The sequence below is a fragment of the Elephas maximus genome, chromosome 17 (genome assembly GCF_024166365.1).
Source record: "Elephas maximus indicus isolate mEleMax1 chromosome 17, mEleMax1 primary haplotype, whole genome shotgun sequence".
Lineage (NCBI taxonomy): Eukaryota > Metazoa > Chordata > Mammalia > Proboscidea > Elephantidae > Elephas > Elephas maximus.
In genome coordinates, this window is record NC_064835.1 from 5,788,605 (window position 1) to 6,076,962 (window position 288,358).

The window sequence follows — 288,358 nt, forward strand, 5'->3', positions numbered from 1 at the left end:
GTCATATATATAGTACCAGGCGTGTGGGCGCACGGGCGCTGATCTGACAAAGCTTCACTTTGGCATTTCTAGGTTTATTTTAAACTTACAACCTTTAAAGCCAGACACAGAGCTGCTTTTCCAGTTAATGTAACTATACATTGGTTGCTTTTAATTAGTGTTGGATCTTTTTTTGGTGTTTTGCAGCTCGGGATATATGAAAAGTCTGACTTAGATTAAAAACAGCAAAAGCAGAAGCAAACTCCTGACATTCTTGTGAGTCTTGCAGAAACCAGCACAGGGGCATTTGAAATCCTAAGCTCCCTGTCCTCTTTATTTTTATCTTGAAGTCAGGTGGGTTGAGAACCAAGTGGAGTCCTAATTCAACACAGGTAATAGGTGGGAGGTAATTTCCTCAGACTGTTTTGATAGAAATTAAGCATCTGTATTTAAATGAAGCCCAGGTTGAGCCAGGAACCACCATATTTTCCTAGCGTAAACATAGTTGATGCAGATCAGTAGTGCGGGAGTAATGGGCTCTTGACGTCGGGTAAAGGAGGATGGTGGGGCCATTTCCTTCCACAGTGTGGAAATGCTAATGATTGTTTGTGATTTCCAACCCAGAGTTCTTACTTGCTTGCAAGTCGCTGCTACTTGTGGAAGCCTCCCTGGCACCGCCTGCCCACCTCTGCAGTAAATGTTTCAGGCACCCTCAGCCCCGCTCTCCTCTTCCTGCGGTAACGTACATATTAAAGCAGCCTGGCAACTGAGCACTGGTTGCTGTGAGATAAGGGCTGGGACATCAATATGTTTGCCATGTGGCTGCTTGTTTATGACACCTGCCTGTAGAACAGTTGAGCAATGTTCTGTTAGTTAAGGCTGCATTTCAGAAGCTTGTAACCTCCTGAAACAGCCACATTCTCTCTTACTGGGGGCGGGAGAGGTGCTACAACAGGTACTGATTTTAGTTTTTCTAAGTATGGAATTAATTACACTTCTGAACAGTGGCCTCAGTGCCTGTGATTTTTTTTTTTTCCCCTCGAGGAGGAGGAGGTAGATACTCTGAGACTTTGAACATACCTATCATAAATCTATTTTAGAATGTTTATAATGTGGTCAGTTAAGAGAAAGCGTGTAGTTTATACCAAGGAAGTATAGGTGTTGTTTGGATTTATGGCCTCTTCTGACACCTGACTTCTACCAGTTCCAGTCTCTTCAGCCTCCTGATCTCCCCTGATCCATGCTTTTCCAAAATTAAAAATAAAATATAAAAGGGAAGAAGCAACATCGCTGCTGGTAAACAGGCATTTCAACTCAAGTCTGGAGTGGAGTTTTATTTTAACTAATGGATGATACTGTTTGTCTTGTGACCCAGCCTGCTGGTGAGCCGATGGCTGTTAATGCTGTGCCGTGTCAACTCAAGTGAGCGAGATTGTGTGTGTGTGTTTGTGTGTGTGTGTGTGTGTGTGCGTGTGTTGGAGGGCGAGGGGGTGTGAGGCAGTCAGCTGTAGAGAGAGTGAGGAGGCAGTCTGGACCCCCTTTCGTTTGGCCTTCCATTTTGGAAAAGAGCAGCAACGATACAACTTCTCTCCTTGACTGAGGAATTTGCTAGAATAACATGCATTTCCAAATACCTTGCTCTGGAGCCTTTGGATATCAGGGCAGAAAACATGTATTGTTTTGGTGTGCTTGTGGGTGTACTTTTCTAAGAAGGGTTCAGCTTCCTCCACCCTGGTTTGTGTTCCGTGACTTCAAATGGAGTTATGCATAAACACTCAGCTCTGCTTTGTTTTGCCCAAAAGTTAAAGGTTTAAAAAGAAACATGAGTCCCCATTATTAAGCACCAAGAGGCAGCTGCGGCTTGAGCTGCTGCCCAGCCTGGAATTCCTGGGGACCTGGGAGATGATCTCTTAATGACACTAATATATTCAGAGACCTGATTTGTTTGTTTGTTTGTTTGTTTGTTTGTTTTTAACCCAGATTGGCAGATTTTCCGTAATCACTAGTGACAAAATGTCTCTCTCGTTTCTGCTTGCTATGTGATGGCAAGTGGCTTTTCCAGTCATCTCCCTCTGCTTGTGTTCAGTTCAAGTGACACTTAAAATTGGGTGGAGGTAGCTTGGGGTAGATGCTCTGGTGGTGCAGTGCTTAAGACCTTGGGGTAGGAGGGCTTGGTGAGTTTGGCTGTACCAGTCCAAACTGGAGGGGCCTGAAGCAGGTTCTGTACAGCTGATTGAAAGGCTGTGTAGTGATCCCAGAATTCATTCCCCAGTAATATAGTAAGCATGGTAGTTGACTTACTTTGAAGGAACTAACATAGGATCAGAAACCCTGGTGGCATAGTGGTTAAGTGTTATGGTTGCTACCCAAAAGGTTGGCAGTTCGAATCCAACAGGCGCTCCTTGGACACTCTATGGGGCAGTTCTACTCTGTCCTATAGGGTTGCTATGAGTCAGGATCGACTTGATGACAATGGGTTTTTTTTTTTTTTTTGGTTTAGTGTCAGAGCCCTGGTGGCACAGTGGTTAAGAGCTCGGGCTGCTAACCAAAAGATCAGCAGTGTTCGAATCTACCAGCTGCTCCTTGGAAACCCTACGGGGCAGTTCTACTCTGTCCTATAGGGCCGCTATGAGTCAGAAGAGACTTGACGGCAATAGGTTTGTTTTTTGTTTTGTTTTTTAGTATATGTTATAGGGTTGCCATGAGTCAGAGCTGACTCAACAGCACCTAACAACAACAACAACAACGGTATGTGTTTGATATTCTATTTGTTTGTTCAGTCCTGGCCTGGCTGGATGACAAAAGTGTTGAAGCCAAGACTGATTGGAACAAATATTTCATCCTGCTTCTCAGAGGAGTATGGTTGTGGGGTGTTGGCAGTCTGGCCTGTTTCCTCTTGAACTTACTCAGGCAGAGAAGGAAGGAAAAGATGGAACTAACTCAGTGAGGACCTGTCTAGTTATTTTGGATTTCTGGGTGATTTTTAATCATAGAACAGTCTGAGAACAGAAGTAACTCTGACCTTTCTGACAGACCCTTTTGAGAGATATGGCACATTTAGCTTTATGATATTATTAACCTTTTACAAGACTGGGGTAATTATGAACTTAGAGTGAGGCCAAGCAACGACTGTCGGAGTCCTCACTTGTAAAGATCAGGTATTTACTGCTTTCAGAAGACTTAATGCTGGCTTTCCTACAAGGACCCGTTGGGAATAGAAAGACCCATGGGATGGTGAGCAGCCCTAGGGTAGTTTTAGTGAGAAGATATTTACACGGGCTAGCATTTTGGGGAATCCAGAAGGGCTCTTAATGCTAGCAACATTGCTAGCCTTAATTTTTTAAGATCAATTACATTAATTTTAATTAATTAAAATTAACTTAAAATTTTTTTGTGTGGTGAAATATATCTGACAAAAAGTTTGCCGTTTTAACCATTTTAAGTGTTTAATTCAGTGACATTAATTATATTCACCATATTGTGCTACCATCACCACCATCCACCTCCTGAAGTTTTGTATTACCACAAACAGAAACCGAGTACCCCTTTAGCAGTAACTACCATTTCTTTCTCCTCCCAGCCCCTGGTAACCATTGATAACCTTTTGTCTCTCTGCATTTGCCTAGCAACTAACAACAGCAACAGTATGTGTTCGATATTCCAGACATTTCATGTAAGTGGGATCATACAATATTTGTCCTCTTGTGTCTGACTTAATTTTAATCAGCTTAATGTTTTAAAGGTTAATCCATGTTGTAGCATGAGTCAGAACTTCATTTTCCTTTATGGCTGAATAATATTCCACTGTATGCATGTACCATATTTTAGGTATCCGTTCATCTGTTGATGGACATTTGGGTTGTTTCCACCTTTTGGCTGTTGTGAATATCACAAGGAATGCTGGTGTACATGTGTCTGTTTGAGTTCCTGCTTTCAAGTCTCTTGAGTATTTATACGTAGGCGTGGAAAAGCTGGCTTCTTTTCTTTTTGGACAGTTATCGCCTGCAAATGGATTTAGAATATTCACTCAGTAATGATTCATCCTTCGCATATTCTCCAGCTCATCATTGAAGTTTTTTGGGGCTATGGAGGCATGCTTTCCTGTTATTATTGTTACTAGGTGCCGTCAAGTTGGTTCCAACTCATAGCGACTCTGTGTACAACAGAACAAAACAGTGCCTGGTCCTGCACCATCCTTACAGTCATTATTATGCTTGAGCCCGTTGTTGTAGCCACTGTGTCAATCTGTCTCGTTGAGGGTCTTCCTCTTTTTTGCTGACCGTCTACTTTCCTGATTAATTTGTATAGTTAGCAAGATTTGTTTGAGGAGATTGATAGAAACTTGTATGACTAAGAAAGGAAGAAACATGGTGTGGTATGGTAGAGTCTGAAAGTTGGAGTCAAGACTGGCCTAGATTTGAGAGCTTGGTAATTTATTCAGTTGTATGTCCTTAGACACATCACTTAAACCACCTGAGACTCAGTTTCCTTTCCTGTAAGATGGAAATACTCTTGCCTAACTTGTAAGGTTATTGTGAGGATCAAATGAAAAAATGCATGTAGATTTCCTGGTTATTATTGTAGTGGTGGAGAAGGACATCATATTTGGTAAGGTAGAGGGCCAACGAAAATGACGGAAACCTCAATGAGATGGACTGACATCATAGCTGCAACAACAGACTCAAACATCCCAACGATCATGAAGATGGCACAGGACCAGGCGGCGTTTCCTTCTGTTGTACGTGGTGTTGCCGTGAGTCGGAATGACTTGATGGCAGCTGACAACAATAAATGCTAATTCTCTCGCCTGTCTTTTCTTGAGAGCGGAAGACCTGATTTTATTTCCTCATATTTTTCATGTCATCCCATACGATGGGATTCATGTGTTTTTTGCTTAGTTTTTTAAGTGTTGTAGTGCTGCTAAAGGACCTGATGGTACCCCGAATGGGAAGTGGCAGGTAGGTTTTAATTTGGTGGTTTTTAATTTTCTTTCTTTCTGAAAATGGGTGCTGCTCCAGAGAATAATATTCTTGGAGACAGTCACATTTTTCCTTGTCTTTTGGCCTCAGTAGTGGCGACCTCTTTCCTTTGGTTTCATGGTCTGTGTCTAGCTCTGTATAAGGTCCTTGTAGTTACTGGGCGCCTTCGAGTCAATTGTGATTCTTAATGACCCCACGTGACGGAATAGAAGTGCCCTGTAAGATTTTCTTGGCTGTAATTTTATTGAAAGTAGATCATCAGATCCTTCTCCCATGGAGCTTCCGGGTGGGTTTAAACCATGAACTTTTCGGTTAGCAGCCAAGCACTTAACTGTTGTGCCACTAGGACTCCTATAAGATCCCTGGGTGGTACAGATGGTTTGTGCTTGACTGCTGACCTAAGGGTTGGCGACTCAAACCCACCCATTCCGTGGTGCCATGGAACAAAGACCTGAAAATATGCTTCTGTAAAGATGACAGCCAAGAAAACCAAATGGAGTAGTTCTCTGCAACACATGGGGTCACCATGAGTTGGAATTGACTTGACAGCAGGTTTTTTTTGGTCCAGCTCTGTGGTGGGTCTTGTCTAAGTGTGTTGGGACTGTCACTGAACATGCCAATGATGATCGGATGGTCCTTATTTCAGAGACCTCTGAGACATGGCCCTCAGCTGCTTTACCTATATATTCAGCTGCCTTACCTCCCTTTTAAGGGGGGAAAAAAAAACCTTAAAAAATGCCTTGGAAAGGTTTTCTCATTGTGGCTCCAAGGCACAGCTGAGTTATTGGCAGCCAGGTTGAGGTTTGGATCTCACCGGGGTTTGAGGCTGCTGAACTGCTATTCTTCACATGCTCTTGCCTGTTTACGCATGGACTGGATCCTGGGTGAATTTTTCACTTGGGGGTTTTCAGCAGAAAGGTTTGTCATTCATCATCACTATCCTCATCCATCACAGCAGCAGTGAGAATGGTTAGCGGGAACAGGTGGAATCGGTTGCTCAGATTTTCCTTTCTTCCAAGTAAGAACGCCTTTCACTCTGTCTTTCTGGGAAGTAAACCTACTGGGAAATGCTTGAGCTAGAGTTTCTGGGATGATTTTGGCATATGTAGAAAGAGGGATAGTTTTGAGGTTGCTCCTATATTCCTGAAGCCTGGTTTAATAAGAGGTGAACAATCATTTATCAGGTGCCTGGAGAACTTTATAGGCAGGAGATCCCAGGGCACATTCCAGAATAAAGGCCAAACAGGAGCTTTTCAGTGGCTTCCTTCTTGGCCTTTTGAAGCCTTTGAGGCTCCCTGACATTCATTATCCCCAGAGCCAACCATGAGTCGTGCAAGGAAATAGAACCGGCTCAAGCTCTTGCTTTGCATTTGCCTGTACTAACCAATCCAGTTAAACGTGGGCACCCTTGCAAACCATTATGTCTTGCTCTTCTCAGCTGCTGGAACATTAAAAGATCTTATTTGAAGGCAAGCATTATTGTATCAATGATGCTGAAACTGTAGTTCTATAAAATGGCACTCCATTGCATTGTTAATTATTTCTGCTTTGAACCGAAACATGGTGATTGTTGAGGTTAAAATGTAGAGGCTGAAAAAGGCTTGAGGTCATTGAAAGCATTCTCCTGCCTTTTCGCTGGGTCCTATGTTGCAGGAAGGAGGAAGAGGAGGGGACTGTGCTTGGAGGTAATTAAGATAGTGACTAGTGATCAGAAGGTAGATCCCCAGGCCCCCCACCCCAGCCTGAGCCCAAAGCACAGTTTAACTCAGTAATCGGTAATCACCACAGAGGGAAGTGGGCTGCAGCAGAGCTGCAAGTTGGTGGAACATTCTGCTTAAACGAGCATTTTTTGTTTTTGTTTTTTTCTCATTTCTTTTTCAGTGTGTACCGTCAGCTAACACTGAAGAGGTTTTGGTGGTGGTTGTTGTTTTGTTTTGTTTTTTCTTTTTAACTTCAGGACCTTGAATTTCTACTTGCATCTGTCTTGGTAACCACATGTGACAGCCAGTGGAATCTTTCTTCTCCTTGCTTTCTCTGAACTCCCCCAAGGACTGGGCCCCTATCTCTTGGGGATTAACTCCTTGTGGCCCCTGTGTCGTTGGTGCTCCCCACCCTGCGCCAGCATCTAGACCTCTGCACACAGGATGTTTTCTCTAGAGCTTATCAGATGGTTTAGGAGATGCGGGTGGAGATAGAGGTAACGTTTAACCTATCCTGAATTCCTTTCATGAGTCGGGGCCCAGCATGAGCTCAGCCACAGGACAGAGGGAGGGTTTGGCTGGAACAAAAGACCCTAGGCCTTCTACATAGAAGGCAGTGTGGGGGCTTGTGGTGGGGTGGCACAAAGGAACGTCATTTCCATGGTTTACTTAACACCCCTCCCTGACTGGAGTGTGTGGGTTTGGGGACTGAGGAATCAAAGAGAAATTTAGCAAATGCTTCTTTTTTGTGTGTGTGGGAGCTGAATAATTCAGTTTGTTGGTTATCCAGGCCGGTGTTTTTTCTTGTCTCATCTTCCTTCTATTCTTCTCAGACTAGCATTTTGGCCAAGGTGCTCGGTTTGAGCTCATTCACCAAGAGTGGGTAGGGAAGGGGATGGAAACCAACTTAGGCAACTCTGCAGCAATGTGATCTTCATTTCTACAATGATGCACTTGGTAATATTATGTAAGGGTTTGAATTTTCTGTTTCATCCTAGGTGGAACATGCATAGAAAACTGGGAACTGACCATGTTCTACTTGAGTCTCACAATAATGACTATTTCCAAGGCAGAAAGCTTAGATGTAGAGTAGGGAGTGTCTAGCAGAGCTTTGTAAGTGAACACTAAGCGTGTGTTGGCCTGTAGACATTGCCTACTAGCTAGAGAAGGACAGAGCTAGCTGGTGAACACTGATCTTCACTTCCATCACCCGAGGTTCATGCATTTCTCAGTCGCACTGGGCCAGGTCATCTCTACTTTACCTTTTCTTCCTTCCTACCCCTTTTTCCATAGCAGGAAGAAAGAGTACCTTGGAATAGCTAAGAGTCAGCCCTGGGCCCTGTAGGAGGCTCTGTATTACCAGGGTGAAGGGTAAGCTGGGAGGGAAGAGTGGATTGGTGCTGTTTTATTGTATTTGGCAGTACATTTTCCAAAATCTCTCTGGGGCTGACATGTTCAGTGAAGGGATGGACCTCTGGAAAGCCAAGAGGTAGGAGATCCTATGGCCTGGGAGCCAGGAGGCCTTGGTCCCGGGAGCAGCTTGCTGTGGGACCTCAGCCCACCCAGCCTCCAAAATAGGGACTATCATTCTAGCTTCTGCATTCTGGTTTCCACTGGAAAACCATTCTACCATTCTTGTTGAATGGATATTGTCTAATTTACGTCAAAGAGAACAATAGTGACTCTTGTCAACTGGACTGTCTTGTAGGGTCACCAGAGTAATCTTAACCACTTTGAGTAACGGGATTAAGTCCATTTGGTCATCACAAAGGGAATTTTTCTCCCCAAGATCACTGTTGGTGACCACATTGGCAATCGTACATGCCAGTTTCTGACCCGTTTTGCAGGGAGCCAGCAACTTTACCCTCAGCTACTCGCCTTTTCAGAAACCCTGGTGGTGTAGTGGTTAAATGCTAGGGCCACTAACCAAAAAGGTCAGCAGTTCAAATCCAACAGGAGCTCCTTAGAAACTCTATGGGGCAGTTCTACTCTGTCTTATAGGATCACTGTGAGTCGGAGTCAACTCAACGGCAATGGGTTTGTGTTTTGGTTTTGGTACTCACCTACCTCGGAAAGATACACTTGTAAAACATTAGACTGCTTGGTGATTTGGTACCTGCTAGCTGAAGTCTTTGGTGGTGCATATGGTTGAGATGCTTGGCTATTAACCTAAAGGTTGGAGAGAGGTTGAGTTTACCTAGAAGCACCCCAGAAGAAAGGCCTGGAGATCTGTTTCCAAAAAATCAGTCATTGAAGACCCTATGGAGCACAGTTCAGCTCTGACACACATGGGGTCGCTATGAGTCAGAGTCTGTGGCCACTGGAAAGGTAGCCATAGCAATACATTTAGGAAGTTCCTCCTGATAACTAACCTTAGTTTCTCTTATAATCCAAATTTGAAATAAGTATGTTAGCTGAGGTTGGCCACACAGTCCAAAGCTCTGAATTAATTTCTCTTGGGTGATACCCTGGGTGGCGTTGTTTTTAATGGAGGTGACAAAGAAGAGGTAGAGTATCAATTTTGGGTTTATTGAAGGCAGGACATGGCTTCTCTCTGGGTTCCCTTGTTTGTTTGTAGACTGTGCTTAAAAGAGATTTCCCCCTAGTCTTCTCCCCTCTGCCATGCTCCTCTTTCCTCTTATCCTAGCAGTCTCATAGGTAAACTTAGAAGACAAATACATCTCAAGCTGTCACCAAGGGTGCTATAAAAGAGACATTTGGACAGTGATGTTAGGGAGATCCTTGTCTTCGCTCGTGTTAATACAGAGGGATTAGGGTAGCCCAGATCACTGGGGAAGGAGGTTTTTCTTCATTTAGCTTTTAATTGGTTTCTTTCACTTTTATATATAAGAGATTGTCCTTTTAATTAACTCAAGAATGCAATTTGCAAAACACTAATGCTTTACACATGATGGCTTTTAAAATAAAAGTAGCATTCTAATATTGCGTAATGTTTTCCTATTCCCTTGCGTTCCCCCTCCTCCAGCCACCAGCCCTCTAGCCTGTATTAACCTTTAACGTCGGAGAGTTGTTTATGAGAGAAATGCTGGTCTTGGCGGTGTGTCTTTGCCACCGCTTCCCATGGAATGACTACTCTCAACAGTGATGGAGGGGCACTCTTTTCTGGAGTGTTGTGTGGCCTCTGTGAGGAGAAGGCAGTTCATCCTTTCACCCTTGGTCTGTTTTGTGCCTATGTTTACTCTCTTTTGGTTCACGTTGGCCCCTAATTCTGTTCTTGGCTTAAAAAAAAGGCAGAAAAACAGCGTTATGATGGATGATTATATGGTAAAATGAAACAGTAAATAAAAACCCAACCTTGAACTCTGGTTTCCTTTGGACTTTTCTTTAGAAGAAACTAGTATAAACTGGCCCAAGGGTTGCTGATTTCACCATATTCTCTCTTCTGACCGAAAAGAAGAAATCTAACTCTTTCTCATCCTTTCTTATTCCCTTACCACTTTCAGAAATGTTGTGAATTCCTGATGTCTTTGGTCTTTTTCATTTCTGATGGAGGTTTCTCAGATGCTGGAGTTTTCACTAAACCAAACCAAACCAAAACAAAACAAAACAAAAAAATCAAACCTATTGCTATTGAATTGACTCGATTCCGACTCATAGTGACCCTAAGTCTGGTGGATTTGAACTGCCAACTTTTGGTTAGCAGCTGTAGCTCTTAACCACTGCACCCCCAGGACTCCCAGTCTTACAGTAGGTGGGGTTTTGTTTGTTTTTTTTTAAGGCATAGTAATTTTGACAGGCTTTATCTTCAGTAGTTGGACTTGGGGAGGGACAGGAACACACATAAAAACATATACAAATATATATGGGCTCATGAAGGAACTCCACTACCTATTATAGTGATCCCAGCCATGAGGTGGAATGGACCTTTTTTGATCCCTTTGGTTTTTCTAGATGGAATAAGGAAATGAAACCCCAGAGGTGTCGAGGTCACGCTGCCAGCAAAGATCGTATTCACTTCCCCAAGGAACAGGGCTGTGGATTCATGATCCAGGTCTCAGAGGGGACCTGGGGATCCTGTGACTTGTTCAGCTGCTTTGGAGCCTACTTGTGTATTTGGTTCTGATGATCACCAGAGAAGAACTTTATAGACCTTGTAATGCTGCTGTTGTTGTTAGATGCCTTCAAGGCGATTCTGACTTACAGCAACTCCATGTGACAGAGTAGAAGTGCCCCATAGGGTCTTTTTGGTTACAATCCTTATGGAAGCAGATTGCCAGATCTTTCTTTCCTGGAGCCACTGATAGGTTTGAAATCCCAGCCTTTTGGCTAACAGCTGAGTGCTTAACAATTGCACCACCAGGGTTCCTAGACCTGGTAGTGCACACTGTAAAAACCTTTGCATTTAGATCTAACATAACTGTCATCAGCCTGAGATTATTTGTGTTTTCCCACATTCTGGCGTCCCTGGTGATGAAACTTTTGGTCCTGTGAGTAAATCCAAGGACTCTGCCAAGGGTTTCTCTGAGTGATGGGCAGGTCACTTTTCAAACGGATCTTCTCTCTCATGAAGTCTCTTCTCCAAAAAACAAGATTTTTGCACTTAACCAAAGTCATTGCAGGAGCCCTGGTGACATGGTAGTTAAGAGCTCAGCTGCTAACCAAGAGGTTGGCAGTGCAGATCCACCAGCCGTTCCTTGGGAACCCTATGGGGCAGCTCTCCTCTGTCCTATAGGGTTGTTATGAGTCAGAACCAACTGGACGGCGCCTAACAACAACAAAGTCACTGCAGTGCTAAAATTTCCACCCCCAAAGAGCAAGTTTATAGCTATTGTTACTGTTAGGTGCCGTTGAGTTGGTTCTGACTCATAGTAACCCAATGTGACAGGGTAGAACTGTGCCAAAGGGTTTTCTTGGCTATAATCTTTATGGGAGCAATTGCCAGGTTTTATTTCCTGCAGAGCCACTGGGTGGGTTTGAACCACCAATCTTTTGGTTAGCTGCTGAGCACTTAACTATTAGGCCACTAGGGTTCTTTGTGTAGCTATTAAAAAAAAAAACAAAACAAAACCATTGCTGTTGAGTCGATTCCGACTCATAGCGACCCTATAGAACAGGGTAGAACTGTCCCATAGAGTTTCCAAGGAGTGCCTGGTAGATTCAAACTGCTGACCTTTTTTGGTTAGCAGCTGTAGTGCTTATCCACTACGCCACCAGGGTTTCTGTATAGCTATTAGAAATGACTGAAAGATTGTCCCTTTCCCCACAGTGCGTGTGTGTCTTAGTCATCTAGCGCTGCTATGACAGAAATACCACAAGTGGATGGCCTTAACAAAGAGAAATTTATTTTCTCACAGTCCAGTAAGTTAGAAGTCCGAATTCAGGGTACCGGCTCCAGGGAAAGGCTCTCTCTCTGTGGGCTCTGGAGGAAGGTCCTTATCATCAGTCTTCCCGTGGTCTGGGAGCATCTCAGTGCAGGAACCTCAGCTCCAAAGGACATGCTGTACTCCCTGCACTGCTTTCTTGGTGGTAGGAAGTCCCCCTTCTCTGCCCACTTCCCTTTCCTTTTTATCTCTTGAGAGATAAAAGATGGTGCAGGCCACACCCCAGGGAAACTGCCTTTACATTGGATCAGGGCTTGACCTGGTAAGGGTATTACAATCCTATCCTAATCCTCTTTAACATAAAATTACAATCACAAAATGGAGGTCAGCCACACAATACTGGGAATCATGGCCTAACCAAGATGACACATATTTTGGGGGTTCAGTCCATGACAGTGTGTAATACTTTTTCTTAACTGTGTGATGTGGATATATACATATGCATCTTGGGAGAATTATGTACCCTTGATTCTGCAGTGTGCTAGTTAAAAAGGATTTTGGACACAAATATTTATCAAAGAGGTGCACAGCTGGGGTGAGATGCGGTGGGGCTTGAGATGGTGTGCAGTACAACACTTTTTTGTTTTCCACCCTATTTGAGGAGAGAAGAGGGGATATAGTGGGAGACTGGGGAGTAGTGTATTTTATTTTTTAAGTTTGCCTCCTTTGTAATGGGATCCTCCTTCCTCTTCCCACCTTCTTCTTCTTATTGCTGTTTTATATGAGGGAGCATTCACCATAGAAGACAGCTGCGAGGGTTTGAATGCCACTTGAGCATGAGAAGCTGATGGATACCATATGGCTTTATCATTCATTAATTCCGGGGTTCATTCATTGAGCTCTTTAAACTTCTGTGTGTAAGATGGCGGCCACAGATAGTCTTTTGGTGCCAGCTTTAGCTCTGAGACCAAAGGCCCTGACAAAAGAGGGCGCAGAGAGCAGCTGAGTACACAAAATATTTCCAGCCATTAAAAAACTCCCCAGCTTGAGACTTGGGAGCTAGAACACCTATCATCTCCAGCATCTTAGGAATCTTGTCTTTTTCCGTTTTTTAAACCTAACGTGAATTTGTGAGCCAACTTCTGTTATTGCAACAACGGTCACAGTATCTGATGTTTAGAGTGGAATTGATGTCCATTTCTGTTTTTAGGGAGCTCCTTGGGAATAGCTTTTTACCTTCATATTCTGGAAGGAGTTCTCTCCCAATGACCCCACTCAACTCTCTAAAAGACAAGTAAGCTGTTAGGAAATTGCCAGTAGAAATTGAGAGGGGTAGATGGGTGGTAGTGGCTGCTTCCTTAGACATAAGGGAGGCAGCTACCGTGGGCTGAGCACCTCCTGGGCGGTGATACATGTGACCTCATGCAGCCCCAATGGGTCATTGGCATCCTGCTGTTACAGATGAGAAAGCTCATCTTTCCAGACAAGAAGTTCAAAGAGGTTCTGTATTTTTAGCTCATGCTTTTAAATTGGGTAACCCCTGGGTGGTGTGAAGGTTAATGTGCTCCACTGCTAACTGAACGGTTGGAGGTTTGAGCCTACCCAGAGGTGCCTTGGAAGAAAGGCCTGGCAGTGTACTTCTGGAAAATCAGCCATTGAAAACCCTATGGAGCACAGTTTACTGTAATACGCATGGGGTTGCCATGGATCAGATTCGACTCAATGGCAACTTTTTTTTTTTTTCATTTAAATTGGGTTGCTGGAAATCAAACCTAGGTCTGTGTGATTGTTCAGCCTGTGCTCTTAATGCCTTCTTGGATTTTCTCTATGTGTACTGGGATAGGCTGGCCTTAGTGTTGATGGGCAGACGAGGGTACCTAGCCAAGCTTGGCTTCGCCAAACTGCGGTAATACCTACTTCCTGTGTTTGCTTCAGCAGTGGGTCAGTCCCATTTTCAGGGCTGGGATGGGACAAATTTGTAGCTCTAGCCCGTGACAGGCTCAGTTGAACTGAGACTTGGCACTGTGGAAGGGGACGCTTTGAATGGAGTCAGGTGGAGGAAGGGGAAGTCTATGGGGTGTGTCCCCATCATTGAGATGTCTGTTTCTTCTGGCCAAGTTCACTTTGGACTTTGAGGAGCTCTTCATTTGAATGTGCCTGTTGTCTAAGGAAGTTGCCTCATGCTGAACTGGCCTTCATTGCTCTTCGGGAAACTGCTGATTCCCCAGAAGTGATAGAATTATCTGGGTGGGCTGGTCTATGGTGAGTGACCTTGGTTCTTTGTACCTTGACAGGTGATTTATTTGGCTTGCCCAGGTCCTTGACTAAAAATGTTTGTTCTTTCCCTAGCATCCAAAATCCCTGAGCCAGGCCCTCTCCTCCATGGTCTAGTGTCGCTCCCTGTTAGAGAGGCCGAGACTTTGATGGAGTTCCCCAAGGCCAGAGCTGGGGAGCACAGAGAGGCCCAGATGTTCTGTATAGTTTTTTCCATTGCCCTGATCAGGAATGTGTTCCCCCAGGACGGGTTATGGCCTGGAAATGAGCCTAATGTAAACATCCTTGCTGCTGTTAGTCCCCTTAATCGAATAGAAATGGCTTGGGGATGAAAGGCTTAGGGTGGGGGGAGGGCAGAAGTGGTAAGAGTGGGTAGGAGAAAGGGTGAGAGATTAAGAGATTGAACGCAGAGACAAGGGTGTCCAGGGGCTGTTCTCCCAGTGGGTTCAGAGGCAGACACAGGGTAGGTCCTGGCACAAAACTGGCTTAGTGAAGTTGGTGTGCAGCAGACCGGCCAAAGAAGGCCTGGGGACTTGGTCCTCATAGGCAGTGCGAAATGTTGAAGGGAAGTGTGGAAATCATGGCTGGAAAGTGTGGGCAGGGCAGGGAGGAACTCAAGGTGTATTAGAAAAGCCAGAAATGGGGGAAGGAATAGGTGAGGGTTACAGGTGGACTTCTGGGAAGAGCCTGCGTTGTATTCAGAATTTGTAATACTTTGAAACTCTATGTTTCAAGGGAACTAGGATACCAAAGAAGCCATATTTTCTCCAAAATCATCTAGATAAAAAGTGTGATATATTGACTGAATCTCTTGGTGGTGCAAATGGTTAACATGCTCAGCTGCTAAATGAAAGGTTGGAGCTTCGAGTCCACTCAGAGGTGCCTTGGAAGAAAGGCCTTTCCATCTTCTTCCAAAAAATCAACGGTCAACAACCCTATGGAGCAAGTTCTACTCTGGCATACATGGGTTGGAGTGCACTTGATGGCAACTGGTTTTAGACTCTGAGAAGGGGCATGAAGGATTTGGGACAATTTGTGTATATATGTGTGTCGAGGGGCACTTTAGTGGAGATCCTGCATGTCACAGAGAGAGTAACCTTCTCCACTGTGCTGCCACCTTTTTCCTGTGTCTCTGAGAGCCTTGTGCTTTCCTGAGATTCTGGGCATTTAACCCAGATCCAGGTGGAAGACGGCACCTCACATGGTCTGCCCCAGCTCCCTGTGCCTGGACTCCCAAAACAGTAATCTGGAGTCACCAGGGACAGTTCTGTTTTACTAATCTGACCTGAATAGTTTTCTCATTTGTGGGGGAGTTTAGGAGCAATCCAGGGAAAGCTATGGCAACAGCCTTGCCTGGCTAGTAAAGTTCTCGGACTTTTGTGTGAGGCCAGCTTGAAAGAATTTGCAGAGACGCCAAGGCATGTTTGTTTCGATGATGCAGATTCAGGGAAGGAGTGGCAGGCAAGTGGGGGAGACCACAGGATTAGGGAAGCAGGGGGAACCTTTCTAGTCCAATATCTTTGAATCATGGCGCTTGAATGTGCCAAGGAGAGGGAAGATGTAAACAATTTAGTTTGCCTGCAGGATGCAGGGATCTAATCTAAACATGATTAAGTTGATTTGATTTTATAGATTGGAATTTCTAAGTGATAGAAACTGATGAGGCTAATGTGAAATATTTACTTAATATGAAGCCTCATTACCTGATGCTGAAGGGTTGAGGAAAAAAAGATTCTTGGTAATGCGTGTGATCTTTTGGAAATGAAGTTGGATTAAAGTTTTCTTGGTAAAAACTGAATTCTGTGATGGTGTTTTTACACATGCTGTGCTTAAATATTAACACCAATTGAGCAAATTGTCTTTTAACTGCCTTTATTTGCTTTCATTAACAGTATAATTTAAAAGCTCAAGAATTTGCATGGAACCTGTTGTGCATGTTGGGGGAGAAAACTATTCATAAATTAATTAATCGTGAGGACATTATCTTTAAGGAAGGTCATGAAACACACGAACATGGTTTCTGAAAAGCATTGACATGTTTGTGCTGTTTCTTGGGGACATGATGTACTTTTGGCTTAGGAGTCTGGGTTTGTGTGTATGTGTGTATGTGTAATAACTTGGCAAGATCAAGAAAAATTTTAATGACTAGACATGTTTTACGTTGAGTGAACCTAATTATGCTGTAGTTTTTTAACCAGAGAGCTACGGGCAAGACCATTGGTATTTAAGCACTAGTTTCAAAATTAAAGCCAACCTATATTGTCTGTGTTCCTTGACTTGTTTATCCCTTTTCCTCCTCCATCTCTGATCTCCCCTTCTCTGTCTCCCTCTCTTTTTTACTTATACACCAATAGGGAGAGAGAAAAACTGGCCAGTGTTGCTAACCACGAGATTGCTCTTCTAGTGAGTAACATATCAACATTGTCCTTTTATGAAATTACTCTAAATATGTTAAAAGTTTCCAGAATGATTTCACTGAGATCAGTCACTTCCTTCTGTACAGATGTTTTTGTGGTTTGGAACTTCAGCTAAGGCAAACGTTATGAATGAGATTCTGAGACCACCGTGTCCTAGGAAGGGCTGCAGATTCCTTTGGGACTTATTTTACTCAAGCGATTCCGACACCTCTGTTTTGATAGCACTTCAGCCTTTCACTCTCCTTCCTCCCTCTCCCTGTCCTAGTGCTGTTGGTTTGTTGTGGGTGGTTTTCTTAATTAATTTAATCTGTAGTCTAGTTTTTCTGGGTCCACAGATGCCAGAAGGCTGAGTTTATTTATCTCTGGTGTTTTGGTTGGCTACTGTTGAGACAGACACATTTTTCCTTTTCCCTTTTTACTCCAAGTCTCTGTTCTTTTTCGAAGCTTCCAGACCGACTTCAGTGAAGAAAGAGTTTCACTTTTGTGCCCATTCATCAGATGTGCTTTCTTGGGGGCACAATGGATATATATTTTTAAAGGTCAAATACAAGACCCCGTGTATATAGAGGAAAAGGGATAGATAAATTCAATGACATAAAAAAAAAAAAAAACCAACTTTTTGCATGTTTTCCTATTGGGTTTTTGCCTTTTTCCTACCCATTGATTCTCTTTCTAGATTGATCAGAAATGCTAATCTTTTATTTGTCCAGTGCATGGCAAGTATTTTTTCCCGGTCTGTCATTTGTCTTGTGCTTTTGATTATGGTCCCTTTTATCATACAACATTTTTATTATCTAATTTTAAAAAGTCACAGTGGTGTCTGTGGAATGGGTAGTATAAAGCGTTTAATGGTCACATTTTGGAATTTGAACTTGGGAAGAATAATCAGCTAACGTGAGAGAGAATGAGAGAGAGAAAGAAGTGAGAATGAATGATGTTAAAAGGTTATTTTTTTTCCCCCCTTGTAAAGAAGTCCACTGTCATGGGAGGACCCCTTCTATCTAAAGGGGGATGTTGTTCTGGTGCTATTTTCAGCACGTACTTGCAGCACCAAGATTTCCGTATTCTGCAGAGCCCCATCCTAAGAGTTGTCTGTCCACAGAAGGCAGCCCCATCGTATGCTTTCTTTTTAGTTCTCCTGAGCCCTAGTTGGAATGCAGGCTTCATGGAGCCACCCCTGTTTCCACACACTTCATATTTGCCTCTCAAGGTGCTACTGCTTTCTGGCTTATGGCAGAAGTACCGCTGCATGTCTCATCTCCCTTCTCAGACTGCTGCTTGAGAGCAAAGACTCCATCCTGTCTTACTCACCTTTGAACTCTGCGCTGTCTTCAGCAGCCAGTGTGTAATAACCATCTTTGAACAAGTAATTTACCAGAGAGACCAACACTCACCCAGTTCTTTCTCCAGGATACTCCTCTGAGGCTGGGCCATCCTTTAAAAGAGATATTCGGGGCCTCGAAGTCCAGGTATTTTGGATAAATGAGATTAAGGTATTGACTTGGAAGCTGGTTGGAATTTTGGGAAGAAGGAAGAGGAGAGAACCAGGGGAAGAAGGAATTCCAGAGTTGCCAGCATTGAAATCCTGACCTTTTCCCAAAGGTGAGTTTGTGGCAGCTAATTCAACAAGTATTTATTGAGTACCTGACAAGTGTTTTGCTTTGAGTGAGGTGACGTAGGACAAATAGAAGTAAGACATGATCTTTGCCCCTGTGAAGTGTTCTCTAGTTTGGGATTTAGAAAATTTGTTCAGGAAGAGGAATAAAAAGCAAAGAAATAAAACGGACAGACATTTTGTAAATGACGCTCTGATGCTATAACTCATTGTATTTTGAGTACTCCTCCTGTCCTTTCTTCTTCCTACCCATCACCAAGAAGCTTGTTGGGGCTTTTTTTTTAATTGTGCTTAAAGTGAAAGTTTACAAATCAAGTCAGTCTCTCATACAAAAACTTATACACACCTAGCTATGTGCTCCTAGCTGCTCTCCCCCTAATGAGATAGCATACTCCTCCTCTCCATCTTGTATTCCCCGTGTCCATTCAACCAGCTCCTGTCCCCCTCTGCCTTCTCATCTTGCCTCTGGACAGGAGCTGCCCACATAGTCTCATGTGTCTACTTGAGCCAAGAAGCTCACTCCTCACCAGTATCATTTTCTGTCTTGTAGTCCAGTCCAATCCCTGTTTGAAGAGTTGGCTTCAGGAATGGTTCCAGTCTTGGGCTAACAGAGGGTCCGGGGACCATGACTTCCAGGATCCCTCCAGTCTCAGACCATTAAGTCTGGTTTTTTTATGAGAATTGGAGGTCTGCATCCCACTGTTCTCCTGTTCCATCGGGGATTCTCTGTTATGTTCCCTGTCAGGGCAGTCATTGGTGGGAGCCAGGCACCATCCAGTTCTTCTGGTCTCATACTGATGTAGTCTCTGGTTTATGTGGCCCTTTCTCTCTTTTGGGCTCATATTACTTTGTGTCTTTGGTGTTCTTCATTCTCCTTTGCTCCAGATGGGTTGAGACCAACTGATGCATCTTAGATGGCCGCTTGCTAGTGTTTAAGACCCCAGACTCCAGTCACCAAAGTGGAATCCAGAATGTTTTCTTAATACATTTTGTTATGCCAAGTGACCTAGATGTCTGTTGGGGCTGTCTTTTTCAAAATCATCTCTACTAAGGTTATTGGGGCTATCATATGTTATTTAACTAGTTATCCAGTTGGTCTTGAACTGAAACCTGGCATTCATTCTTTCATCTGTATGTACACTCATTCATTCAGCCACTCAACAAAATGTTCAATCAGTATTAGCGAGGTTAGCCAAATTTTACATACTTGGGACTACTAAGCTCCTGCTTCATTTTCTATTTAGAAAGCTTGATTTATTAGTGGGAGTAAAGGATGATAGGGATAAAATTACTACAGAAAAACTCTCCCCACTGGCTGTCTTATAACCTCAAGGTGGTTCAGTAGAAATAGTACTATTCTGAGTTCCAGGATTTATTTTCAGGAAATAATCGGTAATACTAGGGTTCTTCTCTTAAGGGTCTAGAATAACCCGATACTCCAATTGGAGATGATTTGGAAAACATATCCCTGGACCTCAGCGACAAAATATTTTCAACAAATATCTTAATAAATATTTGTTGAAAGACTGAATAATGGTTGAAGACTGGAGGTAGGAAATTTATGATAGAAGTTACTCTGGGGTAAGGAGGGCAGAAGGGAAATCAGATTGGGAGGTATACACAAGGGCCTTCGGTACACATAGATTAAAAAAAAAAGCCACTGCTGACGAGTCAAGTCCGACTCATAATGACCCTATAGGACAGAGTAGAACTGCCTGGTAGAGTTTCCAAGGAGCGCCTGGTGGATTCAAACTGCCGACTTTTTGGTTAGCAGCAGTAGCACTTAACTACTATGCCACCAGGGTTTCCACACATAGATAGTCTGTCATATTATTCTTCAGACCGCTTGGATGTCTGAAATATTAAACAAATTTCTTACTGTTCTCCCACCTGATTGCTCTGTATGTTTGCTGCTGAATTCTAGCCTTAGCTCTATCAAGGAGCGGGAGACGATTTAAACCATTCTGTGTGTCTGTAAAAACGTTTGCTTCAGTACTTGTCGGTGTTCTTACCTGGAACCGAACATATGCTACCTTCCAACACATGGGATGGAAGTCAGGGTAGAAGTGAATGTGTTTCCTGGGATGTTCTAGTTCTGAGGTGATTTTCACAGGCCCTGCCCATCATCCTACACTGACAGGTTATTAAAAAAAAAAAAAGTTATAGAGGTACAGAAATAAAGATCTTGGGGGCCACTGATTCCTTCCTCTCTCCCTCTCTTCTTTCCTCCCTTCCTCCTTTTTTTCCTTCCTTCTTCCCTCCCTCCCTCCTTCTGTTTCTTCCTTTTGTAAAGAGGGATGATTAAGGATGGAATATTGCTGCAAACCTATACACCCCTTAATTTCTCTATCTTTACCTGAGGAGCTGAAGCCTTTTATTACTGTCCCTGGGAAAGCCCTTCTAGGGAAAGGAACCATTACCTTTATATGTGCGTGTGACCAGAGTGCACGGTATACATATACCGGCTAGGTTTAAAGCATTTGGGGTGTGTTGCCTCTCCAGAGGTCAGAGGTGAGACAGACTTTTTGTTCGTGTTGTTTTACTCCTTCCCTGCCCGCTCCCCCAAGTCTTTTTACTCCCTTTTCTTGTTATCTCAACTCCCAAACATCAGCTTTGATGTCTATTGTTGGGACTTCAAGAGGGCTTTTAGCACATTGGCAGGTGTTGGTTTTAGTGAGCAGGCGAGAGTCCCAAATTCTTCTTGGGGAGGGGAATGGACCCACCACATTCCTTCCTGGGTCTTCCCCTAGGGCAGCCCCAGTCTGCTCTGTGGAGGTTGGAGCAGGAGCCCACTGAGCAGCTCCTCTTCCCAGGCTACTGGGGCTGCTGTCTTTTGCCTGCAGAGGGCGTCTCCCTTTGGGGTGGTGGGTGTGCCCCAGGATTCTCTCCCCTTCTTTCTAAAGCCTGTCTTCAAGAATCTGTCTTTCTTCAGAGCGACTGAGGAGAGGTTGTCTAACAGCCACGTATTAAGGTTTCATTAATCAAAGACACTTCCACTGCCCCTTTACAGAAACACAACTGCTTTGGCTGTCCTCTGCTGACAGCCTGCTAATTTATCTTTCCCTGAGGAAGGGAGGGGAGAAGCAGAGAGAGGCCGGCGATGGATGCCGGCTTGCTGTGCAGAAGGGTCCTCACTCTGGCTCCTAGCAGTATATGTGCATTTACGCGTTACACTAGGGGACTGGGTCCCATGCTTCACGTTTTTGTTCATTCTTTCATTTGTGTATTCATTTATTTATTCATTCAGCCATTAAACAAAAGCTGTTCAATAAGTATTAAACCAAATTTTTAATCAACATTAAATCAATCAATATTGAAACCAAACCTGTTGTCGTCAACTTGATTATGACTCATGGAGACTCCATGAGTGTTAGAGTAGAACTGTGCTCCATAGGGTTTTCAAGGCTGCGACCTTTCAGAAGCAGATCTCCAGGCCTTTCTTTTAAGGTGCTTTGGGGTGGCTTTGAACTGCCAACCTTTTGGTTAGTAGTCCAGTGCTAGCCAGGGACTCTTTCAATCAATATTAGCTATTTATTATTAGCTCATGGTATTGACTATAAGCTATCAATATTGACTGCACCCCTTCCCCACTTGATCCACTCAGCAGAGAATCAAAACCACTGAAATCAGATACTGGAAATGAGTTTACATTGTCCTCATTTTTTATTTGCCAAGAAAATTTTCACTTCCAACTTTCAGCCCTAAGACTTGCTGAAATTGGGGGCAGAAAGCTCTAGAAGAAAGAAGAGTATAAATGTATGTGTTTAAGTGTGTTTAATGGACATTCTTGGTAAAGTGAGAGGTGATGGGGACATTAGTGCCTGGGAGCCACTGACCTGAACTGGAACCGTCTTCATTTTCAGCTTTGCTGTACTTCTCATTCTCAGGTTAGAACCTGACCTTCTGTAACTCTCAGCTCAGAAGATGGGTATTTGGGCGTTTGAGAGCCTCTGGGGCCCTCCTAAGTAGGCGACTGAGCTTTGTGTCCTTTTTTTTTTTTTTTTTTTTTAAGCTAGGTCTCTACTGGGGAGAAGCTTTGAACTCACTTTATTCAGTTCATCAAATATTTACCGAATACCTACTAGAAGTGTTTGACTCTGTTGGAGAAGTAATGGTGACGCATAATCCTTTTCCAGGCCTTTAATTTGGGGTTAGAACAAGTACACAAATGGCTGTAATAAAAGGTGGAATCAAAAATGTTCCCTGTGAAAGCTAGAAAACGCAGTGGCAGCTCAGAAAGGGGCACAATCACATCTGGTTTATTCATTCAACAAGCATTATTGAATCCTACCACATACTAGAGAATGGGGATAGAGAAATCTCAGGACGTGGTCCTTGCCCCCAAGGATCTAATAAGCTGCTTACTAGAGGGAGGCAAACATATGGCTAGAACAATATATTATAATACAAAACAAAAAACCTGGCTGCCATCAAGTCAGTTCCGACTCATGGCGACCCCATGTGTGTCACAGTAGGACTGTGCTCCATAGGGTTTTCAATGGCTGATCTCTTGAAAATAGACTGCCAAGCCTTTCTTCCAGAGTGCCTCTGGGTGGACTTGAACTGCCAGCCTTTCTGTTAGTAGCTGAGTGCTTAACTGTTTGCGCCACCCAGGCAGCCTCAATTTAACTCAAGTGATGATAAAATTAAGAACAAGATAGAGAGGAAATGCAGGTGAAGCAATGATTGTGTGTTGCGGGGGGGGGGGCTGCAGAGAAGACTTTGCTGAGGAGGTGATATTTGAGCAGGATTTTGAAAGATGAAGGAAAAAACCCTGGTAGGCAAGAGGGCCAGGCATTTCAGGTAGAAGCAGCACCATGTACAAAGGCCCAGAGGAGGTGAGAATGGAGAACTGCAGGCTATTTGGTTTCATTGGAGCTTGAGATGTGTGAAGAGGTAGGTGAGGGTGGTAGCTAGAGGTAAGATTGGCATAGAGCCAATTGTGATGGTCTTGCTTGCTTGGCAAAGGGACTTGGACTTTATTTTGTAAGTTTTGGGGAAGGCGTTGAAAGTTTTTAATCAGGGGAGTAGAATAAGAAGTACATTTTAGAAGGAATGCTCTGATGGATATGTGGAAGTTAGCCTGGAGTCAAGGGCACAGTTAGGAGCCAGTGGAGTGGTTTGGGTGAAAGATAATGCCAGGCCTAAATGATAGCAGTCCCAAAGGAGGCAAAGAGGGATGGGGACACTCCAGGGGTAAAATGGTTAGGTCTTATTGATTAGGGGCAGCTGTGGTAATGAAGGAGGAGTTGAGAGAGACTCCTGGGCTTTGGACTTGGTGGATGGTGGGAATATAGAAATTCTGAGTGGGAAGATCCTCAGTTTTTTATTTTGGACATGCTGTTAGAGGAGATCTTGGAAAAACGTTATGTAGAGATAGTTGGTGTGTTTGCAGGAGGTCTTGAAGGAAAGAGATCTTTTTTTTTTAGTGTTTTTTTTTTTTTAATTGTGCTTTAGATGAAGATTTACAGAACGAACTATTTTCTCATTAAACAGTTAGTACACATAGTATTTTATAACATTGGTTAACAACTCCATGACATGTCAACACTCTCCTTTCTCAACCTTGGGTTCCCTATTACCAGCTTTCCTGTCCACTCCTACCTTGAAGCCCTTGCCCCAGGGCTGATGTGCCCCTTTAGTCTCATTTTGTTTTATGGGCCTGTCCAATCTTTGGGTGAAGGGTGAACCTCAGGAGTGACTTCGTTACTGAACTGAAAAAGGTGTCTGGGGGCCATACTCTCAGGGTTTCTCCAGTCTCTGTCAGGCCACCAAATCAGAATTTTTTGTTAGAATTTTGTTCTGCATATTTCTGCAGCTCTGTCCAGGACCCTCTGTTGTGACCCTTGTCAGAGCAGCCAGTGGTGGTAGCCAGGCACCATCTAGTTGTACTGGCCTCAGACTCAGGGAGGCCATGGTAGATGTGGTCCATTAGTCCTTTGGGCTAATAGAAGGAAAGATATCTTGACAAGCAGAAATTGGGAGATAGAAGGGCTCCCAGTCAGAGGAACAGGAAGAATAAAGGGCTAGAGATGGGAAATTAGGAATGGTGGCAGAAAAACTCGTGGTTCCGTTTGGTGGTGTTGTAGAGTAGGTGTGAGGAAGTAATAGAACTTGAAAGGTAGGCTTAGGCCACACGGTAGAGGATGTGGCATGTCAGGGTGAGGAGTTTATACTTGGGTCTTAGACAGTCGGGGGCTCTGGAAGGTTCTGTGGACAGGCAGTGATGTTAGGTTTCCGGGTGATGGGAGGGTAGGGTAGGAAGGTCGGATGTCTTGCTTAGCCAGACTGATGCAGGTCTCACCCTGAGTGTGCTGTGTCCTAGCCTTCTTGGATTCATCTCTCTGCACTGGGCCCACACAGCCCGAGTGGCCTTACCCTACTCACGGCTACCTCCACTTCATCCCTGGTGGCATTCTGCTAGGGCATTAGGCTCAGCACCTCTTAAAGCTACCATTTTCTTACTTCAGGAGGAGAATGACGTGTGTGTGTCCAGAGTAGCAATGAATGCTGAATTAGAGGACCCCTAGGAAGGAAAGCCTGAAGGCAAATCCAGGATCACTAAAGGGGAAGGTAGTGGTTCTGGACTCTATGAGTGTGTTTTCCTCCTCCTTCCCTCAATCCCTCCCTCCCTCCGTCCATCTTTCCATCTATCCAGCCATTCGTCTGTTCCTCTGTCCGTCCATCCATCCACCTATCTACCTACCTACCTACATAGCTATCAATCAGTCATCTATCTAGGGGGATTTGTGAATCCAGGCACTCTTTTTTTTTTTTTTTTTAAAGAGTATTTAATTAGAGTCACTTGGTTATTCTAAGTGTCAAGACAACTGTCTGTTTCCTTATTCCAGGAAGTGGCAAATTCTCTTTGGACACAGGAGTGAGTGGCTATTCTTTCTCAAGGTGATTTGCTCTGCGGAGGAAAGAGCGCTGGTTTTCTGGATTTAGATTAGGTAGCCTGAGTTTCAAGTCTTCCCTTTGCTCTGTGACCTTAGTCATAATTTTAGTACTTAAAAATATACTTAGCCTCTTTAAATCACGGTTTTCTTATTTGTGGAATAAACGTCACTGAACAAGATTCTGCAAAGATTAAATGGAATTATGAATGTGAGTGGACTTTGTAAACTAAAAAAGAAAAAGACATTTTTTGGAATATGTGGTTGAGTAGTGAGGCAATTCAGAAGTTTCCAGGACGTAGGGTTAGTGTCTCTCAGGCTTGAGACCTACTTCCCAGTCCCCCTCTCCACCCAGTCACTTGCCTGCTTGGAATTAGGAGCCTTGCGGATCATAGTTCAGTAGCCCCTGCCGGAAGATCTTCAGGGAGGAGGGTGAATGCAGGAGAATCTGCTGATAAGCCTGTTAGGGGGTAGATTTCCCCAGAGGCTGAATGGAGAAGTTAGACTCTGTTGGAAATGGGTATTCCCGCAGGGGCCTTCGGGGGAGAACAGTTGGATGAGGGGAGAGGATGAGACCAAATACTTGCATCCTCTCCTTATGGAGAATGTGTTGCTATTGTTGTTGTTAGGTGCCGTCGAGTTAGTTCCAGCTGGTAGCAACCCTGTGTACAACAGGGTGAAACACTGCCTGGTCCTGAGCCATCCTCAAAGTCGTTATTATGCTTGAGTCCATTGTTGAAGCCACTATGTGGGTTCATCTCATTGACGGTCTTCCTCTTTTTCGCTGATACTCTGCTTTACCAAGTATGATGTCCTTCTCCAAGCACTGATCGCTTTTGATAACATATCTGGAGTGTATATATACAAAGTAAGTGTATATATGCGCAAGTAAGCAAGAAAACCATTTGATCAGCACATCTTGGGTGCAGGTTTTAGGAGACCAGCTTTAACCCTTCCAGGTCCTGGTCTTACTGCAAACTGAGTCCTGAGAGGTCTAGACTTGCATTAGCGCTAGAGGCATGGGAGATGGTTGTTTGTTCTCAGTTGCCCCTTTCAGGAGAGACCTTGGGGAGATATGGGAGGCAGGATATATGGATTCAGGGATGAGGAATGGACAGATTCCCACTCTTAGCCTGACACACAAGAAAACTGGAGTGGGAGCAACTGGATGGGACATGAGGGTCTGTGGAAGGAGCACACAGGTGGCCACCCTTCCTTTTTCTCTTTTTCAGTTTCGTGTAGAGAAAGCCTGTGTATTTGCAGTCAGTCTTAAAGGAGAGCTATTTTGACAGGTAGAAGTTGTCAGTATACTAATTCAGCTGTATCCATTGAATTTTTTTTTTTTTTAAGATTCTGATGAAAAGGTGTTTTAAAGGTATACCAAAAAACCTTCACCATGTATGATTCAGTGACATTGACTACATTCTTCATGTCATACAACCTTTGTTGCCATCCTTTTCCAAATTATTCTATCACCATTAACATAAACTCAACGCCCCCTAAGCAAAACCTGCCCTTACCCACTCTTTCCCATCCTTGGTAACCACTAATGGTTTTTGGTTGCCATATATTTGATTTGATCCCTGAATGATGCAAGCGATTTGCACCTGACTGGTAACCAAAAGATTGGCAGTTTGAACCCACCCAGCAGTACCACAGAAGAAGGCCTTGGCAATGTGCTCCCAGAAAGATTACACTCAAAAAACCTTACGAAGCTCAGTTCTACTCTGTAACACATGGGGTTGCCATGAGTCAGAATCAACTTGATGGCAAAGAGTTTTTTCGGTTTCATGGATTTGCTTATTTCATGTAAGTTCTTTTGTGTTTGGCTTCACACAGCATGATGTTTTCAGAGTTCATCTATGTTGTGGCATGCATCAGGACTTCGTTTCTCTTTATGGCTGAGTAATATTGCGTTGTGTGTAGATACCACATTTTGCCTGTCCAGTCATTTGTTGATGGACATTTCGGTTGTTTCCACCTTTTGGCCATTATGTAAAGTGCTGCAGTGAACACTGGTCTACAGGTTTCTGTTTGAGTTCCTGTGTTCACTTCTTTTGGGTATATACCTAGGATTGGGATTGCTGGGTCATATGCTAGCTCTGTGTTTCACTTTTTGAGTCATTGAGTTTTGATGATATTTTAAAGTGAATAAGAATCAGAAGTATCTTAATTCCATGATGGAAAACAATATTTTTGGAGTCTCCTGAATAATGAGAAGGGTTTTCATCAAAGACCATTATTCATGTGTATGCTGACATCTGGAGAGAAAAGACAGATATTTTCCTGAGGTCTGGATTCGCAAGCCATGCGCTCTTCCCTCACTCCTAATTAATCCTTTGTACTTAGTGACTGATGAAATCATGACTCTGTAAAAGTTTAATCCTTGGCTGTAGAGGCACAGCTGACTTTATCACAGGACCCCAGGTGTGTCTAAAATCAGTGTGTTGAATCTATTGCATATTTGATTATTTGTAAAATCCACAGGATCTAGAGGCTAGAATTAGGGCGAGGGTTTTTTTTTTTTTTTTAAATTAGTCTTGACTAAGTCTCAAATATTTATCATGGGATCTTAGAACTTGGAAATCACAGAGTTAATCTTACCTGAGGAAACTTGGAACCTGGATCTCCAGGCCATGTTTCATTTCTTCTGTCTCCTTCCTAGGAATGGACAATGGGTAGGAGAGGTGTTGTCTTGAGTGAGGGCTTGAGTGAGGAAGAGAATAATGTTTTTGATAAAAGGAGGGGCATGTTTCTGTGACTTAGCAGAGTGCTTGGGCTTTCAGGGTTTTATCTATCTCCAAGTATCAACATTGGATGGAAGCAGCAAAGAAAAGGGCGTGCACAAGTTGCTCAGACAGTGACTTGGGTTCCGGTTGACAATTGTGATGAAGAATTCAGGGAGTGGGGTGTGTGTGTGTTGTGTGTATGTGCACGCATGTGTGTGAGAAAGAATGTGTATATGTGTAAGGGAATGTGTGTGTGTGTGTGTGTGTGTGTATGCTAGGAAGTTTGTGTGGGATCACAGAAGTTTAGAGTTGAAATGCCCAGTGGAGGGCTTGTGGTCCCATATCGATAAATGTAAGACTTCTGTTTGGATCCCTGCCTTGATGGGGTGTGTAGGTTTTAACAACAGCATTTTTTCAGTAGCAGCACCCATGTCATGCCGGTGATAGTGTCAGGTGCTTTTAAGACAGATTGTATTAATCTGCATACAATTTGGCAGTGTTTTGAAATCAGAGTACAGATAATGAATTGAAGCTCAGAGTGGTTCAGTGCCTTGCCCGGTGAGACAGCTGGGAAGTGGTGCCCACACTTTTCCCACTGCTCGGGCATGCTGCCTTGTCTGGCGTTCTCTGCAGGTGAGGAAAGTCCCTACCACTGCAGCTTGTCTGCTCTGGAATGAAAAATCACCTTAGAGAAGGGGCTTCCTGCGAGGAAGATCGCAGTTTCCTCTAATGATTATGAGAAGAGAAATGTCCTGTAGAAGCCGTTGGAGGGGCTTGTCTGGAGGAGCGAGCTAGGTGACCTCTTGGGGGTCTTTCTAGGAAGGGAGTCTGTAAAGTGGGGCCCTACCTTGAATCACTTAGAAAATAGTTGGTTGAGGCCAGTGAGAATCTTCCTATACTTTCCCAGGGATCAAAGGGACTGTTGGAGCCACCCTACGCTTGCTAGGCCTCTGTTTCTGAGTTTCTCTCGGGACTCCCACAGTGGCAGCCAACACGTCCTGATCTAATGGGAAGGAGAGGATTGGGAACAAGGCATAGGGCAGCAGGAAGTGAGCAGGTGGTGTTGAAGACTTACATCCATTATCTCGTGGTACATTCACAGTAATCCTGTGAGATAGGGAATATTATTCTCTTCATTTTACAGATGAGGAAACTGAGACCCAGAGTAAGTAACTTCCTCAGTGTTACACAGCCTTTATATGATAGAGCCAGAATTTGAAACCAGGGCTGCCTATTCCAGAGCCCAGGCCCTTAGACACTCTGTTATACTGCTGATTTGGCAACATCGCACCCCATTATGAAACTGTTGCCATCCGACTCATAGCGACCCTATTAGGACAGAGTAGAGTTGCTCCGTAGGGTTCCCGAGGCTGTAATCTTTACGGAAGCAGACCGCCACATCTGTCTGCCATGGAGCAGCCGGTGGATGCAAACTGCTGACCTTTCTATTGCAGCTGAGTGCTTTCACCACTGTGTCACCAGGGCTCCTTCTACCATTGCACAGATGTCTCCAAATTTTGACTGTACTCCCAAAGCAGGGTCTTCTAGCACCACTGTAGTGCTCCTCATTTTGAACTGTCAGGGTGGAGTCTCTGAGATGCGAGGTGTCATGACCCTGTCTTTGGTTAGGTTTGACTGCACAGGACCACAGGCTGTCCTCTAAGATACTTCCTCAGCCCAGGCCCACAGATTTCACCAAGGACCGAGATGGCTGCATTCTTCATAGACACTGGGTTTGCCTGTTCCAAAAACGGTGATTTCTATGGCAACCATTTATTCTAGCAGATGTGTGCCTGGTATGGTTGGCAGAGAGGATGGGATCAGAAATGGAAACGGCCTTTTATTCTGGATTTGCTGAAAGCATGCTCTCTGTGTGAGGCATATAGGAGGGTAAATGGCATCCTTAGAACTGGTATACAGTCTGTGGCCCAGCAAAGAAGTAATTGTTGCTTAAGACTAATTTTTGTGAGGAGCTTGAGTTGGGCTGTGTTCGGTTTGTTGCTCTTTAAGGAGTGTTGATTGGCAGATGTACCTGTTGGTTTTAGGTCGATGAATATTTATCACTTTGGTCTCTAGAATGGTGTGTTTACTGTGGGGTAGGCAGTTATTGAACATGGATATGACACTGCCTTCGTTCTTCAAGATCACAAAGTCGACACTAGTGTATATAAGGTAGGGCTCTTGATTATAAGTAAAACAAAACAGTTCGTGCCAGCTTAAGTGGAACAAGAGGATTTGTCGTCAGAATACGGGTGTGTTTCATGGAGCCCAGAAGCAGGAATACAGCCCCATCTTTGAAAGCCAAGTGAACAGAACTGAGAATGAGCTATCAGAAACCCAGGCTCAGAAACCCAGGCAGTATTTTCTCAGTCATCCTTGCTTCAGTCCATATGTATCTAGTTTCATCCTTATCTCTCTGCAGACCACAGAGTGAGTCCAAAATACCATCCCAGGACTCCTAGGTATAGACATTACAAGGCCTGATGCACCTTTTCCTCGGTCAATATTCCAAATTTTAGAAGGAGGAAACCTGTCTGGTGCAGCTCGGGCAGGTGTCCACTGTGGCCGATGACTGCCGGCATTATGGTGAGGGTCATCTAGGAAACTTGGCTGCTGGGACCCACAGCTGGGCGTTGTGGATTGGAAGGGGCTGGGAAAATCCCCCAGAAGGAGACCACTACAGATGGGAAGGCTGAACATGCGGCCCAGACAACTCCGCCTGCCAAATTAGAATCTGAACCTCAGTGTTGATGTACTGCAGTTTAGGGAGAATGGCTCTGCCATCTGTATAACCAGTGAGGACTGCCTGGAGAAGGAAATGTTTGAGGATGGCCTTGGGTCGCTGCGTGCTGTTAGCACACGGTGGTGAGCTATGCTCCATGTTGTTTGTACACAGAAGTTCTAAATTGCACATAAATTCCCATTTCTCATGCTCTTGTGTTTTCAGTCTTCCTGAGGAACAGTCAAGAAAGAGCTAGATTTATAGTTTGCCAGTCCCTTAGCTCTATGTTCCAGAAGAATCAAGGTACTCATCTTGGCCATGACCTTAAAACAGTTTTTTTTAATTGTGGTAAATATGTATGTAAGCAGCCATTTTTACATTATTATGCACACAATCCGGTGACATTATTTACATTCATCATGTGGTTCAACATCACCACTATCTGTTCACGAATTTTTCCGTCACCTAAAATAGGAGTTTTAATAAAATAAAAAGAGAAGCTGTAGGTCTATATACTCCTGTCACCTATGGCTAAGTGAATATATGGGTGGTAGGCCACTGTGGCCTTCTGTGGCTGCTTAGTCGCTGCTCCAGTGGAGTACATGCTGCCGTAGAGACCAGATGATGAATATATTTTTAAACTTGGAACCCATGAACCACCTATTATTTCTGAATTAGGAATCAAAACATATGAATAATCTCAACAGAGCTTCGGCAGATGCTTATAAAGTCACTTTACTTTGGGGAGATGGCCAGGGGTGATGGGGGCAAAGTCCAGCTCAGTTCTTTTTGTGATTCTTAGGGCAACCGTGTCATGCCTGCTGAATTTACCGGTGGTTGTAAGTGTTACGCGAGGCACATAGCTGCAGGGTCAGGTAAACTCAAGGAAGCAGGCAGCCGCCTTTATTTTTTAATACATCAGTGTCACCGCTGCTCACACCAGAGATACAAGAAGATGGGCTTCGGTGGCCCTGTGTTCATGACAGTGATGATTGAAAAGACAACAGCCTGCAACAGAGTTCTCAGGTTTATCCCAAATGCTTTGCCCAGCTTTCCAGTCCCTTAGCATCTTTCCCTGCATCTCTTTCCCCATCACCCTACCAAACAAGGTCCGGAACTGAGGCATTCTGGAATTCCTCCCTGGCTAAGCTCTGGGATTATGGCTAGTCATTTGGAAAGGGGATGGTAGGAGAGGGGGGAAAAAAAAAACCCGGACATTAACCTCTTGGGCCCATAGCATGGAGAGCCCTCATCATTTGGGCCATTGGCAAATCAGTGTCTCTTGACCATATCCCTGATAACTTGAGCATCGCACCCCAGAAGGCGGCAGTTAAGCCAGGCTGGTGCAGAGCTCTCTGATCTGGAGGACACACCTGGCTCAGCCCCTTGCTCCCCTCATTGTCAGTGGGATACAGGTATTGAATGACCTTCCAGTGTGAAGTACAGCATGAGGGAGCTTTGGAGGAATAGGGCTCCTAAGCAAGAGAAACACAGTCTCTTGTCCTCAAGGAGCTTATCCAGAGACCGGGGAGACATGTTCATGACCACGTCTTCCCCGTCTCTGGGTAAGCTCCTTGAGGACAAGAGACTGTGCATTGCAGAGGGAACAGACCAAGGGAGAGGGGAGAACAGGGCTAACTGACCATATTCTCTGTGCTAGGTGCAGATCCTAGATCCATTACGTTCCCCATCAAACTCTTTTCCTTTAACGTTTTGTTGAGGTTTAAAAATGTTACAACAGGAGTGCACACTCATCCTAAAAAGTAAAGCCGTACAAAGGTGTATAAACAGTCAGCAGTCTCCCTCACGCTCCCTCCATTCCAACCCTCCTCCACAATAGCTAATGTGTGTTTTATTTTTATGAAATAATTTCAGACTTACAGAAAAATTGGAAGAATAGTACCAAGACTTTCATATCACCTTTAGCAATTTGAGGCTTACCAATTTTTAACATTTTGCCACATAGATATTTTTCCTGATTTAAATTAACCGTACAGTAGCCTTTTGGGGTAGGTGGTATTATCTCTTCCCATTTTAGAGACGAGGAAACTATATGGCCCAGTGGAGTTGAGGAATGTGTTCAACATCATGTGATTAGCAAGTGGGAGGACCAGTATTCCAGCACAAGTTCCCTTATACCACCATTCTAGTTTTCATTTTTGCCTTGCCTCATAGGACCTCTTCTAGTCAAGCCTGCAGGAGGGCATGCATTTCCTTCACAAGGAGGAGATGGTTACAGGAAAGGATAAGGTGAAAGGAGCCCTTAGGCAGTGCGGATGGTTAATGCACTCAGCTGTGAACCGAAAAGTTGGAGGTTCAAGTCTGCCCAGAGGCTCCTTGGAAGAAAGGCTTGGCTATGTACTTCTGAAAAATCAGCCACTGAAAACCCTATAGAGCCCAGTTCTACTCTGACACATATGGGGTTGCCATGAGTCACGGTCGACTCGACAGCAACCAGTTTATAAGGTAAAATTCCTCCTCCCTTTCTCCTCCCCCCAGACTAAGGAGCTTCCTCTTCACCCACTTTGGTTTTCCTTTGGGACAGAGCCTAGGCTGGTGGGAGAAAGTCCAGGGTGTGGCTTGTTGCAGGAGTGGCATCTTACTTTAGACCCCTTTTGTTTTGGACAGCTAGATTGAGCAAACCTGACCCCCATAAAGGAAATCCAGTCCACAAATGCATCTGTTTTTCTGTGAAGAGGCGTCAGAGAACAAAGCAAGGAAAGTAGCCCTTCCCATCGGTTGCCTTTGGAAGCCAGACCTGGTTTTGCCCACTCAAACTCTGGGGAACTAACAGGTCCTTATTTATACAAGGGGAGGGCTGGAGCACATTGGGAATTGAGTCCTCACTTAGACCCACAGCCTCCCACTCCCACTAAATGTGTGCTCCTGGATGGGAAGGTGGTAATAAGCTATGCCCAGAAAAATGCCCAGAGGTTCTGCCATTTTCAGGATCTTTCCCGCTCTGAACATTTTTGTCTTAATGATCTCTTACGGAGTTCATCCTTTTTGCACAGGCAGGATAATGCTTTTCTCTAATGCCAGCTTCCTGTTCCATCTGGGCTTAAAACAAGGCAAATCTGCTGTTCTGTACTGGAATATCTAGAAAAGAGCCATAGGATAGGAACCTCATGACTTTCTTTTCCATTTTTCATTATCAGTGCAGAGTTTTCCCTGGCACCTGCTTCTACTGGCCTTATTCCTACCCCAGGGGACATGTAAAGTTATTGGGGTGGTAGTGACCATAGCCAACCTATTCAGCTGGCTCCTGTGGAGACGCTCCAAGGAAATCTGGACAGGAAGGAGGTGGGCTGGTGTGGCCTAGAATGGAGAAGGCGGACTTAGAGATAAGTTGCAAATAATACCAAGACTCCCATATCACCTTTAGCAATTTGGGGCTTACCAATTTTTAGCATTTGCCCCATAGATTTTTCTCCCTGATTTAATATAACCATACAGCAGCCTTTTGGGGTAAGTGGTATTATCTTTCCCATTTTAGAGATGAGAAAACTATAGCCCAGTGGAGTTGAGGAATGTGTCCCATTGTCGTATGTCCCCCTCATCCGTTTTCAGGGAGCTGATTATTGCTGCTGAGAGTGATCCTGACAGTGTCTTCACTAAGATAGTGTCTTCACCAAGACCGTGGTGTCTTCACCAAGACCGTGGTGTCTTCACCAAGACCGTGGTGTCTTCACTAAGCACAGGGTTATGGACGTGGGTTGAAGGGACAGCAATAAGATGAGAGACTGAGAGAGTGGTAAGACATTACTGCTTCTTGAAGGAGGTTTGGAAAGCTTCTACCCTGGAGACTCTTTACTAGCTGGAGGGAGGTGCTGCATGTATCCTTGGCTGAAGCCAGAGGCCCAGGTCATATGCCTTTGGCAGGGAGGCCCTGAGGGCCCAGGGAGCTCCTGCCCCTGAGAGGGGCCATTCCACCCTCCTCTCCCCACCTCCCAAACCACAGCAGAGTCTGGGTCCCGTGAAATTACACTGTGTTGCTCCCTGACTGTTTGGGGTGTGAAGGTCCCCCCAGCAGATTGTAAGGTGAGGAGTTTGTGTTCTTTCTTCTTCAGGTGGAGCAGAGGCTCACGAATGCTGGCTTCGGGACCTGGGTTAACGCTTCCTGGCTCCTGAATCAGGGTTTCACTCCCTTTGTCACCTGCTTCCCTTCCCCATACACATTGAACCCCTCCCCCCGAAATCCCACCCACTCCCTTGGTTAACAGTGCCTGGTGAGGGCAGTGGTCTCCCTGGGGACAGTCCTATCCCAGGATAAAGTCAGGAGGGGGCTGTGTGCATATTTTAAAAGCCTTATGTGTGATGTGCCCTCATGGTGCAGCTCCTTTCGTGGGAATCCCTACGCTAGATGTTTCTCTTCTTCCACTGCAGCCATAGATCAAGGGTTTCTCAAAGTGACCCACTGACCCACCTGAATCACAATCCCTGGGTGCATGTTAAAATTCCTCAGCCAACATGGGGGGACTGGAATCAGAATCCCTAGAGTGGACCCTGAAATATGTTTTAAACAAGCCCCGCCGAGATACTGTGAATGTGCACTGAAGTTATAGAACCACTGTAATGATCTAAAGTACCCGCCTCCCCGTAAACCTACAGGCACACACAGACCCCATGCACACACAGCCTGTTCAATGGCTGCTGCCGCTGTGGAGGATACTCTGCCTTCTAGGTGTGCGTGGTGGGGTTGGATGGGCCCTTGGCTGGGAGCCGCGTCAGGAGTTATGGTAGGGAAGGGCAGAGAGGAGCGCTCAGAATGGGGATCTCATGAGGCTGCTGGGGAGGCAGAGGGTTCCGGGAGGGGCCTGTCCATCTCTGGAGAGCCCGAAGCTGCCCTCCAGGTGGCCAGCCCATGGCCTTGCAGATCTCTGACTCTCCTCAAATGTCACGCATGCTCCCTTGGCCTGGAGCAGGGCTTTGGAGAGGGCGATGTGATTAACCTCGTGCCCTGGAGACTGTGGCTCAGCACATGGCTTAGGATGGAGTGGCAGGCTTTTGGTGCTGTCTCCTCCTCAGAAGGATGGGGACTGGGCACTGAGAATAGAAGGCTGTCCCTCCTTCCCCATCCATCCCAACCACATCACTATGACCTGAGGCAAGTTAATGGTATCCAGTGGGGATGGCACAGGGCAGGGGGTTAGGCTGGCTTGGGTTGAAGCCTTTCTTGCATTTTGATAGAACTTTGGAAGATCTTTTTTCCTCCCCCTGAGTTCAGCCTCTGGTCACCTGTTACCATCCCATCTGACCCTGGCTTTAGTGCAGTGTCCCCTGCTCCAATAAACCCCATTGCTGTTGAGTCAATTCTGACTCCTAGCGATTCTTTAGGACAGAGCAGAACTGCCCCATAGGGTTTCCAGAGAGTGGCCGGTGGACTCGAACCGCTGACCTTTTGGTTAGCAGCCATAGCTCTTAACCACTTTACCACCAGGGCTCCCTCCTGCTACAATAAGGGGTGAAAAACCACTTAGAGTGGTGCAGCTTCCTTGGGGACTCTCGAGGTGTTGGTGATTTGGGGAGGCGATGACCCCTGAGGGGTGTCATGTCAATTCATACCTGTAGCTGCCCTGCAGAGCCCCTGGCCACATGGCCATGAACACCTGGAAGTTTCTCTTCGGTAGAATCCCTCCCAGGCTGAGGCGGGGCAGGCAGCAACTCAGCCTGCTCTTAGCTTCATCAGAGGGCAGCTGGGATGAGGTGGGCACATGGATGAGGTGAAGATCTCAGCCTCTGGAGTCAAACAGTCCTGGGTTCGAATCCCAACTCTGCCCTTTCTAGCTGTAGGTTCTTAGGCTAGCTACTTAACTGTCTGACCCTTAGTTTTCTCACCTGCAAAATGGAGGATAAAAACAGCAGCTAGCTCATAATGTATGTTAAGAGGATTCAGTGAGGTGAAGTCAATAAAATACTAGTGCCTGGCATACAGTAAGCACTTAATAAGTGTTTACTGCTGTTATGATTGCAGGTGTTCAGAAGAGATGTGTAATCTTTTAAAGTGAGGCTTAGGACCTCAAAGACAAGTACTCTCTGGTTTGGGTTCTGGCCAGTGAAGCACTGGGCTGGTTTAGTAGGGGTCTGAGATGGTGCATGAGCCCTTGGGTAGCACAGATGGTTTAACGTGCTAGTCTACTAACTGAATAGTTGGTGGTTCGAGTCCAGCCAGTGGTGTCTTAGAAGAAAAAGCCTGGAGATCTGAAAAATTCGTCACTAAAAACCCTGTGTAGTAGAGTTCGACTTTCAGACACATGAGGTCACCAGAAGTTGGAGTCAACTTGATGGCAACTGGTTTGGTTTTTGGTTTAGGTTGGTGCAGTCAGTTTACCTTCACCAGAAATGGGTACACCCCTGCCATTTGTCCCTACCCATGTTCCTATTGTGCCATTTATCCTACCCGTGATCCCTTCAGTGGGGCTCTGGAACAGCTGAGGGGTCGTCAGATCCCAAGGAGAGGCTGACTGCAAACGTTGGTCATAAAGGAGAGGCTGAAGGACCTCCTGGACCTGGGAACAAGAAGGGAAGGGGCAGAGACAGGCCCCAGCCAGGGGGAAGGTGGAAAGAGGAGAGGGCCAGGTCGCCATATGCATTCGGGTGTCAGTAATCTGTTTGGCCACCTTTATTTTTAGCCTTGGGTCTTGGTGGAAGGTGGCACGCTGCAGACCAGTTCGGCACTGGTACATTTGGCTCTTCAGCTCCAGTGGCTACTTTGCTCTCTCTTTCTTCGCTTTGAAAATAGTCAGCAAAATCCTTCTTTCCATAAGCATTTTTCTGGCTGTAAAAAGCTGAAGCCCAAACCTGTTATTATAGCTGTTCATGCTATTTTCATCTGCTCTGTTTAGAGGTGAGACGGTCGCAGTGACTCTGCAATTACCCAGTGCATTTGATCCACAGCGCAGCTACCGGAGCTGGTGGAGAACCCTCTGAGGTTGCTGTTGCCGTTGCTGTTGCCATGTGTGCTAAATCACTTTCAGATTTACTAAAAATATGCCCCTTTGCAGCCATGCAGATATCATAATTTTTCTCCCCGAGGCTTGTCGAAGTTCCCGTCTGCTTCCTGCTTTACGCACGTTCCCAGCATCCATCCTCTAGGCCTCCTGCCTGCTCGCTTGCATTCTTTGTCTTGGCCTCCTTGGCTAGATTCTGTCTGGTATCTCACCCTCCATCCTATCCCACTCCATCCCACCCCTTTTTCTTTCTCTCTCCTCATTTCCTGCTCAAAATTATCTTACATTCTACTGTCTGACATGCTAGCGAAACCATTCTTCATCTGCCATAGTCAGAAGAAAAATACTTAGAATTCGAAATCCTCCAACTGTTTCATATTTAAACAAGCTGGCAGGCCGGACTAACGCTGTGCCTCCTCCACACAGTAATTGTTGCCTCCCCAGGCTCCGTTTTCTCTCTCTCTTCCTATTTCGTTCACTTTTCTATTTGCAGCTGGTGAAGAACACGGGCTTTTCCCCTGCCCTCCCTCTGGCAGCCCACTTTCTATCCCGTGACCTTGGCTTCCCCGAGCGCTGCATTGTAAATGAAATGTGGCATTGCCACATGTATCTTGATAAAATATATCAGTGGATGAATTGATTTCATATTGATTTCCTTGGACGAGCAAGGTGTGTTGGGAAATCAAGTGTCTCTTAATGATAGTCCTGGAGAGAGGCAGGGCGCCTGGGGAGGCGCAGGCTTTGTTTTTCTTTCACTTAGGAGAAGTTTCTGCTTCTGAGCTTGGGGGAGAGGGCGCTTTGCTTTGTAGGCTCACAGTCTTTTTAGGGGGGAAGTACAAATGTTGTGTGTGTGTGGTCTGACCCCATAGGACTGTGCCATCCCAGGGATGGTCTGGGTCTTTGGGGAGGGCATGCATCTGGACACCCCTAGCCACTTGGTCATTGGAGAGAGTTGGAACACACTCCACGTACCATATTGGAAGCTCCTGGGCCCCCAGCAGTATGGATGGTCCCAGAAGAGGAGATACATTTGCATGTGATCTTCATACCCTCCCTTGGCCACTTCTGCTTTTACATGTCAGGATAGCTGAGATGTGGCACCAGTGAGTCCAGGACTGATGCTGTGCCCCAAGACCATAAAAGGGATGTGCTTGACTGTGTATAATCCACACGTGTCAACATCAGTGGAGGGGTATATATCGGTATGTGTACTTGCAAGTACACATGTATGAAGACCTGCGTGAGCCATGGAGGGTTTATGGGCTGGATGTGAAGGTGGAAGGCAACAATCTCCAGTCTTGGAGCAGCTGTTGTTAGCAAGCTGCGGACGTCTGAAAGGACAGTATCCAGCGAGGTGTTCAAAATGTCATTTTCTCTCCTCTACAGTTGCTTTCCCAATTCCTGCTCCCAACCACTCCTAAATAAAATAGATGCTTTCAGCCCTCTATTCTATCCAAGAAGTGAGCTGATAGTCGAATCCTTTCCTGAGTGTAAATAAGCATAGCTTAAGGTGATACTGGGCTTATATATGTAGGCTCACGTAAAGAGAATAAAGCACAGTTAACTGGAATATTTGGGAATGAAGCTATGATGGTTCATTAGGTTTTCTGGCTAACTGAGGCTTAACTGGAAAATCCTTTTGGTGATAAGGCCTGCCGAAACTCTTTGCAAAACAATGGTATGTTTTCCTGCTTTTGTAAGTACAAGGCAGTGAAGTAATCGAATCCTTTGACATTTTAGGATCTTGTACATAAGGGCTAGTGTTTTATCACTAATGATTACACAATGGCATATGTAGAAGGGGTAGAACTTACATGAATTAATGTTTACCCTAGGACAGTGGTTCAAAACTGGGGGCAATTTTGTCCCCCAGGGAACATTCACCGTTTTTGGTTGTCACAGCTGAGTGGGGGGCATGTGGTGGGTAGAGGCCACGGATGCTGCTAAGTATCCTACAGTGCACAGGACAGCCCCCTGCAACAGAGAATTATTTGGTCTAAGATATCCGTGGTGCTGAGATTGAGAAGCCCTGCCCTAAGATTTATCCTTGAAAGTTTTTGTCTGAAAAGTTTTTTACTAAATTCTTGCACACAAAATATTTTATTTACACTGGTCTGGTTTCTCTTAAGAGTCAGATGCTGGAATTATCTTGAATAACTGCTTCCAATTTATTGAAATGTATTATTGGACGTTCATCTTGTGGATGGTCTTGGAATGGAACAAACAGGGAAGCCTGCCATTTTGAGGATAGGCAGGCCTGTCTGAAGATGGTCTGCCAATGAGTGCCCAATTCATTGAATCATTTGCGGCTGTTAAAAACTATGAGGGTTGCTAGCTTTAAGTTGAACTAAGCAGAATAAATAATCCCAGAGGGGGACATAGTTTTACCCTTTCCTCTTTTTCTTTGCAACCAAAACTGAATTCTCTGCGGGTCAGAGACAGTCTGCCAATGACACACTTAAAAGTGCTTTCAAAATAAGTAAGCATGTTCATTGGTTTTGAATGGGTCAAGGAGTCTTCAGAAGAATCCATCTGGTCTTGGTGTCTCTTAGTTACCTAGGGCTACTGTAACAACAACAACAAAAAATCCCACAAGTGGGTGGTTTAAAGGACAAGAATTTATTGTCTCACAGTTTTGGAGTCTGGAAGTCCAAATTGGGGCACTGACTGTAGGGGAAAGTCCTTCATTGTCAGTAGCCTCAGGTGTGTTCCTTAGTGTCCCTTGGCCTGTAGAGGCATCTTCACATGACCTCTGTCTTCTCCCTGTGTGAGTGTGTCTGTTCTGCTCTTTTTATAAGACACTACTCAGAAGGTTCAGGACCCACCCTACTCTAGTATGTGTTCATTAGCATAACGAAAGAAAACCCATACTTCCAAACAGGCCATATTTATAGGTACAGGTTAGAACTTCAACATAGTTTTTTGGGAAATGTGATTCAATAATAGTGTGATAGGTATATCTAAGGGCAGTGGGTGACTGTGATACTCTGCTTTCTTTGAGGATGTCCTTGGAAGTCAATGAATTCACACACTAAGAAAGTCTTTTAAGCAGAAACAAAGTGGTTGCAAGTGGGTAGAAAGACTGAAGGACCTCCATTATTGGGGTAAAGGAAAAGCTGTTACTATCATTTTTTTTTTTTAATTGTAGTAAAATGTACGTAACCTACAAATTTGCCATTTTTTAAGTGTACAATTCCACTAATTACATTCACCGTGTTGTGCCACCATCACCACTATCCATAGTTACTATGAATTTAATATGAAATACAACTTCAGCATCAAATATTCTGGAACTATAGCATGTCGTTCTATTAACCCACACCCTTTATGTCTGAAAAACCAAACCAAACCCATCACTGTTGAGTTGATCCTGACTCTTAGTGACCCTACAGGATGCTGTAAAAGAGCCTAATTAAATGAAGCCTATGTGTCTGTCTCTGTCCAGTGGGTGCATGTGAGTAGTTAGAGATGGAATGTTCAGCACTTGGTTTAATGCGCACATTACCAATCCGTAGTAAACCTCTGGCAGGTATTCATTATTTCATATAAGCCAAAAGGGGAGAATATTGCCTCTGCAGGACTGACTTACTTTACAAATCAGTCACAAAAAGCTGAGGTATAGTTCACCTCTCTGATTGTGTTTTAGTGTTTAATCTTACAGTGTGTATCAGTAGGGGCCACCATAGGCAAAGAGGGTTAGGGGTGGAATCAGAGGGCCAAGGTTCTCTATATGGCTCTGCTGCCTTCTAGCCGTCTGACTTTGGTCAAGTTGCTTAACCTCTGTGAGCCTTATAGGAATAAGAGCACCCATCCTGTCCCCTTTGCAGGCGTCTTTTCAGGATCCAGGAATGGGAAAGTACTGTGTAAATTGCCAAGAGCTGAGTAAATAATCAGGCACTCCAGACATTGTTTGATTGTTCAGCAATAACAGTCCCATTCATAAACCAGGTTTTGAGCACACCCCAAGTATTTTCTGTGAGAGGAGCCAGAGTGAATCTGCGGGCCCTCCTTGAAGAACTGGTGCCAGGTATTACTCTATCTGCTGTTTTCTGGCTGGAATGCTACATGGAGCCGTGGTGTACCTGGGGTCTTTCTGTTAACTATATAGCCTCCGAGGGGGGCTAGATGTCTCTCTCCCCCTCTCTCTTAGATGGAAGTGTATTTATAGCCTGATACAAGTACAATCAGAAGGTTCCTATAAAACGCTGTTAGTACTGCAGTACAAAGTTAGAAATGCTTGAGGTTTTGGCTTCTTGGCTCTCCTCTGCGGCAGTGAATATTTTATGGGAAAGAAAATACTTAGCGTCTGACTCTTTTTATAGTGCAGCTACTCACAGGGCTGGTAACCTTCCAGATTTCACCAAAATCAAAATTGTTGCCCATCTATCTCTCTACTCCCTTCTTCAAAAAAATCCATCCACCCTGCCTTGGTGAGGTGCCCAGGCTCTCTTGCGTCCATTTGCAAAATGTGTGAGGTGCGGTTTTCAATCCTAATTAAGGCCCTAGACCAGAGAAGTTGGCTACTCACTAGGTCTACTCCTTCCCACCAGGGCCCTTGTGGTGCTGCTGGTCAGCCCTGGGAGAGGCCTGCTAGTAGTATGCCCTCTGGGATCAAGCCACACTCTTTGAAGGTCCCCATCTGCATTTTCTGCCAGGCCCCCTTTGCTTAGTGTCCAGTAGCCACTGGGTTAGAGTGGCCCAGTTGCTCCCAAGCCCATTCCAGTCTTGGATTTAAAAAGCAACAGGTGGATTTGAGGTCAAGCAGACCCCAGAGGGGCTTTTCCCTTTCAAGGTCTGAGCTTTGCGCTGAAGTGCCGTGCATAAAGCAGCCCTCAGGGGAGATGAGATTTTCCTCTCAGGCCTTCTTACTGTGGTCCCTTCAGTGGCCCCACGTATAAGGCAGGAAAATAGGGCCTTGGCTCTCTTGTTCCTGGCTTTCTAGTTCAGTGGCTTGAAATAGAGAAAATGGAGTCCCTCGGTGGTACAAATTGTTAGCACACCTAGCTGGTAACCAAAAGGTTGGAGGTTTCAGTCCACCCAGAGGTGCCTTGGAAGAAAGACCTGGTCATCTGTGTCCGAAAAATCAGCCATTAAAAACCCTGTGGAGCATACCTCTACTCTGACATGCCTGGGGTTGTCATGAGTTGGCGTCGGCTCGACGGCAACTTTTTTTTTTTAATAGAGGAAATGGCTCTCCTGGCAAGCGAGCATCAGTGGAAATTGCTCCTCTAGCCATGTGAGACTGTATTGGCACGGGAGTTCAACTAGATTTGCCACCACGGTCCTCAGAAATCTGTTTTGATTATAGCAGTAGCATAGACTCATTTTAAGGCCAGATAATGGTGTTGAAGAAGACTATACATGAGGTAACTAGCTCACATGGCTATCCCCAGAGACCCCCACAGGCTGGCCAAATACTTAGGTCTCCTGTGGATGCGGACTAAGTGGCCTGAATCTTTTTACCAGCACTCAGAGGGCCTCTGTGTGGAGAGAATGGCAGGTGTGAAGTGTAGACTCTGAGAAATGCAGGAGCCGAACTGGTTGTCCATGAACATGGGCTCAGGGCAGTTTTTCATAGCAAGGGTGGGTCTGTGAAGAATGCATAACATAATCTGAATACAAGTTTCACATTTGATTTATTAGGACCCTTAGAGCTCAACAGCTTGATTGTATTTGCTTTCTGCTCTGCCCCGGTGTTTGTCTTGGCCGCCAAAGTAGGTACCGGGAAAAAGCAGTTTGCAAACTCCGGCGGCTTTGGTTTGATCTCCTAACTCAGTTGTGTTACAGCCAAACAGAGCTGAGTTTCCTCACTATGGCCATGTCCTGGGTCGGCTTGGTCACTGTGTCCTCTTTTTATATTTCTACTTTTCTACTTCTTGGCCCTCACAGTCAGCGATAGCAAAAGGCCAGGTGGGAGATAAGAGGGCTTTTATGGTATTGAAGGCCTATAATTCTGAGTTGTCCTTGTGGTTGTGAAGGTGAGGACAGGATTCAGGGAGCATGTTTTTAATAAATGGGGATGAGTTAACTGGTATCTCATTGGAGGAATTGAGCTCAACTGTTTATACCCAGAGCCAACCACACAGGGTACTGAACATTTGAAATGTAGGGTCCTGTGTGACCACCAAGTTGATGAGTTAGCCTTGAAGAATTGAAAATACTCCTGTATTGTAAGTGCTTCATTATTGATCATTACTCATATTGTAACTTGCCCCTCTCCACCCCCATTTGTGAAGTCATTCTTTGGAAAATTTGTTTTATTATGGTAAAACATGTATGTAACAAAACATTTGCCAATTTAACGTTGTTTACATATACGATTAATTAATGGCATTGATGATGTTCAGTATCTCGTGCAACCATCACCATTATCCTTTACCAAAGAATTCCACCACCATTAAGAGAAACTCATTGCCCCCCAGCCAATGAGCTCCCCTTTTCCCCTCTAATAAACTCGTCTCTATACATTTGCCAATTCTAGATATTTCATGTCAGTGGGATCATACAATATTTGTCCTTTTGCGGCTGACTGATTTTACGCAGTATAATGTTTTTACGGTTCATCCATGTTGTAGTATGTATCAAGACTTGTGAAGTAATTTTGAAACACTGAAAATGGATAAGAGAAATGGAACCAGAGAGAAAAGAAAGAGGGAAAGCTTTTTATTAAGTGCCTGTTAAATGAGAGACACTGCCATGTGCTATTAAATAATTACCTTTCAGGGGTAATCCACAGATGAGATTATTAGTCCTAGAATCAGGTAAGTCACCAATATTGAGTGTCATATTCCAGTGCCCCATCCCATGGGGGATGCAAGGACATAGAGACTGTAATTCCTTCTCTCAGGAGTTGAGACGACACACCCGTATATACATGTGTACATTTATACACAGATTGTCACTCACCAAGGTAGATACAGCTGGTGGAACATGCCAATGTGAGTTAGATGTTCCAATGATCCAGAAATCCACAGGGCACTGGGACTAAGTTACCAGGAATGTGACCGTGAGTCTGTCCGTGATACATTCCATCTCCATAGGAAAGCATTGTGGACTGCCTTGATGGGTGGTGTGGGCAACTTCTGGGCATCAAGCAGAAGGTTTGAACAGAAACACCTCCTCCTAAAGATATTATAGTTAGGAGGTGTGGTAGGCAGAGTCCTAGTCCCCCAAGGATGTCTGTGTCCTCATCCTTAGAGCCTGTGAATATGCTAGTTTACCTGGCAAAGAGGAATTATGGCTGCAGATACAATTAAGGTTGCTAATCAGCTGACCTGAATTTAGGGAGATTAGCTGGGTTATCCAGGTGGGCCCAGTGTAATCACAGGGGTCCTTAAGTGTGGAAGAGGGAGGCAGGGGTGTGAGTGTCAGCATCAAGGAAGGAGATGTGATGACAGAAGCAGAAAAACAGAGATGGGAGTGTGAGGAGGACTCAGTCCGTCTTCATTTGGCTTTGCAGATGGAGGAAGGAGGCCATGAGCCAAGGAATGAAGGCAGCTTCCAGAAGCTGAAAAAGATGAGGAAACAGATTCTCCCTTAAAATTTCCATAATGAAGGCACCCCTGCCAACACCTTGATTTTAGCCCAGTGGGGGGTCATTACGGACCTCTGACCTCCAAGGTATAAGATAATATATTCGGACTGTTTTAAGTATAGAAACCCTGGTGGCATAGTGGTTAAGTGCTATGGCTGCTAACCAAAGGGTCGCCAGTTCAAACCGACAGGTGCTCCTTGGAAACTCTACGGGGCAGTTCTACTCTGTCCAATAGGGTCGCTATGAGTCGGTATTGACTCGACGGCACTGGGTTTGGTTTGGTTTTGGGTTTTTAAGTATCTTAATTTGTTATAGCAGCAAAAATAAACCAATACAGTGAGGCAGAAGAAACCTGAATGGCTAGTCCTGAGGGGAAAGGAGCCAGTGCTTTTCCTTTACTGTTCTTGGGCACTCGTGCAATAGGAAGTGACCTCTAGAGGTCATCTTACCCCTCCCTAGCAGCCAGGCAGGATTGGCCCTTATCCAGCTCAGCTTGTTGTTCAGCTCAAGGACAGCACCCTGTCCCTTCCCCATATCCCCCAGTTAGGGGTGGCACCTATCTCTTCTCTGCAGTGCTTAAATTTACTTTATGGATGTAGAATCTCATGGTGGGGCTCTGACTAAATAGCATGGAATTCAGCTGAAATCCTTTTGGACCTTGGGGAACAGCCCTAGTCTTGGACCTAGTGAGAGTGCCGTCTGGGGTGCTGATGTCATTCCCAACCTTCCCTTGCTCAGGTCCTTCTTTTTAACTTGTTTTCTTGTGTGAAGAACGTGGGTGAAGTTTTGAAAATAAGTATGTTCTCCTAAGAAGTGCTAAAAATAGCATTATTCTGCAAGTACTGTCTTGGTATTTTGTGAAGGTTATTTGCCATCATTTGGAGGGTAAGAATGCTCTGTGTAGGTGATACAAAGCAGTCGTGGGAATGGAGTCTAAACTGAACTGCTCTAAGTGTTGTTCACACAAGGAGGGACTCTTGAGCTCACAGATCTGTCCATAGCCTGTCAGAGTTGGAAAGAGCATTCACATTTTACAAGTGGGGAAACTGAGGCCTTGGGAGCTCGATGACCTATACAATGAGATCTTAAAGTGAGTTTGTGACAGTCTGATTTCTCTGGACTTGCTTTAGAATTTTCTAAGTTTCTTCTAGTGTTGTCATTTGGGGGCTGTAGATGAATTGAGGTGGTAGTTATAGAGATCAACTTTCCATTATGCCCCCCGCCCCGCCCTGCATCCCTACCCAAGAGAGGCAAGGAATTTATCATCATGCATAACATTGCATACCAAAAGGTTTGGTTTGGGAGGTTTTACTCCCCATCCCACCGTGGAACCTGTATATAATGTCTCCTGAGAATGACTTTGTCCTAGCATTTCAGTTTTATTTTTAGGATTCAGGTGTAGTTTTAGCTGAAGAACGTTAGCACCCTTGAAGTTCACGTCATGCTGCCTCTGAAGTTTATGACTTAGCTCTTTTTTTCTGGGTAACATGTCATATTTTCTTACCTTCCCACCTCCTGAAATCTCCACAGTTGTCCCATGTTCTATGTGACATTTCTTTTCTGGAAATCTTTAAAAAATATCCTAAGCAATCTGTCTGGAATGCTTGAGTATATTTGTTCCTAGATCCATAGAAGTCCCAAGGACCTCTCAGTCTCTCTGGGCCCTCTGATTTTGACAAGGTTAAACTATTATGGAAACAGAAGACACTGCATCTGTGTCTTCTCTTTTTTCCTGCATGCAGGGTGACCTTTGGGGCTACACTGGGAGACCAACGATGATCTACTGTTTGAAGTCTCTTCCTCTCATCTCTCTACCAAAAGAGAACCCAAACCTCATTGTCACGATGAAGGTCAAAGCCAACAGCCAGTTAAAGGAGCCATTTGCTCCCCCTTCTCATGATTTTCCCCCTCTTCCTAGCATTCCTATCCTCTTCAAGATGGATGTGTCCTAGGAAAGGGAAGTGGAGAGTAAACCAGAAAGATGAAAAGGCTACCTGTGGTATTTTCCATCTCTCAGCCTCACTGGAGAAAGAACTTGGGTGCACATTTGTTGGGTATATCGAGGTGGCATGATTTGAATGTTCAGGTGCAATTAAGTGTTTCTGTGACTAGACCTGAGGATTTCCAGGCCATGACACTTCCAAATCCTTCCAGCCCGCTTGTGGAGAGAGGCCTGGAGGCTTCCAGCAAGACAATTAGTGCATGAATTAGATTGTGTCTTCTGGAAGGGAAATGAAGTTCCCTGTCCACTCTATTACAGTTTATTTCATTAAGGCTGATCGTGTCCTTCTTTTTGAGAAGAGAGAATAAGGATGGATTCTCTGGAGAAAACAATGTGTCAGTGGCGATGGAGAACTAACCCCATCGATAGGAGGGGGCTTTCTGAGACCTCTGATGGGGTGGAGTATCCCTCCTCCTCCAGTGAATGGGACAACATTGAGGGAAGGTCTTGCGTGGCCGATATCACCACATCACCTTATCCTGGTGGCAAGTGTGATATGAGCTGTGCCCTCTGCATGGGTGAGAGGTGGAGAGGGCACTGCTTAGCAAATCCTGCTCTTCTGGCTGGGTCGTGAGAAGGCAGTGAGCAAGGAGTGGCCTGTGGGGCCCTTGGGGAGGAGCCATTGGCAGGCCTATCCATCAGCTTTGATTCCCAAGCTGGAGAACAAAGCAGGTGACATGGGAGGGCAAGGGGGGCCTTGTTGGGCCAGTTTAAACCTGAGGGCTGCCCTTTTAGAGAAAAATAGGCCAGTGTGACTGAGAGTGGGTAGGATTAGTGTTTGAAGCTTGGTAGACTTAGAATTTTGTGATGGAAGCTGGGAGAGGATGTAAGAGCGATGGGAGCCATGCATTGGGAGTTTAGAGATGGATGTGGTGTTCCCAGATGGCAATAACCCTTACACAGAGAAGATGATATTTCCACTTGTGTGGCTTGGAGCATACAGAAAGCCTCAAAACTATTAGTATTCTTCCTCTAGCACTCAGCCTCATGTACCCTTGTTACTGTCACATGTAATTAGCTTACATTTATGCTTATTCTTCTACATGCATATGTCTTGTGTGCCCTACCAAATCAGAAGCTCCTGGGTATGGCCTTTGTATTGCATTTCTTTGACCCTGTCCACAGTGGCCAGCTCTACGTATAAAAAAAAAAATGCCATGCACTTAATAGACCATGTATGTTTTCCGGAGCCCTGGTGGCATAGTGGCTAAGAGCTTGGCTGCTAACCAAAAGGTTGGCAGTTCGAATCCACCAGCTGCTCCTTGGAGACACTATGGGGCAGTTCTGCTCTGTCCTGTAGGGTTGCTGTGTGTTGGAATTGACTCAACAGCAGCTGGTTTAGTTTTTGTTTTCTAAGTGCTCAGCTGCAAAGTGGAATATTGGTGGTTCAAATCTTTCCTGGCCATCTGCTTCCATAAATATTACAGCTAAGAAAATTCTGTGGGGCAGTTCTTCCAGAGAAGGCTTCCAGAGCATGGGGGCTCTGTTGTATCAGGACGCTGTGAGTTGGAATCAACTTCATGGCACCCAACAACAACATGTGTTTGTTGACTTTGCGTGAACGGGACTGTTGCTGCCTGCTTGCTCCCTTTCTTTTAGGGGACCTGCTTACCCCTGGTCCCGCTGTCTCACTCCTCACCTGTCCTCCCAGCTCAGTTTTCTATCTTAGTATAAGGCCAGCCTATTCCTCCTTCAGAGGTGAGGTTTTGAGGATTTAGAAACAACCCGAGACACACTTGACTTTGTAGGATGGAGGAATAACTGGAACATGGACACCACACTTCGGAAGGCCTAAGGGGAACCTTCTCCAAGCTATCATTCTGTTCCCTGGTTGTCCTCTAAGCTGATGGCCAGCCCTGAAGGGGAAGGGGGTACCTGTCATTCCCTGGTATCTAACAACTTCCTGTGTTCCTCAAATTATTATCTTTATAAACTTCTTTCCTTCCTGCTCCAGCTCTGGCAGTTTGTTCAGCGTGATTGTTTCTGCTTTATTGGGAAACTGGTAGTCTCATTTTACTATAATAATTCCTTAATGATTTTCTAAATGAAACTTGCATACTTCATCTGCTCCTCCTCTTTCCAGATATTAAACAAATATCTCTAAGAGGTTTCCTTTCTTTTTTTTTTCTGAGAGACCCGCCGTTTGCTCATCCAGATGGTGAGGTATGGTGTGTGCTGTGGATACACGCTTGCACATCTGTGTGTGTGTGTGTGTGTGTGTGTGTGTGTAGTGAGTGATTCTCAGGCAGAGAACCGGTTTCTGTCCAGCTGTGGAGCATGACAGGGCACCCTGGCAAGTGACCACACACAGAGTGAGCGGCAGGAAGCCTCCATCATCCCAGTGTTCCTGTGAGGATGCCACTTCTCTGTGAATGGGAGGCTGTGGAGGGCATTGGAGGAGCAAATGTGCTGGCCAGTCTCCAAGGCCAGATGTTCTGTAGTGCCATATGTCATCAGAGGAAGGATAGACGTCAGAGGCTTCGAGAGCATGTCAGATGTGTGCTCTTGAGCTATCACAGCCCTCATGCCCCTCCCCTCCCCACTCAAGAACCTACAAAGGCTCCCTCTTTGCTTGCTCTTCAAAGCTCCCTCCTCCCCTATTAATTTTCTGATCTAAAGTTATTTCATGTTGTTGTTAGCTGCCATTGAGTTGGCCTTTGACTCTTGATGACCCCATGCACAATGGAAAGAAATGCTGCCCAGTCCTGTGCCATCTGTTTGATTGGTTGAAGATTGGACCATTGTGATTCATAGGGTTTTCGTTGGATGATTTTTTGGAAGTAGATCACCAGGCCTTTCTTTCTAGTCTGTCTTAGTTTCGGAAGCTCTGCTGAAACTCGTTCAGCATCAGAGCAACACGCATACCTCCACTGACAGATGAGTAGTAGCTGCACTTGAGGTGCATTGGCCAGGAATTGAGTCTGGGTCTCCGTATGGAAGGGGAGAATTCTATCACTGAACCACCAATGCCATCTGAAACTAACTTCATACTGCACAATACCTACCTAAACCTGTCTCTGGGTTGGCTTCCCGTGGCTCCTTCTTCTCCCTCATCCGAAACACCTTCTCTTCTCTGCCTGCTACAACTTTGGAGTCCTCTGAGCTCAACCTTGAGCCCACCTCCTCAGGGAGTTCTCTGAGTTTGCAGTTTCCACAGACTCTGGGAAATTGTAGTCTGGGCCTGACCTTTAAGCACGCGAGCAGGTTATTGCTTTATGCTATTTTGTGTATCGTCTTCTCTCTTCAACTAGGTAGTGAGGTTCAGGGAGGCCCATTGTTGCCCAGTGCTTTTGTCATATCCTTCACTATGCCAAATAAATACCCAATTGATTCCCAAACTGTTCAGGCTGCTGAGAGAGAAAGAGGACCTGGGTATTCTTGCATCCAGACTGTGCTGAGTTGGTAGCCAGCTCAGGAAGCCAGAGAGAAACGAGTGAAGCAGCGTGGCTCCTTCCTTACCCTCTTGCTGTCATCTGCATTACAGTGAGTAGTTGCCGCGAGATAACAGAAGCAACAGCTTTGAGTTTTCAGCCACAGTAACTTGTAAGTCCATGGAGCCAGTCACCTGTGCTAGGCAATAGATAGAGAACGATGGTATGTTCCTCTCCCTCTCTCCCTCTCTTTCTTCCTCTCTCCTGCTCTGTTTCTGTCTCTCTTTCTTTTTGTACCTTGTTAGGGAACAGAATTATCTTGGCAGACACATGGCAGTGATACTTCTGAGCAAGGCTGTGTTGGCATTTTGTTCTGTAAGGCTGATCCCACTAGTGTCCTTGGAAATGTCCACATCCTCAATATAGAATTCGGGCGCTTTTCTCTGTCTCTTTTGTTCCATGGTTCCTGTCCACTGAACCTCCCACGACCAGCCAGCTCCATTGTTCCAGTAAAGGTTCCAGTGGCTGCTCAGTGGCTGTGGTACTGAGATCAAAGTCCTCAGCCTCTCTCTTAGGACTCCTAATAACTCAGCCCATGCTACAACCTCCACAAGCTAATCCCCGCCCGACCACTCTGTGTGTAAGCCAGACCCATCTCCTGAAGGCTTGTTCCACATGGCTTTCTTGTTCCTAACTCCAAGGCTTGGCTCATTTGATGCTTCCAGCCTGGAGCTCTCTCCCTATCTAAGGCCTTTCCATTCTTAATAATTCCTCGCATGGTAGGTATAGCCCTTTAGCACTTTCAGAGCCCCTGAAGGAAACAGCTTAGTCTAACCATATCCTCAAGCCATCTCCAGCCACACCACCCAGTATTTACCTGCATAGCCATAACATGAAGTATTTGTTCCTGACATATTAGTATATCAACACATTCTCCTTTTAGTGCAGATTCCTTCTCTGTCTTTATCTTATCAGTGAGGTTATAAACTGGCCAGGGGACAAGTGTCTCTATCTTTATTCTTCCTCAGACTTATACTAAAAATCCGTTCCATTGCCGTCGAGTCGATTCCGACTCATAACGACCCTATACAGAGTAGAACTGGACTTACACTAGCTAATATTTATTCATTACATTGTGCCCTAGACACCGTGCTAAGTGTTTATACACACTCCACCTCATTTATTTACCCTCTGAGATAACAATATTATTATCCCACTTGACAGAGGAGAAAGCTGAGGCTCAAAGAATCCCAAAGTCTTAGAGCCAGTAAGTTATAACCTGGAATTTGCAAATGGGACTCGCGTCACAGTCTGAGTTTTTAAAATCTTTGCTTTACCAACTGGGTTTTTACCTGGCTCTGCCACTTACAAACTTTATAACCTTGTGCATGTTGTTTACTTCCTTGTGCCTCAATTTCCTTCTCAACAAGACAAATAAAAATCATGCCTGCCTCATAGGGTGTTAGGAGATTGAATGAGATAATACACAAAAATACACAGAATAGTACGTCGTAAACGCTCAAATAAGTTCTGTGCAGATGTTCTAATTCTTCTGTATCAACATCGTCTTAGTATGGTTGTTTGTATTACTGTCACCATCTCTCCAGTCTCTGGCATCGTCTTAGCACCTAAGACAATGTTACACACATGATTTGTGCTCAGGAAGTGCTTAATTGATGAATGAAAAGACACTTGGGTTGCTAGAGGTGACTCTTTGACAAAAGCTCAGTATGATGTTGTCTTCGTGGCAGATCCTGGTTATGAGACTACCTTTTCCAGCAGGTAGGCTTGGGAGGTCCCTGTAGTGGTGGTGGTTGGGGGCTAAGGGGCTGTGGGGTGTGGTGAATGGTGCGGTCAAGAAACTTCTTGTTGCCTAAAAACTTTTTTTCCTGCCCACCCCCCTCCCTACTAGCGCTGTGCCCTGCCAAGCCTGTGCACAAGCCTTGAAATGACAAAGTACCCTTTAGTTAATTGCACAACGGATTGCCTAGAGTTAAAAGTTCTGATTTATATGACTATAGCTCTAACTGCTCAATAACACAGGCCTGTAATCTACTTTCATTTCAAACAGAACGGTGATTTATAGGGCGGCAGGCCGCTTTAGCTCAGAAATGAGGTGTTCAACATATGCTCTGTTGACATAAATTTGGAATTTATCGCTGTTGTCAAAACTGCCTGTTGGACAAAGGTGGGTATTAAGGCAATAAATGGCTCAGAATAGTTTTCTGTCGCATTTCCTAACCATTGTATTTGGTCTATTTGAGGGAAAAATATATACTTAAAAGTAATCAAATGTCCAAAATGCATGCGTCTTATTTGGAATGGGGGGAAGGGAGGGTGTTGGGAGGGTGGAAGGCGCAGGGATGTGGGGGCAGGGGCTGAGGGGGGAGGATTGTCAGGAGAAAGCTTTACATGAAGTTATGACCCATTTTAAAAAGATCCCACTTTGCTTCCTCTCTCCCCCATCCCCATTAGGAGGTGGGCTTTCCTTTCTCATTTAAAAAGAGGGGGAGGAAAATGAAAGCTCATTAAATAAAAATAGTAAGGGACATTTTTATGTGTGGGCTTAAAGCCAGCAGTGTCAGGAGGAGTTAGTGAGTGGAGCAGAGCAGGATCGTGTTTATGGAGAAATACAGCCACCGACCGCAGTGGTTTCTCTTCTACTTTTGGTGCGCAGAGGCCCCTACCTTCCCTCTGTGGGGTCAGTCTTGGCTGACTGATGAAGAGTGAGGATGCAGCCTGGTACTGGGCCCTGAGCAACATGTCGTACCCCACCCAGTCCCTGATTCATTAATTACCCACAGGACGGCCAGGACTCACCCACTCACCCATCTGCTCACCTGTTCACAAAGTATTTCTTGCATACCTACACGTGCCATGTTCTTTGCCAGGCTTGGGCATGCAGAGCTAAATGAGGCAAGAATGCTCCTTCGAGTAGCTCCTCATCTTGTTGGAGAAACAGAGACCTCTTGCTGTCGAGTCGGCTATGACTCATGGTGCCCCATGTGTGTCGGAGTAGAACTGTGCTCCACAGGGTTTTCAGTGGCAGCTTTTTTGGAAGTAGATCCCCAGGCCTTTATTTTTGAGGCACCTCTGAGTGAGCTTGAACCTCCAACCTTTTAGTTAGCAGGCTAGTGCGTTAACCACAAACTCAGTGCCATTAGTACAACAACAAACGCACATACAAAAGACAAGAGTAAAGCAGAGGGTCAGCTTTGGGAGTGGAGAGGAGGGGAGGGGAGGACCAGCAAAGAAGGCTTCCTAGGGAGCATACTTGCCCTCCTACCTGGCAAAATGTCCTTTTATGAGTGTCAGGTCCCTGCAGGGGGAATATAGAAAAATTAGTGATAGACCTATATATTTCAAAAAGCACCCTGTTTTGGTCAGATGTGTGTCAGTTTGAGTTTTCTGTGTCGTGTATTATAAAAGCAGAGCCAGATGTGTCTGGGCGTGGATGCTGCAGTGGCCGTGGCCCAGTGGCTACAAACTCTGTTGTTGTGTGCATCAGCATCACACAAGAGAATCGGATCATGTCATCTAAGCATAAGGCACTGGTACTTCAGGGATAGACTTCTTGCCTTCCATGTGGGAGATCCAGGTTTGTTTCCAAACCAGTACACCTCACGTACAGGCACCAGCTGTCTGTCAATTGAGGCTTGCATACTATGATGCTAAACAGGTTTCAGCGGAGTTTCCAGACTAAGACGAACTAGGAAGAAAGGCCTGGGGATCTACTTCTGAAAATCAGCCAGTGAAAACCCTGTGGAGCACAACGGTCCGATCCACAACCAGTCATGGGGATGGTGCAAGACCAGGCAGTGTCTGGTAGCATTGTGCATGGGGTGGTCCTGAGTCGGGGGCTGATAACAGCAATAGCGTACTTAGCACAGGGCTCCGGGGGGGGGCAGCATGGAGGACCTAGCACATCTAGAGTCAAGCTTAAGAATATCGATCTTTTCGTCATCCTCTGTTTTAAGATAACGTAGCTGACAGTATGTTGTTGGGTATTATGGGTTGCGCGGTAAGACGGAAAGCAAGCACCCTTTCAGCGAGCCGCCGCTTTGCCTGGCTGCGTCGGTGTTAGAGATTTCCTGCCCACCTGTCAGGCTTAGAAGTTAGGAGCCGAGGACACGCAAGCTGCCTGGTGCTTCTCCCTGTGAAGACGGGGCCCAGCGGGAGGAGAGGATGTGTATTTGCTGCCTTTATTTTATTTCCCCTTTTATCTCTGTGCCCACACGCTTGAACCGTCTGGGCGTTGATTAATGCGTGCTCTCTCCGTCTCTCTCTCTCTCTCTCTCTCTCTCTCACACACACACACACACACACATACAGTCCCCCTTTCTCTTGTGAGTGAGCGTGCCACACACACAGACACAGTCATGCACACGCTGGGCCTGGACACCAATTGTAAACCTCCTCTGTGTGGCTCACCCTCCCGTTGCCACCAACCCCTGTCCTTTTCACACAGAGCTCCCTGTTGGGAAAACTCATAATTTTTACACCACACAGTCTTGACTGGCCATTGCTGGAATTACTGTCTCTTTGAAGTGCTTTCTGCTGGGGCATTTACAGGCTGTTTTAATTACCTGCAGCTTGCAAGGGGCCTTGCTTGGTCCCAGCCTTTGTTTGTTTGTTCTTTGCAAGGAGTCTGTGCAGAAAGGAATACGGCTGCCGCCTTTTAAAAGGAGAGAAAATGGAAAAAAAGAAAAAGTTTGGGGAACTCTTAACAGAGCTTCTTCGCCCAGCCTGCTCCAGGAAACCCTGCCCACACTAAGAAGCTCAGGAAAAGAGGTCAGGCCCTTGTTCATGGATCCCACGTTCTCAGAAGGTTCCAGCTCTATGGATTCCCTCTCCTAGGGTTTGCCTGGGATATTTTTAAGTATTATTACATGTATTTTCAAACTTCGTGCCATAGACAGTAGGGCTGTTAAATAAAGCTTTCCTCTCTTCTGACCAAATCAAAGCCTGCTGCAATTGAGCTGTGGCCCTGCTCGTACTTCTTCAAGTAAATCTGTGTAAGCAGTTTGTGTTATTAAATTATAGAAGCTGGAGATGGGGTGGAAGGTAGGGGTTGAAATCACACGTGAAGGTAGTACCTGCTTTGAGCCGTTTCTTCACTTTTTTAAAAAAAATTTTGTTTCTTCACTTTGCATTTGGGGTTTCTGACATGAGTGTGGCACCTCATGTCTGCAGATAAAACGCTAGCTTACCAGAAGAGCCTGGGAAACTCATCCCCTTTCCTGGAGGCTTTCCCAGAAGAAGAAATCTTCATTCATTTACTCTTTTAGTCTAAAAATGTTTTGAGAAATTGGCACCCTCCTGTACTGCTGGTGGCAATGTAAATGGGACAGCTGCTTTGGAGAAGGGTCTGGCAGTTCCTCAAAAGGTTAAACATGAAGTTACCATAAAAAAGAAGTTACCATATGACCCAGCAACTCTACTCCTAGGTATAACCCAGAGGAGAGGAAACGTAAGTCCACGCAGAAATGTGTACATGAATATTCATAGCAGCATGCTTTGCAATAACCAAAAAGTGGAAACCATCCCAGTGCCCCTCAGGGGATGAGCGGGTAAACATGTTACACTCATACAGTGGGATATTATTCAGCAATGAAAAGTACGGGTTCATGCTACAACATGGATGAATGGGTGAACCAGGGACACATTATGCTGAGTGAAAGAAGCTAGTCAAAAGGGCTGTGTTTGTATGATTCCACTAATATGGAATGTCCAGAATAGGCAAAGCCATAGAGGCAGAGAGCAGATTAATAGTTACCAGGGACTACAGGGAAGAAGGAATGGAGGGTGACTGCTAATGGGTACAGGATTTCTTTTTTGGATAATGAAGTATTCTGGAATTAGATAGTAGTAATGGTCTGTGAATAAACTAAAATCCAATGAATTGTATACATTAAAAGGGTGAATTTTTTGACCAGCATCAATACCAAGTGAAAGAGGGTTTTCTGCATCTGGATATTTGTCATGAAACAAAGATCAAGACAGTCAGATAGGCCAATTAGCCTTTTATGTATTAAATGTTTGTGATATTACCTTTAAATTTTTGATGATTTTTATTTGGCATTTATCTTGCGTTAATGTTCCCTTTTTTAATGTTTTCTATTATCAAATGTCTGTATCAGGTAAATGTTATTTTTACATGTTATTAAAATACCGTCTGTGATATTAAAAGGGTGGCTAGGTGGTACAAACAGTTAAGTGTTCAACTACTGACCAAAAGTTTGGCGGTTTGAACCCACCCAGAGGTGCCTTGGAAGAAAGGTCTGGCAATCTGTTTCCAAAACCCTGTGGAGCAGTTCTCCCCTGGAACACATGGGGTTACCATGAGTCAGAATCGGCAGCTAACAACAACAATAATGTTAATATCATAATATATTGGTTTATAATAATAAACAATGTATTTATGATTTTTCTGGTATTGCTGTCTGCTTTTTACATTTTTAATTTTGGTGAAGCTATACACAGCTGAACATAAACCGGTTCATCAGCTGCAACATGTGCAATTCACTAGCATTAGTTACATTATTCACATTGTGTTGCCGTTCTCGCTATCTTCAGCCCTGTTGATTCACCACCATTAACTTTGCTTGTTATGGTCACTCATTAGTATTTCAAAGCATGAAAATACAGTGCTATGAAAAGTACAGAATATATTTACAGTTTTGGGATTTTCAGTTTCTCATTCTTGGTTCTCAGAGATGAATATCTGTTGGGAATTTGGAAACAGGGATTGCTAATGTACTGAGGAAAAGGAGTCACCAAAAATCACCAACTGGAACCATCCCTCACCAGACTTGATAAGTGATATATATCATGACTGTGTTGTTAAAACAAAAAAAAGGTGAATTTTATGGTATGTGACTAATACCTCAGTGAAGCTAGTATTTAAACAAATGTACTTTGTCCTAGGCAGTATTAGAGACTCTGAGACTACAGTATATGGTTTCTGCCTTCATGTAGCTTACAATCTGGTAGAGGTAAAGACTACTACTAAAAAAGCAAATATATAACTGCAAATTAAGTGTATAAAGGAAACCAGTTAAGTGCAGTAATGGAGAATAGTGTTGATGCAGAAACTACCTAGCTAGACTGTGGTTCCAGTTCAGTCTTAGTTTCCCAGAACCTGGTACACAGTAGATGCCTAAGGTATGGGATGAAGAACCGTAGGGGACTAGGCAACATGCCCTTCCTGACATGTTACTGCTAGGAGGTCATAAAGTCTCTGTGAGACACAGCTGTCTGTGGATCCTGTTGCTCACATTTTTCTTAGAGGACCCTCTGTTCTTGTTTTCTCTCATTAACAGTCAATTCCGACTCATAGTGACTGTACAGGGCAGAGTAGAACTGCTCCATATGGTTTCCAAGGAGTGGCTGGTGGATTCGAACTGCTGACCTTTTGGTTAGCAGCCATAGCTCTTAACCACGGTGCCATCCCAGGCATGACCTCAGTGCCACCTTTGTTGTTGGTTATTTTCCTGCCTATTTTATGGGGAGACTCCAGCCCAGAGGTTCTAGGAAGACATCATGAATAGGGCATATGTTCTCTCCTCAGGTGGGTGAATGTGGAGGCAGGTCCTGAGTGGAGAAGTCTGAAATTTTCTGCCTGCTCTACAATGTGGGAAAGTAAGTCACTTAGCCTCAGTTTCCATAGTGGTTGAGCTGAGCCTCGGAAGGCCCTTCAAAAGTCCGCTGTGGATATATAAATGCGTTAGCATTGTTATTATAAAACCTCAGTTGAGTAGATGTCTTTTTTTTTTTTCTAGAAGAAAGGAAAAAGAGCTAGCAAAGAAAAGCTAGTATCTATTTGATTTTGCTTTTTTCTTCATTAAAATGACAATAAATTTCACAGTGTGATTTGATGTCCATACAGGTTAATCTACTCAGTCTCTTATCTTGTATTCATAATTATGTTTAGAATGATGGCTCTAAAGCTCAGAATCCTCATAGAAAAGTACTTTGATTTTCAGTGTACTTTAAAGCAGAAAGAATGAGGCAATATACATTAAGAAGGTTTTCAGGATAGTTTAATTCCAAAGGAACTTTCTTTTGAGGCCTTTAATAAGCCTACTTATTCTCAGCAGCCTTGGAGGAGCCATGGCTGGTCCATGGCCTTGAAGGTGATTTTTGACTTCCTGATTAAAGTAGGGATGTGTAAAAATGAGCTTACACACATTCAGGCAAAACAAGGAGATAAAGGAAGAGCCTCTAGCTCTTTGAAAACTGTTTTCCCAGAAACTGGCTGTTTGTGCTGGTTAAAAGCTTCATACAGAGTCAGAGAGAAAAAAACAGAAACCCTGTTCATCCATAACCATAGTTTAATCCCTTATAGGGTCTTTTAGAATCTGGAGAGGATATTTTGGATTTATTTTTGTTTTCCTCGGGCTGACATCATCAAGCACACATCGTGCTTTGGGTTTGGAGAAAGCTCTGAGAAGCTGTAAATCTTAAGATATTTTACTATTGCTCCTTTTTCTAAAAGCACAACTTTCCTGGTTTCTGAAAAAAAGAAAGAAAGAAAGAAAAGAAAACTGCAAAAGTGTGTATTGATCCCTTCCCCTCAGATCTTAACTGCCCAGGCAGTAATACCTTACTTACATCTGCCAGGTTTTTTTGTGCAGTTTTGCAACATCTCCTTAATCCAGGGAGCATAAATAGAACATTTCAATCATATTTGGCTACCAGGAACTTCGCAGATAAGCACACTAAGACCTTACTGAAAGAGACTATATGAGATTGTGTGTGATAAGATCATCCTATAGCCCAGCACACAAATGAAAAAATTCTGTTCTTGGTGAAATATGTTGATAGAGATATTTCAAATAAACAACTTAGGAAAACTCGGTATTTCAAAACAAAGGCCTGGTTATGTAACAGCCAGAAGCCCAGGCCTCCTGGTGCTCAGCAGCTGTGAAGATCTGCCCCGGAGCAGTTGCTGCAGGGAGGTTAGCCTGCCCCTTTGTCATTCCTGATGTTGTGTTTTAATACTCTTGGGCAGCCTTATCAGAAAGTACTGTACTTGGTTGTGGTTATGGCTGCAGGGAATGCCATGGTCCTTCCTCATTTTCAAAGTTCAAGACAGCTCTTTCCATTCTTCAGTGAGCTCTAGACTGGCCTTGATCCCAGCCCAAGGCAGGGTGCACGGCTTTCTTTCCAAGAACCCCATGGGGCTTTTCTCTTGGACTATATGGACAACTGTTCTTGCACTGATGTGTGTGTGTGTGTGTGTAGTGTGTAGAAAAACCGAAAACAAAAACAAAAGCAAAAAAAAACCCAAACCCAAACCCATTGTTGTCAAGTTGATTCCGACTCATGGCAACCCCATGTGTGTAAAGTCGAGCTACACTTCACTGAGTTTCCAAGGCTGTGACCTTTTGGTATCAGATCGCCAGGCTTTTCTTCCGAGGTGCCTCCAGGTGGACTCAAACCACCAACCCTTTGGTTCGCAGCCAAGTGTGTTAACCATTTGCACCACCCAGGGTGGCTTTATGTGTGTGTGTGTGCGTGCTTTAAGTGCAAGTTTACAGTTGAAGTTAGTTTCTCATACAGAAATTTATACAGACATTGTTATGTGACCCTAGTTGCTCTCCGTATAATGTGACAGAACACTCCTTTCCATTTAGTCTCGTGTATCTGCTTGAACTGAGAAGCATACTCTTCACATATACCATGTTTTTTATCTAGATGATTTTTGAGAAAGTATGGCTTCTTTGGTATTCTCTCCACCTCCCTTTAAAAGACTCCAGAGTAACCAAATGACCACTGTCTTCTGTAGCTTCACTGGTCCAGATCCCTGGCAGAGAGGTACCCTCTGTGTACCCCTAAACCTGAAGCACAGAAGGTGTTAACTGGTGCTCTGTGAGCAACCTCCTTCCCCTTCTTGGTGGTTGTTTTTTAATTTGTTGTTTGAAACTCTTGCCTTTTATTGGTATATTTACTTTATGGCATACTTAAAGACTTCTATTAAAAAATAAATTGTGTTATAAAAGCATTCAGTAATGTTTATTAATATTGATTAGTCAGGGAGGAATAAACTCTATTGCTAGAAGGATAATTTGTGGTAATACTAGCTAAGCATTCACAGCTTGTCAAATGACTGTCTAATCTCAACATTAAAAAAAAAAAGGGAATACAAGGATAATTTCCGACATGCCTTGAGAAAATGAAAGTGACCCCTTCCCCAGCCAAGATTAGCACTATACCATCTTTTTTTTTTTTTTTTTCCTTCCTGGGGTACCAGGCCTCCTCTCTGATTCCAGGCTGTTCCAGGGCTGGATTTTCTTCAGTTATTCCACTGTCTCGGGGTGGCTGGCAGTGGCTTCACTGGCAGTGGCTTCTCTGACGTCTGCTCTGGCTGTGTGAATCTGTATGAGAGTTTTGAAGGCAGGGATAGTGATGTGATTTTTGTGCTCAAGGAACTTGTAGTTTTGAGGAACTTATAAATGGCTTAGTCCTGAACTGTGGACTTGGTATTCCAAGAACAACACTGGGAGTGACTAATGGCCCACCAAGCCTGGAGTCTGTCACTGTTGGTGACATTAAGAGATGTTCCTTGGGAAGATATAATGTTACCTTCAGGAAGTAGGGAACGTTCCCTGGACATGCCAAATGCCCTCTGAATGACTGGTCCTGGCTGGGGTGGAGGCCTCTAGTAGAACAGGCTTGTACAGGATATTCCTTCTCCACAAAAAGGCCCACTTAGAAAGGACAGGAGATTAGACAGAATGTGGTAATACCCTGCAGTCTCCCTGGAAGTTGCTTCTGGGAATAAATGCCTGACAGCCTAATAGCTTTTCATTTATCCTTCTCTTAAAATTAGAGCACAGAATGCCTTTGGCTGTTTGACCTTCCTGTGCTTATTTGAATAAAAGGTAAATGTGCAGTAAAACCAAAACCAAAACAAAAAAAAAAACCAAACCCGTTGCTTTTGAGTCAGCTCCGACTTACAGTGACCCTATAGGACAGAGGGTTTCCAAGGATCAGCTGGTGGATTCGAACTGCTGACTTTTTGGTTAGCAGCTGAGCTCTTAGCCACTGCACCACCAGGGCTCCAGATGCACATTCAAGATAGGTTTTTGACGTAAGGGGTATAGGAGAAAGAATAAGCCTATTGCTGAATTATAATAAGCTCTCTCCCCTTTTCGGTTCTGTTTCTACTTGGGAAGATGATTGAACCACTAGGCTTAGGAGTCAGTTGTTGCTTTCAAGACTGAGAGCATTGGCAGGGCTCCATGAAGAAGGGCCCTTCCCCACGCCATGCCCACATGCGGAGACACGGTAGTTCTGATTCATCAGGTTCTGCTGAAGGGAGGAGCAGGAAGTTTGCATGGTGACTGGGTTCTGATGGTCAGTGGAGGATCTTGGAGAGTGTTGGGTCTCAAGTGGGCAGCAGGCTTTTGAGAGAGGAGGGTCATTTAGACCTTAGCTTAGATCTCCTGCCTCCTCGTCTGCTCTGTAGGTCAAGTTGGTGGTTATGAGATTAGAAAGCAAAGCCTTAAACGCTGGGTGACTTTGCATGTTGAGCAGCCTCAGACTAAGGATGAAGTGAGTCGGAAGGACCTTCTGAGCCACTCTGGCCAGGGCTGAGGGTTGGTTCAGGGAATGGAGGCAGCTAAGCTGAGAACAAGGAAAATATTACCTTGTAACAGCCCTCATAGGATGGATTCCCTACTTTATTTGTCCTTATTCAAGGGTGGGAGAGGGCAGTGGGTACTCCCACTATGGAATTCCCTCCCGCTTGCTTTTCCAGATCACAGGTCCTAGTTCCCAGCGTTGGTCTGCCCAACAAAACTCACAGGCCAGGCAATTTCAACTCCCCAGTAGGAGAATGAAGGAGTACAGCCCTTTAGTTATTAGGAGTGAGAATCTTCTCTCTAAACCTACCTTGCCAATGGTCTGTGCCACCTTTGCCACTTGTCTCAGGGCAGAGGAGCTTGGGAAGAAATGTATCATTGGCAGTGCCAAGCCTTGAACTCCTCTCTCTCAGGCAAGTGCTGTTGCTGGCCTTTTCTTTGTGGAACCTGGTTGTTCACTTAGTCCTTCTCTAGCCACCTTCTCCTCCAGTTCCCAACTGTCTGTGATGGAACTGGGCTGAGCTTCTCCTGAAGACAGTAGATATAGGCTCCCCCTTGTCCCCCTAGGAAGCAGCTGAATGGTCAGCTATCTCAGGAGGCCGAGGGTAGAGAGGATTGAGCTTGGCATGACCTTGCCTTGCTGCCACTCTGTCTGCTGTTGCTGTTCCAAGTGGGTGATGAGATGAAGTCTTAGCATGAGGATGAGAGATTTGTCTGAAGCTCAGGCTTCACCGGCATTTCTTGTATGGACTTCAGAAGCCATCAGGACAGGGCCCAGTGCTGAGTTGGGGGTTGCGATTGAAGCTGTTGAACTTGGAATATTGTTTGGATGGAGGAATGCCTAGACTTCCTCTTGTTGTTGTTTGTTGCTGTCAGGTTGGCTCCAACTCATGGCAACCCCATGTATAACAGGATGAAACGTTGCCTGGTCCTGCACTGTCTTCATGATTGCTGGTATGCTTGAGTCCATTGTGCGGCCATTGTGTCAGCCCATTTCATTGAGTGTTCCCTTGCCTTCATTGACCCTCCACTTTACCAAACATGATGTTCTTCTCCAGTGATCAGTCCCTCCTCATGATGCATCCAAAGTGAGTTGACATCTCAGATAATGTTATGTGATCCACATGGTTTTCACTGGCTGATTTTCAGAAGTAGATTGCCCAGCCTTTCTTCCTAGTTTTTCTCAATCTGGAAGCGCCACCGAAACCTGTCCACCATGGGTGACCCTGCCAATATTTGAGATACTGGTGGCATAGCTTCCAGGATCATAGCAACATGTAAGCCACCAAAGTATGACAAATTGACAGATGGATGGTAGAGTCCCCCCCTTAGATGGAGGTATTTCTTCAGCAGCATTGGGTAATCCCTGCTAAACTAGGCCATATGAAAAAAAGAAAAAATAGGCTTGGCTCCTGCCATTATGGAGTTTGGAGTCTAAACCAGATGGGATATTTATGAATTATCAGATCTAGAGTAGCACAAAAAAGGTTCAGATGAGCTTGTGTCTTGCCAGCTTGGTTTTACTAGTGAGAGTTGCAAGGTTGAGAATCGGAGTGAGAAGGAGCAGGTCCTTGTCTCCAGTTACTTGGCAAAGGGTTCAGATTTGCTTAGTTCCAATTTCTCATGATAACTCAGTTTTCTTGAGAACATAGCTAGAAATCTGTTAGAAGCTAATTGCTTCCTTTGTCTTTTTGAACATAAGTGAAAACTTGTTATATAATTTGTGAGTTTACCTAATGGGCCAGGTGTGGTCTGTGGTGGGTCACCATCGTGGGTGGGGGAGAACTTGAACCTGATTTTCAAGAATGGGCGGTAGAGACATGAAGCATATGGGAGAGATGGAGACTCCACTGAATACAGAACAGAGATACTTGGGCCAGGCTAGAATTGGGTTCCTTTCAAAAAAGCATTCAGCAGTGTGGCTTATTCTGAGAGCAGAGAGCATTAAAACTGTTGTCAGCCAAGGCAGTATGCAGAAAGATGTAAAAATGTCTCCAGCTCTCCATCTTCCCTGTGTTACAGTGGAAGCCGATGACCTCAGATGGCTAAAGCAGTTAGACTTTGTGTAAAGACAGGACCAGACTGGGAAGATGTGTGTGTGGTAAGGAGGCAGACAGATCAAATGCCTTTGCAGTTACATACTTTTTCTGCCGGGGAGGGGGGAGGGAGGGGGTGGTAGTAGAGAAGATTGTGACCTAAAGAGTGACAGACATGGGTTTATACAAGTTTGTACTTTTGTTCCAGAAACTAATTGGAATTTTATTTCCGTATTAGCCATTCTGCAGACAGTGTCACAGAGAGTTTGCTGGTAGCCAAGTCCCTTGAATGCACTCAAATTCTTCTCCACCATTTTCTTTTCCTTTGAGTGTCTGGACAATGTTTAAAGATGAGTAAAGCAATGCTGGGTTCTGTCAAACTCCAAAGCCTGTGAAGTTGTTCCCTTTCCCTTTTTCTTTCCTGAACTTTGTGTGTGCTTTGACCAGACTCCTTGCCAGTGGGGCAAGACCTTTGTCCTTTTACTACATGTGGAATCACATGGACACCACGCTTGCCTCTGGTAACCTGTTCAGGGCACTGAGTTAGTGGGTCAGTTGCAGGGCAGTGTCCTTACCCCAAGGTTTGGACAAGGTAAAGCACCTGTGTCTCTGAAGGCTGGGAAATGTAGGGAATAGAGTGGTTTTGGAGGAAAGGTTGGTGGTGAGTTCTGGAAGTTTCTTTCACTGAGGGAGGAAACTCAGGTTGTCTGGAGTCGATGGTTTTATAATGAATAGATTTCTGGCATTGGCCCTAGATTTTCTTGGGCTCACCTAGCCTTGTCACAGGACATCACAAAAATTGAATATGGCCCAGAGAGATTAGTTCCTCTTAGAGGAGCTCCTTGGAGCCTAGGTAAAAGGGTATGGATATGACTTTTGAATAATTTTGGCTCCATAAAGGACCGTGAACCTTAGATAGCATCCACAATACTTTACAGGTGAAAAAATGTAGAGATTGCAATAGCATAGTTGGTCCAAGGTCATGAAAAACACATTAACGGCAGAGCCAGGATGAGGATCTTCAACTTCTAGCTGCTGGCCCAGCATTCTGTCCTGTACTCTGCCATCTTTGTAGGACAATACCTCATCACCTTTCACACCAAGCCAATCCACTTGGCCAGGAAAAGCCACTGCTCCCAATTGTCAGGCAAATCCATTTGCATCCAGTGAAAAGCCAACGGACTTACCACGAAAGTGTTCAGTAGGCTGAGAGACAGGGATTTGATCTGGAACCCTTAGGGGGAAGAAGTGGGAACCCAGTGTGGGGAGCTTAGCCTGATGGTGGCTCCTAAAACCTGAAGACTCGTCACTCTAGAAACCATCTGGAAAATAAATCCAAATAGGTATTTTTCCTCCCGTTTCTCTTGACAGCTTCCAGTGAGAGTTGGGCATTCCTGAAAGCTAACAAATCACCAGTGAAGAAAAGGATGGAAAATAAAAATAAAACAGAAACCTGTTTTGAGATTTGATCATGAACATATGCAGGTGGTTCACTTGCTGAACCATTTGTGAGTAGAGCCTTTGCTGCTCCACGGAACATCTCTTGAAAAAGCAAACATCTGTCATGTCTGGGCAAGTGACAGGAGTACTCAGTTATCGTGTGTGCGTGCATACACGCACATACACTCACATGCCTGGATGTGTATTTAAAAACACACTTTGCCCAAAAAGCTATTAGTACACGCCCCAGTGCCCAGCATTGTGAAATATATTTTGAGTTAAGACTGTTCAGTTAAAATGTTCTGTACTGTTAATATTTCTCAACTTGGATAGATTAGCCATGGCTAGGAGTAAGATAACCTGGGGGTGGGGTGCACTACAATGTTGTGGATAAGGGTGTGTGTGTGTGTGTGTGTCTGTGTGTGTGTGTGTGTGTTTGATTGAGAAATCACTGGCCTTTGGCAAGGGGTTAGAGGGAAAGAGAGCAAACAAAACAACACGATTGTGAAAGAGTTCTGCAAGGGAGAAGACTGCGTGTGACCACTATAAAAAGGCTTGCGCACAACTGGATACTGTATGCTGTGGCCCTAAGGAGACCCCCCTGGGGCGTCACATGCTTTCGATACCCTGTTGGGTTCTAATTACGAGATTTGGAAGGTAGTAGCAGCGGGTGGCTTGCTTTCGTTTTCATGATCTGGGCACTGCCGGCTTGAGTGTATTTTATGATACTGTCTTTCCACCCACAGTTTTACCTAATATCAGTACCAGCTCTCCAGCCTTTTACTACGGTCTTGACATGTGAACATTCTGATTGTAAGAGGTTGTTTGCTCTAAGAGGGCCTGTCTTCACTCCTACCTGGCCCTCCACCCTCAGATCCTGCCTCTGGCTGCCCTTGCCTGCCCTGTTCCTTGGGGCTGAGGGAAGTTGTGGGCAAGGCTTAGAGACTGGGGCGGAGGTGGAGGCTGGCTCTGGCAATGGCATATAAGAGCCTGAGAACAGGAGTGTGGGTGGGAGGAGAGTCAGTGTTCCAGGCCAAACGGCCCACACTCCAGCCGGCAGAGCAGAGCCATGCCCAGGCCCTCTTCCCCCTACTTGCCTGCCTGCTGCTCTGCATCTTATTGGCTCCGTTGATGGCTCATGACTGAACAGCGCATCTGGTGGAAAAGGTCCTGGGTTGGGGGTCAGTTCAAGTACTGTCTCAGGCTGGACCTGTGACCAGTTGTTACTGGGCCTCTGCCTCTTAGGGATGATAATATGTGCTCAACCCACCTCACAGAACTGCGGTGATGGTAAAATGAGATAATGCCCATCAAGTGTTTTGGAAAATCAAATGGCCACCACCATCTTATATTTGTAGAAGGATGTTATCTGGTTTCTTTAAACCCTTCCTCATGTCAGAGCTCAACCTCTGACAAGACATAGGGAAGACACTTGTTAAGCTGGGCCTCAGGGGAAGGGTGCATGTTGGGAAATCTCTGTAGTTCTAAGAATATCTGGATGCCCTGGGAAAGAGCATCTTGTGTCCCTGAACGCATCCATTTGTTAATCAGCTCATGCAGAGCCTACCTCGTGCCAGTTCCTGGAGTGGGAGCTGGAGATGTGAGGGGGGAGAATACAGGCGCAGCCCTCCTGAGCCCGACCATTGAGCAGCAGGTAAGGCGTACGAATGCTCACGGCACAGTGGGGGCAGTGCTGGGACCAGGGTCGACACGGGTCTGGTGGCTCCCAGGTAGGGCCTGCGCAAGTTCTACAGCGCACATACGTCTGTCGAACTCTCCTGGGTGCTTCTTGGTAAAATTGGATCTGTTTTGTCCTCTCCTTGGCCTCAGATGTTGCTGCTGTTAGTTGCCGTCTAGTCCACTCCAATTTATGGCAACCCCATGTGTGCAGAGTAGAAACTGCACCACAGTCTGTGACCTTTTGGAAGCAGATCACCAGGCCTGTCTTCGGAGGCAACTCTGGGTGGGTTTGAACCTCCAGCCTTTCAGCTAGCAGCCTAGTGCTTCACCACTGCACCACACAGGGACTCTGGTCTCACGTGTAGCAGTGGGTAAAGCAGTAGGAAGTACCCCATTCTTCTAGTTCTTGTACAAGACCAGGAATGGATGCTTCTTTGGCAGTGATCCGTGGGAAAGGGGACAGTTTACACTGTCAGAGGATCCAGGGGTGTGTCTCCATCAATGCCAATCTCCAGCACCCATGCTCTCTAGCTCCCTTCCTCCTGCTCACCTGCCTGAGAGATGGCTGCAGAGCCCCAGGTAGGGAGAGCACCTGCCTTCTGTCCAGGTAGAGCAGCAGCAACCTGTCTTTTCCTTTCCCTGCAGGAAGCTGCACAGTGGGATGAAGACATACGGGTGTGAGCTCTGCGGGAAGCGCTTCCTGGATAGTTTGCGACTGAGAATGCACTTACTGGCTCATTCAGGTAGGCGGAGGTGCCCTGATGGGCCCATCTGGGTACAGGCAACCACCTCCCATCCCCTCCTACCCCCTACTCAGAGCCTGCTATGACATGGATGTCCCCACTGCTGGCCGGGGCCTTGGTCCACCTTGTTCCGTGGAACAGTTGGCCAACCTGGATGCTCCCTCCAGGTTCAGGAAGCAAAAAGGCTATCCCAACTGTGTGACTGTCCGAATGAACCCATCCGCACGCTCCTGGGTTTCCCAGGGCACCGTTGGCACCCAGTGCCCTGTGTGATCTACCTTCCAAAGTAGACTGCAGTTTCATTAGCAAAACAGTTGTGGAATTAGGTTCTCACTGTCTAACGAATCTGACTATTGGGTTCACATTATACAGGAGCCTTTAATTAAATAGATAGAGAAAGGTTGGAACACAAAGCTAGTTAGAGCATGCTGGTTTTTTGTTTTTTTTTTTTGCAAGTTAATGTTATCCAATTCTAGTGGGGTTGGCTGTGTGGCTGCTGGTATTTTTGCCCATGTTTTGACTGGAGGATTCAGGCAAAGCAAGTCTGCCCCATAAGGTGTGGAAAGGGGAGAGGTGCCAGCCATCCAGCATGCCCAGCAGTCCTCAGTGGAGAGAAGGATGTAGGAAGCCTGATACTGCTGCTTCAAGGCTAAGGGCTTGCAGAGGCCTCACCCCTTCCCTGCCAGGGGAGGTGCTCTCTTCCTTCCAATTCTCCTGCCTTCCAACCTTGGAGTCACTCTGTTGGGTGAGGGAGGAAGGGTTATCTTCTTGAATGCTGATCAGAAGAGGGAAAAACGTGGAACAGAATTGCATATTCTCAATGAAATCCAGACTTTCTGGAGCCTTTGAAGCTGGATAAACCCTGAAACTATTGCCCTGAGATAATTTTTAAACTTTAAAGCTTAAACCAAAACTATCCCCTGAAGTCTTCTTTGAACCAAAAAATTGTTTATCTTAAAAAGTACGTCTTAGAGCGCTGTGTTCCTTTAAAAGAATTATCTATGTGAGGTCAAATTGACAACGGCAACTCAAAGCGTTAGATGAGATGCATGGGGGTAGTGAGTTTAAGATAATGGTGGTAGAATAGTTTGGGAAAGGATAATGAGAACGGTAGCACACTGCTTCTACATGTTCTTTCCCTGTGTGGCCTCAAACACCTGACCTTGGCAGGTAGCTTAGTGTTTATGAAAGGGCGTGGGCTTTGGGGTTGGACAGATTTGGGGTTGAAATCCTGTTTGCAATATAACTGTGTGTCCTCAGGCAAATATATCTTCTGAGCCCCAGTTCTGCATTTGTAAAGCGCAGGTATTACTAAACTCCTGTAATTTCTTCTTTTTAGGATTAAGTGAGAGGATATATGTTAAAGGCATACATACATAGCACAATCCTTGGCATACAGTTGATGTTTCATAAATGTTGGTTGCTTTTGCTTCCACCTTCCACTGTTTTCTGCACTTCTGAAGCTGTCGCCCTGGGGCATGTCCCATCATCTAACTCCAGAAGCTTCCGGTCTGGCTGGCTGTCTCCACTATGCCCACGCCCCAGTGCATCGTGTGTACCATCATGTAAATGCTACTGGGTAGTTTTTTGTGCTTCCGCTCACCACTGTCTTGCTGTAGGTCCCATGTTGGATGTTGTCTGCCTTCCTAGCCTTCATGGCTCTTCTTAAAAGTGCCCTAACTACTCTCCCTCTCTTCTCATTCTTTGGATCCAGGGACCTGACCACACCAGGCCCTGTCTGACCGCCCTGTCCTTATGTCTCGGTGTGTTCTGTGCCTCCTTCCCATGGAGTCTCCATGCCTTGCTCTATGGAGCCACATCCATCTGCCCACTGGCCTCACCCTGGCCCGGAGGCCTCACCCAGTCATCCCTGTGTTTGGCATCTGCTCAGGACTCATGTACTCTTTGTGTTCTGTTTTAGTAACTGGCGCCTTGTATCTTCTTCAGCTTTGCTCTTTGTTTAGAGTTCAGTGTGTGGTTTGAACCTACTCCTCCAACCCAAGAGCAGAGTCTGGGTCCTCCCTGCTGTCTCTAACCATGTGGTGCCAAACACTTAGATGGGGGTAATACACTCTCAGCCTATTGTTAAAGCTCCCTTGCCCTCTCTGTAACTCAGTCCCAATAAGCATTATTTCTCATTACTCAGAGCTTGGTGGCTTGTTCACTCCATTCCCTCTACCTGGAATAGCCCTTCCCAGTTTTCTCATATCCAGATCTTTCCAGTCCCTTCCACAGTGTCATCCCCCTTCCTCTGGGTGCTTGAATTCCTTTATCTGATGTTATCTTTAGGCACAATCTTTCTTCTTTGTGTTATGGTTATTTTTGGATTTGCCTTATCTCCCCTACTTGGGAGGCAGGGTGATAGAGTGGAAGAAATTTAGGCACCCACCTCCGACAGTGTGATCTTGGAGAAGAAACATAAGCTGTCTGAGCCTCAGTTTCCTCGTCTGTGAAATGAGAATTTGTACCTACTTCAGAGAAGTTGTGAGGCTCAGATTTGATTCATAATAGGCTTTCAGGAAATGTAATTTCTCTTTCCTTCTCTTTTGCTAAGAGACGATAAGCTACTTGGGGCCTAGCCTAGGCTAGCTATCTGGCACATTCTTGGAGTCAACAAATATTTGTTGAGTATAAAGCACAGGCATTGCTAACATAATTTTTTTTTTTTCTAAGAATTAAGAGAATATGTGTTAATGGCATATACAGCATAGTCTCTGGCATATAGTTGGTGTTTCATAAATGTTGGTGGCTTCTGCTCCCACCTTTCTAGAAGCCTACAGGGTCCCTGCAGTCCCCTGCCTGGTCTCTCCTGCAAGAGGAGCTGTTTAGGCTCTGTCCCCGGGCTCACTGGGGGCCAGCCAGGAGCCCACTGGCCCACGTCACCCCCCTCTTCCTGACAGTGTGGCCAGCCATCTCCTGTGTGTGCTTCTTCAGCAGTGTTCGTGGGGGTGGGGAGGGACAGGTAGATAGGAGAGGAGCTGTTTACATGTTTTAGGGTGGGCCTGGAGTCCCCAGTTCAGACAAGATGAGGGGCTTTGCACCCCCACCCTGTGGAGCCTCGGGTTCCCTGGGAAGGTACATTCAGAACCCAACTAGGATGCCACTTGAAGTCCCCATGGTCTCACATAGGAGTTTTCCCTTTCAGTGCCTGTCTTCTTGGCTAATGAAGGTTGGTTGTGCCCAGTGATTTGTCCTTGCCAATGCCCTTGTAAAGGAGGATTTGCTGATGGGGGAGGTATGCTGAGTCATAATAGTGTTTTAATGTGCCCTTGCAGATAGCTCATAGCCTGGTATTTCCACTTTCTATTTTTTTCTCTTTCTATCGTCCCGCATACCTCACACCTCTGTGCTGGAATGACTTGAAAATAGGATTGCATGAAAGCGCTCAGTGAGGCTAGGACACTTCCTGAGTGGTTTGACCCCCTGTTAAAACAGTGAAGGTCCTGGGGCTTTGTTTGGGAGTTAGGGTTGGAGGGCTGGGCTGGTTGGTGCCAGGTTTTCCTTCTGATTCCAGAAGCAAAAGTCGGGCTTTACACATTCTGATTCCTTCCCCAGACGCCTGGTAACAGTGATATGCATTAGAGGAGATCTTTAATTAGACGGCACAAGGTCTTCTTGCTGCTTTGTTTTCGTGAGATGAGGGCTCCATGCAGAGAGCTGACAGCAAGAATTGTCCCTAAAGGTCCGTAGTGCAGACCCATTTTACAGAAGTTAACCAAGAGTTGGAGTACCAGTGCAGAGCCTAAGAGAACAATAGTTGCTCCAGAACCCAGGGGACTGTTTTTTTAAAAGGGGGGAGCCCATGGAGAAGTGAGTCTGGGATCATGGGTCCTCCTGGCTTCCCCCAGGTGTTGTCGTTGCCCTTGCATGGACACGTTCCTGCTGTTTGCTTCTGCTCAGCAGAGCTGAACAGCACTCACTTCCTTGCTAGCTCCGCGTGCTGCTCCCCACCCCCCTTTTGGCGAGCACTGCCTGTGTTTGTTATTGTAGTTCTGGCACTGGGCCAGGCCTGGCTGGGCGCCAGGCTGTGGGTACAGTATGTACAGTGAGTGCTGGGCCAAGTTTGTCATCATACACGATTAAATTTTTTTTTTCTAATCTGATGGGGGTGGATTGGAGGAGGCCAGCGGAGTTTTTCCAATGCTTAAGAATAGGCCACATTGAATTCCGAGGAGATGTTATTTATGAAAGGAATAAAATGTTCGAGCTTGTTTTTCCTTCCCAGCTTTTCCTCCTTTTCGTCCTCCTGTCCTCTTCCTTTCCCTGTCAGGTGAAGTCAGCCTTTATGAGATCTACAACGTGAATGCTTATTTTCGGTGACTCAAATACTAAATTTACTCTCTTAAATCAGTTTTCATTGTGTGGAAATTGACAATTTGTTTAATTAGAAGTTCACCCTGTGGGAGACCCTTCTTAGGGATGGTGCTTTCTCTTTTTCTCCCTCTCTCCCTTTTATTTTTTTCCCCCTATTTAAGACCCTAAATGGTAGTAGTGAATGTTCAGTTTAATTGAAGTTTTTATTTCTGTTTGAATGCGTTAACTAATCAAGTGTTTATGAGATATACCTGATAACAATAAGTTTAAATTAGCAGTGGTTAACTCGTTAACTAATGAGGTTGATCTGGCCATAACCCGAGTTCTTAGAAGTGGTTCTTGGGGCCAGGAGGGTTTGAGTATAGCAAAAGAGGCTTGGGGTAGGAAGGGAGATAACCCCAGGTGCTTTGCAAAGCAGGCCCTGCTGGGTGGTCGTGGGGGGTGACGTTTGAGTATAGGGCTGTGGCTGTGTGAGCAGGCAAGAATCCCCATCTGTGGGGATGTGTCTGAAGCCTCTCTGCCCACCCTTTGCTGCCTTATCCCTTGTGGGGACAGGGCCCTGTAGCATCTGTGGACATGCTATCTCTTTGCTGCTCCTCTTTCTAATTTGTAAGATGATTCCCAGCTCTGGGACATCCACACAGAGACCACAGTCTTAGGCAGTGACCCCAGTTGTTTCTGAGATTTGCTAGTTTAAGATTTCCCATTAGGTAGTATTTCCCACAGCTTGGCTTAAGGTACTGGTGGATTACAAATCAGCACACCCGGAACTACCTGCCCCCTTTTTTTGACTCATGGCATACTATTAGGGGTTTGCATTTTTATGGGGCCTCCTCCTATTCTGGGAGCGTCATTCATTTTTGTAGTCAGTGGATCCTTAATAAGCACTAATTAAGTGTCAGGCTCTGTGTCCTGAACAAAGAAAGGGCCACAGTATTCCTGCCCTCAAGGAGCTTACGCCTAGAAGGGAGATAAGTTTGGCTGTAAAATTATGGTGAAAGGAGACAGCCTATGAAATGTGCCACAGTAGAAGTGCCAAGAAAGAGTTCTCGGAGAGATTCAGAGGAGACCTATATATACTTAGATGATGTGGTATTTTCTTGCTGCTCTGTTTTGATGAAATGAGAGCTGCATGCAGGGAGCTGACAGTAAGAGTGGCCTCTAAGGGTCTGTAGAGCAAACCATTTTACAGAAGATAACCAAGGGTTGGAGCAGCACCTACAGGGCCTAAAAGAACAACAGTTTTTCCAGAACCCTGGGGACCATTTTTTAAAAAGGGGTAGGCCATGGAGAATTGAGTCTGTGGAGAAGAGAGAGCATTCCTTCCAGTTTGTTGGGGAGGATGAGTGAAACTTGAGTAGATGCTGAGAGCAGCATTCTGAGCAGTGAAGGCACTGAGCAGTGAAGGCCCACGTGGTCTGTGGAGATGTCCAGTGTGTAGCTGAGAAGTGTGGGCTCTGTGTGGGAGTGAGGACAGGGGGATTGCTGGGTTTAGAAGGGAGGGGTGCAGCAGGATGGTGGAGGGTTTAAGATGGTTTGCATTTTATCCAGCAGCACTGGAGAGCCACTGTAAATTTGAGTATGGGAGTGACAAGTTGCGTTTTCTGGAATAGAAAGGGCCGTTAGGCTTCTTGCTGTAGACGAGGCCAGAGTATAGGATTGATAAGACCTCCTTGGAGAAATGGAGTGACTGGCAGTCAAGACGGGGGCAAGGCTAGGGCGTGGAGAGGCTGTGGCACCTGCACAGGTAAGGGGCATTGCAGCCTTTCTTTGGGAGTCAGTCCCGGCAGGTGACAGATCTGCTCTGCCCACTCCCCCAGTCCTTGTCTGGGGTACCCTGAGCCTGACTGCTGAGAAACCATCCCTGATACCAGACTCTTCCTCATAGTGAGAGCCATGGGGAAAGAATTAGGTCTGTAACTGGTAGATGTTCTGATTCCAGCAGCAGCGTGGGTTGGCCGTGGCATGTCGTCTGGGGCCTGGGTCACCCCTCTGGCAGTGAAAAGTGATGGAGGTGCTAGAGCCAGAAACCAGACCAGTTCTCTGGTGCTTCCCCCTGTCATGCCTGAGTAGAAGAAAAAAAAACTTCCAGGATGTCCAAGATCTGTGAGTTGTACTTCTGCCTTTTTGCAGCACTTAGAATTCGGTTTCAGAGTTCTTCCTAAAGACAGAGAAGGTGGGGGATCAAGTAGCCTGCCAATTCCCTGGAACGCCTAGGAGAGGCTGGTCCCGCAGCAACGATTAGAAAGGCATCTTAGGATCCAAAGATGGCTTCCTGGGACCTGCACCTTCTTCTGACCTTTGCAGCTCCCTTCTCTCTTTTCACCTCTCCCTTCTGGGCTTAGTTATTTGCTAAAAGCAAGAGACTGGGGGTTATCCAGGCACATGTGACTGCACACCCAATTCATTTACTCTGTGCTGCTCCGTGGAGTTCCTGGGTGGTGTAAATGGTTAACGCACTCTTCTGCTAACCGAAAGGTTGGAGGTTCAAGTCCACCCAGGGATGCTTGGGAAGAAAGGCCTAGAGATCTACTTCAAAAAAAGCAGCCACACATGGGGTTACCATGAGTTGGCAACAACACAACTGGAATGCTGCTCACTCGTCTCTAATGGGTGTCGCCTTTCCCTTCTGGTCAGCTTTGTGTCTTCAAGGTGAAACCAGGAGATAACAAGAGGAGGAGAAACTTCCTTCAGGTTCTTTAAGTACCTCACAACTCCAGAATAGGTGGGCGTGATTGTTTACGTTACAAGGCGGGGGGATCAGATGCGATTTGCTCAGAGGCTGCACATTTTATTAGGTGATGGGGGTGCAGAGAAAAGAAAGGGCAGCGAGAAGCCACTTTCCCCAGCTCTCTCTTGAACACGCTCCTCTCTCTCTCCCTCTTTCTCTCTCCCTACTCTGAATTTGGCCACCTTCCCGAACTTTTTCCCAGAGTGGTGTCGTCACTGGCTTGCCGGCAGGTCTGGATGTTCTGCCAGCATTCCAGAGAGTTTATGATCGCTTGCAGATGCGCCTCCAAGAACACACTGTACCCAAAGCAGAAATTAATGCAGGCTTGACTGCTGTCCAAGCCCATACACGGGAGAGAGGAAAAAGAAAACAAAAACTGTTTAATGCTGTTTATAAATTATACACTGGCTGATGAAAAATACATTTCTTTCCCTCCCTGTTCCATCCCCCCTCCACCCCCCCCCCGCCCCCTTTCTCCATTCTGCCTCAAGAGCCTCAACTGAGACCAGAAGAACATGGTTTTGCTTTTTAGCTCCTGTTTTGGCTGGGATCCGAAACCCCATTGCTGATTCACAGCCAGAGTATTTTTCCCCTTTACCTGATGAAATATACTGATTCTCCAGCTCAGATGGGGTGTTTTTGGTTTTTTTGTTGGGGTGTTTTGACTTTTTTTTTCTTTTTTGGCTAGGGATTTTGTTTACAGAAAGTGGCAGATCCTGGGATGGTGTGGGGTGTGATGCTGGCCCCACGGCACGTAAACCTTCCACACCTGTCAGCCTCGGTGCTGCTAGATGGGTGTACCTGGGTCCCCAAGCCCAGAAGGTTGCACATCAGCCCGGCTGAACAGAGAAAGTTCCAAAAGTTCATTGCAGGCCATTGTATTAAACAGTGTTTTCGCCGCTTCTCCTCTACCCCTTCACCTCCAACTCCTGTGTGAAGAGGGGGGTTAGCGTGTCTCCCCCGCAAAATCCTCATGTCTGTATCTCCATATGGTGCCTTAGCAGGGCTTGGGGAAGGCATTGCATCCACCCCTCTGTATCCCAGCCTCTTCCCTCCCTACTTCGATCCCCCATCCCAATTTATTCTATAAATTCGTTTCCACATTATGTCTATCCATTTACATGGCTTTTGTGTTTTTTAATACTGCTAATGTTTATCATTTGCCCAACAGGCTCGACAGATTTTGCTTCCTGTAGTGCATCGAGGCTTTAGAGCCCCCTTGTTGCTAAGTAGCAGTCTCCCTGTACTGTAATGGGCTGATTTGGTATTCTGTTCAACGCTGTATCTTATTTTTGTATGCAAGACAAAGTGTTTTGATGGAGGACGATTGCAGCAGTGTCTGGAGGCTGTTTGGAGTTTTATGGGCTGTACAGTACACTGTGTGCTCTGTGAACAGAACACAGGCTGTTGAATTTTGGATGGGATTTGTCATTTTTCCCCCTTCGGAGAGGAGCCTGTCAGATAGAACATTACTTTAAGGGTGGAGAAAAGAAAGTGGAAATTATGTAATAACCTTCCTCTCTCTCTTTCTCTCAATGATTTTTCTAGCCCCAAATAGGGTGGTTTCTCCCACACACACCCCCTTTCATACAGCACATGATTTTGTAGGGCTAGCTGATGACGTTCTTCATATGAAATGAATGGTACCTTGGAGAGGAGGATATTGGGACATTTCTCTCTGTTTGTCTGTTGATTCTCCTATTCTCTCTTTTCCTCTACTTTGTTTTCCTCTGCTTTGTTGGCCATTGTTTGGGGATGGATGGGTAATGGGGTTGTAGGGTAGGGATGTTTGCGTGGGATAGACCCAAAATAAATACCATTTTCTTATTTCCAGAGTCTCTGTACCTTCCTTTTGCTTCCCAGACATGTGTCCTGCCAGAAGTGTTCTTAGGTGGGTTTCAAACGCTCTCTTCTCCCCTCAGCCCGGTTCCTGACCTTATAACCTGCCTGTGCCTGGGCCTCAGTCCTCCAGGGCTACGCCTGTGCAATCAGATTCTCATTTTCCCATATATCACAGTTTCTGCAGGCTATTATCCTCCGTGCTCTCTTTGAGGTCTCTGTTGGTGGCAGGTGTTTATTTTTCTGCTTTCCTCTTCTCTCCTTCCATTTTTCTCCAGTCTCCTTTCATCTCACTTCATCTCTTTGTCTCTCTCCCTGTGTCTGCATTGCCTTCATCCCTCTCATGATGCTCCTATGTGTTTTCTGTCTGCCTTCTTACACCTTCATCTGTCTTCGTCACCATCTGTCTTGGTTGGTCTTCTTTCCCTCTCTTTTTCTTTTCCCTCAGAGTTTCTGAGCTTGCAAGTTGAGGGTGGCTGGGGTAGGGAACAAAATGTCACCCTGGCACAGAAGGCCTGGGGAGGTTCTTGAGGGAGTCCCCCAGAGATCCCCAGCACCTGGAACCTCATGTGCTCCTTGTCCCTTGCCTCTTGGGGACCAGAATGAGGCCTCCCTGGCTTGACTCTTGCCATTCCTGAGTCCCTGAATATTAAGTTGAGCAGAGGACAGGCAGGTAGATGAGCAGGGTTAGCTTCTCAGGGTCCTTAGTGGACTTTGGGAAACTCTGGTGGCATAGTGGTTAAGAGCTCAGCTGCAAACCAAGAGGGCTGCAGTTTGAATCTACCAGGCACTCCTTGGAAACCTATGGGGCAGTTCCACTCTGTCCTATAGGGTCACTATGAGTCAGAATCGACTTGAAGGCAACAGGTTTAATGGACTTTGTGCAAAAAATATATATATATATATGTATCTTTTTGGAAATGGGCTCATATAGGACTGTAAGATACACCTGAGTGTAATATACACCAAACATCTTGTAGCTTCATTCACCTGCACCTACCCATTGCCTGGCATAATGCCAGACACATGGAAGGCTTTTGTAAGTATTTGTTGTGTGCCACCAGGGCTCCTTGTTAAATAAGTGAATATCCTGTCACTCAAGTGTTTGTATGGCCAAGGGAGACGTAGGTTTGGTGGGGAGTCTCTGGGTGGTACAAACAGCTGCTAACCCAAAGGTTGAAGGTTCAGGTCCGCCCAGAGGTGCCTTAGAAGAAATACCTGGTCATCTACTTATAAAAGAAAATTAGCCATTGAAAACTCTATGGAGCACAGTTCTACTCTGGCACACGTGGAGTCACCAAGAGTTGTGATCGACTCAGTGGCAACTGGCAGGTTTGATGGGGCTTGAAGCTGACACAATTTTGGGTGTCCTCTCTAAGAAAAGGATGACAACATGATGAATATTAAGTATTAGCACCCCTCCCAGGAAAGGGGCTGGTGCACATAAGGGGCCCTGAAGCATCAGCTTTATTAGCTTCAGGGAGAATCGGCCTCCAGGAACCACCGTGAGGAGCTGCCAGTTGAAGGCCCCACAGTTGGAGCAACTGAATGGGGAGACTCGAGACGGGGTAGGATGGTGAAATCTCTCAGCTCTGGGGTCCTTTGGAATGTGGGGCAGCAATGCTAATAGTCCTTAGGTTGGCATCCTGCGGGGGCCAGGACAGATCTTCCTTGGCTATGGCAAACTGCCACTGGTCAGTGGGCCTGGAAACCTCCAGAAGCATTTCATATTCTTTTCCCATGAGGCTTGGAGTCCCTGGATGGTATAAACAGTTAATGTGCTCAGTTGCTAACAGAAAGGTTGGTGGTTTGAGTCCACGCAGATGCACCTCGGAAGAAAAACCTGGTGATTTACTTCCAGAAAATCAACCATCAAAACCCGTATGTAGCACAGTTCTACTCTGACACACTTGGGGCTACCGTGAGTCAGAGCTGACTGGGGGCCACCTGGTATTCCCAGTAAGGCGGGTTGATACGGATAGACTCTAAATCTCATCTCACCCAGAACCTCCAGGTGGGTGGGTTCATACTAGTCAACATGGTGGCCATCCTGGCCTCCACAGTGACCTTCAGTGGCACTGGATGGAACTGCGTAATGCCCACACCTCTGCCAGGTGCTCCACTGCCTTCCCAGGGTCTCTGCCTCCACCTGTGGCTTTGGTTTTCCTTCTTCCCTAGACAGTAGTACTGTGAGTCTAGCTGAGGCACAGGACAGAGCTCTCATTGTGTGTGTGTGTGCGCGCATGTGCGTGTGCGTGTGTGTGTGTGTGTGTGTTATGTATGTATCTTGGAGAGGAACAGGAAGGTTAAGGGTCCCAGAGGAGATGGGAAGTGCATGCAGAGGTGGCCTCGGGGTCTGTTCTGTAGAGCTTGCAGACTCTGTTCTTTGGGGTTGGTGGAGGAAGTAGGATTGGACAGTTCATTAGGTAGGATGGTACTTAACTTGTAGGAGGGTTTTTTTTTTTATGGAAAAGCTGCAGTTGTGTTCTGAGAAATAAGGAGTAGAGTCCTAATCAGACCATTTTGTGTGTGTGTGTGTGTGTGTGTGTGTGTGTATGCGTGTGCGCACGCACACACACACGTGTGAGAGAAAAGATTTGAGAAGGAGCATTTACGTGAAATACTCAAAATTGTTCCTTTGCTGTAATGGCCCTGCACAGACCATTACCTTGCAGATTTAAAAACGAAATGAGCTCATCATATCTAGTGACTTATACTGACATTCATGCTTGATTGCAAAGCCTGCTTTACCTTTGAATTTCAACTTCATTGTTATTAATTCTCGGATGTTGATGATGGTGTTTTCTTTCTCGGCTTCCACCATCGATATGCTTATTTTGTGTTATATCCGTGAATATTTTTCAACAGGAGCCCACTAAAGAGCCTTTTTATTTAAAAAATAGCCCCAGCACTTCTAGGGCTGAGTCGGGAGTGTCTGAGGTATCCAGTGGGTTGACTTTGGAGGGTGCCGAAGTTTGCATTTTTTAATTTAATAGTTTGAGTTTCATATGAATGATTCTGCGTTCCGTGCGGTACTATGCATTTTCATAACTGTCTCTTCCACTTTGGGTAAAGGCAGGGAGGGAAAAAATAACAGCAGCAGCATTCTGTGGGCAAAGGAAGAAAACAAGAGAATGGGGCAGAGAACAGGCTAAATTTAAAATTGTAATTGGCTGACTTCCACTGGCTTGCGGGTGTTTTAATGACTCATAATAACTTCATTTAAAACCAGCTGAGCAGAAAATAGATTGGAGAGGAGCCTCGGGCCATTATGGATTTGTTTTTTTTTTTTTTTTTTTTTTGACAAGCTCGGTTTTCAGCAGCCAGGAAGGCTCTCAGAGAAGGCTTGGCTGTGTTCTCCTTCTCTCTCTGAGGGTTGGTGGTCTGCCCGAGAGAGATTGTATAGAAGCCATGGCTGTGTGTGTGTGTGCGTGTGCGTGTGCGTGTGCGTGTGCGTGTGCGTGTGTGTGTTTAACCCCCCTCTTTTTTTTTTTTAACTGATTAAAAATAGATGCCTCGAGGTATTATTTTAGCATCTGTGGATTTTTTTTCTTTTTTTTTTTTTTGCAGTTTTGATGTGGTAACTAGAACATAAATAAAATCGTTTTTAAAATTACTGAATTGATTAGGTAGTAAAGCAACTACAATGCATAAATTTCCTTTGCTGTTTGGTTTTTTCTAGCCCTGATCCATATTTGTGGGGTAGTTCCCTTTTTTCCCAAACCCCTCCTCCTCTCCCCCAGCAGCCCCTCCTTCCTTTGAATGGGGATCCTTTCCCTGAATGGCAAGATTCTTTTATCATCCTGACAACAGCTAAATGATTTCTTTTTTTTTAATCTCTAGGATTCTGATAGTATTGGCTCTGTCCAGTTACCAAGTCAGCTCCAGGAAGCATGAGTTTTGAGAGTTGCCAGAAAGGGCTCTTACCTGCCTCTAGTTGTTTTACACGGATCCGGCTTGTTTGCCATGCTTGGATCCATGTCAGACCTGGGAGTGTTCTTTTTTCTCTTCTCTTTTCAAAGTCAGCAGACTCAACCATAGGGTGCGTCTGTCTGGGCAGGACCAGAGGCCGGCCATCTGATCGCTCTGCACCTTTTAAAAAAGCTACCCCTTATTTATGGCACCTGTCATCTTCTTTGTGTCATAGCTATTTATTTGCTCATTCTTTCTCGACGACTAGACTCTCGGCTTCTTGAGAACATTTGATTTGGTTCTGCGTCCGTGTGCTACCTGGAGCCCTGGTGGCGCAGTGGTTAAGAGCGTGGTTGTATACCAAAAGGTCTGCAGTTGGAACCCACCAGCTGCCCCTTGGAAGCCCTATGGGACAGTTCTACTCTGTCCTATATGGTCGCTATGAATCAGAATCGACTTGACAGCAGTGAGTTTACCTCTATGGTATTTATAACTCAGCTGTTTTTTTGAAAAAAGGAATGGGTGAATGGGCAGGTGTGTAGATGGGCGCATGGTAGGGAATAGGCCCTGAGAGCTCGCCGATTCCTTCCAGGCCTGGGAGTCAGCAGTCTGCCCTAGACGACGAGGGAGGAAGACAGGGTCCTTATGGGTATCCTGCTCCTTTGCATCCCTGCAGCCTAGCACATAGCAGGCGCTCATTAAATATTTGTCAAGTGAATGAATGGCTCAGGATGGATGGTGGAGATGAGGGAAGGAGGTAAAGGTACTTGTACTTATTGGACACCTTCAGTGTTCAGGCACCAAGCTTGGTGCTCTGCGTATGTGAAGTCACTTAACCTTGGAAGGTAGGCACACTGATTCCGCTTTGCAGATGACTACACCAGGGCTTAAAGAGTTGAAATAACTTGCCTAAAGTCCTACAGCTGGGAAGTAGTGCAGCCGGAGTCAAGCCCAAGGCTCCCTGTCCCCCACACATTTACTTTCTAGGATTCCACACTCGGCTGTACCTGGCCCCTGGGCTAGTGTTGTGAGAGTGCCCCATGGCTGCTGTTCTCTTTGTGGAGATAACTGGTATGTCAGAGACTGGAATTAGGGAGGGTTGTGAAGGGCCTGTCCTCCGGGGTCCTGGGGGTGGGGCGGGGCTGCACAGTAATTGGCTCGAGTGCCTTGTACCCGGGCCACCAGGAACAGGTGTGTGGCCTTAGAAGTACGTGTTCAGTTGTAGCTGCCGTTGTGGCTGGGATGTATCTTCACCTTGTAGGGCGGGGGTCAAGTAGTCAGCAGGTATTGCTGGGTTGGTATGAGGTTCTCCCACCCAGGGGAGAGTTGGACTGTGTCATTTCCCCTGCCCCTCCTCCCCACAACCAACCCACGCAGAGGAGGGGCAGGAACAATGCCTGTGGTCCTTCCTGCATGATGACCCAGTGGGTGTTATGGTCCTGAGGGGAGGCACTCTGTGATGTTGAGTGATGCAGCTGACCAGTGCTGCACCCCAGAAAGTTGGAACCTGTGACCGATTGGTTGTGACCATTCTGGTGTTTTGGGGAGTGGAGTGTCAGGAAGATTTCCGATTATGTCCGGTGAAGTTGGACCACTAGGCGTGAGATGAGTTACATCTGTTCCTCCAATAACCTCCTCTTCCCCAGGCACACATTGAGGATGCTGGCACCTTTTCTGTGGACCCAAACCTAAGCCAAGTGGAACCACACAGTGAAGGTTGGGCAGCAGAGAAACCTCGATGACTGCTCTGGGTCACTGCATGTGGCTCTCTTTTAGGGGGAAGTTATTCAGGAATTAACTCATCAGTTAGTAGTTGTCAACTGAGGGCCAATAGTGAGCAAAGCCCACAGGGCTGAAACCAGTGTCCTTACTCACAGGGAGCTTGTGGTCTGGCTGAGAGGACCACATGAGCACACTGGTGGGAGAAAGTGTTGTGCAAGCCTGGGTGTGATCACCACCCCACAAGCAGGAATGGGTAAGTGCTATCAGAGTCTAGGGGAGGGAGAGACACCCAAGGACCAGGGTGATAATGAAAGTCTTCCGGAAAGAAGCTTATGAGATTTTGATGGAGTCTTTCCAATGCAGTTAACATGCTCGGCTGCTAACCAAAAGGTTGGAGGTTCGAGTCTACCCAGAGGCACCTTGGAAGAAAGGCCTGGTGATCTACTTATGAAAAATCAATCATTGAAAACCCTGTGGACACTGCATTACTGTGACACATATGGGGTCACCATGGGTCGAATCGAGTAGACAGCAGCTGGTTTTGTATTTTCCTGTTGGACTGTCTAGGTGGAGCTCTGTGGTGGGAAATAGACCTACTTTTTCTGGCAAGAAGAAGCAAGGACTTCTGTGAGTTAGAACCAGCCAAGCAAGTGTATCTTCCCTCCCATTTCTTTCCTTCTCTTTTTCCTCCTTTGCTTACAGCAGTCTTGAAGAGGCTTAGAGCCCAAATCTTGAACTTGAGAACCCTTAGATCCTTGAGATGGTTATGGCCCTGCCTAGTCTCCAGGTTAAGAAACATTGCATTAAAAATTAAAAGCTGGCAATTCAGGTAGTCCCACCATTTTGAAACAGAACAATCACTAATGCCAAAATGAGACTTAAGATTGGGGTACAGATCTAGAATACTGTATAATTTCTCATACAAGACCTGAGAAACCAAAAAAATATATCTTCAGTGTCCAGGGTTCCATGAAACCCAGTATCATAACTTAGAGGGCTGTTTCTTAGTGAGGATGGGGACAGACACTTGGCTGTCCTGGAGGGGACATGGAGGAACTTAGAGGACTCTATTAGGCTGAAGCACCCAGTGCACCAAGCCCGTCTTTTTGGATGTGTCTTTACTGAAGGTTGAGGAAACTCAAAGGTAGCAGGAGAGAGGGGTGGGTGCTTCTATAGTAAGGGGCTCGCTTGGCTGGGCTCTGTCCAGGAGGCGACTCGTCAAGACGTCTCTTCTAGACTTCTCCTCAGTAGTTAGAGCACCCCCTTCCTTTGTCTCCAACCAGCCCCAGTTTGATTGGAATTCTTCCACTTGCCAGAGGGGGAAAAAAAGAAGCAAGTTGTAAACTTTTCATTAGATAGTTGGGATAAGAAGTCTTCTGGGGTAGTTGGGTTAAACCTCTGCGGCTCTCTCACTGACTATTATAAGCTAATTGAGCACGGGGAGGGGGGCTCATTGGTGGCTGCATTTTGCTGGAGTAATTATGCAAGGCCACAGTCGTTTTCAGTAACAAGGTAACTCCAGGTAAGCAGAGAACTCCCTGAAACTTTTGATTTGCTGAAGTCTTCCTCGGTTGGCTTTTTAATACAAGCCCGGAGCAGAAAAGGCACAGACCAGATCTTTGGGGAGTCCCCTATCCCTCAGAGATCTCTGCCTGAACAGCCCAGATCTTCCAGCTCCTTCTTTGAGGCTGAATGAGAACAACCTGGGATATCTCTAAACCAAACCAAACCCTCCACCAATAAGTCAATTCCAATTCATAGCAATGCTATAGGACAGAGCAGAACTATCTCATAGGGTTTCCAGGGCTGTAATCTTTGTAGGAAGGAGCCCTGGTGGTACAGTAGTTAAGAGCTTGGCTGCTGCCCAAAAGGTCGCAGTTCAGATCCACCCAGCCGCTCCTTGGAAACCCTGTGTGGCAGTTCTATTCTGTCCTATAGGGTGGCAGTAAGTCAGAATCGACTTGACAGCAATGGGTATGGTTTTGGTTTAATCTTTATGGGAGCCGACTGCTACATCTTTCTCCTGCAGAGCAGCTGGTGGGTTTGAACCATCAGCCTTTTAGTTAGCAGTGGAGTGCTTTAAGCATTGTGCCACTAGGGCTCCTGTGGGACATCTCTAAACTCACTGCCATGGAGTCGATTCTGACTCGTACTGACCCCATTGTAGGTCTCTATGGAAGCAAATCGCCGATATCTTTCTCCCATGAAGCCGCTGCTGGTTTCGAACTGCTGACCTTTCTGTTAGCAGTTCCTATCGGGCCAGCTTTGCCTTGATTGAGATTTGAGATCTGGAGTCAGACACCCTAGAATGTAGGCAGGAAACGGGCAGGGGCAGGCTTTGGAAGCCTGGCACAGCTGACCAGGGAGCAGAGAGACTCACAGAGCATTATCTTCCATACTGACTGATAACCCTTAGAATTGTGCAGCCTGACTACAGGCAGTGAGCCCTGAATCATACCCTCTTTCGCTCCCGGGATTCTATCTGTCTTGGATGGAAGAGCTGTGTTCTGTAGATATAGGACTGATATGACACTCCCTGAGTGTCTTACCTGGAGCCCTCGTTGCACAGTGGTTAAGAGCCCAGCTGTTGACCAAAAACTCTGCAGTTTGAATCCACCAGCTGCTCCTTGGAAACCCTGTGGGTCAGTTCTACTCTGCCCTATGGAGTTGCTATGAGTCAGAATTGACTCGACGGCAATGGTTTTTTTTTTGGGGGGGGGGGTTCTATCCCATGTTGTTGCTTTTAGGGTGCTATCAAGTCGATTTTCCACCCAAAGAGACCCCCATGTGACAGAGTAGATACCACATATGGTTTTCTAGACTGTAATCTTTATGGAAGCAGATCACCAGATTTTTTTCCTGGAGGAACTTCTGGGTGGGTTTGAACCACCAACCTTTCAGTTAGCAAATGAGTGCTTTTACCATTGTGCTACCAGAGCTCCTATTTTCTATCTCATAGGCTCTAGGATTCTGTATGGTGAAACTGTCTTGGACATGCCATCAGGGGCAGATTATCTAATAGGCACAGTAAGCATGGTGCTTACCTTGCTTACCAGATCATCTGTAGTGAACAATTTCACATTTTTTCAGCACATTAGAGATTGTGCTTCTAGGTATGGCTGGTATCTGTCTCTCACCTAACCTCACAGCACCTTCCTACAGAATCAAAGCCTCTCTTCAAGTATATAAATCCCTGACGCACAGAGGACTCTGTAAGCAAGGTAAGCATGGGCTTACTTATGCTTACTTACTAATCTGTAGTGAACAATTTCACATGGGTTTCACCATATCTTTGAAATTGTTCACTAAAGATGAGTAAGTAAGCACAAGTAAGCCCATGGTTACCTTGCCTATTGGATAATCTGCCCCTGCATGGTAGCTTTCCACCGCATCCCACCCCCAAACAGACTCCAAACTGGGAGGTAGCCTGATACCGCCAACCACAGCCCTGCTCTCAGTGGGCTGGGAACAGACCGTCCCATGCCCTTTGGAAGGGGCCTTGGGGTCTTGCCAAGCTGAACATGTCCTCTGGGTGGCCCGGCCTCGCGTCTGGCCGGCTGCCCATCAGTGTTGAATCATGTCCCTCGGAGGACAGCATGTAACTGTGCTTCGCAGTATAGCCCCCGGCTCCCCCAGGCTGATGGGAGTCATTGTCACCAGAGCACTCCATCCTTCTTACTCCATGTAGCTTTCTCCCCTCCCCTCTCCGCCTCACACAGCCTAGAATTCTGCTCCAGGAGCGAGTGCCGAGCTGTTTTTTTTAAAGAAGAAAAAAGTACCCCTTTATTTTTCAGCACTGCTTTCAGTCTCTGGCCTGGACCTGTCTTCTTCCTCCATCTTGCAATTAGAAAAGTTTGTCACGGTCAGAGGCCAAATGAATAGAGGCAGGGATGTGGTGTTTGGTTAAATTGTAAAATTAGCTAAAAAAGTTAATGAGGCATTCTGCTTCTGCCTTCTGAAGGGCAGGAAGTTTATGGAGGTGCTTCAAACACCTCACCTAAGAAGGAAAGGAAGAGGAGAAAGGAGGAGGCTGGGAAGCTGCCCAGGAATGTTGAAGAGCCTTCTCCAGGTGAGTGTCCAGGCTTAGGACACATCTGTAGTTTACCTGGTTACAGCTAAGACTGGAGAATCATCCCTCAAAACTCCTGCTTTGGGAAAGGCTCAATCTAACCACCTTCAGTCCGTAGGAGCCCCAAGAATCCTGATACTGCATGTACCTGGCTATGGTTAGCCATTCTGGCGCTCAAATTCCTCTTTCAGTGGTTTAAACTTATTTTGTCTGTTCAAGGCTGAAGAAACAAAGACTAAACACTTTGTCTTAGAAGGAGCCCACGTAGAAAGAAGAAGACCAAAATCAACAATTAGAGTGTCAGCTACCATTTACTGGAGGGCAGTGGTGGTTCGGTGGTAGAATTCTCGCCTTCCATATGGGAGACCATGGTTCGGTTCCTGGCTAGTGTGCCTCATGCCATCACCTGTCTGTCAGTGGAGACTTGTGTGTTCTGTGATACTAAACAGATTTTAGTGGACCTTCTAGACTGAGATGGACTAGGGAGAAAAGCTCATTTCATAGACACCCTATAGGACAGAGTAGAACTGCCCCATAGAGCTTTCAAGGCTGTAATCTTTATGGAAGCAGACTGCCACACCTTTCTCCCACGGAGTGGCTGGTAGGTTCCAACCTCTGACTTTTTGGTTAGCAGCTGAGCACTTAACTGCTGCACCACCAGGGATCCTGAGTCAAAATCAACTGGACTGCAACAGGTTAGGAAGAAAAGCCTGGTGATCTGCTTCCAAAAATAAGTCATGAAAACCCTGTGGATCATAATGGTCTGATCCACAACCAATCATGGGGATGGTATAGGACTGAGCAATGTTTTGTTCTGTTGTGTATGGGATTACCACGAGTCAAGGGCAGACTCCATAGCAGCCAACTATAACAACATTTACTGAGGGCTTATCAGGTGCCAGATAACTGCCAAGTAACTCACTGCACTGTTTTATTTAATCCTCCCAAGGACCCTTTGAGGTTGGTACAGTTATTGTACCCATTTTACAGATGAAGAAACTGAGTTAACTTGCCTGATATCACCCAGCTAGTAAGAGACAGACCTGGGCTGTAAACCCAGGTCTGCCTGACTCCAAATCTCATGTTCTTAACCTCTGAAGCAAAGTTCCTTCCATTTCCTTTCCACGCTGACTACTTCTCCTAGGCCTCGTTTTATGGGGCCTGGATTCCATGCTTGCAGATGCTCACTCTAAAAGCTTTGGAATGGGGCAGTGGTGGTTCAGGGGTAGGAGTCTCACCTTCCATGCAGGATGCCTGGGTTTGATTCTTGGCCAATGCACCTTGTATGCACCCACCACTGTCTGTGAGCGCAGGCTTGCATGTTGCTATGATGCTGAACATGTTTCAGCAGCGCCTAATCAAAAAAAAAAAAAAACAAACAAAAAAAAACACTTTTTTTTAGTTTTTTTTTCCAGACTAAGATTAGGAAGAAAGTCCTGTCACTTTCCTTCAGAAAATCAGCCAGTGAGATCTCTGCATCACATGGTCTGATCTGCAACCAATTCTGGGAATGGCACAGGACTGGGCATCCTTTTGTTTTGTTGTGCATGGGTCGCCATGAGTCGGGGGCCGGCTCCCTGGCAGTGAACAACAACGGTGTTGGAAATCACGGCCTCAAAGGTGTACACAGGGGAGCTGCCAACAGTCTGTTTTCTGTACACACCAAACTCTCAGGTCTTCTAATCACACCAAACAAGTGGTTTTGCTTTCAGGCAGCAGTGTGATGTCACTTTAGTCGTCAGATGCACTTTAATCGTGCCTCAGATTTCACTTAGGAGACAGTCGCCCCACCTGGACCTTTTGCAGGGCGAGTGCCAGAAAAGGCACGTTGTTTTTTTGTGGGGAGAGGGTTAATCCTAGAAAGGGACATTAAGCATGACAGGCAATATCTCTGTTGTGAAAAATGCAGAGTCTCAAGGCTTCTGAATTTTGAGCCTGAAAAACGTCAGTGCTGTGATTGTAATGCAACACCTCAATTATGGTGCAGGGGGTAAGAAAGCAAGACTCTGAAACCTGCAAGGTTCTTTAGATCCACAGCCTGAGCCACAATTAAGGTTTCAGAAATACCAAAGGCAAGCCAATGAGTGTCATTTTTAACCAGTTTGAACATTTTACTACTTCCTAACATCAGAAGCGACCAGGCTGGAGAGCTTGCTTCTTGTCCTCAATAAAGTGATTAAGCTGAATGGGTGTTGGGGAGTATTATTAGGCTGAGAAGGGCTAAAAATAGAAATCCTCTGTTTTTTGAAAGCCACAGCAGGCCTGGAGAGACTGGCAGCCTTAAGGTGCCACCAAGGGGCTTGAGGAAGGGCGATGGAGGGTGGCAGCACCTGGAGCTCAGATCTGAGATGGAGGTGAGGTGTGTTGTGATTGGTGAGCCAGGTGGCAGGGCCTCTTTCCCAGTTGTCATCAAGCCAATCACAAAAGGACAAATGTTGTATGACCTCGCTATATAAAAAGATAAGAACGAGCAAATGTATAGAGACCAAAGTTTATTAGTGGTTACTAGGGGCAGGAGAGAGGGGGAAAGGGTGGATTATTGCTTGTGTGGAACACTGAGTTTCGGTTTATGGTGATGGAAAAATCACATTGATGAAAGGTAGGGTTGTGTAGCTGATTAATGTAATTGCTGTCAGTAAATTATATACCAGTAAAACGTTGACTTGGCAAAGGTCATTTGATGTGTTTACAACAACAACAAAAAAGAGTAGCTGCTGAGGCTGCTGATGTACAACCAAACACTTCATGGGTTTTGATTTCTTGGTTTGATGGTTTAGGGTCATGGTTTCATGGGACATCCCAGTTAATTGGCCTAATATTGTGTTTAGTGCTTTTGTTCTATCCTGGTTCAGGGTTTTAAAAGCTTGCAAGTGGCCATCCAGGGAATAGGAAGAAGAAATGGAATGTGTGGTTAATTGCCTTCATGAACAACTGCCTCCTTTTCCATGAGACCTGAAGAACTAGATGGTGCCCAGCTACCATTACTGAATGTTTTGATCAAAGATTGCACAGAAGAATCGTGATCAAAAGGGAGAAAAAACAGAGAAGAATTTCAAATCCCCGTGGAATCCAGATTTTCGGGAGCTATGGAGAGCGGATGAACCCCTGAAACTATAGCCTTGAGATAATCTTTAAACCTTAAACCTAAAATATCCCCTGAAGTCTTCTTGAAACCAAACAGTAGTTTATCTTAACTGGTAAAGAACGTCTACCTTGAGCGTTGTGCTCTTTTAATAACTATCTGTATGTGATCAAATTGACAACAGCAACTCAAAAGATTAGATAGGGATTTAGGGGGCAGTGACTTTATGTTAATGAGGGAAGAATAGTTTGGAAAAGGAGGGTGAGAATGGTTGTGCAACTTGAAGAATGTAATCAATGTCATTGAACTGTATGTGTAGAAACTGCGGAATTCGTATCCGTTTTGTTGTGTATATTCTCAACAACAACAAAAAATAAATTCTTACAAAAAAAAGTGGGTGTGAACAATGGACTGGTTGCTTCTTCCTCGGTTTGAAGACCCTCTCCAAGGGCTCCTGAAATGATTGTGTGTGTGTATGTGTGTGAATGAACTTAAAGTAAATGACAACCCTGGAATCTAGGATAGGTACTAGACCTAAAATTTACATGTTCAATCCAAAATTAGTTCAGTTACCTGCTGTTTCGGGAGGAGGGGTGTCCATTTTGGTCAGTGAGTAAAGGATAGGTTATAAGGAACACATGCAGAGAGGGGTGGGGAAGGGAACGAGACCCTCACAGCCAAGGAGTGTCTGCTCTGTAAAGCCTCGATTAACGAGGACGCACAGGGAAGGGGTAATAAAGGAACTCTTGGGTAACTGAAGGCCAACCAAAAAGATCTTACCTATTTGTCTTTGTAGTTTGCTGTCATTCATCCATGTGAGCGTCCATTTTTCTATTTAAAGTGGATACAATTGCTTGCTTTTATGATAGAACATCTTGCTTGAGAAGGGAGTCAGTCATTGAGAAATAGGCTTCATTAGGGTTTTATTGAGTCTTTTTTTTTTTGTAAGAATTTATTTCTTTTTATTGATTGTGCTTTAGGTTAAAGTTTACAAATCAAGTCAGTCTCTCATACAAAAAGTTGTACACACCTTGCTATGTACTCCTAGTTGCTCTCCCCCTAATGGTACAGTATACTCCTCTCCACCCTGTATTCCCCATGTCCACTCAGCCAACTCTTGCCCCCCTCCGCCTTCTCATTTCCCCTCCAGACAGGAGTTGCCCACATAGTCTCATGTGCCTGCTTGAGCCAAGAAGCTCACTCCTCATATTGGGTCACTTTTTTTTTTTTTTTTTTAATAATTTTTATTGTGCTTTAAGTGAAAGTTTACAAATCAAGTCAGTCTGTCACACAAAAACCCATATACACCTTGCTACACACTCCCAATTACTCTCCCCCTAATAAGACAGCCTGTTCTCTCCCTCCACTCTCTCTTTTCATGTCCTTTTTGCCAGCTTCTAACCCCTTCCCTCTACCCTCTCATCTCCCTTCCAGGCAGGAGATGCCAACATAGTCCCAAGCGTCCACCTGATCCAAGAAGCTCACTCCTCACCAGCATCCCCCCCCCCAACCCACTGTCCAGTCCAATCCATGTCTGAAGAGCTGGCCTCGGGAATGGCCCCTGTCCTGGGGCAACAGAAGGTCTGGGGACCATGACCACTGGGGTCCTTCCAGTCTCAGTCAGACTGTTAAGTCTGGTCTTAGGAGAATTTGGGGTCTGCATACCAATGCTCTCCTGCTCCCTCAGGGGTTCTCTGTTGTATTCCCTGTCAGGGCAGTCATCGGTTGTAGCCGAGCACCATCTAGTTCTTCTAGTCTCAGGATGATGTAGTCGCTGGTTCATGTGGCCCTTTCTGTCTCTTGGGCTTGTAATCACCTCGTGTCCTTGGTGTTCTTCATTCTCTTTTGATCCAGGTGAGTTGAGACCAATTGATGCATCTTAGATGGCTGCTTGCTAGCGTTTAAGACCCCAGCTGCCACTCTTCAAAGTGGAATGCAGAATGTTTTCTTAATAGATTTTATTATGCCAGTTGACTTAGATGTCCCCTGAAACCATGGTCCTCAGACCCCTGACCCTGCTACGCTAGCCTTCGAAGCATTCAGTTTATTCAGCAAACTGCTTTTGGTTTAGTCCAATTGTGCTGACCTCCCCTGTATTGTGTGCTGTCTTTCCCTTCACCTAAAATAGTTCTTATCTACTACCTAATTAGTGAATACCCCTCGCCCACCCTCCCTCCCTCCCCGCTCTCGTAACCACAAAAGAATATTTTCTTCTCAGTTTAAACTATTTCTCAAGTTCTTATAATAGCGGTCTTATATAATATTTGTCCTTTTGCAACTGACTAATTTCACTCAGCATAATGCCTCCCAGGTTCCTCCACGTTATGAAATGTTTCACAGATTCTTCACTGTTCTTTATCGATGTGTAGTATTCCGTTGTGTGAATATGCCATAATTTGTCCATTCATCCGTTGATGAGCACCTTGGTTACTTCCATGTTTTTGCTGTTGTAAACCGTGCTGCAATGAACATGGGTGTGCATATATCTGTTCGTGTAAAGGCTCTTATTTCTCTAGGGTATATTCCAAGGAGTAGGATTGCTGGATCATATGGTAGTTCTATTTCTAGCTTTTTAAGGAAGCGCCAAATCGATTTCCAGAGTGGTTGTACCATTTTACATTCCCACCAGCAGTGTAGAAGTGTTCCAATCTCTCCAGAGCCTCTCCAACATTTATTATTTTGTGTTTTTTTTTTTTTTTTGATTAATGCCAGCCTTGTTAGAGTGAGATGAAATCTCATTGTAGTTTTGATCTGCATTTCTCTAATGGCTAATGATCAAGAGCATTTCCTCATATATCTGTTAGCTACCTGAATGTCTTCTTTAGTGAAGTGTCTATTCAGGTCTTTAGCCCATTTTTTAATTGGGTTATTTGTCTTTTTGCAGTTGAGTTTTTGCGGTATCATGTAGATTTTAGAGATCAGGTGCTGATCAGAAATGTCATGGCTAAAAACTTTTTCCCAGTCTGTAGGTGGTCTTTTTACTCTTTTGGTGAAGTCTTTGGATGAGCACGGGTGTTTGATTTTTAGGAGCTCCCAGTTATCTAGTTTTTCTTCTACGTTCTTTTATGATGTTTTCTGTACTCTTTATGCCATGTATTAGGGCTCCTAACATTGTCCCTATTTTTTCTTCCATGATCTTTATCATTTTAGAATTTATATTTAGGTCTTTGATGCATTTTGAGTTAGTTTTTGTGCATGGAGTGAGGTATGGGTCTTGTTTCATTTTTTCGCAGATGGATATCCAGTTATGCCAGCACCATTTGTTAAAAAGACTGTCTTTTCCCCATTTAACTGTTTTGGGGCCTTTGTCATATGTGGATGGATTTATGTCTGGATTCTCAATTCTGTTCCATTGGTCCATGTATCTGTTGTTATACCGGTACCAGGCTGTTTTGACTACTGTGGTGGTATAATAGGTTCTAAAATCAGGTAAAGTAAGGCCTCCGATGTACTTCTTCTTTTTCAGTAATGTCTTATTTATCCTGGGCCTCTTTCCCTTCCATATGAAATTGGTGATTTGTTTTTCCATCTCATTAAAGAATGTCCTTGGGATTTGGATTGGAATTGCATTAAATGTATAGATAGCTTTTGGTAGAGTAGACATTTTTATAATGTTAAGTCTTCCTATCCATGAGCAAGGTATATTTTTCCACTTATGTAAGTATCTTTTGGTTTCTTGCAGAAGTGTACTATAGTTTTCTTTGTATAAGTCGTTTACATCTCTGGTAAGATTTATTCCTAAGTATTTTATCTTCTTGGGGGCTACTGTAAATGGCATTGATTTGGTGATTTCCTCTTCGATGTTCTTCTTGTTGGAGTAGAGGAATCCAACTGATTTTTTTTTGTGTGTGTATGTTTATCTTGTATCCCAATACTCTGCTGAACTCTGCTATTAGTTTCAATAGTTTTCTGGAGGATTCCTTAGGGTTTTCTGTGTATAAGATCATGTCATCTGCAAATAGAGATACTTTTACTTCTATCTTGCCAATCTGGATGCCCTTTATTTCTTTATCTAGCCTGCTTGCTCTGGCTAGGACTTCCAGCACAATGTTGAATAAGAGTGGTGATAAAGGGCATCCTTGTCTGGTTCCTGATCTCAATGGGAATGTTTTCAGGCTCTCTCCATTTAGGGTGATGTTGGCTGTTGGCTTTGTATAAATGCCCTTTATTATGTTGAGAAATTTTCCTTCTATTCCTATTTTGCTGAGAGTTTTTATCATGAATGAGTGTTGAACTTTGTCAAATGCCTTTTCTGCATCAATTGATAAAATCATGTGAGTCTTGTCTTTTGTTTTATTTATGTGGTGGATTACATTAATTGTTTTTCTAATGTTGAACCATCCCTGCATACCTGGTATGAATCCCACTTGGTCATGGTGAATTATTTTTTTGATATGTTGTTGAATTCTATTGGCTAGAATTTTGTTGAGGATTTTTGTATCTACATTCATGAGGGATATAGGTCTATAATTTTCTTTTCTTGTGGTGTCTTTACCTGGTTTTGGTATCAGGGATGTGGTGGCTTCATAGAATGAGTTTGGGAGTATTCAGTCCTTTTCTATGCTCTGAAACACCTTTAGTAGTAGTGGTGTTAACTCTTCTCTGAAAGTTCGTTAGAACTCTGCAGTGAAGCCATCCGGACCAGGGCTTTTTTTTGTTGGGAGTTTTTTGATTACCTTTTCAATCTCTTCTTTTGTTATGGGTCTATTTAGTTGTTCTACCTCTGTTTGTGTTAGTTTAGGTAGGTAGTGTGTTTCTAGGAATTCATCCATTTCTTCTAGGTTTTCAAATTTGTTTGAGTATAGTTTTTCATGGTAATCTGATATGGTTCTTTTCATTTCAGTTGGGTCTGTTGTAGTATCGCCCCTCTTATTTCTTATTCGGGTTATTTGCTTCCTCTCCTGTTTTTCTTTTGTCAGTTTGGCCAATGGTTTATCAATTTTGTTGAGTTTTTCAAAAAACGAGCTTTTGGTCTTATTAATTCTTTCAGTTGTTTTTCTGTTCTCTAATTCATTTAGTTCAGCCCTAATTTTTATTATTTGTTTTCTTCCGGTGCCTGAGGGTTTCTTTTGTTGCTCTCTTTCTATTTGTTCAAGTTGTAGGGATAGTTCTTTGATTTTGGCCCTTTCTTCTTTTTGGATGTGTGCATTTATTGATATAAATTGGCCTCTGAGCACTGCTTTTGCTGTGCCCCAAAGGTTCTGATAGGAAGTGTTTTCACTCTCATTGGATTCTCTGAATTTCGTTATTCCATCCTTAATGTCTTCTCTAATCCAGTCTTTTTTGAGGAGGGTATTGTTCAGTTTCCAAGTGTTTGATTTCTTTTCCCTGCTTTTCCTGTTATTGATTTCCACTTTTATGGCCTTATGGTCAGAGAAGATGCTTTGTAATATTTCAGTGTTTTGGATTCGGCTAAGGCTTGCTTTATGACCTAATATGTGGTCTATTCTAGAGAATGCTCCATGTGCACTAGAAAAGAAAGTATACTTGGTTGCTGTTGGATGGAGTGTTCTGTATATGTCTACGAGGTCAAGTTGGTTGATTGTGGCATTTAAATCTTCTCTGTGTTTATTGAGCTTCTTTCTGGATGTCCTGTTCTTCACTGAAAGTGATGTGTTGAAGTCTCCTGCTACTATTGTGGAGCTGTCTATCTCACTTTTCAATGTTGATAAAGTTTGTTTTATGTATTTTGCAGTTCTGTCACTGGGTGCATAAATATTTAATCTGGTTATATCTTCTTGGTGTATTGTCCCTTCAATCGTTATATAGTGTCCTTGTATTGGGTCACTTTTGAAGATCATTTGTACCTTTTCCTCTGTAAAGCCCTGCATATTTTCATGTGTTTGAACTCATTCCTCTCCACAGTGGCTTGAGGTGGCAGTGAGGGCCCGGAATCTGATGCCCATTTTATAGATGGAGAAACTGAAGCTAAGAAAAATCAGATCCTAGAATATATTGAGTCTGCAGCAGATCCAGGTCTAGACCTGGGTGCTGTTGGCTCCCAGTCCAGGCTGTCTGTGACAGAGGTATTACATTCCTAGACCAGGAGGTAAGGGCTGCTCTTAATGGGGAAAGTGCTCCGAGTAGAGCGTATGAACTGAGGAGAGTGGCCTTACCTTACCTCCAAGGCATGAGCCAGCCTGTGGAGAATAGCCCAGGCCCAATAGCCCAGGCCCCGAGCACTGCTGTTAGAGACCTTTTCCTCCTTGCCTTCAAAGGAACTTGTCATTCCTTAACCTGTGATGTAATCAAAGGCACTTGTGGCTAGGTGGGCTTCGCATGCTGCCACCCCCATTGAGGTTTCTTTTTCTCCTTATAAGACTTGAATCTCAGTTCTGACACTTACTAGCAATGAGATCTTGGGCGAGTTAACTAGGCTTTTTAAACCTGTTTTCACATCTGTAAAATGGGGACAATCTTAGAGTTGTGAGGAGAATGAAATGGTGTATTGCATGTAAAGGAGGTAGTGCCATGCTTGTCTCATAATACATAGTCTATAAATTAGTTTATTAATGTGCTTATCATTATTGTCAATAGCTGTGGCAGCAGCATTATTGCCCCTCATTGAAGGGCAGCCATTGCTGGACCCCTAGGGTCCTGGGGAGGGAAGCAAATGAAGAGTTACCATGCACCTGCTGAGTGCCAGGTATGGTGCTAGGTACCTTCACATGCATCATCTCATTTAAACATCCCAACAAGCTCGTGGCCCCATGTCTGAGTGGTGCCCCCTGAATCTGTGCAACTTCGAAATTCTGCTTGTAGGGTAGGAGGGATCACCTTTTTAACAGGTGAGGAAACCAAGGCTTAAAAAAAAAATAAAAAGAAGTTAAATTGCTAATACTCTCCAGGTAGCTAGTGAGTAACTGAGCTGGAATCTCAGATCCATCAACATCAAAACCCAGGTACTTTGCACTAAACCATCTGGGATGGGAGCATAGCAAGGGGCTGGCTTGGACGATGAGGCTCCTGCGCAGACTACCCCTGGCTGCCCGGGCTGGTTGTCTAGCAGGGCTGTGGTTCCCTCTTCCTGGCAGAGTTCCCAGAAGAAGAGAAGCTTCCATCTGCAGGGCTTATACAGCTCATAGCCAAGGGAAGAATCAACAGGTATTTCTCTACAAAGCCCTGCCAACTAGTTTCTTGATGAGTGCAATGGTTATCAGGTTATCACACCTGTGCCCACATTAGGAGCTCTGGAATGCCTTGTTCCTTTGCCTTGGCTGAAATATGGTTATCAAAGGTTACTTTAACTTATAAACAAAACACATACGTACACACACACTCACAGAGTCAGTTGGAAGTAGAATTGGAGAGGCACGAGATGCTTGGAGCAGGGAGCCGGGGATTCTGGGAGGAGAATGGGTAAGGGCAGTATCACTATACAGATGCCAGCGAGATCCTGAACATTGTAAGAGGACTCAGCGTACTCTTCAGTCAGTAAGGAAGTGAGGGAGGAAGGATCGGGATGCCATTAGGGCTGAGGAAGGCTGCCCTCTCTAATTTAATAGGAGGAAGCGTCAAAGAGATGCTGGGGAACCAGGGTGGTGGCAGGCATCAACTTGAAATTCTGTGGAGGCAGGCAAGGCTTTGATTTAGACCAGAAGATGACGTTGCCCCCTGGGTGACCCTGGTTTTACTTTTCTCCATTGGCAAGGCAGAACTCCTGAGTCTTATTGGGGAGTGGGATGCATGTGGGGTGGGGGGAAGTGATCCCCCATGCAGATTTAACACGAGGGCCTGTGATAGAAATCTCTGGAAAAGAAAAGAGCTGGGTAATTGAGGATGAGAGGAGACCAGAGGCTCAGGTGACAAATAGAGGTTGGAGGCTGCTAGGTGCCAGCAGAAACTCCTTTTTTTTTTTTTTTTTTTTCATTCTGAACCTCTTACCTGAGAGGTGGGTCCAGGGAGGAAGGTAATTGTTAGAAATCGAAGTGCTGTCCCATAGCATCATGGTGGAAATCCCCACTCTTGATTTTCCTGGCTTTTTTCCCTAAAAAAAATCCCTAGTCCCTTACAGATGCTAAATTTGCATGCGCAGCTCTCTCAAACAAAACAAAGCTATAAACACCTGAGAGCCCAGGTGTTCCCTGGAGCTAAGGGGTCAGCCTCTGGCTCAGCCTCATTGGCTCATTCTGACTCTGGCTAATGATTCTCCCAGCGTCTGGACTCCATTCCATTTTGCCCATGAGAGCAGGGTATTCCCCTTTAAAGGTATCTGCTGGCTGCACCGGGGAACCCAAGCCAGAACTTCCTATTGCCAGGGATTGTGAGTGTTTCAGCTCCCTTTTACAACCACATTTACCTTTCTTTGCCTTGTGCTTCCAGCTTCCTCCTCTCACATGGTACCCATGTATCAGTTCTTCCCCTCTAGGGGTGTCCTAAGTTTATAATTTGTCATTTACAGATGGAGAGATGAAGTGACTCACACAAGATCACACACCTCAGCCAGTGACAGTCGAGGCTCCTAGTCCATTTTTCTTTGTGATGCGTCAGGAAAGCTTGGGTACTCTGACCCAACAGAACCCTTCTTGAGCCAGTTATCCATCCTGTCTCACCCAAGGGTGGTCCCTTCTCTCATCCCAAACAGCATAGTGTCAGCAGATAAGATCCCCAGAGAATGTAGTGTCTCACCTATCCAGGGCATTTACTCATTGCAGTTGGACCTTCCTCCAGGAGCTGTGGGACAGGCCATGTTAAGGGCTGGAGTTCTTGGAGGCTCTGGCCAGGGGCTGACCTCCCAGACCTCATCAACTTGATGAAGTGAAATTATCCTGTAATCATAGTAACTACTATGACTTGTCCACCTGCTGTGTGCCAGGTACTTGATATAGGTTCTTGTTTCAACTATTTAGTGAGGATTAATAAACCTCATTTAAGGAGGAAAGTGAGGCTAGAAAGTTCATGCCAGGACTATACCACTAACAAGTGGAAGAACCTAAAAGCTGTGCCTGGCCACTAGCCACTGTCTGACATCAGCACACAGGGCCTGACCGTTAACCTAGGGGAGAGCTCCAAGTTGGTGCAGTGTGTCTGGAAAGAAGTCTAGCGGGGCTGACATTCCTACAGGAAGAGAGGTGTTTGTGTTACTGCACTGATTACCAAACCAAAAACCCATTGCCATCAAGTCGATTATGACTCATAGCGACCCTATAGGACAGAGTAGAACTGCCCCATAGGGTTTCCACCAAGGCTATAATCTTTATGGAAGCATACTGTCACACAGAGTGGCTGGTGAGTTCCAACCATTGATCTTTGGGTTAGCAGCCAGGTGCTTGACCACTGCACCACTAGGACTCTTTCACTGATTACCTCTATACCGTAATTACCCAGTCATGGAAGTTGGCAGGGCAATAAAGGGGTTAGAGGCAGTGGTAAAGTTCACCCCAGATTGGTATTCTTACTTCATGTTGTTTTAACTACAACAAATTTACCATCCTAATTGCATTTTATTTAAAATAATTCATATTAAATAGGTTTGTAGTGTTTGGTTCTTATGGGTAGGCAGTGGGAAGATGATAATGCCATTAAAAATTGGCCATGAGTGATGGGAGGCAACTAGAGAGGTGCCGTCACCTTGATCTTCTCCCAGGGCAGAGCTGTCTTTACTTGTGTACTGTTGGTTTGCATCGAGGGGTCTTGGGGGTACACAGTGATTAATACCACCTGCCTTTCCTTACCCTGCACTCCCCAGGGAGACTCTGTATGAAGACATGTCCAGAGTGGGCATCTGCTTTGCTTTTGCACTTTGTGTTTTGGCCGGAGTGATAAGAATATTTTAAAATGTTGTGGTATATTTATTGCATACAGTTGATATTTGCATGGGTCTCACACACTGACATTGTGTTTTGTTGTTGTTGCTGCAGAGCCAGCTTTGACTCATGGTGACTGTGTGGAGGACAGAACAAAACATTGCCGCAGTCCTCTGCCATCTTCACGAGCGTTGTTATGTTTGAGTTTATGGCTGCAGCAGTTGTATCGCTTCATCTCACTGAGGGTTTCCCTTATTTTTGCTGACCCTTTCTTTACCAAAAATGATGTCCTTTTCTAGTGACTAAGGTGTCCCGATGACATGTTCAAAAGTAAGGAAATTGAAATCTTGCCATCCCCACCTTTAATGAACTTTGTGATTGTATTTCCTCTAAAACTGATTTGTTCATGATGATAATGATGATGACATTGATGTTAACGAAAATTAGCATTCGTTGAGCAGTTACTGTATGCCAAGCATGGTGTGAAGGGCTTTATGTATATTAGTTAATCATCACTCAACCCTATGAAGTAGACATTATTAGCCCAATTTCACAGGTGAAGAAACAGGCCCAGAAAAGACAATTAACTTGCTCCGAATGGTAGCTAGAAATGGTAAGGCTAGGATTTGAACCCAGGTGTGTTTGATTCCAGAGAGCATGTTCTTAAGTGCTCTACTGTGCAGCTTATATTGAGTGTATGTGTTTGTACTGGCCATGGGTTGGGTTTCTAAGTCAGCTGGATTACCTGCTGATGCTCAAAGTAATAACAAACGAGCTTTCCAAGCCTCTGTGGGCTGAGAATTGAGTGGCATGGGTAAAGGAAAAGTGGAGCCTCTGTTTTCTCTGTGGAGATGAGAGTGGGACTCTAGGATCCCAGTAAAAACCAATGCCATTAGGGTATCATGGAGCTCTTGGTAGTATAGAATTTATTGGGTGAGGTAATAAATGTTCTCTTAATCATAGAGATGCCTCAAGCACTTCCTCTTGACTTATTCCAAGGTCTCCTCTTCTACATAGTTGACATTTAGCCAAATACGAGGTGTCCAGCCACTTACTAGACTGTTGGTGGGAAACTGACCTACAGAGATATGAAAACCTATTGACCTTCAACCCCTGGAAATTCCCATGTCTCTGTTGGCTGAGCTGGGAGACTTTCCTGATGGCTTTCTCAATCCTACCTTTGATCTGGGGTCCTGCATCGTTAGTCCATTCACTCTCTCATCTTGTAGTGAAGCCAGGCTCCGAAGACCTTTGTCCCACTGCGTTGTCAAGGAATACTACCCTTGAACCATATACTGAGCCAATCGATAGGGTCGGTTGTTTTCCAGTCAACTTGTGTCTGCCCACCTGCTTTCCCTTTTTCTTCTTCCACAAGCCTGTGGACCTTACAGGAATGCTGGGTCTCTATCAGTTTTTGTTGTGTTGATAAAGGAAGGTGAGAGAGTGAGCTGGGGAGAGAGCAGGCCTTGAAGCTCCTCTCAGGGAGAGCACATCTCCTTGAGTGAAAGAACATGCGGTGCTGGCCTTTGGAATTGGCAGCCAGTGTACTGTTCTCCGTCTGATAAGAGGTACTGTAAATAAAGCTGTGCACCGTGGCCTGTTGTAAAATGCCCTGTGTCTGTACTCACTGTTCTGACAGCCTATGCTTTTTTTGGGCCTGCTGTTTTGGTACACGCTGTACTTCCTTATGTAAGCAGGCATGCATATCTCATCAGAACATTCAAGATGTTTATTTTAAAATCTCAAGGAATTTAAAAAAAAAAAAAAAGACACCACTCAACATTAGATGCTGGCAAACATTAGGTGTTTTTTTTTCCCCCCTCCCCTGCAGTGGTTCCTTTTTTTCCTTCTTAGCTGGGAATGGGAGTGGTATTGGAGAGGGAGGGATTTTAATTTTTTTTTTTTTCTTCTCTCATTGGCTTCTGTCTTATGTACTTCAGAGAAACACCACCCCATACCTAATGGCATTCAATTCCTTCTAATCCCCTTCATAGAGGCTCAGGATCCCCCCAACCCCATTTGTGGTCAGGAAGGCAAGTAGGGAGGGAGGCTGCATCCTTCCACAAAGGGGAGAGGCCAGGGGTACTGACGGGAGCAGGAGGCTGTTGTGGGGAGCCTACAACAGCTTCTACTGGATTTCAGCTTTTTTGTTGCCAGAGTCTTGGGCATTTAAAGCTTTATCCTTTTCAAAGCTCTTGGCCAGTCCCTCCGTTGATTCCTCCAAGTCTGGATGATTCTTAGCAGGAAGTGAGAGCTGCTCCCACACAAGGAGGCCTTAGACCAGCTCCAGCTTCATTTCGGGCAGTGACTTCTGTGTCCTTTCTTTTCACCAAGCCTGAACCTGCTCTGATTTGTCTTCCTTCCTCTAGCCCCTTTCTAACCTGGAGGCTTCAGTAAGGTAGAGAGAAAGGAGAGAGGCAGGGGTCTGGAGAATTTAAAATGGCAGAGAGCTTCCTGCTCCCACAGTATAATGCGTAAAACATCCTGAAGCCTCCATCTGCAGGAGCCTTGGGAGACTGAGAGGGCAAGGAAATCTGTCCCATCGGCCAACTACCTGTCTGTCTGTCTCTTATCAAGCGTGTTCAGTGAGTCTTAGATGAGCTCAGTGCCTGAGGTCGGGGTGGGGAGCCACCCCATAGACCCACCAACCTCCCAAAGTCTTCTTGGGAAAAGGAAGCTCACCAGTGCCCTGAAGGAGTTGTGTGTCTGCCGGGGTGAGGCCTGTGAGTCAGGAGCAAATGGGCCGATGAAGGGGAGGTCTTGTTCCTGAGGAAACAGCCCCTCTCCCTAATTGTTCCTTTCTTCGCCCCTGAACTCCCGAGTTCCAGCCAGGGACTGTGTCCTTGAATTTTTAAAAAAAGGGCAGTAGAGAACCCAGAGTGTGTAGAGCAAGAACTCTGCCACCCCCTAGGGGACAGCCTGCCAGTGCTGGCAATGGCCACTGCCCCCTTCCCAGGCCAGTTGTGCTCTGAGGAAGCTGCCTGAGGGCTTATTTGTTTTAACATGCATTTATTGAGCACAAACTGCATACTGGGCACAATGCAGGACATGGGGATACAGTAGAGAACAAGACTGATACAAGCCTTGCTCTCACGGTGCTTACAGTCTGCTGGGCAGGGCAGAGAAGAGCCCCGTACACAGGGCATGAGAGGGGGGTTCTGGGGGCGGGTCTAGGAAGACTTAAGAGCTGGGTTTGTGAATGATTCCTGATATTGACATACTGGTCCTCTGACAGATTTTTCCACTCCCTTTAGTAAGACCATCACTCACCTTTAAATTAGAGGGACAAGGTGTGTGTCTGTATATAGTGAAATGTGTCTTTACATGTGTGAGCGTCACTTTACATAAGATAAATGGACCCCAAATAACCGTACATTGAATTTCAGTGAAATCAATCATACTTTGATTACACACGGGAGTGCCTTCTGTAAACAATTATCACCTGGGCCTGGCAGATGGTGAGGGCAGCTGCTACTTATTGGCTCTGTCTCCCACCCACCAGACTCACGGCCAGGTGCTTTATCCACCTTGTCATACCCTGCTGTTCCCATTTTACAGATGAGGAACAGGCTCAGTGAGGTTAGGCAGCTTGCTGAGGGTCACAGCTGGTGACAGCTCTACTTTGATTTGGACTCTGTTGTGTCTGACTGGAAACCCTGGTGGCGTAGTGGTTAAGTGCTACGGCTGCTAACCAAAGGGTCAGCAATTCAAATCCACCAGGCGCTCCTTGGAAACTCTATGGGGCAGCTCTACTCTGCCCTATAGGGTTGCTGTGAGTCAGAATCGACTCAGTGGCACTGGGTTTTGGTTTTTGTGTCTGACCTGAACCCTGAGCCCTCAACCAAACTACTGCCTCCTCAGGTATCAATAACAGCAATTGATCTTTTATAGCCACAGAGTACTTTGTGATCAGTGAAGACTTTCACATTCATTAATATTTATTATTGCCTTCAATCCTCACAGCAGCCTCAAATGAGGTGGACAGATTCAGTGATTCCCATTTTACAGATTGGGAAATAGGCCCAACTAGGTGGGATGACTTATGTGATGACCAGAGTAATGGGTGGCCAAGACAAACGTGGGACTGGTTTTTTGACTCTAGGTCCTGCTTTTCTTCCCCTTGTTTGACCCTGGTTTGTAATGGCTGAGAAGTATAGCGAGGGTCTAGTGCACTCTAGCTTCCTGCTGCTCTCCCTCTCGGCTGTTGTCCTCCTCTCCTTGCAACCTGTCACCTTACCTGACCTCATCTCTCTTCCCCTCACTGACCCCATTCTAGCCAGCTGGTTTCCTTCTCCTCTCATCCCTGGAGTGGCCTTTCTCAGATAGCAGCATTGCTTTTTACTCCCTCACCTTCAGTCCTCCACTCAGATGTCACCTCCTCAGAGAGGTCTTCCATGACTACCCTGTATAAAATTAGCAGCCCCTGGCTTTCCCTGAGGAGTCCTTGCGTTGTGCAAACAGTTAAGCACTCGATTACTAACTGAAAGGTTGGCAGTTTGAACCCACCCAGAGGCACCCTGGGAGAAAGGCCTGGCGATCTGCTTCCAAAAGGTCACAACCTTGAAAACCCTATGGTGTGCAGTTCTACTCTGCAGCACATGAGGTTGACATGAGTTGGAACTGACTTGACAGTAACTGTTTTTTTGCATTCCCTATCCTTTATTTATGGAAACCCTGGTGGCGTAGTGGTTAAGTGCTGCAGCTGCTAACCAAAGGGACAGCAGTTTGAATCCGCCAGGCGCTCCTTGGAAACTCTGTCCTGTAGGGTCGCTATGAGTCGAAATCAACTCGACGGCACTGGGTTTGGTATCCTTTATTTTTCTTCTTATTACTTATCACCACCCGGCCTATTTTATACGTCCTTGATTTTTAAAAATCTGACTTCCTCACTAGAATGTATGCTCCATGAGGGCAGGAGTTTCGTCTCTTTTGATCACGTGCTGTAATCCATCTCCTAGCATATATGTAACAGGGATTCAGAGGACATCCCATGTGTGTAGGAAGGAGATGGTGAAGCACCGTCATCCTTGAGCCCAGAAAATTTCTGTGGGGGGTGGATGCTGCTGATACGTCAGTATGCACCTGTCCTATTCAGCTGGCATGGCCCTCATGTCACCCACCCGACCACTGATGCTCTGTAGATGTATTAGTGACTGAATGATGTCACCATAATGCATTTTGGGAATAGCCATGTGGTTTATGCACGCTTGAGTTGCTTTGAATGCAAACCTGACATCATACTGAAGGCAGCAGCGAACAACATACGCACAGTAAACAGGCAGAGACTGTCTTATTGATTAACAGATGAGACCTCTATTATCGATCAAAGCTTGGTGAGAAAATTTATCACTTTTAATTTCAGGGCTGCCAAATATTTCTGTCTCTGAGCCAGCTATTACAGAGACAATTTAAAGGCACAAGCCTCCTCGGGAGGGAGGATTTTGTTCGTCTTTCTCGTCTCTGTGGAACTGCCTGTCTTTGCGGTTTGGCTCACCCTAAAGAGTTGGGGAGAGTCAGAGTCTGTCTGGGTGAGAGTGGGGGGGTATATTGGAGCTCCGTGAATGGGGGCCAGTGGTGGGAGCCAATGTCTGCGTAATGAGGGTTCTAACCCAGTCACTCAGGAGAGGGAACTTTCACGTCCTCAGCTCAGTTTCGTGACTTCAGCAATGTGGGGGTGGTATGGGGAAGGCTTTGAAGGCAACCAGATGTGGTCAGGCTTGAACCAAGCCAGCATCCTTTGCTAGATCTTTTGTGCTGATGTGTTGTTATCTTCATCTGAACTTGTGTGATGATACACATCCTGCCCCTTATTTCCTACCTGCCTCCTCCCTTTCTCTCTGCCTCTCCATCACTGAAGGAAGAAGCTACTCCAGCCCGTACTGGTGGGTGTTTTCTAAGAACCCTCTGCCCTGCATCCCTTTGAAGCCAGCAGTACTATCAGGCCTTGCACTTGATTGCAGGCTGGGGCTTATTGGTCAGCCCACAGGGCGCCCCTCCTCCCAGTCTGTGCTTCCCCTCCTCAGGCCTCCCCCCTCCATCTTCTCCTTTAGGGAGCTGTGAGAACTGATAGAACCAAAAAGAATACAATTAAAATCAGATCCCTCACAGTTCTGCAGAGAAGCATTGATGACTAATGATTTGGGGCTGGTGGCAGGGATGGGTTCGAATTGTGAGGGAGCTCTGGCTTCATCCAGCCCCCGTTTTAACCGCTCTGGCCAGCTCTGCTCTTTGCGATACTGTTGGTGTTTCCAGTGTGAGTTGATGAAAATGGTCCTGGCTGCCCCTCTGTGAACACATGTTGTGACTGCTTTGCCACCGCCCATTGATGGAAGGTTTTCTTGGTCCCATCTTAGAAATTCAACAAGCCACTACCAGGTGCTTGGCCCGAGGGTGCCCTGCAGCTTGAAGAGATGCCAGGAAGTCATCTTGGTCACCTCCCTGCCTCCAGGTTGAACTCAACTGAAGTCATCTGAAGGCAAATGGCGATATTTATTTTTAGAGCTCTTCAGGAAAAGAGATATCACATCTTTCCTGGGACATTTTCTCACTTATTTGTTCAGTCAGTCTACAGGTATTTACTGAGCACCTACTAGAGAGCATATTCTGCTTGCCATTTCCAGTTTTGGAGTCAGTGAGCCAGACAAGATCCATGCCCTTAGGGGACCTCACACCGTAGAGCTAGTTCAGGGTCCTAATACTCTTCACTGGGCAAGAACTGTTTATTGGTGTTTAAGTCTGTTCTGGTACAGCTTTTCCTTTGAGTTCTATTCCCTGTTGGCATAGTGGTTAAGAGTTACAGCTGCCAACTGAAAGGTCGGCAGTTCGAATCCACCAGGCGCCCCTTGGAAACCCTGTGGGGCAGTTCTACTCTATCCTATAGGATTGCTATGAGTCGGAATCAGCTTGACGGCAGCTGCGTTTTTTATTTGCTAGTACTCCAAGGCATAATTTTCAAACTTTTTAAAAAGCAGTGAAATTATTTTTTCTAATCAAATTTTATACAAATCCCTGATGTGTAAAATGGGTAAATTGGATTCTCTTCAATTGGAGGGGGGAAACCCAGACTCCCACCTTCTTACACATGAAACATCTTTGCAGATGGAACCCTAGGGAGGCTGAAGGATAGAGTGATTAAAGAGCAGAGGCTCTGAAGTCAGGTTGTCTGGGCTTGAATCCACCTCTATTATTACCTGCTGTGTGACTTTGGGCAGGATACTTAACCTGTCTGAGCTTTAGTTTTCTCTTCTACTAAATGAGGATGCTAAATTTTTTTTTTAATAATATATACTTCAAAAGGTTGTTGTTAGAATTAAATGAGATAATATACAGCAAACACTTAGGATAGTGCCCGGTACACAGTAAAGCTTCAGGAATTCTGAGGTGGTTTAAAAACAGCACTAGGGGCTACGTATATGTGTAAGAAGTAGTTCTGGCTCTTAAGAAGCTCTAAGGCAAGACCAAAACACTGGCACACTTAGAGGAGTGGTATGTCATGTCGAAGGAACCAAGTGCAGTAGCAGATTGGAGAGGGCAGAGCAGTAGGGGCTGGAGTACTTGGTGCAGGCATACCCTGGTCTTGAAAATGGGACGGGATTAGGACAGACAGAGGAATGGGAGCTGGGCATTGTTTAAGCACAGAGACTTGGGGAAAGTTGAGCAGGGCCCATAGAGGGCTGGTGAGTACTCCTACCTGTGGACTTGGATGGCTAAGTGGGTCAGCTTATGGAAGACCTTGAAGCCAAGTAGAGGCATTTAGAATTGGTATAAATAGTGAGCCATTGGATTGTCTTGAGTAAGGAAGTTTGAAGAAACAAGAGACCTTCACTGAACCTGCCTCTGTTGGGATGATCAGAGGGTGCTGGCAGGTGGAAACCATCCTTGAATCTTAGAGTGTTTCAGGCATGGCACAATGAGGGCCTGGGTCATGGTGATGAATATCAAAATGCATGGGAAGAGATACATCTGGAAGACATCTTGAAGGACAAGTGCCAAGGCTTGTGGCAGTTGACTCCCAGATGGGCTAACACATGAGAGCCTTGAACATTTTTAGCAAGTGGTCAAAAGTCCTGTTTCATCCTTGACATTGTGACATTGTTGCTTTGAGCCTTGTAAATAGTGGTTCTATTAAGTTTATTACATTGAATTGCAGTGAATTTACTGTGTTTATTCCACAAATAGGTACAGGAATAGTTTCCCACGGTGTGGCAGGTGGGGGGAAGCAGCTGTGCACAAGATGAAAGGTCCCTCCTTCAGGGAGCTGACGGTATGGTAGGAGATAGGGACAGGTCCCCAGGCCTTTGTAATGAACAGTGTGGTGAGTGCTTTGATCTGGGACACACAGTGTGCTATGGGTGCACAAAGAAGGATTAACTAACCCAGGCATGGGGGGCAGGAGGCCTTGAGGAAGAGGAATCAAAGCTGATGCCTAAGTGATGAGTAGGAGCAGCTACACTGTGCAAATAAGGCATTGAAGGTTCAATGGTAGGATTCTCACCTTCCTTTTGCTGGGTTTGTGGGAGACCCAGTTTTAGTTCCCAGCCAATGCACCTCCTGAGCAGCCACCACCTGTCTGTTAGTGGAGGCTTGTGGGTTGCTATGATGCTGAACAGGCTTCATTGGAACTTCCAGACTAAGACAGACTAGGGAGGAAGTCCTGGTGATGTGCTCCTGAGAAATCAGCCAGTGAAAGCTCTGTGGCTCACAGTGGTCTGAGCCGCAGCCGGTCACGGAGAGGACACAGCATCCCCATTGTGTGTGAGATGACCATTGTGTGTGAGGTGACCGTGCGTCAGGGCTGACTTGGGGGCAGCTAACAGCAATACCTCTGTGGGGGCCAGGGAAGAGAGGAACGAATGTGAGGGGCAGAGGGCCACGTGCGCAGAGGCCTGGCCACAGGGAAGCCCAGGGCTCCTCTAGGTAACCACAGTAGTTCGCGATGGCTGACGACTGGGGAGCTGGAGTGAGGAGTGAGAGATGCAGTGGGAAAGATGAGCAGAGGCACCTCAAGAAGTGCTTTGTCAGCCATGGCAAGGAGCTTGGGCTTTATCCTAAAGGCCTGGGGAGTCCTTCAGGGATTTTAAAAGGTCAGACACAGGAGGTGGTGGGGTAGACAGTGAGTTTGGTTTTGGATGTACCGAGTTAGAGGTCCCTGTGGGCATCCCCACAGAGGAGTCCTTGGGTGTGGTGTAAATGGTTAAGCATTTGGCTACCAACCGAAAGTTTGGTGGTTTGAATCTATTCAGAGACACCTCAGAAGAAAGCCCTGGCAACCTACTTCCGAAAGGCCACAGCCACTGAAAACCCTGTAGAGCACAGTTCTCCTCTGAAACACATGGGGTCACCATGAGGTGGAGTCAACTCAGCAGCAACTTTTTTTTTTTCATGTGGACATCCAAGTAGAGATGCCCTTATGTCAGCATTTCCTACTTTTCCCATAAAATATAATTTAGGCAACAGGGCACATTTCCTCTAATTTGTATCATTTACTCCTTTCTGTCCCTCACCTAGAGCTAAAACAATACAAAAAAAAAAAAAAAAAAAGCCCGTTGCAGTCGAGCAGATTCCAACTATAGCAACCCTGTAGGACAGAGCAGAACTGCCCACATAGGATTTCCAAGGCTGTAATCTTTACAGAAGCAGACTACCACATCTCTCTCTTGCAGAGCAGCTGGTGGGTTCGAACTGCCCACCTTTTGGTTAGCAACTGAGCACTTAACGACTGTGCCACCGGGGCTCCTCTTACCTGGAGCTAGCCCTTCAGAATGTCCCTTCTTCTTATGACATCTCATTCAGACTCCATCTCTGTTTATATTGGTTGTCCCAATTGTGTTTCTTTTTCTCTCTGGGCAACGGGCATTTGGAGCTCAATTGGGTGGGTGGTCATGTCTTGGAGGAAGGACTGAACTGGCTGCTGGGCCATGGGTTATCCTGACTCGGGATCTTTATAGGTGTCCAGCCCCTCCCCCAGTGCTCACCTGCCTGATCTTGGCCCAGGAACTCCTCCTCCCAATGGACTATCACTCTTCTAGTAACTGCCCCCCTTTCTTTCAGCGGGTGCCAAAGCCTTTGTCTGTGATCAATGCGGTGCCCAGTTTTCAAAGGAGGATGCGCTGGAGACACACAGGCAGACTCATACCGGTGAGTTGACTTTGATTTCCATTCTCCAGATTTTCCACAGTGTGACAGTGGATGGATAGGAAATATCTCGATGTCGCCCTCCTTTTAGCAAAGGTGATGTCCAGTAATCTCCTGAGGGAGCTGTAAGTGGAAGAGGTTCTGCCATGTTCAGTTCTTCTGGCCTGTGGTGCTGGCTGAGCAGGAATTTAAAAGTGTGACCATTGCCCCGTAAGAAAGACTGTCCTGGATTAGTCCAAGGTCCGTGTCTCTAAGAGGCCAATGAGATTTTATCTTCATGAAGGCTTCTGGCATGCTCTTATTGAGATCTTTGGAAGTCCATATTACTAAGCACCCCTTGCCTTGATGCATGGCCAGGAATCCTCTCCCACCCTCTGAAATCCTCATGTGGCCACACTGGGCTGACCCTCCTCTGAGAGAGTTTAGTCATCGTCTAAAAGAAATCCATCTGTACACAAGGATGCATTTGAGCAGCATTAACGAACAATGACATAGCTTTATTTGATTCCAAAGTATTGATTGCACAGTGTCAGTGGGGCCCTGTCATCATCGTAATCAAGAGTCACTGTCATCACAGACGGTCACATCACAGAGTGCGTACTACATGCCAGGCGCTGCTCTCAGTGCTTTCCCTGATCTCATTTGAATCTTTCAGTAGCCCTGTAAAGCACAAGGTTACGCCTGTGTTATAGATGAGGAAACTGAGACTCAAAGAGAGGACAGTGGCTTGCCCAAGTACACTTATGGAGGCAAAAGTTGTAGAGCCTTGTTGTTAGGAGCTTAGATATCCTGGCGTAATCCTGGCTCTGCCACTTACTGTTTACTACTTAAACTCTTTGAATTTAGGTTTCCTTATCTGATAGTAAGTGGAGTAGTAATAGTACCTACCTCATAAGGGTACTCATGAGGATTAATTAGATATTTTATTTGAAGTGTTTTGCAGAGTGTTTGACTGATAGTACATACTCAATAAATAGTAGTGGACTTATTTAATTTAATAAATATTTATTGAGTGCCCGCAATGTGCCAGGCACTGTTTGAGCATATAAGATATAATAGCATCTATGATGTGAGGCGTTCATGTTTCAGTGGTAGAATTCTCACTTTCCGTGTAAGAGATGTAGACTTGATTCCTGGCCAGTGTACCTCGTGCACAGCCACCACACATCTGCCACTGTAGGCTTGAATGTTACGGTGATGCTGAACAGGTTTAGGGGAGCTTCCAGTCTAAGACAGACTACGCAAGACGGGGTTCGCAATCTGCTTTCGAAAATCAAACAGTGAAGACCCTATGGATCACAATGGTTCGATCTGCAGCCAATCGTGAGGATGGAGCAGGACCAGGCAGTGTTTTGTTCCATTGTGCATGGGGTGGCCAGGAGTTGGAGGCCAACTCCACGGCACCTGACAACAACAACAACAATGTGCAAGACAGACTACATGCCAAGCCCCCATGGAGCATAGACTCTAATAGGAGGCAGAATAGGCAAAAAAATGTATAATATAATGTCAGGTTATAATAGGAGCTAGTAAGACAAAACAAAGCAGGATAAGGGATAGAGAATGATAGGGAGAAAAGTCATCTTTTGGATAAGACGGTCTGGGAAGGTGATATCTGAGCAGTGGCCTGCAGGGAGGGAGGGAAGCACTCCAGGATCTCCTGGAAGAGTGTCTGAGTAGAGGTGGTAAGCACTTGCCCCTCCCTGAGGCTGGATTGAGCTTGATGAGTTGAGGAACCTCATGGAGAACATTGTGGCCAGAGAACAGGGAGTGATGTGCAGAGAGTGGTGGGAGATGAAGTCAGAAATCAGGTGGGGCTGTCACCCAGAGTAACAAATTTGGATTTTATTCTGCATGTGCTAAAAGTCCACTGGAAGGGGAGAAATTTTTTGCAAATCATATATTTGATAAGGGACTTATAGCTAGCATGTATAAAGAACTCTTACAATTCAATAATAAAAAGCAACTGACCCAATTAAAAACTGGGCAAAGAATCTGAATAGACCTTTCTCCAAACAGATACAAATGGCCAGTGAGCACATGAAAAGATGCTGTCTTAGTTATCTAGTGCTGCTGTAACAGAAACACCACAAGTAGATGGCTTTAATAAACAGAAGTCTATTCTTTCTTTCACAGCCTAGTAGGCTAGAAGTGATATTCAGGGTGCCAGCTCCAGGGGAAGCTTTCTCTCTCTGTTGGCTCTGGAGGAAGGCCCTTGTCATCAATCTTCCCCTGGTCCGGGAGCTTCTTATCACAGGAACCCTGGGTCCAAAGGACACGCTCTGCTCCCAGTATTGCTTTCTTGGTGGTATGAGTTCCCCCTGTCTCTCTGCTTGCTTCTTCTCTCTTTCGTATCTCAAAAGAGATTGACTCAAGGTATAATCTAATCTTATAGATTAAGCCCTACCTCATTAACATAACTACCTCTAATCCTGCCTCATTAACATCATAGAGGGAGGATTTACAATACATAGGAAAATCACACCAGATGACAAAATGGTGGACAATCACACAACACAGGGAATCATGGCCTAACCAATTGACACGCATTTTGGGGGTCACAATTCAATCCATGACAGATGCTCAGCATCATTAGCCACCAGGAAATGCAAATCAAAACCACAGTGAGATACCACTTCACGCCCACTAGAATGGCTAGAATCAAAAATATAGTAACAAGTGCTATCGAGGATGTGGAGAAATTGGAACCCTCTTACACTGCTTTGGGAATGTAAATTGGTGCAGCTGCTGTGGAAAATGGTCTGCCAGTTCCTCAAAAGGTTATGTATGGAATTACCATATGACCCAGCAATTCCACTCCTAGGTATATACTCAGGAGAAATAAAAGCATATTGCACAAAAACTTATACACTATTGTTCATAGCAGCATTATTCATAATAGCCCAGAAGTGGAAACAACCCAAATTTTCATCAACTGATGAATGGATAAACAAAATGTTATATATTCATATAATGGAATATTCCTCAGCAATACAAAGGAATGAAGTGCTGATACGTGCTGCAACATAGATGAACCTTGAAAACATGCTAAGTGAAAGAAACCAGTCACAGAAGGCACTTATGTGGTTCTGTTCATATGAAACGTCAAGTATAGGCAAGTCTGTAGAGACAGAAAATAGATAAGTGGTTGCCTAGGGCTGAGGAAGGGGAGATTTGGGGAGAAATGGGGAGTGACTGCTAATGGGTATGGGGTTTATTTTGGGGGTGATGAAAATGTTCTAAAATCTATGGGGTGATGGTTGTGTAACTCTAAATATGCTAAAAATTATTGAATTGTAGACTTCAAATGAGTGCATTATATGGTATATAAATTATATCTCAATAACCTATTGTGTGTGTGTGTGTGTGTGTATGTGGGTATACACACATACATTGTATATACAGAAGTAAAAATAAGAGTCCATTAGAGGGTTTTGAGTGGGAGACAGACACAGCTTGGTTTATATTTTGAGATCACTCTGGCTGTCGTGTGGAGAACTGACCATGGGAAGTGTTTCTGTGATCAATTGCTATGTAACAAACCACTCTAAAACTTTGTAGTTCAAAACAACAACCTGTTATTATCTCTGACCATTCTGTGGATTGACTAGGTTCAGCTGGGCAGTTCTCGCTTGGGGTCTCGCATGTGGTTGCAGTCAGGTAGTAGCTGAGGCTATCATCATTCGAAGATTCCATTGGACTGGCTGTCCAGGATGGTTCTTCACTCAGATACCTGACTCTCAGTGCTCCTCCACACCACCTGTTTTTTCAGCAGAGTAGCTTTGGCTTCTTACGTGACCACTTAGGGCTCCCAGAGTCAGGAGGCAAAGAATGCCAGCCCTCTTAAAAGCTAGACTGGAAGCCCACATCATCACTTCCACCATATTTTACTGCTCAAAGCAGCCACAGGCCCACCCAGATTTAAGGGGGCAGAAGACTAGATTCCTCCTCTCAGTGGAGGAGTGACAAACACCTATACGGAAAGAAGGAATTGATGGCAGCCATTTTTGGAGAAAACTACCACAGGGGACTGGAGTAGAAAAAGGAAGACCAGTCATCTGCTACTGTTGTTATTATCATTATTGTCAAGTCCTCCTTCCAACTCACAACATCTGGCATCGTAGACTTTTGGCTGGTGCTGCCCTACTCTGTGAGGGTGGGAGGAGGGCTTTATAGGTGAGCTTTCATTTTGGCCAGAGACTCCCTGGCTTGGTGATAGCGAAGGTTACTTGGCTAGGGTTTTACCCAGGGTTCCAGAGCTGGTTATCTTGAGAACTAGGGTAGGATGCAGGTTTTTGAGTTTCCTAGCGCTTGGTCACATGTAACTGAGAATCCTACTCTGGGAATTGTATCCTGAGGGTTGAGGAGACTGAACTGTGGGCTAGCTTTCCCAAGCTGCTTAATTATGTCCGTGCAGATTAAATTTGCAGCAGCAGGGAGCAGGCTGTCCTCTGAGCCCGAGACAAGGGAAGAAGCCCAGTACCTGAGGGGTGAGCAGCTGGGGAGGTACCCACAGAACACAGACACTTACTGAACACCTCCTGTGAGCCTGGCACATGCTGGGGATACAGCAGTGATCTACGTCGACGTGGTCCTGCTCTTGAAGGGTGGTGGTTTGCATCCTATGTCTTTCACCAGAGACCTGTAGATGGGGCTTCCCTGATGTGGGAAGGAGGCTACTCCAGAGAGAGGTCAGTTGCCTCGTGCTCCCTGCTTCTGTTGAGGTGAAATGTGGCTAATACTCACATGTGGTTTACTCAGTAAAGACTGAATACTCTGAGCTCAAGGGTGAAGAATAGAGAAAATAAAGTCAAATATGAGAAGAGGTACCAAGGTGGGTGCTTTAAGAAGGACTGTCTTACCAATCTGGGTGTGAGCTATGGGCAAGTTTGCAAGCAGTGAAGAACACTGGGCAGCACATGCCTGTTGACTTCCTGGTATGGGTCAGGCATTGTGCTGGGTGCTGAGGGTGGGCGCAGCAGCAATCCTGTCCTCTGGGTAGGGTTGGCAAGCAGGTGGCATGGGGTACACCACTGCCTCTTCCTGACACATGGTAGAGCTCGCTAAAACCAGACCCAGGTGAGCCCTCCCCTTTGATTCCGACTCATGGCGACCCAGTGCGTGTCCGAGTAGAAATGTGCTCCATAGGGTTTCAGTCACTGATTTTTTGGAAGTAGGTAACTAGGTCTTTCTTCTGAGGTGCTTGGTAGACTCAAACCTCCAACCTTTCAGTTAGCACCCATTAACTGTTTGCCACACCCAGGCGCTCCAGATTCCTTTAGTCATCAATGAAGGAGCACAATTTGACATCTATTTGCCATCTCTGTTCTAAGAAAGGGGACCTATGAGGAAGGGAGAGTCCTAATTATAAGGAAGGCTGAAAATAACACTCAAGTTATTGGAGTGGGAAAAGCCAAATGGGGTGTCAGCCATCACTGGGGAGACAACAGAAGAGCTCTGAGAAAGAAAAAGGAATGGAGACCCTGGGGAGAGAAAAATAATGGTAATACCACTTTATATGTTTGATACCTTAGTCTATAAAAGACTTTATTGTACCCATTTAACAGATGAGGAAACTGAGGCCTAGAAGCTACCCACTAGGAAGTGTAAAGCTGGAACTTGACCCAACTCCAACTTCAGTGCTCTCTTCACTACTCCTGGCTACTTGCACATTGACTTACTGATGTCCATGAGGAACATGGACTGACTGATTCAGAGAGAGCCTATTCAGAAATCATTTGGCTTAGCCTAGGCAGGGCTCTTCTGGATCCTTGTGACCCATGTAACTAAGAGGCTCTAACAACACGATGTCTGTGTCCTCTTCTTGGAAACAATTTCCCCAAATCAAATCAGGCCTGGGAGTCCCAAGGCCGAGGCCACCATGTGCGCAGGTAACAGAGCTAACATGTAGCATGGCATGGGATGGGTGATTATGGAGTCTGCCTGGTATTCCTGAAGCTGAGAAACAAATGTAGCAGAAAGTATTTGCAGTTCCAGTTTAGCCACGCAAACAGCACCTGCCCATCTCGTCCTTTGACCTCACTTGTCACTTCTGGATTCCTAGTCCTGGGGTGTGTGACACCCTCCCTACCCTCTCCTCCCAAGGTCGTGGTAGGCTCCAGCTGGTGCTCCGGAAGGACACCCTTCTGGTTGGGCTGGGCTCAGGCTTGGTTATCACACTTCAGTTTTCTGTTTTGGTACAGTGAAGACTTGGAGGAGATAAACACAGATCATTTTACACCTTTTATATTATGACAAATACATATTGCAAAACATTTTTGCTTCCCAAATGTTTGGGTTGCAGAGCAGAGAGGAATTAACAGCTCTGCAGCTCCCTGAGATGCTGCACTTCATTTACACATCAGAATTTTTTTTACACTGTTAAGGAAAATAAAAGCAAGAAAATGTACATGCCCGCGTGCCCATGTTCACATGCACGCCCTGTGCACCACTTGGGTTCTATATCTGGAATGTCTTAAGTTAGTAACTAGTTTTTTAAGTCCAGATAAACTGATAAATACCATTAATGGCCTAATTTATACTCTGGGTTTGAAATTTGACACACAGACACTCTCTTGGCTCAGGGAACATAACTGGTTTGGTGCCAGAGGTTTTAATGACCGATCAGTAATATAAATTGCTGCATCACTGAACAGAAATAGCTTCTCCATGTCATTTGATCTGGAAACTTCTCCGGCCAGGCAGCAGTTAATAAATTTAAAAATAATTACCCTCTTTATTCAAAGTCAAACTAATTAGGAGTGGGTTTTACAAATCATAATGTTGTTCAAGCCACTGTACGTCCCCATCTGGGATTTGAACAGGCCTGGAACAGCAGATGGGATTGGGTGCCATTAATTAGAGGGCAGGGGAGATACACTGGCTGCAGAGATGAAGGTGGGGGTGGGGGTTGACACAGTCTTCAGCATGCCCTGGGGTGGAGGGGTGAGGTCTCAATGAGATCTTGGGGGTGACATGTAAGGATCCTCAACTCTCTTCATCCATCTTCAGAGGTCTCAGAGCAGCATCCATCTGCGGTCTGAACATGGGGGAGGTAGGGCTAGGGATGGTCTGTGTGGGCCAGGCCAGAAAGACAGGCAGAGGAGGATGTGACAAAGGGTTCTTTGGGGGAAAATGGACCTGCCCAAAGGCAGGCTAGTAGATGGGGTGATCTCTAGAGGGCTTTACTCACTAGGTGAGTGTGGGCACTAACAGGGTGGATCATGTTTGGCTTGCAGGAAGCAGGGAAGAGGGACTCCATGAAGCCTGAAGTCAGAATGTTAAGTGGCCAAGGGCTTGGGATCAGGTGTCAGACTGTCTGGATTCAAATCCCAGCACCATCACTTAAAAGCTGTGACCTTGGGCAGGTTGCTTAGCTTCTCTTAACCTCTGTTTCTTCCTTTGTAAAATGAGACCAGCAATGGTGTCTGGTGTATGAGGGGTGCTGTGAGGACTGAACTTGAGAACCCTTGTGCAGCATCCAGCAGAAGCCTTGCATGTGGTAAGCACTCAGTAAACGGCGGTGACGGTAACTCTAATGGCATCACCATGATCCTCCTCAGGGATCTGAGAGGACCCATTCCCAACCAGGTAGGTGAGAGAGGGACAGGGTGATGGCGGAGGGAGTAGGAACAGTGTGCAGCTGCTTTGCCAAGGCAAAGGCGGGGTCTTCCAGGATGCCTGCCTTTGTCTTCTGGCCAAGGGGATATTTCCAGTGTGCTCTCTGAGCTAACAGCCACCAGTGCCCTCAGGACGCAGTTGAGAGAAGTTGGGAGGGCAGAATGAGGTTTCTACATTAGTTTTACTAATGACTTTGAATGACTTACACAGAACAGGTTTGGTGGATCTTATTTAAGGCCCTCAGCCTGCAATACCCAAAGCTTCCCAGGGGATCCACCCCCTGCCAATATCCAGACAGGTGACATGTAAGCCTAGGCTGGACAGGCTGAAGAACTGGGATGAGGACTAGGCAGACCCGCCAGCTTCCAGGGGCACCAGGCATTGTCCTGACTGGTGGCCTCAGTGACTGGTGTCCTCCAAGGCTTAGGAGTCTTGTGCTTCCTGTAGGGGTCTTGGCCGCTGTATGCTCCCTCAGGAACCCAGGGTTTCTGGATCTCCTGTCTTCTTCAAGTAGGATTTCCCGCCTCATCCCAGCTTTTGGCCTCATAGTGCCCCAGCAAGGGAAAGAGGGGAGGTGGGTAAGAGATGGCTAAGTTTTTAGGTTTAGGAATTCTGGGGCTGGAAGCTTAAAGAAAGTCAGTTCATTTTTCATTCACTTAATCCCTGAAGTTTTAAGTACTTGCTGTGTGTCAGGTTCTTTGTGGACCCAATCTATAATGGTGACCAAAACTTGGTGCCCACCTTTGTAAAGGTGTCATAGAAGAAGTGACAAGTAGCTTGAACTTGCCTTGGGTACAGAGAACACAATAGCTGTACTCTATGGGATACTTTAAGGAGTCTCTGGGTGGCGCAAACTGTTAAGCTCTCCATTACTAGCCAAAAGGTTGGTGGTTCACCTCTACACAGAGGCGCCTCAGAAGACAGGCTTGGCGATCTGCTTATGTAAATATCATTGAAAACCCTGTGGAGGAGACATCTAAGTCAACTGGCATAATAAAATCTATTAAGAAAACATTCTTCATCCCACTTTGGAGAGTGGCGTCTGGGGTCTTAAACGCTAGCAAGCAGCCATTTAAGATGCATCAGTTGGTCTCAGCCCACTGGGAGCAAGGAAGTATGAAGAACACCAAAGACACAAGGTAATTATGAGCCCAAGAGACAGAAAGGACCACATAAACCAGAGACTACATCAGCATGAGACCAGAAGACCTAGATTGTGCCCGGCCACAACTGATGACTGCCCTGACAGGGAACACAACAGAGAACCCCTGAGGGAGCAGGAGAGCAGTGGGATGCAGACCCCAAATTCCTATAAAAAGACCAGACTTAATGGTCAGACTGAGACTAGAAGGACCCCGGAGGTCATGGTCCCCCGACCTGTTAGCCCAAAACAGGAACCATTCCCAAAGCCAACTGTTTAGACAGGGATTGGACTGGACTATGGGATGGAAAATGATACTGGTGAAGAACGAGCCTCTTGGATCAAGTAGACACATGAGACTGTGTTTCCATCTCCTGTCTGGAGGGGAGACGAGAGGGCAGCGGGGGCCGAAGCTGGCTGAACGGACATGAGAAGAGACAGTAGAGGGAAGGAGTGTGCTGTCTCATTAGGGGGAGAGCAATTAGGAGTCTATAGCAAGGCGTATGTAAATTTTTGTATGAGAGACTGACATGATTTGTAAACTTTCACTTAAAGCACAATAAAAATTAATAAACAAAAACCCTGTGGAGCATTTCTACTCTGCACACATGGATTCTCCATGAGTTGCAATCCACTCAAAAGCAACACTGGATACTTTACAGTTGTAATTTTATTAAATCATTCCTACAGTCCTAAAATGCAGGTAGTATTTTCCCCTGTTCTTTGCTGGAGAAAACTGAGACCCAGAAAGGTTAAGAAGGCCTGTCCAGGGTGGAGCTAGAATGTGAGCCCAGAGCTCTTCCACCCAGGAGCCCTTGCTTTGGTACTGTCTTCTGTCCCCAAGGGGGGCCTGGGCGTCAAAGCTGATGTTTAGACCAGAGGATCAATTCTGCCTATTCCACACAGACTAGGAAACTATGGATCAAAAGCCCCTATTTGAAAAAAGGGGTCAGTTAAGAACAAACAATCCAAACTAAAATTAGAACCCATGGGTTCTTTCTTCCAGCCCACAGTTATCTCTGCTCTGACTACAAAATAAGGACTTTCTTTTAGTGGCCTAGAAAAAGTTGCTTAGTTTCTACATTCCTGTGTCATAAGAGAAGCCACTGAACCAGATGCAAATGTTGAGATGCTGGTTCTTGTCCACTCTTGAGTTGGCTGCAAGTGGGTCCTGTGGTCCTGAAACAGCCGGCACACCTGGCAGCCAGTGGCAGTCTTGCTCCTGTCTCTCCTCGCCCCAGGGTTCTCTCCCTTTTCATGGTGAAGGAGACCAGGAGGCACCTTGCCGTGGCACTGAAGGAAAAAATGAGGAAACCTCACACACACACACACACACACACACACATACACACATATACATATACACATACATTAGGTGTGTGTGTACATACACCTGCACATATATACACGTATACATATACATGCATGCATGTATCTGTTTAACATACCCACATACATGCGTACACACACACACAGGCAGGCGTAACATACACACTCGCAGCTGTGTGATCACCCTCTTTGAAGGTGCAGACCGATATCCCAATCTTGGTCGTGGCTGCCTGCTCACAGTGCCCTCCTCGCCCTGATACGCTGTGGTGCTCAGAATAAACCTCAGGGACAGTCTCTGGCTCTGAACTCCAGGGTAGAAAATGGAGTCCTTGTTTGGAGGACTTTCTGTGGTGGGCTGACTGTGGGAGGGGTGGGAAGAGTAGCGGACGAGGCAGAGGATTTAGAAGGCTGAGAGCAATATTCCTTCCCTCAGGGTGGTTGTGGCCTCGTCACTCTCCTCTTGGGCCCTGCCGCTCCCCCGGCCCAGCCCAGCTGAAGGGGCTGCGCTGGCACCCAGGAGCCAGGTCAGTTTGGTTTGGTGCATCTGGCCCCCGCCCTACAGCAATAGGACAGCCAGCAACTGTTCTGGCTTTTCCTTGCAAGGGCAGGCAGCCTCCTGGCTCTGGGCCTCAGAAGAGGTGGGGAAAGGACCAGGGGCCAGATGACGAGAAATAACTTAATCTGCTTAAAACTTGATGTGAAAAAAAAAAGGGGGGGCCTCAAACTTGTGTCCAAGTTGGAGGGGGCCCTGGGCAGGAGCAGGCCATTGAGTCATCGTGCGGACACATGGGCTCCCGGCAGGTTGGCATGACCTACCCATTGAAAACATAATAGCGTTTGACTTTTATAAATATCAGAGGTGATTCGTATAGCATTTCACGTGGCATGCCAGGGAATTTAACATGAGAAAGCTTGAGCGCAAGAACGGCCCGGAGCGTCATAGGCACTTGGGGAGGGAGAATCATGTGCTGCTGTTTGTACAGTCGGAGCACCAGCATAGATTTACTCTTGACCTAATTTCATGCTGTTACTATAAAGGCATGTTTGATGCCTAATATAGAGTTGTATTTTCCAAGCACAGGGCTCTCGGCTATTGGAGCTGCTTGCTGTGGAGAAGGGAGGGGCGACTCGCTGTCACCCGTTGGCCCAGCCAACCCACCCTTCTCCACTGTTTACCCTACCAGCTCCCAGGCACCTCTGGCCACCTTTGGGTGGTGGTCCCACTCCCTTTCCTGTGAATCATTGCACTTGGAGGGCATCGGTGGTGTTTGGGACTGGAGGAGAGAACGAACCTGAGGCAGGTTTGGGTGGGAAAAGGTTGAAGCTCCTTCGCTCAACAAACATTTGAACACCTGAGTTAGACCAGACATTGTGCTGGGCCCTGGGGATGCAGCAGGACGCAGATGGGCCCTGACTTCTGCAAATTCCCACTGTACCAGAAGTGATGCTGAGTGGTATTCTTGCCTGCAGAGCAGCGTGGTACGTGGAAGAAATAATTAATTAGGAGAAAAGAGAACTGAGCTCTTATCCTGGCTCTGCCGTGGACTTGCTTTATGACCTGGGACAAATTTGCTTTGTTTCTCTGCCTCTCTCAAATGTAGTGTGTGGGAATTGGGCGAGAAAAATGGCTATTTGGGGAGTTCTCTGGTTTCAAGCAAAGTGAAAGATTTTGACCTTGTATTGATGGTCTGCATTTTTCTCAGCCTTCATTTTCACATTTGTAAACTGCGATTTAATAATATATGATGGTCACGAGGACTAAACAAAAGAAAACATGTAAAGTGCTTAGCACAGTGACTGGGATGTAGAAAACATGCATTAAATGGGAACTGCTCACTGTTACTACTTCTAGATGCCTACGGTTTCTGCTTCTCACCAGTACACAAGTATTTCTTATACCTTTATTTAGAAGCTTACTCAACAAAACAATTTAAGTACCTATTGTACCTGAGGACCTCTGAAGAAAGGCCTGGCAACCTGTGTGTGAAAAGCCACAGCCATTGAAAACTGTACGGAATGCAGTTCTACTCTGAGCCACATGGGGTCGCCATGAGTTGGAAATGACTCAATGGCAACTTTTTTTTTTCTTTTTATGTCTGAGGAAGGGATTAAAGGTAAAGATCTTTTCTTTCTAAAAAACTGTTCTAGGAATTCAAAAGGAATGATTAAATTTTATTTTTGAGGATCATTTATTTAGAGTTTGGTCTGTGTCTAGCACTGTTGCTTTTTATATATTTTCCAATACAGTCATAACAGTACCATTAAGAAGTAGGCTTCACTGTCTATATAACTGATGAGGAATTGGAAACTCAGAGAGGCTTAAATAATATGACTTCTTTGGTGGTGGAACTGGGATTCAGATTCAGTTCCCCTAGTGGTAAGTCTGATGGGAATTTCAGGACACCCATTGTCCTTCTTGTTCAGAGTTGCTCCTTCCCCTTCAGAATTCTGTTTCTCTCCCTAATTGTCCTCAGTCCTGATAGTCTGACTCCATCTCTGACTCCAAGTTCCCACTTACTTCCCCTCACTCCTATTCTTAGTTCCCACCATGTTTCTCCTTTATCACTGCCTATACCACTTCCCAGAAACCCTGGTAGCATAGTGGTTAAGGGCTACGGCTGCTAACCAAAAGATCGGCAGTTCAAATCCACCAGGCGCTCTATGGGGGCAGTTCTACTCTGTCCTATTGGGTTGCTATAAGTCGGAATCAACTCAATGGCAATGGGTTTGTTTTTTTGGGTTTATACCACTTTCCAGCTTCTACCCTGTCCACTCTGACTTCTCTCCCTTCTCCCTAGTGAGAGCGCCACTGCCATTGACAGAAATGAGTTAATAAAAACCAATGTGTAACTGAAACTTGGAAAGCCATAAATCGTCTTGTTTTTTCTAGGATGTTGGTAGCATCTTGATTTAATAGTTGGACAAACACAAGGGCCTATTTTATTCAGAGTTTACAGGCCTCAAGGCTGTTATTCCTCCAAATTTAATAGCATTGAAATTGCAGGGTTTGCTATAATTTGCCTATCGCTTTCTGCTCTACCATTGATGTTTATTGTCAGCGGGATGGAATCTCAATCCGACTTACTTAGATAACATGTCTGTTAAACATTTAGATAATTGTACCATCATTAACTTGTCACATTATTTTAGAGATTCAAAACAGAAGCGGGGTAAGTAGAGATATACCAAAGGGGGCGGAGGTGGGAGTTGGGGGAGGAGGAGGAGGAAGAGAAAACCTCTCCCGAGTTAAATAATCAGGAGATGAGAGAGTTGATTTCACACTCTCGGCATTTCATCAGAGGTGTCTCTCTAAGTTAAGGAGGTGTGTGCTGCAGGTTCCTCCTGCCGGGCCGGGGTGTCTCTCTCTCGTCTGTGGTGGCAGTTAGGCCTGCTGAAGGCCGGCCACTGGGGTGGAAGCTGAGGGTTTGATTGCAACAGTATTTGTAATTACAAAGCAGCCTAAACATCCAAAGCAAGGAGTCTGTTATGTATCTGACATGGAAAAATGATCACGATGTTCTGTGTGATAAAAGCAGGTTATAGAAAACAGGTTGTATCGTGTGATCTCTTTTAATATAAAATATAGAAGCCATCCTGTAAGCTTCTGTAAGGCTCTATACTATTTACAGCTATTATCTTTAGAGAATGAGATTATAGGGCAGTTGGGGTTTTTGTGCTTTTTCTACTTCTGAATAATAATAATAATAATAACATGGTATATACTTTTATATATGGAGTCCCTGGGCGGTGCAAACAGTTAACATGCTCAGTTGCCAACCAAAGGCTTCGAGATTTGAGTCCACCCAGAGATGCTTTGGAAGAAAGACCTGGCAAATTACTTTTAAAAAATAGCCATCAATTCTACCCTGACACATGTGGGATTGCCGTGAGTCAGATTGGACTCAATGGCAACTGGTTATTGCTATAATTATATACACGATTATGATGATGATAATTATTTACAGGCATTATAAGTAAGAAAAATATTACCTTTGAGTCTCATTCATTCCATGGAGGAAGACTTCTAAAAAGAAAAACTACAAGTGCAAGTAGATGGGTCTTGAGAGAGGTCAAGGACGTACATATTTCAACGATGCTGTTTCCTACCATCAGGGCAGATAAATGCCAGATGGAGGCTTACGCGAACTGTGAATGGCCCTGTGCTAACGCTCAGAGACCACGACTCTTGTTCCTGTTCACCAAGGACATGGCAGAAGAAGTGGGTAGCAAGAGATATTTGCATTACACCTAAGTGAGGGCTGAGATCCTAGAAGGGTGACCAAGGCCAGGAATGAGTTCAGCTGGGTGTGGGGGTTGACCTGCCTGGGAGATTCTGGGAGCGACTAAATGTCAATAATAATGGGACACTGGGATTGGGATCCAAAACCACCCCACAGAAATTCTGAGGCCCATGTCCTCTGGTCCCATGGGGTCAGGAGTGACAAGGGTGACTGTAGCTCTGCCCCTCTGGCTTTCGACACCATGTTACCTCCTTTACCGCCAGGGTCTGCTCTGTGACCTAGGCATGAGAACTCTCACTGTCACCTTACACAGCCTCTGCACACCCTGGTGACACAAGGGAATAGGGAAAAAGAAACACAAGTCAGAAACCACGGATTCATGTTTCTCTGACTGTACTGTAAATAATGCAGGTGTTTGGAGGTAGGAGGGACAGCAAGGTAAATATTTTATAGCCTGTAGGCTAAATAATGTGTATATTTAGAAAAGCAGCTTAAATATTTCATATGCTGCAGTGCAGATTCCTGCTTTGAGGATGGATTTGAGGATGGATGAACTGGGCTGGTGAGGCCCGTGGGGTAAAGATGGGGGTACTTGGAGCCCAGGGTGGAAGGACAGGGAGTTGCCCTAAAAGTATGTGTGTGAGATTGGGGGTGTGGCAAGGACAGGCAATGACCATTTACTTGTAACCCAAATAGTGGACGTCTCCATTCATCTTTTAAATACCCTGTACTCTTAAAAGAAAAAAAAAAAAAAAAAGGAGAGAGGAAGACAAATGACAACCTAATAACAAGAATTTATTTTTAGAAAGCAACTTTGAACCCAAGAGAATTGAAAACTAAGTCCACACGAAAGCTTATACATGAGTGTTCATAGCAGCATTCTTCGTCGTAGCCAAAAAGTAGAAACAGCCCAAATGTCCATCAACTGATGAATGGGTACACAAAATGTGTGGCATATCCATACAATGGAATATTATTTGGTCATAAAAAGGAATGAAGTGCTGATAAACGTGTTACAACATGGATGAACCTTGAAAACGTTATGCCGAGTGAAAGAAGCAAGACACAGAAGGCCACATATTGTGTAATTCCATTTGTGTGAAACGCATGGGTTAGGCAAATCCATAGAGGCAGAAAGCAGATTAGTGGTTGCCTAGAACAGAAGGAAGGAGGGAGTGGAGAGTGACTCCTGTTGGCTACAGGGTTTCTTCGGGGGTTGATGACCATGGTCTGGAACTGGACAGTGGTGGCCATGGTTGTACAACTTTGTTTAATGCATTAACCGCCCTGAATTGTATACTTGGAAAGAGTGTGTTTTACGGTAAGTGCATTATATCTCCTTTAAAAACAAAAGAAATTTCCAAGTATGTGGTTGCATTTTACAGACTCAGCCCAATCCTGCTGCATCACCGGGCTGCCTAGTTAGGTAACAGTTGCATGACAGTGAACGTGCAACAGTGTAAGAGACTGTGGCACCTTTGGAATCATCTGATTCACAGAAGGCAACAGAGTGGGATGACTCTGGGATGCCTCCTTCTCTCCATTCCCCCATTTTCAGAAAAGGGACGGAAAAACAATCAGATCAGGACTCTCAACAGGTGAAAGATAGGAGCCCGACACCAGCAATGTCAGGAGGAGACTGGGGAGTTGTGTTGATCTCAGCAAAAACCAACCCTATAGGCCTAGGAAGTCACTCTAACCCAAGGCAGGACACAGACAGTATGGACCCAAGCTGCCTGCTTAAGAAAAGAATTCACAGCTTGAAGCATGTCATCAGTGCCACCAAATTATGCATGTAGAAATTGTTGAATCAGTGTATGTTCCACTGTGAATATTCTCAGCAACAACAGATAAAACTATAATCCAGAAGTAATATGTGTTCAGTATGGGAATATTAGCAAATACAGATGAACAAAAGAAAAATGTCACCTGCAACCCTACCATCTTTTTCCATTTTTCTTTTAAGTAAAAGCAGGGTGATAATATGCAGGGCAGAGCCCTGGTGGCGCAGTGATTCAGAGCTCAGCTGCTAACCAAAAGGTCGGCAGTTTGAATCCACTAGTCATTCCTTGGATTCCATTCCTTGGGCGGTTCAGCTTTGTCCTGTAGGGCCGTTATAAGTTGGAATCAACTCAGTGGCGATGGGTTTGGTATAATATGCAACGCATGCTGTTCTAATCTGTAACTTGCATGCCAATAAACGGAGATCAAGTTAATCATTTGTAAGTTTCCTAGTAGTCTCCCCTGTGCCCATCCATTTCTTTCTGTTAACCCCGATGTGCCTTAGTTATGCACCGTGGGCATTAGCTTTGTGCTCCATGCTTTGGTGTGGGGACCAGGCTCCGGACCTGAAGGACCTTCCAGGGACTGCAGACAGGAGATGTGGCTAACAGAGATGCAGCCCGTTATCACTTCTTACCTGTTGCTTCTCCTGTCATCAAAATAAACTAGACTGGCCGGGCAGTTTTGCAGGCAGCTGTTTCCTTGGCCATTCCAGGCAAGCCTCTGCTTGAGATGCTGGAAACATACCCAGTCCCCACATTCGATCTTCGGTTTCCCTTTGGTTTTCTGAACGCTTGCAAATAGCCACTCACCCTGGGCAGGATCTGGGTAGATAATTTACCTCCTCCGAATGGCACTGCCTGGGGGCTGGGCAGACCGAGGAAAATATAGGCATTAATTTCGAATGGCACTGCCTGGGGGCTGGGCAGACCGAGGAAAATATAGGCATTAATTTCTTTGCCAAAAGTAGCCAGTTAAACATCTGCATATGTTAGGTGTCCCAAGCCTAACTAGGAAAGGAGAGTCCCCAACAGGTGTTAGGAAAAAGGCTTTTCTTTTCTTTCTAAAAAATGTATTGTGATAATATATATATAACATAGAATTTGCCATTTTAATCATTTTTAAGCATACAATTCAGTGACATTAATTACATTCACAGTGTTGTTCAACCATTACTGCTGTTTACTTCCACAGCTTTTCAACAGCTCAAGTAAAAAGTCTGTACACATTTAGCGGTAACTCACCATTGCTTCCTCCCCCAGCCTCTGGTAACCTCTGATCCACTTGGGTCTGTCTGCATTTGCCTATTCTAGATGAATCATACAGTACTTGTCCTTTTTTGCCTGCCTTATTTCACTTTTTCACTTAGCTTAATGTGTTCAGATTTCACCCATGTGGTACCATGTATCAGAACTTCATTCCCTTTTGTTGTTGGTGGGTGCCGTCAAGTCACTGTCAAACCACAGCAGCCCCGTAGAACAGAGTAGAATTGCCCCATAGAGTTTTCTTGGCTATATGCCTTAGGGGAGTAGATCACCAAGTCTTGCTCCTGACGGAGCCGCTGGGTGGGGTCAAACCACCAACCTTTCGGTTAGCAGGTGAGTGCTTAGCCGTGTGCCGCCAGGAATAGTATTCCATTGTATGTATATACCATATTTTGTTTATCCATTCACATGTTGGTGGACATATGGGTTGTTTTCACTGTTTGGCTATTGTGAATAATGCTGCAATAAACATTGGGATATAAGTATCTGTTGGTGTGCCTGCTTTCAGTTCTTTTGGGTGTGTACCTAGGAGTGGAATTGCTGGGTCATGTGGTATTTAAAAACAACAACAAAAGCCTTCCTTTGAAGTTTCTTCCTCTGAACATGAGGAAATGTTACCTAACACAGTGACTACAGGGTTGGGGCAGAGGAAATGTTCCCTACCCCCACTAGGAGAAGATCCATTACAGATTGGAAATGACTTTGTCTCTAAGTGCCCGTTGTCAGATGGGATGCATTTTCCTCCACCGAACAAATATAAAATGCTTCCAGCCTCTGCCTCGGATTTTCTATTACTGTTTCACAGGGCTCCAGAGAGTTTTAAGATAGCAATTTGATTAAGCTTATGGGGAAGATCCCATCAGATAACATTCTTTTTCTGCAGGTAGAGATAATGTGTTCAAGTATTAAGTATGTTTTAAAGGTAATTATCTTTTCCATATTCATTTTAGTTACAGGAATTGAAAAGGGGGAGACATTGCCTCTGAAAGCTGCCTCTTGGGCCTGGGAGGTGGGTTGGCTTTGCCTTCTCTCGTCTGGGAGACACACTTGATGTTTTCGACAAATGAATGAGCACCAAGTGTTTTTCTATTTTGAAATGGCTTGGATCCCCTGTATCCAAAGAGGGGGCCCAAATGGCCAGGTCTTGGCCCCTGACCTTGTCCTGCTCTCTAGCTTGGAATCCCTGTTCTGGAACACTTTCTGGGCACCCACCATAAGCTCCTGGATGTCGGGAGGGGGCCTGGCTACTACTCACAAAGAGGACTTGCTTCACCCAACAGTGAGTCATAGTGCCACATCCCTCACTTTCCAGAAGTAAAGCCTGAGAGTTACTATTCACATATACTTGGCCCAGCGTTGGGGTGTATTCACATTGGAAGAGGCTAATTAGAGGCTCTGGGGGCAATGGTGATTCAGCAGTAGACTTCTTGCCTTCTATGTGGGAGATCTGGGTTTGATTCTGGCCGGTGCATCTCATAAGCAGCCATCACCTGTCCATCAGTGGAGGCTTGCGTGTTGCTGTGATGCTGAACAGGTTTCAGCAGCTTCCAGACTAAGATGGACTAGAAAGAAAGGCCTGGCAATCTACATCTGAAAATCAGCAAATGAAAACCATATGTATTACAACGGTCTGACCCGAATCCGGTCATGGGGATGGTGTAGGACCGGGCAGTATTTCGTTCCACTTTGCCTGTGGTCACCATGAGTCAGGCCCAACCAACTTGAGAGCAGTTAACAACAACAGCATACTAGCCTTATAATCTTCAAAGATTGATGTGATGAGGACTACAGTGATCTTAGAATAAAGCCGTGTCTTCGTAGATGATGAATCAAAATTCAAATATAAGGTATTCTGATGTCTCTGCCCCTTACCTATGGGACTTTGGTTTTAGCGTGTCCCGGGATGCCAATGCAACCCAAACTATGCCCTCTGCAAGGCCTCCCATCCCAGCTCTCCCAGCTCCTTTCCTTCCCTGGCTGGCTTCCTGTGTAGCTCCTGATGCAGCGCCCTGGCCTCGCATGTACAACTAAGGCTGTGCAAAAGCAAGCCAACTCCTCTTATGATGGAATAGAAAATAATGAGGGAATCAGAGCCATCCATTCAGCAACTAAGTAGTCAGCATCAGGTGGTGGCAGAAGCTAGGAGGAGAGGTACCCTAGGATTTTTGACTCAATGTAATCTGAATGGTTCAATGAGACAGGTCCCACATATGAACCGTTCCAGATCCATAACCCCTGATATGTAGAAAGTTTCAGAAGGAAGAGATTCTCCAAACTCTGCAGTGCCTTCCTCCCTGCATCCCATGGTTCTGAGCACCGACCATGGGCACAGGTGCTGGCATCCAAAGATACCTGCCTTGCTTGCCTGTCCTCCAGGAGCTCACAGACAAGAGAGCTAGGACAGAGCCAGGAGCAAAAAGGGTGGGTACCCAGCCCTGGTAGGGGAGTGGGCAGGGAAGGCTTGGGAGTAGGAGGGGGGAAATCTCAAACTGAATTTTACCTCTACCCATCATCCCTCCTGCTTAGGGTAAACTTACTTTGTGGGGTGGTAAGTTATTTGCTGGCCATTTCTTGCAGAATAAACCTTTGTGTGTATGCATGGGTGTATATAGGCTCGTCTCTAATTCCTTTCCTTTCTTGCTCTCCTATTTCTGAGTTTAGTGGTGTCTGGGATTTGTGGAAGGATATAAAAGGACAAGACCGGAGACCCCAGTGCCTGGATTCAGAGCCTCCACATTCCAGGGAGCCTCCAGAGGCCCCTCTCCCTGGACCCTTCAGCTCCAGAAGGTCTTTGTGCTGCATCCTGGCCTCTGACCCTGAGGCTCTGGGAAGCAGCAGGTTGTTGACACTTGGACAATCATTTCTTGCAAGGCGACTCCTTCCCTCAGGAGTGCCCCTCTCTGCCTCCAGTGGTGACTGTTCCTCCAACTGGTAGCAAAGGAGGGAAATTATTAGTGCTTAGTCACAGTGGGAGGGAAAGAGGGGAAGTCTTCAGTTCCTCAGTTTCAGACCCCCCAGGCAGCCTCCCTGGACAGTTCAGCTGTCTCCATGGTCTACCCTCACCCAGCATCTGCTAGCTCAGAGGTACTTACCTTCCCCAGGAGTGAGCTTCTGGAAAATGGGTTCAGCACAGAAGTTTCTGGTCTGGAATTCCTTCTAGCCTTCCTGTCCTGGGTCTCAGGTTTGTAGGGGTGCCCCATATTTCCTTACGGGGGGATGCCTGTTAGTCTGCTCTTGTAGCCCCAGGAATTAAGAATATCTCCAGCCCTTGTGCTGCTGCTTTTTAGGAGTAAGACCTTGGACAAGTCACTTGTCATTTTAGAGGCTCAGTTTCCTCCCTGGAACCTTGGGCTCAAAAAACCACTTATCTAATGAGCCTGCTATGAAGCTGCATAATAAGTATAGGAGGGCTTTGCACTCCAGGGAGCACTCTGGAAATGTATGGTTGGATTAGTGTGTTTTCTCCATGGGCAAGGCTGGCATTTTGTGTGTCTGATTCTTAAAGTTTCTGAGTAGGGGTCTCCCAAGCATTTTCTTCTCTCTCCTTTTGAGAGCATATCAGGAGGCAGGGAGGGAGGGGCAGAGAACTCTTACATTTTTTAAGTGCCATTGTGTATTCCTTTCCCCTTGGTCTTAATAAATAACTCTAACCCTGCAGCCAGGAGCTGGGATGTTCTGTCCAAATGAAAGCAAGTCTCTGTTTCCAGCAGCCAGGCATCCGCATTCAGTGTGCTGGGTCAGTACAATTTTTCCGGCAGTGAGGAAAAGCTCTCTTACTAAGCTACAGAAAAAATCTCCCTTGTGCTCTAATCCTGGAAGAAGCGGATTAGCTGGCCATATTTAACCTTTGACCCCGAAACAAAAGCGTTACCAAAATCTGTGACCAAGAGGCTCTGCCTTCTTCTCCCCACCCCCACTTCCGTGTTTGCTGGGGCTACTTTAGGATCTTGATAAACTTTTTGGGAGCAAGAGCAAAGGTTTTCCAGAAGGCAGTGTTGCTTTAGAAACATTCCAGGCCTGGTGCTCGTGGCCAGGGCTCTTGGAGTCCAAGGTGGGCTAAAGGACAGAGATGAGAACCTTGCACTACAAGGGGTTCAGGATTTGTGGATTGGATTTTAAAACTCCTCTCCTCTGAGACTAGCCTAGTCCCTGGCTGTCTTGGAGACTTGACTCTGCATGGTATGTTGATATTTAGACCCACATTCATCAGGACTTTCTTCAATGCCTCCTTCTACTCAGCTGTCGTATGACCTAAAAGTACTGGTTGGCTGGAAATATTGATTTCCAGATCCTTTCCCCTGCCAGGCAGAAATCCATAGACATTGTGGGTAGAGTGAGGGTGTATCTGGATCTGGATCATTTCCCTGGGTTTCAATCCTATCTTGTCTGTCATTTATTGTTACTGTGGCTTTGGGCAAATTATTTGAACTCTGAACCCCTGCTTCCTCATCTGTAAAATGGGTATAGTAAAAAGAGTACCTAGTTCCTAGAGATTTTTTTTTTTAAGTAGCAGGATACACATGAAGTGTAAATGTTTGGCAAATATTAGCCACTATTATCACTATTGAGGGCTTTGGTGCTTCTTTGGTAGAATTCTTACCTTCTATGAGGGCGACCCAGCCAGTGCACCTCATATGTAGCCGTCACCCATCTGTCACTAGAGGTTGTGTGTTGTTGTCACGCTAAACAGGTTTCAGCGTAGCTTCCAGACTAAGTCAGTCTAGGAAGAAGGGCCTGATAGTCTAATTCCAAAAATCAGCCAGTGAAAACTCTATGGATCACAACAGTCCAATAGCAACCAACTGGCAATGGGGCAGGACTGGTGGCATTTAGTTTCATTGCTCATGGGGTCACCATGAGTCAGGGACCAACTCGACTGCAGCTAATAACAATAACCACAGCATTATCATTACTATCCTTGTCATCAATATCAACTTCATTGCTTCTTCCTCACTTCCCCAGGCCCTGGTTGGCTCCTGCCCCACACATGATTTTTTGTTACCGTTAGTGACCTTCCACGTTCCCTGCTCTCCTTCCCAGTTTTCTTTGCAGTCATTTTCAGAGTCCCCCATTGGATGTGGAGGAAGGTTTGACTTCAGTTCATACCAGGAAGTCCAAGTTGCAGTGGGGGATTGGGAGGGAAAAACGCTTTATAAACTCACGATGAAAGCTGTAAGACGAGATGGTCAAGGACCCAGCCAGGCCTGGGCCCGGATTATGGCTGGCCCCTGGAATGCCGAGAGGCCTCTTTTAAGAAGCCAGTGTCTATTTACAGTGTATCTCTCATAAACTCCAACGTTGGGGTGAGGGCAGGAGGACTGGCCCTCCTGGCATGTGATTGATTATCTGGTATTTGTGCCATTGAGGACTTGTCAGCGGTTTGGGGTCAAGGGGTCATCTCATGTGTCTTGCCGCCAATCCACCCCCTTTTGTACAGTGTGGAACGGGTGAGCTGTGCACAAAACAGCTTTTTCTTTTCCTTGGGAAAAGGGGGAGGGCGTGGGGGGAGTGTCAATGAAATCTTTTTTTTTTTTTTTTCCAACCTTTTCTGAATAGTGTCCTTTTAATTCTAAAGAACTTTTAATTAAAAGTAGCAGGAAAATTCATCTTAAGAAGGTTTAACTTACCTTAACAGATACTTTTGTGTCCCAAGAAGCTGAGAACGACTTTCAAAAAAAAAAAAAAGAAAGTTAGGGCTTTTTTGTGTGTTTCTCCCCTTTGCCCAGACATCTTCAAAGTTCCCTGGAGTCCCTTCCACTCTCTGTCTGTGTGAACCCCACTTGGAAATCCTGAAGGGGAGAGGTTATCCTTCTCGGGTAAAAGCTAGACCTTTGCTGTATTCACATAGCCGTAAAAATGACAAAGGCTTCATATTCTCTGGGCCCGCTTTCTCGTTTTATAGCGGAAGAACCTGACAGGTACAGACTTACCTGGATTCACACAGCCAGTTGATAGCAGAGTTAGGTAGGTAGCAGAAATCATGTTCTCCAACGCTTCCTTCTGGTGTTTTCTTTAGTGTCTGGAGTTGTTTCCTGAAGCTGAGGATGCGACAGGAAGAGAAACATGACGTTATTGCTGTTGTTTTTAAAACCTGGAGATTCGAGACTTGAGGACGACTTCTAAATTCCCTGGGCTGCAGGGGCCCCTGAGGGGCCACCCAGCTCATTCCCCTGTCTCTGAACAGTCAGTCTGTACTCATACCTCCCAGCGGAATTGCTCTCTGCCCCTTTCCTAAAAATCTGAAGAGAGAATGGCTCCATGTTCTCTGCTTGGCAGAAAATACCAGCGCCCCTCCCCAACTCCTGTCATGCTGATGGTCTGGATGTCCTTCTGAACAGTGAACCTCACTGTTCCCTGTTGTAGTCACAGCTCAGGAGTGGGCCAGCCATAGAATGTGTCTCACCATCCACCCATGTGACAATAGGGGACCTGCTGGAGCTGTTCACAGGCCAGGACACCTCAGTCTGGGCGCTGCTCCTGTGTGGCAGCCTGCCAAGGAGGTGTTTGTCCTCTTCAGACTCACCCAGGCTTCTTGGTTTGGGGGTGCCTCAGCTGATCAGGAAAAGGGCAGGACAGCAGAATTTCGCCTCTCTGGGACTCTCGGCCCCTAGCTCTCAGCTCACTGAACAAATGTGGAAAACTTAGGCAGAGGAGTTGTGTGCTTAGAGTCAGTTATTTGTAGGAGTTGCATGAAAATCATGTTCCCCATATTCCTGCGGGTTTTTTTTTTTTTTTGTCCTCCCCCCGCCACCGCAGTTTAAAATGCAATACAAAGAATTGTCTTTTAAAGAAGAGCTTTAGAAACCCTGATTCCTTTCTGTTCCTTCCATTCCCACTCAGGTAAAACGAGTGAATACTAATTTGGACTGATGGGGCATCACTGGGAGGAAGACACGAACCTTGTGTAAGACCCAGTCCTTGCTCATGACAGGAGAAACAGCGCTGATGAAATTCTTACTGAGTGCCATGCACTGGGCTAATGCTTTACTTAGATTTTTTTTTTTAGCCCATACGTCAACTTTTCAAAATGAAAATTCTTGTTTCCAGATGAGAAAGACAAGGGCCAGATGTGAGCAACTTTCCATGGGGTTTAAATATATAATAACCATTATAAAAAATCGGTTGCTGTTGAGTCAATTCCAGCTCGTGTCAGAGTATAACTGTGCTTCATACGGTTGTCAGTTGCTGATTTTTCAGAAGTAGATCTCCAGGCCTTTCTTCCGAGGTGCCTCTGGGTAGACCCAAACCTCCAGTTTTTCAATTTGCAGCCCAGCATACTGTTTGTACCACCCAAACTCAAAAACTGGTTCCCGTCAAGTTGATTCGGACCCATAGTAACCCTATACGACGGAGTAGAACTGCCCTATAGGGTTTCCAAGGAGTGGCTGCTGGATTCGAACTGCTGACCTTTTGGTCAGCAGCCAAGCTCTTAACTACTGCGCCACTAGCATTCCTTATGCCACCCAGAGACTCCAATAATTATCATAGCTGACATTTCTTGAACAATTATGCTGGGTAATATTAAACATTTTAAACATACTGTCTCCTTTAATTCCATTGCCGTCGAGTTGATTCCAACACATAGTGACTGTATAGGACAGGGTAGAACTGCCCTATAGGGCTTCCAAGGCTGTAATCTTTACAGAAGCAGGCTGCCACATCTCTCTCCCACACAATGGCTGGTGGGTTTGAACCGCAGACCTTTCTGTTAGCAGCTGAGCACTTAACTAGCCCACACCAGGGCTAACTGATATGGCATGACTCAAAATAAGAAGAAACAACTGCAAACATCCATTAATGATTGGAATGTGGAACGTATGAAATATGAATCTAGGAAAGCTGGAAGTTGTCAGAAACGAAATGGAGCGCTTGAAGATAGATATCCTAGGCATTAGTGAGCTGAAGGAGCCCTGGTGGTGCAGTGTAAAGAGCTACAGCTGCTAACCAAACTAACCAAAAGGTCAGCAGTTTGAATCCACCAGCCATTCCTTGGAACCCCCATGGGACCGTTCTACTCTGTTCGTATAGGGTCGCTACGAGTCGGAATCGATGTGACGGCAGCAGGTTTAGTGAGCTGAACTGGACTGGTGTTGGCTATTTTGAATTGGATAATCATATGGTCTACTATGCCAGGAATGATTGTCAAGAAGAACATTTCAAAATCTATCCTGAAGTACAATACTGTCAGTGATAAGACATTATCACCGATAATATGACAGTTATTCAAATTTACACACCAACTGTAATGCCAAAGACGAAGAAACTGAAGGTTTTTACCAACTCCTCCCGTCCTAAATTGATCAAGCATGCAGTACAATCAAGGTGCATTAATAATCACTGGTGATTGGTATGCAAAAGTTGGAAACGAAGAAGGGTCAGAAACTAATGTACTCTGTAAACCTTCGTCTAAAGCAGAATTAAAAAAACAAACAAAAAAGATCTTTAAAAAAAAAAAGAAACAGTATTTGGAAAACATGGCCTTGGTGATAGAAACAACACCAAAGATCAAATGATAGAATTTTGTAAGACAAATGACCTATTCATTGGAAATACTTCTTTTCAACAACATAAATGTTGACTGTACACGTGAACCTCAGCAGATGGAATACACAGGAATGAAACTGACTACTCTGGAAAGTGACAGTGGAGAAGCTCAATATCATCAGTCAGAACAAGGCCGGGGCTGACTACAGAGTGGACCATCAGTTGCCCATATGCAAGTTCCAGCTGAAGCTGAAGAGAATTAAAACAAGTCCACAAGAACCAAAGTCCAACCTTTAGTATATCCCATCTGAACTTAGAGACCATCTCAAGAATAGATTCAACATATTGAACACTAACGACTGAAGACCAGATGAGTTGTAGGATGACATCAAGGATATCATACATGAAGAAAGCAAAACATTATTAAAAAGACAGGAAAGAAAGAAAAGATCAAAATGGATGGTAGAAGAGACTCTGAGACCTGCTCTTGATTATAGAGTAGCTAAAGTGAAGGGAAGAAATAATGAAGCAAAAGAGCTGAACAGATTTCAAAGGGCAGCTTGAGAAGACAAAATAAAGTGTTACAATGAAATACATAAAGACTTGTAGTTAGAAAACCAAAAGGCAAGTGCACACTCGGCATTTCTCAAGTTGAAAGAACTGAAGAAAAAATTCAAGCAACAAGTTGCAATATTGAAGAATTTTATGAGCAACATATTGAATGACACAGGAAGCATCACTAGAAGGTGGAAGGAATACACAGAGTCACTGTACCAAAAAGAACTGGTTGGCATTCAGCCGTTTCAGGAGATTGCATATGATCAAGAACCAATAGTATTGAAAGAAGAAGCTCAAGCAGCACTGAAGGCATTGGCGAAAAACAAGGCTTCAGAAATTGACGAGATACCAATTGAGATGTTTGAACAAACAGATGCCACACTGGAAGTGCTCACTGGACTATGCCGAGAAATTTGGAAGACAGCTACCTGGCCAACCAACTGGAAGAGACCTATATTTGCGCCTATTCCAAGGAAAGGTGATCCAACCGAATGCGGACATTATTGAACAATATCATTAACATCACACATTATAAAAATTTTACTGAAGATAATTCAAAGACAGTTCCAGCAGTATATTGACAGGGAACTGCCAGAAATTCAAGCAGGATTCAGAAGAGGATGTAAAATGAGGGATATCATTGCTTATGTCAGATGGATCCTGACTGAAAGCAGAGAATACCAGAAAGATATTTACCAGTGTTTTATTTACTATGCAGAAGCGTTCAAGTCTGTGGATCATAACAAATTATGGATAACATTGTGAAGAATGGGAGTTCCAGGACACTTAATTGTGCTCACGTGGAACCTGAACATAGACCAAGAGGCAGTTGTTCAAATAGAACAAGGGGATACTACGTGGTTTAAAATCAGGAAAGGTGTACGTCAGGGTTGTATCCTTTCACCATACTTACTCAGTCTGTATACTGAGCAAATAATCTGAGAAGCTGGACTATATGAAGAAGAATGTGGCATCAGGATAGGAGGAAGACTCATTAACAACCTGCAATATGCCAATGATACAACCTTGCTTGCTGAAAGCAAAAAAGACTTGAAACACTTATAAGCACTACAACCTTCAGTATGTATTATACCTCAACATAAAACAAAAATCTTCACAACTAGACCAATAAGCAACATCATGATCCATGGAGAAAAGATGGAATTTGCCAAGGATTTCATTTTACTTGGCTCCTCCATCAATGTCCATGGAAGCAGTAGTCAAGAAGTCAAATGATGCATTGCATTGGGCAAATCTGTTGCAAAAGACCTTTTTAAAGCGTTAAAAAGCACTTTGAGAACTAAGGTACGCCTGACCCAAGCCATGGTGTTTTCAGTCGCCTCATATGCATGCAAGAGCTGGACAGTGAATGAGGAAGACCGAAGAAGAACTGATGCCTTTGAATTATGATGTTGGTGAAGAGTACTGAATATACCATGGACTGCCAGAAGAATGAACAAATCTGTCTTAGAAGAAGTACAGCCAGAATGCTCCTTAGAAGTGAGACTGGCAAGACTTCATCTCATGTACTTTGGACATGTTATCAGGAAGAACCAGTCCCTGAAGAAGGACATCGTGTTTGGTAAAGTTAGCGGCTCAGCGAATAAAAGGAAGACCCTCATCAAGATGGATTGACACAGTGGCTGCAATGATAGGTTGAAACATAGCAACGACTGTGAGGATGGTGCAGGACCGGGCAGTGTTTTGTGCTTTTGTACATAATGTGGCTGTGAGTTGGGGCCAACTGGATGGCACCTAATAACAACTTCTTTAATTCACTTAAAAACCATGAGATAGTAGGTACTAAAATTCTCATTTTACAGAGGATGAAACAGGCACAAAGGAGTTAGGTGATTTGACCAAGGTCACAGAACAGTAGGGAATGGCAGAGCTGCATTTGGACCATGGTGACTGACTGCAGAGTTCACAGTTAACTACTACTCTGCCTCTTCAAGGTGCACAGCTGAGTAGGAACCCAGAGCTCTCTGATACCAGTGCTCATGTTTTCCTTTTCCCACTATCCTAAGTTTCTGTAGGAACACTGTATATACCCCTTGCCGTTGAGTCAATTCCAGCTCATAGCAACCCTATAGGACAGAGTAGAACTGCCTCATAGGGTTTCCAAGGAGCAGCTGGTGGATTCAAACTGCTGACCTTTTGGTTAGCAGCTGAGCTGTTAACCGGTGTGCCACCAGGGCAGACATACATAAATCAGCCAGAGATCAGCAAAAGGTCACTATGTAATCAGATGCCAACCTGGGTGGTGCATTGAGAGGCATTTAGAGGACAGTGTTAAGGAGGAGAGAGTATTTAGTTTTCATCTCTGGACTCCCATAGCGCGGGGAGAAGTGCCTTAGTCATCTTTATATCCCTGGGACCTCCCCCAGGACCTGGTATATGTTAGATGTTCATTAAATGCTGATTAAGTAACAAAGAAAAATTTAATGGGTGAGGTGGGATTTGAACTGAATTTAAGTTTTATGAAAATGATAGCCATAACTTTCTATCTTTTACTGCATGCTTAGCAGGTGCCAGGTGCTCAGCTAGGTATATTATTTATGTTGTATCTAACCCTTAGAACAGTGCATTGGGTATTATTATCCCCAAAGTAAACAAGCTGAAAAGATATCCTGTATCTTGATCAAGGATTCAGAGCCTTTTTTTTTTTCCTGATTGCAAAATCCATTTCCTTTCCCAAAGCAGATGAAAAAGCATGAGGGAAGGGGAAAAAAAGCATATGAGAGTGAGAATGGCAGAGAGACTTCTACGACTGGCACGGAAAGTGGGGAGAAGACATCTGGCATGGGAAGTATGAGGTGGCATGGTGGACCTGGAATGCCCAGGGGAGGAGCTTGTCCTTTTTTTTTCCTCCTTATGGTAGGGAGTTGTCTCTTTGATACAAGGATTTCTGGTTCTGTGAAGTTAGCTGCATCCAGTTAATTGAATTTATAATGTGGCACCAAAATGCGAAAAAGAGTTGTCTTTTATGTCCCTTAATGAGTGCTGTAAAAACAAGTAGTGAATCTAATTCTGTGAATGATCCTTTATGACTTACCTGATAACTAGTAGTTGTCCAACACAAAGGACACATAACTCAGTTTGGACCTACACTGGCTGCCTGTAGTATAATAACTTGTTTTAATAGTTACTGTCTTGTACCTCTTTAGTGGTCCCAGGATTAAGTGGTTCCCTTCTCCGCTACCGCCTCTGGTTGAGAACCAGGTTCAGGTGCCTCATTCTGGAGGGTTCAGGAGAAGCGTCACTTGGCCTGCTGGCCCAGGTTGCCCACGAATTCACCTCTGAGAACTGGCTCTTACCAAGAAGGGGATGGGAAGCAATATCGTGGCCCATTCAGATGTCTCTCTGGTGGGAGGTATCGATTTCACCTGGATGTTGCCTTCTGTGTTGGGGAAGGGGTAGACTCTAAGAAAAAGACATCTAAGGATTGTAGGAAAGGAACTCCTTTATCTTTGCCATACAAGAGGCAATGAGCTTAAAAATGGGGGGAGGGGGAGCAGCTTAGGTTAAATGTTGATGAGAACTTCTTGAGTTGCAAAAATGTTCCTAAAAGAGACTGATGAATCGCCATCTCTAGAGCTGCTTCTATTGTGTGTGCACATATCCATGAACTTAGCTTTTTACTTTTCTTCATTATATTTTTATGTTATCAAAAGTTTAATTTGAATTACTTTATGATTACGAAACTTAAAACTAATAGATATTTGCTATAAAATTCAAGCATTATCCATGAATACTATTTAAAAAAAACAGTATGTTTTAGGTGAAAGTTTAAACAGCTAATTAGGTTCCTTTTTAACAATTTTTACTCAAATTTTTTGTGAACATTGGTCACAATTTTCACAGTGTGTCGGCATTCTCATATTTCCACTCTTGTTTGTTCTATTTCCATTGATCTAGCTTCCCCTCCCCTCCTTGCCTTGTCATGTTTGCTTTTGGATAAATGTTGACCATTCGTTCTCATATAGTTGATTGTTGAAAGGACACGTTACTCAGGTGATATTGTTTATTTTATAGGCCAATTATTTGGCTGAAAGGTGACCTCCAGGAGTGGCTTCAGTGCCAAATTCAAAGGGTACCTTAGGGCAGTAGTCTCAGGGGTTTCTCTAGTCTCTATCTGTCTAGTAGGTCTGGCCTTTTTTAGGAATTTAAGTTTTGTTCTACATTTTTCTCCCATTCTATTCGGCACCTTCTATTGTGTCCCTGGTCAGAATGGTAGGTAGGTAGTGGTAGCTGGACACCATGTAGTTCTGGTCTGAGGTTAGAAGAGAATGTGGTTGTGTAGGCTGTTGGTCCTGTGGACTAGTTTCTTCTCTGAGTCTTTGGTTTCCTTCATTCTGTTTTGCTCCATATGAGTAGAGACCAATAGTTGTATCTTAGGTGGCTGCTTGCAAGCTTTTAAGACCCCAGACGCTACTCAACAAACTAGAGTGTGGAACATTAACTTTATGAACGATGTTAGGCCAACTGACTAAGTTATCCCACGACACTATGGTCCTAAGCCTTTTCACCAGTAAACCAATCCCGTGAGGTGTATGTTTAGGAAGTCTCTGTAGCTGTGCGCCCTACCTGCTTTAGTGTATACATGGATCTGTGAATACTATTTAAGGAAAATTGGCCACTCCTTTCTGGGGTAGTCAGAGGCAGGGGACTGGACTCAGTGGCCAGTGGTGCCAATCCAGAAATCCAGAGCCTTTTGGCATAGAGAAGCCCATAAACAGAGCAGCCAGGGTGAGGCGTCAGGGAGTTGATGAAGGAAGACCGAGATAAGGCTGTGGTTGCTATTTGTTAGCACCTCTTCCCACTTTATCTTAGGTGAGAACAGGCCCTGCAGACCAGAGCCAGCCTTTCTGTGGAGCTGCTGAGCTGTGAAAAGAACGTTTATGGGCACTCCCACCCTCTCTGCCCAGCAGCCCTTTCTCCCTGGTACACACGTGTGCATCTGTAAAGGCAACCACTTTGGTGTGTTCGGTGGGTGGATACAAATGCGAACAAGTCCCTGATCTGGGTGCTTATTTCTTCCTAGCAGAGCTGCGAAGTAGGCTGGGACATTTGTCACCCCTGATTTGAGTCTTGCCTCTGCTGGCCTTGTGCCCCGACTGGGCCTTCCTCCCCCTTGTCCCACCCTCACCAGGCTGGTGGATTGCTGTTAGAGTCAACAGGGGCTCTGACCTGGTGGTTACCTTTGGTCAAAAAGAGGCTGAGTGTCAAGGACAGGGAGAAGGGCCGCTGCTCCAGTCCGGTATTTGGACACTGGTGAACTTTTGAAAGGGAGTGCCCATCCAGCTGGTCTGAAAGGACCTCTCTGGGGCCCAGAGGAACCTTCTGGCAAGACATTGTACTGTCAGCCTAAAAACAGCGTATAGCATACACATTGTTCACTCTGTTAACGTACGGCTAGAGATGGAGGAAAATAAGAAGCACCTCCCCATCTGGTTTTTCACAGATGTCGCTAAATGACCTCTACTCTTACTTTCAGAAGAACGAGGACAGCTGGCCATTCATTCATTCATTCAACACTCATTACATGCCTGCTATATACTAAATGCAGAACATACAAAGATGAGTAAATTCCAGCCTCCGGATGTAGGGAACTCAGAGTTGTGAGGAAGACAGACATATAAGCAGGTCATTGTGATGCTGAGCACCAAACCAGAAACAACCAAACCAGTTGCCATGGAGTTGACTCCGACTCATGGGGACCCCATGTGTGTCAGAGTAGAACTGTGCTCTATAGGGTTTTCAGTGGCTGATTTTTCAGTAGTAAATCTCCAGGCCTTTATTCCAAGGTGCCTCTGGGTCGGCTTGAACCGCCAGCTTTTCAGTTAGCAGCCAGGCTCATTAATGGCTAATGCGTTAACCGGTAACGCGTTAACCGTATTGCACCAATGCTGAGTATGTTGTTGGTAGGTGCCGTCAAGTCAGTTCCGATTCATAGCGACCCTACGTACAACAGAGTGAAACACTACTCCATCCTGCGCCATCCTCGCAGTCGTTGTTATGCCAGAGTCCATTGTTGCGGCCACTGTGTCAGTCTTATCTCGTTGAGGGTCTTCCTCTTTTTCACTGATCCTCTGCTTTACCAAGTATGATGTCCTTCTTCAGGAACTGATCCTTCCTGATAATGTGTTCAAAGTAAATGAGACGAAGCCTCAGCAAGAGATATTTGCGCACAGGGTACTGTGGGAACCCAGAGGAAGGGTGCACAGCTGATCCCCAGGGGACAGATAAAGCTTCCTGGAGAAGACGACACCATAAGGTTTTAACAAAGAAGTGCAAACGGCTCGGGACGAAAGGAGAGCTAAGCAGAAGCAGCCAAATGATGTACATTTGGAAATGGAGTGGGTGTTGCTTAAGCGCCATGTCTGAGATAGACTAGCAGATGAGGTTGGACGTGTAGACAGGCCAGACCTGGTCTCGTTAGGCCATATTGAGGGAGCCTAGATTTTATCCTATTGGTGATAAGGAGGCACATTAAGTTTTTAAAAAGGAAGTTATAAGATAGGCCAAGTTTCTGACAGGCCATTCCAGTGGTTCTGTGGAGGTTAGAACTGAGTGAGAGGAGCCGTATTTGGGAGCCTCTTGTGATAATCCAGGTGAGGGGTGATAGACATGGCCAGCACCTACCTGCAATGAGAAGGAACAGATATATTTGGAAAGTAGATAACAGAAATTGGCTGGATTGGATATGGAAGGGCAGAGGCCTCCAGGATGATACCCAGGCACCTAGTTTGGGTGACACAGTGGATGTTAGTGCTCACAACTGAGGCAGAGACACAGGAGGGAGAGCAGGTTTGGAGGGAGAAGATGTGGGTTTCAGTGTTGGACACATGGAGTGTAAGGTGCCTATGGAGCATCTAAGGAGCTCTGGTGGTGAAGCAGTTAAGCTCTCAGCTGCAAATCGAAAGGTTGGCAGTTCAAACCCACCAACTACTCCACGGGAGAAAGATGTTTAGCAGTCTGCTCCCGTAAAGATTACAGCCTTGGAAACCCTATGGGGCAATTCTGCTCTGCTCTCCAGGGTCATTACAGGATTGCTGTGAGTCAGAATCAACTAGACAGCAACAAGTTTGGGTTTGGTTTTCTTGTTTTTTGGGGGGGAGCATCTGGGGAGCAGTTAGATTTATGGATTTTATGCTCAGAGGAGAGGTCTGGGGCTGGTGTCCTGGTTCTTAGCCTCTGAGTGGTCACTGAGACCCTGAGGATAGAGTAGGACAGATTATGGGGCAAGAAGCCTTGTGGGCCAAGGGAAGGGACACTGTAAGGAGGAGAGTGGGGTGAAGAGCATTGTTCAGCAGAAAAGCATCTCACCCCTAGTCAGCTCCTTAGGTTCCATGAAAGGCAAGGAAGGCAAGAAGAGTAGGAGCTCAGGTACTGAGGGCTTCTCTCTGGAGGAGCCCATGGTATGGCCTGGTGCAAGGAATCTCACAGACAAACTCTCCCCAGCGTGGGGAGGCCCTCTACCAGGCAGCTTCTGGCATTGTCTAGTCACAGGCATCTCCTGTGAGCAGTGCCCTGCCCCTGTGGTGAGAGAAGAGGCTGACGGAATAATCTCAGTACTGGCGAGGTTTAAGGGATTACAGATCTACCTCCTGCTTCTAGGGGGATGGCAAAGTGCTCCAAGAAGGACCTGCCCTGTGGCACAGGCCTTCCTGGCAGTCTGGCCCAGACCTCTAGGATGGTCTAAGCGAACCCTACGTGCTGGTCTTAAGACCCCACATGCCATCCCTTTGCATGTATCTCTTTCCTGAGGTTTATTCTGCTCGGTTTTGTCTCCTTCTCCAGAAGGCCAGGGAGAGATAGAATGGAAATGCCCTGATTCCTCCCCCGGGGTCCTGCCCTATTTGGCTTTAATTTCCGTAAAGCCACTATCTACTCCCCCTCTCCCACAGAATCCCCAAATGATCCTACACTTGGGACATTTGTCTGCTCTCCCTTTCCTGCCCCACCCCCCCACCTCCCCCCATCAGTGGCTTGACACTTTGGGCTCAGCTGCTGAGTGATTGACATAAAGCCAATCTATAAATAAAGTCTTTCTCTTTTCTCATAAAGACTTTGTGGTTGAGTTTGCCTTCAAGGTCAAGATTAGACCTTTCTAAATAAACACATATCAAAGGATCATTAGCAAAGCAGCACTGTTAAATTGAGATATTAACTCCTGTCAGCTGCCTGCTTCTTTTTTGTTCTGTAACTCATGACTGCAATAGGTTTTTATTATTTTGTCCTTAGGCAGTAGCATCTGGGTTCTGTAGAGACTGTAAAAATTAAAAAGCAACACAAATCATTGCGAGAGAAAAGCAGTAAATTCAATGATAAGAATTTAAAATTAAAATGTTTCAGCGCCTTTATATTCTGCGAAACATGAAATGAATGAGTTTGTTGCCTGTTGCCATAAACCTAACCCAGCTAATCGTCTGCTTGAGTTTTTTCCTGTCTCCCTCACTCAGCATCATCAATTCTGCCTTGGCACAAGATGAGACATAAAGTGAAAGTGTGTGTGTATGCGTATGTGTGTGTGCGTGTGTGTGTAGTGAGGTTCAGGCAGAGGGGCATGCTCACTGAGACCCACCTCATTTGAATGAAGGAGACAACACCAGGAGGTTCATCTGGTGGGGTCGGGGTGGGGAAGGAAGGGGTTGAAGATAAACACATCCCCATGGATTTGAATGCCCCGTTTTCTTCGCCTTTTGCAGTTACACACACGTACACACAAAACCCAGGTCATAAATGTAAGCAGCAACTTGTAGCATCTGAGTTAGAGCCTAAGGAGAAATTTCATGAGCAGGTCATGATGCTGCATTAGGCATCTGAGCAGGTGGGCAGCTCCTTCCCATCCCAGAGATAGCTGTGCCTGTGTGTAGAGTGCTGGGGGTGGCATGAGGTGGCATCTTAGGCTCTTAGGCTCTTTATTCTAGGCAGAAAATTCAGGCTTGTGTTGGAGTCATTCCTTTGTACTGTAATTACTGTGCCAGTGAGGGTGATAAAATTTTGGCTTTCTTGCTCTGAAAGAGCTTTAAAAAAAAAAAGATACAATGGTCCCTATATTAAATGGGAGTTCCTGGGTGGTACAAATGATTAGTGTGCTCAGCCACTAACCGAAAGGTTGGAGGATCAAGTCACCCAGAGGCACCTCGGAAGAAAGGCCTGACAATCTAATTTCAAAAGACCAGCCATTGCAAACTCTACGAAGAACAGTTCTACTCTGACACCCCTGGGTTCACCATAAGTCAGAATTGACTTGACGGCAACTGGTAGGTTAAACAACTAAAGAACAATTTAAGGCAGCTGGAAAAAAGGATGTATTGTTGGTGTACAAGCCATACACAGAAGTCCCAGGGAGCATGCACAGTTGTCAGAGTTCAAGGAGAGCTTTCAGGAGATACGTGGCCTGGAGCAAATTCTCAGGTCTGTCTGGCTGGGGTCCTGGAAGGCTTGGAAAGCCAGGGGCAAAAATTCTGGGGGTGAATTAGCCATGGTGGGGGCCAGGAGAGTGAGGGGGAGCCGTGCAGGTCCCTTTTCATACACCCCATCCCAGTTTGACTGCTGGACCCACAGGCATGAGGGCAGAGCCCTTTGTCCCAGATGCACTTCCCCAGCCCAAGGAGAGGTGAGAAAAGAGAGCCAGGTCTTGGCTCCCGTCAAAGGGAATGAAGGGAAGTGTGAAGATTAGGGGACCGAGGGGTCAAGTTAAGAGGGTATGACTAATATGGCCGGTCATTTGGATAGGAGAGCAGCCTGTTCTCTGCGCCCAGATGGTTCTTGGAATAAATCAGCTCGAGCAGAAGCAGACTCCCAGTACAAGGAAGTTTGTGCAACTGCTTGCCTGCTATTCCATAATGACATAAGCCAGGCCCCTGACCCTGAATAGCAGCCATTCATATCTCTTCTGTGGGTGTTGGAACAGGGTGATATGTGTGTGTGCACATGCATGTGTGTATATGTGTAAATGTGTCACTTTTATATATTCTTCTTCTTAAAAATGAGGGTATGAGTGTTTACATGGGAGGAAGGGTCATACAGAGACTTTTAACTTTCAATTCCAACCCGGGTAGTTTCATAATTTATCTTGTATTGAAGTTTGTCTGTCAGTAGATTGGAAGTTCTGCAGGGGTGGGGACTGTGTTTGTCTGACTCATCAATGTATCCCAAGTCCCTGCCTAGCGCAGGGGCTGGTTCGTAGGAGGCACCTACTGAATGCATAGGAGGAAAGCTCTAGCAGCGTTCTTCTTTTTCTCTGTTGCCTCATGGTAAACCCCCATCACATTAATTCATTGGTTAGTTAGTTAATTATTAACTGAGTGATTCCTCACATGGTCCCTAACTGGGAACAGTTACAGAAGTAAAGGAGATGGGGTGGGACAGCCATTAGTCACTTAGAAGGTTTTGAGCGGTCCAAGCACTTTATGTCTATACTTGGTGGGGATATTCCATAGATAGCCTAGCTTCAAAGAGGGTTGTTCTATCATAAAACTTTTCCAAGTAGAAGTCTGCCTCAGTTTTCCTGGTCAAAGATTTGCAGGCACACACAGGACATAGAATACATGTAAGCATCACAATGTGTTGTGGCAATTTTTCTCTCACAGAGGCCAACATGCAACAGAAGAGGCAGCCCTCTCCCCTTTCTTCCCTATACTCTCCACCCAAAGTTTTCTACCCTTTATTTTATTTTAATTTTTTTATTATTGTAAAAAAAAAAATAGATGACATTTGCCAATTCAGAAACCCTGGTGGTGTAGTGGTTAAGTGCTACAGCTGCTAACCAAGAGGTCGGCAGTTTGAATCCGCCAGGCGCTCCTTGAAAACTTGATGGGGCAGTTCTACTCTGTCCTATCCGGTCGCTATGAGTCGGAATCGACTCAACAGCAGAGGGTTTTTTTAGCCAATTCAGCGTTTTTTGAACGCACAGTTAATTCAGTGACACCGATTACATCAATCATGTTGTACAACCATCACCAGTATCCACTGACACATTTCCCATCAGCATAAACAGAAGCTCACTGCTTCCTGAACAACGATCCTCTCTTCCTCCCTCCCTCCTGTCCCTGGTAACCACTATTAAACTTGGATCTCCATACACTTGCCTAGTCTAGGTAATGCCTATTAGTACCATTTGTTTTTTTTTTCATTTACAGAGTCCACTTACGCTCCTATGGCGTCAGGGAGAAAAGGAAGAAGTTAGGAGTAGGGGTAGGAAATAACCAAGCAGCAGTATCACTGAATAAATAAGGATAATCAAACAGATACTCCCAGGAGAGAGTTTTCTTTCTATGAAGATGTTAGTTAATATGAACGCTCTGGCCTCACACCCAGAGGCAGCCTTTCTGTGTGACTATGGATGACTGCTCATCCCAGCCCTAAGTAAATTATACCAGTGGGGTCAGCATCACAGCTCCTCCCCTGAGGTATTCTGGGCCGTCTGTCTGGAACCTGCCTGTCCAGACATGCAGTAAGTTGCTCAGTCTAAAATCAAGTGCATGTTCAACAAACAACAGGAGAGGTAGGCAAAGACATTGTGGACCTAGATGAAGTTGAGTGAGAACATGTTGCAGGCACTCCACACGTTCCCCTTTCACCACACCGCTCTCTCTTGTGCCATTCTGATCTTCTACCAGCCTCACCCTATTTCAGAAGACCCAGAGCTCATGTAGTTGCCAAAATGCCATGTTCGGGTGGTTTGGGGTCGTTCTTTCTCGTTCATACCTGGAATCGTGTAGAGCCCTCCTGGCCCGTTGCTTGGGTGCTTTATTCTCCAGGCCCTCGCGGGAGACCCCTCTCCTTCAGCGTTCTTTAGCTTTATCCTTCTGGGACTGTACTGGTATTACCAGGAAACCGCAGCCTTCTCTCAGCGGGCCATTGTTTCAGAAAAAGAACAACAGCTGAGTGACACACGGAGGAGGAGGGAAAGGGGAAAGGGAGGGGTATGTGACCCAGGGAGAGTCTGGAGAATGGAAAGGCTAAAGAGGAATCACAGATTGAAAAGTGCTAAGGGGCACAGTGTTTAAGTGCTCAGCTGCTAACTGAAAGGTCAGCAATTCAAATCCACAAGCCTCTCTGCAGGAGAAAAGACCTGGTGGTCTGCTCCCATAAAGACAACAGCCTAGGGAGACAGGAGCTGGTTGAATGGACACGAGGAATAGAGGGTGGAGAGGAGTGTGCTATCTTATTGGGGGGAGAGCAGCTAGGAGAACATAGCAAGGTGTGTATAAATTTTTGTATGAGAGACTGACTTGATTTGTAAACTTTCACTTGTAGCACAATTGAAAAAAAAAAAAGATAACAGCCTAGGAAACCCTATGGGGCAGTTCTGCTCTGTCTGGTAGGGTCACGGTGAGTCATAAAGAGGTAGAAAATGTACACTAGGGGACATCTTCAGCTTTGGGCCCTATGTTCTGCCAGTGGCCAGGAGGAGCTGCTAGGTCTGACTTCAGGTTCCAAACTGTGCGTGCTTGCTGACTTCCATATCAGAGCCTTGGCCGTGGTGTAATAATATCTGATACCTCCATTCTGCAGCCCCCTACCCAATGATATGGGTCCTCCATTGATGTGAATGACTCTCCATTATGAAGATACATCTGAATAGTTCTGCACTGGGTACTACATGAATGAACACTTTCAGGCTAGGAAGAGAAACCACGCCCACAGGAGCCTATGCTCTGCTTCTAAAGTATGTGACACAGATGTTTACATAACAGTCACACATGTCAAAAGATACAGGAAAATACGGGCACAGAAAACTGCAACTCACAGGGAATACGGGCTGGTGAGTAGAATAGCTGGGGACGGTAAGGAGGCATATTTACTCGAGATTGGGAAGAGTCAAAGATTAATGGCTTGATTCTGGAAATCATACCTTGCCAAGGACCCTGGCCTAAGCCTGCACTAGATATTAATAGGTTAATTTTTTACGTATTCATTTGGTGATTTACTTATTTATTGAGTAAATATTTATTGGACACTCATTATGGAAACCCTGGTAGTGCAGTGGTTAAGTGCTATGGCTGCTAACCAAGAGGTCAGCAGTTCGAATCCACCAGGCACTCCCTGGAAATTCTATGGGGCAGTTCTACTCTGTTCCGTAGGGTCACTATGAGTCAGAATCAACTCGACGGCAGTGGGTTAGTATATTAGGCTCTGGGAATACAGTGGTGAGTAAGACAGAATTCTTGTCATACCTGGCTCATGCCTTACAGGGAGACAGATAAGTGAGTGAGCAAATCTCATGCAGGATAAATACTGTTAATTGGAGGCATAAGATGTTATAAAAGAACGCACAAGGGGTCTCCATCTTGGACTGGGAGTCGGGGAGGTCACCTCGAGGGAGTGTCATCTAAGCCATTATCTGAAGGATGAGAAGAAGCTAATTAAGTAAAGGAAGTGGAGCAATGGGGGAGAAAGGCAAGAATGCCAGGCTGAAGGTCAACAGGAATAAATGCCCAGAGTTGAGAGAGAACTTGGCAAGTTCATGGAAATGAAAAGGTGAGTGAGGAGGAAGGATAAGACCTGAGGCTGGAGAGGTAAATAGGCATTAAATGATGAAAGGCCTCTGAAATCTGCTTTTAGCAGTTTTGCCTTTATCCTGAGGGTAAGAGAGAGTCAGTCACTAAAGGGTCTTAATCAAGGGAGTGACGTCAGATTATGTTTTTGAAAAATTACTTTAACTTGATTGGAGGGGTTAGAAATGAAGTCAGGGGGATTAGTTAGGAAGAATATTGGTGTAATCTAGGCAAGAAACTGTGGTAGTTTGAACCATTGTAGTTGCAGTGGGGATGGATTAAGGTAGACAAAAATCAGGATATTTAGGAGGCTGAAGATATGTGGTGATTGATCTGTTGTGAGAAGTGAGAGAAAAAGGAATCAAGGTTGGTGGTCGTTTTCTTGCTTGGGCAGTTAGGTGATGGTAGCGTCCTTTACTGAAATGGGGAACGCAAGAGGAGAGCAGAGTTTTTGTTGTTGTTAAGATAATAAGCTGTGGTCTTAAAAGCTTGTGAGCAGCCATCTAAGATACTTTACTGGTGTCACCCTGTCTGAAGCAAGGGAGGATGAAGAAAACGAAAGCCACAAGAGGAAGATTAGTCCAAATGACTAATGGACCACAAGTACTACAGCTTCCACCAGACTGAGTCTAGCACCGCTAGATGGTGCCTGGCTACCACCACCATCTGCTCTGACAGGGATCACAATAGAGGGTCCTGGACAGAGCTGGAGAAAAATGTAGACCAAAATTCTAACTCACACACACACACAAAAAGACCAGACTTACTGGTCTGACAGAGACTGGAGAAACCCCGAGAGCATGGTCCCCGGACACCCTTTTAGCTCAGCAAAGAAGTCACTTCTGAGGGTCACCCTTCAGCCAAAGATTAAATAGACCCATAAAACAAAACGAAACTAAAGGGACACACAAGCCCAGGGGAAAGTACTAGAAGGCAGGAAAGCTGGTAATAGGGAACCCAGAGTCGAGAAGGGCACAGTGTTGACATGTCGTGGGGTTGGCAACCAATGTCACAAAACAATATGTATATTAATTATTTAATAAGAAGCTAGTTTGCTCTATAAACCTTCATCTAAAATACAATTTAAAAAAAAAAAAAGATAAGCTCTTTTGATGTTACAGTAGAGAGGCCTGTGCAGCATCCAATGGGGAGATACCAAGTAGGCATTTGGATATACAGATATGTTTGAAATTCAGAAGAGAGCGCCTCACTGGACATATGTATATATTGGAGTCATCAGCGTATAAGTGATTGTCAAAGCCTGCGAAGTGGGTGAGTTTACATAAGGAAAGTCAGTTAAAAGACAAGAGAGCTTAGAACAGAATATAGGCTGAGGAATCCCAACATTTTATGTCCCTCCAGAGCAATTACAACCTGCAGAAAGAGCTTAAAAAGTAGTTGCTGGAAGAAATAGGAGACAAAGGAGACTGTAGTGTCATGGAAGCTAAGGAAGAGGTTTGAAAAAAGAAAAAATACTTCATCAGCCTTAAATGCTGTTGAGAAGTCAGTTAAGAGGGAGACTGGAAATGTCTATTGGATTTTGTGACATGGAGGTCATTGGCTATCCTAGATGAACAGTTTTGGTTTCACTGGAACGATGGAAGCAGAAATCGGATTTCGGTGGGTTAAGGCAGTAAAGAGAGGTTGGGAAGCAGAGACAGTGTGTGTGTAGGCACCTCCGGTAGTGGAGAAGGTGGCTAATTAGATGGATCCAGGGTTAGGGTCTCTGCTAACAGTGGGTATACCGGAAGGATAACGGGCAAAGGAATTGAGAAATTGGTAAAGAGTCAGTGGGTAGTTGGACTACGGGCCATGAAGTGTGGACTGAATGGAGAAAGAAGGAAAGGAAGGAAGATGCTTGGAGACCAAAGGATTCTGGCGGAAGTAACTGAATGGGAGAATTCAAACAGTGGGAAGGCAGTTTGAATTTAACACTTATTGGAGACGAAAGGCAACCCTGGTGGCGTAGTGGTTAAGTGCTATGGCCGCTAACCAAAAGGTCAGCAGTTTGAATCTACCAGGTTCTTCTTGGAAACTCTATGGGGCAGTTCTGCTCTGTCCTATAGGGTCACTATGAGTCGGCATCGACTTGATGGCAGCGGTTGTTTATGGTGAAGAAAGGCCCAGAATGTTCTCTATAAACATCTACTAGAATGGGCCTAAGTGCAGTTCATGCTACCAGCAACAACAAAGCAGTTGTCGTTGAGTTGATTTTAACTCATGGTGACCCCAGGTATGTCAGAGTAGAACTGTGCTCCACAGGGTTTTCAGTGGTTGATTTTTCAGAAGTAGATTGCCAGGCCTTTCTTTTGAGGCACCTCTGGCTGGACTCAAACCTCCAACCTTTCAGTTAGCAACCAAGTATGTTAGCTGCACCACCAGGAGCTCTGTAGTTCATGCCACCTAAACTAAAATACTACTAAAATATTTACATATCTGTCTCCCCAGGCACCTACCTCACCCCACCCACTGGATCTGTTCAAAACAGTTACTTTTTTTTTTTTTTGATTCTCTACTATATATCTGGCACTGTTTTAGGCACTTTCCATATATTATCTGTAATCTTCTCAGCACTCTTGTATGGTAAAACCTTTGCGGTTGAGTTGATTCTGACCCATAGCAATCCTATAGGACAGAGTAGAACTGCCCCATAGAGTTTCCGAGGAGCACCTTGTGGATTCAAATTGCTGACCTTTCGGTTACCAAGCATAGCTCTTAACCACTACTGGTGGTCATTATAATTCTCATACAAACGAGGAAACCAAGACCAGAGACATTAAGTAATTTGCGTATGATTATATTACCAGTAAAATGAATGGCAGAGCCAGGATTTGAACCCAGGTTTGGTTTGACATCCAAATCCAGCCTCTGTGTACTATACGTCTTAGACTGTAAACTTCTCAGGGATGAGTGTAGCCTCAGCATTTGATGCTTGCACAGAATTGGAACTCAATGCTAGATGTGTGAGTGAGTGAATGAGTGAACAGTGCTAAAGTCAACTCTCCAATACCATCTTCCCAAGGGAAATAAAAGTACGGCCACCAAAAGAGATGAAGATAATTGGAAAGAGGAAGGGAAGAACAGGATAGAAAGATTTAGCAATCAAGTGATACAGGTGTTGGAGAGATAGAAGCAGAGACATCTCTCTGGCTACCATTTGCAACTGGTGTGTGTGGACTGGTGGCCATTGGCATGAGAGCATCAGCCTCAAGGTTTCCTGTCTGTTCTGGGGCCAGTGCAGGCTCCAGTCCTGTGTGCAAGTGGCCCAGACACTCCTGAGGAGGAACTAAAAAGGGAGGTACCTAGAAAACATGACCCACATGGGAGGAAAGAAGAACCCCAAACCACCAAGTGACATTTAACTGCATTTCCTTTTCCGCTTCAGTCTGCGGCTGGGGTTTCTCTCCAGACCTTCCTTCAGAACGTCGTGGGTGGTGTGTTTGCGTGGGCCTGCATGTGAGTATGTAGGAGGGAGGGCCAAGTGCGCCCCCCCTTGTCTGAGGGGATGTGTACCCCTCACGTGGCCTTGAGGCTCAGGCGAGTATCTGCTGCATCTCCTGTCTCCTTTCTTTGGGATGGATTCAGTGAACCAGGAACAGAAACTGCTCAGAAAGAAGTAGTTCCAGATTTGGGGGTAGTGAGAAAGGCTGGTGGACAATGTGTTTCTGTTGTTGTTGTTGTTTCCATGAACATAATCATTCTTCTCCCATCCTCAGCTGCCCTTTCCCCTCATTAGCAAAAAGCCCATGTCCTCCTGCCAGGCTTGAAAAGCCATTACATTGCTGCCTGGCACTGTATAAAAGCCTCCTCCTCAGGCCTCCATGGCTCCCTCTCCTTGCTTATCTGCTTAGCAGGCCTATAAATTTACTGCCCTCCCTCCCACTGCCATTACCACCAGCCCATTTCCTCTCTGTGTGGCAGGGGAAGAGGCCTTGTGAGTCCCCTGGACCCCTCCAAGGATAGCAGCGGGGAGGGTATGTATGGAATGGGTGATGCAGGCCTGTCCCTGAGATCCATGGAAAGTTCTGGGGCCCAGGAAGGCAGTAGACCTTTACCCTCCACAGTTCCCCATCAGACATGTTTTGCCACAGCCCTTCCCCATGTGTGTGCACACCCACTGTCTACTTCCTAGGCCTCTGAGTGCTGTGGGGTCAGGGTGTGGTCAGTAGGTAGAGAAGGACATTGAGCAGGTGCAGCCCCATAGAGGGCAGCAGCGGTTCAAGTGGGAGAATTCTCCACTTCCATGTACGAGACCTGGGTTCAATTCCCGGCCAACGCACCACGTGTGGCCACCACCCATCTGTCACTGGAGACTTGCATGTTGCTATGATGCTGAACAGGTTTCAGCAGAGCTTCCAGACTAAGACAGACTAGGAAGAAAGGCCTTCCCAAAATCAGCTAATGAAAAACCTATGGATCACAACAGTCTGATCCTCAGCCGATCAGGGGGTGGTGCAGGACCTGGTAGCATTTCATTCCATTGTGCACGGGGTCACCATGAATCGAGGCTGACTTGATGGCAGGTAACCACAACAGTAAGGACCGCAGGAGCTTTAAAGGGTTGTGAGCCTGTCCTCTATTTCACAAATGAGATTGAAGTCCAGAGATATAATGTTCATTCCTCTAATCCTTGATCCACACGTCTGTCCTTCCCTCCATCCAGTAAATATACGTTGAACACATGTCAGGTCCAGGAGATACAGTGGAGTTTGTGAGAAGTGAGGTCTCAGCTTTCATTCTGATGGAAGAGGAAGACAGTGAACAGTGAACTTGAAGTAGCTTGCCTGAGTCTCATTGGCATCAGAGCTGAGAAGGGAGCCTGGATCACCTGCAGCATTCTCTTTGAGGACCTCCCTGTTTCCTGGGAAGCTGAGCATTCAGTTCTCTTCTTTTGAAGGAATGAGACTAGATTTTGTCCTAGAGACTTCTGGACAGCTGAAGTGTTGGGGGAGTATAGGGAGCTTCAATTAGTTATTAGCTTCCCTTGAGTTGGCCCCTGACTCATGGTGACCCCACGTACAACAGAATGAAGTGCTACCTGGTCCCTTGCCACCCCCTCATTGGTTGCAGATCAGACCATTGTGATCCATAGGGTTTTCATTGGCTGATTTTTGGCAGTAGATTGCCAAGCCTTTCTTCCTAGTCAGTCTTAGTCTGGAAGCTCCACAGAAACCTGTTTAGCATCATAGCAACACGTCAAGCCTCCACTGACAGGTGGGTGGTGGCTGTGCTTGAGGTACATTGACCGGGAATCCAACTTGGATCTCCTTCACGAAGGCAAGTCTAAACCAGAGGTTCTTCACCGTTTTCGTTCCATGGGCTCTGTTGGAAGTCAGTTAAAACCTATGAACTTTTGCTCAGAATAATGTTTATAAATGCATAGCAAAATACATAGGATTATAATGGAAACTTGAAATATGGATACCAAAATATATAAAAGAAAAATAACTTGTAACACAGCATATGTGTGATTCTTCATTATCCCTTTAACAAGATCAAGCAGTAGGTCTAATAACCCCTGTGTTCTTGAATAGTGGTTTGCTTAAATGATATTTCAAGATAACTGCAAAAATATTAATGTGGTATGAAAGTACCTTTGATAATCTAGTAGTGACAAAGTCACAGTTGCTGCTAATATAACTGGTGTGTTGCTTCTGTTGAACGTTGAAGGAACTGCCAAATTTCTGTTGGAGACTGGTGGAAACAAAGATGTAATTTCATTCCCCTCCAAGTTCACCAGCCAACTGAATTGAGTGTTTGAGGGTTTTGTGGACGCCAGGTTAAGAAGCCCACCTAGACAGAGGTTGTCCTACCTTTGCTGCCTAGAAGGGCAGTGCAGGGGGTTAGGAATGTGCTCATAAGGAGGACATTGTGGTTGCGGTTCTGCCTGTGCGTGGGCCCTTGGGGAAAGGAAGGCCGGGGCATCACAGGAACACAGCCAACCAGGGGAAAAGGTGCCCCTGGTCTCCCCGGGGCTGCCAGCCTGCTGTCTGAGGTGGGCGTGGCCAGTGCCCCCTGGAAGTGTGCCTTCTGGCAGCTTCCCCAGCCCCCTTCCCACCCCCTTGTGCAAAGGCTCAATGCAGAAGGGAGCCATATGGTCCTTTGTGGACACATTTTCCCTAGTACAGTATATTCCCAGTGTGAATGCCGGGCCTGGCTCCCCAGGGTCAGCTGTCCTCCCCTCCCCCACCGCCTAGCCCCAGCAGCCAGGCCAGAGAGGAGCAGGTTGTGGGAGGCAGGCTCGCTGAGTAGGGGGGAGCCCTGAAGAGTTGGGGTGAGTGAGGAGTATTTTAGTAACACCCACACACACACTCACACAGAAAACTGTTGAAGTCAGATGTCTCAAAGTCAGATCCCTTTTTAGTATGAATTTGCCGTGTCTCATTCTGAGCACTAATTCCAATTTAATTGCAAGTGGCCTGAAGCCTCTTCAATAGGAGTAACAAATGGTTTGATTTTGTAAACTTCATCAGACTGCATTTTAAATGCGACACAGTAGCCCAACTCGAATGCCAATGAAGCACTGGAGTAGCTCTCTGTTTACTAATTATCCGTTTTTACTCCAAGCCACGCTGGCTGGCTTGTCTGATTAAATCGGATTTGTGGGATAGAGAACAGCTAGCAGAGTTTTCTCTATAGTAAATGAGATTGAAACTATAGGCCGCCTGGCTGCACACTGTAAATTATATTTCCTTTTAAAGGGGACATGTCTCTTTTATCTCTTGGCCATCCCGCCTGCATATTAAACTTTACGGTACAGAAATGTACCTGGCTGCTTCCAAATCCAGTCTCCTGCCTTCACCTGGTAGCCAGCTCACTTCTGTGGCTTTCTATCTTCCTCTTTGAAGAACTGGAAAGAAAATTGGTAGTACCTCCCCACCCACGCTCCCCCTTCCACGCGTTTTCCTTTAATCCTTTGCTTCTCTCTTCTCCCTTATCCTGTGGTTGAGGAATCCCTGGGTTTCAGAAACCACTAGCTGAAAGGTTGAGACACCTCAGAAGATAGGCCTGGCAATCTGCTTCTGAAAGGTCAAGGCCGTGAAAACCCTATGGAGCGGTTCTACTCTGCACACATGGGGTCGCCATGAGTTGGAATCAACTGGATGGCAACCAACAACAGCAACATGAACCTGGGGGTCAGTTTTCATTATTCCATTATATTAAAAGGTACCAAGATGATGGGGCTTCGTTTAAAAAGAGTCCTAGCCATAGAATTTACTGGAACCCAACACAGGCCAGGTGTTAGCCTTTCAGAAAGACGTAAGTTTTGGAGGGTTAGGGCTGGGGTTGGGGTGGGTGTGAATTAGTAGTGACAGTGGTGGGAAATGAAGAAAGAAAGAGCTGAGTTCTGAAAAATTATGTTTGTTCTGTTGGCCCACCCTGGAATAAAATCCTTTCCCCTGAATGGAGTGAAATTAAGATCACCTGGTTTCTTCAATCTAGCCAGTGGGGCTGAAGTGCAGGCACTGGAGGGGTGAGCATGGGGGCAGGGCAGGTCAGCTCTCAGGCTCTCTTAATTGATTATATACACACACACATACCACGTGCACACACACACACACACACACAAAATATGCAAAGTGACTTATAGGCAGCCCTGAACAAGGCATAAAAGCTCTGTGCCTAAACTCTGCCATTGCATTGCAAGACTTTTAACTCCACAGGCTTGACCTCCCCTGCCCTGGCTCTTGGATTCTATCTTTGTGCCTTGAGCTTTTTATATTTTAATTTGCTTTTGAATGTCCTGCAAAATTAACAGTGTGCACCCTTTTCCTTTTGGGGCCATTGTGTGCCGTACAGAACTGGAAGGCCGCGCGGCATCTGATAGCCTGGTTACCGTGGGAATGAATGGCCGCCACACTCTCGGTCCCACCATCGTGCTTTTAATTGTTAACAGTGAAAAGTGTTTAAATGCTGCTTAATTGGTAATCATGTTCAGGGGGGAGGGGAGGAGAGGAACCATTAAAATGTCAGTAAAATGAATACAACCTTTTTTTGTTTTGTTTTGTTTGTGTGGGGTAGTTTTCATTGCCCAGTGTTTGTCAGATATTTAAATGGCTCTGGAGCAATCAGTATTTCATTTTAGTTTGAATTTCTGTCCTTCCCCTCACCCAGGGCACCTCCCTACTCCATTCTGTGTCTCTGGATCTTTGTCTTGGTTCTGCCTGTCCCTCCTCTCTGCCTCACTTCTCTGTCTGGCCTCCTCCTGCCTCTTCCTCACTACCTCTGGAGTACACAGGAGTTTACAGGACATTTTAAGTAAGAGCCCAGCTGAGGTGGTAATTTTTTTTTTTTTCAAAAGACCTTGCTTCTAGGTCCCCAATTTTTCCTCTGGGACCTCAGGATCACTTCAGGGATGCCTGTCACTGGACAGATGGACTCTCTATAGAATATAAAGTCTCATACACTTGCAGAATCTAAGAGAAGAAAGAGACCTAGGGAAATTATTAATTCTAAATTCCTACTTGTACCAATAAGGAGATTGGGTCTTTTCTTTAGGTGAAACCCCTGTCCCCTCTCAGGAAGCACTGGACACACTGTTCAACATAAATGCCTACCACATGTTGGGCACCGGGCTAAGGAAGCAAAACCACTAGATTCCGAGGGTCTGGTTCTCCAACTCATCCTCTGTGCTAGGTTCCTCTCTTGTCTATCACCAGAGGCTGGGGACATTGGAGAGAAAGCTTCTACTGCCCTATCCCCATCCTGCCAAGCCAAGCCCTTACCTAGCACAGACAGGCTGCAGGTGCCCTCAAGAGACTTCAAGAATTGTCTTTCTGAGGGTATCGTCAGTTCTGGGAGGTCCTAAGCAGGTAACTGGTGGTCCCTTGAGAGAAAAAGACCTAGGAGGTTCTCTCAAGTCTTGTTTTCCACATTTGCTTGAAAACTCTTATCTCGTAGGGTTGTTTAAGAAGGGTTCAGTGTGACAGCTCCTAGAGCAGCACTCAGTCAATGGTAGATAGACCCTTTCTTTGCCTTGCCTGTGTCTGTCCCTCTGTCAGCCTAAGAAGGTGGTTCCTAGTGAAGCCTAGAGATCCTTTTTAACTAAAAAGGAGGCTGTCAAGTCAGACATTGAAGGAGAAGGGGCCTGAAATATATCTCAGTAGGAGAAAGGACCTTTCGGTCTTTCAGCACTCTCTTTAATAGGTGCAGAATCATTCAATATTAGGGTGGCAGGACAGGCTGTAAGGATCATTTACTTTGCTCCTCGTTTTACAGATGAGCAAACTGAGGCTAAGAGAGGTCTAGTAACTTACCCAAGAGTGTGCAGTGAATTGGTGACTGAGCCAGGACTTAAATGAAGATTCTAGTGCTTTCCACTCTCCCACCCTCTTCAACTGGAAGTCTATAACGAAGGGTCAGAGGGAGAGGGTAGGGTAAGAGGACGAAGGCTGGGATGGTTATCCTGGTGTTTCACGCCCCATCGAAATTTCCCACCAGACACGTCTGGCAGTTCTCTCCAGAAGCCCCCAGCACCAAATGAGCCTAGAGTCTTGAGAGACCCTAGCTGCTCGCAGTCCTCACGCGTCCTTGCAGAGAGTGATAGACCTCTTGTTACCACAAGTGGCTGCAGGCAGAGGGCACAGGGCTGATCGATGCCAGGAATGGATGGACCTAGGAAGGAACCCATTGTAGCTTTATGTTTAATTGCTGCCCACCCACCCCCAGATGAGGGAAGTAGGGAGCCCTCTGGCTTCCGGAACCAGGAAGGAAGATGGTACCTGTCTCTCTCCTTTGAGCTTGCTTTCTCAAGCTCAGCAGCCTACAGAACAGGCAATGTAGACAAGCTAAGGAAGACAGTTCTTCTGTGTCTTGGGGGAAGAAGCTGGGCACAATTCCCTCAAGGTGGTGCAGTGTCCATCTGCTCCATCTCCCAATCCATCCTTCTCCCAGACAGGCCCCACCTCACCTCTCTGTCCACATGGGCAGCACCTGAGAGAAGCTTCCATTTCTGATCCCCCAGGGTTGGGTTGGGGGGCCCTGCAGAGCTAGGGTCAGGCTACCAGAGGCTGCCCCTCTCTTAGGGCTGTCGAAGTTGGTCCAGTTTTTCAACTGTAGGCCAATTAGTTTCACAAATGGGGGCCCCCGTGGTGCCAGGGCACATTTGTTCCGGGCCTGCGCACTGGCCGGACTTCATTGTGCTGCCTCCAGCCCCTATGTGGGCCCATTGTCCTCGACCCCAGCGGGTGCTGCTTACTGCTGATTTATATGGGCAGGCGTCCTGCGGGCTACAGGCTTCCCCGCCACAGCTGGCAGAGGTGCTTAAGGCCTCAGACCCCGTGACCTTTGCCCTAGTCATGCTGTCATTCTGAAAGTTACAGAGACCAGAGGGCTGCATACCTCTCCGGATTTATTTCCCACCCCAACCCTCCATCCCTACACACACACACACACAACACATGCACACACAATGCATACATGCATACACATGTACACATGTGATATATACACACGATGCATACATGCACATACACAACACACACACGTGTATACACATTTGCACACATACTTGCTCCCTTTCCTTCCTCCTCCTCTGGCTCTTGTGGAAATTTCTATTCCTTCTGGAATGTCTGGAGGGGTCCAGGAGCTGGACTGGGAAGTGGAGAGGAAGGGGTTGCTGGTCTGAGTGGGAGGTATTGGGAGAGGCAACTAGTCTCTTCTGATGCGGAGAAGCTGCTGCTTCTCTGGATGTGGTTTTCAGTACGCAGTATCCAATGTGGGGTAGGTGGAATGGAGGCGCATATCCCCATCTGTGGGGTACTGCCAGGGAACCAGGACTTGGTTTACCACCTTGCAACTTAGCTTGCTTTTGGCCCCTTCTCTCCCAAGGACTTCTGCACCTTAGAAAGTATGGCACAGCATATAAGGTAGATTGGCTGGGATCAACTCTCATTTTTACCAGTTTACTCTCTCTTGCAAACCAAGCCAAAATTTTCTCCCTTCTCCTTAATTCCTTCCCTCTTTGTCCACCCCTTTTCTTGCCCCCTCCCCCAACTTCTCCCCCTCTTCAGCTCATTTGCTGGAGTGATTGACAAAATTAGTAAATCCATTCGTGCTACTTTTATTGTGAAGGTCTCAATAAATCCCCCGTGTCCGGGGTGCACCTTAATGAGCTAGTGAGCTGACAAATTTGTTTACTGTAGCTGGAGGTGCCCCATAATGAAATGCACTGTGTCTGCAGCTCACTGCTAAACAAATGCGCGGCTTCCCAGCAGCCAGCTCTGGCAGCTACTGCTGCCTGAGGATGCGGCCACAGGCCCCAAGAAATCGGAAGTGTGGGGGGCTTTTAGGGGAAAACATGCAGTCACTCACCCATCCATCAGTTAGCTTTAAAACAAATTTGAATCAGCTGCCCCAACTCCTCCCCTTTTTTGTTATTCATTGAGGAGGGCACCCCCCTTTCCTTGTGGAAATGGGAGGTTATGGAGATGTGTAGATGCCTTCCAAGATCCTAAGCCTACAGGGAAGGAAGGAGAAAGAGGTATCAAGGGCTGAATAAGGAGATTGGAATTGGCAAGGCTGAAATTGACAAGAAGGCTGGATGCTAAGCTTTTGAGCTCTTGGCTTGGTTTGGGAGGTTGTAACTGGGCAGGTATTAAAGGTACCGTGGCAGTAGGTGACTCTGTGTACAGCAGACCAGCACCCATGCACGGGCTCCTAGCTAATTTTGCCTTGAGGCAAGCCTTCCAAAATGTTTTCTCATTCTACTCTTCCCCTCCTGGGAGAAAGGGCATGGCAGTAAATGAATGGTGGGACTTGGATCCCACTCGCCGGCAGCAGACGTTCCCAGAGGTCAGGGGGCTGGCACGTCCTTCAGTTAGGCAGATGGGGCCCTCGTTGCTCGCACAGCTAGCCTCCTAAGGAAGGCTGGGGTTAGGAGCTCATCCCAAATGACCTTCCCACTTATGCCCAAGGGGAAAACCAGAGGAGAACTAGGGAGACAGCTCTTGGCTCTTTCTCCAGTAGATTCCTTGAAAAGGAGCCGAGCCCGAAATGATGGGACAGGACGTGTGCCGATATCACGTCTGGGCATTTGTGTCCTCTCTATCCTCCATGCCTCCATCCTCTTAAGATGCAGACAGCCTTGCACCCTTGGATGTGAGTCAGCCCTGTGCTGCTTCTCTCTCTCTGTCTTGCACAGTGGATGATGCAGCGCTACTGAGATCTTTAACAACTGCAAGAGGAAAAAGGGAGGGAAAAAGGGCTGTTGAACTGGTGGTTTTGGTGCGCGGTCACAAGGGCTGCCCGTGGCTAGAGATGTCTTAGAAAAGAGTAATCCTGGGAGTCCGAGAAGTAGGAAGACATGTCTGAAGGATTTGGGGACTGGGGGGTTGGAGGGTGGCGAGACAGTTCCATTTTAAACCAAGATTTCCATTACCATCCTTAAATATGACTTTTCCTTCCTTTGTGGGGTTGTAGCTCCTAACAGTGTCAGGGAAGGCAGCTCCTCCTTATTCAGGTGAGGCTAGGTGGGGTTGGATATGAGAAGTCCATCCGTGTTGCATGTGTGTACAAGCACGCATATACACTGGCACACGCACCCATAACCATCATGGCCCACTTACCAAAAAAAGCTGGAGTATATTTAGATCCCTCTGCTCTTTTGATTAAGAAACCGCTTATAGGGGGAGATAATAAGAACCTTGCTCCAAGAAGGTGTAGCACCTGAACATCTTCTCCAGCTGTGTACTCCTCTGATCCTGTTCCTTCCTTTCTATTAAAGAGCTAATTGGTATGGAAATGGCACAGGTGTAAACATGAGGGTTTTTGTGTCTCATAATTTCAGATTCAGTGATCACCTGGGTGAAATAAATACCCTGGGTCTCTGTCACCCCTCCTGCCTCCTTTTCTACCCTGGCCTTGGCTTTCTCCCAGTTTCTTGCTAAAATTAAACTTGTTTTAAATTGGGAGTCTGTGACTTGTTTGCGCTCTGTAGCCCATGCGGGCTGTGCTTCCCCTGGGAACCTCATGTGGGCCAAGTTCTCTGATGCAATGGAGGCCCATATATTTGCATGCATTCTGCCCACCTTACCTTGATCCTCACTTCTTGCTCATCCTTGCCACACCCAGCCTTCTTCCTAGTTCAGATGCCCTTCAGGCAGTACCCTTGGAGTCCAGAAGAAGACTGAGTCCCATTCATCCTTCAGAAGAGCAGAGAAGGTGCCAATTCCTTTGACCTAATAAATTATTTCCTTGGGCCAAGGCTAATGGTGCGTCTTTATTTACATTTGAATGTATAGATTGATATAAAACAATACATTTGTAGAATTTACTTGTACAAAAATGTTTGCACATTGCTTCGGAAGGACACTGTGAACTCAGTATTGGGAAAAGCAGGCTAATTATGAATGCCATTTCCTAGGTGTCTGGCCCAGGATTGCAAAGCCGAAGGATTGCACTGGATCAGAACTGGGATCTTCTATTTCATTGCCTGGTGTGGTAGAACTGGTCCTTCTGTGCTCTGGGTCTTTGCTTCTGAGCAATAACTCAGACATGGAGCAAGAACTGGGTGTCCTATCCAGCTCACCAGACAGACACGGGAGGCCCCAATGAGATCAGCTGCCTGTGGGCCATGATTACTCATTTCCAAAGGAAGTCTTGTTGGAAGCTCTCAATAATGGCCCCCTTTGTGGACTTTGGTCTGAGCCTTCCCCAGCCCTAGCCGTCTGTCTCCGTACCATGACTACTACTTCCACCACCACCCTTTGTGATTGTCCCACAGCCCCTTATTTACACTCTAATGCTGCATGCCATTATTGACTGCCTAATCTACGCCCTGGGAGCCCTAGTGGTGCAGTGGTTAAGAGCTTGGCTGCTAACCAAAAGGTCAGCAGTTCAACTCCACCAGCCGCTCCTTGGAAACCCTAGGGGGCAGTTCTACTCCATTTGGTAGGGTCACTCTAAGCCGGAATTGACTCGACGGCAATGTATTTGTTTGTTTTTTGGCTTACTCTCCACCAGTAAGGAATTCATATTTAGTGGTAGAACTCTCCCTTTCCATGCCAGAGACCTGGATTTGATTCCTGGCCGGCACACCTCATGCACAGCCACCACCTGTCTGTCAGCGGAGTCGCGTGTGTTGCGGTGATGCTGAATAGGTTTCAGTGGAGCTCCCAGACTAAGACAGCTAAGAAGAAAGGCCTGGACATCTACTTCTTGAAATTAGCCAGGGAAATTCGTATGAATCACAACAGTTCAATCTGTAACAGGTCATAGGGATGACACAGGACCAGGCAGCATTTCATTTTGTCGTGCACAGGGTTTCCATGAGTTGAGGGCTGAGCCGGCGACAGTTAACAACAACAACTGTATGGTAGGCCTTGTGTTAGGTGTTGGGGACATAAAGATGAATAAACTAGTTCCTTCTCTTGAAGGCTTACAGTCTAGTAGGCAGAGCTGGATGTCAAAATAAATGCGATAAGAGTTTTATGTGCTGCAATAGAAATCCACGAAGGGTAATGGTGAGTGCTCAGAGGAAGATGTTCTTAGCACCAGGCCTTAAATGATGCCACTCATCCAAGATGCCTTCTCTAGGGTCAGTGTCCTGGAAGCAGCCTAGAGTCAGTAAAGTGACTTAGATTTGTACATCCTGCAGGACTGCCATGATCTGTGGTACAGGTTGTTCACTGCAGGAGGAAGCCCGACTGAAAGGCAAAGTGGAGACAGAAATCCTGCTCTCTCTGCTGCCAAAACTCTGCGCCCTGGCGAGGATTTGTCTGCCCAGAGGGAGAGACATGATTTTCTAATTCAGACAAAGGCGTTGTTTGGGCTGACATTGGCTTTGCCACCCCTTAACAGGTTAAAGCAGCTTTTCCACCTGGATAACTCATTCCATGCTCTCACCAACTGCAAGTTTGTGGCCAATGATGAGCAAATGCTGGTCCAGAGACGTTAAATGACTTGCTCAGGGTCACAAGGTGTTTTTCTTCCTTGTGTCATGTGGACCTTATGATGTCTTAAGATTTCTTTCCTCTCCCCAGGGTTATCAGGCAGAATGCTTCTCCATAGCACTGGACGGAGCAGTGGGCATCTCAGGAGCTCAGGCGTTGAAGGGAGCAGTGTTTTCTGATGCTGCTGGGCCCCGCTTGCCCCATCTCACTGCAGCTAATGAATTGTCAATATAATTTCCTAAATAATTTTATTTCCATAGTCCCACATTTTAATGTGTTTCCAAAAAGCCAGCATTTATTTGTTTAATCTCCCGGTATAATAGAATCAGCCCCGACTCATCATACATGCCGAACAATCGGCTAGGCAGAAACTGCGGCACGTTGTTGAATAACTCAGATCTAGCCTCTAGGTTGGTAACGTGCACGTACTGATAGCTTTTCTTCTGTCTCATCCCCTTGGCCCCCTCCTTTTCCTTTTTTTACTTTTTCCTCCTTTTTTAATGCTTTTTCCATCATCACAGCTGTTAGTCTCCAAGAGAAAGAATGGAGAGAGTGGGTATGGGGCCTCAGAGTCCCCCTTCTCTTGGCCTGTGAGCTTGGTCAGTGTGCAGATGGCTAGGGAGAGCCCGTGAGTTTTGTGGGATCGGGACAAAAGGATAGCCCAGGGAGGGAAGAGAGACCGTTGTGGGGCATTGTAGCATTTCCTTTCTAGGTAGCACTCATTTGTAGAATTTTAAACCTGTCGACAGGGTACAAAGGTGCCTGGGACTTTAGGGTTACCTCCCTGCCCTACTCCAGCCAGGCCCTAGGTCCCAACAGGCCGTCTTCCCAGGATGTCATTTCTCATGCTTCCTCATGTCCTCACAGCCTCTGGTCCCCATTCCACCAGTAGTAAAACCATCGGCTCTCTTCCTGCTTCTGACCACGTGCCGCTGCAGTCCATACCCAGGCAGCCAGAGCCGTTGCCCTCGCCTGCAGGTTAGATGGTGCCTCACCTCCCAGTCCTCAACCTCTCAAACTCTCGACATTTCTCAAAGCCTAGCTCAAAATCTTCTCTGAAGCCCTCTCTCAGTCTCCCTGTCCTGTCCTCTGCTCCTGTTGACTTTCCCGCACCCCCGTCTGAGACCGCATTTCCCTGGTTTAGCTCAGCATTCCCCGTGCCATCCTGTGCATTGTCTATACTTGCTGGTGGGTCAGTGAGTTGGCTAAGAGAACATGAAGTGGATTCAGGCATCCTGCTGGATTCAGGTCTACCTCCACTGATGGACCAGGTGGGCAGGGCATAGCAGGGCACCTTTGAGGGGCCTTGGAGGACCACGGAGGCAGGGTGCTGCAGGATTCTGTCTGCCCTGCTGGGTGTTACAAGCCTCAGAACTCTCTGGGCCTGGCGTTTTAGGCTCAGGGTGTCCTACGGGGATGCCATTCATGTTCCCTTTGAACCAGAGTCCTTCCCTGCTGTGGATTTCAGCCATGCGTAAGAGGAAACTTTGGCTCTTAGAGGGCATGGCTGGCCCAGGAAGGCTGCTCCATCTTACTGGCTTTAGGTAGGCTCTCTGTGGGGTGAGGGTCAGGGCTGGGCTCAGCAGAGACAGGGGACTGGTGCTGGGGCCCCCCAGATTTAAGCAGCAGAGACTGCATGTCATAGTGGAATGGGTGGACTCCATTCCTGTGCATGCTGGTCAGGCTGGACTGGACACTGAGGGACTTGTTGTCAGCCCTGGGCTCAACTCCTGCCTGGGCAGACCACCCCCACCAGGTGTGCCCCTCTATCAATGGGGCAGAGCACTCCAGTATCCCCCAGAGATCCTGCTGGCTCCCAGCAGGGTTGGAAGACTTCACAGAGCTACACGTTATGACTTGGTTTCTGCCTTGGGTTCTCTAGCCTTTGCTGGAGGAGGCCCTGGATGCATTGGGGTACCTGAAGCAGCTGGATCTGGCTCTGTCCTTAGAGCCTGTCTTCTAGCCCAAACAGCCCTGTTGTTGCTGTTACTGTGCCTCTTCTAGGGGGAGCCCAAAGAGGCAGGTGGCCAATCCCAGAGGTAGAAATGGGCACAGCCCTATGGTTTCTGAAATCTGACAGACTAGGCCTTTTCAAATTCCAACTCAGCTTCTTTCTAGCTGTGTGACCTTAGGCAAGTTATTTAATCTCTCTGATTTCCCATCTGTGAAAAGTAAGATGAGAATACTTGCCTTGTCGGGCTGCAGGTTTTAAATGACATGACAACATAGATAAAGCACCTCGTACAATGCCTGCATTAGTTCCCCTTCCCTTCTGCTCTTTGGGGGCTAGGAGCAGAATTGAGTGCTTGCTTGTGTGCCTGCTGCTCTGCTCGGTTCAGCCTTCCCTGGATCCGGATGCAGGCAGTGACTGCAGATGGGACAGAGCATGGCTGCTAGTGCCCACGCTTCAGAGCGTCTGCACAGGGAGAGGATCATGGGTGGGCATGGGGTAGTGGAGTAGGGGTAGTGAGATGCAGTCCTTGCTTTCCCACTAGTCTGCCCCAAGCCCCTCTGTAAATGACACTGAGGCCGAGAGAACCAGACCTTCCATTTGCTTTTTCCACTCATGGACCAGGGAGACAGTTTATGTTCTTCTTGCTCTTCCTTCTCTTCACCCTCACCTTTCACCAGAAGGTCCCTGGTTCTACAATTTTCCTCAACCAATGGTCTGTCGCTTCCTCCTTTATGACCTACAAGGGCAGATTTGCCAATATGCAAGGTAAGCACTGTGCTTAACTTGCTTACCAGATCATCTGTAGTGAAGTTTCACATTTTTTTCACCACATCAAAGATTCTGCTTCTAGGTATGCCTAGCATCTGTCTCTCTCCCAATCCCACAACACATTCCTACAGAATCAAAGCCTCTTTTCACATTCACAATCCATGATGAGCAGATGACCCAGTAAGCAAGGTAAGCATGGGCTTACTTGTGCTTACTTACTAATCTCTAGTGACCAGTGGTAAGTACAAGTAAGCCCATGCTTACCTTGCTTACTGGGTCATCCACCCCTGATGGGCTGAGTTGGCAGGTTCTTTGCTTTACTACTTCTCTTTCTTGTGTTCTGGAGACGGGAAAGTGGGTCAGGGCTGAGCACTGGGGATATCACCCAGATATCAGGAAGAAGTGTGCAGATGGGCTTGCAGGGGAGCTGACATCCTTAGGGAAACGTAATCCAGAATGGCAACCAGTTAGGGCTCAGACAAGGGGTTGAGACACTTCCTCATGTGGTGCTATAGCCAGGAAGCCCACGGCTCCAGGGCAGCATTGGGAAGGAGCTTAATGACAAACAGAAAATGGCAGCCTGTCTTTGTAGGGTCCTGTGGGGTACCTGTGCTTCTGATCAGCACAGGCAGTGACCGGACAGAATGAAATGAAAATCTCATCACGTCATTCACCAGCTTAAAATCCTTTGACAATTGGCCATTAGTTTTAGGATGAAACATAAAGCTCTTAATGTGGCTTTTAAGCCTGGCACTTGCCTACTTCTTCAACCTTCTCTCTCTCCTACCCTGTCTCTGCTTCTCCAGCCACACTGCTCTTTTAAGACTGATCCTTGGACTCTTCTGTCTTCTGGAATGTGTTCCCTTCCTTCTCCCAGTGTGCTGAGTAACATCTATGACGAGACTAGAGACTTTGTATGCTTGCCCATGGTTATAGCCCCACTTATAAAAAAAAAAAAATTTTTTTTATAAGTTATAGAAGGCACTAAAATAATATTTGTTGAACGAATGAACCCTTAAGATTTGTGCTTTAATGAATAAAGAGCTGGCTAAGAGAGCAGGCAGTGGTGGTTCAGTCGTAGGATTCTTGCCTTCCGTGCAGGAGACCAGGGTTCTACTGGGAGCAGTACAACTCCTGTGCAGCCACCACCTGTCTGTCACTGGAGGCTTGCGTGTTGCTATGGTGCTGAACAGGTTTCAGTAGAGCTTCCAGACTAACTAGGAAGAAAGGCCTGGTAATCTAAAAATCAGTCTGTGCTTGTATTAGTTGTTTAAGGAGAAACTAATTTGCTCTGTAAACCTTCATCTAAAGTGTAATATATATAAAAAAAAATTATCGATGTGAAAATATCTCAGTCACTCTTGTTTCTCAATCTTGGAAGATGTTCAATAAAATCACAGGATCACAAATAAATACATAAAATGTTGATGGAGATGTATATATAGAAAGATGCTCACAACATGTTAGGTGGGGGAGAAGCAGTCAAAAAAAAAAAAAAAAAGCCAGTGCAAAACCTCTGGATCACAATGGTATGATGCTGGGGATAGCACAGGACCTGGTAACGTTTTGTTCCATTGTGTATGGGGTTACCATGAGTAGAGGGCAGACAACAAAAACAGGAGAACAGGAAACTATTCACATCCAAGCTGCCTGGGTTTGAATCCCAGCTTTGCCACATATAAACTATTGAGCATGCTATTCAGTCTCCCTGTGCCTTGCTTTGCTCATCTGAAAAGTAAGGATAAGACAGCCTACCTTGATTTTTAAGTTGGTTAAATTAGAGCAATGTTGGGCACATATTATCTTCATTGTTGTTATTTCTCACTGAGGCCTACCTTGACGTCTCACCCCCTTGCTCCAGACTCTGTACTAAGTCCCTCTGATACCTGCCTACTCAGTACCCTGCCTTCCCTTATATACTCAGTACCCTGCCTACCCTTATATAGCACTTGTCATAATTGCAAATTTGTATTTGCTGTAGTATGGAGCCCTGGTGAGTCGAAATTGACTCGATGGCACTGGATTTGGTTTTTTTGTTGTTGTTGTTGGAGCCCTGGTGGCATAGTGGTTAAGTGCTGGGCTGCTATCCAAAAGGTCGGCAGTTCGAATCCACCAGCCACTCCTTGGAAACCCTATGGGGCAGTTCTACCCTGTCCTATAGGGTCACTCTGAGTTGAATCGACTGGCCGGCAACAGGTTTGGTTTGGCTTGTAGCGTGCATTTAATTAAAGTCTCTTTCTCTACCCCTAGACTTTAGGCTCCATGAGGTAGGGAAGGATGTCTGTTATGTCCACCACTCTAGCCTATGTGCCTGGTACCTACTAGGTGCTCAGCCAACAACACTGCATTGCCTGGACCACCTCGGGGCTTGCCCCTGAGCCTGGGGACTTGGGAGCAGCGGTCCTGATGCTGGCGCTGGCCTGATAGGTAAGAACTGGCTGTGTTTCCACTTCCTGAGGCTCTCCCTTGCCCTGTCTTACAGGCACAGACATGGCTGTCTTCTGTCTGCTGTGCGGGAAGCGTTTCCAGGCGCAGAGTGCGCTCCAGCAGCACATGGAGGTCCACGCAGGTGTGCGCAGCTACATCTGCAGCGAGTGCAACCGCACGTTCCCCAGCCACACCGCCCTCAAACGCCACCTGCGCTCACATACAGGTAGGACACTTCCAGAGGTGGGGGATTGGGGTCTCTGGGAACCAACGTCAGGATTTACTTGCAAAGAGGTAAAGTGGAGGTGCTGAGCTGAGTCAGCCCTCAGCCTTCTCTGCCCAAGGATTGGACATGTCGGAGCTTCGTGTAGTTCAGAGTAAGGGTGGATAGTTCTCTCGCAAGCCCATCCCGTTGACCACTGGTTCTCAATCTTTCTGTGCTCAACAGAGAGGATGCTCATTAAACATGCAGACTCTTGCATTTGCTTGCAAAAAATGCAGACACTTTGATTCAGTGGATCCAGTGTGGGGTCCAAGACTCAACATTAGTAATAACTATTTCTAGGAGATGCTGGTGCAGGTGGACCCAAAAGACATTTAGAGAAAAACTGTCGTGCTTGGTCTCTAACTCTCTCTATCCTGCCCCCCACCGTTCTCATCGAACCAGCTCCACTTACAAGCAGTCCTGAAGTCAGCCTCTACAAATCCTGTTTCCTTGGCACTTGAGGGAATGTTGAAGAAGTGTTCCTACTTGATCCCCCCACCAGAAGCAAGTTTTCTATGACTTGGGCCTTAAGCTTGTTTGGAGCAGACAATGAGGGTATTTCAACAATGAGCCAGGAAATCTCCCATAACGCTGCCCAGCCAGTTCCAGATGATGGAAGGAGCTGTGGAGAGGGGTGGGGAGACCTACCACCACCCTGTGGGGTTTTGTGGGTAGGAAACTTAGTCTCTAAGAGCCAAGAGGCATTTGCTTCCTTGCAGTAGCCCTGGTTATCCCAAAGGAGGAAAATGGATGACTGGAATCCCTTCTTTTTTCTAAGAGAAAATTGGGTCTTTGTTGACTGTGACTGGGTAAAGAAGTACTCGCTTCTGAGTCTGTGTGTGTCTCTGCTTAGGTGTTTTCTGTCCTGTGTAGGGTAGGACCAGGAAGACAAGTAGACTGTCTATCTGCATATGTAACAGCATACGCACATGTCTGTTGGAACGGGTATAAAAATTCCGTGTGCCTCAAGAGAAGAATGGTCGTAGTATCTTCTGCTCATTCTTCAGAGTCTTGTCACAGCTCAGGGACCAAGTGTGAGGGCAAGCCTATCATGGGTGGCAGACTGCTGAATAAGGGAGGGGTTTCATTTGTCACAGGAGTCCCTGGGTGGTGCAAACGGTTAATCCACTGAATTGATAACCAAAACGTTGGAGGTTCGAGTCCACTCACAAGCACCTCAGAAGAAAATCCTGGCAATCTCCTTTTGAAAAATCAGCCATTGAATATCCTGTGGAGCAAAATTCTACTCTGACATTCATGGGATTGCTATGAGTCGGAATCAACTTGAAGGCAACTGGGTTTGTTTTTTTTTTTTTTTTTCTTTTTTGTGGGCTGAGCTGGCCTGTCTTGGCAGCAGTAGGCCTCCTCAACAAGAGGTTGTCTGGGCTCTCACTCCCGGGTGCCATTCTATTCGGGGGGGCATATTGCCTCAGCATCACCACATTGGCTTAGAATTACTTAGAATTGCTGGGGTGTAGGATAGCTGGAGGCCCTAGAGGGTAGAGCCCATCAGGAAGGGCTAAGGAGGAAGGATGCTGACAAGGACTTTCTCAACAGCGACTGCACAAGTGTCCCCTGCAGTTATATACACTTTTCTGCCAACACCACCCCTACTGGGTCCCCGAAGGTCAGCTTATCACAAAGATGGCCATTCGCCTTGCAGCCACTTCTGAATATACCACTGAGTCAAATCAGCTGGCTTTATGTGGCTTGAATGATCCCAGCCCTGCCAAGTCTGCCTAGGATATCCCCTACTCTGCCCAGGCCACCTCTAAGAGCTCATGCATGTGATTGTCACGTGCCCCTGTGCCAGTTGTGGCTCCCATCTTTGGGGACGGGCTATTTCTAGACAGAGTTTGGGAGAAGCCCTTGCCTAACCTAGGAAACATGGAGCATGTGCCCTGCCCAGGCACACACGCAAACACCCATCAATTTTCACACCAGCGAGGCCCTGTGCACACAAGCTGTCCACAGGCCGTGCGCACCCCCCACACAATGCCGCATTAATATTCCGTTGTTCTTGGTCCATTTGCTGCTGGGGCTGGGTGTTTAGCATCAGCAGCTGTGTTTGGTGGGTTAGTCCAGCCGAGCTCTTGGCATTGATGGATCCCTGATTCACATGGCTCATCATATAATAAACTCTCAGCTGTGCTGAAAGGAGGGAGTGGGAGGGATGGGGGGCCTGAGAAGCCATGAGGATGGGGCTGGGGCAGGGAGGACCATGCTGGGCTTGGCCAGTGCGAGGGAAGCCACCAGGTAAGGACAGACCACCACGGGTCCCAGGTGCACTGAGCAGGCCGAGGGGGCTCTAATTAGTCTCGTTGGTCCTGCACTTAATGTCAAGCTCATTAAGGAGGCTACAGAGTTAATCAACATACCACAAATTGGATTTTGAGTTCTGCAGCCAGTTTTGTGTACATTATAGGGATGCTGACGCGATTAACTCTCAGGGTGATGATTTCAGGTCAGGTGCTCTCCATGCCTCAACCCCCCCGCCCCCATCACGTGTGTCTCTCTTTCTGTGTGTTTGTATGTATTGGCGTTTTTCTTTTTCCTTCTCAATTCTTTTGATTCCTTTCCCTAGGCTGACTCTGGAGATTTCCTATTGAAACTCATTTAACATGTGATCCACTTCATAATTAAATTCATAAAAATCTGATCAAACAAACCCCTCTGTCTTAACCCGTTGTGTTTTAAACTATCGGGGCCCCCCTGTGGAGGTGAAAGGCACAGGCCACGGTTCCTGGCTGGGTGGCTGCCGACGTACATTTTAATTACCAGCTCCAGCTGAAGTCTCATGTGGCCCTGGCCTTATTTATTTATTTATATCTTAATGGGGATACTGAATCCTTGATTAAAGTCATAATCGTTGCCAATTCAGGAAGGAGGAGTTGGATGTCAGGCGGGGGCCGCGCGTGCAGACACACACAGAGGGGCATGTGAGGGCACACAGGCTGACCCTCAGTCTGTTAGATGCACAGCTAATTAGTACCAGGGTCTGTACCGGCCCCTACTCCCCTTGGGTTTGATAGGGCAGGGGCTGGGGGCCAGCAGTCTGCGAAGCCATGGTGGAAAGAGCACAGGCAGAGAACCCTAGGGCTTGGTTCACCCCAGTCTGCAGTAGGAGCACTGGTGGTGCAACGGTTGGTATAGTGCTCGGCTGTTAGCTGGAAAGGTTGGTGGTTTGAACCCACCCAGGGGCCCCATGAGAGAAAAACCTGATGATCTGCCCCCATAAAGATTACAGCCTAGAAAACCCTCTGTACGGGGTTAGTTCTGCTCTGTCTTATGAAGTCGCTATGAGTGGGAATCGACTCGACGGCATCTAACAATGGCATCTAACAACGACAACAACAGTCTGCCTGTGAAGAACTCCTTGGGGAGTTTGTGACCTCTGAATCAGGGCAGCGCCCGCTAGATTGGGGCGAACTGGTGTCCACAGAGGGCTTCTGCTCTTGAGCCTCTCCTATCCGACTCCCTGATGGACGTGCTTACACCCCCACCCCTTGACCCCCTCAGTGCTTCTTGCAAATCTTCCACCCACAAGCGAGCCAGCCTGGGAGCAGACCCAGCACCCACTCCCCACAGAGCCTTAAAAACCCTCAGAACTATCAGAACAGATGAGAATTTATGTGGGTCCAGGGGCCTGTGTTTGGGCGGGGGTCGGAGTGGGGAGGTTTGGTGAGCGGCCCACAGAGGGGAGCGAAAGAAGAGAGTAAAACATCATTTTAGAGAGGAAGTGAAGGCCAGGCATGTGAGTCTATAACCAGAAGGACAATTTATGCCCAGGCACGAGCGCAGTTTGACATGGAGATAATGAAAAAACGTAGGTCATTGTGGATGACTTAAACCTTCAGCAGCCGAAGCAAATGTATGACATGCAGAGGACATTACACGGTTGGCAGCCCTGCACATCTGCAGAGGGACAAGTGAAATACAGTGGGCCATTCTTTACCATAAACTCTGGTTGTTGGAGATGCAGCCCAGAGAAATTGTAATTACAGTGACAAGACGAATCAGCGATATTTAAATATTCATGAACGAAGTCTGGGGTGATCAATCTATCTTTATTGTCTGTGCCTTCACTCCTGTAATAAATAAGTAGCTGAAGTCCTCACCTTTCAGCCCCCAGAGCCCCTGCTTTTGGTACAAAGCGCAAGATGGCTAATTCTCACACCTCAGCCTCCCAGCGCTGCAGGGTGTTTAAGAGTGGAGTGTGCAGAAAGGTGGCTGATGGGTATATGCACAGACTCCAGACTGCAGAGATGCACTTTGTCCCAGACTTCATGTACACAGCATTTCCTGAGTGCCTGCTCTGTGTCACCCCTGTGCTAGGCACCAAGACTGCAACGATGAGTAGGTTCAGGTCTTACCCTTGAGGTGCTTCCATTCTAGGCCCCAGTGCGTCAGTAGATAATAGTGCAGCATGCCAGTGAGCAATATGATCAGTATCCATCCAGACGCTGGAGACAGACTGAAGTTTGAATTTTGCCTCCGCTACTTCTTAGCTGTGTGACCCTCAAGATGATGTTTAACCATCTCTAAGCATCTCATTTTTTCTCATCTGTATAATGAGAATGATGGTCATATCCTTCTGGTAAGGTTGTTGCAATGATTGCCTGATATGATCCATGTGGAGTTCTCAGCACAGTAGTAAGCACTCAACAAGTGTGGGCCATTTTAGTTAGAAAGTGCCATAAAAAGGTAGCAATAATAATGAAAGAACAAAGTGCTGTAGGGACAGAGAAGAGAGTGACTCATTTTGCCTAGGGGCCTAAAGGAAAGCTTCCAAACAGGGGAGATGCTTGAGCTGAGCCTTGAAGGATGAATAGGAGTTCACCAGGATGAGAAGAAGAAATCAGGCAGAGGGAACAACTGCACACAACTGTGGAGGTGGGAAAAAGCAGAAAGTGTTTGGGGAAATGAGAAGTTCCCCAAATTGGATGGATTTTGGAGGGAGCACAGGAGTGGGGCTGGAATGGCTTTTGCCCTTGACCTAGAGGAGGGGAATAGGAGGCAGCATGAGAAGCTGGGAACAAGTCTCAGGCACCCCATGTCTGCTCTGCCCTCATGGGGGTCTGCTATTTGGGAATTTCTGTTTCATCTCTGAACCAAATAGGCTTTCTTCCTATGACTGGCCCTTGGCCCATGGATAGCCATTGGGCCACAGTAAGTACGGACCTGTGTGAATACATATACTTCCTGTTGATGTTGTGGGGGCCAACAGGGGCTGTGGATCCTTAAGTCATCTTTGGAGGTGGTGAATATAGACAGTCTCTTCCTCTTTGTGCACTGAATGTGTCCCCTAAAGAGGGGCAGGGAGAGCAAGGGCCTAATCCAGTCCTTTGTCTCCACAGGCGACCACCCATATGAGTGTGAATTCTGTGGCAGCTGCTTCCGGGACGAGAGCACACTCAAGAGCCACAAACGCATCCACACGGGCGAGAAACCCTATGAATGCAATGGCTGTGGCAAGAAGTTCAGCCTGAAGCACCAGCTGGAGACGCACTATAGAGTGCACACAGGTGCTGGGGGCTGGTGAGGGGACCTGAGCTGGCCCTAGGATCTGGGTGGGGTGGGGATGGGGAGTAGATGGTTCCTTAAAGAAGGCCAAGTGAGGATGGTCTGAGGCCAAGCCAAAGAGTAGAACGGGCTCTATTAAGGGTTAATATGGTGGAATGAGTGCCACTATCACCCCTCTCAAGGCCAGGGTAGACATTGCCAGTCAGTCATGGAACCCTTTCCCATGAGCCCAGCCCAGCCCTCTAGGCGGCCATACCGGTAGTTGGGAGGTGACCTACAAGATGATGCCTGTTCGTGAGTTCTGAACTAGGGTTAAGTTGGCCTGATTAGCTGAAAGTGAAGGTTTCATGTTATTTGAGGGTTAGAGTAAGAATTAGGGTATGGGTTAAGTTATGCTGAAGGTTGGGAAATTATAAGGTCAGATTGAGTTTAGTTCTGAGATTAGAAAAACAGATGCATGTAATAACCCTTCTGAGTGTATGTCTTACCCTTTCATATCCCTTTTTACATGAAAGAAGCACGGACAAATGTTTTCCCTTAGTGGAAGAGGTCCAGAGTTCAGCATAGAGCTGGGGGCAATGGAGTGCTGGAGCTGCTCGCACCGGCTTATGAAAGCCTATTTTGCCTTCTTTTCCCAAGCCTGAGTTCAGTGACATCACCTTCATCCCTTAAAATCACGCACAGTGGGAGTATTTACAGCAGGGCAATTGGCAGATGCTACAAATCAGGACTTTTGGAGGAGCCTTTGTTAAACATATATCCTTAGTAACTGTTGGTTGGGGGAAGGTGGATACTCAGAAAGACTTCCTCAGAGGATAAGAGGATGTGAACCTGGTAAACCAGGAAGCCTCCTCTGATCAGGGGAGACAGCCATCCTGACCAGGGAAAGGCACACAGGGGACCTCAGGCAAATCCTGCCAGCTTTGGGGAGGCTGTGTTTCCATGGGAGGAGACGGGTAGAGAGAGGGAGAGATAGGGAGGGTACATGTTGTCACAGCTCTGTTTTCTTGCCTCCAGCCTGGAGCCACAGGAGAGGATGGCGGGGCGGGGGGGCGGGGGGAGGGTGGGGGGTTCATTGCGACAACTAGAGTGACCCTGAGGATTTCCTAGAGCTCTGAGGTTTCCTTAGCCCCTTGTTAGGGATGTGACCTGGCAGGAGGATCATTAAACGCATTGGCAGTGACTATTGTAAATAGCTGGTCGATAGTTAGATCACTTTGGCTGTTCATTACTTCATTATTTTCTGGGGCCTCTGCACGGAGGAGTATTGATAGCGAAATGGCTGGCCAGTTAATTACTGTATTGAAACAAGGTTCCCTCACATCCTCTGCTCAGCTCCAGGGGACTCTAACGGAGGTTAGGGTGGCAGGCTCAGGTGTGGCTGTACACTCCCAAGTTCTCTGCCACCCCCCTTCCGCCTCAGTGTAGCCCCAGAGGTGAAAGAAGGGCCCAGTGCAGGTTCTGAGAGCCATACAGTGATAGAGATCCCCAGATGCAGCCATGTTTGGAAGGGCCAGGTTCCCTCACTTTCACCCCACTCTTACCCCTCACCATCTGTAGCTCTGAAAGGACTCCAACCCCTTGCTTCCCCTGAAAGGCACTGTGCTCTGAGGAGCCATCTGCAAGGGGCCTCACTGTCCCTTTCTAGACATCCGTTTCCTTTCTTAGAAAAATTACAGACTGTGCTTTTGGAAGACTTAAGAGTCTCTGGGTGGTACAAACTGTTAATGTGCTTGGTTGCTAACGAAAAGTTGGGGGTTCGAGTCCACCCAGAGGTGCCTCAGAAGGAAAGCCTAGTGATCTATTTCTGAAAAATCAGCCTTTGTAAACCCTGTGGAGCACAGTTGTGCTCTGACATACCGGGGTTGCCCTGAGCTGAAATTGACTCCATGGCAGCTGGTACTGGTTTTGGGAGAGTTAAGAATAGTAAGGCAGGAGCTGGGGCTGTGCCGGACAGTATCGTGGCCACTAGCTACACGTGATTGTTTAAATCTGTTCCGACAAAATAAAATAAAGAATTTAGTTCCTCATTTGCAGGGGCCACATTTCAAGTCCTCAATGGCCATATGTGACTACCAAACCCCAAAATCCATTGCCGTTGAGTCGATTCTGACTCATAGAGACCCTATAGGACAGAGCAGAACTGCCCTGTAGAGTTTCCAAGGAGCGCCTGGTGGCTTTGAACTGCTGACCTTTTGGTTAGCAGCCGTAGGACTTAATCACTACAACACCAGGGTTTCCATATGTGACTAGTAGCTGCCGTATTAGACTAGGCATCCATCGTCACATCAAGTCTTCTCTCATAGCACTGAACTAGAGGGACCAGAATCCTCCAGCAAGTCCAGGGGTGGGATTTGGGCACAGGGCATCCCTGACAGAGACCCTCACAGCCCTCTCCCTCTGTTCCTGCCCCATGTTGCCCCCCTGCACGCACACAGGTGAGAAGCCCTTTGAGTGTAAGCTGTGCCACCAGCGCTCCCGGGACTACTCAGCCATGATCAAGCACCTGCGAACGCACAACGGCGCCTCACCCTACCAGTGCACCATCTGCACAGAGTACTGCCCCAGCCTCTCCTCCATGCAGAAGCACATGAAGGGCCACAAGCCCGAGGAGATCCCGCCCGACTGGAGGATAGAGAAGACGTACCTCTACCTGTGCTATGTGTGAAAAGGGGCCCCGCGGCGGCAGAGGGGGAGTGAGAAGCAAGAAAAGAAGAATTAGAGCGAGATGAAGTTGAGGAAGGACTGTGCAGGAAAAAAAAAAAGAGAGAGAAGAGGAAAGAAACCTGATAGCTGTTTGGCCTTGGCTTCTCCCTGGGGCCCGGATGACCTGGGTGTCTGGGCCGCTGCTCCCCACCTCCTGGGGCCTCCACTCCCTTTTTTCCTGGCTAGAGGGTTGCCTGGGTTTCTTGGGTGGAGTGGGGGTTGTTTTTCTCTTCCCTCTACCCAAGCCCTCCCTTCAGGTCCAGTAATGGAGGCTGAGAAGGGGGTGAGAGGCCCTGCGGTCAGAGCCAGTCTCTGCCTGCCCCCTTCCGACTGACTCCTCAGAAGATGAATGCTGAGGGAAGGGGAGCAGAAAGGAAGGGCCTATAGATGGTGGGGTTGGGCTGGGTCACTGGTTGATGTGCAAAATGGCAGCTCTCGTTTGCTGGAGGCAGATTGATGGGGGAGGGTCTCTCCTTCCCTTCCCACCATGCATTCTTCTGCTGCTTTCCTCCTCCCCTCTGCCAGATCCCAGTGTCCCTCATGGTCATCTTACCTCCCACCCCCTCCCCTAGATCCTTATTTCCTGTCTCTTCTTGACTCCTGTCCTCCAAGTCCCCGGGGGCCTCCTAGCCCATCAGGGACAGGGGTGGTATCTCCCTCCTCCTCCAGTCCCCTGACTCCAAAGCCCTTACACCCACCCTTAGCTTCCGGAGAATGCAAAGCAAAATGAATTGCAAACCCCATCCTAGTCAAGCTCCTTCATGAGCAAGATGCCTGCTGAGCTACTTTTGCTTCCAAAAGGAAAAACAGAGCAACTCAATATATCCTACCCCCCAAACAAACAAAAATCCTTAAAACCCGTTTCGGTCCCTAGGAAGAGAAATTCGAGAACGGTCTGATTGTCCAACGGTCTGATTGTGGATGATGTTCTCTGGATGTGTCCTATACCTGGAGACCAGGACACCCTGCCCAGGAGCAGCTGGCCAATGGAGGGAGTGGTTGAGTCATACTGGGGACCCTCTGAACATGGGGGCCCAGGGACCCCAGACCTAGTCAACCCAGGTCCAGAGAGTGATACAGAATTCCTGACTCACAGGGCCCCTCAGTCCACAGAGGAGGAGGAGGAAGGAGAGTCGTCGTTGGAGTTGAAGGCGCTTTGGCCTTGTTTTGTGTTTTGCTTCTTTTCTGTGTCCCCCTGTTAGCACATTGTACTTGAATTACCTCAGTTTTTTGTGACCTCATTAGCTTTTTTAACCCCTGTATCCCTTTTTTTTTTTGGTTGGGGGTCGGAGGAATGGGGAGGGTGTTCTTTTCTGTTTCTTGTGTAAATTAGTAGTTGGTTTTATAGACTTCAGCCTGCCAACATTATCACCCCGTCCCCTAGTGACTAGCCTCCCAGCCAACACTCCAGAAGGAGTTGAGAACCAAGGATCTGAGTATGGGCCTGGGGAGTCAGCAGAAGGTGGGTGGAGGGGACACTGCATTGGGGTCTCGCTGCCCGCATTGAGGCAGCCAGGAATCGCTGTTGGCTCTGCCCAGTGCCTCAAGTCACCTGTGCCCAGTGCCGGTTTAGCCTAAAACATTCTAGAGAAAATCCCACCTTTCTTGCAATTTCCTGAGTCATTCAGGCTTGGGGGCCTCTATTATTCAGATCCTTGTAACTATGTGGCCCCCTCCCCTTTGTGCATTATCATTTTCAAAATTAGTATATTTTTGTGGCTGGGGGGTGGGGTGACCCAGCCTCTGCTGTGTTGTGTTAGGGTGGGGGTGTTGTTTTTCTAAAAGCTACCTCTTATGTTCGTCCAGTTGTTCTTTTGTTCCCTTCAAGCCTCCCATTCTGCTGCTCTGCTTCCCCCTAGCCCCCCAGCCTCCACCCTGACTCTCAGAAAGCACACTTGCTGTATTTGTGTTTGCTTTGGGACGGGTGCTTGCTTGCTCCGTTTCATCTCATGCTTTATTTGCAAGACTTTGTTTTGTTGTTTTGCTTTCCTTTCTCTCTCTGAGAAAGTTGTGGCTGCATTTATCTCTTAAGTTTTAAAAAGTGGTTTAGGGAAGCGGTTTTGGGGAGAAGGGTTGTGAGGAACATAGGGAAGCCGGAGGGATGGGTGCTGCTGTGACCACCCCCCTGTCCCTCGGCCCCATCCCTCCTGCCCTCCCCTTCAATCTCATCCACCAAATCTGAAGGCCTTAAAAATTGTGTGTTGGGGGGATGCAGATTGGGGGGATCATGCCACTGACCTGTGGATTGGGGATGGTAAACTAGGGAGGGGCTGTTTTGCAATTATAATACTTTGGAAAGGAAAAAAAATGTTAAACTTGAACTATGTGACTAGAGCAGTTGTCATGTTTATAATGTGAAGAGAGTGAAATCTTTGTGGGGAGGAGCAGTCTGTAGGAAACCATGATGCACTATTGCTTTCTCCCCCAGCCTAGGAAGAAGGGGGGACAAGCCAGCCCTCAGGGGATCTGTAAATCCCAGAAAACAAGATTTTAAAAATCAAGATGTCATTCAACTTTGGTCGGGAAGGAAGATAAAACATCAGATTATTTCATAGAACTAGCTGACACCTCTCAGTCCCCCACCCTTCCCACCCAGCCTGGGTTCCTTCCCCTGTTCATTAAAGCTGAGAGGGTTGAACTAGTATTTACAAATTGTAATATTTTTGTAATATTTGTTAGTTCCTTTGTCAGTGCTACAGGACCTTGCCCTTTCCTTTTGTAACGTGAATAGAAAAAAAAAAAAATCCACCACACCGCCAACAAAATCACTTTGTACACGTGCACCCGTGTGTGCGCGCATGTGCTTTCTGTGTGCGATTGTGTGTTCAATCATGCAGTGTTGTTGTAATCTGGTGTTGCAGCATTGGATGGTACTCCATCAGCACCTGTCTCTCCCACCAAGCCCCAAGGACGCTGCAGATCCCAGTAGGGCGGTAGGGAGAGAGGGTAGGGGTGTGGTTTCTGAAGGATACTGGGCAGATCGCCGTACTTGCTACCCTCACCCAAGAAAGCCCAGATGCCCTAGAAAGAGTTCCACATGCCTCTTCCCCAACTTCCTACCCACAGAGACAAAAGAATTCTCAACTTGACCAGGCCAAATGGGTGGGGCCGACGAAGGCGTCCCACACCCCTGGTGCTTTGGTGCAGGGTGAGAAGTTACCTGGAGGTTCTGCATGTGCCTGGAGTGAAGGGGGTTTGGGAAACCAGGAGGGTTGAGGTTGCTCTCTCCCCAGGTGAGATCTAAATATTTTTACTCTCCTTTTCTTTCTGCTACCTGGCTCCTTGGGCCACCTCGCTGCCTTTAGCTGTGGTACTGCTAACAACCCTACTGGCTACTGCCTTATCCAGCATAACGAAATGCCTCCAGCTTGGAGTGCCTAAGTTGGTTAATGGTCCCTTTGCCATGTCCAGCCCCTACAACTGTGTCCCTTAGTGCTTTTGGTGACATTCACCCCTTACTCCTAGGCTGTCTTTCCCTGTTCACTCCTTTACTCATTCAAAGCATTGAAATCCTATGTGTATATAGGATAGACATATATATAGATATATATATATAGCAAGAGAGAGATATAAAATAGTAAGTATCTTTGCTGCTTTGGGCTGCTTTGGAGGAGGCCAGGAGTATGGGGAAGGTTGAGCTGGGGTGCAAGGGTGTGGGTAGGGAGGCTGAGGGACCCAATGATTCAGTACAATCCAAGGATGTAACGTGGGCTTGTTTAATCTTTGTGCCTGAACAGTTTTTCCATGTTTAGAAAAAAAAAAATTTGCTGCAATTTTTCACAAGTGTATGGTACCTTTCTGGATGCTACTGGTATAACTGCTGCAGGAGTGTCAAGACCTGGGAGGGTGAAGGCTTCCCTCCTCACAAGGAGTGAGCACAGGTAGGAGGTGACCTTTGGACTGTGTCCAATGAGGGGTGGCAGGAGGGAGTTTTGCAGTCTCTTCCTTGGCAAGCTGAATGGGATAGAAAGCTCAGGCCACCAGGATATAAGACAGCAAAGGATAAAAAGTCCAGACTGTTCATTTGTTTTTCCTAGGCCGGTTTTATAGTCTTTTTTCCCCCTCCCATCTTGTCACTTCCTTCCTGAAGCTTCTGCTGGCTGGATTGAATGGTGGCACTTACCTGGATATTTCAGAACGAGGAGAAAAAAAAAAAGCCAGGCAAACCCTATGTGGTGAGATTGATGGGTGGTGAAAAAAGGCAGAGACAGCCAGGAGAGAGGGGCACAAGACAAACCAGGGAGGCCAGGTCAGGGGACAAGGGTAGGGGGAGAAGCATGTAGGCCCCACAAACCTGTGGCCCAGCAGCTGCTGCCTCGCTGAGTCCTTGGCATCCCACCTTGCAGACAGGGTACCAGCCTCCTGGTGTGTATCATAGTATTTGTTCACATAGTGTTATGCATGATCTTTGTAAGGTGAAGAAGCCGTGGTGGTGCACCATGACATCCGACCCATATATATAAAGATAAATATATATATATGTATGTAAATTATAGCACTGAGGGCCCTGCTGCCCTGCTGGACCAAGCAAAACTAAGCCTTTTGGTTTGGGTATTATGTTTTGTTTTGTTGTTTGTTTTTTGTGGCTTGTCTGATGTCGTGACAGCACAAGTGCCAGTCTGATTGCTCTGTATTACAGAATAGTGTTTTTAATTAATCGATGTTCTAGTTCATGTCTACCTCAGCACCTCCTCTTAGCCTAATTTTAGGAGGTTGCCCAATTTTGTTTCTTCAATTTTACTGGTTACTTTTTTGTACAAATCAATCTCTTCTCTCTCTGTCTGACTCTCTCCCTCTCTCTTTCTCTCTCTCTCTGCCCCTTGGTTCCCGCTCTCATTTCTGTGTGTTCATCCTCTCTCTCCCTCTTTCCTTCCTCCTGGTCCCCTGGCTCCCAGTCTTGCTTGCTGGTCCTCTCTGTTCTAGTTCCCAAGCAGTTCACCTGAAGTTGTGCGGTCCTGGTTGCAGCTTTCCGCATCTGCCTTCGTTTCGTGTAGATTGATGCGTTTCTTTGTAATTTCAGTGTTTCTGACAGATTTTAAAAAAAAGGAAAAAAAGAAAAATGGATTTACTGCTGCAGGTTTTTTTCTCTCTCCATGTGTCACTAAGTGAAGTTTGTGCCTTCTATAGCAAAGAGAATATTTTTTACATCCTACTAACAGTAGATTTTTTTGTAGTGAACATTTTTTGTATTTTTATTTATAAGTCTCATAAGAAAAATAGCAATGTTCAGTTGTATACCTTGAATCTGCAGTTAGAAGAGAATAAAGTTAATTCACTTGTCTCTGGATTGAAGTGTACTTTGTTTTTTTTATTTTTAAATAAGTGCTTTGTCTTTTCTGCCTTTTCTAGGGGTGGGGAGCACTGTAGAGGGACTGACATAGAAAGCTCTGTTTTACACACATTCAGCCCAATTTAGGTGGCATTTTTATCTGACATTTATAAGGCACATACCCACTAATAACATTTTTCTAATGCTTTATGTCTTAAAAAATACTGTTAAGACACATTAATATTTGATCTCCGATGCAATGTAGGAACTAGGCTTTCATTCATTCAACAAGTATTGGAGGGCCTAACTTGTATCAGGGTGGCACAAGTGGTTTGCAATTGACTATTCACCTAAAGTTTGGCAGTTTGAACTCAGAGGCACTGTGGAAGAAAGGCCTGGTGATCTGCTTCCATAAAGATGGTAGCCAAGAAAACCCTATGGAGCAGTTATACTGTGTAACACGTGGGGCTGCTATAAGTCTGATTCAACCTGACAGCAACAGGCTTTTTTTTTTTTTTTAAATCAGGTACTGTTGTAGGCATTAGTAATAACAAGGGACCAGACAGACACCCTTGCCCACGTGCAACTGCTGTTCTAGTGAGTCACCCTGTAGGAATTTGTGCTTGTGTCATAACTGCTAGGGTCACACACCTGGTGAGCAGCCGAGGCAGAACCTGCATCCAGATCATCTGATACCAGATCAAGTTTATTTTTCTCAGGACTCCTGAGGCAGTGGCCTCCTGATTGGTCTCAATAAAGATGTTTTCAGCTTTTTTCTAGCAAGCTTCAGAAATTTCTTGAGAAGAAGCTTTTACATAATCAAAGGTTCCTGGGTCTGTGGCAAGCAAGACCAAAAAAAAGAGCTTGTGTGTGGGGAGGGAACAGGTGGGAGGTGGGAGTCCAAGCCCAGCATCACCACTAACAGAATAAAGGATTTCTACAAAACTCAATTGGTACAATTTCTTCTCTTGTCCATTTCCTGTCTTTTTCTGGAAATGGAAGTATCCCGCTGGTCATCTTCAGCTGTAAAACTAGTTCCACTCCGCCCTAGACATGGCGGTTCAGTGCCTCTGCCTGAGGCCATATTAAATGTCCGGCTGTGGCCAAAATAATCTCCTAGCCAAGACCGGTTCTGGATATAGCAAATGGTTAAGCACTCAGCTACTAATTGAAAGGTTGGTGGTTCAAGTCCATCCAGAGGGACCTTGGAAGAAAAGTCTGGCAACCTACTTCCAAAAAATCAGCTATTAAAAACCCTGTGGAACACAGTTCTACTCACATGCGGTCACCATGAGTCTGGATTAAGTCGACGGCAACTAGTCCTGGTAACCAAGACCAAGGGAACACTAGCAATGATGGCTGCAGTGGGTCACCCCGGGTGTTAAACACACGTCAAGCACGGAGGGGCAGAGCCTGGCCCCTAGCATTACTCCCAGGCCCCCAGGACCATTCCCCCACGTCACATCCCCTGTCTTCAGTCTGTGTGGAAGGCCTGATTCTTTGCCTAACCTGCCTGCTCCAGGTAAGACTGGAATAGAGGCCTTTCAGCCCTCTTCTCCAGGGCCCCATACTTGTCTGACCCTGGAGTTGCTGACCTGAGAACCACCTGGAGGTACACTAACATCCGGGGACAGCCTTCCCAGGAAGAGCAACAGACATGTGCAGTGGTCTCCCAGCCCCTCTGAAAGTTGGCTTCTCTGTCTTTACTTTCTCCTCTCCCTTTGTTTCTTTCTGCTGTTCTCTTTCTTTACTTCATTTCTCCTTCCCCTCATCTCTCTTTTTTCCGCTCAACCAATCTTTCTCCTCTCTCCTCTCCTTCCCTTCATCCTCATTGTTTTTCCTCTCTTCTAACCTCTCTCTCTGTCTCCTCCCTCCCTCTCCCTTTCATTATTTCTCCTGGGGTTTCTTTTTGCTTTTGTGTCTCTGTCCCACATTACATTTCCTCTCTCTCATCTTGGAAAACATGCCAGATCCTTGCCAAACATGTATTTGTTTTGAGTTTTGAGCTACCATCCTCCATTCCCCCAAACCATCCATCCTTCTTTCTTCTCCCCTTTCCCCCACTCATTTCCAGGCCCTCTCCCCACCCCCAGACACACACAATCTCTGTCTCCAGGCCACCTGCCCCTCCCCCACCCATCCCCTCCCTCAGGCCTCAGCTTTCTCTTGACAGATGGGAGGGCAGTGAGCTTTCCCTCTTTAAAACAACATTTAATAGCCGTTTTCTGTTCTTGGACATCAAAGCTGGGGCTTAGGCTCTGCGCTGGGGTCATGGTGGCGCGGGGCTCTGGGGGAGAGGAGGTGAGTGAATAGGGGTCGGGCTGAATGGGCTTTGTGTGACCGCCAGGGTCTGCCTGCTTTACATGCTCTTTGACCCAGATATGATCTCATGGAGAGAAAGGGGCCAGCCTGAGAACACTCTGGCCTGACTCAGCCCTACCCGCCCTCCTGGGGCCGGCAGCCTTAGCTGCCGGCCCTCCAGCCCAGGTGGCAGCTGCCCCCTGCCCCAGCCTTCTCCCAGGCAGGTCTTGCCAAGAGGACATTCTGCTGCGGTCAGAAGAGGTGAGAGGCAGCTGAGGAAGGGGCTGCGGAGATGGGTCCAGGTCTAAAGTTCTTCCTGAGTGTGCACCCCCGGGACGTTAAGTGGGAGCCCCCTACACGAAGTGCCCTCCCCTCCCCCAGCACTCTTGGAAAGGCTGGCTGTAGTTCAGGTGAGGGCTGAGTCCAGCTCCCCTCCCAGAAACTTCCCCCTCTGCTGAGGCCCAGAGCTGGCAGGGACAGGCTGTTGAGGTGGGAAGAGTCAGATGCAGAGCTAAGCCCAGGGCCACTGCTTCCTCCCTCCTGCCCAGCCTTGCCAGGCCTTCCCACCTGGTGGCCTGTGGAGTCCATCCCCAGGGGCCCTGGCTGAGGTCAGGCCACTGTCACCGCTCATCTGCCTCCCTAGGATCATCTCCTGACAGAGCTCTGCCTCCAGTCAGGCCCTTCTCTCTTCCATTCCCTGCTTTGCAGCCGGAGTGACTTTCCAAAAATGCAGATAGCATGATGTCATTCCTCTGATTAAAATCTCTGGTGGCTCCTCATTACTCTTAGGATGGAATTCAAACTCCTTAGCAAGACTTACAAGACCCTCAAGGATAGAGCCTCTGCTTACCTCACCAACCTCATGTCAGCATCACCCCAGGGCCTCTTGGTCGCCCCCTGCTCTGTGTGCCAGCTGACTGGACCTCAGATGGTTTCTCGAACATACCGAGCTCCCCTTCCCCCATGGACCTTTGCACATATTGTTTCTTCTACGGGGAACGACACAGACACACACGCTCACCACACTTTTGTCTGGTTATCTCAACTTCTCATTATTCAGGTTTCAGCTCAAACCTTCCCTGGCCACTTAGGACTAAATTGGGTGCCCCTAACTGTGCAGACAAAAACCCTAGTGTTTGTCATAGTGTATTATAATCACCCAGTTTCTTAACTGTCAACATTACCAGACTTCAAGTTCCTTGAGGGCAGGAATTGTGTATTACATATCTTTATATTCCCAGTGCCTAACACTGTCAGGCTACCACTCATCTGTCAGTTTGGCATACTTTGGTGGCTTGTGTGTTCTATCATACTGGAAGCTATGCCACTGGTATTTCAAATACCAGCAGGTTCACCCATAATGGACAGGTTTCAGCAGAGCTTCCAGACTAAGACTAGGAAGAAAGGCCTGGCAATCCACTTCCAAAAATTAGCCAATGAAAACCCTATGGATCACAATGGAACATTGTCCAATATAGTGCTAGAAGATGAACCCCCTAGGTTGGAAGGCACTATACAATAGCCACAGCAATGGAGTCAAACATACCAATGACCGTGAAGATGGTACAGGACTCAGCCACATTTCGTTCTGTTATACAGAAGGTCGCCATAAGTCGGAGCCAACTCAGCGGTAACTAATAATAACAACTAACAAACACTGCCTGGCACATGGTAGGCATCCAATAAATCTTCGTTGAGTAAATGGGTGAAAGAAAGGGATGGAGAGAGAGGGAAGGAGAGAGGCAATTAGCACTCTGGGGACTGAAGTTGCAATTGCCAGGGATGAGTGAAACTGGATATAAAGGTCCCTGTTACATGCCCACCCAGGCATGGCCACACGATACCACAGACATGTGCGTACACGTGTCAGGGTTGCATAGAAGCCTCAGCAGAGGCGCCTCTGGTCCCCACACATGTGCCCATATGAACTCATAGAGACACCTTAACTGTCTTTGCCACGTGCCAGAGGAACGAGCAGCAAGCCCAGGGCAGTGGCACCTCAGACGGAACTGCCCGGGCATCACGGAGGTGTGTGCACGTAGACACCTGCTTTGTCACATACATCTTTCTGTGGCTCTGGGCCCAGCCCTACCATCCCTGCTCCCGGTCCCTGGCCCTTGTGGGCTGGCAGAAGGGTGGGCTCCTCCCTGGGCTGTTTGCTGCTCCCCAGGGGGTGCCTCAGCGAAAGTGAACTTACTCATTTAAACCTGACTCCACAGCCCTGCAGCCCCCTGCAGTGCTAATTACTCTGTAGTTCTAAACTGATTGCTGTACACTAAGCTTAAACCCTCCTTTATTTATTTACTGACTACATTAAGAGCAACGCGGCGCTGCTTTCAGCCGCTCCCAACTGTATGCCGGGCAGGCTGCACCCCTGTTCTCCTTCCTCTCCCCAGGAAGGGTGGGGTGCAGAGGCACAGCCCACAGGTTCACCACGCTGACTCAGCCCAGAGGGCCAGACAACAATGAGAAATCAAGGCCTACATTCCAGACACACTCCTGGGCCCAAAAGGGCTCCTGTACTTGTGTATAGGAAGCCACGACACAAACCAACCAGCTCATCAACCAGAACACTCAGAATATTTTGAAGCCCCTAGGTGATGCAAACAGTTAAGACACTCAGCTGCTAACAGAGAGGTTGATGGTTTGAGTCCACCCAGAGGTGTCTCAGAAGAAAGGCCTGGAGATCCACTTCCCAAAAACCAGCCATTGAAAATCCTATGGCTTACGGAATTGATTCAATGGCAGCTGGTTGGCAGAACATTTTCATTCAGCCTTCACAACAGCTCCTGTGAGGTAGGGAGCCCTGGGCTCATTTTACAGATGCACAAACTGAAGTTGGGATTTGACCCTGGACTTACCCCCACAGCTCTGCTCTTTCCTCTCCCCCATGCTGCCTGTCAAGTACATGCCCTTACCACACCCCCTCCCAGGCTTGACAATTTCTCTTTAGCTGTGTGTTCCCACAGCTTCTACTCCTGGCAGTGAGGAAGGAAATTGAAGTCTTTTCCATGTTGAATCAAAACCTCTATCTTCCAGTTTTTCCTGCCTTCTTCACATGCTTGCCCAGAATTTGGTGGAAATTTGGGTACCAGAGCCTTTCTTTCATTCTCAGTGGCTTTTTCCGGGGCAAACCTAAGTCAAAACCTTAGCCACCCCCCGCCAGCTCCCTCCACCACTCACACCTACCCATGGGGGCAGAGAAGGCCAGCTATGGGCTCCCATGGGATACAGCCCTGCCTGCTCTCCCATTCTGGGGTGCGGCAGTGCCCATGACCATGCCGGCACTGCCTGTTTCTCTGAGTGCCCTCAAGTCCCAGGGGTCAAAGCTGGGTCCTGGTCTTGGGGTATGGCAGCATTTTGAAGATCAGATGGGCACCATCAGAGTGCACCGCATGGACCCTTGGAATCAGGCACCCTGGCTCTATTTTGAGTGGAAATAACCTGATGGCTGCTGTGCTGAGGATGAGGGGCAGCTGGGGTTTGGCAGAAAGAACATGGGATTCAGAGGCAAGAGGACTTGGCTTTGAGGGCAGTTCTGCCACGCACTGTGTGACCATGAATGTACCTCAAAACCTCTCTAAGGTCCTATTTCCTCAGCTGTAAAATGGGAGACAGTAATACTTGCTCTAATAACCCTCAGGACAATGGTGAAGTCAAATGGAGTAAGGTGCATGAGTCAGCTTCGTAATCTCCACAGTGCTATAAAAATATAAGTTATAAATAGGGCAGGCTGAGGGCCGGCCTGGGAGGGGAGCTGGCGGCCTAGACACTTCCAGGCCAGGAGCCCACATGGCCTGGACTCAGGAGCATGGGGGTTCTAGAGTGGACGCTTCAGCTGCGGGCATGGCTGGGGCTGTGTCTCCACCTAGTGGGCACTGGCTACAGGTGCTTCTGCTGCTTAAGTCAGTCTCGAAAGTTCTCAAAGTGGATTGGCATTGCACATCCCCTTGTGAACAGCTTTGGCACCTTGGGGCATCTGGCAATACTGCGTGGGGAAAGGCTAGGTAAAAAGACCCAGATCTACTCCAAAGAAGGAACTTTTTAAACTACTTGGGAGAAAATTCACTTGGGACCTTCCAGAAGTCCTCCTGAGTCAATATCTGCATTCGAAAATTTTTCTACACCTCCTTCCCACTGACCAACTGGCTATGTCAAGTTTAACTCCCCCATTCCCAAAAGGCTCAATTGGAATCTGCTGCCAGCCAGCCCCAACCCCAAAACTACAAGGCTTCATCTTACACTGAGGGAAGATCAACCTCAGATGGCATTTAGCCCCTCAGAAGCTCTGCTCCTGAGAAAGAGCTGGGCGGGCCAAGGAAGGGCTGCAGAAGGAGCTCAGAGTGCCCCATGTCTGGACCCCTGAAGGCCTGAGAGATAACAGGAGAGGGCTACAGGGCAGCGGGATACACTCTTACTTCCTGAGGTAACCTTCAGAGAGCCCAGAAGAACCATAGTGGATGAGGACTGAAGCCAGCTGCTGCCCCTAAATAGAGCTGCCTTTTTGATGTGGTGAGTGAACTTGATGTCTGTCCCACTCTGGGTGGTTAACACCTCAGTTCTCTGGGAGACAGTAAACTTGGACACTTGAGTCCACAACTTATTTGATTGGAAGTGAGTTTAGGATGGACTATCTTGTCTCTCTCCTTGTCTTGGAGGACCACCGGCCTTCTTGAATGCGTGAGACTAAATGATTTGGAAGACCTCTGTCAACATTACACTTCTAGGATTCTGCGAACCTTGCCATACTGTAACGATTCTCAGAGAAAATGATAGCCCTGGCCCCGCATCACCTGTTAGCACTTCTGTAGGAAGCAGCAGTTAACGTTCTGAGTTTCTCCCTGCACCTAGGTCAGTGTGGTCTTCCGCTTAGAATGAGCTTCTAGTGACACTGGGTGGTGAGAAAGGGGAACGCATGCACGATGGATGGTCTGAGGCAATGAAAGGAAAGGACCACTGTCCCTAATAACCTCCCCTTTCCTGAAGGGAGGGAGGAGGCGGGGCTGTGGGTGGGGGTGCGAGCTGGACCTCACAATCTCGACTTTACTTACTCTCAGTACCCTCTTGCCGATTAGCATTCCTCCTGAACACCCTTTCCCAAGCCTGGCACTTGAACTTTCCCTTACTTCCCCACAGCGCAGCTGAGACCAGGCTACCAAAAAAAAAAAAAAAAGAAAGAAAACCCAAACGAGTTGATTCTGACTAGTGACTCTATAGGACAGAGTAGAACTGCCCCATAGGGTTTCCAAGGAGTGCCTGGTGGATTCGAACCACCGAACTTTTACTTAGCAGCCTTAGCTCTTAGCCACTACGCCACGAGAGTTTCCAGAGACAAGGCTAGAGCATTTAAATTGGATTTTCTCTAAAGCCTCAAGGACAATGAAAGGAAAGCACCAAAAGCAACATCATGTTAGGCCATCTGGTTTACAAGCTGAAAAGCTGCTTGCATGGTGGTTGAGAGCTACGGCTGCTGACCAGAAGGTCAGCGGTTCAAATCCACCAGGAGCTCCTTGGAAACCCTATGGGGCAGTTCTACTCTGTCCTTTAGGGTTGCTAATGAGTTAGAATCAGCTTGACGGCAGCGGGTTTGGTTTATAAGCACTTGCTTGGGTCTCCCACATCATACCTCCCTGTCCAGTGCTCTGCCATCCTTTGGGAGTCAGAGGCATCTTTAATCTATACTGACAACGAGCCCAGTGAAGTGAGACCCGGAGTGACATGGACTTCCAGTGTCAATGTATTACGTGTCCTTCCTCGAGTGAAAGGTCACATCCTCACTTGGGTTCTGCATCTCATCCTCTCTGTCGTCTCAAGTCCTTTGCTCCTGTGCTTACTCTTCTCTCTGCTGCATCAGTTTCTCCCTTTCTGTTGAATTAATTCCATCAGCTGTCTAGAGGCACTGTCTTCTTCCATTTTTCTTACAACTTCCTTCTTTCTACTTTCCTTCCTTTCTTCCTTCCTGTTTAAGTTTTTTAAAGAAAGTCCCAGATATTTTGTCCTTTCACCCTTACATACTTCAATGTATGCATTTTTAAGACTTTTTTTTTTAAAAAAAAAAAAAACATGAACTCAATGCCATTCATACATTTTCAAAAATTGACAATAATTCCTTGGTATCGTTGCTCAGCCCCTATTCACATTCCCTTGATTGCCTCAAAAATAAGGCCCGCACATTTTATTTGCTTGTTTTCTCAACAGCAATTCTCACTCCCGTCTCCCCATGCCACTGACTTGTTGAAGAAAGGTGTGATGATTATTAACTCTTCAGTTGTAAGATGATGAGGGTCTGAAGTAGGACTGAGTGGTAGGAATAAAAAGGAGCCCTGGTGGGGCAATGGTTAAGAGCTTAGCTGCTAACCACAAGGTTGGCAGTTCAAATTTACCTAGCGGCTTCGCAGGAAAAAGACCTGGAGATCTGTTCCTGTAAAGATTAGTCTTTACAGGGTAGTTCTATATTCTGTTAAATGGGGTTGCTGTGAGTTGGAATCAGCTGGAAAGCACACAACAACAGTGGGAATAAAAAGGAGGAAGTGGCTTGAAGAAACCTGCCGAGTAGAGTCAACAGATGTTACGTTTGGTTGATGCGTTTTAGGCCAGTGGAGTGGTGGAGTGGTGATGTCACTGCCCTCTCTGAGGTGCTCGGCAGCTATGACAGCAGAACACACTTGTTCCATCTTACAGGGTCCCTGGTGTGACAACTGAAAGAAACCTTACAGATCAGCTAATTGTCCCTCTTGCTTTAGTCCTTTGCCTGGCCTCTCCCAGCTCAACAGAGTATCTGCACAACCCTCCCACTTCTTCACAAAATTTCCTTTTTATCTTGCATCCTCTGGGCCTTGTTACGACATGGGTCAGTCCCCATATATTGTACATACCTTGGTTCCCAGACCAGCTGTGCGCCAGAACTACTCATGGAGTTTTGTTCTGTTTGGTTAAAAATGTACTCAAATGCCTGGCCCCTACCCCAGACCTTCTGAATCAGAATCTGTGGACCTGTACCTGAGGATCTGTATTTTAAAACCACTCTGACATAGCTGATTCACAGACCTGCATTAGAAATCTTGTGGAATACAACCATGGTGTGAGTTCCTAAGATAAAATCTGTAAAGCAGTTTCTGCCATCAGAGTTACAATCCCTCTGGATTCTGTTGTCTCTTGACTTTTTTGTTTGTGCTTTTTCATTAAAATGTTGAACATGCACCCCAATGTTTTTTTTGTTTATGCACTGTAGACATGTACTACTATAATGACATATAGGTACTTTATAAAACACACACACATAAAGAATTTTAAAAGACTGAAATAAGAACTAAAAAAAATAGCTCTAATATTTTCTTCCTGCACACCAGTGTTTTCTCTGGGAATCCCACTGGTGGACCACTGCTCTGGGATATTTTCAGCCAGTTTAAAGGGCTTCCAGAGCTCTCTCTTCCTATAACACTCTTTATCATAACCTCAATCTGTAGTTGTGAAGGGGTTTGTCTGGTGCACCTGAGTTGAGTTTTTCCTCTGAAATGTTCCTCTGGAATGCGCCCAGGGAAACGTTCCTAAAATAGTTGCTTAGCAAGCAAACAAGTTACTTCAGCAGTCAATTTAGTTGGGCCCAAGGCCCCCACTCTTCATTGTAGCCCTCTTAAATTTTGGGGGGGCTTGGGGCACAGAAATTTCCTGACATGTATTTAAGACTGCAGAGGGAGAGAAAGCGATTAAAGGCCTTGAGGAAGCAGTAGGTAAATCTAGGTAAGGAAGGCTAGAACTAGTAATAAAAGCCATTCCTGGGGCACTTTGTTCCTTCCTGTAGATCTTAGTTTCCATTAGGTATCATGTTCCTTTACTCTGAAAAACTTCATTGATATTTTCCCATAGGTCACTGAGGCTTTGTTTATGTTGTTGCAATTATTTTTTCTCTTTCTTCTTCAGATTGGATAATTTCTATGGCTCTGTCTTCAAGTTCATAAACTTAACTTCTGCCAGCTCCAATCTGCTGTTAAACCCATCCAGTGAATCCATTTCAAACATTGTATTCTTCAGTCTAGAATTTCTTTTTTTAAAAAAATATTTTCATTTCTCTGCTGAGATTTCCTGTTTGTCAATCATTAAGACTATATTTTCCTTTTTTTTAAATTGTGCTTTAGGTGAAAATTTACAGCTCAAGTTAATTTCTCATACAAAAATTTATACACATATTGTTATGTAACCCTGGTTGCAACCTCTATAATGTGACAGCACACTCTCCCTTTCTACCCTGTGTTTCCTGTGTCCATTCAACCAGCTCCTATCCCTTTCTGCCTTCTCATCCCACCTCTGGACAGGAGCTGACCATTTAGTCTCATGTAACTACTTGAACTATTCTTCAGATGGTCTCTAAATTCAAGTGGGATATACTCAAGGTCATATATTGGCTCTCGTGGACTTGCTCTGATTTTCTTCAGTTTTAGCTTGAACTTGCATAGGAGCAATTGATGGTCTGTTCCACAGTCGACCCCTGGCCTTGTTCTGCTGATGATATTCAGCTTTTCCATAGTCTCTTTCCACAGGTGTAGTCAATGTAGACCATCTGAAGAATAGATTTGATGCAGTGAACACTGGTGACCAAAGACCAGACAAGTTGTGGAATGACATCAAGGACATCATCCATGAAGAAAGCAAGAGGTCATTGAAAAGAGAGGAAAGAAAGAAAAGACCAAGATGGATGTCAGAGGAGACTCTGAAACTTGCTATCAAACGTTGAGCAGCTAAAACAAAAGGAAGAATTGATGAAGTAAAAGAACTGAACAGAAGATTTCAAAGGGTGGCGCGAGAAGACAAAGTAAAGTATTATAATGACATGTGCAAAGAGCTGGAGTTGGAAAACCAAAAGGAACACACTCGGTGTGTTCAAGCTGGAAGAACTGAAGAAAAAATTCAAGCCTCGAGTTGCAATAGTGAAGGATTCTATTAAAGAATGCAGAAGCATCAAAAGAAGACAGAAGGAATACACAGAGTCATTATACCAAAAAGAATTAGTCGATATTCAACCATTTCAAGAGGTGGCGTATGATCAGGAACCAATGGTACTGAAGGAAGAAGCCAAGTTGCTCTGAAGGCATTGGTGAGAAACAAGGCTCTGGGAACTGATGGAATACCAATTGAGATGTTTCAACAAACGGATGCAGCACTGGAGGTGCTCACTCATCTATGCCAAGAAATAAGGAAAACAGCTTCCTGGCCAACTGACTGGAAGAGATCCATATTTACACCTATTACCAAGAAAGGTGATCCAACCAAATGTGGAAATTATAGAACAATATCATTAATATCACAGGCAAGCAAAACTTTGCTGAAGATCATTCAAAAACAGCTGCATCAGTATATCAACAGGGAACTGCCAGAAATTCAGGCCGGTTTCAGAAGAGGACGTGGAACCAGGGATATCATTGCTATGTCAGATGGATCCTGGCTGAAAGCAGAGAATACCAGAAGGATGTTTACCTGTGTTTTATTGACTATGCAAAGGCTGTGTGGATCATAACAAACTATGGATAATACTGCGAAGAATGGGAATTCCAGAACACTTAATTGTGCTCATGAGGAACCTTTACATAGATCAAGAGGCAGTTGTTCAGACAGAACAAGGGGATACTGATTGTTTTAAAGTCAGGTGTGCACCAGGGTTGTATCCTTTCACCATACTTATTCAATCTGTATGCTGAGCAAATAATCTGAGAAGCTGGACTACAGGAAGAAGAACAAGGCATCAGGATTGGAGGAAGACTCATTAACAACCTGCATTATGCAGATGACACAACCTTGCTTTTTGAAAGTGAAGAGGACTCGAAGCACTTACTAACGAAGATCAAAGACCACAGCCTTCAGTATGGATTGCACCTCAACAGAAAGAAAACAAAAATCCTCACAGCTGGACCAGTGAGCAACATCATGATAAACGGAGAAAAGATTGAAGTTGTCAAGGATTTCATTTTACTTGGATCCACAATCAACAGCCATGGAAGCAGCAGTCAAGAAATCAAAAGACGCATTGCATTGGGTAAATATGCTGCAAAGGACCTCTTTAAAGTGTTGAAGAGCAAAGATGTCACCTTGAAGACTAAGGTGTGCCTGACCCAAGCCATGGTATTTTCAATCACATCATATGCATGTGAAAGCTGGACAATGAATAAGGAAGACCAAAGAAGATATGACGCCTTTGAATTGTGGTGTTGGTGAAGAATACTGAATATACCATGAACTGCCAGAAGAAGGAACAAATCTGTCTTGGAAGAAGTACAACCAGAATGCTCCTTAAAAGCAAGGATGGCGAGACTGTGTCTTACATACTTTGGACATGTTGTCAGGAGAGATCAGTGTCTGGAGAAGGACATCATGCTTGGCAAAGTACATGGGCAGTGGAAAAGAGGAAGACCCTCAAAGAGGTGGATTGACACAGTGGCTGCAACAATGGGCTCAAGCATAACAACAATTGTAGGGATGACGCAGGATCTGGCAGTGTTTTGTTCTGTTGTGCATAGGCTTGCTATGAGTCGGGACCGACTCGATGGCACCTAACAACAACTACTACTTGAACTAAGAAGCACGCTCTTCACGAGTGTTATTTTATGTTTTATAGTCCAGTCTAATATTTGTCTGAAGAGTTGGCTTTGGGAATGGTTTTAGTTCTGGGTTAACAGTTCAGGGGCCATGTCTTCTGGGGTTCCTCTAGTCTCAGTCAGACCATTAAGTCTGGTCTTTTTACGTGAATGTGAGTTCTGCACCACAGTTTGCTCCTGCTCCATCAGGCACTTTCTGTTGTGTTCCCTGTCAGGATGGTTACTGGCAATAGCTGGGCACCATCTAGTTCTTCTGGTCTCAGGTTGATGGAGTCTCTGGTTTACGTGGTCCTTTTGTCTTTTGGGCTATATAGTTTTCCTTGTGTCTTTGGTATTCTTCATATATTTTTCTTTAATGACCAAAAACCTCATGGGATTTGGCTTCACAGTTTGGAGGTTTAGGGTCATGATTTCATGGGACATAACAGTTAATTAGCCTAATAAGGTGTTCAGTGCTTCTGTTCTAACTACTAGTTTATTAAGTAGTGCCTGGGGTCTTAAAAGCTTGCAGGTGACCACCCAAAGCACAACAATTGGTCTGTATTCACTTGGAACAACAGAAGAAGGAGAATCAAGAATAGAAGGAGGATATAGAATGCATGGCTAAAAACCAGGAAAAGACACCACAAAAAAAGAAAGAAAAAGAAAACTACAGACCAATATCTCTCATGAATATAGATGCAAAAATTCTCAACAGAATTCTAGCCAATTCAACATCATTTCAAAAAAATAATACACCACAACCAAGTGGGATTCATATCAAGTATGTGAGGATGGTTTAACGTCAGAAAATCAATCAACATGATCCACCACATAAATAAAAGGAAAGAAAAGAATCACATGATCATCTCAGTCAATGCAGAAAAGGCATTCAACAAAGTCCAACACCAATTCCTGATAAACACTCTCAATAAAAGAGGTATAGAAGGGACATTCCTCAATATAATAAAAGGGATCTATACAATACCAACAGCCAACATCATTCTTAATTGAGAGTGGCTGAAACATTCCCCTTGAGAACAGGAACAAGACAAGGATGTCCTTTATCACCACTCCTATTTAACATTGTGCTGGAAGTCCTAGCTAGACAACAAGGCAAGAAAAAGAAATAAAGGGCATCCAATTTGGTAAGGAAGAAGTAAAACTGTTCCTATTTGTGAATGATATGATACTATATATAGAAAACTCAAAAGACTCCGTGAGAAAACTATTGGAACTAACAGAAAGATTCAGCAGAATAGAAGGATACAAGAAAAACATTAAAAAATCAGTTGGATTCCTATACACCAATAAAGAGAACTATGAAAAGGAAATCAGGAAAACAATACCCTTTATAATAGCCCTAAAAAAATAAAATACTTGGGAATAAATCTAACCAGAAGTGTAAAAGACCTAGACAGAGAAACTACAAGACACTACTGCAAGAAACCAAAAAAGATCTACATAAATGGAAAAACATGTCATGCTCATTGGTAGGTAGACTCAACATTGTGAAGATGTCAATTCTACCCAAAGCAATCTACAAATACAATGCAATCTTGATCCAAATACCTACAGCATTCTTTAAAGAGATGGAAAAACTAATCATTAGCTTTATATGGAGAGGAAAGAGGCCCTGGAGAAGTAAAGCACTGTTGAAGAAGAAGAATAAAGTAGGAGGACTCACACTACTTGACCTCAGAACTTACTATACAGCTATGGTAGTCAAAAGAGCCTGGTGCTGGTAAAATGACAGACACATTGACCAATGAACAGAATTGACACCCAGATATAAATCCATATACCTATTGTCACCTGATCTTCAACAAAGGCCCAAAGTCCATCAAATGGGAAAAAGACGGTCTTTTTAACACATGGTGCTGGTAAAACTGTCCATTTGCAAAAAAATGAAATAGGACCCATACCTGGCACCATACAAAAAACTAATTCAAAATGGATCAAAGACCTAAATATAAAATGAAAAACTATAAAGGTCATAGAAGAAAAAATAGGGCCAATGCTAGAGGCCCTAATACATGGCATTAACAGGTTACAAACCACAACTAACAATACACAAACACCAGAAGATAAACTAGATAACTGGGATCTTCTAAAAAATCAAGCATTTATGCTCATCCAAAGACTTCACCAAAAGAGTGAAATGAGAACCTACAGACTGGGAAAAAAAAATTTGGCTATGATAAATCCAGCAAAGGCCTAATCTCTAAAATCTACACAAAAATTCAACACCTCTACAACAAAAAGACAAATAATCCAATTAAAAAATGGGCAAAGGATATGAACAGACCCTTCCCTAAAGAAGACATTCAAACAGCTAACAGATACATGAGGAAATGCTCACTAGCCATTAGAGAAATGTTAAATCAAAACCACAATGAGATACCATCTCACCCTGTCATTACTGGCACGAAACAAAAAACCAGAAAATAACAAATGTTGGAGAGACTGTGAGGAGAGTGGAACTCTTATGTACTGCTGGTGGAAATGCAAAATGGTACAACCATTTTGGAAAACAATATGGCACTTCCTTAGAAAGCTAGAAATAGAAATACCATATGATCCAGCAATCCCACTTCTGGGAATATTTTCCAGAGAAGTAAGAGCTGTCACACAAATAGACATATGCACACCCAAGTTCACTGCAGCATTATTCACAATAGCAAAAATATGGAAACAATCTAGGTGCCCATCAACAGATGAATGGATAAATAAACTATGGTACATATGCACAATGGAATACTGCACAACGATAAAGAACAATGACAATCTATGAAGCATCTCGCAACATGGATGAATCTGGAGGGCATTATGCTGAGTGAAATAAATCAATCACAAAAGGACTAATATTGTATGAGACCACGACTATGAAAACTCATAAAAAGGTTTACATGCAAAAAGAAACAATCTTTGATGGTTACCAGGGAGGGGAGGAGTGGGAGGGAAAAACACTAAACAGACAATAGATAAGTGGTAACTTTGGTGATGGGTAAGACAGTACACGATACTGGGGAAGCCAGCACAACTTGACCAAGACAAGGTCATAGAAGCTCCATAGACACATCCAGAGTCTCTGAGGGACCAAATTACTTACCTGAGAGCTCTAGGGACCATGGCCTCGGGGAACATCTATCTCAACTGACATAACATAGCTTATAAAGAAAATATTCTACATTCTACTTTGGTGAGTAGTGTTTGGGGTCTTAGAAGCTTGTGAGCAGCCATCTAAGATACTCCACTGGTCTCACCCTGTCTGGAGCAAGGGAGAATGACGAAAACCAAAGACACAAGGGAAAGATAAGCCCAAAGGACTAATGGACCACAACTACCACAGCCTCCATCAGACCAAGTCCGGCATAACTAGACGGTGCCTGGCTACCACCACCAACTGCTCTGACAGGGATCACAATAGAAAGTCCTGGAAAAAACTGGAAAAAAAAAATGTAGAACAAAATTCTAACTCACACACACACATACACAGACACAGATCAGACTTACTAGTCTGACAGAGACCAGAGAAACCCCGGGAATATGGCCCCGGACAGCCTTATAGCTCAGTAATGAAGTCACTCTTGAGGTTCATCCTTCAGCCAAAGATTAGACAGGTCCATAAAACAAAACGGACTAAATGGGTGCACCAGCCCAGGGGCAAGGATGAGAAAGCAGGAGGAGACAGGAAAGCTGGTAATGGGGAACCTGAGGTTGAGAAGGGGAGAGTGTTAACATGTCATGGGGTTGGCAACTAATGTCACAAAATAATATGTGTATTAATTATTTAATGAGGAACTTGTTTGCTCTGTAAACATTCATCTAAAGTACAATTAAAAAAAAAAAAGAAGCTAGTAAAAGAAGGGCAAGGTAAATAAATAACAACAACAAAATTATAAGGAAGGAAATAATGAAAAGTAGAAATAAAAGGAAAAAATTTTAAAAGGGAAAATTGCCAAAGCCAAAAGTTAGTTTTTTAAAAGATCAACAAAATTGATAAATGACTGTTTAGTCTGATTAGGAAAAAAAAAAGATAAATTACCAATTTAAGCTATTGCTACAGATAAAAGATGTTAAAAGGATAATAAGTGAATATGATAAATAACTTTGTGCTAAAAAACTTGACAATTTAGATGAAATGAACATGTTCCTTGAAAAAGACAATATACTAAAAATGACACAAGATAAAAGAGAATATCTAAATAGCCCTTAATCTATTAATGTAATTAAACTTGCTATTTAAAAAAAAAACAAACTTTGTTTTATTCACCTCCTCTTCACTCTACTGGTGAGAGAGGTATTCCCACCCACCCTAGCATTATGGAGATGGTCGAACACACAACACGTGACACTGGACAGCTGAAACTGACAGCAGTTGAGGAGTCACATATACTCACAGCTCGACAGAGGATATTGCACACCATGCAGGACCACACAGGGTTTGCAGTAGGGAGCAAAGTGAATCAGCAGGAGCCGTGGGAGGCAAGCTTTGTGGTAACATGAAGGTTCCCTGGTTCCCATAGGAGGATATGATTGGTTCATTTGAATAATACTGAGGGCTGACAGGGAAGTGAAACTCATTAAGTTGAGGATTGAGTGGCAGGTACCTCATCTGGCTGATAGGGAAACTGGCTTGGTGGGAAACTTTCTCACTGAGTTAGAGGTGTATCTGGCAACAGCAGGAGAACTTGTGGCTAGACCTTTTCAGGACCTTCTGGTTTCAGATGTCTAGGTAGCACATAATATTGAATGTTAATTTTAGGCCTTAAAACACAAAACTTCCCACAAAGAAAACCATTGGGCCAGATGTTGAATTCTACCAAATATATATAAACCAAATTTACACAAACTCTTTGAGAAAATAAAGGTGGAAGAAATACTTTCTGTCATAGATTGAACTGTATAGCCTCAAAATATGTGTCAATTGAACTAGGCCATGATTTCCAGTATTGTGTGGTTGTCCTCCATTTTGTGATCTGAAGTAATTGTCCTCCATTTTGTGATGTGTTGTAAATTCTGACCTCTGTGTTAATGAGGCAGGATTAGGTTATGTTAGTGAGGATTAGATTATGTGTTAAAAAAAAATTCTTTTTTTAAGTTAATAAGGCAAGATTAGGGTGGGATACAACACACTCAGATCACAACCCTGATCCAATGTAAGGAGAGTTTCCCTGGGGTGTGGCCTGCATCACTTTTTATCTTATAGGAGATAAAAGGGGAGAGAAGAAAGGGGGACCTGACTACCACCAAGAAATAATAGCCAGGAGCGGAGCGTGTTCTTTGAACCTGGGGTCCCTGTGCTAAGAATCTCCTAGACCCAAGGGAAGATTGATGCCAAGACACACATAGATCTCCAAGGAATGCTGGGCCCACAGGTGTTGAAAGGAAAGATGACCTTCACCGAGATCTGACAGAGGGAGAAAGCCTTCTAATAGAGCTGGTGCCCAGAATTCAGATTTCTAGCCTCCTAATTTTTTAAACGGTGAGAGAATAAATTTCTATTTATTAAAGCAAAAAGAGAGAGAGAGAGAATGTGCGGTTAATTGCCTCCATGAACAACTGCCTCCTTTGCCATTAGACCAGAAGAACTAGATGGTACCCGGCTGCCATTACTGAACATTTTCATCAAAGACTCTATAGAAGAGTTCTGATCAAAAAGGGGAAAATGCAGAACAAAATTTCCAGTTCTCATAGACTCAGACTTCCTGGAGTGATAAGTTTAGATAACCCCTGAGATAATTTTTAAACCTTAAACCAAAAATATTCCCTGAAGTCTTCTTTAAACCATAGTTTAACTTAACTAGTAAAAAATGTCTGCCTTGAGCATTATGGAGCCCTGGTGGTACAGTGGTTAACAGCTATGGCTGCTAACCATAAGGTCAGCAGTTTGAATCCACTAGCTGCTATCTGGAAACCCTATGGGGCGGTTCTTCTCTATCCTATAGAGTCACTATCAACTTGATGGCAATGGTTTTTTTTTTTTTTTTTTTTATGAGCATTATGCTCTTTTAAGAACTGCTTATATGGGATCAAAATGACAACAGCAACTTGAAAGATAGATAGGAACATCAGGGGCAGTGATTTGCATCAACGGGGGAGGAACAACTCAGAAAAGGAGGGTGAGAATGGTTGCACAACTTGAAGAATGTAATCAGTGTTACTAAATGGTACATGTAGAAACTGTTGAATTGGTGTGTATTTTACCGTGTATATTCTCAACAACAACAAAATAAATAAAATTAAAAATTTTTTTTGAAAAAAAAAAAAGGTTTTTCTTTAACTCCTAGAACACATTTATAACAGCTACTTTAAAGTCCTGGTCTTCTAATTTCAATATCTGGCTCATCTCAAAGTCTTTTTCCATTGATAGCTTTTATTTTTATGGGTAACATTTTCCTCCTTCTTTGCAGATCTAGTAATTTTTTATTGTAAGTTAGATATTGAGAGTGATATATTCTAAGGTGATCATTGTAAGATACACTGTAATCAAAAGACTCATTGCATTGGGAAAATCTGTTGCAAAAGATCAGCTTAAAGGGGCTAAGGTGCACCTGACCCAAGCCGTGGTGTTTTCAATAGCCTCTTATGCATGTGAAAGCTGGTCAACGAATAATGAAGACAAAAAAAAGAATGGATGCCTTTGAATTACGGTGTTGGTGAAGAGTACTGAATATATATATACACATACATATACATATATGAAACCCTGGTGGTGTAGTAGTTAAGAGCTACAGCTGCTAACCAAAAAGTCAGCAGTTCAAATCTACCAGGTGCTCCCTGGAAACCCTATGGGGCACTATGAGTCAGAATCAATTCGAGGGCAATGGATATATATTTTTTATATATGTTGGAATCCTAGCTCCTATAAAAAAAAAACTCCTATACCCGTTTGGAAATTGGGGTTTCTTTGTTATGTTAATGAGGCCATACCAATATAAGGAATGTCCCAAACCTAATCACTTCTGAGTTATAAAAAAAAGCAGATTAGACACAGAGATAGGCACGTGCTGGCGAAGACAGATGCCATGTGAGGATCACCAAGAACCAAGGAACTCCCGGGTAGAGCCGCAAGGAAGGAGTCAACAAAACCAAGACACTGATTTAGTCTCGAGAGCTGTGAGCATGAGCCTACCTACAGAAAACAACATCTACTAGGGCAATTAGTGTTAAATTGCCGAATGATCTCGCAAAGCTGGCGATGGAAACTGTAATGGCCAATAGAAACTGCTCATTGGTGCTCCATCTCAAGCAGTGCCCAGGGCACGTGCCCTACCTGCTATATCTTAGTTGTGCCTCTGACTGTGAGAAAATAAACTTCTGTTCTTTAAAGCCACCCATTTGTGGTGTTTGTGTTATAGTAGCACTTGGTAACTAAGACAGCAGCGTAGCTCCAGAGTTTATGCTCTTAACCATTACACTAAACAGCCTTATATCATAGGTGCTCAATGAATAATTTTCTCACCCATTTACCTTCTGTTCTACCTGCCCAGGAGAATCTCAAGCTTAGATCAACCCAACTGCCAAGCATGCTGGAGAAAATCTCACTTCTGGGCAGACTGAGCCCCTACTAAGTTATCTGGGATTTTAACAATACCCAACAATTATGTTTCCTTGGTCATTGCCTTCCATTGGCCAGAGTGTCTACTTAATACCCTTTCCTGGCTCCTAAATCTCAAACACCTGCACCTCCCTACTCATTATTTGCAGGCAAAATACAATTTTCAGCTGTGAACTCTCAGTTTCCTACTCACTGTCATAAATTTGACGTGTATTGACACTCGTCCTTGCCTTTCCTTCCACATTTCATGTTTCTCTCTCCACCTAAGGCTTATCCACTTTGAGCTACTGCCCTGTCTGTCTTCTTTGTCACAGCCAAGCTTTAGGAAGAGTTGTTTGCATTCTCTGTCTGCATTTCTTCATCTCCCTCTCACCTCCAAGTCACTCCCTCTCTCTGATCTGGCCTCTGTATTCATTACGTTGTTAATTTATTAACGTCAGCTTTTATCTTCATGAATTTCATCATTATGCTTCCTGGTAATGTGTTTGGTACTCTTTTCCTCACTTCTTGATTAAGATGCTTAATTCATTTAAGATTTTTTTCAGTTTGTTAATATTAATATTTAAGATCATGAATTTTCCTCTACATTATTTGCATCCCATAGAGTCTTATTTATAGAATTTTTTAAATAGATATATTTCAGTTTTTGTTTTGGTTTCCTCTTGGACCAAAGAGTGTTTAAAATAAAGGATTTACATTTTGGAGTGGTAGAGACTTTTGATTTCTGGTTTGGTTATTAATACCTATTTTATTGCATTTTGATCAGATATGTTATTTTGTGTTATTTCTACTTTTTGGAATTTAAAAAATTTCTCCGCAGCTTTATGTACAGTCAACTTTCTTGAATATTCCATGAATAACTTGAAAGGAAGATGTATTTTCTCTTTTCAGATTATAGAGTTCAATATGTAAATCAACAAAATTTATCTTATTAATTACATTTTTTCATTTCTTTCTATATCCTTATTTAAGAGAACATGAGCAGATGAAACCTGTGCCCTTTCTCTGGGTATGACCTAGAAAGTATCAAGATCCCAGACTGCTCTCAAAAAGGTGCCAGAGCAGAAGAAATGTTACGATGGTTGTTTCACAGCAAAAAGCAGAGTCCCTGGGTGGTGCAGACAGTTAAGCACTCAGCTGTTCAACAAAGGTTGGTGATGGAAGTCCACCCAGAGGCACCTCAAAAGAAAGGCCTTGCAATCTACTCCAAAAAATCAGCTACTGAAAACTCTGTGGAACACAGTTCTACTCTGACACACACGGGTCACCATGATTTGGAATCGATTCAACAGCAACCAGTACTGGTATAGCTCAGAGCAGGGTGAGGAGTGGGTGAATGGTTTCTCTTGCTCTTGGGTGAGAAGCGGAGGTAGGAGAGAGAGGGGGAGAGATGGACGTTGGGCAAAGGGGCAATCTTTGTTAATCAATGCCCCAGGGCCAGATTATGCAATGTAATCTCAGTAGGTGCCAGCAACATGGGCAAATGTCTGCCCTCTGCCATTCACCCAGTAAGTTTCCTACCCCAAACTCTGGTGGAGGGAGACTCTAAATCACTGAGATTTAATTCTTCTACCCATTTGAATGGGGTCTTGAAGAAGAAATTCAGTTCAGCTGCAGAACAAATACTTCTTGCACACTCATCCCACATCTGTAGCTCCAGCTCAGATATCTCTCTGAGTTCTAGAGCTAGACCCCCAACCAGACTTTTCTGGTTGGAAGCCTCAAGCTCTGCCTGCTCAAACCTAAATTCATCTCTTTATGTCACTTCGTCCTCCTCACTCCTCAACTAAAACCTGTTCTTTTTGTGTTCCCTATTTAACTAAATACTATCAATGTCCGCTCAGTTGCATAGGGGAGAAACGGGGGTGTTGTGTTGGTGGTGGTGGTGGTCGTTGTTCAAAAAACACTGACGATTAAGGCACCTGTTCATCCTATTTTCACTCATACCTACTAGGGGTTCAGAGAAGATTCAGTTTAAAAATTAAGTATGCTGCTTAAATGATTTGAAAAACCACTCTAGAAGGGAATGCAATACAGTGAAGCAGAAGAGACTCAAAACCCTTCTGTATAAGTCAAAGCCACGGAAAACCCTGGGGGATGGGCTAGAGTAGGAAGCTGGTGTCTGTTCCTGGAGGAGAGAGCTGGAGGAGTGAACAGGAGGAGGGGCTTGTGACAGAGGTGAACGACCAGGAGGAGGGTTCAGGAAACTTCCTTCCTTGGCTGTGTTTGTCCAGGTGTTTGGGGGCAGGTGGTAGTGGGGGAAGTGACAAAGCCTGAGCTCAGTTAAGAAGGGCCCAAGGGGTCAGATTGCTTGCTCCTTTCCTGGACAAAGCCCACTGCTCTCCATGGCTGTCTGGGAATCCATGATGTCTGATGTCTACCAGGTGAATTTTGAGCCCACAGCCTACCTGGACTACTTCGAGTGTGCCCAGAATCCCTTGGGTGAAGATTTCCTCCATTTCCTACTGAAACACTGCAATGACACTTGTAAATCAGGTACTGGCTTTCTGCCCTGGGGGAGGCATTAGGTGGGGTGAAGGAGAGTGGCCATGCAACTTCTAAATCTGGTGCTGGTTCTCTTTCTACCCTGGGGAGAGAGGGGGTAGCTATGCAACTTCTAAATAAGGCATTGGTACCCTGCATCCCTGGATGAGGCTCAGGGTGGGTGGAGGGAGGGTGGCCATGGAACTGACAGGAACTTTGGACCTTTAGAGGGTGTGTAACTGCCCTATGAGAACATTTTAGTTATGTCTGATGTATGGTACATGGTGGGATGCCCTCAAGGGCTCTGAGGTCAAGACTGAAGTGGGACATCTGAGCCCCTTTGTTATTTCTGCCCCCAGTGAGGTCTAAGAGCTGTAGTCTTTGATGGTCCTGAGTGGGCCTATTTCTCCCTATCACTGGCAAAAGAAGTTGCAAGGGTATCAGGAGGTGGAGGAAGCTTAGGCCTAAATTTACCGTTCTGCCCAGTTGTCACTGGGGCCCGTGAAAACATTGGGGGGAGGGGCGTTCTCAGATTTGCCCCCACAGAATAATTAAATTCAAACAATGACTATCCTTTTGTGACTCTTATATGGGAAAAACATAACCCAAAAGATAAAATTGTTACAGTTAAAAATTTTCTGCCACAAAATTTTCTTATATTTTTGATGCCTGCCTCAATTTATCTGCCCTTGCACCTTATGAACAAAACAAACAAGCAGGGAGCAAATGAAAAGCAGCAGCAGAGTCCAGGAACACAAGATCATGCTAAATCCAATAGCCTGTTTGTTTCCTGGATCTGAGCACCTGTGGCTCTGCTTTTATATTGCGTGTGTATTTGACTAGAGTGGCATATTTCCTGCCTGTAAAATTGCTCATAATTTGTGTATTTGAATTAAAGAGATGACTATCTTATGGTGCTCTACAAAAGGACCAACACTTCCAGGTGCTCTGCCATCTGAGGACGTTTAAGAACCAGAGTTGTAACTCATGGATAAGATGCTGAGAGCTTCCAGGTCAGGCAGATGGACCCCGGTGAGATGTGCCTCTTACTGAACAATAACATAGATGCTGGGCCAGAAGAGGAAGTGTAACAGGACACCCAGGTCCCAGCTAGTTTTCTCTCCTTGCTGCCTTGTTATTTATCTGGGAAGACCCTTGTTGTTGTTAGCTGTCATTGAGTTGGTCCCCAACTCATGGCAACCACACGCACAATAAGATCGACCACTGTGATCCATAGTTTTCATTGGCTGATTGTCAGATCAACAGGGCTTTATTCCCAGTCTGGCTTAGTCTGGAAGCTCTGCCAGAACTTGTTCAGCACCAGAGCAACATGCAAACCTCCACTGACAAACAGGTGGTGGCTGTGTTTGAGGTCCATTGGCTGGGAATTGAACCCAGGTCTCCCACATGGCAAGTGAGAATTCTACCACGAAACTATTACAGCCCTCTTGGAAGCCCCTTGCCAGAATCCAAAGGCTGATGATACTTTGTGTCTACTCAGGCTCTCGCGGGCTGGAGTAAAAGCAAGGTAAAGAGAGGGGACCAGGGGCGCTGTGAGCAAGCCTTATGTCTCCTTTTAGTTCCCACAGTGCCAAACACAGTTCTGGGAATACAGCTGGTGCTCAATAAATGTTTGCTGATTGATGTTTGGAATGTTATAGATGGCCTCATTGGGGCTATAGGGCATGTCAGCTAAAAGTGCCTGGAATAGGGAAGACACTGCCTTCAGGAATATCACCAGATTTGTCTTAACAATTAAAAATCACACTGAAATGACAAAGCTGAAGACATTTAAGAACCCCCTTCCCCATAAGCTCTCCTATTCCTAATACTCCCCTCCCCCCAAAACCACATATGAACAATGCTGGAGACTGTGTTTAATGGTGCTTAAGGCTATTGATACAGACAAAATCCCTAATCTTAGAGCTTCTTGTTGTTGTTATTGTTGAATTCATTCATAACAACCCTGTGTGTGTAGAACTGCTCCACAGAGTTTTCAAGCCAGTGATTTCAGAAGCAGATGGCCAGCCCTTCCTCCTGAGGCCCCTCTGAGTGGGTTCAAATTGCCAGCCTTTTGGCTACTAGTTGACTGTTTAACCATTTGCACCACGCGGGACTCCAATGTTAGAGCTTATATCCCCAAATAGTTGACTTCCTAGAGCTAAAACAAGCAAACCAAAATCCAAACCCACTATCATCGAGTCTATTCCAACTCATAGTGACCCTACAGGACAGGCTAGAACTGTCCCATAAAGTTTCCAAGGCTAGAATCTTTATGGAAGCAGACTGCCACATCTTTCTCCTGAGAAGCAGCTGGTGAGTTGGAACCTCCGAACTTTCAGTTAGCAGCCGAGTGCTTAACTGCTGCACAACCAGGGCTCCCTCAGTCTCTCCAAGTGGGGTACAGAATGGAGCCTTTTGGGAAGCATGGACTTCAGAGCCATGCTTTGGTTCTGACTGTTCAGAAGGTTCCTGTTTTCAAACTGGTGAACTGAAGGGAAACTTCTTCTTTTTTTTTTTTTTTAATTAAAAAAAAAGTTTTTATTGAGTGTTTTACCTACAGTAAAATTCACACCTTTTAGTTCACAGCTCTAGAATTTTAACAAATACATACAGTTGCGTGGGTCCCTTGGTGGCAGGTTTGACCTCAGCTACTAACCTAAAGTTTGGCAGTTTGAACTCACCCAGGAGCACCACGAGAGAAAGGCCTGGCAATCTGCTTCCATAAAGATTACAGCCAAGAAAACCCTATGGAGCAGTTCTACTCTGTAACATATGGTACCAACGTGAGTCAGAATTGACTCAGCAGCAACAGGTAGTACAGTCATGTAGCCACCACCAGAATCAAGACAGAACTCGCCCTTTCCGGGGCTGCGTAGTACTCCACTGCATGGCTGCACCACGGTTTGTTTGCCCGTCCAACCACTACTAGACATATGGGTGGTTTTGCTTTTGGTAATTACCAAAAAAAGCTGCTATAAACATTCTCATACCCATTTTTTTTGTGAGCACGGGTTTTCATTTCTCTTGGGTAAATTGGGCTTGGGTAAATACCGAGGGGTAGGATCGCATGCTCGTATGGCAAGTGTGTGTTTAACATTTTAAAAAGGGCCAAGCTGTTTTCCAAAGTGGCTGCACCCTTTTGCATTCTCACCACTAACGTGTGAGAGTTCCAGCTGCTCCACATCCTTGTCAGCACTAGGTATTGTGGGATTTTTTCTTTGAGACATCCTAGTGGATGTGTTGCAGTACGTCATTGTTTTTTTTTTTTTAATTGTACCTTAGATGGTTTACAGAACAAACGAATTTCTCATTAAATGGTTAGTATACATATTGTTTTATGACATTGGTTAACAACCCCACGACAAGTCAGCACTCTCTCTTCTCGACCTTGGGTTCTCTATTACCAGCTTTCCTTTTCCCTCCTGCGTTCAAGTCCTTGTTCCTGAGCTGGTATGCCAGAAAGGGAAACTTCTGATTGACATTGGCTCTGGGCCCACTATCTATCAGTTCCTGCCTGTGAGTCCTTCGAGGAGATCATTACCACTGACTACAAGGACAAGAACTGCCTGGAGGTGGAAAAGTAGCTGAAGAAGATGCCAGAAGCATTTGACTGGTTGTCTTCATTATCTAGTGCTGCTATAACAGAAGTACCACAAATGGATGACTTTAACAAAGAGAAGTTTATTTTCTCACAGTCAAGGAGGCTAGAAGTCCGAATTCAGGGCACCAGCTCCAGGGAGGGCTTTCTTTCTCTCTGTCAGTTCCAGGGGAATGTCCTTGTCATCAATCTTCCCCTAATCTAGGAGATCCTCAGCACAGGGACCCCAGGTCCAAAGGATGTGTTCCACTCCCAGTGCTTCTTTCTTGGTGGTTTGAGGTCCCTCTCCTCTCTGCTTGCTTCTCTCTTTTATATTTCAAAAGAGATTCACTCAGGATACAACCTAATCCTATAGATTGAGTCCTGCCTCATTAACATAACTGCTTCCAATCCTCCCTAATTAACATCACAGAGGTTAGGATTTACAATACATAGGATATTCACATCAGATCACAAAATAGTGGATAACCACACAATACTGGGAAGCATGGCTTAACCAATTTGGCACACATTTTGGGAGACGCAATTCAATCCATAACACTCGTCTCCAGTGGTGAAATATGTGTGTAAACTCAAAGGGAACAGGTAAAAGGCTTGGTTTTGCTTTGGGTCCGCAAGGATACCTGGAACTTCACTTAGCTCTCTGAGCCAAGAATTTTCCTTGGAGTCCATGTAGAAATGGCAAGGCAGATGGAGACCAAGAAAGAAGTCATTGTAGTAGCTAGAAGGAAAAAGGAGATAAAAAGAGTTATAGGTCCTATAAAGACCAAAAGAGGAAGCAGAAATAGATGATTAGAGAGAAACTTAGAGACAGAAACTGTCACAAAAGCCTACCTAGATAGCACGGTGCGAGTCTAAACAGATATGGAATAGGCAGGTGACAGCCAGCTGTTTGCTTATGGCAGACATCCATTCTGATTGGTCGGTGCCCCTGTTATTCCAATTACAACCTCTAGGTGATGCTACACTTGCAGATTCTTTCTGTGGGCTTAGTGAGGTGATCTCTGACTGTCGGCAGTGGCAAAACACAGAATCTGAAGCTGGGTGGTAGAATTAAGACCAATGTTACCTGCAGGTGGAATAGAATTTACTTACCTTGTGTAACTTCAGAGCATCAAGAAGGTCAACCAAAGCACCCCTACTCCCAAAATATCACCTCCCTAATTAGGGCAACGAGTCTGTGGGTGGTACAAATGGTCAACATGCTCGATGGCTAACCAAAAGGTTGAAGGTTCAAGTCTACTCAGAGGCACCCAGGAAGAAAGGCCTGGTGATCCACTTCTGAAAAATTAGCTATTGAAAGCCCTTAGAGCACAGTTCTACTCTGAAGCGTATGAGGTCACCTTAAGTCACAACCGACTTGATTTCTTGGCTTGATAGGAACTGGTTAATTAGAACAAATGGCTGAAGTTGTGCGTTAGATCGTCATTCCTTTTGCATGGGACTGTGACTTTCTAAAAACACAGAAGAGCTGGAAAGAGTAACTCTTTAAATGCTATTACTCATTTATATCTCAATATGACTGAGCCTCCCAATCTGAGAACATGTTAGGTAAGTAGAGAATGTGTGGCAGCGTGGAGGCTGAGCCGAGTGGCAGGGACACCGGTGCGGAAAGGTACAGGGGAGACTGGAAGTTCTGTGTAAAGTCCGCTATGCCACTTTGTAGTTTTGTTCAGCTGATCCCAGGCCAAGTATCCATTTCTCTTTGTACTTACCTGGGTGGTTTTAAGCTTCGAACTGGGAAAGGAGAGTACAGGTGAACTGGCAAGAACACCTTGCAGGGAGAGAGCCTGCAATGGGAACAGTACTGCCGGTGGACTCTGAGGGTCCTCTTGGCTTTGTTGATAGCCAGACCTGTGACTGTGTCTCTCTCTGGGACTCAGTTTCTTCATCTGTAAAACAACCCAGTTGCGGTCGACTCCAACTCATGGCGACCCAATGTGTGTCAGAGTAGACTGTGCTCTATAGAGTTTTCAGTGGCTGATTTTTTGGAAGTAGATTTCTAGGCCTTTCTTCTGAGGTGCTTCTGGGTGGACTTGAACCACCAACCTTTCAGTTAGAAGTCAAGTATGTCAACCATTTATACCACCCAGGGACTCCATCTGCAAAACAGGGGACGTGGTATCCTGGGAGTCTGTATATGAGAGGCAGAGAATGGCTATATGTGTCCCACATGGTGAGGTGACCCAGCTAGCCACTCTTTCCTCTTGTTTTACCCCAGAGACAAGTGGGCTGAGAAGGAGGAGCAGTTAAGGTGAGCGGTCCTTCAGGTAACATCCAGAAAGATAATCTCTGGAGTGAGCAGTCCTACCCCTGGCCAACTCCCTCATTTCCTCCCCTTGCCTTGAGGCTGCCCGGCCTACCCTGATGGCCTGCCGGGGTGCCCAGCACCACCTTCTTTACCCTGCTCGAGTCCGGAGGTCACATGGTGCTGAGTGAGCACTTTGAGTACAGAGTCTACATGTTGGGGGATAAGAGGTTCTCCACAATGCCCCTGGATGAGGCCTGCAGGAGACAGGCTTTGCGGGTGAGAAGCTAGAGAAGGCTCAGTGGGCAGCCGAGGCCTGCTTTGATGAACGCTCAGGCTACCTGAGGGTGTTCTTCCTTGTGGCTGCAGAGGGGACTAATAATAGTACAGTAGGCTCCAAAGGAGCTCAGAGCTTGGAGGGCAGGGTTTCCATCAGTCATTCTGCCACCTCATTTGCTTTCCTTTTCATTTAGTCGATTTTATTTAGAACCGTTACCGCCAAATGCTTTTAGAATTTAGTCTACATGATTGTCAGGTAAATAAAAAAACCAAACCAAACCCATTGCCGTCAAGTTGATGTTGACCTAGTGACCCTATAGGACAGAGTAGAACTACCCCATAAGGTTTCTAAGGAGCGACTGGTGGATTCAAACAGCCGACCTTTTGGTTAGCAGCCGGACTCTTCACAATTGTGCCACCTGGGGTTCCATCAGGTAAATAGGGAATGTTTATCACACACACGCACACAAACAAACCCATCGCTGTTGAGTTGATTCCAACTCATGGCAACCCAACGTGTTACAGAGTAGAACTCTTCCATAGGGTTTTCTTGGCTGCAATCTTCAGGGAAGCAGATAGCCAGGGTGCAGCTGGGTGGATTTGAACTGCCAACCTTTAGGTTAGTAATCAAGTGCCAGCCATTTGTGCCACCCAGGGACCTATATCACAAACACAAAGATTTGTAAGATACTCCACCCATGACCCAGGATTTGGGAAAAAGAATTGGGCTGGAGAAGTGAAGCTGTGATTTCCCTAGTTTTGAGGGCTTTGCAGGGTAGCATGGATTGAAGGGGTTAGAGACCCACGATCTCCTATTTTAGGCAATTTGGCACCTCACGACTTCTGATCCTGCATTATACTCAGCTCACTCACCTCTCCAGCTCCACTCCTGCTAATACTGCAGCCCCACCCAATGAAGTGCAAAGAGCATAGGCTTCAGCATCAGGGGACGTGGGCTTTTGATACTTGGGTCTCTGGCTTACTCACTCTGTAACCTTAGGCAAGTCATTAGCATCTCAGTGCCTCAGCTTCCTCATCTCTAAAATGAAAATAAATAATACCCCTCCCCAGGGTTGCTGTGAGACTCCAAAGATATAATATGAATACAGTCGGTAAATAATTCTGTGTGCAATGTTGTATGTAAAAGTTTTGGCTGATCTTATGTATGCGTGTAATAAACAGTTCTAAAGAGAGCTAGAGAAGCTGTTCCTTTCGCCTGACTCAATCCACCTAACCCAGTATGAGGCGAAGAGAGGGTGCTTGGGAAAGACTTTTTGAAGGAAGTAGCATCAGATCAAAAGAATGACGATGAGTAAGAAATGGGGGTGGAGAGCAGGAATTTTCAGTAGCACATGCCAAGACCTGGCGGCCGAATAAAATACTGTGGTGAACACAAAACATTGAAGACAGTTGGGTACAGAGATTAGGGAACTATCCCTAGAGGGCGACGTTAAAGGACTGGGCACACGGTGCGGTAGATCAGGCCAAGCAGGCAGAGGCGTGCCAAAGAGGTGATTGTTGGTAGGGGGTGGGAGGTGGGCAAATGAGTTATTTATTCATTCAATAAATGTTTGTTGAGTGCCGACATAAAGCTAGATGCTGTGCTGGGTGTCAGGACCTAGGTGCGCTGGGTGAGCTGGTTCTACCACTATTCACACAGTTGCAACATTTAAGCCCTTGATCACATTCTACCCCATCTGCCTACTCTCTCTCCCCTCCATTGGCACAGACGTCAGTGGTCTTGTTTTCTCCTCTACACATACATATATATGTGTGTGTGTAAAACCCACTGCTGTCAAGTTGATTCTGACTCATACTGATCCCATAGGACAGAGTAGAACTGCCCTGTAGGGTTTCCAAAGAGCGGCTGGTGGATTCGAACCGCTGAACTTTTCGTTAGCTGCTGAACACTTAACCACTGTGTGTGTGTGCCTGTAAATATTAGTGTGTGTGTGTGTGTGTGTGCGCGCGTGTGTGTGTCTAGTGACACAGGTAGTGGGGAGGGGGGTCAGATCTAGCCATGGTGCCTTCACATGGGTGACTGCTCAGTTTGACTTCCAGGGGCTGGGGTCAGATCATGAGTTAGCTGCCAGGAGAAGCTTCCAGCGGGCGGGACTAGAGGCAGAATGTTAACACCCCAACCAAGGAGAGTTCCAAGTGCACACTGGAGTGTGCAGCCAGAAAGCTGGGATGGTGTGGGAAAGCATGAGGCATACAGCCAGGTGAGTGGGTACAAGGGGAAGGTGTCCAGGGTGGATGCTCTGGGCAGGACTCATTGCCCAGTGCTCACCTCACTGCATGATGTGTGGTGGGCCAGCCCAGGCCAGCCAGAGTTAGGGTGTACATTCCTAGGGTAGGTTCTTCTGAGGTCCTGGTGTTAGATGCATGGGCAGACACATTGGGGCGCTGTCGGGTCCTTTACATTACATACAAGTGACTACAGACACCTCACGGCCGACTGTGAGCTGGCACCGTGTTTGGCCCTTTCAGAGTTAGGGAGATAGAGATATGTGCAAGGTAAGTTAAGTGACTGGGAAAGGTTTACAACTCACGCAAATAAACAGCACACTTTATTAAGCTCCCACTGAGTAGGCACGGGACTCTAATACAAGGCAGAATTTGCTTGGGAGAAGGATGATGGTAGTGAAGCATAAAAGAGGGAAGGATTAGTTCCTGTTAGGAAACTAGGAAAGGCTTCATGGAGGAGGTGGCAGCCAAGATGTCTTAAAAGAGAATGATGGCTGGAAAGGTCTTCTCGCTGGAGGAAATGATACTGCTAAACACACGGCCTTAGGGAGATGCTGAGTGAATTCAGTGAATGATGTGGTGGTTTGCTGGGCTAGAGGAAGGGCTCTGTATGAGAGAGAAGAGGGGATCAAGGCCAGGAAGGTGGCTTGGGTACTGGGCTCCAGAAGTTTCTCCAGGGTAACCAGAGTTTGTTAATAAATATGTAACATCTTCCATCTGCCAGCCACAAAGAATATAAGAATCAATTTATGCCCTTGCTGGGCTCATAGACAATAATAATGACAGTAGTTTTAGAGGAGGTGGGAGCACAGAAGGAAATGCCTAATTTGGGGGAGTTGGAGCCCTGGTGGTGCAGTGGTTAACAGCTCGGCTACTAACCAAAAGGTTGGCAGTTTGAATCCACCAGCCCTTCCTTGGAAACCCTATAGGGCTTCTCTACTCTGTCCTATAGGGTCGCTATGAGTCAGAACCAATTAGGCAGAAAGGGGCTTGGTTTTTTGTTTTGTTTTCGGTTTAAGGGAGCTTTCCACCACCTGTCCGTCACTATGTCATGCTGTGGCGGCTGTGATGCTGAAAGCTATGCCATCAGTATTCTAAACACTAGCAGGATCACCCACGGTGAAGACGTTTCAGTAGAGCTTCCTAAAACAGGCTAGGAAGAAAGAACCAGTAATCTACTTCCCAAAATTAGCCAATGAAAACTCTATGGATCACAACAGAACTTTGTCCGACTTGCTTGCTTTGGACGTGTTGTAAAAAACAAACAAACAAACAAACAAACAAAAAGGTCGAGGTCGAGTCAACTTCAACTCATAATGACCCTATAGGACAGAGTAGAACTGCCTCATAGGATTAGTGAGGCTGTAAATCTTTACAGAAGCAGACTGCCACATCTTTCTCCTGAGGAGCAGCTGGTGGGTTTGAACCCCTAACCTTTTAGTTAGCAGCTGAGTTCTTAACCACTGCACCACCAGGGCTCCTTGGATCTGTCATCAGGAGGGATCAATTGCTGGATGAGGACATCATGTTTGGTGAAGTACAGGACCAGTGAGGGCAAGAGAGACCCTAGATGAGATGTATTGGTACAATAGCTGCAATGATGAACTTGGACATGCTGGTGGCAGCGCAGGTGACACTGGACTGGGCAATGTTTTGTTCTGTTTCACGTGGGATCCCCGTGAGTTGGAGTGGACCTGATGGCATTTATCATCTATGTATCTATCATCTTTCTAAGGGAGATTTCACAAAGAGGTAATGTTTAAATTGAGCCTTGAACTAATGATATCCACTGGGTTGCCAGGCAGATAGTGAGCTGGAGGTGGGGTGTTGAAGTCACTGAAGATGGAAGAAGCAGAATGCCAAAGACAGGAGACAAGGAAATCAGACATGCTTGGGGAAACTTGTTCAGGAAAAGTGTCCTAAGCGTCTACTCTGTACTAGGCTCTGTTCTGTATTCTGAGGTTACAGTAAATGAGATGGATCAGGACCTGTCTTCATTCTAGTGTCAGGAATGGTAAGGGAAGGCAGACAATACAATAACAAACAAAGATATTGCTAATTTCAGAGCATGAGAAGCCCTAAACAGGAAATGTTACTGTTAGCTTCTGTCAAGCAGGCCTCTGACTTATGGCAACCCCATGCACAACAGAACAAAACACTGCCGAGTACTGTGCCATTGCCACAGTTTGTTTTAGATCAGACCATTGTGATCCACTGGGTTTTCACTGGCTCATTTTGCGAAATAGATCACCAGGTCTTTGTTCCTAGCCCATCTTAGTCTGGAAGCTCCGCTGAAACCCGTTTGTCATCACAGAAACACTCAAGCCTCCACTAATGATGGGCGGTGGGTGCACTCGAATTGCATTAGTTGGGCATAGAACCTGTATCTCCACATGAAAGGTGAGAATTCTACTGGTGAACCACCACTGCCCCCAAGAAGGAACTAAACCAGATGATATAGTGGAGAGGGGCGGAATGGGGTGGGAGGAGGGCTACTTACAAGTCCCTGGGATGGACTGACCTGGACAGGGGACCCTGTACAACTCGACAGTGGTAGGGGCATGTGGAGCACTTGAGGAGAGGGGCCCAGCCAACATCTCCCTCTCTCTGTGACAGAGCTCTCCCAAAGTTGAGCAGAGAATGACTCTGGAAGCAGAATCCACAGGCAGACAGGAGCTGCTCTCCCGCTCATTCTGTACTTGGCCTGAGAGCCTCCAGGAAGAATCTGTCCAGGTGTGTGGGTGTGCCTTTGGGAGAAGGGGGCACGGGTACTGCAGGATGGCTTCCCAGTCCTATACCTGCTTTAGTTTACGGTACTGTGCTTGAAGAGTCCTTTGGAAGTGGACAGTTTCCCTTGTCCTTCATTCTCTGGACACAAGAGGGCAGCTGAGCCTCAAGTTTGGCATTTTGCAGGGCCACCCTGGGTGGGCGGATCCTCCTTTTTCCTTCACCCTGGCTTTTCCCGTGGCCTGCTTGCTCCTCTGCATCCTGCTCTTCCGTTTTCTCTGACCCTGACCTCCAAATGGGGAGATCAGGAAGAGGAGGGCCATCACCAGCACAGAACACCCTGACCTTCACTCAACCATATATAATATGTACCCACTTCCAAAAACAACAAACGAAAAGAAAACGGAAGCCGAGGTCCAACTCTGCTGGCTTCCGGGCTAGACCAGATATGTGGTCCACAAGTAGCCTGGAGGGCAGACCGAGGCAGAGGCCTCTGGAGTAGAATTCTTCTGGACCTTCTCTGCTGAAGTGGAAACCTCCCCAAAACCTACGCAGCTGCGGCAGGAGGGCCAAGTGCAGTGGATGGGACTAGTTAGCCCCTCAAGTCAATTTAATGCTAATACACATGTTAGGCTCCATGCAAATGCTAGGAGTACAAAGATGAGTCAGATTCAGGCTCTACCAAAAAGCTCACCACCTGATGGGTGAGACAGCCACTGTTACGTGGTGTGCTAAGTTTAGTGCCAGCGAAGCGTGCGGGGCACTATGGAGCACAGAGAGGTGCTTGTAACCTGGCCTTAGGGGTGGGGTGGAGGGAAGTCAGAGAAGGTTTCTGGAAGTAATGCCCAAGCTGAGCCTTAAGGATAAGAGAAATTTACCCAGGCAGAGGTAGAGAGGGTTTTTCAGGCAGGGAGACAGACAGTGGGATCAAGGGCTCATAGTTAAAAACCAGCCTGGGAGAAGGACTAAAAGGAGTTCGAGTGTGTCTGAGAAAGTTCCAGCTTAACACTCTTTGGTGTTGCATCTGCCTTAACAGACTCACAAAAGCTTCATTATCAGGTCTCGCCTACCTCTGCAGCCAGTTGAAAGGGCTTTCAGGGAGAAACAGAGTTACTTGTTTGTATTGGAGGACTGTTTCTTTTCTAGGGTAGTAGGGGTCTGTTTCTGTGATTCTGGAAACTATGCCACCAGTATTTCAAACCCCAGCAGAGTCACCTATGGTGGACAGGGCTCAGTGGAGCTTCTAGACCAAGACAGAATAGGAAGAAAGGCCTAGTGATCTACTTCTGAGAATTAACCAAGGAAAATTCTTTGAATCACAGAATATTGTCTGATATAGTGCTAGCAGGACTGGGCAGCATTTCTTTCTGTTGGACATGACATCACTGTGAGTTGGAGCCTACTTGATGGCAGCTAACAGCAACAACAGGATTAGTGGCTGAGAAAAGAATTTCTGGATGGGTCTTTTCTCCTGGGTGACCCTCTACTTCCTTGTGCCTTACAAGTGAGCTCCTCCCAAACTGGGGACTTAAACGGAAATTGAAAAAGGAGGAAGTAACTAAAAACTCCTGAAGCCTCATACAGAGCACATTCAAGTGCAGATTTGGAGGTTAAGATTATAAACAAATAACAAACACAATTTCAAAAGCAAAAGCCATAGGCTAAAATTCGATTAATTACATTACATAAAAAATTAAAGATACCTCACTGACGAGAGACATCATAAGCAAAGTTATCAGGCAGGCGGTTTTGAAGAAACATTTGCAATGGATAAAATGGGACTGATAACTTCTAGAATATACAAGTACTTACTGTAAATCAACAACAGGAACAGCAACAACTGCTAGAAGAATTCTAAAGGAAAAAAAGAGCAAGAATATGGACAGGAAACTTACAGGACACACCCCAAAATTTGCAAGCATTTTGTGGCAGAAATTGTCTAACTCTTCATCAATTTCCATGTCTTCTTTTCGTTGGCTTTCAGCTAGACTATATTTCTCAGTCCCCTTGCCTCCAGGGAATGGTACGAATGTTCTGGCCCATGGAATGTGAGTGGACCAATGTACCCACTACTCAGGGCTGGCCCCCAAACCTCCCATGCCACTCCCCAAGCATTCTCCTTTCCCTCCCCAACTGGCTAGAATCCAGTAGAAGACTCTAAGGTCCTAGAAGATGTCAGAGCCACACAACAGAAGTCTGAGCACCCGGATCATAACCCCTGTCCACCTCCACACGGGACTGTGATGTGAACAAAAAAATAAGGATTTATTTTGTTAAGCCACTGAGATTTGGAATTTATTACAACACTTAGTGCAAATGGTTAATGCACTCAGAGGCTAACTCAAAGTTTGGAGGTTCAAGTCCCCCCAGAAGCACCTTGCAAGAAAGACCTGGTGATCTACTTCCAAAAAATCAGCCTTTGGAAACCCTGTGGAGCACAGTTCTACCCTGACACACATGGGGTCTCCATGAATCAGAATCGGCTTGTTGGCTTTGGCATTACATCTGCCAGGCACACTCTGATCTCCAGCAAGCTGACCACCTGCCACGGCCAAGCTGCTGGTATTGGGCTCTGCCAAAGGCCCCTGCGCCCCCACCACCATCTCCCTGCAGCCTGGGAACCGTGCAATGGGAGTGGGTTGGGGCTGGACACCTCTTGGTTTGTGGATTGTGGGAAACTGGCTCCGGCTGAGGCTCAAGAATCTTTTTCTTTGAAGTAGCCCTCAACTCCAGTACCTCCTTTCTCCCCTCATTCTTCTTCCTTTAGCCAAGCAGGTCACCACCTCACACCCTTCCTCTCTCTACCCTCCTTGTCATCCTTCTCAATGTTTTCTGCAACCTGAGCATCAGATCAGTGGGCAGTTAAAAATGTGAAAACTTATGAGTAATGATAAGTAATTTCTGGCTGAATTGGTGTCTATGCATCTGAGTTTTTTCCAGCCTAGTGCTCTTCGAGGGTATGGTCTGTAGGGACCTTGTGGAAGGCACCCTTTGGGAACACACAGTGCCCTGCTCAGAGTCTGATGGCACAGACTCCTTTCTACCCCCACAGATAGCTATGACTCTTAACCAAAAGGGAGGGGAACCGGAGAGGTTGTGGATGCAGAGAAAAAGTTCCCTACCTCCTTGTAATTAAGGCTCAGATGAGTAGTCCCTGGCCTTACGATACATAGTCATTAAAATCTAAATTTGGCCTTGGGGTAGGGGGTGGCACATCAAATTTGATGATTTATCATTTTGGTTGTGATTTTGTTTACTGCCAAGCACATAAAAGGCTCCCCAACTGTCAGTTCCTCTGACTCTGTGAGTTGCTTAATTTGGCTCTGCCTTGGAATCCTGACCTGGGGGCCAGCGCTTGGATCAGGTATGGCTGGAGCAGAGAACCTTGGAAGAAGCTCAGCAGACATGCTTCTCTGCAACAGAAGCTAAGGCCTCCCATTCCCGTTGCAACAGGAAGATAAAAGAGAGGCGACTGACTGCTGTGGTATCCCTGGGCGTACGTGTCTTTTTTCGAGCTAAGCAAAAGCCACGGAGGGTAAAAAGAGAGATTACTGCCTCCCGTAGCCTGTATCATCTCTGAAGCATGATACGGACCCTCTGATATAAAGCAGTCCTTGATGTCATCTGAAGCACAGAAGCGCTTCTTCCAGGATTGGAAAGAGAAGCTTGGAGGGAAATGTGAGCAGCTGTTCTGTAACTTTCCCCCTCCTGCCCTGTGTCCACTTTTGCTGAGGTAGCTGTTATCTTCTGGTGCCCTGGTGGCGCAGTGGTTAAAAGCTCGGCTATTAGCCAAAAGGTCGGCAGTTCAAATCCAGAAGCTGCTCCTTGGAAACCTTATGAGGCAGTTCTACTCTGTCCTATCGGGCCTCTATGAGTTGGAATCTACTGGACGGCAACTGGTTTTTGGTTTTGCCCTTGGCAGAAGTGTATCTAAGGTGTGGGCTCCACTTGAAGGAGGTGGGGTGTGTGCCACTGAGCAGCTCCTATTAATCCCGTATGGCCCAACGTCCTTGCTCAAGCTCAGTAGAAATAGAAGTGTAGCAAGGCAGGGTTGGAGGGGGTGACTTTTCCCCAGTCACAAGTCCAAAGGGGTGCCAGATGAGATGCAGGACAACATTCTGAGGCACCACAAATATGAAAGATGCCTGATGAGGCAGCTCTCGACAGGAGGGAGAATGGTGTTTCTGCAGGGGCATCCCTGGTATCAACATCTATTGCTCGTAAAATTGAAGGGGAGGCAAAACTGAGAGATTGCCCCTGGGAGCTCCTTACCCTGTCTTAGTCATCTAGTGCTGCTATAACAGAAATGCCCCAAATGTATGGCTTTAACAAAAAGAAATTTATTTCCTCACAGTCTAGTAGGCTAGAAGTCCAAATTTAGGGTGTCACCTCCAGGGAAAGGCTTTCTCTGTCTGTCGTCTCTGGACAAAGGTCTTTCAAAGTCAATCTTCCCCTGGACTAGGAGCTTCTCTGCACAGGAACCCCAGGTCTAAAGGATGTGCTCTGCTCCCGGCATTTCCTTCTTGGTGGTATGAGGTACCCACACTCTGTTTGCTTCTCTTTCCTATTATCTCTTGTAAGGTAAAAGGTGGTACAGGCCACACCTCAGGGAAACTCCCTTTACATTGGATCGAGGATATGACCTGAGCAAGAGTGTTACATCCCACCCAAATCCTTTTAACCACAGGCAGAGATTATGATTTATAACACATAGGAAAAACACAAAGTGGAGGGCAACCACACATGGCCCAACCAAGTTGACACATAATTTTGGGACGACACAATTCCATCCATTACACCCTCCCGACAGCTGCAGGGCGCAATTTCAGTGCTTGTCATAGGCGCTATTTTCCGTAGATACGCTTCTGGCCTTTGGGTAACCCCACAGGGTAAAATGAACTAGAACTTCCTAGGTCCTGCCTCAGAGAAGGAACCTATATTGTCAAGGGCCCTTGATCTCTGGATCTATGCCCAGGTCTATGCTTGTTTCAAAAATGACTCTGCATCTAGATATGCGGGACATTTTTAAAATCATGAGGTATGTCTTACATATAGATCATAAAACATTTACATGCAGTATGAAGATTAATATAAAATGAACCCCAGATAACCACCTACAGGCTACGGAGTAGACATGACAGGATCCTAGAAGCACCCCCTTCCCCTGTGTTCCCCCACCTCCTAAGCACAGCCCCTCCCTCCTTCCACAGGCAACCATTAGACTGACCCTTAAAGTAATCATTTCATTGTTTTTCTTTACAGTTTTACTGCACATTTAGGCATCACCAAATAATATGGTTTACTTTTGCCTGTTTTTGAACTTTATTTAAGTCTTCCTTGTCTGCAAACTCAACTCTACTAGTTACTGCCAGACTGTTTTCCATAATGGTGTAACAATTTTTAGGCTCACCAGAAGTATATAAGAATATCTGTTGGTCAAGGTCCATGATGCCAGTTCGAGACATCATTTTTGCCAATTTGATAGCCATGTAATAGTATCTCATTGTGGTTTCATTTACATTTTACTGATAAGAATAAGCATCCTTTCATAGGTTTACTGGCCATTTGGATTTCTTTTCTTATAAAGGATCTGTTTCCGGGTTGCTCATTATTTTTATTTTGATTCACAGAAGTTCTTTATAAATTCTGGACCCTAGCCCTTTGTCAGTTTTATATATTGTTTTTTTTTTTTTTTTCTTTACTCTTCGTCCTTTCACTCTCTTAATGCATCTTTGGTTGAACAGAAGTTCTTTTTTTTAAAATAATTTATTTGTTGTTGTTGCGAATATATGCAGCAAAACTTACACCAATTCAACAGTTTCTACATGTACCACTTAGTGACACTGATTTTATTCTTCAGTTGTGCAACTATTTTCACCCTTTTTTTCTGTGTTGTTCCTCCCCCATTGACATAAACTCACTGCCCCCTAAGTTTCCTATCTAATCTTTTGAGTTACTATTGCCATTTTGATCCCATATAAATAATTCTTAAAAGCGCACAATGCTCAAGGCAAACATTCTTTACTAGTTAAGCTAAACTATTGTTTGGCTTAGAAGACTTCAGGGAATATTTTTGGTTTGAGGTTTAAAAATTATCTCAGAGTAATAGTTTCAGGGGTTCATCCAGCCTCCATGGCTGCAGAAAGTCTGGATGAATGAAAGTTCTTGATTGTAATGTACTCAAATTTATAAATCTTTTCATTTATGATTCATGTTTTTTATGTCTTGTTGAAAAAAATCCTTTCCTGCCCCCAAGGTCAAGGCATGATATTCTTCTTCTATATTACCTTCTAAATCTGTCATGGATTGAATTGTGTCCCCCCAAAATATCTGTCAACTTGGCTAGGTCATGATTCCCAATATTGTATAATTGTGTACCATTTTGACATCTGATGTGATCTCCCTGTGTGTTATAAATCCGATCACTACGATGTAATGAGATGGATTAGTGGCAGTTATATTGATGAGCCCTACAAGATTAGATAGTGTCTTAAGCCAATCTCTTTTGAGATATAAAAGACCGAAGTGAGTGCAGAGACATGGGGGACCTCGTATCATCAAGAAAGCAGTGCAGGGAGCAGAGTGCATCCTTTAGACCGGGGGTCCCTGTGGAAACTCCTAGTCCGGGAGAAGATTGACGAGAAGGCTGACAGAGACAGGAAGACTTCCCCTGGAGCTGACACCCTGAATTTGGACTTCTAGCTTACTAGATTGTGAGAAAATAAATTTCTCTTTGTTAAAGCCATCCACTTGCGGTATTTCTGTTATAGCAGCACTGGATGACTAAGGCAAAATCTTTAGACTTTAGCACTTGACATATAGTTTTTAAATCCACCTGAAATGATTTTTGTGTATCATGTGAGGAAGGGTTCTAATTCCGTCTCCTCCCCCTCAGCCATTACCCATTGCCGTCGAGTTGATTCTGACTCATAGCGACCCTATAAGACAGAGCAGAACTGCCCCATAGGGTTTCCAAGGAGCAGCTGGTGGGTTTGAACTGCCAACCTTTTGGTTAGCAGCCAAATGCTTAACTACAGCAGTCCCCCACCTCCATGGATACTCAATTATCCCAGAACTATTTATTGAAAAGTCATTTCTTTTTTCCACTGATGTGGGATATTACCTCGGTCATATATCAACTGTTTATAAAGATGTGGGTCTCTTTATGGGCTCTCTGTTCCACTGGTCTATTTGTCAATCCTTGTACCAATACTGCACTGTCCTAATTAATATGGCTTTATAATAAGTATTTATATCTGATAGAGCAAGTCCTTCCACTTTGTTTTTCTTCATCATGAGTAGCTACTCTTGGCACTTTGCACTGTCATATAATTTTTAGAGCCAGTATGTCAAGTTCCACAAAGAAAAAAAAAAAAAAACTTGGAATTTTAATTGGGATGTTACTGAGTCCATAAATCAATTTGGAGAGAAATGACATCTTCTCAATATTGAGTCCTCCAATCTATGAAGTGGTATATTTCTCCATTTATTTCAGTCTTCTTTAATGTCTCTCAATAAAATTTTATAATTTTTTCCATTAATGTCTTGTACACATTTTGTTGGATTTATTCCTAGGTACTTCATATTTTTTAATGCCATGAAGTCTGTTTTAAATTTCATTTTATAACTGTTGCTGGTTAGGAACGAATTTAATTTTTTTCGTTGACTTCATATCCATATACTTCGCTAAACTCTTGTATTAATTCTAGTAATTTATTTGCAGATTATTTTTCATTTTCTATATACATCTGTATATCTATCTACATCTATATTATCTGCTAATAATAATAATTTTGCTTTTTCCTTTCTAATCCTTTTATCTTATATTTACTTTTTCTTACCTACTGTGTGGTCCAGGACCTCCAATAGAATCTTGAGTAGAATTGGTAATCAGGAGTGTGAGGTGCAGAAAGAAATTTGGCCTTTTGTTCTGGATTCCTGATATTGGTAAGCCTCTGGAGGCATGATATAATTTACCATGGCCAGGTAACAAGAACCCAGAGACTTAGCTTTGAGCCTGATATTGACTAAGCCTCACCAGCTATGATATAATTGATCATGGCTACGTGGGGAGGCCAATGAAGGCTTTGGAAGATGAGACTCAGTGGAGCTTCCAGGTAGAGAGAGGGAACATTGGGCTCTTGGCAGGTAAGTACACCTGCTGGAGACATGGAAGCTGTGTGGGAAGACCCCTCCCAGAGCTCGCCTTTGTGTTTGTATCCTTTTTACTTCTAGATTAAAGATAGCCCTTTCTCTGCAGTTTGTGAGACTTTTCAATGAATTTTCCAACCTAAGAAACAGAGAAGCCTAGTGCCCACTGACCTAGCCCTGGGGAAAGCGGGTTGAGACAGAGAAGAGACCTGTGCCCGCTGACCTAGTAGCCCTGAGTGACCAGGTAGGGATAAGAGAGAGAGAGAAGGGGAAGGGAATCATGTGGATTTCCTCCCAGCTTGCAGTCAATACCACTTGATGTGGCCCTGGGTGGCTGGGAATGAGAGAAATGGCTGAGAGAAGCTGGTGTCAGGAATGACCAGGTAGGGAAGCTGAGATTTTTGGACCAGTTTCCCTGGACTGGTTTGGCACAAACTGGTGTCAGTAGAAAGTGGGATTCACCAGAAAGGGCAATTCCTGATTATGCAGTGAGTATTCTTGTCTTTGTTCTCATGTTGAAGGGAAGCTTTTAATGTGTCATCATTAAGTATGATGTTTGTTTTTATATACCAGTTGCTATCAAGTCGAGTCAACTCCTATTCATGGAGAGCTCATGTGTTGCAGAATAGAACCATGCCCCACGGGGTCTTTTTTTTTTTTTTTTTAATAATTTTTATTGTGCTTTAAGTGAAAGTTTACAAATCAAGTCAGTCTGTCACATATAAGCTTATATACACCTTACTCCATACTCCCACTTACTCTCCCCCTAATGAGTCAGCCCGCTCCCTCCTTCCAGTCCCTCCTTTTGTGACGGTTTTGCCAGTTTCTAACCCTCTCTACCCTCCCATCTCCCTTCCAGACAGGAGATGCCAACACAGTCTCAAGTGTCCACCTGATACAAGTAGCTCACTCTTCATCAGCATCTCCCTCCAACCCATTGTCCAGTCCCTTCCATGTCTGATGACTTGTCTTCGGGAATGGTTCCTATCCTGGGCCAACAGAAGGTTTGGGGACCATGACTGCCAGGATTCTTCTAGTCTCAGTCAGACCATTAAGTCTGGTCTTTTTGTGAGAATTTGGGGTCTGCATCCCACTGATCTCCTGCTCCCTCAGGGGTTCTCTGTTGTGCTCCCTGTCAGGGCAGTCATCGGTTATGGCTGGGCACCATCTAGTTCTTCAGGTCTCAGGATGATGTAAGTCTCTAGTTCATGTGGCCCTTTTTGTCTCTTGGGCTCATAGTGACCTTGGTGTTCTCCATTTTCTTTGATCCAGGTGGGTTGAGACTAATTGATGCATCTTAAATGGCCGCTTGTTAGCATTTAAGACCCCAGACGCCACACTTCAAAGTGGGATGCAGAATGTTTTCATAATAGTATTTATTTTGCCAATTGACTTAGAAGTCCCCTTAAGCCATAGTCCCCAAACCCCTGCCCTTGCTCCGCTGACCTTCAAAGCATTCAGTTTATCCCGGAAACTTCTTTGCTTTTGGTCCAGTCCAGTTGAGCTGACCTTCTGTGTATTGAGTATTGTCCTTCCCTTCACCTAAAGCAGTTCTTATCTACTAACTAATCAGTAAATAACCCTCTCCCACCCTCCCTCCCTCCCGCCTCTCGTAACCACAAAAGAGTGTGTTCTTCTCAGTTTATACTATTTCTCAAGATCTTATAATAGTGGTCTTATACAATATTTTGTCCTTTTGCATCTGACGAATTTCACTCAGCATAATGCCTTCCAGGTTCCTCCATGTTATGAAATGTTTCACAGATTCGTCACTGTTCTTTATCCATGTGTAGTATTCCATTGTGTGAATATACCATAATTTATTTAACCATTCATCCGTTGATGGACACCTTGGTTGCTTCCAGCTTTTTGCTATTGTAAACAGAGCTGCAATAAACATGGGTGTGCATATATCTGTTCGTGTAAAGGCTCTTATTTCTCTAGGGTATATTCCGAGGAGTGGGATTTCTGGGTTTTTTATGGTAGTTCTATTTCTAACTTTTTAAGAAAGCACCAGATAGATCTCCAAAGTGGTTGTACCATTTTACATTTCCACCAGCAGTGTATAAGAGTTCCAATCATCTCTCCGCAGCCTCTCCAACATTTATTATTTTTTGTTTTTTTTTTTATTAATGCCAGCCTGGTTGGAGTGAGATGGAATCTCATTGTAGTTTTAATTTGCATTTCTCTAATGGCTAATGATCGAGAGCATTTTCTCATGTGCCTGTTAGCTGCCTGAATATCTTCTTTAGTGAAGTGCGTGTTCATATCCTCTGCCCACTTTTTGATTGGGTTGTTTGTCTTTTAGTGGTTGAGTTTTAACAGAATCATATAGATTTTAGAGATCAGGTACTGGTCGGAGATGTCATAGCTGAAAATTTTTTCCCAGTCTGTAGGTGGTCTTTTTACTCTTTTGGTGAAGTCTTTAGATGAGCATAGGTGTTTGATTTTTAGGAGCTCCCAGTTATCTGGTTTCTCTTTGTCATTTTTGGTAATGTTTTGTATTCTGTTTATGCCTTGTGTTAGGGCTCCTAACGTTGTCCCTATATTTTCTTCCATAATCTTTATCGTTTTAGTCTTTATGTTTAGGTCTTTGATCCATTTGGAGTTAGTTTTTGTGCATGGTGTGAGGTATGGGTCCTGTTTCATTTTTTTGCAAATGGATATCCAGTTATGCCAGCACCATTTGTTAAAAAGACTATCTTTTCCCCCAATTAACTGACACTGGGCCTTTGTCAAATATCAGCTGCTCATATGTGGATGGATTTATATCTGGGTTCTCAATTCTGTTCCATTGGTCTATGTGCCTGTTGTTGTACCAGTACCAGGCTGTTTTGATATGTTCTAAAATCAGGTAGAGGGAGGCCTCCCACTTTCTTCTTCTTTTTCAGTAATGCTTTACTTATCCGAGGCTTCTTTCCCTTCCATATGAAGTTGGTGATTTGTTTCTCCATCTCATTAAAAAATGTCATTGGAATTTGGATTGGAGGCTTTTGGTAGAACAGACATTTTTACTATGTTAAGTCTTCCTATCCATGAGCAAGGTATGTTTTTCCACTTAAGTAGGTCCCTTTTAGTTTCTTGCACTAGTACTTTGTAGTTTTCTTTGTATAGGTCTTTTACATCTTTGGTAAGATTTATTCCTAAGTATTTTATCTTCTTGGGGGCTACTGTGAATGGTATGGATTTGGTGATTTCTACTTCGATGTTCTTTTTGTTGATGTAGAGAAATCCAAGTGATTTTTGTATGTTTATCTTATAACCTGAGACTCTGCCAAACTCTTCTATTAGTTTCAGTAGTTTTCTGGAAGATTCCTTAGGGTTCTCTGTGTACAAGATCATGTCATCTGCAAATAGAGATAATTTTACTTCTTACTTGCCAATCCGGATGCCCTTTATTTCTTTGTCTAGCCTAATTGCTCTGGCTAGGACCTCTAGCACAATGTTGAATAAGAGCGGTGATAAAGGGCATCCTTGTCTGGTTCCAGTTCTCCAGGGAAATGCTTTCAGGCTCTCTCCATTTAGAATGATGTTGCCTGTTGGCTTTTATTATGTTCAGGAATTTTCCTTCAATTCCTGTTTTGCTGAGAGTTTTTATCATAAATGGGTGTTGGACTTTGTCAAATGCATTTTCTGCATCAATTGATAAGATCATGTGGTTTTTGTCTTTTGTTTTATTTATATGGTGGATTACATTAATGGTTTTCCTAATATTAAACCAAACTTGCATAAAAAAATAAATAAATAAATCCCACTTGGTCGTGGTGGATTATTTTTTTGATATGTTGTTGAATTCTATTGGCTAGAATTTTGTTGAGGATTTTTGCATCTATGTTCATGAGGGATATAGGTCTGTAATTTTCTTTTTTTGTGGTGTCTTTACCTGGTTTTGGTATCAGGGATATAGTGGCTTCATAGAATGAGTTAGGTAGTATTCCATCATTTTCTATGCTTTGAAATACCTTTAGTAGTAGTGGTGTTAACTCTTCTCTGAAAGTTTGGTAGAACTCTGCAGTGAAGCCGTCCGGGCCAGGGCTTTTTTTTGTTGGGAATTTTTTGATTACCGTTTCCATCTCTTTTTTTGTTATGAGTCTATTTAGTTGTTCTACTTCTGATTGTGTTAGTTTAGGTGGGTAGTGTTTTTCTAGGAATTCATCCATTTCTTCTAGGTTTGCAAATTTGTTAGAGTACAATTTTTCATAATAATCTCATATGATTCTTTTAATTTCAGTTGGGTCTGTTGTGATATGGCCCATCTTGTTTCTTATTCAGGTTATTTGTTTCCTCTCCTGTATTTCCTTGGTCAGCCTGGCCAATGGTTTATCAATTTTGTTAATTTTTTCAAAGAACCAGATTTTGGCTTTGTTAATTCTTTCAATTGTTTTTCTGTTCTCTAATTCATTTAGTTCAGCTCTAATTTTTATTATTTGTTTTCTTCTGGTGCCCGATGGATTCTTTTGTTGCTCACTTTCTATTTGTTCAAGTTGTAGGGACAGTTCTCTGATTTTGGCTCTTTCTTCTTTATGTATGTGTGCATTTATTGATATAAATTGACCGCTGAGCACTGCTTTTGCTGTGTCCCAGAGGTTTTGATAGGAAGTGTTTTCATTCTCGTTGCATTCTATGAATTTCTTTATTCCCTCCTTAATGTCTTCTATAACCCAGTCTTTTCTGAGCAGAGTGTTGTTCAGCTTCCAAGTATTTGATTTCTTTTCCCTAATTTTTCTGTTATTGATTTCCACTTTTATGGCCTTGTGGTCTGGGAAGATGCTTTGTAATACTGCGATGTTTTGGATTCTGCAAAGGTTTGTTTTATGACCTAATATGTGATCTATTCTAGAGAATGTTCTGTGTGCGCTAGAAAAAAAAAGTATACTTTGCAGCTGTTGGGTGGAGTGTTCTGTATAAGTCTATGAGGTCAAGTTGGTTGATTGTAGCAATTAGGTCTTCCGTGTCTCTATTGAGTTTCTTACTGGAAGTCCTGTCCTCCAAACGTGGTATGTTGAAGTTTCCTACTATAATTGTGGAGGTGTCTATCTCACTTTTCAGTTCTGTTAAAGTTTGTTTTATGTATGTTGCAGCCCTGTCATTGGGTGCATAAATATTTAATATGGTTATATCTTCCTGATCAATTGTCCCTTTATTCATTATGTAGTGTCCTTCTTTATCCTTTGTGGTGGATTTAACTTTAAAGTCTATTTTGTCAGAAATTAATATTGCTACTCCTGCTCTTTTTTGATTGTTGTTTGCTTGATATATTTTTTTCCATCCTTTGAGTTTTAGTTAGTTTGTGTCTCTAAGTCTAATGTGTGTCTCTTGTAGGCAGCATATAGACGGATCTTGTTTCTTTATCCAGTCTGAGACTCTCTGTCTCTTTATTGGTGCATTTAGTCCATTTACATTTAGCGTAATTATAGATAAGTATGTGTTTAGTGCTGTCCTTTTGATGCCTTTTCTGTGTGTTGTTGACAATTTCATTTTTGCACTTACTTTTTTGTGCTGAGACTTTTTCTTTGTAAATCGTGTTTTCCTCATTTTCATAGTGTTTAACTTTATGTTTGCTGAGTGGTTATGTTTTTCTTGGTTTTTATCGTGAGTTATGGAGTTGTTATACCTCTTTGGGGTTACCTTAATATTTACCCCTATTTTTTCTAAGTAAAAACCTAACTTGTATTGTCCTATATCGCCTTGTTTCCCTCTCCATATGGCAGTTCTACGGCTCCTGTATTCAGTCCCTCTTTTTGATTATTGTGATCTTTTGCATAATGACTTCAATGATTCCCTGTTTTGAGCATTTTTTTCTTTTTAAAATTAATCTTAATTTGTTTTTGTGATTTCCCTATTTGAGTTGGTATCAGGATGTTCTGCTCTGTGACTTTGTGCTGTCCTGGTATCTGATATTATTGATTTTCTGACCAATTTCCTTTAGTATTTCTTTTAGCTTTGGTTTGGTTTTTGCAAATTCTCTAAGCTTGTGGTTATCTGTAAATGTTTTAATTTCACCTTCATATTTGAGAGAGAGTTTTGCTGAATATATGATCCTTGGCTGGCAGTTTCTCTCTTTTAGTGCTCTACGTATGTCATCCGGTTGCCTTCTTGACTGCATGGTTTCTGCTGAGTAGTCTGAACTTATTCTTATTGATTCTCCTTTGTAGGAGACCTTTCTTTTATCCTTGGCTGCTTTTAAAATTTTCTCTTTATCTTTGGTTTTGGCAAGTTTGATGATAATATGTCTTGGTGATTTTCTTTTTGGATCAGTCTTATATGGGGTTTGATGAGCATCTTGGATAGCTATCCTTTCGTCTTTCATGATGTCAGGGAAGTTTTCTGCCAACAGATCTTCAACTATTCTCTCTGTATTTTCTGTTATCCCTCCCTGTTCTGGGACTCCAATCACACGCAAGTTATTCTTCTTGATAGAGTCCCACAGGATTCTTAGGGTTTCTTCATTTTTTTTTAAATTCTTTTATCTGGTTTTCCTTCAACTATATTGGTGTCGATTGCCTTATCCTCCTTCTCCCCTACTCTGCATTCTAATTGCTCGATTCCGCTCTTCTGACTTCCTATTGAGTTGTGTAATTCTGTAATTTTATTGTTAATCTTTTATATTTCTGAATGCTGTCTCTCTATGGATTCTTGCAGCTTAATTTTTCCACTATGTTCTTGAATAATCTTTTTGATTTCTTCAAGTGCTTTATCAGTGTGTTCCTTGGCTTTTTCTGTAGATTGCCTTATTTCATTTCTGAGGTCATCCCTGATGTCTTGAAGCATTGTGTAATTTAGTTTTTTGTATTCTGTATCTGGAAATTCCAGGATTGTATCTTCATTTGGGAAAGATTTCGATTCTTTAATTTGGGGAGTTGTAGAAGCAATCATGGTCTGCTTCTTTATGTGGTTTGATATCGACTGCTGTCTCTGAGCCATCTATAAGATATTGTAATGATTTAGTTTATATTTGCTCACTGAGTCTTGTTTTGTTTTCTTTCAATATACGTAGGTGGGCTACTAGATTGTGCTGTCTTGACTGTTGTAGCCCTCTAATCACTTATGTCCTATTACCAGGTGGTTTGGGCTGTTACCAGATATATAAGCCTAAGAGTCCATTCACTATTCTTGAGTAGAATCTGATTTGGGGTTACCAAGTGTGTGGTGTAGACTGTCACCTATTCACTTAGAGGAGTAGTGGTGATAGTTGTGTGTACCAGATTCTAATAGCAGCAGGGGGTCACACTCCATGGGGGGTAGGATGCTGACAGGCTTCCCCCAAGTGCCAGTGAGGTAGGTGTGTCTCCATTCCTAAAGCACTTTGGTGGATGGTCTCTGCAGCTGTACCTAGGCACCCAATGCATGTACCTGTACAGATTGGTAGGTGTCACTATCCTCAAACCCCTATGGCAGGAAGCTAGGTGGTTAGGGTGGAGCTTAAGCCCTCAGTTGCCCATTGTGGGTCAGTGAGGGCTCTGTTTAATAGGTAGAGATATCAGACCTGGGAAACTTGTCTTTCCAGTAATCTTCTAAAACAATTACAGTCAGATCACTATCAGAATTGCCTTTGCATTGTAATAGCCACCTTGTTCCCTGTAGGGATGAAAGCCCAAGACCTTGGATCTCATATTCTTGGCTGGAGCTGGTTCTGTATTTTTAGTCCTATGTCAGGAAGTCAGGGAAGGATTTTTGGTCCCTGGGTTTTTCATAGCTGTTTCTCTCAGGCCAGGAGAATGGGTTAGGAAAAGAGAAAAAACAAACAAACAAAACCCCACAGAGCACTTCACTCTCTGGCCCAGGAAATTCCAATGTTAATGAAGCCACCTGGGAAGGGGAGTGGAGGGATCACATAGATAGGAGAGAGTAAAAAAAAAAAAAAGGAGAGAGTAGCACCCAGGAATATAGACAAAGTTACTTATCTTGCTTGGTGATGACTGTTTTATCTGAGATTCCCAAGGGGTGTGTAGCCTGTGTGTGCTGGCTGGGTCGAGATTGTCCCCGAGGGTCAGGCCTGCATCCTGTGCTTGTGCTGTCTCAGAAGCCGTGGTCAGTTCCTCCGCTCCCAGTCCAAAGCCCAGAGCCAAGGTTCCCCAGCTGGGACTCTGCATTCCAGGCTCCAAAACCAGTTGCTGCCTCCTGGTGATTTCTCCTCCTGTCAGCCGTGTCGCTGTGCTGCCTGCGTGCCCTGGCTGGGCTTCCCCCGAGGTCACTTCTGGGGGCTAGGGCTGTGTCCTGTGTTTGCGCCTTCTTAGGAAGCCGAGCTCGGCTCCCCTGCGCCCAGTCCAAAGCCCAGCGCCAAGGTTTTCTGACTGGGACACTGGCTCCAGGCTCTGAAAACAGTCACTGCTTCCCCATGGTTGCTCGTACTCTCGTTAGCCGCATCAGTGTGCAGCCCACTTGTGCTGGCTGAGTCTCTGTCACTCAGGTCATGTCTTTAGATCTGTGTTTGATGGTCAGGGTTCGTAGATTGTCATGTACTGTGATCAGTTCACCTGTTTTTCCGAGTCTTTGTTGCAAGAGGGACCCAAGGTAGCTTCCACCTAGTCAGCCATCTTGGCCCCGCCTCCACAGGGTTTTTAATGGCTGGTTTTTCTGAAGTAGATTGCCAGGCCTTTCTTCTGAGATACCTCTGGGTAAATGCAAACCTCCAACCTTTTGGCTAGCAGCCAAGTGCCATCTGGACCTCCTAGGAATCTGTTTTTTTAATAGGTAATCTGTACTAAATTAAGAAAGCTCCATTCCATTCCCAGTTTCCCAAGAGCTGTTTTTATTGTGAATGAATGTTGAATTTTAGTCTATTTTTTCTGTACCAATTGAACTAATCATAAAATATTTCTCCTTTAACATGTAAATGTAATGATTTACATTAATTTATTTTTGGGTGTTAAATCACCTTGTAATTCTGGGCTAAGTCCACTTTGGTCATAGTGTTGCCGTTGAAAGAATAAGCTCTTGAGTTAGACTGTTTAGGTCTGAAACCGTATGTATTGCTAACTAGCAGTGTGACCAGGTCAGTTACTAACCTTTCTGTGCCTCAATTTCTTCATATGCTGACATGGGGATAATAATAGTATCGAACTTAAAGACCTCTTGTAAGGTTTAATAATGTTTCCAAAATGCTTGCACCAGGGCCTGGAACAGAGTGAGTGCCATGCAAGTGTTTGCTATTTAATTGGCCAGCCAATAATTTGTTTAGGATTTTTGCACTGTATTCATGAATTGTTTTAGTTTGTAATTTTTCTTTGTCTATAATAACCTTGGTATTAAGGTTTTGCTAGATTTATAAAATTAGTTGAGGCGTACTTTCTCTTTTTCTATCCTTTGAAAGAGATTATGTAAGAGTAGAGTAATTGATTCTTTAAATATATAGTAGAACTCACTAGTGAAGCCATCACCTCTGAAGGTTTTGTGTTGGAAAATTTTCCAATTTAAATTCTTTAATGGGTATAGGATTATTTGGGTTTTGTACGTGTTGTAAACTTATTTAGAAATGTGTCTATTTCATCTAAAATGTCAAATGTCTTGGCATAAATAATATCCTATTATTATTTATTAAATGTCTGCAGCATCTGCCTTGAAGTCCCTTTTTTTCTCTACTGACATTGAATTATGTGCCTTTTCTCTTGTTTTCCTTGATTATTCTAACCAGAGATTTGTTCATTGTAATAGTCTTTTCAGAGAATCAACTCTTGGGTCTTGTTGATTGTATTTTATCTTTCTTAATTCATTATTTCTGTTCTGTATTGTTTTCTTTTTTCCTACTTACATCTATCTTGCTGTTCTTTCCCTAATTTCTGAAGCTCATTAACTTTCAGTCTTTCTTCATTAGCGTACATACCGGAGACATGCAGCTTCCTTTAAAGACTGATTTAGCTGCAATTCACAAATTTTGATATGTAGTCTTTCCATTATTACTTAATTCAAATACTTCAATCATTTTCATTATGATTTGTTTTTTGACCTGTGGGTTACTTAAAAAAAAAAAATTTTTTTTTTTTACTTATTAGTGTTTATTAATTTCCAAAGAGGGGTTTTCCAATTGTCTTTTTATTCTTTACTTTTAGCTTAAATACATTAGCCAAAGAATATACACTATGGATCATTTTGATCCTTTGAAATATGTGGAAGCTTGTCTTATGGGCCAGTGTATGGTAATTTTTTTTAATGGCCTGTGTATGCTTGAATAAGTGTTCTGTAGGTGTTTGGGTAGGTGTTGGGTACAATATTTTGTATGTATCCATTAATGATGTTTTTGTCTGTTTCCCCCCCGTCAGTTAGTAAAAAAAGAGTATTAAAATACCCCAATATATTGGGGATTTGTCTTGTTTTCCTTGTGGTTCTGTTAATTTTTGCTGTATATAGTTTGAGGCTTTGTTAATGGAGCATATAAATTTAAAAATTTTATGTCTCCTGAGTGACTTGAATTTTTTTTTAATCATTATGAAGAGACCTTCTTTATCCTTAGCAATGTGTTTTGACTAAGGTCTATTTAATATAATCACACTCATCATCTTTGGGTTTTAATTTGTCCAATATATTTCCTTCCACTCTTTTCCTTTCAATCTTTGCATTTTATGTTTAGATGTATTTCTTATAAACTACATGCAATTAGTTTTGCTGTTTTGTATCTGTCGTTATTTTGAATACAGCCTGACATTCTTTGACTTTTCAGTGGGGCATAGTTTCCATTTATATATAATTACTGATTATTCTGATTACTGATATGTTTGCTTTTATTTATTTATTTATGTTTGTTTGTTGGTGTCATTCATTTCCCCTCCTCTACTAATTTGGAAGTTGATATAGTTGGATTAATTTTTTTTGTGGTATCTAAAATTGGAGTGGAAGTATTTTCCTTTGTATCCCACAAAGCCCTTGTAAGAGAATGGGAAAGTGAGACAGAGAAAGAAAGGAAGCCAATACAGTGTGCATTGATGGGCTAGTTATTGCTGTCGGCAACGGGGGCTCACTCCTGCTAGAGATCTCTGGGAGAGTATGGAGAACATGTTTCAGAATCGTTCCATCCTAGGAGCAAGAAAGCCAGTGTATTTATTTACTAACTCTAATCTGTCATTGGCTGAGGTCCTGACAGCTGCTCCCTGGCCTGCCCTACATGGAGGTTGAGTATACTCTGGCACCAGAGAAAGCCCTCAGGCAGAAAGCCTCAGGAGTTTGCGGCAGAAAAGTGTTGTCACGGACAGGACAAGTGAGTACCGAGCGAGTGTGAACAGGGCATCATCATCTGCTTAGAATTATAATATAGGTAGTTAACTTAATAAAGACTAAAGAAAATCAATATTCTTACCCTCCCTGGACAATACAAAAATCTAGAACACTATAACTCCGCGCATCCTCCCTTGTAAATTATAGGTTATTTTATCATGTATTTTAACTCCATCTCTCCATCTTGCTTATTTTTAAACACATATGACACAATTTTTATGTGTCTGTTATAATTACCTACATTAGCCTCATTGCTTGTTCTTCATTCCTGCTGCATCTCAGTCCTTCCATCTGAACTGACTTTTCCTCTGTCTGAAATATATCTTTTAGAATTTCCTTTAGAGAGGGCCTGCTAGTGGCCAACTTTCAGTTTTTGTCTGAAAATGTCTTTATTTTGTCCCAATTCTTGATAGACTTTTTCTGGTCATAACCAAAAAACTAAAAACCAAACCCGTTGCCATCAATCTGACTCATAGTGACCCTATAGGACAGAGTAGAACTGCCCCATAGAGTTTCCAAGGAGCACCTGGTGGATTTGAACTGCCAGCCTTTAGGTTAGCAGTTGTAGCACTTAACCACTATGCAACCAGGGTGTCCATTCTGATTATAGAATTCTAAATTAACAGTCGCTTTGTTTCAGCACATCGACAACATTGTTCACTGCCTCCTGACTTCCTTTGTTGTTCTGCAAAGTCAGCTGTGAGTGTTGCTGTCATTCTTTGAAGGTAATCTGTATTTTTTTTCTTTGGATGCTTTTAAGATCTCATAGTCCTTGGTGTTTTGCAGGTTTATCAACAAAAACATCTAAGGGTGGATTTCTTTTTTACGTATCTTGTTGGAGTTTCACTGGACTTCTACATATAGTCCTTCATAAAACTGTTACAAAGATTAAATAAATAATGTGTAAAGCAATTAAAACAGCACCTACACAAAATAAGTGCTTAATAAATATTACCTATTATTTTCTGGGTTTATTATTGAATCAGAGCCCTGGTGGTGTAATGGATAAGAGTGCAGTTGCTAACCAAAAAGTCTGCAGTTTGAATCCACCAGCCATTCCTTGGGAACCCTATGGGGCCGTTCTCTCTGTCCTATAGTGTCCCTTGGAAACCCTATGAGGCAGTTCTACTCTGTCCTATAGGGTTACTATGAGTCAGAATTGACTCGATGGCAATTTTTTTTTTTTAATTGCATCTGTGTATTGCTACCTGTTATGGATTGAATTGTGTCCCCCGAAAATGTGTGTCAACTTGGCTAGTCCATGATTCCCAGTATTGTGTGATTGCCACCATTTTGTCATCTGATGTGATTCTCCTATGTGTTGTAAATCCTACCTCTATGATAGTAATGAGATGTGATTAGCGGCAGTGATGTTAACGAGGCAGGACTCAATCTACGCGAGTAGGTTGTGTCTTAAATCAAGCTCTTTTGAGATATAAAAGAAAGAAGCAAGCAGAGAGTCAGGGGGGACTCCTACCACCACAAAACAAGAGCTAGGAGAATAGCACATCCTTTGGACCCACGGTCACTGTGCTGAGAAGCCCCTCTACTGTGGAAGATTGATGGTAAAGACCTTCACCCAGAGCCAACAGAGAGAGAAAGCCTTCCCCCTGGAGCCGGCACCCTGAATTCAGACTTCTAGCCTCCTAGACTGTGATAGAATAAGTTTCTCTTTGTGAAAGCCATCCACTTGTTGTATTTCTGTTATAGCAGCACTAGATAATTAAGACAGTATCTATGCCAGGTATTAATTCATCGCTTCACAGCTCAAACTTACTTTGTATACTTTGTGATGCCAGAGTTGAACTCTGCAAACCACAATTCTTCTTTGCCAGCTGCTTCTATGTTATGCTAAAGTGGAATACTGGAGAGACACTGCAAGATTTGGGGAGGAGGAAGATATTTGCTTCTTCTAGGTTTTTTTTGTTTTGTTTTTTTCCTGGAGACTGATTGTGGACTTGCAATGCTGTGAACAGCCTCTAGCAGTGATTGTCTTTACGAAGCTTGTGACTCAGTGCATGGCTACTTCCAGCAGTGGTACTTCCTGGGTTCCTGAGATGGTCAGTATTCCTACAGCACCTGGGCTTTCTCATCAGGGCTCTGACTCTCAGTTCTGTAGGACTGTACTCTAAGTTTCTAAGTGTTTCTGTTGTTCCCTTTTTCCATCCAACCCAGCTGCTTCTTACGTCTTTCGCCTCTGTTACAGCTTACAGTTCTCTTCTACCCTTTCAGTAGTAACCACTTTTTACTTAGTTAATAATTCTATATTAAATTTTTCTGGTTCAAATTACTAGTGTGGTTTCTGTCTCCTCACTGGACTCTTTCATCAGTTCTGAAAAATTCTCTGTCTTTATCTCTTCAAATATTACTCTGTTCCATTCTATATCTCCCCTCCATCAAGACCTCCAATTTGATATATGTTAGACCTTTTCACTCCATATTCTATGCCTCTTTTTTCTTTACCTTTCTGTGTTGCATTTTGAATAATTTCTTTTAGACTATCTTCCCATTTATAAATTCTCTCTTCAATTATGTTTAATATTCTGTTAAATGTCTCTATTATATTTTTAATTTCTGTTATTGTATTTTCATTTTTGTTATTTTTGGTTCTTTTTCAGATATGTTTAAACATTCTTTATGATTTCATGTTCCATGCAGATTTTTTTTTAATAATTTTTATTGCGCTTTAAGTGAACATTCACAAATCAAGTCAGTCTGTCACATATAAGCTTATATACACCTTACTCCCTACTCCTACTTACTCTCCCCCTAATGAGTCAGCCCTTCCAGTCTCTCCTTTCGTGACAATTTTGCCAGTTTCTAACCCTCTCTACCCTCCTATCTCCCCTCCAGACAAGAGATGCCAACACAGTCTCAAGTGTCCACCTGATACAAGTAGCTCACTCTTCATCAGCATCTCTCTCCAACTCATTGTCCAGTCCCTTCCATGTCTGATGAGTTGTCTTCGGGCATGGCTCCTGTCCTGGGCCAACAGAAGGTTTGGGGACTATGACGGCCAAGATTCCTCTAGTCTCAGTCAGACCATTAAGTCTGGTCTTTTTATGAGAATTTGGGGTCTGCATCCCACTACCATGCAGATATTTTTACATTTGCTTTTTATGCCTTTAATATTTTTTACAGTGTGCTCTCATTTATTATGAAAAATATTTGTAGGAATTCTTTGAGGCTTAGAATATAAGTGTTTTCTCCAGAGGTATTTGTACTAACTTCTTTCAGGCACATGTTGTTACGTGCTGTTGAGTCAGTTCCAACTCATAGTGACCCCATATACAACAGAATGAAACACATCCCAGCCCTGTGCCATCCTCACAATCATTGCTATGCTTGAGGCCATTGTAGCCACTGTGTCAATCCATCTTGTTGAAGGTCTTCCTCTTTTTCACTGACGTTCTACCTTACTAAGCTTGATGTCCTTCTTCAGGAACTGATCCCTCCTGATAACTTGTCCAAAGTATGTGGGATAAAGTCTCACCATCCTTGCTCCCGAGGAACATTCCAGCTGTACTTCTTCCAAGACAGATTCGTTTGTTATTCTAGCAGTCCAAGGTATATTCAATATTCTTCACCAACACCATGATTAAAAGGTGTCAATTCTTCTTCAGTCTTCCTTATTCATTGTCCAGCTTTCACATGCCTATGAAATAATTAAAATACCATGGCTTGGGTTGTGTGTGTGGATCAGCAAGCCTTCGTTCCCTAAAGTGACATCTTTGCTTCTTAACACTTTAAAGAGGTCTTTTGCAGTAGATTTGCCCAATGCATTATGTTGTTTGATTTCTTGACTGTTGCTTCCACAGACATTGACTGGGGATTCAAGTAAAATGAAGTCCTTGACAATATCAATATTTTCTCCCTTTATCATGATGTTGTTTACTGGCCCAGTTGTGAAGATTTTTGTTTTGTTTATGTTGAGCTGTGATCCATACTGAAGGTTATGGTCTTTGACCTTCATCAGTAAGTGCTTCAAGTTCTCCTTCAGCAAGCAAGGTTGTATCATCTGCATATCTCAGGTTGTTAATTAGTCTTCCTCCAATCCTCATGCCACGTTCTTCTTCATATAGTCCAGCTTCTCAAATTATTTGCTCAGCATAGAGATTGAAAAACTATGATGAAAGGAAACAAACCTGACACACACCTTTCCTGACTTTAAACCACACAGTATCCCCTTGTTCTGTTTGAACGACTGCCTCTTTGTCTATGTACAGATTCTGCATGAGCACAATTAACTGTTCTGGGATTTCCATTCTTCACAATGTTGCCCATAATTTGTTATGATCCACATAGGCACCTAAGGGCACTGTAATTCTGTGACCACTTTGACCTAAAACCTTGACATGAGGTGTTTTGGATTACTTAGGAAATGTAAGTTTGGGTTAAAAGTACACCTGAAATCCAGGTTGTACTTACCACTTTTCAGATCATTTTTTCACGTTCTGTTTTGTGCCAAGTCAGCTTTTCTTGCAGTCCTCTCAGGTTGGGGATGTGGGATGAACTTACTTCTAGCTTGCCTGTACACTAAGGGTATAATCCTTAGCGTAATTCATTTTTATGGAGGAGGGGGGGATTGGTAGATTCCCCACCTTAGGAGGGTCCTGAATTTTCTTATTTGTTCCTCATAACTTATGAAACCATACAAACAATGCTCAACTTTGCCAAGTTTGGCATGGTTGTTAGGGTGAAAAATTCATTACTCTGTTTACCTTTCTAGATTCCACATTTTTAGCTTGATAAATCCTTATTATCTTGCAACTTTTCAATTCTTTAAGAAAATACACACACATTTAGAGTTGTTTTCAAGAAGAATTTATACCTTGAAAGCTAGTCAGACATATTGCTGAAAACCGATGTGTCAATATGTGGAAACTTTTTTTCTAACAATTGAAATCAATGCTGTGTTTGCTTTTGGTTTATATAACACATTGTAACAACATAGTTAACCTAGCAGCCTCTGAAGCCTAGAGCGTGGTATTTTGGGAAAGGATGCACTACTGCCTTGATCTTTTGTACAGTAATTATTGTAAAATTTTCTAATAAAGTGGTGACCTGACATAAAGAACCAAATGATTTACTAGCAGACCAAATGGGAAGAGCAACCACCAGTGCACCAAGCTCCCAGGCTATGTGGGACTGACATGCCTTCCTTTCTTCTTTCCTTTCTCTTCCTCCGGCCTTCTTCCTTCTCTTTCTGGTTCTTCCTTCATATATGCATTCACATATTCAAAATTATAATAAACGTTCATTTAAGAGTGAGCAGAGGGCCATTGTGAGATCTGATTCTGACTATATATCTTGAGAGCTTCTGGAAAAGGTGGAGGACGACTAGTAATGGGGTAAGGGCAAAAAGCACTACAGTATCAAGGCCACAAAGAAGCTATCTGTGGGGGGTGGGGGATGCACTGCCATTGAGCCAATTCTGACTCGTAGAAACCCTATAGGAGAGAGTATAACTGCCCAATAGGGTTTCCAAGGCTGTAATCTTTAAGGAAGCAAGCTGCCACATCTTTCTCCCATGATATAAGCTATATAACCACTATTTTTTAAGTTCCTTGGTAAATTGATCCATGAATGGGAATACAGTCATTTCCCAAGGTAACAATTCAATCTATGGAAATCTATGATTTAAATTTCTCAATACCCTGGATTGTATCTAGAGGAGGTGCTATTCTCCCCCATTTTACACTCCAAAACTGAGGCCCAGTGTCTTGAAAGTTATTTTCTCTGACTGCCCATTATCATGGAACTTGTTGGCAAACTGGAACAGCAACTTGTGTCTTTCAACTTTGAGTTCTGTATGTGTCCTGCTCTGCTTAATTATCAGAGCTGTCAGGAGAAGCAAGAAATGTCATCACTGTAGCAGCAGTGCCTTGGGATCATCCACAAAGACATCTTATTTTGATTCTATGTCCTTCAAGTCTGTGATTGGACTTTGGAAGACCCAAGAGTTGCAGTAATCTGAGACAATTTGTCTGTCCCATCTAACCTCCTGCAATGGGCAGTATTAATGCCAAAGGCATCTCTACTTTATTCCCCCATGCCGCCACTCACTGGTCAGGTAAGTGACTGCCCCAGCCTAGGCCAGGCAGATTGTTTCTGTAAGGAATCTGGATTTGGACCATAAAGACCTAGTCAGTAGGCTGTGAGGAGATGAGCTAGACGTTTCTGTAAGTTCTGGTTCAGGGCCACCAGTTGAAATGGTCATAATGGAGCCATATGCAGTACAATGGATGAGCAAAAACAGAAGCAGAGAATGAGAGAGGCAGAAAAAGAGAGAGACAGAAACAGAGAGAGCAAGAGAAAGAGAAAAAAATTAGTTGCCTAATATTTATTATTATTTTTCACCCCATGACACCTAGTTACATACCCTGCGATTTGTTTCTATGATAATCTCCCATTAATAATTCCCTTTTTACCTGAGATTTTTTTGAGTGCATTTGTGCCTTGTAACCAAATGAGCCCTTATGAAGTCATCGCCCATGGAATATTGGGCACTTGTGTAACTTGGGGACCTATGTTAATTCAAATGCAAAATGACAATAATCAACACGTCGATCAAAGTTTTGAATACCTTCTAGGTGCCACCATCACATGACGTGCAGTAGCGTGTATAAAGATGACCATGGGCCTTACCCTGAAGGAGCTTATGATTTAGTTTATCATACAAGCAGGATTCACATTGAGAAGCAAAGCTGACAGACAAACAGGAGCAAATACATGACACCACAAAATCCAGTGCTTGGCTAGGTGGAACTAATTCTAAGGGCAATATGAGTTCAGAAAAGGGAACTAAAGGAATTCTTAAAGAAAGTAGAGGGCTTGAAGTTCACTTTGAAAGAATTGTCAGGGTTTGGGTTAATTGAAAACAGTGGGGAAAAGAAAAATGACAAAATACTACTATAAGAAACCAAAGAGACTACATAAATGTAAAAAGATACCATGTTCATGGTTAGGAAGACCCAATATTGTGAAAATATCAATTCTACCCAAAGCAAATTCCACTCCAAATGCCAACAGCATTCTTTAATGAAATGGAAAAACTAATCACTAACTTTATATGGAAAGGAAAGAGACCCTGGATAAGTAAAGCATTATTGAAAAAGAAGAACAAAGTAGGATGCCTCACATTACCTGATCTCAGAACCTACTATACAGCCATGATAGTCAAAACACCCTAGTACTGGTAGAACGACAGACACATAGACCAATGAAACATATCTGAGAACCTAGGCAAAAATCAATCCAGCCACTGTCAGCTGATCTTTAACAAAGGCCCAAAGTCCATTAAATGGGGGAATAGACAGTCTTTTTAACAAATAGTGCTGGCAAAACTGGATGTCCATCTGTTAAAAAAAAAAAAAAAGAAACATGAACCATACTTCACACCATACACAAAAACTATCCAACATGGGTCAAAGACCTAAACATAAAACCTAAAACTATAAAGATCATGGAAGAAAAAATAGGGACAACATTAGAGACCCTAATATACAGCGTAAATAGGAATACAAACCATAACTAGCAGTGCACCAGCACCAGAAGATAAACTAGATAACTGGGAGCTCCTCAAAATTAAACAGGCTCATCAAAAGGCTTCATCAAAAAGGTAAAAAGAGAATCCACAGATTGGGAAAAAAATTTTGGCTACAACATATCCGACAAGGGTCTAATCTCTAAAATCTATAAGATACTGCAACACCTCAACAACAAAAAGACAAACAATCCAGTTAAAAAATGGGCAAAGGCTATGAACAGACACTTCACCAAAGAAGACACCCAGGTGGCTAACAGACACATAAGGAAATGCTTGTGATCATTAAGGAAATGCTTGTGATCATTAGCCACTCAAAAACCAAACAAAATCTATTGCCATCAAGTCGATTCTGACTCATAGTCACCCTGAGGACAGAGCAGAACTGCCCAATAGGGTTTACAAGGAGCAGCTGGTGGATTTGAATTGCCAACTTTTTGGTTAGCAGCTGAGCTCTTAACCACTTCACCACCAAGAAATGCAAATCAAAATTACATTTAGACTTCTGGCCAACATGATGCCATAGACAGAAGCACCATGCCGTCCCTCCACAGCAAAGACTCGAAAAACTAAGTAAAACAGAAACAAACACCATTTCTGGAACCTGAAGTGCCAAATGAAGAGAGAGAAAACTCAGCCAAGTACCAAATGGAATAAGAAACTGACAGAGGACAGAGAGCGAGGAGAGACAAGTGCAGAGGGCCCCACAGAGCTAATGAAGCGCAGATCTGCTATCTTGGACTCCTGTCGGGATCAGCAGACAGAAAGCATGGGAAAGCAGCTTCACGGAACTCCCGGCAGGAGACAGAGCACCCGGTAACCAGCGAAACACGCTTTCCCACCCCCGTTCTTTCCCCGCTGCTCTACCTCCAAGCTTCCTGGCTGGCTTCAGTGGCTTGGCTGGCCAGGGAGTGCAGTGTCTGTGAGACTTGGATTGGCCTCACCCACATAGGAGATTAGCAGACAGGGAGTACAGAAAAGCAGCTTCACGAAGTTCCCAGCAGGAGACAGAGTCCTGGTAATGAGCGATATATGCTTTCCTAGCCACCCCCCCACCCTTCAGCCTCCTCTGTTTCCTGCCAGCCACAGTCTTTTGGCTGGGAGGCAACAGCTTTGGCCTCAGGCTGCTTGCATTCACCCTGCTCACACTGGCCAGGCCCCTGAGCTGGTGTTTGTTCTTTCCGTCTCTTTTGGTTTCTTCTGTGCCTCCTATCACCTTCCCCTCCTTTCTCTGGAACACCTGGTCCATGTGCCATCTTTGGTTCTTCTTGAAACGCTGTGAAGCCATGCTCGACTGCAGAACCACTCCCCCAGCCCACGACACTGACCTGGTGGGATCCCTGGGGCTTTTTTTTTTTTCTTTTTCTCTGTTTTGCTTTCTTCTGTTTTGTTTGTTTTCTTTTTCTTTTCACAGCTTGGAGCCCCTTCTAGCCGGGCTGCACTGCACAGCTTAGGAGCCACTCCCCCAATCTGTGCAGCTGTGTAGGTGGGATCCCTGGGGGCAATTCTTTTTTTCTTCTTTCTTTTTTTCTTTTCTCTCTCTTTTCCCCTGTTTGCCTTCATTTCTCAGTTTTCATCTCTCTACACTTATCTTCTTTTCCTGTCTCCAGAATGCCTGGTGCTGGGAGCCACTTCCCTGGTATTAGCGGCCCTGCCAGTGGGACTCCAGGACTCCTGGGGGCTTTTATTTTCTTTTCCAGATTTTTATCTAGTTATTTTTTCTTTCTTTTTCCCTTTTTGCTTTTCTCCATTTCTCAGTTTCTCATCTCTCCATTCCAACAGCAAGCTCCCTTAGCACTCTTTTTTTTTTCTCTTTCTTTGTTTGCTTTTTTGTTTTTGGCCCCTGTTTTTCTCTCCTCTTTCCCACACCCCTATTAGCTCCACACATCACAACCTCCCCCCTCTTTCCTGCCTACCTGCACTGTGCACTGAACATCACATCCCTGAGCAGCAGACACAGCCTACTGGAACCTGCCCAGCACTGATTCCTGGCCCTCTCTGTCAGCCCTAGTATATGTCAAAAAGAACCCATCTCAGCCCCTCCCCTTCAGCTGGACCTGCCCTGCTGCACCATAGCTGATTTACTAGCCCTGCCCATTGGACAAGGAGGTAAAAATTATCATGACTACAGATGAGCAAACAACAAAGATGTGCAACAAAGAATGCACAGCCCACCTGCTCAGACATAACCAAATAAAACAAAAAAGCAGGACAATCTATAATTAAGAAACAAAGAAAATAACTACTAAATGTCTAGAGGACAGCAGACAACATGAAAACATTAAAAAAAAAAAAAAAGGACAGGATGGGTCCAGTAGGCATCAAAAATAAAACACCAGATGACTTTCCAATAGAAGAAAAGTCACTAGAACTACCTCATGGAAAATACAGATTAAAAAAATGGAACAATTCAGGAAAGTAATACATGAACAAAATGCCAAAATAAATTCACAACTAGAAATTATACAAAAACTATAATTAGAAATCCAAAAGATAAACAACAAGATTTGGACAGTGTCATAGAAGGGCTGAGGAACAGGTTTGAAACGATGGAATACAGAATCAGCAAAATTGAAGACAAACACTTGGAGACAACTCTGAGATAAAATCAGAAAAAAGAACGAAGAAAAATGAAGAAACTCTGAGAATTATGTGGGATACAACCAAAAGCAAAAATTTGCAAGTGATCAGAGTTCCAGAACAGGGAGAGAAAATGGAAAAAACAGAGAGGATCACTGAAGAATCACTGACAGAAAACCTCCCTAATATCATGAATGATGAAAAGCTGACCATCCAAGAAGCTCAACGAACCCCATGTAGGATAGACCCCAAAAGAAAAACACCAAGGCATATCATAATCACACTCGCTAAAACCAAAGACAAAGAAAAAATCCTGCAAGAAGCTCAAGAAAAACAAGAAGTCACATACAGAGGAGAAACAATAAGACTAAGCTCTGATTATTTGGCAGAAACCATGCAGGCAAGAAGGCAATGAGATGACATATATAAAACCTTGAAAGAAAAAAAAATTGCCAACCAAGAATAACATACCATGCAAACGTTTTGTTCAAGTATGGTGGTGATATTAGGACATTTCCAGATAAACAGAAATTAAAGGAATATGTAAAAACCAAACCAAACTTACAAGAATTATTAAAGGAGAAGTCCTTTGGTCTGAGAACAAACAACATCAGACCACAGCCTGAATCTAGGATGTAAGACTCTACCAGCCAGATACCAACCTAGGAAATGAACTCTCGAGGACTATCCAAAACTAAAACAATTGCAATAGGGAACCAGTGAGATTAATCTGTAAATGACAACAATATCAGAACCATAAAAGAGGGAATAAACAGTATAGGTATAGAACTTCCTAATGGGGAGGAAGGCAAGGAGATACCAAGTGGTAATAGACTGGTTCAAACCTAGGAAGATAAAGGTAAATCTCAAGGTAACCACAAAGAAAGTTAACAAACCTACTCATCAAAATAAAGAAGAAAAACATAAAGTCTCAATAAAGACAAAAGAAATGAAAAAGAAATAAACAAAAGGAACTCAGCACAGGACATCATGTTGAGTGAAATAAGTCAATCACAAAAGGAAAAATATTGTATGAGATCACTACTGTAAAAACTCATGAAAAGGTTTACATACAAAAAGAAACAATATTTGATGGCTATGAGGGAGGGGAAGGGTGGGGATGAAAAAACACTTAATCAACAATAAATAAGCAGTAACTTTGGTGAAGGGTAAGACAGTACACAATACTGGGGAAGCCGGCATAACCTGTACAAGGCAAAGCCATAGTAGCTCCATAGACACATGCAAACTCCCTGAGGGACCAAATTGCTGGGCTGAGGGCTATGGGGACCATGGTCTCAGGGAACATCTAGCTCAATTGCCATAAAAGAGTATTTAAAGAAAGTGTTCTACATTCTACTTTGGTGAGTAGTGTCTGGGGTCTTAAAAGCCTGTGAGTGGCCATCTAGGAAACACCCTTGGTCTCACCACTTTGGGAGCAAGGAGGAATGAGGAAAACTGAAAACACAAGGGACAGTTTAATCCAAAGGACTAATGGGCCACATCTACCACGGCCTCCACCAGACTGAGTCCAGTACAAAGAGATGGTGCCCAGCTACCATCACTGACTGCTCTGACACGGATCACAATAGAGGGTCCTGGACAGAGCTGGAGAAAAATGTAGAACAAAATTTTAACTCAAAAACAAAGACCAGACTTGCTGGCCTGACAGAGACTGGAGAAAACCTGAGAGTGTGGCCCCTGGACACCCTTTCAGCTCAGTAATGACTCCACTTCTGAGATTCACCCTTCAGCCGAAGATTGGGTGATTGAACAAGCCCATGGAACGTAACAAGACTAAAGGGGCATACCAGCCCTGGGGCAGGGGCTGGAAGGCAGGAGGGAACAGGAATGCTGGTAATAGGAAACCCAGGGTTGAGAAGGGAGAGTGTTGACGTGTTGTGGGGTTGTTAACAAAAGTCACACAGCAATGTGTATACTAATTGTTTGATGAGAAACTAGTTTATTCTGTAAACCTTGATCTAAAGTTCAGTTAAAACAAAACAAAAACTACATTGAGATACTATCTTGCCCAACATTACTGGCACTAATCAAAAAAAGATTCTGTGGAACAATGATGAACCCACAAAATACCTGTCAACTTGGATGAATCTGGAGGGCATTATGCTGAGTGAAATAAGTCAGTCACTAAAGGACTAATAGTATATGAGACCACTGTCTATAAAAATTCAAGAAAAAGTTTGCATATAGAAAGAAACAATCTTTGTTGGTTAAGAAGGAGGGGAGGGTTGGGAAGGGGAAGCCATTGCTAGTTAGTAGATAAGTGTTAACTTTGGTGAAGGGAAAGAGAGTGCACAATAAAGGGGAAGTCAGCACAACTTGACCAAGGTAAAGTCATAGAAACTCCACAGACACATGCAAACACCTTGAGGAACTGAGTTACTGGGACTGACAGCTGGGGACCATGGTCATGGGGGTCATCCAGGTCAACCGACATAACAAATTTCATAAAGAAAATGTTCTACATCCAACTTTGGTGAGTAGTGTCAGGGGTCTTAAAAGCTTGTGAGGGGCCATCTGAGATACCATCTAAGTTCTACTGGTCCAGAGCAAAGGAGAATGAAGAAAACCAGAGACACAAGGGAAATACTAGTCCAATGGACTAACAAACCACAAATACCACAGCCTCCACCAGCCTGAGCCCAAAACTAGAGGGCGCCTGGCTACTGCCACCAATCGCACTGACAGGGCTCACAATAGAGGGTCCTGGACAGAGCGGGAGAAAAAAGTAAAACAAAATTAAAAATCACACATGCACACACAAAAGATCAGGCTTACTATTCTGACAGAGACTGGAAAAGCCCCCAAGACTATGGCCCCTGGACACCCTTTTAACTCAGAACTGAAGCCACTCCCAAAGTTTACCCTTCAGCCAAAAGTTAGACAGGTCTACAAAACAGACAATAACACACATGAGGAACATGCTTCTGCGTTCAGTCATGTACATGAGAGCAAAAGGGTAACACATGGCCACAAACAATGACAAGAAGGAGGAAGGGACAGGAATAATGAATGGATGGAAACGGGGAATTGGGGTGTGGAAGGTGAGAGCGTTGACACATCAGGGGGATTGCAACCAATGTCACAAAACAATTTGTGTATAAATTGTTGAAGGAGAAAATAATTTGCTCTGTAGAGTTTCACCTAAAACACACACACACACACAAAGATTACAGCCCCCCCAAAAAAGATAGACCATATTCTGCCCCACAAGACAAAACCTAATAAATTTAAAAGAATCAAAATAGTACAAAGTAGATTCTCTGACCACAACAAAATTAAACTACAAAATTATGCAGGAAGTCTCCAAATATTTGGAAATTAAGCAACATGCTTATAAATAACACGAGGGTGAAAAAAGGAAGTTGCAAGGAAAATTAGAATATATTTTTAATTTGATGAAAATAAAACACAACATATCAAAATTTGGGGATACAGCTAATGCAGTGCTTTGAGGGAAATTTATAGCATTAAAATGTTTATATTAGAAAACAAGAAAAGTACTAAACCAATAAAGCTTCCACCTTAAAAATTTAGAAAAATAAATAAATTAAGCCTAACGCAAGTAGACAGAATGAAAGAATAAAAACAAAGACAAAAACAAACAAAGCTGAAATTAGAAAAATAATGAAAACCAAAACCTGGTTCTTTGAAAAGATAAAAAGAAAATTTTATCAAATAAAAAGAACTTGATGGAATTCCTGCCAGACTGATCAAGAAAAAAGAGGGAAGACACGAATTCCCATTCCAAGAATGATGAGTAGGTAAGATGAATAGAATAGGATGACTAAACTGAGACTCTCTAATGCATTATTACTGAATTTTTATTGGCAAAAAAAAACTTGGTTTTGATCACATCAAAAAAGAAAAAAAAGAGTGGGGAGGGTTGGGGTGCTTGCCAGATGCTGAGAAATGGCAGGTGGTGGGTGAAGCTGCAGAGGTATGGGGGGTGGGGAATGGAGTGGGTGTGGAGTGTGAGTAGAGGGATTAAAGGATTGTGGCTGGCCTCAAATTTAGAGAAAGCTCTAAATTTTAAAATTAAAAAAAAATTTCTCCTCACCCTGCCTCTTTCAAGACCTCATTGGGGATTTGTTATTTAGCCAACATTCCTCAGTCCTGAACCCATCTCCTATCCTCATCTGTCTCCTCTTTTCTTTCTTTATGTTTTTACATTTAAATCGTTCCTGTGACAGTGTCCTGGAATAAACAGTGCAAGAAGGAGAAGAATGATGGTGCTCTTGGAAGATGACCCAACTCTCTGAACCAAGGGTTCTTCTATGAGTTAAACAGCTCAGGTGATTCCTCTGGCCAGCAATATCTTGCGGCTGATCTTGACCCCTTGACCAAGCATTGCATACAGCTCATGACCCTCCTTCTACCACTCTCCCCTCCTCCTCAGCTCTCTTCTCCAGAAATTTCGTAACTTGGGAATTTCGTAACTTAGGAATTTTATAACCAAAGCAGCCAGAACATCTTTTGGTAGATTTCCCTCAGTTAAGGAAGAGGACTGAATTGTGGGTAGACTGACAACCTAAGACTCAGGAGGAGAGCTTCTGCATGGTGACTCCGGCTTCTGGAGGAGAGGGCAGGAGGGCTGTGGCCCCAAGGCACAAGAGACACGATGGAATTTGGCTTCACCACCAAGGACACCTATCTGAGCCATTTTAACCCTCAGGATTACCTAGAAAAATATTACAACTTTGGGTCCAGACACTCTGCAGAAAACCAAATTGTTAGGCATCTTCTGGAAAATCTTTTCAAGATATTCTGCCTGGGTAAGTCTGTCTATTGTCTGTGTGCCTTCCCCCAGGGTGTGAGCCCCATAGATGGATTCTCAGAGGATGATGGTTTTGTGTCCATCATTGTTCAATGCGCCCCTTGGTATCTCCCATTTATTTAACTAGAATAAAAACTAATATTGGTGTAGGTATTTTACAGTTTACCAAGCACTTTTGCAGCCATTTTCTCATTTGATCATGTCAAAGGGAAACCAGAGAGCTCGAGTTCCAGCCCTGATTCTACATTGATTTGCTAGGTGACTAGGACAAGTTATTCAATTTCAACAGGCCACTTACAAAATTGAGATCCTAATACTTATTCTGTTCCTAACTCCAAGGAATATTGTGAATATGTATGAGACAAAGACCTCCCAGTATGTAAAGACCTGGGTACTTTTTAGAGAAAGACTTTCTATAAAGTTATTAAAAAAATAATAACTTTCCCCCAAAAATACTGTTTAGCAGGCTTTCTGAGCCACGGGTTTGTATGGCAGATGTAGATTTTTTGTTTTTTTTCCTCTTCTCCTAGTGTCTTAAAATATCTTAGCAACATGACTCTGTTCTGGATTGGGGGATGGAAAATGAAGAGCCTTTTTAAAAAAGACTTTGGGTGAGGAGGAGTGAGTAGAGAAGTGGTTTGTTTTCGGGATCTCCAGCGCAATCCAGGGAAGACCATGTCAATTTAGCTCTGTCCTCTACTGTAAGACACTTGACCCCTCTTCCTCTTCTCGCCTCTGAATCAGGTGGCGTGAAGGGAGACCTTCTGATCGACATTGGCTCTGGCCCCACCATCTACCAGCTCCTTTCTGCTTGTGAGTCCTTCAAGGAGATCATCGCCAGTGACTATGTGGACCAGAACCTGCAAGAGCTGGAGAGGTGGCTGAAGAAGGAGCCAGGGGCCTTTGACTGGTCTCCAGTAGTGAACTACGTGTGCGACCTTGAAGGAAACAGGTAGAAGAACTGGGGCTTGCTTCCTGGCTTTCTGAGGGTGCGCCAGGGACAATTTGTTTTTCTGAATCCAGAATTATCCTTACAGTTCAAGTAGAAAAAGCAAGAGAAACAGAGAGTTCGAAATGAAAGAGAAATTTAAATGGAGAATGACAGCACTAGAAAGAGTCAGAGATATAGAAGTGTGTGTGCGGGTGCGCATGTGTGCACGTGAATGCGTGCTCAGAAAGCTGGAGATAAAAGAGAAATCCAAATAAACAAAAAGAGAGTTAAAGAGCGAGTGTATGTATTTTCCATTTTTCCTATCTTCCCTTCCCCATGATTTAATTTCATATGAACTCTCACGCCCTTGCCCATACCCAAACCCACTTTCTTCTGTAATTTCTTGTTCCCCTTTGCTTACATACTGCACAATGCGTATTGCAAAACATTCTCTGTGTTTCCTTTTCTATCTTTTCGTTTACAATGGGAATTGGTATGTATTTTTATTAACATATCCCATGATTTGGTCAGAAAAAGCCTCTGATTTCCTGGCAAGACAATTCCTCTCAAGAAACAAGTACTAGCACTTTTGAAGTCATGGGGAAAGCATTCCCACATTCATTCATTTATTCAATAAACCTATACTGAGCACCTACGATGTGCCACTTTACTAGTTACTGGGATAAAAACCCCAAAACCAAACCCATTGTTATCAAGTCCATTCCAACTCGTAGTGACCCTATAGGACAGAATAGAACTGCCCCATAGGGTTTGGTGAATAAGACAGAGGCGGTTCTTTGTCTCCTAGAGTTCACATCTGAAAAAACAGGGGAGTAACAGATCTTTTAGGGCAGCTGACAACAGGCCAAGTTTAAGGTTGTAGACTTCAAGTGTAATGAGAGGGCACCAAAGGTTTAACCAGGAGAGTGTTGTTACTCCATTTACATTTACAAAGATTACTCTGGCTGCTGTGCGGAGAAGGAATTGGGGGAGTTTAGAAAGGAAGATGACGTGAAGAAAGGAGATAATTTAAATCCAGGTGAGAGAGGATGGCAGCTTGAATGAGGGTGATGGAGAGAGGTGGATTGTTTTAAGATGAAGTTTAAGAATGGATACAAGTTGATAACAATTGGTTATGGGGAGTAGGAAGAGGCAAGTGTCAAGGATGACTCCCATGTCTCTGAACTTGAACAACAAGGAGGATTGCAGTAATATTCCTGAATCCCAGGAATCAATACAAAATTATGTGGTCTTGACATATCCCTAAGGACTGTTCTAGTGGGCCTGCCTCCACTCTCTCCTTCTAGAATGACAGTTAATTCGTTTTTCTATAATTGCATTTATATTGCCAACTTTTCTTTATCCCTGAGCATCAGTTTCCCTTCTGAAACTAACCCTAAAGTCTGCTTATATTTCTTTAATGCTCCCATTTTCTTTTAATAGTCTTTTGATTTCTGGAAGCTTTCTTCCTCTCAAGGTTATTAGAAGTATTCTAAACTTTATACTCATTTTCTTACATATTATTGACACACTGTCACATTGCCAGTAAATGTGGATTGCCAAATGTGAGTTATCATGGTGACTCGGTGGTATGATTCCTTATAAAATAACGGTATGAATAAACTAGAGGTTTTATATTCTGTTCCCAATTAACCTTTTTGATATTACGTAGAGTTGCTAAACTGCCACTGGGCTTACCCTTATCTTTCATCTGTTTTACTAGGGCAAATTTCCCAGTTACTATAAATCCTTTCTGTAATTTAATTTTTTTTTGAGGTATAATTTATACACAATAAAATATGCAGGTCTTCTGTGTTCAGTTTTGAAAATGTATTATGCTCATGTAATTACTACCTAAAATAAGATGCAAACTATTTTTAGCATCCCATCTGTTTGGACACTTGCTTTCTGTTAGTAATCTTATTTACAATTATGTAGATATATATTATGCTCATTTTATATGATTTTTCTAGTTGTGAACTTTTAATTCTGATTCATCTCTTAACCAACAGAATAGATCTTTAAATAATTTTTTAAGAATAATACATAAGTGGCATATTTTCTAAGCCCACATATATATGAGAATGCACAATACCTTAAAATTGCTTAAAATTGTTCCGTGTTTTCTGAAATTTAATAAGAAGTTGATTAACGATGCTTTCATATGCCATTTTGACCTGGAAATTTCCTACTTAAAGCTTTATGCTGGCTATAGATGGAGTCTTGATGGTGCAATGGGTAAGCGTGTAGCTGCTAACTGAAAGGTTGGCAGTTCAAACCAACAAGCTACTCCACAAGAGAAAAGACGTGGCGATCTGCTCCCACAAAGATGACAGCCTAGGAAACCCTGCGGGGAAGTTCTACTCTGTCCTATAAGTTTTCTCTGAGTTGGAATTGACTCGATGGCACACATAAACGTAGACTTTAAGGAGTCCCTGGGTGGCACAAATGGCTAAGCATTCAACTACTAACCGAAAGGTTTGTGGTTTGAACCAACCCAGAGGTGGCTTGGAAGAAAGGCCTGGAAATCTGCTTGCAAAAGGTCACAGCCTTTGGAGAACCCTATGGAGCCTGGTTCCTCTCTGCAACATATGAGGCTGCCGTAAGTCAGAATGGGCTCGACAGCGACCAGTTACAGCATTCGAACTGAAGATAAATTCTGCCAAATAAAAGCAATTTCAACCTTCGCTTTTCTATTGCTCATGTGATTCCACAGACTGAAATTGGTATTAAACTAGGGGAAAAAAAGAAAAAAAAACTGAAGGTATGAGGATTTGGACAATGTCCAACATTGTTAAATCAATAAGGAATTTCCCAGAATTTGTAGGATTTCAGGGAAACTTTGTAACAAAATTTCTCAGCTGCTGTCAAACAACATACCTTTCTAAAGCCGAAATCATGTTTCAAGAAGGCTTTGAAACTTTGCTCTCAATTACCCTGCCATCACAGTCCTTTCCATCTCATTCCAAAATGAACCCTTCAAATCTAGCAGGATATCAAAAGCATTACTTACCACAGGCCAGAATCATCAGCTTCGAACAGTTGGTTCTTGAGACACTGTCCCTTCCCAATCACTCCTTTAGAATGAGGAACTGTATTTTTCTCAGTAAAATTCTGCATTCTCACCCTTATCCTCAGGCTAGATACTATGGCTTCAACTATTTTGAGACTGATAGTGATCCTATTCAACTTGCACCTTCAAGTACCTCTATCAACCCACAACCTATTTCCCCCAAGGTTATTTCTTTATTATCTGAAGCTATTTCTTGTGCTGACTGCTGCCAAAGACAATTTGAGCTGTCTCCTGTTCCTTTGCCTTTGGAGTCTGACTAATACATTTAGATACCACTTACGTTTACAGCTATCCAAAAAGTTGTAAGATAATGGTATCAAATTGCTTGCCTCACACTATTTATTTATCAAGTCAGAAAGTCAATCACTCAGATATAACTACTGAAGCTTGTACCATGAACAGAGGAAAAGGAGCTTTCACCTTAAGAAACCCTCGTAATAGCATTAATTAACCTTTGGCTCCTGGAAATTGCAGTCCATTGTCTAGCTTTGTGGTCCCCAGACCAGCAGCCTTGGCATCACCTGCGAACTTGTCAGAAATGCAGACTCTCAGGCCCCACTCCAGGCCTATGGAACCAGAATCTGGATTTTAACAAAATCCACAGGGGGATTGTATTCACCATTACAGTTTGAGAAGCACTGGTGGCAGGAGCTGTTCTTCCCGATGGGTACGCCAGGGCACCTGGGTGAGTGGGAGTGAGTTACAGTTGTGCTCTCCAGACTGCCCCCCCAGGGCAGCCAGAGGCCGGAGCCCCTCCTGGTTGCCTCCTGAGCGATTGGCTCCCCCAGATACCTCACTGTACCTGACAGGAGAAAGGTACAGAGCACTTGTAGTGGTAGCAGTACTCTGAAGTAAATCCTATCTACACAAAGATTTTCATATTCATTTAAGAAGATGTTTATACCTTGTTCAAAATGGACACAGTTGTGCTAAATTTGTTCCAGGAACTAGTTAATTGCCTCTATTCCAAAATATTGCATGGCTTGTAAATCAATATTGATATTCTTTCTCAAAGCCAAGACCTTGATGATAATGATGACTGTTTCAGTGATGCCTAAGAAAAAGTTTCTACCTTTTGTAAGATGTTGTTGTTGTTGTGTGCCATTGAGTTGATTCCGGCTCATAGTGACCCTATAGGACGGAGTAGAACTGCCCCATAGGGTTTCCTAGGCTGTAATCTTTACAGGAGCAGACCACCAGGTCTTTTCTTTCAAGGAGCCACTGGGTGGGTTCACGCTGTCCACTTTTAGATTAAAAGCTGAGTGCTTAATCATTGTACCACCAGGGCTACATCACTCTTGAATAGGTGCTCTCACTGCATTATGTGTCTGGGAAAATTAACAGGGCAGGTTGAGAAACCTTCAACTGGTCATTTCCTTCAAATTATAAACATTCCCACTTGTATATCTCAAAGCATGTCAAACTCAATGTGTCCAAAATAGAACCTGTGATCTCCAAATCTGCCCCCTTTAGGTATTCCTTTTCTCTTTGAATGGCACAACTTATCTAATTAATTGGAAAAGCCAGAAACCTAGAAGTCAATCTAGTCATCTCCCTTGCCATCAAGTTCCATATCTAATCTAGCACCACATTTTGTCTACTTTGCTTCCTGAATTCCTCTTGAATCAGTATGGTTCTTCCAATGATCACCATCACCTTGGTCCAAGCTATCATCCTCTCCTTCTTAACTGGCCTCCATCTCCACTCTTGTCCCTCCACCCAGTTCTTCTCCATTGATCATCACAAAATGTATATCTGATCATGTCACTCCCTTGCTTAACACCTCAATGGCATCTCATGGCTTTTAGGATAAAACAAAAATTCTTAACATGGACCACAGAACTGCATTATCTGGCCTCTGCCAACACCACTGGCCTCACTTTCCATCATCCTCCACTTGGTTTTCTGAGATGCAGCCACATTGGCATTCTTCTGTCCATATTCCCTCCCTATCCGCTTTGGCCTAGTTAACTCCTTCTTATATGTTCTCTATATCTCTGGTTACCTGATTCATTTTCAGAAAAGACTTCCCTGACCCTCTAAACCAAATAAAGCTTCAAACATTCCTTTCATAGTGCCACCACATGTTCCTTTCCTTCCTAGCCTTTAACACAGTTCTAATTTTCACTTTTGTGGAAAATCACTTGATTGATCCTTCGTCCCCCACCAGACTGTAATATCCGTGAGAGAACCTGCTCCTCATTTTGTTCATCCCATGTCCCTGGTGCCCAGCTCACTTCCTGGCACATAACAGAGGTTCAAACAATATTCGTAAAATAAGTGAATGTCTGCATTGTGTTTTCCAGATTCTTCCTCCTAGAAAATCATTTGCCTGACTGATTCAGATGTGACCTGTCCCAAGGACTTACCAATGATTATTCTTCCTCTTACAATGATTAATTTGACATCCAAGCTTATTTAGCCCTTTATTTCCTTGACACATTTCGATGATTCTCCCTCAGGAGGGCCTGCTGCTGGGACTTCTGGGGATGGGACTGGGGGGAGGCCAGTGCCATCATAAAAGGCTTCTCCAGGAGATTCTAATTTGCCACCTTCCTTGCAGAGAGACGGCAGGAGGAACCTCTGAATCTCAGGGTAATTAACTGGGGTATGGGAAGACACAATTGTAGAAAAGCGTTCTTCACAGGAGTCCTGCTCCTCACCCTTTCATTTCCTCACCCCCACCCCAAATCCTTCAGCTTTTTTAGATAGCATATTTACAGAGAAAATAGCTGCCCTTTTTTTTTTTTTTTTTTTTTGCATATTGATTGATTCGTTTGAAAAAGTAGTTCTTAAAACTAGAGAAATCGCCATACTGCTGTTAGCCCTCTGTAAAACTGCATAACATGTTTCTGGCGTGCTGTTTATTACCTACCCTTAAGCTAAACATGAGGCTGAGGGGTAATTGCCTGTGTCTCCAGGCGAGTCCATTCCCCTGCAGTGTAGCTGCAGGCCCCGAGAAGTCCTGAGGTGTAATCTTTACACAGCCACCTTGGCAACTGAGTTCACCAATGTTTGCGGTACATCCAAGGGCAAGCAGGTATTGAGGACAGTGGGTGTTTCTAACAAATTTCCGATTAAAATTGGCACATCTCTGTTAGCTTTTGAGATTTCACAGTGTGCCTCACAGCTTTGGAACAATTTCTGAAAATCATCTGACTGGCAAGCACTAGTTATGTGGTAACGTGCATGTGTGTCTTTAAAACAGCTTAATACGTAGGAGGACACGGAGGTCCATCCTGCTTCTGATGCAATCACTTAAGTACACATTCCTACAATGTTCCCGATAGACAAGACCCTCTTTAAACACACTCAGAAAGCACTGTGTTGTCATTTCTTTACTTTTTTTTTATACACTTATGTTATGCGTACGTGTTGCTGTTAGGTGCCATTGAGTCGGTTCCAACCCACAGTGACCCTATGTACAACAGAACAGAACACTGCCCAGTCCTGCACTATCCTCACAATTGTTGCTATGTTTGAACTCATTGGCGCAGCCACTGTGTCAGTCTGTCTCACTGAGGTCTTCCTCTTTATCACTGACCCTCTACTTTACCAAGCATGATGTGCTGGTCCCTCCTGACAACATGTCCAAAGTATTTGAAATGAAGTCTCACCATCCTTGCTTCTAAGGAGCATTCATTCCAGCCGTACTTCTTCCAAGACAGATTTGTTTGTTCTTCTGGCAGTCCAGGGTATATTCAATATTCTTTGCCAACACCATTCAAAGGCATCAATTTTTCTTCCATCTTCCTTATTCATTGTTCAGCTTTTGCATGCATATGAGACGATTGAAGATACCATGGCTTGGGTCAGGAGCACCTTAGTCCTCAAAGTGCTTTTTAACACTGTAAAGTGGTCTTTTGCAGCAGATTGGCCCAATGCAATGCGTCATTTCATTATTGGACTGCTGCTTCCATTGTGGCATTGATGGTGGATCCAAGTAAAATGAAATACTTGACAACTTCAATCTTTTCTCCATATATCACGATGTTGTTTATTGGTCCAGTTGTTAGGATTTTTGTTTTATGTTAAGGTGTAATCCACACTGAAGGCTGTAGTCTTTGATCTTCATCAGTAAGTGCTTCAAGTCCTCTTCCCTTTCAGCAAGCAAGGTTGTGTCATCTGCATATTAAAGGCTATTGATACTGATGAACTGAGTTCTTATTCACATAGCCCAGCTTCTGGGATTATTTGCTCAGCATACAGGTTGAATAAGTGTGGTGAAAAGATACAACCCTGAGACACATCTTTCCTGCTTTTAAACCTCGCAGCATCCCCTTATTCTGTTCGAATGACTGACTCTTGTTCTATGCACTAGTTTGGCATGAGCACAAATAAGTGTTCTAGAGTCACCATTCTTCACAATGTTATCCATAATTTGTTATGATCCACACAGTCGAATGCCTTTGTATAGTCAATGAAACTCAGGTAAACATCTTTCTGGTAGTCTCTGCTTTCAGCCAAAATTCATCTGATATCAGCAATGATATCCCTCGTTCCATGTTTTCTTCTGAGAAACCGGCTTGAATCTCTGGCAGTTCCCTGTTGATGGACTTTTGCAAATGTTTTGAATTATCCTCATCCATCTGTGCAGATGGCGGCGCAGTGGTTAAGAGCTTGGCTGATAACCAAAAGGTCGGCAGTTCAAATGGATAGGGTATTCTAAAAATTTTGTGTTCTAGATTACTTCTCTATCCAAATCCATGTTTTTCACAGGCTTTCATAGTGTTGAATTCTTTTTTAATTCTTCATATGTTCTGTGAAATCATCCATGTTCCATCAGGCTGGGTAACAGCTTTGTAACTGCTTTCCCTACCATTTAGGATGACTATCTATCCTTTGCCTAGGCCTGAGACAGGTTCTCAGGATGTGGGACTTTTGGTGCCAAGACTGGAAAAGTCCAGACAATTTAAAGCATACAATTCACTGGTTTTTAGTATAGCCACAGAGTAGTGCAACCATCACCACAATCAATTTTGCAATGTCTTTGTTAATCCAAGAAGATACCCTGTGCCCATCAGCTCTCACTCCTTACTGCTCCCAACCACCACGCCCCTTACTCAGACCCCTGCCCCCAGCAACAGCTAATCTGCTTTCAGTCTCTTTAGCTTTGCATTTTTGGGAAATTTAATATAAATGTCATTACATAATACGTGGTCTTTTGTGACTTAGCATAATCTTTTCAAGGTTCTTGCACATTGTAGCATGAATCAGTATTTCATTCGGTTTTTTGCCAAACAATGCCCCTTTGTATGGAAATTTTCTGTTTTATTTATTCACTCATCGGTTGACAGACATTTGGTTTGTTTTTGATTCTACTTTCTATTATGAATAATTTTGCTATAGACACTGGTATACAAGTTTTTGTGCCGATGTATGTTTCATTTCTCCTGGATATTCTCTTAGTTACCTACTGGTGCTATTACACAAATACCACAAGTGAGTGGCTTTAAAGAACAGAAATTTATTTTCTCACAGTTCTGGAGGCTAAAAGTCCAAAGCAGTGTCTTGGCTCTGTGAATTCCTTCCTTGTCTGTAGCCCCTGGCCTTCCTTGGTTTCTTGGCTTTAAAGTTCTGTCTTTGTGTCTATTCTGGTCTTTATGTAACTCAGAAGTGATTAAGATTAGAGCCCACCCTACACTGGTATGCCTCATTAACATAACAAAAGAAAAAATCTATGTCCAAATAGGATCGCATTCACAAGAACAGGGGTCAGGAATTCAACACATATTTTGGGGGGACACAATTCAATCTATAACAGGTATATATACCTCGGAGTGGAATTACTGGGTCATCTGGCAACCCTAAATTTTAGTTTTTGAGGAATGGCCAGACTGTTTTCCAAAGTAGTTGTACCATTTTACATTTCCGCAGCAATGTATTTCTCCACATTCTCGACAACGTTTGTTACTGTCTGACTTTTTAATAATAGCCATCATAGTGGATCTGAAATAATATCTTGTTGTAATTTTGATTTGCATTGCCCTGATGGCTAATGATGTTGAAGATCTTTTTCTATGATTATTTGTAAGTGTTCTAAATGAAAAAATTATAACAAACATAAAGGATGCTTACGAATAACTGATTATATACACTAGGCTTAAGATTTCAACTAAGTATTTAAATCAGATGTTTACAACTAATTTCCACAATCTCAAATCATTCTACCTACAAGTCAATCTTCAAGTTTTATTGAAACCATTGATTTTTCCTCCCTAACCCAGAATGGTCCCCATAAATGTCTGTCTCACTTGCTGTGATGGTGGGCCATCTTCTGCAGTCTCCATCAAGCCTTGTTGCCTGAGTGGCCATCTCCTCCTGGAGTCTGTATCAGATGGTGGACTGTGTGTTCCCTGAGTAAAGCCTGGATCTGCATCCCCAGTGCTTTGTTCATTAACGTTTGCAAAGAGCTTGGTACCAACTATTACTCCTACTGTTGTTTAGGGCTCTGTGGCCTAACGGATGCTTTACACTCTCATTGTTTCTTCCCTTTTTATGCTCCTTCTTTCTCCTTTGTTTCCTTTCTCCAGTTTCCTTTGTGCTTATTCCTTCATTCCTTCCCTAATGAACTCCAAATGAATCCAAGGCACACTTTCCCAACTCCTGCCCTTCCCTTCTCTTCTCCTTTCATTAATTTTCTCTCATGAAATCCCTTTGATTTGGCAGAAAAGGACAGGATTCTTAGCAAGGCTACCAAGAAAACAATCACCTTCAGAAAACATACTCTCCAGTTGCTGTATTTTCTGGAACTTGAGGAGGGCAACTGAGAGTTTTCTTCTCTCCTGAAGGGCTCTGACCACAGCTGTGGGGCAGAGATCAACAGTTTCTATAAATGCTATGAGTAACTCTCCCCTGCCCCCCATGGACCAGCAACTACCACAAAGATACTGTTTCAGCATTTAAAATTCATTACTACCTGTATGTGTGAGTCAAATAGCCACTACCTGTGATTCAGCAGAGTGGAGTAGGGTAATGACAATAACAGATGACGTTTTTTGTAACTTACTCTAAGCCAGGCACTATCCAAGCAATGGAGGAAGAATAATTTCATGTAGGGCAGCGCATTTTCATCAGCTAGGTGTTATTATCATCATTATCACGTTATCGTTAGGTTTTTAAAGAGGTTTAACCCAGCACATGGTAATGTGGTCACATACAGCTACTAAAACAAGCCCTCATTTCTTCTTTCTGTGCCTTTATAATGGTGTTCCCGGTGGTGCAAACAGTTAACACACTTGGCTGCTAAGTGAAAGGCTGGAGGTTTGAGTTCACCCAAAGATACCTTGGGAGAAAGGCCTGGATATCTGCTTCCCCAAAATTAGCCACTAAAAACCCCATGGAGCATAGTTCTACCCTGACACACATGGGATCACCATGAGTCAGAGTTGACTCGATGGCACCTGGTTTTTACAATGGGATAACACTGCCATTTCTGCCCTGACCAAAGACATGTAAGATTCCAGTGGCTGGGGTAGAAAGCCATGTTGTGTGTTTGTATGTTTCAGAGTCAAGGGACCTGAGAAGGAGGAGAAGTTGCGGCGGGCAGTCAAGCAGGTCCTGAAGTGTGATGTGACCCAGAGCCGGCCGATGGGGCCTGTCTCTCTGCCCCTTGCCGACTGCCTGCTTACCACACTGTGCCTGGATGCCGCCTGCCCGGACCTCTCTACCTACCACATGGCCCTTAAGAACCTCAGCAGCCTCCTCAAACCAGGGGGTTTCCTGGTGATTGTCGATGCCCTGAAAAGCAGCTACTACATGATTGGTGAGCAGAGGTTCTCCAGCCTCTCCCTGGGCCAGGAGGCCGTGGAGACTGCCGTAAGAGAGGCTGGCTACACAGTTGAACAATTCCACGTGATCTCTCAAAGTTACTCCCCTACCATGGCTGACAATGAAGGACTCTTCTTCCTGGTGGGGCGGAAGCTGAGTGGATCTGTATGATGCTTTGCTGTCTCTATTAAAGCAACTTTTTTGACTCATAGTTGGCTTTAGTCCTTGGTTCTAACTGCCTCGGTCATTGTGCTGAGTAGAGTAGTAGAGTAGTGGCTGGGGCCCAGTGGCACAGCTAGGACAGGAGTTGGGGTGGTCAGTCAGTCTAGGGACAATAAATGACAGACCTACTCTATGCTCCACACTTGTGCTAGTACCATGGGGACCCAAAGATGCTTGGTAATATGGCCATTCTCTGGACACTGTGACTACAAAAAAAGACCTGACTTTCTTAGACATTCCAGTAGTGATGGCTCAAGTCCCTACCTGCCTACAGAGAAGCAGGCGTCTCTAAGTTATTCACTATAAGCTTCCTAGAGGGCCTGTTGCCTCCTTTTCTCCCAGGATCAGATTTCTATTCTTCTTTGACTCTCTCCTTCTCCCCACAGAAGCTACCACATTGCATCTCTGCTGCTAATTGCAGCTGCCCTGGGCACAGCTGTTCTCTGCTCAATTCCATGGGTGCCTCTACCACTCTGGCCTCAGGGGTCAGAGAACAGTTTTCCCTTGCGCTCCTTTTCACCAGCATAGGACAGGCCCTTCTCTTTCTTCCCTTCAACACACCTGAGCCAAGGCTGAGACTTCTACCTGAAGAGGAGTTAACAAGAGAGATAATACAGACACTATTTTACAGCTGCTCTTGGAAGGGAGGAGCCCTGGTGGTGCAGTGGTTATGAGCTATAGCTGCTAACCATAGAGGCCAGCAGTTCGAATCCACCAGCCACTCCTTGGAAACCCTATTGGGCAGCTCTACTCTGTCCTGTTGGGTCACTATGAGTCAGAATTGACTCAATGACAGCATGTCTGGCTTGGTTTGTTTTTTTAGGAGGGATATCTTCAGAGTCTACATCCACAGAGGGTCCTGGAAGGTAGCCTGTTTGCATAGCTCTTGGCCAAGCATTTACTTGGAGCTAGCTTACCTCCCCACAACATGTCTACTCTATGTAGTTTTTAGGCCCCATAACCACGATGCTCTAAAGCAGAGGATGACAAACTATTGCCCCCAAGCAGAATTCAGCCTGCTGCCTGTTTTTGTAAAGTTTTATTGGAACACAGCCATGGTCATTCATTTATGTACTATCTGTGGCTGTTTTCATGCTTCAATGGCAGAGTTGAGTATTCGCAAAAGGAACTGTATGGATTTCCTGCAAAGCCCAAAATATTTATTATTTGAACCTTTACAGAAAAAGTGCCGAATCAATCCCTAGAGAGAGGAGGACTTCCCTCTTCACCCAGTCTAAGTTCCACTGCCCACCCCAGTCCTCTTTTCCTGGATTATTGGCAGCAAAAATTTCTACTCTCCACAAAAGATATTCTTCCCTCCCCACCCACACACACTGACAACTACACCAGAAACTCTATAGTCCAACATCAGAACGGTTTTGTTTACTTGGTTGTTTTGGACAATAGTGTCAAAACACAGTGTCAGTCCATTTTCAGTCACTTCCAATTGTTCAGGCTTATAAGACATTCACATCACAATGTAATATTCTAACCTGATGACATTCTTAATGATTCCATCCTAAAGGACATAACAGGCCAGTCCAGGTGGGACTGAGAAAGTCAAGTCCAGCTCTATCCCTTTATCGAGTGGGGAAGATCAGGCCTGCTCAGTCCTTTCTGCAAAAGCTGCTCCCAGGAATCAGTAGTTTCCAGTGTCAAACCAAAACCCAAACCCATTGCTGTCAAGTCGATGCCAACTCATAGTGACCCTATAGGACAGAGTAGAACTGCACCATAGGGCTTCCAAGGAGCTGCTGGTGAATTTGAACCACTGGAATTTTGGTTAGCAGCCAAACACCTAACCACTGTGCCACCAAAGTCAAACAGGCTCCCAAAGAAGCGACCAGGTCTACAGAGACAAGTCTCTCTCAAACACCGTGCCTTCTACCTGCCAACCCTAAACAAAGATTACAGCTTCTCCACCTGAAACATCTGCATTTGGTTACCTCCTCCATTTTCCCCAAAACAATGATATTGTTCACATTTGCATAGCTAAAAACAAAAACACAAACATTCCTTTAAATCACATTTGCCTGGCTTAAAAGGATGCTTTGCAGTCTCTTAAAAAACTAAGCTTTAAAGTTAAAGGTTTCCTGCTTTTACCTACGAGGATTTACTGGAAGAAGTAGAAAAAAACAAAAATTCTCAGCAACCAGACTGGCTACAACTTTATAAGACACATTCCCAAAATAGATTTCGTCTTTTGTGATCTTACCACTAACATAACATTTGTCATATTGTATTATAATTGTTAGGAGCCCTGGTGGTGCAACTGTTAAGCACTTGGCTGCTAAGTGAAAGGTTGGTAGTTCGAACCCACAGCAGCTCTGGCTATCTGCTCCTATAAAGATTACAGCCTAGAAAACCCTATGGGGCAGTTCTACTCTGTCACATGGGGTTGCCATGAATAAAAAATCAACTTGACACAACTAACAACAACACTATAGTTGTTTATTTCTGTTTCCCCACTGACTGAACTGTGAGGCTCTTGGATTCCCCAACACTGAAGGCCTACTTGGCCAGACACTGTTTCAGACCCTGGAGACAGAGCAGTGAACAGCAAAGGTAAGAGCCCTGTTCTTGGGAATCCTCTATTCTAGAGGCAGGAGTGGGGTGGGGGGAGAGGGATGTTCGGTAAATAAGCAAACAAATAAGATACTGTCTGATAATGATAAAAAACTATGAAAAAAACAAAACAGGGTAATGAAATGAGACAGATATTCTATATCTGTGACAGAATATCTGACTAAAAATGATTTAAACAATCAAAAAACCAAACCCATTGCTGTTGAGTTGATTCCGACTCATGGTGGTCCCCATGAGTGCACAGTAGAAGTGCTCTGTAAGGTTTTCAAGGCTGTGACCTTTTGGAAGCAGATTGCCAGGTCTTTCTTTTGAGGTGCTTCTGGGTAGACCTGAATGGCCAGCGTTTCAGTTCGTAGTTGAGTGCTTAATCATTTGTGCCACACAAGAACTCCATCCAATTTAAATTTTAAGGTCTATTAATCTCGCTAATAAGAAATCCAGAAATAAGCACTTCAGGTGAGAATGGTGGCTCAAAAGCATCATCAAGGACTCCTTCTACTCTGCCTTTGCCTATGAATGGGAGCTGTCTCATCTCATGGTTACAAGACGGCTGCCATGGCTCCAGAATAAAGATCTTCATATGACAATGTCAGAAGCAGAAAGGAAGGTAGCAATGACAAAAGCGCTTTCTTCTTATGCCTCTCTTCATTTTCATCACAAAAGAAAATCTTTTTCAGAAGCCCCCTGCAGGCTTCTTATAGTAAAGAAAATCTTTTTCAGAAGCCCCCTGCAGGCTTCTTATAGTTTATTGGCCAGAATTGAGTAGATGCCCACCTCTAGACCAACCACTGACAAAACAAACAAAATATGGGCATGTTCTTCAAGATTTGTTAAATGAATAAATCAATTTTTAGATGACAATGAAAAGAGAAAAATGAAAACTCATTGAATTCAATGAATATGGCAGGATTTCTGTTCATCCCTGCAATCCAATTTTTTGTGTGTTAGAAAGCTCTTCCCATTTTCATAATTTGACTCTGCCATTTACTAGCTGTTTCACCTTGGGCAAGTTACCTAATCTTTCTGTGCCTCAGTTTCCTCCTCAGTAAAATGAAATTAAAATAGAACTCCTCGAGGCAGGGCCAAGATGGCTGACTAGATAGAAGCTACCTCGGATCCCTCTTGCAACAAAGACTCGGAAAAATAAGTGAGTCAATCACATACATGACAATCTACATACCCTGACCATCAAACACGGATCTAAAGAGTTGACCTGAGTGACAGAGACTGAGAATGAACAACCACAGGGAAGCAGCAACTGTTTTTGGAGCCTGGAGCCAGTGTCCCAGTCAGGAAACCTTGGTGCCAGGCTTTGGACTGGGCGCAGGGGAGTTGAGCATGGCATCCTGAGACGGCGCAAACACGGGACGCAGCCCTAGCCCCCAGAAGTGACCTTGGGGGAAGCCCAGACAGTGCACGCAGGCAGCACAGCAATGCGGCTGACAGGAGGAGAAGTCACCGGGAGGCAGCAACTGGTTTTGGAGCCGGGAGTGCGGCATCCCAGCTGGAGAACCTTGGCACTGGGCTTTGGACTGGGAGCAGAGGAACTGACCACGGCTTCTGAGACAGCACAAGCACAGGATGCGGGACTGACACTCAGGGGCAATCTCGACCCAGCCAAAGCACACAGGCTACACACCCCTTGGGAATCTCAGATAAAACAGTCATCACCAAGCAAGATAAGTAACTTTGTCTATATTCTGGGGTGCTACTCTCTCCTATTTATCTGAAACCTCCCCTCACCTTCCCAGGTGGCTTCATTAACATTGGAATTTCCTGAGCCAGAGAGTGAAGTGCACTGCAGTTTTTCTTTCTTTTCTTTTTCCTTTGGTCTTTTCCTAACCCATTCTCCTGGCCTGAGAGAAGCAGCTACAAAAAACCTGGGGACCAAAAATCCTTCCCTAATTGGACTAAAAACACAGAACCAGCTCCAGCCAAACATATGTGATCCACAGTCTTGGGCTTTCATCCGTACAGGGAACAAGGTGGCTATTATAATGCAAAGGCATTTCTGATAGGGATCTGACTGTAATTGTTTTAGTGGATTACTGGAAAGACAAGTTTCCCAGGTCTGATATCTCTGCGTATTCAACAGAGCCCTCACTGACCCACAACAGGGAACTGAGGACTGAAGCTCCCCCCAGACCACCTAGCCTCCTGCCTTAAGGGTCTAAGGAGGGTGACACCTACCAATCTGTAGAGGTACTTGCATCGGGGGCCTAAGGTACAGCTGCAGAGCCCACCCACCAAAGTGCTTTAGGAATAGAGACACACCTACCTCACCGGCACTTGGGGGAAGCCTGTCAGCATCCTGCCCCCCATGGAGTGTGACCCCCTGCTACTGCTAGAATCTGGTGCACACAACTAACACGACTACTTCTCTAGGTGGACAGGTGACAGTCTACACCACACACTTGATGACCCAAAATCAGATTCTACTCAAGAATAGTGAATGGACTCTTAGGCTTATATATCTGGTAACAGCCCAAACCACCTGGTAATAGGACATAAGTGATTAGAGGGCTACAACAATCAAGACAGTGCAATCTAGTAGCCCATCTACGTATATTGAAAGAAAACAAAACAAGATAAGACTCAGTGAGCAAATATAGAATAAATCACTACAATATCTTAGAGATGGCTTGAAGACAGCAGTCGATATCAAACCACATAAAGAAGCAGACCACGATTGCTTCTACAACTCCCCAGATTAAAGAATTGAAATCTTTCCCAAATGAAGATACAATCCTGGAATTTCCAGATATAGAATATAAAAAACTAATTTACAGAATGATTCAAGACATCAGGGATGACCTCAGAAATGAAATAAGGCAATCTACAGAAAAAGCCAAGGAACACACTGATAAAGCACTTGAAGAAATCAAAAAGATTATTCAAGAACATATTGGGAAAATTAATAAGCTGCAAGAATCCTTAGAGAGACAGCATTCAGAAATCCAAAAGATTAACAGTAAAATTACAGAATGAGACAACTCAATAGGAAGTCAGAGGAGCAGAATCGAGCAATTGGAATGCAGAGTGGGGGAGGTGGAGGACAAGGGAATTGACACCAATACAGCTGAAAAAAAAATCAGATAAAAGAATTTAAAAAAAATGAAGAAACCCTAAGAATCCTGTGGGACTCTATCAAGAAGAATAACTTGCCTGTGATTGGAGTCCCAGAACAGGAAGGGATAACAGAAAATACAGAGAAAATAGTTGAAGATCTGTTGGCAGAAAACTTCCCTGACATCAAGAAAGATGAAAGGATATCTATCCAAGATGCTCATCAAACCCCATTTAAGATTGATCCAAAAAGAAAATCACCAAGACATATTATCATCAAACTTGCCAAAACCAAAGATAAAGACAAAATTTTAAAAGCAGCCAAGGATAAAAGAAAGGTCTCCTACAAAGGAGAATCAATAAGAATAAGTTCAGACTACTCAGCAGAAACCACGCAGGCAAGAAGGCAATGGGATGGCATATACAGAGCACTGAAGCAGAAAAACTGCCAGCCAAGGATCATATATTCAGCAAAACTCTCTCTCAAATATGAAGGTGAAATTAAAACATTTACAGATAAACACAAGCTTACAGAATTTGCAAAAACCAAACCAAAGCTACAAGAAACACTAAAGGAAAATGTTTGGTCAGAAAACCAATAATATCAGTTACCAGCACAACACAAGGTCACAGAACAGAACACCCTGATATCAACTCAAATAGGGAAATCACAAAAACAAATTAAGATAATTTTAAAAAGAAAAAAACGCTCAAAACAGGGAATCATTGAAGTCAATATGTAAAAGATCACAATAATCAAAAAGAGGGACTAAATACAGGTGGCATAGAACTGCCATATGGAGAGGGATACAAGGCGATATAGGACAATACAAGTTAGGTTTTTACTTAGAAAAATAGGGGTAAATATTAAGGTAACCCCAAAGAGGTATAACAACTCCATAACTCACGATAAAAACCAAGAAAAACATAACCACTCAGCAAACATAAAGTCAAATACTATGAAAGTGAGGAACACACAAATTACAAAGAAAAACGTCTCAGCACAAAAAAAGTAAGTGGAAAAATGAAATTGTCAACAACACACACACAAAGGCATCAAAATAACAGCACTAAAAACATACTTATCTATAATTACGCTGAATGTAAATGGACTAAATGCACCAATAAAGAGACAGAGAGTCTCAGACTGGATAAAGAAACACGATCCGTCTATATGCTGCCTACAAGAGACACATCTTAGACTTAGAGACACAAACAAACTAAAACTCAAAGGATGGAAAAAATATATCAAGCAAACAACAAGCAAAAAAGAGCAGGAGTAGCAATATTAATTTCTGACAAAATAGACTTTAAAGTTAAATCCACCACAAAGGATGAAGAAGGACACTACATAATGATTAAAGGGACAATTGACCAAAGATATAACCATATTAAATATTTATGCACCCAATGACATGGCTGCAAGACACATAAAACAAACTTTAACAGAACTGAAAAGTGAGATAGACACCTCCACAATTATAGTAGGAGACTTTAACACACCACTTTCGGAGAAGGACAGGACTTACAGTAAGAAGCTCAATAGAGACATGGAAGACCTAATTGCTACAATTAACCACCTTGACCTCATAGACTTATAAAGAACACTCCACCCAACTGCTGCAAAGTATACTTTTTTTCTATGGCACATGGAACATTCTCTGGAATAGACCACATATTAGGTCATAAAACAAACCTTTGCAGAATCCAAAACATCGCAATATTACAAAGCATCTTCTGAGACCACAAGGCCATAAAAGTGGAAATCAATAACAGAAAAATCAGGGAAAAGAAATCAAATACTTGGAAACTGAACAATACCCTCCTGAAAAAAGACTGGGTTATAGAAGACATTAAGGAGGGAATAAAGAAATTCATAGAATGCAACGAGAATGAAAACACTTCCTATCAAAACCTCTGGGACACAGCAAAAGCAGTGCCCAGAGGTCAATTTATATTGATAAATGCACAGGTACGAAAAAGAAGAAAGAGCCAAAATCAGAGAACTGTCCCTACAACTTGAACAAATAGAAAGTGAGCAACAAAAGAATCCATCGGGCACCAGAAGAAAACAAATAATAAAAATTAGAGCTGAACTAAATGAATTAGAGAACAGAAAAACAATTGAAAGAATTAACAAAGCCAAAAGCTGGTTCTTTGAAAAAATTAACAAAATTGATAAACCATTAGCCAGACTGACTAAAGAAATACAGGAAAGGAAACAAATAACCCGAATAAGAAACGAGGTGGGGCACATCACAACAGACCCAACTGAAATTAAAAGAATCATATGAGATTATTATGAAAAATTGTACTCTAACAAATTTGCAAACCTAGAAGAAATGGATGAATTCCTAGAAAAACACTACCCACCTAAACTAACACAATCAGAAGTAGAACAACTAAATAGACTCATAACAAAAAAAGAGATGGAAACGGTAATCAAAAAATTCCCAACAAAAAAAAGCCCTGGCCCGGACGGCTTCACTGCAGAGTTCTACCAAACTTTCAGAGAAGAGTTAACACCACTACTACTAAAGGCATTTCAAGGCATAGAAAATGACAGAATACTACCTAACTCATTCTATGAAGCCACTATATCCCTGATACCAAAACCAGGTAAAGACATTACAAAAAAAGAAAATTACAGACCTATATCCCTCATGAACATAGATGCAAAAATCCTCAACAAAATTCTAGCCAATAGAATTCAACAACATATCAAAAAAATAATCCACCACGACCAAGGGGGATTTATACCAGGTATGTAAGGTTGGTTTAATATTAGGAAAACCATTAATGTAATTCACCATATAAATAAAACACAAAAGACAAAAACCACATGATCTTATCAATTGATGCAGAAAAGGCATTTGACAAAGTCCAACACCCATTTATGATAAAAACTCTCACCAAAATAGGAATTGAAGGAAAATTCCTCAACATAATAAAGGGCGTCTTTATACAAAGCCAACAGCCAACATCACTCTAAATGGAGAGACCCTGAAAGCATTTCCCTTGAGAACGGGAACCAGACAAGGATGCCCTTTATCACCGCTCTTATTCAACATTGTGCTAGAGGTCCTAGCCAGAGCAATTAGGCTAGATGAACAAATAAAGGGCATCCGGATTGGCAAGGAAGAAGTAAAATTATCTCTATTTGCAGATGACATGATCTTGTACACAGAAAACCCTGAGGAATCCTCCAGAAAACTACTGAAACTAATAGAAGAGTTTGGCAGAGTCTCAGGTTATAAGATAAACATACAAAAATCACTTGGATTCCTCTACATCAATAAAAAGAACATCGAAGTGGAAATCACCAAATCAATACCATTCACAGTAGCCCCCAAGAAGATAAAATACTTAGGGATAAATCTTACCAAGAATGTAAAAGACCTATACAAAGAAAACTGCAAAGTACTAGTGCAAGAAACTAAAAAGGACCTACTTAAGTGGAAAAACATACCTTGCTCATGGATAGGAAGACTTAACATAGTAAAAATGTCTGTTCTTCCAAAAGCCATCTATACATACAATGCACTTCCGATCCAAATTCCAATGACATTTTTTAATGTGATGGAGAAACAAATCACCAACTTCATATGGAAGGGAAAGAAGCCCCGATAAGTAAAGCATTACTGAAAAAGAAGAAGAAAGTGGGAGGCCTCCCTCTACCTGATTTTAGAACATATCAAAACAGCCTGGTACTGGTACAACAACAGGCACATAGACCAATGGAACAGAATTGAGAACCCAGATATAAATCCATCCACATATGAGCAGCTGATATTTGACAAAGGCCAAGTGTCAGTTAATTGGGGAAAAGATAGTCTTTTTAACAAACGGTGCTGGCATAACTGGATATCCATTTGCAAAAAAATGAAACAGGACCCATACCTCACACCATGCACAAACACTAACTCCAAGTGGATCAAAGACCTAAACATAAAGACTAAAACGATAAAGATTATGGAAGAAAAAATAGGGACAACCTTAGGAGCCCTAATACAAGGCATAAACAGAATACAAAACATTACCAAAAATGACAAAGAGAAACCAGATAACTGGGAGCTCCTAAAAATCAAACACCTATGCTCATCTAAAGACATCACCAAAAGAGTAAAAAGACCACCTACAGATTGGGAAAGAATTTTCAGCTATGACATCTCCGACCAGTGCCTGATCTCTAAAATCTATATGATTCTGTCAAAACTCAACCACAAAAAGACAAACAACCCAATCAAAAAGTGGGCAAAGGATATGAACACGCACTTCACTAAAGAAGATATTCAGGCAGCTAACAGGCACATGAGAAAATGCTCTCGATCATTAGCCATTAGAGAAATGCAAATTAAAACTACGATGAGATTCCATCTCACTCCAACAAGGCTGGCATTAATCTAAAAAACAGAAAATAATACATGTTGGAGAGGCTGCGGAGAGATTGGAACTCTTATACACTGCTGGTGGAAATGTAAAATGGTACAACCACTTTGGAGATCTATCTGGTGTTTTCTTAAAAAGTTAGAAATAGAACTACCATACAACCCAGAAATCCCACTCCTCGGAATATACCCTAGAGAAATAAGAGCCTTCACACAAACAGATATATGCACACCCATGTTTATTGCAGCTCTGTTTACAATAGCAAAAAGCTGGAAGCAACCAAGGTGTCCATCAACGGATGAATGGGTAAATAAATTGTGGTATACTCACACAATGGAATACTACGCATCGATAAAGAACAGTGACGAATCTGTGAAACATTTCATAACATGGAGGAACCTGGAAGGCATTATGCTGAGCGAAATTAGTCAGAGGCAAAAGGACAAATATTGTATAAGACCACTATTATAAGATCTTGAGAAATAGTATAAACTGAGAAGAACACATACTTTTGTGGTTACGAAGGGGGGAGGGAGGGAGGGAGGGAGAGGGTGTTTTATTGATTAATTAGTAGATAAGAACTGCTTTAGGTGAAGGGAAGGACAACACTCAATACATGGAAGGTCAGCTCAATTGGACTGGACCAAAAGCAAAGAAGTTTCCGGGATAAACTGAATGCTTCAAAGGTCAGGGGAGCAAGGGTGGGGGTTTGGGGACTATGGCTTAAGGGGACTTCTAAGTCAATTGGCAAAATAATAGTATTATGAAAACATTCTGCATCCCACTTTGAAATGTGGCGTCTGGGGTCTTAAATGCTAACAAGTGGCCATCTAAGATGCATCAATTGGTCTCAACCCACCTGGATCAAAGGAGAATGAAGAACACCAAGGTCACACAATAACTATGAGCCCAAGAGACAGAAAGGGCCACATGAACCAGAGACTTACATCATCCTGAGATCAGAAGAACTAGAGGGTGCCCAGCCACAACCGATGACTGCCCTGACAGGGAGTGCAACAGAGAACCCCTGAGGGAGCAGGAGATCAGTGGGATGCAGACCCCAAATTCTCCTGAAAAGACCAGACTCAATGGTCTGACTGAGACTAGAGCAATCCCGCCGGTCATGGTCCCCAAACCTTCTGTTGGCCCAGGACAGGAACCATTCCCGAAGACAACTCATCAGACAAGGAAGGGACTGGACAATGGGTTGGAGAGAGATGCTGACGAAGAGTGAGCTACTTGTATCAGATGGACACTTGAGACTGTGTTGGCATCTCCTGTCTGGAGGGGAGATAGGAGGGTAGAGAGGGTTAGAAACTGGCAAAATTGTCACGAAAGGAGAGACTGGAAGGAGGGAACGGGCTGACTCAGGGAGAGAGTAAGTGGGAGTAGGGAGTAAGGTGTATATAAGGTTATATGTGACAGACTGACTTGATTTGTAAACGTTCACTTACAGCTCAATAAAAAGTACTAAAAAAAAATAGAACTCCTCATTACAGATTAAATGAATTGCTACATGTAAAGGACCTGGCACTTGGTAAGCACTCAATAAATGTTAGCTAGAATAATTATTATCATCATAAGCATCATCTTCGATATTAATTGCCAAAGTAGCAGAGTAAAGACTTCTCCATCTCTAAGTAGGAAAGAGGATTCTGGCTCTGGGTTGCAGGCATCCAGGCCCTTTCCTAGCATTGCCTTGGAGAAGGGCTGTGGTAAAACTCAGTTTCTACACCACACGCCACCAATTCCATTCTCTATTTAAGACACAGTCATCAGGCCTAAGTTTTAACAATGGATTTTCTAATATAATAACAAAAACACAAATAGCAAATGACAAAATAAATAGGACCTCATAAAAATTAAAAACTTGTTCATCAAAAGACTTTACCAAAAAAATGAGAAGACAAGCTACTGACTGGGAGAATATCTTTGTCAACTGTATATCCAATAAGAATCTAATAACCAAAATATATCTAAAATTTGGACAATTTAACAAGAAAAAGACAGCCCAATCATAAAATGGGAAAAGAGCCTGAATAGACATTTCTCCAAAGAGGACATTCAGATGGCCACCAAACACATGAAAAGATGCTCAAAGTCATTAACAACCAGACAGAGGCAAATAAAAACCACAATGAGGAACCCTGGTGGCGCAGTGGTTAAAGCACTCAGCTGCAAACTGAAAGGTCAGTGGTTCAAACCTACCTACTGCTCTGCAAGAGAAAGACGTGACAGTCTGCTTCTATAGAGATTTACAGTCTTGGAAATTCTCTAGGGCATCTCTACTCTGTCCTACATGGTCACCATGTGTAGGAAACAACTAGACGGGCTTTGGTTTTTTGGTTAGGATGTCTAAGATTAAAAAAAAAAAACGAAAATAACAAATGGCCAGAATGTGGGGAAACTGCAACTCTTATCCACTGCTGGTAGGTATGCAAAATGGCATAGCCACTGTGAAATACAATGTGGTAGTTCCTCAAAAAACTAAAAATAGAACTACCATATGACCCAGCAATTCCTCTCCGGGGTATATATCCAAAAGACTTGAAAGCAGAGGCTCAAACAGAGACTTATACACCAGTGTTCACTGCAGCACTATTCGCAACAGCCAGAAGGTTGTACACCAGTGATCACTGCGGCACTATTCACATCAGCCAGAAGGTTGTACACCAGTGTTCACTGCAGCACTATTCACAACAGCCAGAAGGTTGTACACCAGTGATCACTGCGGCACTATTCACATCAGCCAGAAGGTTGTACACCAGTGTTCACTGCAGCACTATTCACAACAGCCAGAAGGTTGTACACCAGTGTTCACTGCAGCACTATTCACATCAGCCAGAAGGTTGTACACCAGTGATCACTGCGGCACTATTCACATCAGCCAGAAGGTTGTACACCAGTGTTCACTGCAGCACTATTCGCAACACCCAGAAGGTTGTACACCAGTGTTCACTGCAGCACTATTCACATCAGCCAGAAGGTTGTACACCAGTGTTCACTGCGGCACTATTCACATCAGCCAGAAGGTTGTACACCAGTGTTCACTGCGGCACTATTCACATCAGCCAGAAGGTTGTACACCAGTGTTCACTGCGGCACTATTCACATCAGCCAGAAGGTTGTACACCAGTGTTCACTGCAGCACTATTCGCAACAGCCAGAAGGTTGTACACCAGTGATCACTGCAGCACTATTCACATCAGCCAGAAGGTTGTACACCAGTGATCACTGCAGCACTATTCACAACAGCCAGAAGGTTGTACACCAGTGATCACTGCAGCACTATTCGCAACAGCCAGAAGGTTGTACACCAGTGATCACTGCGGCACTATTCACATCAGCCAGAAGGTTGTACACTAGTGATCACTGCAGCACTATTCACATCAGCCAGAAGGTTGTACACTAGTGATCACTGCAGCACTATTCACATCAGCCAGAAGGTTGTACACCAGTGTTCACTGCAGCACTATTCGCAACAGCCAGAAGGTTGTACACCAGTGTTCACTGCAGCACTATTCACATCAGCCAGAAGGTTGTACACTAGTGATCACTGCAGCACTATTCACAACAGCCAGAAGGTTGTACACCAGTGTTCACTGCAGCACTATTCGCAACAGCCAGAAGGTGGAAACAACCTGAATGTGCATCAACAGATGAACAGGCAAACAAAATGAGGTATATGCACACAATGGAATGCTGTTCAGCTGTAGGAGAAATGAAGTTTTTTTTTGATGCTTCAATATGGAGGGAAACGCCACCAGGCATGTATCAAAACTTCATTTCTCCTACTGCTGAATAATATTCCATTGTATGCATATACCTCATTTTGTTTATCCAATAGGTGGTGCTTGAAGACATTATGCTGAGTGAAATAAGTCAATCACAAAAGAACAAATATTGTATGACCTCACTTATATAAAAACACAAGAAAAGGCAAAGCTGTAGAGACCAAAGTTTGTTAGTGGCTACCAGGGGCAAGTGGGAGAGGAAGAAGGGGGTGGTTTCAGCTTATGGAGCACTGAGTTTCTGTTTACAGTGATGGAAAAATCACATTAAGGGTAGGGTTGCACAGCCAATTAATGTTATTGCTGTCAAGTTGTATACCTGTAAAAGTCGAATTGGCAAAAGTTACGTAGTAGATACATTTACAACCTACCAAACCAAACCTGTTGCCATCAAGTTGATTCTGACTCATAGCCACCCTATAAGAGATTATAACTGCCCCATAGATTTTCCAAGGAGCAGCTGGTGGATTCGAACTGCCGACCTTTTGGTTAGCAACTGAACGCTTAACCACTACACCAGCAGGGGTTCCATATTTACAATAATGACAACAAAAAGAGTAGCTGCTGAGGCTACTTAAAAAAAAAAAAAAAATACAATCAAACACCCTGTGAGATTTGGTTCCTTGGGCTGGAGATTTAAGGCCATGGTTTCACAGGACATTCCAGTTAATTAGCCTAATAACATGTTTTACTGCCTCTGTTCCTATCTCCTAATTTGTTTCATAGTGCCTGGGGTCTTAAGAGCTGCAAGTGGCTACCCAAGGTACAACAATCGGTCTCTATTCACCTGGAGCAACAGAGGATGGAGAGTCAGGAACAGGAGGAGGAAATGGAATGGGTGCCTAATTGCCCAATTGCCATGAACAACTGCCTCCTTTGCCATGAGATCAGAAGAGCTGGATGGTGCCCACTAACATTATTGAATGTTTTGATCAAAGATCAAAGAATCCTAACTAAAAAGGGGAATATGTACAACAAAATTTCAAATTCTCATGGAATCCATACTTTCTGGAGCCGTGGAGGCTAGATGAGCCTTCGAAACTATTGTCCTGAGATGATCTTTAAACCTTAAACCCAAAATATCCCCTGAAGTCTTCTTAAAACCAAACAACAGGTTAGCTTAACTACTAAAAATGTTTGCCATAAGCATTGCGCTCTTTTAAGATCTATTTATATAGGATCAAAAGGACAATAGTAACTCAAAAGATTAGATAGGAAACTTAGGGGGCAGTGAGTTTATGTTAATGGGGGAGGAACAACTCGGAAACGGAGGGTGAGAATGGTTCCCCAACTCGAAGAAGGTAATCAGTGTCACTGAACTGTACGTGTAGAAACTGTTGAATTGGTGTGTGTTCTGCTGTGTATATTCTCAACAACAACAAAAATGAAATAAAAAGAAACATTCAGCAAGCCTTTATGTAGCACCTTCCATGTGCCTTTTCTGTGCCAGGCAGAAGAATGCAAATGTAACCCCAGTACCAGCTGGCTTGCCAGCCCTTTGCAGTAACAGTAATATCCCAAGTACTCCTGGTTGCTTCCAAAGGCAGTACTGCTGTCTGCACACCAGGCCCCACCTAGAACCACCATGTTTGGTCTCTTCTGCTCTGGCAGGGCTGCTGCTGGTCCACGTCCCTAGCCTGAGCACTGACATGGCCTACGCCCAGGGTTCTGCCTTGCATGCCCCACTGCCATGTTGGTTTCCTCCTAAAGAGGTAGGGGACACTCTCCATGTAGGCCAAAATTTTCCTGTAAATATATTTGGCTTTCTGGGTCGTATAGACTTGGTCACGACTACACAACCCTGTAATGGTAGCAAAAGCAGCCACTGACAATATGTCAATGAATGGACATGGCTATGTTCCAATAAAGCTTTATTTACAAACACAGGTGGGTGGGTTGATTTGGCCCAAGGTCGGCAGTTTGCTGGCTCAGTGGTAAAAGTCTCGCCTTTCCCGTGGGATTCCTGTGTTCGATCCTCAGCCAAAGCACCTCACGTGCAGCCACCACCTGTCTGTCAGCGGAGGCTTGCGTGTTGTTCTGATGCTGAACAAGTTTCAGCGGAGCTTCCAGACTAAGATGGACTAGGAGGAAGGGCCTGGTGATCTGCTTCCAAAAGTCAGCCAGTGAAAACCCTACGGATCACAACAGTCTGATTTGCAATTCCTCATGGGGATGGTGCAGGACTAGGCAGTGTTTCATTCTGTTGTGCATGGGGTTGCCATGAGTCGGGGGCAGGGGCAGATTAACCAGTAAGCAAGGTACGCAGGGGTTTACTCGTGCTTAGTTTCACCTGTTTTTCACTACATCTTTGATGTGAAATTGTGTATTACAGGTTAGTAAGTAAGCACAAGTAAACCCCTGCATACCTTGCTTATTGGGTAATCTGCCCCGACTCAACAACAGCTGACAGCAACAACATTGTGGTTTGCTGACTTCTGATTTAGATCCTGAAGCAGCCTTGTTTGTATCCAGAGTTATACAGGGTTTCTCATGAACAGTCCCGTTAGTTCTAACCCTCAATCCTAACCATAGGGGCTTAAACTCAGTCCAAAGGACTGGACAAGACTAAGCAGAACGTTGTTTCTCCTGAGCTACATCACTATCTTCCTTGCCACATCCCCAACTAAGACTCTTTCCTCCCACCCAAGGCATTCAGTAGACACAGACAGAAGATGGAGTGGGGATGAGAAGGTGGATGAAAACTTGTCTTGCACATGCTAAGTCGGCACTATTGACACTTTGAATCTATAGTCTTGTTGGTAGCTGTTCATTTATTCAAAGGATATTTTTTGAGTTCTTATTAGGCTAAGGATGCTACACTGAAGATGACACTCATGGGTCTTCTCTGTGAGACAGATGCCTGGAAGCAGCGTGTGCCTACAAAGTGTATCAGCCTGGGTTCTCCTGGGAGACAGAACCAGAGAGATAGAGATACAGTTAAAGAGAAGGTGTAGGGGGGTGGGGGCCAGGGGGCTGAGAGAGAGGAGGAGGGAGGGGGGAAGGAAGAAAAAAGAAGTGAAGGGGAGGGAGGGAGGAAGACAGAAAGAGAGGAAAAGGAAGGGGAGAGAGAGGCTGAAAAACAGACTGAGAGACTGAGAATGATTAAAAGAAAGGGAGAGATTGATAAGAGAGGGATCGAGAGAGAATGAGACAGAGACTGAAAAAGAGAGATGGAAAGAGAGATTTAGTTTTGTTTTTTAAGGAAATGGCTCATGCAATTGTGGGGTGGCAAGTCAGAAATCTGTAGGGCAAGCTGAAAACTCAGGCAAGATTTCTTCTTTTTCTTAATTCTGGAATTGACTTTTTATTTTTTTTAATATATTTTTTATTGTACTTTAGATGAAGGTTTACAGTACAAACTAGTTTCTCATTAAACAATTAATATACATACAGTTTTGTGACATTTTGTCAACCCCACGACATGTCAACACTCTCCTCTTCTCAAACTTGGGTTCCTCATTATCAGCTTTCCTGTCCCCTCAGGAGGATTTCTGTTATAGCCTTGAGGCAGAGTTCCTAATCTCCTGGAAACCTCAGGTTTTGCTCTTTCTTAAAGCCCTCAACTGATTGAATGAGGCCTGCCCGCATTATCAAGGATAATCTCCTTTGATTAAAGCCAGCTGAACGTAAATGTCAATCACATTTACAAAATACCTCCATAGCAACATCTAGACTAACGTTTGACCAAACCACTGGGCTCCATAGCCTAGCCAAGTTGGCACATAAAATTAACCCTCACACGGAGCCTTAGGATAAGTACTAGAGTCTTTGGTCCTCAAGTCAGTCAGCCAGTCAAGAACATTTTGTTCTTTCTTAAAGAATCTACTAAAGCGAGACAAACTAGGACTTTCTTATAGCTGTATGTTCCCATTTTTGGATTAGCTTGGTGCAATGGAATTTGAACCACAGATAACGTGTTTATGAAAGATTATCACAAAGAAAAACGTCTGTAAGTGGAATAATTGAAGCTTTCTGCTTCTTATTTTCCACTGGAAGTAATGATGTAAACTTCCTGATAACTTCCCATTATCTCCCCTCCCTTTCTGGCAGTAGCTGGTACTGAAGTGAAATGCTGTCTTTGACCTCTCAAATACTTTCCTTGGCCCTCTGACTGCCAGCAGAGGGCACACTTGGCCTTTGTTGAAGCCCTTCATGCCTGAATTTGCCTGTTTATAGATTTAGAAATTTAAATTCAATTAAACCTTCAAAACAAGAAGTCTCTCTACAATATTTACTTTTGTACACTTCACTTACGAAGCTGCTAGGGAAAGGAGAAGGGAAATTCAGGATATTTTTCTTTAACAAAAAGTATGTGTTATTATTTTTATAGATATATACATAAAAATTTTCCCCTTTCAGCTCTATACACTGGATGCAAATTTTAATAAACCATAGAGAGGCTCTTGACCAGATTAGCATGAGAAATGTTAAATATTAGATTATGCAGTTAATTCACTCTCACCTTCTATTCCCTGTTTATTCAAAGAAGGGAAAAGAGAAATGTTTGTGCTTTTTCAAACCCAAGTTTTTTCATATCTAAAAAATGAAGAAGTCTTTCTATGGTAACTGGCCAAACCACTGTGCTTAAAACTTTAATTTATACTTTAATGGTGTCTGATGAATTCCGGGGAAGGAGGGTAGTTGAACTTTAAGCCCTCAAAAAATAATTATAAGTTAATATTGTCTTTGTTCTAGAAATAACCTTTTCCCTTGATAGCCTCTTTCCATTTCAGAGAAAATCTTCTGAAGGTTTAAAGAGAAGAGGAATTAAAACTATAAACAGCAGTTAGGTTGCTCTTCAGAAAGGTCAGTAACAGCCTACCACCCAAGTGACTAGTGTTCTTTTAGGTAGGGCTGCTAATCAAAATGTTGGCAGTTTGAATCCACCAGCCACTCCTTGGAAACCCTATGGGGCAGTTCTTCTATGTCCTGTAGGGTCACTATGAGTTGGAATTGACTCCATGGCAATGGGTTAGACCCACATAAGCACTCCATGTGTGCCAAGAGGAGGAAGATGTTTCTAGAAGAAGGAAGCTAAGCTGTTAGTTTATTGCCCCCTTAGTTCTCATAGGTTGATTTCTGTCCCCTTTCCACCACTCCCTAACATGTGTTAAATGCTATGGAAATTTATATTTGACTGAATTTATGATCTTGCTTGGAGTTAAAATTTACAAAATTAACTCAAAACCTGCTATTTTATAGGCGAAGAAATTGAGACTGATCAGGGACAAGGAACTCCACCTTTCTGTGCCTCGGTCTCTGCTGTAAAATGAAAGGTTTGAATTAGGTATCAGTGAGGCCCAACATTTTATGATTTATGAATTAGAGAACAATACTTGTTAAAATAGAATTCTAACACATGTGTCACCAAAGTTAATCACATCCTCTGAGATTCAAATAAAATCGGCTCGAATTCTCATCCTTCATGCAACCCGCTATTCCTCTAACCTTTCAGGGGACTCGAGGGGAGTGACTTGTATTTCTCCCGGTGAGCCCTGGAGCTGAGATTCCTCTTGCATTATGTTTCAGTTTGAGAGTCACCTCACTGCTATACCTGTGCTGATCTTTCCTCCAACAGGACCCAGGCCATCCCTTCCCTGAAAATCCCACTGGCCCAAACATACATGTGTAGCCGACTTCACTGAAGCTTCAAGACAATGGAAGGGGTTCACTTGGTAGGACCGCAGCAACTTAAAATGGAATGCTAGGCGCCCTTGCTGTTTATAGTGGGGGAATTTCTCAGTGACTCACTTTCTCCAGTGGCTCCTCGCCATGTTGCTCTGCCCCCTTCCCCTCTCTCCCTGGTTGCTCGCTTCCCCTCCCAAGTACCTACGTTGCTGTTGTTGTTGGTTGCAGTTGAATCAGTTCCAACTCATAGTGATCTAGTGTGTGCTCCATAGGGTTTTCAAGGATGTGACCTTTTGGAAGCAGATTACCAGGCCTATCTCTTGAGGTGCTGCTGGGTACGTTCAAGCTGCCAATCTCTGGGTTAGTAGTCGAGGGCTTAACTGTGCCACCCAGGAATCCTCTAGTGCCTATATCCATCCGTTTATTTCACTCACCTCTAGTCTAGACTAAGTCCCTGGGGCCTCACTTCCTTCAAATTCAAATTGTTTTCCTTAAGAAGCACTCCTTTACCTAATCAGGGCCAAAACGCATGGCTGTAATGTGTTATCCCTCTGGGAGTGTATTCCGGATCCCAAAGGAACATTGCTGGCTAATGATGCAATTTCAAGGCAAGTGAAAGGCTAGTGAGAAGAACCCCTTTGATATCCCTTAAAAGTTGGTGCCTGCAATTAAGATGAAGCTTATCTCAAGTTGGATGTCCCAGAGTCAAACATTCTGGTTCATTAGATCTTACTTAGCTTATGTTATTTCCCTTTGACATTAAAAAAAAAAAAAAAAAACACTTTTTATTTTAGAATAGTTTTAAATTTGCAGATAGTACAGAGTTTCCACATACCCCTCCCCCAGTTTCTCCTATTGCTGTCCTGTTGCCTTGGAGCCCATTCTGACTCATAGCAGCTCTACAGGACAAAGTAGAACTGTTTCCAAGGAGCCCCTCGTGGATTTGAACTGCCAACCTTTTGGGTAGCAGCTGTAGCACTTAACCACTATGCCACTAGGCATCTGTCCTAACATTATCATGTCACAACTGTCACAGCTAGAAAATGAAAAACAACAACACTGGTACATTGTTATTAATGAAGAGCCAGGCTAGATCTGGATTTCACCAGTTTTTCCATGAATGCCCTTCTAAGGATCCAGGATCCCACTCAGGATATCTCATAGCATTTTGCCGTCATGTCCCAGATTATGGGTTTTGGAGGAGAATGACACAGAGGTGAAGTGCCCTTCCCATCACAAAGTATCAGGGGTACATGCTATCAACATGATTTGTCACTCATGATGTTAGCATTGGTCTCCTGCCCAAGGCAGTGGGTGCCATGTTTCTCTGAGAGAAAGCTAATCTCTCCTCCCCACTTTCCAATTCCTCAAGCACAACCCATACTCAAGGAGGGAGGAATTCTTCTGTAAGGAAGAGTTGTCTCTTCTCCCCCATTTAGTTATTATTCAACCATTTATTTATATCAATATGGACTCATGTATATTTACCCTGTACTTTGGGTTTTAACCCGGGACAATGTTACTTATTTCGTTACTCAAATTGTCCCAGCTTTGATGATTGGGAGCTCTTTCTGGTTGGCTCCTGTGTTCCTTTGACAGGCACTTCTTTACTTTCTGGCACTACAAGATGCTCCAGGCTCACCTTGTGTTTTCCTGCCCCAGGGGAAGAATCAGCCATTGCTCCAGGGCTGATTGTGGGTTCCTGGTTTCTCTTATTGGACAATGGTGTTAGAAGCCAAAATCTGGGCGCTGGGTGGGGATAGTTTCAGAAATTAAGAAAAGTATAAAGAATTAACAAAATTCCATATTCCTATCACCCACAATTGACAGGTTCTAATTAATGTTTTGCCATATTAATTTCCAGTCTTTAAAAAAATTACCGCTATTGTTAGTATCCTTAACCATTAAATCTAAACCCCGCTCCCTTCCCTCTGGTCTCTGAGACCAAATTTAGTCTCTTTGTGTGTGTATGTGTGTGTGTTTTTACCACTCAAGGCCTGCAGATGAGCAGCGCTGGCAACTAGAACCTTTTTAGACACAGCAATCGAGCCCTGCACCAGACTTACTGCATCAATTTGCATTGAACCAAATCCCCAGATAATTCTTATGCACTTTGAAGTATGATATAGAAAATATCTTTGGTTTGTTTTAAAAATGTATATGACTTATACACTGTATTATTATTCTGTACCTTTCTTTTTCACTACTGTTGGGATTTTTGGGATCCATCCAAAAGATATTTCATTCCTTTTAACCTCTGTATAGTACTGAATATACTACATTTTATATATCTACTCCAATATTGTTGTTGTTATTTTTACTATTCACACTAAATTGCTTCCAAATTCCTTGGTTTCACCAAAAATGCTCCAAAGAATATCTTTGTATGTTGCTTATATACCACATACGGAATTTTCTTAGAGGAGGAATTTTGCTTTCATTTTTGTTAGATACTGCCTAATCGCCTTCCAAATCTCCACACTAACTTACCCTCTCATCAGTATATTAGAATTTTCATTTCCCCGTGTCCTTTCTACCACTTGGTGTAATCTGTTTTTTAATTTTTGCCAGTCTATCAGTGAAAAAATGTACTATCTCATTGTGGTTGAATGAGCATCTCCCCAATCACTAACGAAGTTGGGTGTTTTTCACATGTTTAGTGATAAGTTGTCCTTTTCAGTGCATTTTCTGTTTATGTCCATTGCAGATTTTTCATTGCATGTGTTTGCATTACAGACTTTTTATGTGCGTCTACACACACGCATATATACAGACGCACTACATATATATCCAAACCAAAAGCCCACTGCTGTCGAGTCGATTCTGACTCCAAGTGACCCTATAAGACAGAGCAAAACTGCACCATAGGGTTTCCAAGGCTATACATCTTTACGGAAGCAGACTGCCATCTTTCTCCTGAGGAGTGGCTGGTGGATTCAAACCACTCATCTTCCAGTTAGCGGCTGAGTGCTTTAATCCCTGCACCACTAGGGTTTCTTACTGTATATATATATATATATATATGCCAAAACCAAACCAAACCCGTTGCTATCGAGTTGATTCTGGCTCATAGAAACCCTACAGAACAGAGTAGAACTGCCCCATAGAGTTTCCAAGGAGCACCTGGTAGATTCCAACTGCTGACCTTTGGTTAGCAGCCATAACACTTAACCACTATGCCACCAGGGTTTCCTACTATGCATATAGATACATATATATACAAAGGAGCCCTGTTGGCACAGCGGTTAAGAGTTCACCTGCTAACCAAAAGGTTGGCAGTTTGAACCTACCAGCTGCTCCTTGGAAACACTGTGGGCCAGTTCTACTCTGTCCTACAGGGTCACTATGAGTTGGAATCAACTCAACAGCAATGGGTTTGATTTGTGGTTTATATATACGTGTATACATACATATACACATATATTCTTTATATTAATTCTTTTTTAATATATATAACAAATATCTTCTCCTCATCTGTTGCCTGACTCTTAAATGTGTGGATGATGAGTTCCACTTAGTTTTAACAATGCAGTGAATCCATCTCACCGCCATTCCTGGGATCCTTCCCTTGCCGTCTGTGGCATCCTAGCTTTCCTGTGCAGCTTTGTATCTTCGTATGAAGAGGCAGCAAGCACAACTATTTGGGGTAGACAATGAAGAGACCTGATTTCCAACCATTCTGAACTGTCCTGAAAAACCACACACATCTTAAAATTTGTATATTCTTACTTTCATTAAATATATTCTAGCCATTAGTAAAGTTTCTTAAAGAAGCAGCCAAACAAAGAAACAAATAAAACAGGGAATTTGTCAAACTTTCCAAAATAAACAAGATTTCAAATCCATAATATATTCATTTAAACTAACCTAGAGAATATACCCAGTGATAGAGGCTCGAATTTTCATTTTATGCTAACTTATTATTGATCTGGAGCCCTGGTGGCCCAGTGGTTAAGAGCTAGGCTGCTAACCAAAAGGTCAGTAGTTGGAATCCACCAGCCACTCCTTGGAAACCATATGGGGCCGGTTCTACCCTATCCTATAGGGTCACTATGAGTTAGAATCAACTCAACAGGCAAAGGGTTTTTTATTGATGCAGGTAATTACAAACCACGTGAAGCAGAGTACATGGTACAAAGTTGAAATGTGAGGGTTGCAAACAAGTAATGAATTGGAATACCTTTGTTTGCTTTGTAAGTATCTGTGCCTCCACTCAAAATTAGGAGGGGCTGAGAGATGATATACCTTTACCAAGCAGGTAACATCTCTCTGGTATTTGGATGATTGGAAAAGCACCGCTGTACATTGTGTTCTGCAAATATGAAATCCAAAAATTGGAAATAAGGCTCAGTCACTGTCAGGAAGAAGGTCCCCCTGGTTTTCTGTGGCATAACTCCAAGTGTCAGCCAAATCCTCCCCTCAGATTCTGAGGCGAGTGCGGACCAGTTCCTTCCCTATAGTGGTGGATGAGACGTTTGTCTAAGTTCATCTGTGAATCATCACAGCAGCCCTCTGCTTAAGGGCGAGGCTTGAAAGGTTTAGTTTTCTGTGTTTTCTTTCCTAGCATTATTTATACACTTGTAATGCCACAGACTAAATGAAAGAGAAAATATTAGTACACATTCCCAGCTACCCGCTTCTGCTGTGGTATACCTGGCTTAGATCAATTAGCCATTGTAATGTGACCTTTTTCAAGTTTAAATTCTCTAGAAGAGACTATTAATTCCTGTACAAAAAAGTATTTACTGAAGTGCCAGGAAGGGTGCTGTGAGCTACACAGAGGGGACACAAGACGGACAAGGCCCCTGACTTGCTGGAGCTCACAGTCAAGGTGGACACAGACAAGCACATGGTCAACGCTAATACGTAATGCAGTGTCATAGCACAGGGTAGATGGTAAAACATAGGGGGAGAGTCTGGACCATCTTGAAGGGTTGGCAAAGGCTTCCTGGGGGAAGTGATGTCTAAGATGAGGCTTGAAGGGGAAGTAAGACTTATCCAAGAAACAAGGAAAGCCAGTTCCAGGAAGAGAGAAAGAAGCACAGGTACGAAATGCCTGGAGGTGAGAGGGACAATGCTCAGATCCCTGTCTCCAGCTCAGCACACCCATTCCCTAGCTGCCTATGAATACTGGCTGCTGTAGGCTCATAGCTGCCCCTTCTGTGGAGAAATGCCCTCAGCTGCTAGGAGCAGCTCAGTTGGGAAGTTACAGGCCACTGCCCCCTCCCCACCACCAGGGGCCACCCACAATCATTGACCAACTGACACTGGGACTCAAAAGACTGGTCCTCTTGCCCAAAGGGGGAATAGTTGTCAAGGCAGCTTATATTCTAGTGTCTTCTCCCTTGTGGATCAGGACAAGTCTCACCTCTGTCCTCCCTCC

At 44.6% G+C, this 288,358-nt stretch overlaps 2 protein-coding genes across 5 annotated transcripts; both read left to right on the forward strand.

Moving 5' to 3' along the window:
* The first annotated feature begins 52,838 nt into the window (after positions 1-52,838).
* Positions 52,839-183,341, forward strand: LOC126060831 (zinc finger and BTB domain-containing protein 16-like). 4 transcript variants are annotated; one of them, XM_049857177.1, is made up of 7 exons: positions 58,098-66,695; positions 67,066-67,168; positions 67,840-67,937; positions 109,403-109,489; positions 169,513-169,683; positions 175,080-175,247; positions 177,684-183,339. In XM_049857177.1, the coding sequence occupies exons 3-7, from the start codon at positions 67,856-67,858 to the stop codon at positions 177,911-177,913; spliced, it is 738 nt and encodes a 245-aa protein (XP_049713134.1). In that variant the 5' UTR covers positions 58,098-66,695; positions 67,066-67,168; positions 67,840-67,855; the 3' UTR covers positions 177,914-183,339. The 4 variants fall into 4 exon arrangements, with proteins under 4 accessions (XP_049713135.1, XP_049713134.1, XP_049713133.1 ...); XM_049857178.1 differs by lacking the exons at positions 58,098-66,695; positions 67,066-67,168 and adding an exon at positions 52,839-58,091; XM_049857176.1 differs by having other exon boundaries at positions 58,098-67,168.
* Positions 183,342-251,092: 67,751 nt separating this feature from the next.
* NNMT (nicotinamide N-methyltransferase) lies at positions 251,093-263,464 on the forward strand. Its single transcript, XM_049857090.1, has 3 exons — positions 251,093-251,517; positions 252,264-252,471; positions 263,032-263,464. Exons 1-3 carry the CDS (start codon positions 251,364-251,366, stop codon positions 263,462-263,464), a joined length of 795 nt encoding a protein of 264 aa, XP_049713047.1. The 5' UTR covers positions 251,093-251,363.
* Positions 263,465-288,358: the final 24,894 nt, after the last annotated feature.

Coding starts and splice junctions, on each gene's coding strand:
- LOC126060831 (XM_049857178.1), top strand. CDS start 67,856: ATGAAGACATACGGGTGTGAGCTCTGCGGGAAGCGCTTCCTGGATAGT. Junction 109,490..169,512: donor ACACAGGCAGACTCATACCG/GTGAGTTGACTT, acceptor CCTGTCTTACAG/GCACAGACATGGCTGTCTTC. Junction 169,684..175,079: donor CCACCTGCGCTCACATACAG/GTAGGACACTTC, acceptor TTGTCTCCACAG/GCGACCACCCATATGAGTGT.
- NNMT (XM_049857090.1), top strand. CDS start 251,364: ATGGAATTTGGCTTCACCACCAAGGACACCTATCTGAGCCATTTTAAC. Junction 251,518..252,263: donor TTTCAAGATATTCTGCCTGG/GTAAGTCTGTCT, acceptor CCTCTGAATCAG/GTGGCGTGAAGGGAGACCTT. Junction 252,472..263,031: donor TGCGACCTTGAAGGAAACAG/GTAGAAGAACTG, acceptor TGTATGTTTCAG/AGTCAAGGGACCTGAGAAGG.